The 243793-nt window shown below is 40.1% G+C and overlaps 6 protein-coding genes and 1 non-coding gene across 9 annotated transcripts; 3 read left to right on the top strand and 4 right to left on the bottom strand.

The window, feature by feature from the left end:
• The first annotated feature begins 1047 nt into the window (after positions 1–1047).
• Positions 1048–93503, top strand: CDK17 (cyclin dependent kinase 17). 2 transcript variants are annotated; one of them, XM_039571577.1, is made up of 18 exons: positions 1048–1435; positions 38583–38731; positions 43273–43311; positions 51977–52141; positions 58596–58729; positions 75376–75501; positions 79380–79436; positions 81344–81458; positions 81977–82071; positions 82700–82762; positions 85451–85574; positions 86548–86668; positions 87199–87296; positions 87553–87658; positions 88435–88477; positions 89348–89438; positions 89669–89746; positions 90167–93503. In XM_039571577.1, exons 2-18 carry the CDS (start codon positions 38614–38616, stop codon positions 90202–90204), a joined length of 1611 nt encoding a protein of 536 aa, XP_039427511.1. In that variant the 5' UTR covers positions 1048–1435; positions 38583–38613; the 3' UTR covers positions 90205–93503. The 2 variants fall into 2 exon arrangements, with proteins under 2 accessions (XP_039427511.1, XP_039427512.1); XM_039571578.1 differs by lacking the exon at positions 43273–43311 and having other exon boundaries at positions 1050–1435.
• Positions 93504–95924: 2421 nt separating this feature from the next.
• ELK3 (ETS transcription factor ELK3) lies at positions 95925–133062 on the bottom strand. The gene is made up of 5 exons (XM_039571579.1): positions 132689–133062; positions 115526–115734; positions 106534–107328; positions 101445–101567; positions 95925–98846 (listed from the first exon to the last, which is right to left on the bottom strand). Exons 2-5 carry the CDS (start codon positions 115730–115732, stop codon positions 98748–98750), a joined length of 1224 nt encoding a protein of 407 aa, XP_039427513.1. The 5' UTR covers positions 115733–115734; positions 132689–133062; the 3' UTR covers positions 95925–98747.
• Positions 133063–176085: 43023 nt separating this feature from the next.
• Positions 176086–176157, bottom strand: TRNAD-GUC. The gene has a single exon. It is a non-coding gene; the product is annotated as a tRNA-Asp (tRNA).
• Positions 176158–176349: 192 nt separating this feature from the next.
• On the top strand, positions 176350–191342 carry LTA4H (leukotriene A4 hydrolase). Its single transcript, XM_039570939.1, has 19 exons — positions 176350–176580; positions 177535–177665; positions 179810–179930; positions 180396–180464; positions 181146–181250; positions 183534–183586; positions 184227–184299; positions 184613–184753; positions 184969–184992; positions 185971–186041; positions 186155–186266; positions 187098–187242; positions 187323–187426; positions 187784–187854; positions 188085–188139; positions 188982–189077; positions 189590–189672; positions 190408–190512; positions 190822–191342. The coding sequence occupies exons 1-19, from the start codon at positions 176434–176436 to the stop codon at positions 190940–190942; spliced, it is 1827 nt and encodes a 608-aa protein (XP_039426873.1). The 5' UTR covers positions 176350–176433; the 3' UTR covers positions 190943–191342.
• A 2049-nt stretch (positions 191343–193391) lies between these two features.
• On the top strand, positions 193392–205795 carry HAL (histidine ammonia-lyase). The gene is made up of 20 exons (XM_010410800.4): positions 193392–193781; positions 194203–194263; positions 194432–194459; positions 194757–194831; positions 194930–195002; positions 195087–195153; positions 195342–195379; positions 195464–195589; positions 196966–197105; positions 198498–198545; positions 199154–199301; positions 199378–199473; positions 199589–199647; positions 200419–200499; positions 201119–201184; positions 201285–201450; positions 203576–203710; positions 204286–204394; positions 204488–204557; positions 205000–205795. Exons 1-20 carry the CDS (start codon positions 193535–193537, stop codon positions 205147–205149), a joined length of 1983 nt encoding a protein of 660 aa, XP_010409102.1. The 5' UTR covers positions 193392–193534; the 3' UTR covers positions 205150–205795.
• Positions 205796–208405: 2610 nt separating this feature from the next.
• AMDHD1 (amidohydrolase domain containing 1) lies at positions 208406–217772 on the bottom strand. Of its 2 annotated transcripts, none has more exons than XM_039570941.1 (9): positions 217649–217772; positions 216688–216794; positions 215350–215414; positions 214471–214748; positions 211537–211762; positions 210446–210570; positions 209503–209596; positions 208946–209106; positions 208406–208675 (listed from the first exon to the last, which is right to left on the bottom strand). In XM_039570941.1, exons 1-9 carry the CDS (start codon positions 217720–217722, stop codon positions 208561–208563), a joined length of 1245 nt encoding a protein of 414 aa, XP_039426875.1. In that variant the 5' UTR covers positions 217723–217772; the 3' UTR covers positions 208406–208560. The 2 variants fall into 2 exon arrangements, with proteins under 2 accessions (XP_039426875.1, XP_039426874.1); XM_039570940.1 differs by lacking the exon at positions 217649–217772 and adding an exon at positions 217334–217491.
• A 5629-nt stretch (positions 217773–223401) lies between these two features.
• On the bottom strand, positions 223402–224958 carry SNRPF (small nuclear ribonucleoprotein polypeptide F). Its single transcript, XM_039571051.1, has 4 exons — positions 224832–224958; positions 224533–224658; positions 224087–224151; positions 223402–223506 (listed from the first exon to the last, which is right to left on the bottom strand). The coding sequence occupies exons 1-4, from the start codon at positions 224832–224834 to the stop codon at positions 223440–223442; spliced, it is 261 nt and encodes an 86-aa protein (XP_039426985.1). The 5' UTR covers positions 224835–224958; the 3' UTR covers positions 223402–223439.
• Between the last annotated feature and the right edge of the window lie 18835 nt (positions 224959–243793).

Raw genomic sequence — 243793 nt, 5'->3', positions numbered from 1 at the left:
ATCAGCAGATATCCAAAAGGAAAAAAACCCAAACAATTTTCCAAATTCTGGCCCAAGTGTACCTATGCCCTGATACTTTAAGTTCAAACCCATGTCCCTAAAATCACTCCAGATTTGGCCTTCCTGATAGATCTTATTCTTTGTGTGACGGAAATGTGAAAAAAGATAGTACAGAATAGGTGGCTCTCGAGACTACCTTTCACTTTATAGGTCTTGTTCAGTAACACACAAAGCCTAAGAAATTTAGGGCTGGAAAAGGCTGAGAAGTGAGGAAACACAGACTAGATCACTTTGAGCAGAAAAAGATTCTAAGCACACGAAGGCAGCGCGGTTGGCCCTGTCAGAGCAACCAGGAGGACAAGGGGGGATGGTACGGGGATCGTGAATGCAAGAGACAAAGAAAATACCACACGAATAAATACGGAAAACATGAGTTAGAAATTGATCTAAAGAGACATCCGGCTTCCCTTAACTTCGGCTACTGATGCGTCAGCCGTAGGAAGGGGGAGCAGGGGGATGCCTCAGAGATGAGCTAAATCGCCCTGCAAACCAAAGAGGAAACGCTGCCAAGGAACCGGAAAAAATGAAGCGAGCAAACGCCCCTTTTCCACCATGCCCTAAACGAAACCGCTCGGGGAGACCCCTCGGACGGCCAGCACCACGTAGGGCCTCCGAGCGTCTTCCCGGGAGCCTCTGCCGAGGACACCCACTTCCTCCCGCGGGAGGACGCGGCCGCGCAGAGCCGCTAAGGAGCAGCGAAACGGCAGCAGCGCCCCACTCGGCTCGGCGCGGCCGGGCTCCCCTCCAGCGGGGAGGGCGGCCCAGAAAAGCGCTGCTGCGGCAGCCCCGCTCCCCGCGCCGCCGCCCGGGGCATTCCCCGCGCTCCGCCCTGACCCCCCCGTTCCTCGCGCAGCCGCCGGCTCAGCTGGGGCAGCCGTGGCCGCCAGGTGTCGCCGGCGCACGGGCGTCCCCGCGGCCCCTCCTGCGCCCGGAGCCGGCGGGGCTGGCTCAGTGGAGCGGGGCGGAGGCGTCAGCCCGCAGCGGGGACGCGCAGCCCAGCCCGGCTCGCCTCGGCTCGCCCCATCCTCGCACACCCCGCGGCCCGGCTCGGCTGACGCTCTCGGCACCGCCAGCGGCCGGCCGGGCGGCTCCCGAGCACGGCCTGCGGCCGCTCTCCGGTGGCGGGGAGCCGCGGCGAGGAGAAAGCTGCTGCTGCGGCGGCGGCGGTGGGGGGAGCAGCCATGTTGGAGCGGGGAATAAAGTGACTTTCCTCAGGGAGGGAGCGCGGCCGGCGGTCCGGCGAAGGCTCTCGGGCTGCGAGGGGAGGGGGGGGTTCGGCTCCCGGCGGCCGGATACCGCTCCTAGGCGGAGGAGAAAGGGAAGGAGAAGGGGCAACGGAACCGCCCCCGGACCCGCCGAAGCTCCGGCGCTGCTGGTGAGTTGTGGCTGCTCATTGTCTCCCGGCCCCGGGGTGCGGGTCCGGCTCGCGGTGGGGTGTTGGCTCTCGGCCTGCCGGTGCGTGGGACGTCGCGGGGGGTGAGGTGACAGCGCGGCCGCGGAGGAGGGGGGAAGTGATGGTGGTCGTGGGGGAGAGCCCCGCGAGGGGGCCGGGGGCCTGCCCGGGGAGCCCCGGGCGCGGGGAGCACCGCTCCGCGCCCCCGGGTAGGAGCGGGCCGGGCTGCGGGGGATTTCCGCTGCCCGGTGGCGGCTGGAGCGGCTCCGCGGCGGCTGGGGGGGCAGCTCCCGGAGGCTGAGCCCTCTGCGAGCGGAGCCGAGCGAAGCCGGGCCAGAGGGGTGAGCCGGGGATGCAGCCCCTGAGCGCTGCCGGATTTTTTGGTGATCCTGCGTTCGTCACCGTCCTTTCCCCACCGCCTCCTCCTCTTCAAGCGAGGCAGCGTTCTCCTGACAGCTCTTCTCCTCGCAGCCTCCGCACGTATGACACATTCGCTCCTACTGCAGGTCTCCCCCCACACGCACACCCAAAATATGTAGGTTTAAGTGCTTGGCATTCGAGTTTTTCTGCTCTGAGCTTTTGAGTTCGAAGGTGACAGGATACGTGAACATTGTCTGACCCTGAACTTCTGTGAACTCCTCCCTCCCCTTCCTTGCTCAAATATGTAATGGCTTGAGACCGGTGAGAGCAAAATGGTTCTCTTGAAAGGACGGGGAAAACCAGGTGGAACCATGTATCTTTTATATTTCTTGCAAATTTATTACGCCCCACCAGTGCCAATACCGTGTTCATAGGAGTGGATTAGCTGTTGTGTTAGAAGAATGCTGACCTTGATCCCCTTTGTCTCTCCTGCAACAATTTTGGTAGCTGGCTGTAGTTGTTTTAAACTCATTGCTGTCTTTGGCACTTTGCTAATGGTTGTTAACAGTGTTGTGGGCGTTATGAGCAAAGCGGGCCTGACTTATAATCCAAACTCAGAGATTTAAAAAGCATTCATTTCATCTTTAAATTTTTGTGAATAATTTCTATTCTTTTGTAGTTTAACAGAAGACCAGTAGCAACATTCTTGTAGGTATCACGGTATAGATATGAGAGCAAGCCTGGTTTGATGTTCTTCCATTACTTCTCTCCCACCCCCCACTTCTTTTTTAATTGTATTAATTGAACTGGAAACTGTATCACCAAAGGTTAAATACAGGGAAGGTGCAGGGCAGAAGAAACATTTATGAAAGTAGACTTAGTACCAGATTCAGATTTGTTTTTCTTACTAGAAATGGGAAAAAAAGGAAGTAGGTGATCTGGTATTTTATGTGCTTAAGATGTTAAAGAAATTGCCATATTGCTTTGTTATAAGAATTCTCTGTATTCACACACAGCTCTTGTTATTTACATCTGCACTTCAGTAAGTGATATGAGAGAGGCTTATTTTGAATAATTAATGTAGAAGTAACTGATATGAAAACATAAAATCACATGTTTGAATACATGGTGAAATTTTTCCTTAAAAATTGTTGGTGCTTGAAAGAACAAACTGAATTTACTTTTCCAACATAGATAAGCCATTATATGTTAACTTGGCATTAAAAGGGCCACTTAAATTGGAAAGATGAAAGCGTCTTTTGCTGGCATTATTTAAATACTGCTTTGACGATAATGAGTCTGACTTACAAAAACCTTTAGGAAGGATAACGCAATGAGGTTCATACCTTGTATTTGCATATTGTGCTGTGTAGCCCTGTGTTTACCCAGGATGTAGCTCTATGCAAATAATGAGGTGGGTTCTGCCTGCATCCATACTGAAGAGTTTGCAAATTAAAGCCCTTGTTGTCTGAAGCAAATTATAGTTTGAATGTGGGGAGTCATTTATTTTAAGCTTGGCTAAGAATGTAGTGTATTAATTAATCTTTTTAATATGTAAAATGCCACTAGCGTATAGTGAAATACTTAATTTATAATTGCAAATATAATTTAGATGAGAAACAGGTCACGGCTGTGTATTTCCCCTGAATGGCTCTGGCTTCAGTTTCTGCCTGACACTGCAGTGTGTAAATATGGAATAGCTTATGACAGGGATGTTAAGATGCTAAGTCTGCATGTGTTACTGTTATGATGTGGAGCTCTTACAGTAAAACTGTGCAGAATTTTTTGAATGGCCTAGTAACATACAAAACCTTCTAATTTCTTAAATGACTACATGCTGCTAGGAAAAAAAAATAATGTTTTGCTCATCTTAATAAGCTTCTGTCCAGCAGTATATTTGAGTAATTGCACCTAAAAAGTGCAGTTGGGAAAGGCTTTGTTGACATCTGATTCAGTCAACAGTCTACATTAAAATCTTTCAGTGAGTTTTCTCTTGACCCTCTTTTCATTTAGTAGAAGCTGTTGATATTCCATGTACCAATCAGCTTCTATTTTTTGTCCAAGAAAGCTAATGAGCTGTATTTTAAAAAGTTGTATATAGTAGTTGTGTGTTTATTGAATGCATTATATGGTATAATGTGAAAATGGACAAGATCATGTCTAAAAATCAAGCTCAATAATGATAAAGCTTTTCTAGCGTAAACTCTCTAAATGTTGCTTACAGTTCTTAAGTTATGGGTATCTTAACTTGTTAGCTGGATGCTTTCTAATGGTTACTCTTTATTTCTGCAGCAAGCCTTGTATAGCTATTGAGGCAGCTGGACACCACTGTAATCAGTGGCAGCTCAGAGTTTTATATAATACACTACAAGTTTAGCATGTAAAAAGGCTGTTAAAATGCCGAATGTTTACTCAACAGTTACGGTTCACATCTAAAAAACAAACTAAACCACTCTATTGTTAGCAATCACTGCCTTATTCTGCAGTGCACATAATCATAGCAATGGCTTTTTCCTTCTGAGTGTAAGAAGTGGGATTTTTTTTTTTTTTGGTGCCTTTCCACATACGGATACAGCAACTTGGATGATAGAGGTAAAAGCATTTTATATTTACATCTTTTGATCACTAGACAATAATTTGGTTTTTAAAAGTAAGTCTAGGCCTAGGGGGCTTTTAAACTTTGAATATTCTCTATCTTGTTATTTATTCCTTTGGGATCCTAGTAATGGTTTTCAGGGCTTTCTCCAGAAATACGCTCTAATGCTGTGGAATGGGGTTTTTTTCTGTTTATTTTGTGAAGAGTCGTGATGCGCTTTTGACAACTTTTATCTGAAGAATCAAAGTTAATGCTTGTTTGGACAAATGACTTTTTATAATTCTGTATTGAATACAGATTTATATATACTCATTCTTAACTAACTTGATGGATTGGCAATTCTTCCAGAGTTGTTGGTTTCCTGAACTTGTTTTAGCAGTGATGTCAACTCCAGAGTTTAGTAGAACTGGCTAATTAGAACATTTACAAACAGCAGTGTAAACCACTGGTAGTCACAAGGAATAAACAAGACTGGTAGTTGAGCTGATTTGTCAACTTGGAGCAGAAGAACATTGGGAAAGAAAAAAAAAGAGTTCTTTAGTTCTGTGATCCCTTTATGTGGAAAACAATGACCATAATGGGTGCATAAATCAGGTAATTTGCATTGGATCAGCTTTTGATACATCTGTCCTTGGATAGTAAGGCTTTAGCCACATCCTTGGAAATCATTATACCCTATACCTGTATTATAAAATACAGTAGACAAATTGATACTGGAAATCGTTGTAACAGTGCTTTACTGGGATATTTGGGCTTTTGTGGTGTAGTGCTTGCTTTTAAAGGATTAGAAATTTCATTCACTAGGAAACATCAGTTTATCAGGGGTGCTGTGCATAAGCACGAATGTTGGAGAAAAAAGAAATGTGAATTGTCAATGCAGCACCAGAAGAAGCAGCTGTCGAGTTGTGTTTTAATTTTTCACAGGGTAAGACAGAATTAGGCAAAATGACTTTAAGAAGACAGAAAAGTACCAACTTTATAACATTTTTAACTAAACACTCAAAGGCTTCTCTGAATTTCAGGACAATTTTCTGCTTGCTTATTTCAGTAATACCTTGAAAATGCTGTAAGCTGAAGGACAGTTTTATCTTATGTTTTGATTATGACCTTTTTGGTTTCCTTTTTTATTTATCTTCTCTGGAACAACTAGTTTTGCATATTTTATGATCATCAGGGCTGTGTTATTATACCAAAACAAAGAAATGACGTGTCTTTCAGTTGCACTCCTAGCCACAGTTCTTGCCTATCTTTAATTTTAGGTTGAACTTCTTAGGTATTTTGCGTAAGTGAATGTTACTCTTTGCCCTCTAATCATATTGCATTTAATTATTTTCTATACCTCAAAATTATACTCCTTTCTCTGACTGCTGTTGTTTTCAAAGGTTTGGTAGAGTTGCACGATGGTCTCTGATTTTTAACATCTGTATTTTGTCAGCTTTGCTAAGGATGATTGGATGCTTTCGATTTGTATTAAAGTTGTCAGAATCATGACGTTCTCTTCTTTGCTTGGTGGATTAGAGCATTTTGCAGGCATGTAGCTGTACTGAGACAGTAATATCATAGTCAACTGTCATAACCTGTATAGTCTTTCAGAAGTGTCTTTTCCCAAGTATTTCTGACTTCCTGTTCTTATCTTACTGATCTGGAAGTATCTTTGTTCGGATGTTATTCAGGTATGTGCAAGGGGTCTTTATATAGCAGTCATTAAAGTTAAGATTTTGTGAGGTTTACAGTTAATTGGTGTTCACTGAAATAAATATCTTTGCAAAATATGGATTACTGAGAATTATCAAAGAATATTAGTCATCAGCAATACTGTTATCCTGTAATTGAGAGAAAGCTGTTTGGATTAAAAAGTTACAATGGTCTATAGCTTAGTTTGCAAAAATGTGAAGAAGCCAGTTTACAGAAATGTAAAGAAATAGACATTGAGATCAATTAATAAGGTTTATAAGAGAGGCTAAAGGCTGTCATGAGGAAAGCCCATGCTGTCACCAGCTATTAAAATTGGGTGTATTTTAGGATGAAATTGAATTCTAACAAAGCCATTAGCCAGTTAGAAAAGCTAACGAAAATGTTATCATTTGATGTTCTTAGAATAGGTGGATGTTCATGAAATAGTGTTGTATTCTTAAGTAAACCAGCCGATAGTCATATGTGGTTCTCTGAGGCATTTCCTAAGGGAACCTGAAGGTGTTAAACAGCTGTCACTGAAGTTGTGTGGTAGGAATTGTACAAGGGCACTTTCTGGAGTGGAAATGCTGGTCGTATATCTTGGTATGTCTCAGAACACTGAGAAATTACATAATTTCAGCACAACTAAGGTTTCTTTCAGTGATTTTAGAAGTTAGTTATGTGCATAGTAATGGATATTGGCAGAGCGGGAGATTAAGCAAAGAAAACAACTGTTGCTCAGCATGTATTTATAGAGGACCAATCTTGTGAAATTAACGTCTGGTTCTCTTGATAAGATTAAATACTTCGTGTGGTATGTTGTTGATATTGCAGACAGGCGTCACTGACATTTTTTATTTGGTTCTTACGTGGCATTTTGATTATGGAACTAAAACGGTAGATCAAGTGTCAACACATGAAATGGTTTAAAACCCAGTGGATAATGTGAATCAAGTGGTTAACTATAAATAGTTGCCATTACGTAACTGTGTGTGATGAGGGCTCCTCATCGTCAAAGTACGTTCCTGAAGGAGCCCTGGGAAACCTGCTCACTGTCAGCTGTTGGGCATTGCCACTAATGAAGTGAAAGTCAGTGAAAATTGCTCATTATTTCTGTAGCTCCAGAAAATTGGGAAAACAATAGATACTGAAGAATGAGTCATTAGCGCAGGGTGGATGCTTGGAAAAATGGCAGCTTCCTGTTTGTTTACTAGATGTAGTATTTTATATCAGGCTTTAAAAGATTGAATACAGTGTATTAACTTTTAAAATAAATTAGTTGTATTTGGTAACTATATCAAATATATGCAGCTATTAATATTAGCTTTTAGTTGGGTATTTATTTTGTGAAGGTTTGGCATAGTTTCTCATGTATAATACAGAACAGATACTAAGTGTTGATGTATTCAGTATGTAGGGTTTAGGTAGAGCTTTTATTTTGAAGATATAGTAACCAATAATGTAATTCGTGGTACACAAGAAGAGGAAAACCAGTTATGATATAATAGATTACATTTTATATTTCTATCAGTTTTCTGTATATGTTGAAATTAAGTTGAGTTTCTCAGTGTAGAGTTCATAAATATTCTGTGTAGGCCAAAAAAGATGTCTGTATATACATTTAACTGGGGAAAATGAAAAGTCATTTTTTCAGTCTGTTGTTAGCTCATTGCCAGTGCAGCTTTCTCTGTCCTTTCTCTCTTTGTCGGCATGTGGTTGTCATAAACAGCAGTAGAGTATCTACATGTGCAGGGGGCCTGTTGCCTGCTTAGCTGCTATTCAGTCTTAAAGCTATGTTATAAATATCGTACTAAATGGTTCAAGCATCTCCTTGTAAAGCGTGAAACTATTTCATAATTCACCTTATTTATGTTTGCTCTGAAACCCAAATACAAATTTAAAGACTTCCTATATGACTATGGGAGACTAAGCTTGAGCTGCTGCTGCCTGTGAATAACTCAGTTGCACCACAGAAGTTCAGCCTGGCATAACTCTGGTGCTATCACTCAAAGCCACGGTGATTTTCACCATTGCTGGCTGCCACTCTCATCCCCACACTGCTGCCTTTGTATCAGCAGGTGTCCTGTGCTTCTGTCAGGGAACTGGTGCAGGTTACATTGTGTGTTTGGGTTCAGCTTTACTTTTGTGTTTACAGGTAAATAATAGTCACTTTCTGCAGTATCAATGGAAAAACAGCACTTTGTAATTATTTATTTTTTTAAATATCCAGAGCAGATGGGAGGGGAAACTTCCTGCGTACATAGAGGAAAGGAGGTGCTCAGCTGCTAAATATATCAATCATATATGCTGTATTAAAGTCTTTTAAAAATGAAGTGTAAAACAGCAGCTCAAAAACTTAGTTTGGTACTGGCTAAGAAAGGACAGTGTGGAAAAAATTACTGCTATATCTTATAAAAGATATTCTTAATTTTTAATATGGGTACACGTTTGAGGTGAGAGTTATGAATTGAAAGAGGATTTTTGGTGTGGAAATCAGTGTTGGAGGACAGACATCTAAGAAAACTAAAAATACTTTTTTTTTCCCTAGTAAATAATATTTAAACTCTGAACTAAATAAGCTGAAAATAAGCTACAGTAGGAGTTTGAAAATATTTGGAAGATGCAACAATAAAAAAATGACTTCATAACTATAGTGTTCATATTTTAAAGGGGCCTAGTAGTGGAGTGGTGCAGGTTCCTTGTTTTGTTTCTGAAGAATTGATCACCTCTAGAGAGAAAAGATCATTGGCTTCACTGAAGCCACAGTTTGAATTTAAATCCCTGAAATTCACACTCAGTGTTCTTGAGAATAATGACCTGTACAATACATAGGTAAAGGGATTTCAGAGGCAATTCCAAAAATTTAAGGTTTTTCATAATGTTTCATTACCTTTTTCGATGTGATTCAGTAGGTTATGGCAAAGAAGCAAAATATTTTGAAGCTTATGTTATTTACCGTCAGGATTAAACAAGATAAACAGCTTAACAGTGTTCCCATTTGCACAAGTCACAGTATTTTTAAACCTGCTGCTTGTAATTCTGGGTTGTTTATCAGGGAATACAGTTAAGCTAAATGTTTTTGGAGGCTTGTTTTTGATACATCTCAGTATAATTCTCAAAACCAAAAATGATTGATCAAAAAGCCAAGAAATAGCTTTAAAATGTATTTAGTTAGAAGGTGGCCTTTGGCTATTAAGCACAGTCTTTCTCTTTTCTTTTTTTCATTTTCCCTTCTGAGCTGAGGAGAAACAACAGAACGGCGTATAGTAATTAGTTTGTTCAGTAGGTGTATGCCTTTCTTCTTCTTCTTATGCAATTTTAGTATTTTAGAAGCAATACAAAGTAGATTATGAGTTCTGAAGATATGGATTTGATATGCTTTGGTAGTAAGCTTAATCACTGTATTTTAGAAGGTGTTTGAGTATGGTTTGTGTATAAAACACAATGTGCTGTTAATTAAGTGTTCTGAACCTGCTTCCTTTAAGAGGGGCTTTTTTTTTTTTTCCTTTTTTTTTTCTTGGTGGTCTTACATAATAGGAGTTTTGGCTTCCTGGTATTTGGGAATATTTCTGGTATTAGTTGAAGGATTTAAGTCATTAGTTGTTTGTCACTGTTAAAAGTTAATTTGGGCATGAATGGATAGCTAGTGATCATTTTGACCTGTAGCTGCACCTTAACAAAATACCTATATTCTTCTTAATCGTCTATTTCTAGCAGTGGGTAGATAAAACCTAAATTTTTTTTCAGTAAATAAGTTATTTGCACTAAAGTATGAATTATGCCAGATTGACTGGTGTGCATTGTGCCTTTTTTTTAATGCATATCTCTGTAATCAGTAGAAAGAAATAGATTCAGAGGGTAATCCAAAGATCTTATTACAGAGCTGTCTTTCTTTCCACGTTTACCTTGGAGGGAGCCCATAAGAACCATTGTTTTTGTATTACAGCATTACAGTTTGTGTTGAATTAAGTGCTTATTTCAGAATAATTTCTGTTGCATCAGTAAACTGAAGAGGTTTCCACACCTGTCTACATTACAAAGTTGATGGTGAAGAAGAAAGAGAGAGACTGGCTGGGGGATGGTGCCAAGCATTTTTTTACTGGTAGTGGGAAACTGTAATGTCTCCAGCACTGGCATGAAACTTTCCCTTAAGTGCCTCAGGTGCCTAAAGATGAAGTGTGTCAATTCACACCCCCTTCCACCTCCCCCATTTATGCTTTTAGGTCTTTTAATATGTAAGCAATAAAACATGCAGATTTTTCTTTATTCATCACTCTTGCTTGCAAGTGCTTAGCATGAATTAAAATTCTAGTCATGTGAGTAGTACTGATAGTATATTTTAATATCGAAATAGGTTCTTGAATGAACTGTGTTCATGTTATGTCTTCTGGCAATTTCAGAAGCTAGGATTGGAAGGACAAATAAAAGTGATCTGGTTTTTTGTCATAGGAGAATCTTATTCTTTGAATATATGTGCTCTGTGATAAAATAAGTGAAGATTTGAGCGTATGTTACACCTGCAGTTGATGTTCATTCTTGACTTTTTAATGATATTATGCTGCATTAAGTTAATGGTAAATTTACATCTTCACATGATTGGATTGTCATACATGCTTTTGGTAACTGGAATTGTATCTTAGTTCAGAGTTTGTTGTTTGTTGTTTGTTTTTACTTGAAAGATAGGATGTGGAATCTTCCTTGTACTTACATATTGAGAATTATTTTCGTGGATTGGTTGACATTATTTGCCAAGTTCTATGCTAGTTTGGATTACTTGTTGAACCTTTTTTAAAATAGAACCGCAATAGGTTTTGTGTCGTGACATTGGCCAGTTCTCATGAAAAGTAGGGTATCACTAGCTAAAGAAGTATGTAGGAATGGATTATGTCAATTTTTGGTTATTTAACTTGAGGCTTCTTTAAGATACTGATCTTAAGGGTATAGGTGCTGAGGATGTTTTGAAAATCAGCCTTAGTGGGGTTGTTTGCAGAGACTTGTTAATAGAAATATTTACCAGAATCTATGCCACTAGGTTTTCAGACACTGTCAGGGTATTATTTCTAAGAAAAAAATGAAGGTGAAGCAAAGATAATGTATCTATAAAATACTGCTAAGCCACCTTTATACAAACAGAATGACCTAGCTTTTCCTTTTTCTATGGCTAGATGTTATCTTGCTCTTGTTCTGTTTATACCAATGTAAGTGAATCTAACCTGGATTACTTAATGTACATTAATGCTTTATGTCTCAGTGTAGTTAATTGCACGGGGCCTCTTCCAGTCATATGTCATACAGAACTAACATAATATGTAACCTCACTGCTTCCAGCCAGATCTGAAACACAGACTTGGAAAACAGCCCCGTTAACTGTCATCAAGGGAATGTTTTCTCTTGACTACATTTGATATGCAGGGCTTCCAGTAGCAAGCTGTTTTAAAAACCCCCACAAGGTCTTTGTCACTGAAGGAGGAAAAAAGCCTCAAACGTCTGATAAAGCACAGGAAGCAAAATTGTTGACAGAGAAAATTCCTTTTCTGTATAGTCACTTTTATGAGAAGAGCCACACCCCAAAGGTAATACATTTAACTGTTAGTGGATCCTGGTGTCATAATAGATTTTTCTTTCTCTTGTATTCAAAGGTTTAAGAGGGATAAAGAAAATCATGTATGTTAATATTCTTCCAATGTTTTTTGTGGTATTTTGCTGTGTTGTGCTATGTTCTAGTTTATAAATGTTTGCCTCTCTATGATCATAAAAGGCTTTGGAAGAAAAACATGTTCTGTTTCATGCAGAAGGGGGAGACATATATGATGGTCTTTTCATTTTGTTTAACTCCTGTCAAAGCTCCTTCCGCAGTGTGCACAAGCCTTGCTTTTTCTGCTAGATAGTAATATTCTTCCAGTTGGATTGATTTATCATGGCTCTTTATCAGAAATTCTGGGAAGCTTTCTGATTAAGCAGTCTGAAATACAGAAAAGCTGCACTGTTTCACAGCATAGAGATACATTTTTATTTTTAATAATGTCCCTTTCCCATCTTTGGATGAGTGGCTCTGTTGTATTTTTGAACCAGACCCTAGGGTTAGCAGTGGTTTTGTTGGGTAGCAGAGGGGACAGGTGTCAGAAATGGGGGAAGGAGTGCATAACCAGGACCAAAAGAGAACTTTTCAGGTAGGGCATGGTGTTCTGTGCACTCATCCAGAATCGGGTATTACTGGAGTGTGTTCATGTGAAATACTGGGAATCTGGTGGGGTGTTGTTTCTTGGTTTTTTTAGGTTTTGTTTAACTTTTGGTGTTTGTTTGTGGGTTTTTTTTTTTTGTTTGCTGGTTTGGGGTTTTTTTGATTTTAAGCCAGGAGACGACCTAGGGGTTGTCTTAGGGCTCTGCTATCTGTGCAAATATCAACAGTGTTTTGATCTAAAAAGTCAGACGTTGATGTTTATCTAGTGAAACACAAGTACATGTGCTCTCAGATCCTTGTAATGCAAGTTTTCTTTGAGAGCTCATGTGTACCGTATTATTCATGATACATGCTGATTATCTGTTCTAAGAATAATAAAATGTTTTGAACTCTAGTAGGCCATAGGGATGTATCCAGGTATTCTTTTTTCTTCTCTTTTTTTTTTAGATTACTATCATGAAACACTGTAGATTGAATAACACAATGTTGTAGAGAAGCTAGAGGTGATTACTGAATGATGTTGATTGATGTCAAACCCATGCTCTGCAGCATCAAGAGTTTTATGACAGAAGAGATTGAATTGACGCTAAGAAATGGTTCATGTGTGCTAATGCATTGTCTTACAGTGATATTGGTTGAATCTTATCCAGGGTTCTGGCACAATTTTTGGTTGACCGACCCTTTAGTAGAACACTGCTCATTTCTGCATCTCTACCCACGAATGGAATGCTGGGCTCAAGATCAGGTTATAAAATGCCTTGTACCAGTTCTCTTTTTTCAGTGCCTTGAAGCTTTAAGGATATGAAAGTTGGATATTGGGAATTCCATTAATAAGGTTTAAAATGCCGAAAGGCGAAAAGCAGATTTTCTCCTTAACAGTTTTGCTACCTTTTTTTGTCTGTCTGTATTTTAGGAAGTGCTGTGTTTCATCAGTAGGGGCATGCTATATAGTAATTGGAGATTTTTATATAACTAAACCTTTGCAACTTACCTGTTTTTTTGTCCTTGTCTTTTTCAGAATTTGGCTGCTACTGGAAATGACTAATATTTAAATGTGAAATTTAGATTTTTAATTTTAGAATTTTGAAGAGCCCTCTGAATATTTTTTATCTGCCATGTTGATCACAGATCTGATGGTTTTGGTGTTACTTTAAGTATCCAAAATCCCTGAGAGGCAAAGTGAATTATAGAGTCTTTATCTCAGCCCAGGTTTTCCTTACTCTTTTCTGGGTTTTGCTACATATGTTGTGCAGAAATTTATTTACTTAAATAATTCCATGAGATTAGCTGTAAGAATTTGTACTTTTGTAATAAAGATGGAAACTTGCAGCTTCTGATCAGGGAAAGCTATGTGTGAAAACAGTACAAGATTGCCCTGTAGAATTACTTAGTTCTGTGTCATTTCAAAACACTACTGAGGGACAGTCCATCTATTACATTGAAGGGGGATTTTATGTTGAATTTTGTTTTTAAAATGGTATGCTATCTAACTCATAAATCCAAATAAGAAAAAGGAGGAAATATGACGTAGATTAAACATTAATTAAATCAATAGAAAAAAGAAAGGCAGATGGATAGAAATTGTGACCTTGTAGAAAACCAAAGGTATTCAGCATTATAGTAAGCATTAGTAGGCTTTTGTATGCTTTGCTTACAGAGTCTGAAAGTAACTCTAATAAATGTGACTTATTTTTAGATTTTGGACTATTGAAAATCCTACTTACGATGTATTTGAAAGTGGTCTTACTTGAAAGGTGCAATGAAAGTTTCAGGTATTTCCTTAGTGAAACTTTTGTGTATTTTGAGAGGAGGAGGTTTAAAATTGCAATCTTATGCCTGGGTGAAATTTGTATCTAGCAAATGAGATGTAAAGAAAGGCAACCACATATTCTTCACACATGCAAGTGGATGTTCTGTAAGCAGTTTCTGCAGTTACTTTTGTTGCACACTTCATGATTAGTTAATGCATGTTGGGCATGTTATAAATGCATGTCTGGCATATCGGAATATGATTTATACTGTGTAAATCATAAATACTTCATTCAGTATTTTTACTGCTCATTACACAGAATTGTCTAGCAGCACTTGAGAGAGTAAATGAATTCTCTTAAGACCTAAATGCTGTCATCAGCAATATCTGTGTTTACATTCTCTGCTGCATGGACCACTTTTTGAAATTACCCACTGTGCAGATAAAGAATACCAAAGTCTTTGTCATGCTAAAGTAGGAGTTTAATACAAGCACTAAATAAATTAAAAATACCATTCGTTTCTGAAAGAAATTGATGTCTCAAATTTAGATATCCAATCTCAAAACAGCAGTATTAATCATCTAGTTGAGTTAAAGAGAAAGTTGCTTTTAAACAGCTTTTGGTAGTTACTCAAAGTTAATTGTGTATTTTAAAGGGGGAAGTGAACTTTCTTTGTATGAAATGGTGTACAATGCTGAAATTAACCTGATCTGTAGCATGTGATGTACTGTTAAACAAAATGATGCACCTTAATTTAGAATTGTTTAAGAAAATAGCAATGTCTTCTAGGTGTTTTTATTTTTACAATCAGATCAACATAAATAATCTGAATTAAAACCAAAATTTGAGTCTTATTCACAAGAGGTCGTGCCTCTCTAGAAATACAGGTATGTGGGAGTGACATTTCTGTCCTGGAAGGTATGAGACTGGGTCAGGGCATGGTGGGGACCAGGCTCCTCATAGCCTGGCTGTGCCATGGGGGTTATGTGGCCACTCTGGCTTCCCTTCTGGTTCCTCTGGTGGGTGTAATCTTTAATGATAAAACTAGCTTGCGACTTTAAAGCTCAGAAGAGCATCTTAAATTGTTGCTTTAATGCTTTTTTTTCAACTAGTGATGTCAGGTAAATTCTTGAGTTCTTGTTCCTGTGTGAATTCTCACTAACTTGCTAATTTCATCTTCCTAGCTGGCAGACATACACTCAGTTAAAACTTAATGTTGGTACCAATGTAAAGAGATCTCTAGGAAAGAGACTAGGTTGAGAATAGTGTGAGCTGCAGGAGAATGAACCTTCATTTGCAGGGTATTCATCTATTCGGAGCTATACTTAAGGATAAAAAGAAGTTGTGGTTTAAGCGTAGAAAACCTTTGAAGTAAATATGTATTTGCTATCACCTCCAAATGTCTTTACTGACTAGGTTATGTACCAATGTGGAAGGGGTCGCATTGTGATTAAATGCTTTCTTAGTTAACTCCACCTGTCCATAGAAAAGGTAGCAAATCTGTGTTACTCTGACTTCTGGGTTTAGTTCATAAAGCTGTAATGTGAGGCACAAACAAAAACATTGCTGTGGTACTATAAAAAGTGTTCTTGAACTGAGGACTTGTACCTGGTGTTAGCCCCAGCTATCCTACAGATACAGCACAAAAACTGATTCTAAGCCTGCTCTAGTGATGCCGGTAAATGTCTTTATATACAAAATCTGGATAGGGGTGTGCATGTGTTTGTTTGTTAGTAGAAGACTGTCCTGAAGCTGAACCAACTTGAGTAAATTCTTTTTTTCCCCTGCTGCACTCTGCCTGACGTTGAAAATAGCTTGCTTTAGCCTAGTCCCTACATTGTGTTTTCCATCAATGTGATGGTCATAAGGGTGGAGTAGAAAGATGGCCTTTTCCATCACCTGATGCTCCAGGACAGCCTTCCTGCCCTGCAGACTTCAAAGGACTCCCATGGTAGGGGGATAGCACACAGGGTGGTAAATACACTGTGATTTTCTCTCTGAGTGGGAACGTTATTTAATGGCATTTAGAAGAGTTCATGTTTAGTCATCTCATTTTGTTGCATGAGTTATTTGCTGCGAAGCTCTTTCCTGTATATGCTCATTGACCTAAGCATTAATGTGTCAGACTGCTGTTCATCAGACCTGTGCATTCCAAAAAATGGCACATTTTTGATTTGTCCTCCAAGATGCTCTGCAAAGTGCACGTAGTGTACTGCAAAACAAAGGGAGGTCCTTAGGTCTTTTAGCTGACTTGGTGATTAAATTAGGTAATTCTCATAGAGGATACTTTGACTCTGGTCATAAACGAAGGGATCCCATGAAACCTGTTCTTTACAAGCCTAATTAATAAGAAACATTTATTCTACCCTTACACCTCATGCATAACCTCATCATTTTAATAAATTTTAATAAATGTCAGCTAGTATAATACATAATTAAACTGTTTTGAACCATTTTTCAGTTATCATAATAAATTGTGAAACAAATAATGTCAATCCTTTAAGTCATATCAAAACAAGTGGTTTTGGGCTTACTGTGCTGTCTTAAGGAAATATGTTCAATGAAAATTTTTGCTGGTGGTTTGCAAAGCATGAACTGCACAAGAAATTAAGCTTCAGAAGTTTGTTGAGCTGTAGATAGAGTAATACTGTTTTGATAGTAGCAGACTCTGGTCCCTATTCTTGCTTTTATTTTATTCTGAAGACTGAGTGTTTGAGTACAAGGGGTTCAGCGTGGTATTTACAACTGGACTTGTTTGTTACACCTGAGAATGGAAAGTTTAGCTTTAGATGTCTTGCTAGTAAGTATGACAGGAAGTATCAGTTTCGATTCTTGCCACCTTTTTTTTTTTTTTTTTTTTTTTTATGTTCAATTTGCTCTGTATTCCTGTGAAGAAAATGTAATAACATTTATTTCAAAGAGTTGATACAAGATATTTCAAGTGTTTATAAATCCTCAGATTTGGCTTATAAAATTCACTTAGTCTCTGTATATACTAACTGCATCAGGATGCCACATGTATGTAGCTTAATTTACTAATCTTTGGATTGGGGATTTTTATCTCATAAATCTTCTACCAAATGAAAGCTTACTACTGCATTTTGATATTTTACATCATCTTGCTGGGATACTCATGAGCATCTATAAGGTTAATTTTCTTTATATTGGAATTTCTAATCAACTAAAAGTATTTTCTGCTTGACTTCTGTACTTGTTCATAACTCTGTCATGTTTCAATAGTAAGCAAGAGCTAATCTAGTGTGGAATGGAGCAGGATACCTGGTTTATGTATAGGTTTCCACAGCATGCAGAGAGTATGAGTAGCAAGAATAGACTTTAAAAGAGTTGGTCCCAACCCTTCTTTGCTTTGTAAATCAGATTTGAATGTTTAAAATGCAAATTTAACTATAAATATAAATTCCAAACCAAATCAATGGTAATTGTATTAACCCTGTAGAGGGGAGAATCTTTAATAGAATTATATAGGTTTTTATTTTGAAGTCTTGTTAGAGTGATCAAGAATGTGGACGATGGATGTGGGAAAAAGGGCAGCTCATCTAGATCAGTCAGCCTTACTCCTAGGGCATCCTGACTGTGTCACTGACATTCAGCATGTGAACTCTGCCATTTTTTTTCTCTGATGTCTAATTTGAGACAAGTAGCTAATTTTGATTGGTTTGAATTCAAAGTTTAGAGCTTTTTCTAGCAGGTTATCAGGTAGTTAGTTGTATGTTTAGTTACCTCAGAAGTTAACTATGTGACTATGTTAATTGTTTCTTGTTGAAGGGGGAAGTTGCTTTTTGGGCATTGCTTTTTCAGGTGCGGTATAAATTTATCTGCATGCATGCTGTCCTCTACATGCATCTGAGATCTGCAAGCTGCCTATAGTTATGTTTGCAGGTTCAGTATTTTTTTCTTAGTCTCTCATACTTAGTGAAGTTCTTCAAGCTTGTTACAGGTACAGATTAATTCTTGGGAAGTTAGTTGATCTGTACCTACAGAGTTTATGTTGCATGTGGGAATCATATTGTCTTTGTTATAAGGATCTGATTACAGCTCATGGAAGCATATAATGGGGAATTAGGTGTTGGGAAAAGAGGTCCCTCTATGCTTGCTTTGTTTCGGATTTGCTTTGGTAATGTTTGACTGTCTTTGCTTTTATGCTGTCAAAATGTCATTATTTGGATCTTTCCCAATGTTTTTATTCAAGTGATAGGAAACAGAAGGGAAGGAACTAATTGGTGCATGTCTCAGAAACATGCTCTGAATACACGTGCAGCATTTGTGCTTTCTTATCCAGATTTCCAGCATGTGAGATGTGTGATGGCAGAGGCATTGTCGACAATATAGTTACAGCTCGTGGGGAGTCCAAAATGTATTTTCATCCCTACTGCCACTAAAGCAAAGTGTGTATATTTCTCCTTAGTGAGGTTCTCTTAAATTCTTGCTTTATAATAAGGAGCTTGTCTTGTTAGTTCATGAGTAATGGCTACATCCTACCATCTCTTTTGTCAGCAGAGGGTAGGATTTCCTCCTACACCGAGGAAAAAAGAGAAAATTAGAGTGATAGAAGGTAAAACCAAAATAAATGTGAGAATAGATAGGCCAGATTAATCACTGATTCTGTAAGACAGCAGTTCTTTCTTTAGGTAAGAAAATTACTCTATTCTTGATAGTGCTGTCTTTAGGAGGCTGGGCAACACTGATGTTGCTGGGCAGAGGATACTTCCATGTATTGATGTTACATATTTGATTAAGGCAGAATGGAAAGCTACCTGCAGTTCTGAAGCACCTCATACCTTGGTTGCTTCATTGCAAGAGGCTAAGGCACTTTAAAAACTCAGTAAAATCCTAAACTGTGAAAGCTTACAATTCTATTTGTGCCTAGCATAATTGTGAGGATAGTATAGGTGGCAACAATTTAAATAAAAGCATGAGGGGAAATAGTTTGTGGTGGATTTTTGTGTGTGGTCTTTTTTATTATCTTCTGTGTGAACTGCAGTCACTGCAGCAGTGATACCTGAGCTGGCTGTGGAGTAAATGGTATGCACATTGCTACTGACAGAAGCTTTTTGTTGGAAGTGGTTCCAAAAAATATTTTAAAACTTTCTATGAAGTCTTACCAGTCATCTCCCTCCATGACTTGAGGTTTTTTTATTTCTTGCAGGTTAAAAACCTTTCACTTTTCAATGTTCCATTTAACTTCAGCATTTGGAGACTGAGTCAACGTTTTTTTCAACAATTAAACTGTTTCATGATTCACTGACAGCAAGTGGGCAGTGAATGTTTATTTCCCCGTCACCCCAACAATTTGTTACACGATTTGAAAATACAGTCTAAATACACAGAATAAAAATAGTCCATGTCATGCTGAAGTTGAGATGTTTGCTGAAGCTGTGCAAAGCAAGAGCTTGTTTGAAAACTGTGTATTTTGTTGGATTGTCATCACCTGCTATCATATTTCAAGTTTTCAAATCTAAAATGAAAGTATTCCATTGTCAGTCCTGAAATAAGCAATATCATAATGTTACCTGGGAAGTAATATTTGACAATCCTTCTGATATTCCTTGCTCTCCAGTGTTGTTATGCTAATAGGATTTTTTTCCGGTGGGGGTAGACAGCTTAAAACATCCCTATCGGGGAAGTGTATGAGCTGAAGTGGTTATGAGCTTAAGTGGTCACGATCTCCATTTGAATCACTGGTAAGAGTTATGTTAGAAAACAGGTAGTGTGGCATTGCTGACACGTCATTCTACTGAATGAGAAAATTGCTTGTAACTTCTTGCCTGTAAACCAAGCTTTCCCCTCCATCTCCCATCACATCTGGAAGGCCAGGTAATTGGTTTTTTGTCTTTTTTCTTCTTTATTTATGCGTTAGCTTGGTTATTTTGTTTTTCGCTAGCCAAGTGTCCTCAAGCATAATGACTTAGCTTTAGTTGACTTTCATATTGTCATTCTAGTGGCAAGATTTAGATGTAAGTTTATATGGAAAAGACAAATAATACTTACCAAAAATAGAGAGGGGAGAAAAAGTACTCTTTTTTAAAAATTTTTTTGGTAAATATTTAGATTTAGAAAATTCCTAGTATTTTTAAGGTTAAGGTGAAATATTAACACATTTCTGTTGATTTTCCAGTGTCTATGATAATTATTGATTCTTGGGAGTCAGCACTTGGGCTGAATATTTTGATGGTTGATAAATTGATTCAATATTTCAGATTTTCTAAATTACAATTTGTTAGATTTGCAAGTTACAGATTTTACCAGAAAAATTAAATCAAATGTGATCTTTATTTTTCAAAAGGATTTGATTGTGTATATCCTTCTTATAATCCCTGTTAATTTCTTCAGCTCTTCTTTACAATAACTTACTTGATTCAAGTTTGGGAACTTCAGAAAAATGATATGATTTCTTACGTATTTCCTACGTATCCTAGAAAGGGTAGGATTTCCTACGTAATTCTCTCAGCATCTCTCAATACTAAAAATAGATCTGTGAAATTCTTCCCATTTTTTGGCAGTTTTTCATTTGTGATTGTGCAATTTTGGTTATTTTTATTTCTAATAAAAATTTATAGCTGGTGTTTAAACAAACTAGGCTAGCACGAAAGTGGGAATTTTTAAAATCAAAGCTAAAAGTGGAAAAAAAATGCTAAAAACATTTCTCAAGATTTCAGCATTAGAGTAGTTAATTTCTGATGCTTTCAGTAGAAGCCTCTCACAGATTACCATTTTATTCTTTTTGTTTTCAAGTCTTCATAGTAGCTTTGCTTATTTGACTACAACTATGTCTTTACTTCCAGAAAGGTTACCTTCAGCAATTTAGGAGAACTTAATCCCTCGCCTATCTGGTGCAATCAGAAATAAGCTTTGACACACGGGGAAGAGTAAGCTAAAGAGCAGAAATGCATATTAAAGTACTCTTACATAAGGAGAGTATTTTTAAATGATGCTGGCTTAGTGGTGTGGATTTTGTAAAGGCACTCATACGGTCTTGTAAACACATGCAGTTAAAAAACAACACTGTCTTAAGCATGAGAATTTTTCTGTAGAGATCAGGGAGGGCTGAGAGACTAAATCCATTGTCAATGTTCTTTGTCATTTTACTTGGAAGGTTGAAGGGTTATTCACTGGGTTTTTTTGTTGTAGTTTTTACTTCACAGCGAGATTCAACTTGCACGCAATTTTCAAGAGCTTTCACAATTTCCTTTTTTGATGTTTTTATTAAAAGAAGAAAAAAAGGAGAGAAAATGATGAACACACAAAAAAAATTCACTACCTCTAAGGCATACTTAAGAGTCTGAAAATGCTTTTCTGAGCAGTATCCATCATAATGGAATCTGAATCAGACTAGGAGCAACTGTAAAATCCATTTACTTTCTTCCATTGTTAGAATGGCAAGATGTGAACTTCAGCTGTGTTCTGGGCTGCATCCAAAGCAGCGTGGCCAGCAGGGCGAGGGAGGGGATTCTCTCCCTCTGCTCTGCTCTGGTGAGACCCCACCTGCAGTGCTGCATCAGCTCTGGGGTCAGCAGCACAGGAAGGACATCGACCTGTTGGAGCAAGTCCAGAGGAGGGACACAGAGGTGATCAAAGGGATGGAGCAGCTCTCCTACAGGGGAGGAAAGGCTGAGAGAACTGGGATTGTTCAGCCTGGAAAAGAGAAAGGCTCTGAGACGACCTGAGTGTAGCCTTCCAGTACCTGAGGGAAGACAACAAGAAAGGTGGAGAGAGACTGTTTCCAAGGGCATGTAGTAACAGGACAAGGGGGAGTAGATTAAAACTGAGAGAAGGTTTAGGTGGGATAATGAGATGAATCCATTTACTGAGAGGATGGTGAGGCACTGGAACAGGTTGCCCAGAGCAGCTGTGAATGCCCCATTCCTGGAAGTGTTCGAGGCCAGGCTGGATGGGCTTTGAGCAACCTGGTCTAGTGAAAGGTGTCCCTGCCTGTGGCAGAGAGGTTGGAACTAGATAATTTTAAGGTCTCTTCCAACCCAAACCATTCTAAGATTCATAGAATCATAGAATGGCCCATTCAGTACACCTAAATGTGGCTTTAATATTTGTTGATGCTATTAAAAAAGGTAAAATAATAATAGATTAGATAATGGGGGAAAAGATGGAAAAAACGGATTCTAAAAGATCTTTCATATTTTATGCTTTGTTGTCAGGCTAGTAGCTGAATTTGTAACTAGGTAAGCAGTCCTGAAAATTGTCAGGAAAAATGGGTATGTTTTTGTAGTATTGACTTACTAACCACTTTATACAGTGTTTGATTTTGATCCGTAACTATTCTGAACATGTTTCCTGTTGCAGTTCCTTGAAAGCTTTCATCCTAGCATTGAATCCCAATTTGTCTACTGGATGACTTAAGTGATCCCTACAGAGAACTGAGGATTGCTGCACACATTTACCCAGAGCAAATGCTTCTTTGAAGATTAGTTTATAGATACGTTGTTTACATTATTTTATTTCCAGAAGTATTGTTTTTGATGGCATACTTTTTAACAGTGGGAATGCAAGTACAGTGAAGTTACTTTTTTTTTCATATTAATATTTTTCTTGTTAAATGTATCCATTTGTGGCAAAATGGTGAGACTGTCCACTTCCAGAGATCCAGTAGTTGGTTAATACGGCTTTATAAATTTTATATCTATATGGCTATATATTTTTTCCATCTATTGTTTAGCCATACCTGCTCTTACATATTATGATCGAATGCTGCAAATGTTTTCAGTAACTGTACCTTCAGTAATAATGCATTTTTTTCCAAGTAGTCTTGTTGCTCCTTTGCTGAAATAGTTTTATAAAATGTGAAGCACTGAGAAAACAGAAAAATCATCAGTGATGGCCATACAGCCTTTAGCTGTAGTGTATTACTTTTCATAGTCAAGAAGAATCATTCTTTCTTCCAAGAAATCAATTCCATTATTAATATGTATGCTTCAGCAATGTGCTATTGTGCAACTATTAGTGTATTCATATATATGTCATGTTTTACGGATTCAAACAAAAATTCATTGTGGGTCAGTAGTTTATTGTATCAGAAATTTTAGTTGTAGTTACTTCAAAACCAGATAAAAATATGCATTGTGACAATGTTGAAATTATGTGAAATATCAAATGTTCCTATCAAATTGGCTGAGTCACATATTTATCTCAGCTTTTCTTTTTTTGTTATTTCAAATTTAAGGAACTGTTTTGCAGCATACAAGACAATTAGAAATAATAACACACTTCGGTATTTTTACTTTGAATAGTTTCAACTGCATGAAATTTAAGTTGGCCATCTAAGGTAAAGGACTGGACACAGACGGCAGAGCAATGGCTGGCTAGTGATCTACTTCATAGTTTAAAGGAGTGCTTTAATTTTACAGGCAAGGAAGTCTAGTTTTAAAAACAGACTAGAAGAATTAATTTTTTAGAGCAAGCAGTTTAAGAGCAAAAGGATACATGATATTAAAACAGAATAACTTCCAAGTGCTTTGCCTTTGCTTTAAAATATATCTGATTTACCAAAACCAGTAAATTTATTTGCAGTACACATTGAAAATTTTACCTAGGCAGTGTAAGAGGTTTGCATATTGCTCTGTTTCTTACTCTGTGTAAGAGTTGGCATTTGTTTTTGTGCTGGCATCCTCATAAATCACAGCATTGGTCTTTTGCTGTTTCTGAAAAGGAAAGAAATTGTTGGTTTACCTGCAGGGCATGAGTTACAAGTCTGTTAGGAAACCGTTTTGAATATTACCTTATTTCCGAATAAAACAAAATTCCTTTGATTTGATAAATATTTTTAGACTGTATTCTTTACTTCAGTTTCTCATGGTCTGGCTTCTTGTTTCATCACATTTTTGGGCTTTCCACTGTTTTTAAGGATGTAATAAATGAAGAGAGTACCAAAATGGAACCTGCATAATGTATTTGTGTCTCTGAGGAGTAAGACCAATTTCTGTGGTATCGGTAGTCATCATTCCTTTGACTAAATGTTCAAGTGATTTTTAGAAGATAGTAATTCTGCATTGACTGAAGGCTTCCTGTGCACAGTAAAGGAAACCAGAGATGTGTGAAGCACTGGAGACCTCGTGTGTTATTCCCTTTTGAAGATTAAAACCTGACATAGGCACTTAAGGGTTCACTAATTAGATGTGGCAAATCATTAGCATATTTTTCAATAGGTTGAAGATATATTACCGCTTTTATTCTTTCTTGCATTATTTTTATAAGAAGACTTCACAACTACAAACTAGCCCAAACTTCGTCGTTTTGTCTTTTGTGTCCTTCCTAGGAGTGATTTCTGAAGGAACAACCCCTTGAGGCTAGACACTTCATCGAGATCTGACTAATTTTGCAAAGTTAAATAAAAAGCAAAAACCATGACACTGAGTAAAGAGGAGAATGGTATCTTGACTGAACAATTCTTGTTCCTGTGCAAGACAGAGGCTTAGTTGCAAGATGGTCTTGGTTCTTAAACTTAGAAGTGGTTCTTGAACTTTTTTTTTTTCTTGAAAACACTTGAGAAATGGGAAGGTGAAGGTCTGGAAAACAGAAAAATTCATATTTTACTATAAAATTTCATGAGCTGATGTAAACTTTTGAAAACTTCCATTCTCAAATGAAATTTAAAGCAAGGCTTTTAGTCTGAGGTGTGTTATGTTGGTCTAATGGCTCTCATGGAAGTTGATGAGAGTTTTAATGTCTTCAGTGGGAGAGTAAGTCAACGATAGAAATAAAAAGCAGGAAAAATTTTACTCAATGGTGGAAAAGATTTTTTTAAAACAAAATACAAATTAAGAATGTTAACTCATAAATGGACTTCTTGCAAACCATTGTTTCTTTGATGTGTGGAATAAGGCTACTTAGGGAGCCATAGGGTTTTGTGGTTGCTGTTTTACTCTGGAAAGCTGTGACTACAGCTCTCCCTCTGTGGGCTCCTGTACCTCAGCTTACAGCTGCACCTCCAGCAGTAGTGGATTTCTTCATTATGCTCCTTGCAGGATCACCCATCAGTGCAAACTAGATCCAGATCAAGTGTAAGCAGATAATAACACTTCTGTTGACTGGATCAGAACATGCAACAATGCTGCCTTTCAGCTTTGTGGTGGCTGTGGTAGCACAGTTGATCCTCTGTTCAGTGTAGGTTTGAAACAGAGTTATACTTACAGTGTTTTGAACAAATTTCGTACAGAAAAGCTGGGAAACTCTGGTGCTATGCATCATGTGAATGTGTGGGCTTTTGATCTAGTAATTAGGCAGGCTAATACCCAGTTTACTGTCTTGAAATGTAGACCAAATCTCTGTCGTTTTCCCTCTTTATTGGTGAGGGAACTTGTTGCATACAGCTTACTCTAGTCCTTTCTCTCACTGCTTTTCAATACCTTGTGAATCTTCTCTCTACTTCAGTTTCTCCTCTCTTTTCATTTTGGTTTGCATCTGGCTGTCATTCATTGCCCATTGCAGTTCCTGGCTGGAACTTAATTCTCCAGTGCTCTAGTTGCTTTGTCATGGAAACATCAATATGTGTTTAGCTTTAGAACTTGTTTTGCTGTAACTTTTTAAATTGTAGATTCCAGAGTAACTTCCCTATCAAGAACAGATTTGTATGTACTGCTTCACAGTCTTTTTTAGCAAATGCTTAAATATTGGTATGATACTAACAATGAAAATAACTGATTCTTTTCTTTTTTTTTTTTTTTCCCCTAAGACTGCAGAATGATAGGACATAATTTCTCTTTTGTAGCTTATATGCTTTAGTGGAATTGAAGACTAATCTGCTGAAGAGACAGTTGAGGTAGCTTTTATATAAATTATAATGTGGACAGCAAAGTACAGGTTAAGCTGTTAAAGTGAACATTACAATGAGGTTAGGATTGTGTTTAGATCATTATAAATCTGTGCAGTTCTTTCATATTATCTTGGTTGCTTGCCACTTTCAAAGATTTTTGTTTGCGATTTTGCTCAGTTTCTTTTATGTTTGTTTGGTTTCAGTAACAGTGTACCAAGATAATATATATTTTTACTTGTTATTTCTCTGAAAATTGAATTTTTTTTTTTTTTAGCAAGCCCTGTTTAATTTAGCAAATTTGGTCTTGATTCTTGGAAACAACCTTCACTTTCATTAACTTCAGTATGTTTTATATTTTTTGCACAAAGCAAAAGTGATTATGCTTCTACTGCAATTTGTCTGACACTTCATGCCTGCCACATGTGCTGCCATCATCAAATTTCTTCTACTGTTCTTTTCTTAATAAAGCTAATGAATTCAGAAGGGAAATACTTCATAACCGCATAACAATTTGTGTCTGTTTTATCATTATTTGTGATAGATAGCTATCTCTACTGTTGGAAGCAGGGTCCAAAATGAAGCTAAGTTGTGAAGATCCAATGGTCTCTTGATTCTGTAGGACCGATCATAGAATGGTTTGGGTTGGAAGCAACCTTAAGGATCATCTAGTTCCAACCCATCTGCCATGGGCAGGAGCACCTTGTACTAGACCACATTGCTCAAGGCCCCATCCAACCTGGTCTTGAACATGGCCAGAGGTGGGGTAGGGGTCCACAGCTTCTCTGGAATGTGCTAGGGACATACTGGGTTCATTGATGGACCTTGGAGAAATGTTATTGTAGGTGTCAGCAGTGGTGTGGAATAAAAGATACAAATATCCCAATAAACCTTGAGCAGTGAGATGGTCCCAATTGTTTGAAATTACAATAATAATGATAATAATTTTTTAAAAGAGTCTGTGAGATTAATCCAGTCAACTGATAGCCAACTGTAGTATTTTTTAAGTGAAATTTCTAAATTTAATATTTTTAAAGTAACAAGATCTGGAAATAGAACCTCAGATTTGCCCTCAATTCTAGTAAATTTGGTCAAAGGGTATGGCTTGTTCCAGTGAGTCATTCTGATGCAAGAAATGGTAATGCCTAGAGGATTACTGTTAGAGATGGTACCTGTATAACATGAACCATGAAGAATAAGATATGAGTTCATTGTGCTGTATGAATATACAGTATACCTTTAGGTGCCATATTGGTTGGACTGCAACCCAACAGTTTATTTCATATGATTAAAATCAGAAATGGCAGAAAGGAGAGTGCATGTCAGCAGTTCAACAAAAGGAAGCATGCATAGTTCAGTTGACAGAAATAATTCAGTTTTTCATTTCCCTGTTGCATGGTTGCTATAACCAGGCCTTCCTTAAAACCACTATTTCTTTGTAACTAGCAAGGTTTGCTTACTATTATCAAACACAAGCATAAAATTACCTAACTCTGTATGTGTATCTCGTTTCTCTGTGAAGCAAACCTATAGTTTACTGCTGTATAGGGTAATAGTGCCTCTACTAATAGAAGCCTCTGGCATTCTGGTTTACCATTCAGCTGATGAGAAGTTTCATTCTCAAGTCTTGTTATAAAATGTATTAAAAAGATAGAGTCCAGGGAGATAAAAAATTAAGGCTCACTTCACGGTAACAGTCTGGCAGATTTTTATTCTTCAGTTTTCATCAGAATGTAAGAGTGAAATAATTGCATAACCAGAATCTTAAAGATTTGGAGTTTTTTAGTTAAGAAACCTTCTTTAACAGCAAGTGTAGTTAGTTTTTCATAATAAAAACACTCAACAGCTTGTTTTATTTACTTCAAAGATAGATATGGTTACCACGTATTGTGCTGAAACTGTATTCAAGATGCACAACTTAAATTTCAGTATGCTAATTCTTGATTATTTTGTGCTTTACTAATGAGGCAGATGGCTGGTCCTTTAAAAGTCGTTTTCTTGGGTTCCTTTTTATTAAATAGTAATGTAGAAAAATTTTGAAGAAAGTAAAGCTATAAATCTGAATTACAAGTGAAAACTAGAAGCTTCTTGGACTGTTTAATTTCAGGCTTATGGATCCTAATTATTAAAAGGAAATAAACTGCGGTGGGAAGATTTCTGATTACTCTTCAGCATGCTTTGGTATATTGAAAGGCAGCATAGTTGGGTGGTAACACAAATACAAGCTTCCCTTAGAATGCATGTAATATTATTTTAAAGAATATTTTGGCAAAAGGATACTGTTTTCCAAGGCTGTTGAACTGTGTAATTCAAGATCAGCTCAAGTACTTGACGTAGAAACAGTAGTTTGGTGTAAGGGTTTATAGCATGTTCTAAATTTTTAAAGAAATAGGCCTTCAGTTACATCAGTCAAAACGTGATCTTTTACTCTGAGGTGACAGATGACATCAATTGGACTTTGTATATTAAGGCCTGAATACAGGGGGAAAAAACCAACAAGGGTGTTTGAAAGGAGGCTAAGGAACAAAGAACCAAATAGATAAAAATAAAATAAATTATTAAGGTAACATCTGCTGCTCTTAAACTTGGCTTATTAGTTTTGAATGTTAGTGCCACTTTAGCATGGATTTTCTCTGTGTCTCTCTATCCCAGCACATAAATTCCAGGAAGAGAAAAGCATTATGGGAACAAAGTTACTGAAAGAATGTAGTGGGAGTGGGAAGAAGGAATTAGAGGAGCTTGGCCATCTCTCTCTTCTAAAGGGATAGTGGTCCAAATTGTCCTTGAGCCTGTTGTGATAAGACAATGGGTGGTGGTTTTAAGCTAAAAGAAAGTAGATTCAGACTAGATAAAAGGAAGAAAATTTTTGTGCTAAGAGTGGTGAAACACTGGAGCAGTTTGCCCAGGAGGTGGTAGATGCTTCATCCCTGGAAAAGCGCAGTCAGGTTGGACAGGGCTCTGAGCAGCCTGGTCTACTTGAACATGTCTCTGTTTATTGCAGGGATGTTGGACTGGATGACCTTTGAGGGTCCCCTCCATCCCAAACCATTCTGTGATTCGAGCTCAACTGGACTGTTTTGAGAGTTGTGTCATCTGGTGACATTATAATAACAGGGTTCTTTTTTTCTCCCCTGAGTTTTCCAGCAAAACTGCTTCAGTACTTCTCCAAGTGAAAAACTTACTTTCAGTACAGATCTTTATTAGACCATAATAGTAAATGATGCTGAAGTAAGATTCTGTAGGGAGTTTGAATCTATGTAGAAGCAGCAATTTAAATTTACCTTTTCATAAAACATTTTCTGTTGGTGAGACAGGTCTTAGAGTTTGGAAGCTTTATCCAGATCATTGACAGTAATAGCAATATCAGCCTTTGCAACGTGATTAACACCCAGAATGGAAAGTAGTTTGCTGTGCAAGGGTTTGGCTCACTGTCCTTGCCAAGATGAGACTGTGTAAGCATTAGGCTCTAACAGCAGAGAAGTGATAGTGTTTATAGTTTGGAAGAAATTATTTTGAAGATAAATATAAAATTTCACTTCTTTCTTCTGCCTGAGAAACAAAAGAGAGCAAATGTGTCTGCCCAGCACAAATATGTATTTGGAAACAGTACTCTGTACATCCTATTTGATTCTTTCACTGTTTTTTTACAGAAATTTTTTAGTAAAATATCCATCTGTCCTTACTTTGCCTTTAAAATGTAGCTTGCAGGAGGATCCTGGAGAAATTCTGCTTTTGTTGATGATATCAGTGTTGCTTGCCTGGCACTAGTCACAGTTATTTTACCTTTTTATAATTCTATTAAAAACAGATTTGGAGACTACATGTCCTTCAGGTTATGTTTCCTAATTATTCGTGTCTGGTTTAATGTTATTGATTGACATTAATACTTGTGACTCTCCAAGGTTTCTACTGGTCTGACATTTACTTGCAGATACATAGTTTAGTTTTCTTTTTTAGTGGTTTCTGTTTGTCTCCTCTACTGAGTCCAGCTGAAGTCTTGTCACTGACTCAGTTCTATATAACCTTCTGTTGTTGTTTCTTGATCTTCCTCTGGTCTCTGTTCAAGGTCCAGAAAACTTGCTTGGATACCGCCAGGTAGAGAATTGTTTATACTAAAAGCAGGTTATGTGAAGTTTGAGTAAGTGTCCTTTGATGTGCTAGACTGTTTGCTCTGGAAGGGGAGTGGCCTCTCAAACTGATTAACCGGAGTCACCCAGATTGCATAGGGGTACTTTTGTTGTTCGGTGTAGTTTCAGAATCTGGGAACTTTTATCTGGACAGCCTCAGTTACCTGGAGGAAGAGCAGTATGTAAGATTGTGTGTAAAAGATGCACAGGGAAGAACAATCTGCTCAGGCAAAGAAAAGGAACATCAAGCGATACCAAAAGGTCTTTAGTCTCCATATCTGTTAGTCTCCACTTAGGGTTCTTGTGCTTGAGCAAACTGTGACAGTTTTGACAGCTTGATGTATGGCAGTTGCCTACGTTTTTTTACAACGGTCTTCATATGTTTAAGTAAAGAGGTACCTTTTTCCTTTCCCCTGGCTTCTTGAATCCTGAAAAATACCTGTTGTGAGGCTGCCACCTGTTGAGACTAAATTTGGGAGCAGGATGTTGGTGCAGGAGTAAGGAGACAGAAGAAGAGTCTGCATGTAGTTTTTGTGGTGGGAATCGTAATGGCCTGAACCCACTGCAGTGGATGAAGGCACTTGTGCTTTACTTTATCTCCTATCCATTTGTTATTTTCCCGTGTCACTTTCCCTTAACAGCCCTTGCTGTTGTCCTTTATTTTGTTCACAGATTGCTTTTATTTTGGATCCCAGGTTTTGTTTAGCTGAGCTAAATAGGCTTTAGGCAAAACTGCAGTTTTTCAGGCTATTTTTCTGGTGCACAACAATTCTATCCTAGTGCTCCCTGTGAGGACAGTCTTACCTTGGATTTGATGTGCACTAATGATCAGTCCTCTGCTTCTGTGGAGGTACTGAATTGGCTTAAGCAGCCTCATGCTTTCCTCTCTGCCTCGTACGGCATACTGCCACCACCTTGTTGCCAGCACAGCTTTGCAAAGCTGCTTGGAAAAACATATGTTAAAACTCTTCTTTCTTTCCCAGGTTGTCAACTAAATAATCATTTGCATTAAGAATAGTGTCATACGTGTCTAGTATCCTTGGCAATGGATACTGCAATGATCCATGTGTGTATATTTGGTTGACCATTAAATGGCAGCATGAACACTTCAGACAGATGTAGCAACATTTGTCTGAATGCTATAACAGAACAAGTTGGTGCCATGCTGGGACAATCTTGACTGCTATGTAAAAATTAATACAGCAGGGAAATACTGCAATTGACTTACTGTTCAGAGATTTTTTGTTACTGAGGAATCTCTGAAGTTGTACCAATGACGGGATTGGAGAAGGGAAGAAAAGAGAATAATTTGTGAGCTTTAAAAAAATACTGAATCAGAGAAGTTTATAAGTTTGAGTAAAAGATGTTCATGAATTTGAACAGATTTTTGAACTGCAGTTCAAAGATTATTTATTGCAAGAATGAATTTATTTACTGCTCCTCTGGAATTACCTTTGAAATATCTCAGTGGAGCTATTAAACTTACTCAGCCTGACGATCAGACACTGTTATAGGCTGTTGCCTCTGTCAGTAGTTGCTTTCTTAGTTGTGTCCAAGGTATTCTACCTTTCTGTTATTTCAGGAATAGTAGTTGTACCATTGACAATATTACTATCATCAGAAATCTCTAGAAAAATAACAGAATACAGAAGAGACTGATAAATCTCATGCATTAAATGTCTCAAAAGTGTCAGTTTTATCATACCATTTTTTTCTTAATGTTTTGTTTTGTATCTCTGTGTAATGCCTTCAGTGCATCAGATCTTCTATGTGACCTGTTATTTGTTGGAAAAATATACATACCTGTCATCAGTACTGTAGAGGATGTTCTGTACCATGATGCTTATTGGTCTCTTAATTCACTAAGTGAAAATTCTTTCTGTGTTGCTAATATTGTTCTTTCTTAAGAAAAAAAAAATTCAAAACCAAACCCTATTGTGAAAGAGCTTGTTTTTCCTGGCTTGGTTTGTTTGGTTTTTTTTTGTCTTCTGCATGTACATAGAAGTGTAAGAGAAATGCATCCAAAGTTGTCTGTTTTCAAACCACTCATGGCCCTTTGATATTATTCTTAGGCACAGAGCTGTACATACAGTAATTATGGAAGGGTTTGATTTTACATTGCCTGATAGGCTTTACTGTCAGGACTTTCTGGGTTGCTTGATGGTGCTTTTTTGTGTTCACACTATACAGAATGTGTATAGAGGTTCAACAAGTAATAAACCAAAAATTTGACATTTGGAGGAAAAATTGGGAGCTAGAAATCTAGTTTTTTACAGTAGTCTTCATTTTGTCTGCAGTCTTAACAATTTTTTTTTCCTGGGATGAGTTCTCCCTTGGTGGGTAATTTCCAGGTAGGCCATCATAAGGTTTCCTCAACACCTTCCCCAGAGCAATTAATTTCTGTTCTAAGAGAAAAAGGCCAAACTGTTTGGGTTTTTTTAATCATGTTTAGAAAATTGTACCCTTGTTCTTTGTTCATCCAAACAGCTGTGTCTTTAGTTTTTATCTCAGTTTATATTGCTCTGGTGTCTTTGTCTCTTGGTGCTTGATTCAAGAACATCGAAATAAGTTGAAAGCTTTTCATTGCCTTGGGTCTCAGGCTGTAAATAAAACTTTTTTGTTAGCACAACTAGAAGCAAATGTGGGGGGCTCTGGTGTGGGAGTTCAGATGCTTAGAGGACAGGTGGTTCTGGGCTGAGAGCTACTGGAGTTTGGGAGAAGGTTCTTTGGTATGAGATTGTTTGATTTGGTGCCTGAATTGTGATTAAAAAAAAAAAAGGCAGCCTTGAAAACTGTGCCTTTTATTGACAAAATTGCTCAGGCTCACCAAAGATTGCAGATGCTTTTCAGTCTTAGAACCAACATTGTCTTCTTGAACCTAGAAGGAATTTTCTGCTCAGTGTTTTTCCAAAGACTTGCTTGTTTGCAAGACCGAGGAAGATTGTCCCAGAAGTGATACTGCAACATTGTAAATCTGTTGCTAAAATAATCTTAGTATTAGGGAGCAGCAAGCTTTGTGTGCACAACTTTTTTTTTAGTTGTTTTTTTTTTTTTTAATTTTTTTTCCTGAAGGCTCTACTAAGGCTTTATGATTATTAATCAAAGCTCAAAAAATTACAGACATTGCTTTTGGTTTCCAGTGCTCATTACACCTTTTGAGATCTGAAGTTCTGTGACTGTCTGGTAGTATTTATGCTACATCCATGTAACCTTTTAGTTTTTGCCTTCCCCTTCAATAGAAAAGAGACTTTCAGTTTATGGGTCTGACAGCCAGTGTAGAGCTTTGCCAGTCAGCTCATTTGTTTTCTTGGCTTAAATGTCAGCCAATCTAACCAGACTCGTACTGTGTTTTTTCACTTGGCAGTTGAGAGAACAGAGCCTTTGATAATTAACGTGCAGTTATTAATCAGTATGACATATCTAATCTGGGGAGATCTATCAAATAGTACATCTCTGTTGATTTTGCTGTTTGATATTGCTTGAATCTACATGGGAGTGAATACGTCTACATTTTAAAGAATGTAAATTTGCCGTGATTACCTAAGTAAAGCTTTTTGAGTCCAGAGAAAGAAGATAAGCGTAAGATATGAAAAAAGGACTGCAAAATTTGACCTTTTGGGCAAATTTGGTGGTTTTCAGTGTTTTAAATTCTGTACCAGTTGCATAGTTAAATATGTCTATAGTAATGTTCAGTATATTTTTTTACTTAAAGAATTAATAAAAAAACCCAACCATGAACCCCTTTTACTAATTTCTGTCCTTCATTATTCTTTAAATGCAAAGGGATTGGGTGTGGGGGGGAGTGAAGATAAGAAAAAGTATTCATCGTCTACATTAAATTAGGACAGGGTAATTTCCATATATTTCCTCTCTTTGGAGTGGTTCTTCCAGTTGATGATCTAGATCAGGAGCTGAATATAGATGCTCTCATTCACTTAGGGAGGAGCCTATTTGCCTATATTAACTAGTAAAACTGTCCTCGGATAAGAAGTTAACCTTTGTGAATACCTCTGTACCTCCAATTTTGAGTACTTGTTTGGCTGTGATTCTATAAGTACATAAAAAAGGGCTTCACTGTGAAAGTTTAGTTCCATATTAAATATTGTTCATAAGGAAAAGGCTGTGAGGGTGCTTTTGCCCTTTTGGCACTGGGGAGGTCAGACTAAGCTGTGCTATTTGACTTCACAGTTTTCTTTCATCAGTAACAAAGGCCTTGTTTGTCAGGTGTCATTATATCTGTACAATGTCAATTCTTTGACCCAATGCAGCATAAAGCTAATAACTGTTTACGTAGCTGTGTTCCTGACAAGAGAGTCTAGTTGACCGGTTTCATGTTGTTTCCAAAGACAAAGTGTGGGAAAATGCAGTAGAAAATTTTTTTCACCGGTGTGAGCAAATGTGAGTTGAGACAAGTAGAAAGAACAGATGCAGTGACTAAAATTCTGTGTTTATAAGTCCATTCTTGTAGAGCAGAATTGTGATTGTAAGGAGGTGCATCTGTACTTTATGTGAATTTTATGAGTGCTCAAACTGGTTGGTTGTGATCTTGGGTAAATTATCCATGTATTTCTCATTAGTGTAATTAACAGTTTGCTCTGTATTTGATGTGCGACATGCTGATGTGGTCAATAGTTGCATTTATTTTTTAAATTCAGGTAGATTGAGAACAGTTTAATATAGTGGAAATCTGGTTTTCTTTTTAGAATAAGGGGACAATATCCTTGACAGGTGTTTCCTATTTCTCTTTGTAATTAATACTGTTTGCAGCAGTCCTGAGTTTTTCAGGCCTCTCTTTCTGACACAGGGAGTTCATATGGAGTGCTGTTACCTGTTTTCTTTGATGTCTTGTGCCTGGGCTTTAGTTTGCTAGCCCATCTTTAAGGGCCATGCTGTATCCATGCTGTTGCTCATGCTGTCAGGTAGGATTTCTGATCCTTTCCTCCCACTTCAGCTGTTGTCTTACAGGTGAGTTTTCCAGAACAAGAACTGCTTTCAGATGTTTGGAAAATCCCTACTGCCTTGTAAAGCAGCCTATAAAAATAGTCAGGTTGCATTTTCAGTGTGTATCTAAGTGGAGAAGTAATTTTAAAGTGCTTAATCTCTATGTAGATGGGCCTCAATGCAATATAACTTAAGGAAATGGAAGCGTCATCACTTAGACTGATCCAAAGCTAATTGAAGTTGAAGGACAGGTTCCCTTTGACTTCAAAGGGCTTTGAATCAGCAAAATCTTAGTGAGCTTTCAGTATTTGTGACCCTCCTGAAATAAACTGACTAAAATTTTAGCAGTTAAATAACTTTATTGGTTTTGAAAATTTTAACTGAATTTGTTTAAATTTACAAGGATTAAGCACACATGGTAATTGTGTATGAAAATCTTAATGTATTCCTTTTTTAACTTCTTAGAAACCAAGAGTCTGGGAAATTGAAGGAAGTGGTAGGGCTTTTGGAGAATTTTAGCCATTGGCAGTTTAAGGCCTCTAAATTTTGGTGAATACATGAGTGCAGAATCTAGCTGAGTTACTGCTTTGGAATCAAAATGCTTTCATGTCTGTCTGCTATATAGCCTGGGTGTTGTGAATATATGTGTGTGCTTAAAGAGAAGTGCTGTCCTTCAGGCATCGTGGGAAGGATTGTTGTGATTCAGAGAAAGTGAGCCAGAACACACCTGTTTAAATCTAAGCTTACCTGGATCATTTTAAAAAATGGAGTTTGTTTTCAGAACTGTATTATAAAAATCACTTTTAAAAGATGCTGGGTTCAAGAAAGGGTTTAAGACTAGTGAAGTGAACTGAGTTAATGACAGTGAATATTGGAAAATAGAAAAGGTAAATTTTAGCATTGTTTTCAAGGATTAACTTACATGGGTTTTAAGAACAAAAAGACCAGTTTTTCAGGGTTAGACTGCAGATTGTTTTTAAGAAGCAGCAGTTCCTTTAATACAGTGTTGCTTCCTTTATTTCATATCGGTATAAGGATTGAACAAATATGTCTCTGCCAGCTTTTGTAGGTTGTATCAGATAATGTCATATCAGATTGCTTGTCCTCATTCTGTCTGCAGAAGACTAGAATTTGCATTAGTTGCATTCAAGTGTATGCATCTATCTACTGTGACATCTGAAATACTTGATTTGGGTATGACTTACTCAGAGTAGAGAAATTTAAAGAATAAAATAGTCAAGCCTGTGGGCTCTGTTCTAAAACTAAATATAGAAATAACTGTATTCTTCTCAAAGTTGTTAAGAATTTGGGGAAGCATTGCTTCTACATGTATATTACTAATCAAGTAACTCTGTTTTGGATTTAAACTAGATTTACTGTTAAAGGGAGAGAAGAAGTATGCATCTGCTATTAACTGGTGAAAATGAGTATCAGACAATTTGGACTTTCCTGTGAAAGTGCTGTCATTCTCAAGAACCAGTGTTAGTTTTGGATTGTATAGATCATATTTTCAAAGCTCTGATCACCTATGTCTTGTCTTAAACTTCCAAGATTGAGCAGGTTCTGCAACTTCGGCCATGAGAATAAAGAGGTCAAAAAGAAGACATGTCTAAGTGCTAGATACTAGTCAATTCTTCTTCCTTTTATTTTTTCCTCCTTTACAAATCTGAACTAGCAAGAATACTGGCACTTTAAGGGAGGGAAATTTGGTTTCGTATCGGTGAGCATCTTTTCCTTTAAAAAGCTGATATACATTTCAATAGAAGAAAACATTCCCTCACATGTGGATTCCCACTCCTCATCCTTTTTACTGTTAAATTATTTGAAAGTCAAGCCATGAATTTATTCCGAATGTTAGCAAAAATGGTACTTCATTACTCCATGAAACCCTCCCATAACAGGAGAAATGTTACAATTATAGTTAACAAAATACTTCAGGGTTTTTTTATTAGCTTGAAATTTAGAATGTGTCCTTCCAAATTTTTTACAAAACTGGCCTTTTTAGAGAAACATGGGCCATTTTTTTCAGAAAAGTTTAAATGCAGAAATAAAACAGTTTCAAGTAAGATCTTTAAAGCCTGGTCCTGAACTGAAAAGTAAATGTTCCCTTTGGAATGTCCTCTGAATGCAGTTTCTTAACAATAAGAATATCCTGCTTTTGAGTGAGAGAGAGCAGAATTATTCATACTATGGTGTGGCTTTATTGCACATACAGCAATGCATTAAAGGGGCAGTTTAAAAACTGCTGGCTTAACTGTATCTACAGCAGTATATTTTATTTCCTGTGTATCTGTACCCAGTGCCTGACTAATTCTGCTTTATAATAGCTGTGACTGTTTAAGATGTTAGTTAGCCTGTCTTGTAATCCACCTCTTTCTCCTTGGATGCAGCTGTTGCTTTGCAAGTGATTTTACTGTTCATCTCAGACTTTGGAGCTCATGTCCCAAAGGTCTTCTTTTATCCAACCCTAATGTGTTAGTTGCTGTCCTAAACAACCTGGTCTTGTGAAAGTTTAGCCTCTGTATGCATTCTCCACCAGCAGCCACTTTCAGATTTGTTCTACCAATTTGTTCTCCTTTTTATTATGGAGCAGCTAAACAAAGAGTAAGTTCCACAGTTGAAATGTGTATACTTAAAGGGATGCTGTCAATATAAATGTAATCATATTTACAAATTGTTATTAAATGTGAATCTTTGGCATATTACTTCTTGCATTGCTCTGTTTAAAGGAGAACATTGAGGAAAATTTGATTTTGTGTGTGAATTACAAAGTCTGGAAGGCAAAGAAGCTCATGGGGGAAAAATTATATGAGCATTTCAGACTTAAAAGCATGCTGTGCTTGTGTTGAGCACTGCACATGTTATTCTTGGAGGCTATGAGCAGATGAACAAGTTATTGTGAAATAACATCTAGGGTGAGCTGTTCATATGGAGTAAGGAAAGACAGAATTGTGCCTCTTGTTATGCAAGGGCACACACGTATGGCACACCACAAAGTTCACTTACCAGCTTAGACTTGTGGCAACGTGTTTATTGACCTGGACCTTTGTTAGTATGGTTTGTTTGCTTACAACTTTCCAGGGAGAAAGTGCCTTCTGCTTTGTTCCCAGTTCTGTCCTAGGGCTTGACTCTTAAGAGGAACATCCATTCTGGTCACTGTTACCAGACCCTTGCTGTCTTACTTCCTTAGGTGGGATGGTGTTTAAGAAGTGCTTTTGTGTTTTCAGAAGCACTTTCAGCATTGTCCCCTTCTTCCATTTCTGAAAAGGGTAAAATATAGAGGAGTTTGGTAAGTTTTCATCATAAAAAATTGGGCTGAAAAAGAGAAAAGGTTACAGTCTCCTGTTTCGTGCGATTAGTGACTGTGGAGGAGGCCAGAGAGCACACACAGAGCAAGTTTTCAGATGACCATTCCCTTTATTATTGGATTGTAAAACTGACAATCAAGTTAACTGTTTTCTAAAAAAAGAAAAACCCAAAGGTTCTTTTTTTTCCAAACAGAAATAAAAATTTCAAAAGTGTATGGGCATCAACCTCTGAAAACATTCTTCTTCAGTCCAGTAGACTAACCTTGCTTTAAGGATATTGTTTTAAGTATAACTTGCATATTGCCCAATTTTTCTGTAAGTCTTCCTGCATTTTTATGTCAGTCAATTAAACTTCATTTTCTGATTAACTGATTTTTTCTCACTTTTTGTTGTTTATTTTTGTTTTCAGGCTTCCTTAAGCCAGACTTAATATCGATAGCATGAAAAAATTTAAGAGAAGACTTTCCTTAACCTTGCGAGGAAGCCAGACCATTGATGAATCGCTGTCTGAGCTAGCAGAACAAATGACAATTGAAGAAAACAGCAGCAAAGATAACGGTAAGTATATCTTTCACTTTGTGGAAAGTGTTAAGAATTTTGTCAGGCCCTACTCAAGTGAGCATTGCTGGGGTTCATTTCAGTTTTCACGGTTGCAGGGACTTTCTCACTAACCTTTTTTTAATTTATATTACATTCCACTGCCCTAGTTCTTTCAACAGGTTGATATGTTATTACATATTGGTTTGGTTTGCTTTGGTATTGAACTGTAGAGCTATTGGTCAAAAGCTACCTAAATTTATCTTTTTATATTGTGTCCAGCAAGGCTTATAGATGCTCTTGCAGTAAACAAACTCATTGTATGAATTTAGTAGGTCTCACATCAGCTTCATATGGCTTCAAATTCAGTCTGTTCTCAAAATCATTATTTAGTAATATGATTGACTAATTGCTTAAGCATTATGTATAAAACTGTTTACCTTACACTGGCGATGCGGTGCAGTAGTCTAAATTCTGTCATCTCTTTATGTCGCTCAGTAGTACTTCTCTTCACCAATATGAAGGTGACTAGAAGCATTCAGGATAACCAGCTTGTCTCTGATTCTTACATAAGTCTTTGGCTGATCCCATAAATGTGCTGGCTGCTGTAAAGTCCACGTTAATGATGATGCCGTTTTTGGATGCAATCTGCAGTAACAGTGACTGGAAGAGGTTTTGTTGCTTATTCTGTTTCCTGGGCTGCAGCATTTAAGTCATATTTCATCTTCAATGCTGATTAGTGTTATTTTTTGCTCTGCTCATATCTAAGATTTTTCTCATTTATCAAGTGATCTGAATTTTATTTTTCTCCCACTTAACAACAGTAAAGGATTCTGAATTTTCCCACTGAAAACTGACAGGGCCGGGAAATTTGAGTGGAGGTAGAGGCAATGGAATTTGCCATGCAGATTTTTAAAACCCCATTCAAGATATGTTGCGTACCGAGGTTTTGGAAGCAGAATTTACCTTTGGCAAAACAAAGCTAATAGTGTTTTTCATTTTTACCTTTAGTCCCTGGTATATTCATTGCTGTTGTCCTGTTTTTACTATGGGCCATCCCAGTATTTTGGGACACAAGGTTTATTACAACTTTTTATATGTTGATACAACAGGTCTACTCAGGAGCAACAACTGCAGTATTTTTGCACTGATACCTATTAAGTCCTTTCTGAGACACTGAGTTGTCCCACATGATTTCACTTGTATTCGCCTTTTACTGATGCATATTTTTTCAGACCTGTATATACTTCTGCAAGATTGATTTCATTATGTAAATAAGTGCTAAGAATGTTACTTTCACACTGAGAAATGAGCATGAAAAAATTGTTACCAGCATTGAGGAGGGTAGTGAACTGGGTTGCTGAATTGATTCATTGTAAACTGAATCCAGGAAGAATAAAAAGATTTTACCTTAAACTGGACCATACCTTGGGTGCCAGCTCAAGGGACGGAGAACACAATAACTTGTTTACATAAGCATGAGCTTATGCCATCTTAAACCATCTATAAATCCATTTACAGCTTGTAATATTTATCTGAGAATTATCCCAAGCAGTAATACTTGGATGTCTGCATGCTTGTCGCCAGACTGTGACAAGCTTAACTTCTCCTAGATATTTGAGGTGTTAAAATAAATAAAACATACAATTAAAGAAAATGCTCCTAATTGCAAATTACTTATCTAGCTTTTAGTGCTGTTTTTATTTTGCTTTCCATGGTAATTCATTGGCCAAAAGGAATCTTACGTGCTAAAATTGTGAAAACAATGTATGCTATGCTTATACATGCAAAAGGTTGTTGATGCCTTAGTACAGTCTTCTTGGATACGCTGGAGATGTTGTCGGTCCTCTTGAAAGAAGACAAAGAATATAAACTGTACTTTTGCTGTGCCTAATCTTTAATTCATCATTTTATGCCATTAAAAAAAGTTTTACTGACACTTGCTACCTTTTTCAGATTCTTCCAGAATGCAGTTATAAGTACTTGTCCTGTCTTTGATCTTGCAGAGGTGAACAGCATACTACATTGTGGATTTTTGTTTTCCTTTGTTTTTCCTTTCCAACCCTACTTTTCTTAGAAAGTAGGGTTGGAAAATGCTTGCTGCTCTAGCTAGTCTTGCTTTTCTAAAGGACACACTAGCTTTCCCACAGATGAAGATATTTTGGAAAGAGTATTTTTCAGACAGACCGCAGGGACTGGGCTTTGGGCAACAACAATTGTTGGAAAAAACAGCCAAGAAATTATTTTTCTCTTTTGGTGAAAGACCAGTTTGGTAAAGAACATTGCCCGGAAAAAATCCTTCAGTGGGCATTTAAAGAATTTTGCTTACAAAGGAGTGCTTAAATGAGAAAGGTTTGCCTTGGCATCTTACGAAATCCCAGTGCTAAAAAGCCTCTACTAATTGTAAATATCCAGCTGAGACGCATGAGAGGATGTAGTCTCTTGAAAAATATTATATAAAGTGATAGCTGCATCAAGATCTTGAAAGTACATCCTTTACTGTGATGGTGCTGATCTCAGGAGGCAGGAGTAACCGTCTCCTTAGTTCTGCTTTTAAGAATAAACAGCTCCTTTACCCTGTGGAGCAGAGACACACAAATGTGCCCAGTATAACAGGTTTTGAATCTGTTCCTAAAGAAACTTAAAAAGCACTGTCTAGTAAATGAAAGGCATGCCACTATAGTAATCTACAGAGAATCAAAGTCAGGGGTACAAATAATCTTCAGAAAGTGCTTCTTCATATGTGCTTAATTTTCGAGCATTACATCATGAACTTGAGAAATAAGAGTTGAAGGGCGTTGAAACTGTGCATTTCAGGTCAGAAGGCAAGACTAGGCCCTGAATGCTGAAGGCCTTTACAGCAGAATTTTCTTCCATTGTTACTGTCCAATTCTTTTGATTTCACTTTTTCTTTCTAGCAAATCGCACATCTTGTCTCCTGTCATTCCATGCTGATGGCTGTGTTCACTGAAGGTTATCATTTTATACATGCTAGTTTTTTTCCTTCCTGGGAAACAGCTGTGTTACTGGGTTATAGAGATTGTAGAGACTGTGTCCATAGAAGACCATATCTGTGCTGACCAGGAATCCAGACTCATCTCCATCTGATTTATATCCTGTAAAATATTTATTATAAGTTGCAGTTCAGCACTGCCGTTCCAGATGTAGATCACTTGTGCATAGTACCAGGGCCCTTTCCTTATGGTCACCTTTTGCAATAACCTGTATTGTTCAGCCCCCTGTCAAATGCTTCTTCCCCCGCAATTGCCTGTAATTTTAAGTAACTGCAGCTCCCATCCAGAGGCCCACCTTGTCATTAGCTCCAGCTTTGAGTGGGTTGTTTCAAGATTCAGAGAACAGTACTCCTAAAGTAGAACAAATTGTCCCATTTGTAGTTCACGGACATAAAGATAGATCCATAACTTTTGATTTCTTTGCAGTGCATTGATACCACTGAATCAGCTAACCTTTTGTATGCAGTCTCACTTAATACACAGCCTCCTTCATCGTGTGATGTCAGTACAATCTCAGTATGCATCACTCATCCATGAGCAGCAAAATGGGATTAGCAGGGATCAACCCATACTGTTCAATGCAGCAGCACAGAGCTGTTGCACTGAATATAGAATAACCATTGGGTTTGGGTTTTTGGAACACCATCAAATTATTTAGTGACCAGAAACATATATATAATTAAATCTTTCTTACAAATTATATTCATCATGATTGGCTTCTGGGTGAGGAAGCGCTGCCAAATCAGGTCATAAGCCATAAAAATAGGGGGACCAGTGAAATGCCTAATAATATATCTGAAGCCTTATGAACTGTGGACTGTATGAGGTATACTTCGGGCTAGTCTTTTATCTAAGTACAAAAGCTTTTCATGGTCTCTGATGTTTCAACATATAAAAACAATTAGGTGGATTTGTTGTTTATTTTTAATTCTGCCATATTTTAATTTCTCATATTAACAGTGTGCTGGCTTGCTTTTTAAATTCTAGATTCTACCTTAATATATGAATTTAGATTAACATTAAAAATACTAAATGATAATTTTTCGATTTGGCAACTAAATTTGCTCCTGGAACTTTTGTTTGCCAATGACATACTAATGAAATTTGGCTAGGAGTAACATCCAAATCATGCATATTTAAATCCTAATTAAGTGTAAAATTTATGCAAATACTTCAAATACATTTGATCTCTAATGAAAGCAAAAAATGCAGCTGTATTGTCTAATACTATGAAGTGCATTATCACAACCTCCAAGCATGCTTTTAAAAAGAACTGCAAGATGCGTTCCAAAATACATCCACAGCTCTTGCATTAATTTATAAGTAACTTGGAAAGCATTCTATTTTGTTATGGTTGGGTTTTTTGGGTTTTTTGGTACAGAGAAATACACATGTACATAATAAACCAAAAAAGGTGAAGTTCTGATAGAAATGGCTACATGAATTTGTAAAATAATACTTATCTCCATTTGGTCTCTTTTAGCTCAGTGATGTGATCATAGGATCCAGTCTCATGAACACTTGCATAATTTTTTTGTAATTTTACAGGTGTGAGTAATAATGGAAGGATCAGCTACGGTAAAGTGCGTAAGTGTTTTTTAGGTTTAAGGCATTAATGACTAGTTAATACTCTGATAAGAGGGATGAATGTTTATAAAAATCAACACATTGCAATACTGTCTCAGAACATCCAAATGCCTTTGTAGTTTTAATCATTTCATATCATCTTCAACAGAGCTGAGAAATTTCCATTCCATCTGCTATGTATAATTCCTTGAGTGTGGAAGGAAAACAGTGTGTTGCAACATATTTTCAAGACAGTGTTCTTGAATTGAAAATATGAGCACAGAAATGCTTACTGGTAATAAATCGGTAAAATTTCTCTGTTGATGTTGGAGGAAAGTATCAGTATGAAGGTGTGGGTGGGTGAGGGAAGAAGAAATCCCCAGAATTGCTAGAGCTCATTTTAGAGCTACAGATTACTGTGAGTAATTGGCAGTTGTTACAACGAAACACTGATCCTTGTACTGTCCCTTACACTGTACTGGCAATGTTTTTATTATAGTCTGTACGTACCCTTCTGTGCTGTGGTATACATCCATTTTTGTTATTCCTGTTCAGTATGGTTTCTCCATCCTACATACACTGCACAACATAGTGTTCTTTCTTCCCTTCTGTTTTAATTTGCTTCTTCCCACAAAACCTAGGGTCTCTGTTCATATGTGAAAGTGCTTATAAAGCAAAATGAGCATGAAAATTCAGTGCCTGAAGCATGCTGCAGAGGCCCACAGTCTTGGGGGGCCTTGTGGGGGCCTTGTCCACTCATAAGTGTTTTCCTTAGAAGCAGAATGCAAGTTCAGCAGGAGAACACAATGTTTAGATGCAGAAGTGGACTCTCTAAATACACCAGATTTCTGTTAGTGTAGGCTCACTGATGGATGTGCAGAGATTTGTTCTCAAATGGTATTCAGATGGAGTTGTTAAGTACAGAAAAGTACAATACACATAACTAGCCAACACAATTTATTTCTGAAAGGAGGACTAAAAGGAGCCAGATCCTGTTTCCTGGTTTGGTTGGCAGTGTGGTCTCACAGATGTTTGCACTGGGAGTTGTATGTGTGGATGCAAGGATAGAGGCCAGGGATACTTGCATCTTGGCTGTGGTATTGACTTGCATTAATGAAATTGTAGCTGAAAAATTTTTCTGAAGGATTTGGTGTAGTGTGATGCCTTCTGCAGTTACAGTTTTAAACTGATGGCGTGTTATGCTTATCTGATTTGAGGTACAGAACTACCATGCCTACGTTCCAGTACAGGTTCTGATGGCCAAAAATATTATCTGAGAATTATCTTCTAAGCAGTATGAAATACATAAATCTTAAATGCGGGGCTTTGGTTTTGAATATATTTCACTTGATTGTGATCTTTATGATTTTGGTACCCAGACTGAAGGCAAAACCTCACTCTGTATGAAGTCAACTTTGAAAGGTTTTTTGTAGTGTTTTTTAGATGTCTTGATCTCATTCTTTGCCTGGTGTATTTATAGTTTGGTTTTGTGCATTGTTTTTGTAGTTCAAACAGACAGAAAAAGTTCTGTCCTTTCTGTCTCAAATAAAAAAAAAAAGTTTCTAGGACGTTACAGTGCCATTTTAATAATTGAGGTACTTCATTTCTCCGAAGAAGCTGAAGGCTGAGTTTCTTCAGGGTTATATTAGCATATTTTTTCAAATCTTCTACCAATATTTTTTGCCTTGTGTTGTCCAGGTGAAGAATATTTGCTCTGGAATGACTGCTGTACTCAAATGGATTAATTTGACCAGTGGGAAGAAACCCTTGAAGTTCTGCCAAGTTTTTAAAATCTTAATATTCAATAGTTTGAAGATTTCATCTTATTTTTTAATGAAAAATACTGGTTTAAGTGGTATTGAGTGGTTGCTCTGTTTTTACAGTGACTTAATATTTTCCTGAGTATCACATAACAGAATCTTAGGAAACAACCCCATAAAATAATCTGTAAATACACAGTGTTTTGTAGTGTTCCTCATCCAGCTCCTGGAGAGTACAATATAGCAAGTGTATTGCTGCTTTGGGTTATTTAAATGTATCTTTTATGGCAGCTGTCACCTGCAATCAACTAATTTTACTGAGTGGGTCTGACTGCCTTACAGCAGTGTAATTAAATATTATACAGTGCAGCATGCCAGCTCTGAAATATCAGAAATTCACCTGCTTGCATTCTACATTTTCTGAAGAAATAAAGGGCTCTTGACAACAGCCTCTTCAGCAGTTGTTCGAAATATTTTGTATTCCAAGTCCAAAAAAAGTCAGGTTTTATTATGTAAAAACTGAGTAATCATTAGCAGAGCCTAACATTCAGATCAGGTAAATGAATGTGTAGTTAATGATGCTGAAATATGATTAAGCTGTATGACAGTAGCATTTGAGAAGCCTACATAAATAAACTTAAAAGGTTGTGATGATGCATCACAAGCTTCATGAATGCAAAGCTGTTCAAAGAATGAATATGTAGTTTCACAAACGTAGTTTTTTGACACTTTTCTGTTCTCTGTCAAATTGGAAATGATAAAAAACAGCCTTGGAAGTTTTCTGGAGCAAGGGTGAGGTCAAGGTGGTGGAAAAGAAACTAAATAGAGTCCTGTCCTATAAAAACCAGTAGTGGATTCTCAAGACATTTAGTGAGATTTTGTTACACTTGAGCCAGTCCAAAGTCAAGTTGCAGTTAAAAGTGTAAAGTGAGGTTCTGCCTCCACGCTTTTGCCAGCAGCTGTGCTGTGTATACCCCATGGAGATCTAGTTCAGAAATCTAAATCAAAATTGCACTTCTTTTTTGTTGGGGGGGGGGGTGTGGACCTTGAGCCACATTTTTGGTAGAACCAGTGAATTGTGGCAGGCACAAAGATTCATCCTTACTTAGAATATGGAACATGCCTGGGTTCAATCCCCATTCTGTACCCAAATCAGTAATCATAAATGCTAAGTCTCCAATATTTCTTACTTTGACTAGAAAATCTCCACATGTGTATTTTAATTTTATTTATATGAAGTTAAAATATGTATTTATATGGTTTACATGTCCAGAATGGATAGTGGTTGTGGAATCAAGCATTTTTTTGCAGACATACTCAGCTCTGTTTCATTTAAGGGAAAATGCCACCTTGTATGACTGTGATTTTAGTTCTTTATTAAAGCTAGTTGAATCAAATTTCATTGCAAAATTTAGGTAGTGAAATCTGAAAAACAGCTTGGTCTCTGTCAAATAGTAGAGATTCTCACAGGACATAAAAAAAGGAAGAGTTAGGTGAGCACATGAAAATATATATTCATAAAAAGTGTTTTAAAATGCATTTACATTCCTAATGAAAACACTTTCTTTCTTTAATCCACCAGCTGACTGACGTGTGACAGTATGTCAGTTACTGAGACCATGCAAAGAAATGCCAGGCAATTCTGCAGGCTCTCTGGAGCTCAGCTTAAGTAAATCCAGTTAAGTAAATCCAGCACAGGAAAGAAGGTGATAGTGTGGGTCTTTGTTATCATAGATGGATGAGGAAAAGAAACATTGTGGATTAATTGAAAAATGGCTTAACTCGGAAGTAATTTGAGGTCAAGGTTTGTGGTTAATTTAAATTGCAGTTAAAGGAAGAAGAGGAAGCATCTTTATAAAATTGTTGGGTTTAGTTAATTCCTCGGCCAGGTGTCTTGTTTATACACACTGCTGTTCTAATTGTTATGGCAGTTTTCATAATTATGAAGTAAAAAAAAATTCAGTTCCACTTATGTTCAAACATAAATTTATTCCACTTTACAATTGAATAATTTCAGTGGTTCATTTGAGTTGCTTTCTGGTTTCTTATGTTTGTTAGCATTGGTGTTGGCATTATTTCAAACTTAGCAAAGCAGTGGTACCTTACTGGGTACAGTGTTTTCCTAAAATATATGTGTGTATTCTAAAACATTCCATGATCTAGAAACTTATAATCATTATTAAGCCAGGCTGATTGCATTTTCAACTGTGTTTTCTTTGAATAGTGCTGTTGTATTTATTTTGGGTTATGCCAATAGTAACAGAAGTTTGAATGACAGAATGTGAGAAGTACAAGAAAATGCTCCAGATTATATAAAGGGTTAGCTCAGCACTCACCAAACTTGAAAATCGAGTAATACAACAGTGCACAGTCACCATACATTGCTCAATTTCAAACCCTGCTGAAGGTGCAAGGTTAAGCCAGATGATGTGGACGTGGCATTTAAAAAAAGGGATATGCATTTTTATAGATACAAAACAAATGTGCACATCTAGGTATACTTTATTAAAGGGTGTCTATTGCAAGAATTTTTCAGGGACCTTGAAAAGAAATCCATGTGGTCATCCTGTACATCAGTATAATATTTATAACTATTCTCATTGAGAATGTTGTTTAACCTTTTTCACACTTAAAGACTAGATTTGCATGATAGCTTAGTAGGCTGCCTAAGAAATGTAAGGGTTGAAATGGCATTCCTTGAAAGACGAGTCCAAGATTATATGATGGTGTAGCCAAAATAAGAAGAGACTATAATAAAAACTGATGAAATACAATTTAAAAAGACCACTGAGAAGTCTGTGTTTCAGCTTGTTTTCCATACCAGTTTATCAGTTTGGAGTTACAGATGATAGAGTAGGGTGAGGAAAGAGAGCTAAATGATTAATAAGACCCGTATTGGAATGGTTGTGCCAGCGAAAGCCAGCACAAGTGAACAGCCACTGCAGAAGTCTTGTGCTGTAAGGACAGCTGGAGTTGTGCCTGTCTGTTCTCCAGACTCTGAGGATGACATTTTAGGGCAAGTCTAAGATTAGAGCCAAAAGTACAATATCATTTCCCCAGTGTATTGTATCAGTTTCTAGCTCAGAGACTTCCTGAACTAGGCAAGTCTCTGTGTGGTTAGTAACCCTGAGCAGATTGCTTGTTCAGTCTCCCCTTGAGTCTTGGAGGTTCTGGTAGTTGTAACATCCTGTGGTGAGGAGTTTCCGCAGAAGAATCATTTTGTGTGCAGTATGCAACCTGCCATGGCTGGCTTTTTCACTCTTGTGCTGAAGGAGGTGGTGGATGCAGCGAGTTCCCAGGTGTCCTCTTCAGCCCTCAACTGAGTCCATGGATTGTATCATGCTTCTATTGTTTTAATCTATATGAGAGCGGAAGATGAGAGCTGTGCATGATCTCAAAATGCAGTAGATCCACACACTTGCACAGTGAATTTTCTAGTGGTTTTTTACTCACCTTTTAATTTCCATCATTCATTTTGCCTGTGGCTGAATATTAAACCAATAGCAACACATGGTTACTGAGTTATGTTTACCAAGTACAGTGACACTAATGTAAAGGATGTTTGTGAGTTTTATATGGGGGAAACATTTTTTTAAAGACAAATCAAACCTATAATCACAGAAATAAAATTATAAGAAGCAGTTTTTATAGATGTATATAGTAAAGGCATTTAACTTTTACAGTTTAGATGTATTTTCAAGCCCAGACAGTTGACTTAACTCACATCTTAAAACTGCAGTGTTATACTTTAAATATAGTGATTCAACGTGTTAATAATTCTGGAAAAAATGAAGTGAATTAAAGGAAATTGTAACTTCAAAAGAAGTACTTGTGGGTCTTTGGAGAGAGAGAGAGAGAGTTAAGTAGTTGTTTCAAAAGCACTTTATTTAACTCTTGTATCTCATAAATGCATGAAAACTGTAATAAAGAGTCTTGTAAATTAATTTCCAGCAACAGTTTGCTTGATGATCTTCAATATTTGTTCCAGCTCTTGGCTGTTAACAGTCCCATTTGCAGGGAGGAGGTAATATAATGCAGAATTCATGCAACCATTTCTTTAGAAGTTCCTAGCATACAGCAATGCACACTGAATTGTTTGTAACAATTCTTCAACAATACTTTTCTGAACCATAAGCCCGTACCTTATACCATCATATGCCATACGATCCCTCATTTTGGTAAATTAATGTGTATCAGGATTTTAAACCCCTATTTATAAGCAAGCAGGATTAATACTCGTCTTAGTCAGAAATACAGTGTCATGTGAGTGTTTTTTTAACCTTCGCTTCATTGTCTGCCAGCAGTTATGCCTGTCCTACTACATAACCTAAATTATTGTTGCAAAATTTTATAATGGGCTCCACAATTTAGTACAGTACTTAGGACAGTGAAGGAAGGTAATAGTTGCCTATGATGACAAAAGTTATTTCTGTGTAATTGGATCTTATTATATCAACCATTTTTCTTTCATTTTTATATAAATTTACTTAATAGTGTGATCTGTATTTATCCTTATATTTGAGCTGAACTTTTCATGTGTTAGGATATTTTAGGAATTTTGTTTTAAACTGTAAAATATGTACAAATGTACCAGTGCCATGAGGAAAACAAATTTTTTAAATAATCATCTCTGTGCATCACACTGTCATGTTACTAATGAACATAAAACCCAATCTCTACATAGACATTTGGTGTATTCATAAATGCTGGCCTCTTTTGTGTACTTCACAGTTCATGAAGGTAGATTACTTTTAGCATGAGTAGACAAAAGCCATAACATGCAAGGTACTATTCATTTGTGCACCAGCACACATTAACTCAGTGTGAGGTGTTTAGACTCGAAACTTTATCAAATTCAAATCAAATTAGCAAGAAAGTTGGAAAGCAAAAAGCAGATGTTAACTTACCAAATGTAGTAGTTGTGCTGAAGGTGGACCTGTGTCCTGTCATGTGGAAGTAGTAATAGATTGTATTAAAAATTGCTGGGGAATTTGCTGCCTGCTGCCTTAGGATAAATCTGCTGTTGAAGGCATGCAACAAGGAAGCTGGTACCACTTAAGTAAAAAGGGTGATGCAAACTATTAGAACAGAAATAAGCATTTGGGGTAGAGATGTGCAGAGGTCTGAAGACCCTGGTCATACTTCACAAACATATACACAGATGTATGGTGTATTTTTCCTCATGTTCACCCGCTCTGAAGCTGTGTTTATCAAGGATGCAGGCAGGTTTGTAACAGTGCTGACATGTCCTTTCTGTTTTCTGCCTGCAGCATGTTTTTTTCCCAGGGCTTTTGTTTTTTTCCCTGCAGCAGCTGAGTTAATGTTTCTTGGGTTTTTGTCTCACTGTGTTATTCATGTTTATATGCAAAAATTCCTTGCATAATTATTTCTTAAGGTCACTGACCTGTCCTTGGGTAATTCTGTTTGTGTACTTCTGTCTCTGCTTCAGACTAATCGTAACGATGTATCTAGAAGGTTTTTGTGTTTGTGGGGAGGGAGGGGGTTCCCTTCAGGATCCTGTTTCCCTTAGGTTATTAGGCATTTGTTGCTGTTCCTTCTCTTCACCATTGAAATTCTACTTTCCATAAAATATGTTCTCCTAGCTGTATTATTCTTACTACCTTTTTTGGAGCTGAAAGCAGGATTTTGGGGTCCCTGCATGTGGGAATATAAGTTGGAGTGGTGAAATAGCATCCCAGAGTGCTCCCTGTCCCAGGAGGCATGAGTGAAGCTCTGAGCACACCCTGGGAGCAGTGCCTCTGGTGGGTGCTGCTCCATTCAGTAGCACTCATGCTGCAGTTACTCAGTGCATGGCTGCTGCCTTTTCTGTCTTCTGAATAATACTAAACATTAATCCTTTATGTTAACAAGAATCAAGTAATGGAGGAGTAAAATTACTTGAATCTCAGCTGTGCTTTGGGCATAGCTTCTGTTCTTTTCTGTAGTATAGGCACAGTGCTTGCATGTAGCTGTCAGATGACTCTGATCCCATTTTCTGAAGTGAGAGTATTTCATCTTTATTTCTGTATGAATGACTCCACTGGTGGTTCTGCTAAGTCCACTGCTGAGACAGTCAATGCAAGTGGACATCTGGTTTGCTTCTTTTGGGGGTAAAAAATGTCCTCATGTTTTTAGAGTTAGCCTGCTTCTAGGACCGTGTCGATCCTTGAGGGCTAGTCCATGTGTGAGGAGTCAGGTTGCTGAGGGAACATGAATACTCAATTTCTGTGCACACTTGTAAATAAGATTTAAGAATTTCCAACGTTTCATTCTTTTAGAAAGTTCTTATCAATGATAATAACTTTTTAAAAAAAACTCTGTGAACCATCTGAAACACAATCCAGTAGAAAGTCAAAATAAAGAATTGAACACTTAATTTTTCTGATACCCTGTAAGTTAATAACCTTAATTATGGCATGACAGGTCTGGGAGGTATAGACAGGTACATTTACTTCTAAAGATGTCCAATAGCAAGGCCTTGGTAGTAGTGACCCGTGAGAATTCTGAGAGGGAGAATATTTTCAAAGGCTTACAGTTGATTTTGCTCATCACAGTTGATCTAACAGCTGTCCTGTTTAAAAGTAAAGATGAAACATTGTGCAGTAAGACAGAAGAAAATAATTAGTGTTCTGGTTTTATTGATGTTCTAAGACTGGATATTCAGGGCATTAACTCGTCCAGCAGCAGAGTGACAGGATTTAGTAAAGTTAAATTTGGGTAACGCTTACTGCCATGTTTCGTACTGTTTTGTTAATAGAGAAATGGCCATAGTATGATGGTCTACTGTTAGCATGAAAGATAATCTTACCAGACTGGTGATTTCCTGTTTACTAATTCTTTTTTTTCTTTCTTTTTTTTCTTCTGGCATGTTCCTGACAATCCTGCTTGCTTGTGGCAATGAATATTTTGATCCCTGTGAATTGTAGAGCCTATTGTGAAGAATGGCAGGCCTCCAACGTCTCACAGCATGCACTCATTTCTCCACCAGTACACGGGATCTTTCAAGAAGCCCCCTTTACGGAGACCACACAGCGTCATAGGGGGCAGTCTTGGCTCTTTCATGGCAATGCCCAGAAATGGGAGCAGATTAGGTAATTTCCTACATTGTTTGTTTAAATTGATTTTTCTGTGAAAAAAAATGTTTGTATGGATTTGTAGCAAGAGGTACAGATATTCTAATGCTTTATTAAATCTCTGAATATGCAGTAATTTTTTCTGGAGTTTGAGAAATTTGTTTTTAAGGAACTGAATGTCTCTTAAGATTTTCAGGAAGAAAGCAATTAGAAAAACACACAGAAATCACCCATTAATTTTTGACAAGTTACAAAAGTAACAAAATAGTCTTTCTTAGTACTTTGCAAGGAACTCATGTATCCATCTTAGTTAAGCATTGGCAAGAATGTAATACCAAAAAAAACAAGAGGATAATCATCCTGTATGTGAGATTTTAAAAAAACCTGGTGTATCGCTTCTCATTATTACAGAGAAAAAAAATGTTTCTGTCAGTGACAAATTAAGGCCACTCAACTATAATTATGTTTTTGTTGTGGTCCTGAGCTATATTTGTGCTTCCATGAAGCAAATAAGTTATGAAATATTTTTTTCTTCTTCAAGTAATTTATCATGTTGCTGCCTCCAGTCACCATTAATGTTTTATCCTGCTTTTATGTTATTTTAAATTATGCTTAATTAATTGATACTAGAAAATGAGAGCAAGTCACAGCTTAATTAGAGTTTTATTATTTTTTCAATCTCCTGCCCTCCTTTAGAAGTGTGATAAACTGATCTTCAAGATTAAGCTGTGAATCTTCAAGATAGTAGTCAAACCACTTATATCCTCCTCTGGTGTAATACCACTCATCTTGTTCAAAACCATGCCTTTTACTGTTTGAGTTACCATTCAAACTGCGAAAAGACTTATATCCTTTTGAATTTACTATAGCAGCTGTTGCTATCACACAAGAAAATAGGTTTTAGTATGCACGGTTTGACTACGACATCAATTTCTGATTTCACTCAAGTCCTGTACACAGTATTTGCTTTTTCATTTTTGCCAAGCTTTAGTTAAGTTGCCAAGAATCTAACAGGAAGAGAGAGTTTTAAAAAAAAATTAATCGTGTACTTAGAGAAATCTGTGTTTAGGAATATGTAGTCTGTATGGATTATTTGTCAAGCTAGATATGTGTAAACTAAGTACAGGAGCAGCAAAGATGTTTTTGAGTACAGAGATGCCTGTACTCTCTTAATTGTGCATTGCCTTTAACAACAATTTGTAATTTTTTTGAAGTAGTATGGAATACATGTACAGAATGTATTGTGGAATCACAGAATGGTTTGGGTTGGAAGGGACCTCAAAGATCATCTAGTTCCATCCTCTCTGCCATGGGCAGGGACACCTTCCACTGGGCGTGGTTGCTCTGTATTTGTATGCTAAACCCCTCTTTTCGCTTTGGATACGATAATGTCTTATTTTTTAGTGCCTTATTTGATGGAAATACAAGCTACCTGTACGTGTTATCTAGTGGTAAAAAACAGGAGTACAAGTATGTGCAAGCATAATTCCTCTTTCTGCTCCTTTTTCACATCTTTCTTTCTTTCTTCTGTTCCTGCCATATGAGAATGGTTATTACTCATCAGGAAGCTGAGGTTTTCCCTGTTGGAATAATGACATCAGAAACAAAACGGTCAAATATGCTGCACTGCATGAGACTTTTATTTTCTTTGCTTTCTTCATCCACCCTCTTTTCTTTGCAGTTTTTCCTCTATTTCATAGGTAGAAAAAGGGTATCAGAGAGATGTCCTTGAAATACCACAAAATCATGGCAGGTAAAAGGATGGTTATTTGGTTAAAGAAAACCAGATTAATCTGAGACCTGCCACAAGTGCATCTTTATGCTGCCTGTGTTTGAATGAGATTATCAATATAAAAATCGATTGAGGAGCCCCAAGGTGTTTTGGAGTTTTGTTTGCTTTTTGAGCATTGAACTTGAGTTTCTGGAGTTGTGGTAACATGTACAATCCCAAAATACTTTAGAAGTAATTTCTACTTGGAAATTCTCTGTTAGCTTTGTTTTGTAAAATGCTGTGTAAAGGAAAAATTTTTGAACTGTGCCTTTGTTTAAAAGTTTTTAGCAATTTTTAAATTTAGTGTTCAGTTACCAGGATGATTTTAAATAGCAGAGGTGTTTCTCAGGCCAAACTGTAAAACTACTGAATGAGGGTTTAGCTGACGGATTTTTTTAGTTCACTTGTATCTGTACAGCTTCTACAGTCTTGTACCTCTGGAAGCATTTAACTGCTGCAGTCCCCGACTAAGCCAGAGCTAATAAACCTTTTTTGGACCTGACCTGGCTGAATGAGGAGCAAATCTGATTGTCCTTGTTCCATATTCATATTAATGCTGCCTCTGGGGAGGCTCCTGGAATGTGCAGAGCTAACTGAAGCTGGTCCTCCTGGTGAACTGCAGTTAACGGCCAGGAGAGAGTTAATCCTTGCTTTTTCCAGTTACGTTGATACAGTCATGGAGAAGTTTTGTTTCATTGTCATAAATATTAGTTGAAAGGAATGATGTTTTCATACACCTTTCATAGTTCAGTAATGGTAACAGCAAAGGCAGTTTCTCACTATGGCCTTCCTCAGTTTGCATTATATTATCAGCGAAACTAATCGTACAATGTAGACACTTCATAGAAATTAAGCTTCAGAAAAGTGCACCCTGGAAGAAATCCATTATGCAAGTCACATGATTATTCTTGTAATAATTTGAAGTAAGGTGGAGAGATCATGCAGTCTGACTCAGTACTAATTAGTGACTTTGATTATGGCTCACTTGGAGGAGTTCTCATTTGCTGTGCTGTAGGTTCCCTGTATTAATTTCTTCTGTGATGCGTTCCTCACAGCTGAAATGAGGACAGCCTTTTCCTTTAAGTGTAGTTCTCTAGTTTCCCTGTTATATTGTAGTCATCTACATCTGGCTTTTCATTACATGGCCATTCTGGATATTTAATAAGATATGTAGAGTACATTAAAATAAACATCTGTGTAAGAGAATGGCTTGGTATTGCAGTGAAAGCAATTCAATACGTTATTGAATGTTTAAAACCTCTGAAGACTATGCAAGCAAGCTTTGATGCAGGTAAACTTGTCTACAGAAAGACTTAGAGAAATTAAGGAAATATTTGCATGGCTTTCATCATTGCTTAATCAAACATCATTGTGCACCTGTGTAAAAATGATTAAAATGTCTGGGTTAATGCCTTAGTCTGGGGTTTATGCTATTAAAATAATGAACGTAAGGCTCTACCAATGCCTTTTTAATTGAATCAGATAAAAGGATGCATTTGTATCAGATGATAACACAGTCAAGTTATTTTTTAAAAAGCTTATAATTATATCTGTTTAGAAAATAATTAAAACATCTGCAAACCCTTATAAATCGGAACAGTGGGGTATTTAGCCCATTGGAAATACATCTGCTTAATGATACGTTTTTGGTTGCTACAGCCAGTATTCTGCTTAAACCCTCTTGGTTGTGGATATGTAGCTTATCCAGACTTACCAGAATTTATCATAACACAGGGGTATTCAAATCATCATCCTATGTAAGTCTGAAATACTGCACTTTTAGACTTGAATGGTAGAGACCCTTTTTGTCTTCATATTCCTGATTTATAAAGAACAGAAGCTCCTTGTTAGCTACATTATCTGTCCCAAATATATGGGTTTGTGTTACTAGTTCTTGAAATAGTGCTTAGTTGTGTGTTATTACGTAGCTGATATTCTTAGCAGAAGAATTATCATTGTCAACTAGGGTGCTCTATGTAATTCTGAGCATTGCATTTCCAATTGTCTTTTTTTACTAATTATTTCATAATACAAATGTTTTGTGGAATTAAATGTGTAAAAATATGACAGCATCAATTCCATAATTACTTTATTTAAATAACCAGTCTCTCAGAAAAGAAATAATGTAATTGCACCATGGCTTAAAATGCAGCACTACTTCAATTTTGTCAGTTTTTATTTTGTGAGATTGGTGAGATAAGTGTCCCTTGCCTAGCTTCCATAAAGAAAACAGACTTTGGGTCCCAACTGATGGGCTTGTTCTAACATGAGGATAAATAGATTGGGGAACCCCTGTCAGTAGCTGTTGCACTTCATTTTACTAACAGAATCTCAAGAGCTGTAACTGCTAAATTGGATTACATGACATCTCAGAAAAGAGAGTTTTTATTAAAGAACCAATACGGTGAATGTGCTGTTTACCAGATAGTGCTGGCGTAACAGCTTCGCTGCAAGTAGTGTTTTCAATAATGCTTTTATATTACTAAAAGTAATTTTCCACAGTTTGTTAGAGATTTTAAAAAAGACAGCTGTCAAGTCACTACAGAGAATAAGACATTTCTTAGAAACTTGGCAAAAGAGAATTACATTTTTTCTGTTTAGCTTTAAAACTAAGGCTGATCTTTAGGAACCGCTTTCTGAAAATCTTTCCCTGTGATTCAAACTGCAGTGCCTTTAGAAGCACTGATGAGTGTTTAGCTTGTTTGAAATCAGAAGACTACTTATTACATAAGGAGTGCAGGTTAATTTTTTTTTTTATTTAGTCCAAATCTGAGCGTGACTTGCAGGGAAAATTCTGATTCAGTGTGGATTTTAAATAGAAATCCAATATAAATCCGCATCACTGCTGGAAAATTTGCTTTGTGCATGAGATGCATGCTTAGTTTGTGTATTTAATTACAGTATTTTGAGTTAAAATATGTTGCTAATAGCTTACAAGTTAATCTTTCTTTTTATAGCCATTCTGTTTTCCATAAAAGGAAACTTTTTGTACTAAGGAAGAATTTGTTCCTTTGGAGTCTGCATGATGCTATGTAAGCCAAACTAGACAAATATTTTAGAAGATGTGTAGATAACGAAACATTGCCCTAATGGCTTTTTTTTTTCCTAGAAAATCCAATTTTCTTGCTTGTTGATGGTGGTGAAACTTGCAATTTCTCTGTTGGTTTTGGGGGGCTTTTTAAAGTTGCTGTAATGCTTTGCAAATGTTAAATACTTTCAAATGTATTGGTGGTAAGGCTGAACTGATCTCTGTGTGTTCTGCTAATATTAGCATTTTTTAGGGATAGAGTTCTGGGATTTTTAGTTGTTCCTCAGGTTCTCTTACACCTTGTACAAGATAATGATTACTAACAAGGATCAGAAGACAGCAGGGAAACTGGTGTCTTTTGAAGCACCTACTTTATATGTATAGGTATTCAATTTCTACACTAGTTTTGGAGTTCAGATATTTCAGAGGTGATGATGGAGCATTATTCATAGTGAAGTGCTTGTATGACCATTTTCCCATGTGTCCTTTTGCAAATCATTTGGCTCTTCATGCTATTAATGACACCACCTTTATTTTCTTTTGTTCGCTACAGTGTTTGTCTCCGAAGCCTGAAAAATTCCTTGGTGCTTAAAAGCAACGTACATATGTATGCATATATGCATAAACTTTTATGTGCCTGAATCTTCAGGATTGTTTTAAAATTACCAATTTCACTAGATATGAAGATCCTGCAACATCACATAACTCAAGTTGTCTGTTACGTAAATTCCTTCATAAGGTCACAAGTTTCACTTAATGGCTCTTAAAAGTCAGGTTCACTGTTGCAGTGGGGATCCTGCAACACGCATATATCAAACCAGGAGTCCCGTGGAAAGGAAATATATACGGACAGACAGATTCTTGATAGCTGTTTCAGAGATGTTTATTTCTCCAGCCGCATGGCCGGGGCTCTGCTGAGGAACTGTTCCAGTCACGGGACCAAGGGTCCTTCTGCCCGCGCAGGGAACACAAACCAACCCATGGGAACGAGGCTGAGCAGGGGCAGGGAAGCCCCGTGTCTGTGCCCTCAGGGCCCCTCTGCCAGGGCTACACGGCAGGGGAGGGACCCCAACAGTCCACTTCTGAATGTACTTTTATCTTGTGAGCCTTGATTTAGATGGTCATAATACATCCCATGACTTCACACATGGATGCCTCAGGGTTTTATATCTGAAGCTTCCATATTTGTCATTTCTCAAAATAATACTATACCTCTCAGTAGGATTTTTAAGCTTTCTGAAGATACATTTAGGTTACTAGCATCAGGTAGTCTGATTTGAAAATGTTAATTATTCTCAGTAATGTTGTATATCCAACATTCTCTTCTAAAAGAGAAGTGGTACTGAGAGATTTTAGGAACTGAAGCTGGGAGAGGGAGGTGGCTTTTGGGAATTACAATTGGGGTTGGAATGTCTGTCTTTTGTTTTGGAAAATTGAGTTCTGCTGCAGTTCAAGTAAGTTTGCATAGAACTCCTATAAAGTAAACCTGTTCATTTTGTGGTTATTACTGAGCTATATACAGTATGTATCAAGACTGCCATGGCTGTGATGAGTCTTTCACTCTGCTGTGTAACTCAATGCATAGTAATGATTCAGTTCTTTTCTATCTGTACAAGAAAGCTGTTTGATGCATTGCTGTTTAACCGTTTTCAATTCTTTGGATTATTTTAAAGATATTGTTCACGAAAATTTGAAAATGGGGTCAGATGGGGAAAGTGACCAGGCTTCTGGAACGTCATCTGATGAAGTTCAGTCTCCCACAGGAGTTTGTCTCAGAAACCGGATACATAGACGAATCTCAATGGAGGTAATTCACTTTTCATATAAGGATTGTTTAAATTGACAAGAGAGCTGGGGGTTGCTTTAATTGTTTAGTGTAACTGGTTGTCTTCTCAATTAACTGTAACCAACCGTTCTGCCATATATTTCATGCTGAAAGCATTATTTGAATACTATTTAAATTTGTCTCCATTTTTCACACAGAACTATGGTTATCTTGCACTGTTTATGAACTGTTAATTTTGAAAATCTAAATGTTTTGGAACTTGAATTTTTGGGAGGAATTTCTGAAGTGTAGCATTTGAGTCGCTTTCTCTTGCATTGTGTGCAAGCCACTGTATGTATTCAAGAAGATACATGGTTTAGACATCTTTTACTTAACACTGTTTTCTAGTCTTTGCAAAACTAATGCTACAGCAGCAGTGGTCCTGACTGCTTCAGCCTCTTCCTCTCTTCCTGTTTTTTTTCATGAACGGAACTTTACAGGATGGTAAACAAAAGGAGGAAAAGTACCTTATGAATAACTGTGCACATAATTTCCTTTATTTATGAGTCTCATTATGAATACTAGCCACCCTTGTGCTTGCTTTGTTGTCATTTCCCTTGGTGAACTAAAACAGAACACTTCCCTTTTTCTAGAGTGTATAAAAGTTACAGTTATAATGATGCCTTTGTTACAGAAGCATGTAGAATTTTGTAGATGCTGCTTTATAGTACACATAGGAATATGCATAGTTTTAAGATTTTGAATCTTCATTCAAGGCCTCATATCAAATACTGCATTGGGAAACAGATTTGGATAAGTTACAGTAGGGTGTACATGCCAAAAATTTTTTATTTGTAAGGCATTCTGTTATGCTTGAAATTCCAAGACTCCAAGCGTGTAGTGCAGATATGATTTCAAATATATGTAAATTAGCTGCATTAATTATTTATATAGTTTCTTGCACCTGGGAGGTTTTGTAGTCAAATTTTTAAATTTGTATGTTAATCTCAGGTTTGATCTCCAAACTTTGTTCTCCCAACTTTGCTTGTTCAAGTTTATTTGAGGGAACAAAGGTGGGTCTATTGGTTTATGCAGGATAGTTAAATTAGGGATAAAAGTCATTGTGAAAACTTGCTTATCAGAATGTATGCTGCAGAAACTAAAAATCAAGGAAATTATTTAAAAGGATTATTTACTTTTTGTTCATTGTCTGTTTCCTCTACATTTTGAAATGCGTATTTAGAACAGGAAAGAAATAAAGACATTTATGATACATAATGAAATTAAACAACTGAAATGGAAATCTGTCAAATCTTCCAGAGAGGGCTAAGAACCATTAAAGGATTCTCTTTTGTTTTGGAATTCAAGAACTCCAAAAGAAATTACTAAAGAACTCAGGAATAGTAAAGGTCAGGAAATTACTGTGTAATTTTTCAGAAGGCTTTTTTAAAATGAAAGCATCTTTTCATTTTAATCTTTAATTGTAAAACAATTCTAATATTACTGTTTAAGAGACTTTGGGAAACTTTTAAGTTTTGTTTATGCAGTGCTAATTTTCTCATTTTCCTCCAAATTCCAAATGCTTGCTTCTGACTGTTGAAATTAACATTATTTTTTTCATTGACTGGCTCCGTCAATGAGAGCATGAATAGTTTTTTGGCATCTATTAATGTATATTCGGTGAGAATTGTAATGTTTCCCTCAAATCACCATAGTATTGATTGATACGGTGATACGGTGACTTTTCCTGTAATATTTCATGCTGATGTCTGCAAAGAGTCTCAGCTCTGAATTTTGAGAATGCTTTCAATGAGAGATGTTTTTGGTGGCCTTAAAGTTTGCTTCTTAAAAGTGCTTTGTAGCAGAGTAGGTAGGACTTGTACCTGTTCGTGCATTCCAGAGGGAGGAAAATATAACAATCTTGTAGCTTTGGTTAAAATACCTTCCTAATGATAATCTTTTCAGTCAGCTTTATCATTTCCTAAGTGAAAAGGCTTTAAGTGATTACATTGTCTGCCTGTCTTTTTCTCCTCGTATTTATCCCATGGGTCATTTTCTGTCAGTTTTGACAGATGGATAAAAATCTCCATTTCTAGTTCTCTATTAATTTCTGTAAAAAAAACCTCAGCATTGGGAGATACTGTGATGTATCCCCTGCTAGTTAAAAACCACACTATCCAGAGATGAGTTGAGTTGCAAGCTGTAAGTCCACAAAAACCCAGTTTTAGTCATTTTGCTCTTTGTGGAATGGAATCACTTGCTTCCTTGGCCTTTGAGGGAACCAAAGCAAGGTTTCCTCTCGTAACAAGTTGTGCCTGTATGCCTTGTGTGGTTTGTGCCATGAAGGTGGCTGATTCAGTAGTAGCAATGTGATTATATAAAGAGAAAGAAACAATCTCTGTTGTGAAGTAAGTTTCTATTATTTCAGTTTTATTTTGATGGCTGGTGGGAATCTGTTGTCTATAGAAATTGGGTAGCCTGAGGACATACTCCCTTTATAGCCATTTAGAATGAGTTATAGCTGTATGCTGTACATCACAGGTTGGAGTAAATTAGTACATGTGTGCCAGTATGTTTTTGCTGTAGTCTGCTGAAGTCATTAGTCCCAGTTGGAATCCATTGTAGAATGAATTTGATTAAATATACACAGTTGGATGAACTCAATAAAGCAATATTTCTTGTTCCTCCTCACTAAGATGGATGTGCCTGTCACACTGTGGCTGTGTCCTTCCTTGTGTTTAGTTTGACCAATATTTGCTGTATTTATAACAGTTTTGTACATAATTTCTTGGTTATATATGCTTGGTTCTCTCTGCTGAATTGACAAAAGTCCTAATTCATTTTGAAGGTAACTAACCAGGTAAAGTTGAAACCTTGAAACGGTCTTTTTTACTTACAGGAATTTTGTGTATATAACCAAATTTTTGATGCTCGGCTTGAACTTCCTATAGAATTCTGAAAATTAGCAACCTAGCCAGGTTTTTCTAAATTGCTAAAAACATGCATACTGTACTCAAGTGCAACTTAGCAAAAAAAAAAAGTGTTATTATTCCTGATGTATTTTGTCTATGAGAATACACATTCTGATTTTTAGTGCCCATCCCCACTGCAGTTAAATAATGCATAGCTACAAATAAAATGTTGTCAAAGAGCAGACATATTCTCTGCTGCAGAATATATGGAAGACTCTGTTGGGAAATAAAACTGGATCTTTCTAAAATTTTCATATAGAGAAATACAAAATAGACAGTGGAGAGAGAAATGGAAAATGTGTTTGTTGTAGCAGAGTCTCCATAGCAATAGAAAGCTGAAATTTCATAACCTTAAATTGCTGTGCTTTAGATAGAAAATCATACTGCAATGTAACCTAATTATGAGGCATTTTAAATATGAAGTGGTGGTAGTATAATGAGAAAAAGAATCCTGCTCTGCAGTGAAAAGTCTGCTGGGGTGAAAACTTTCTATTCACAGTAGCAGCCATGGAGATAGCAGCTTTCAGTCTGTCATATCCACCCCCCATTCCCCCATGACTTATAATTTAGGCCAGCGTGACAGGGAGATGATAATACGTTTGCTTCTGAATTCGACAACGCTGCAGTTGTGGTTCTAGATTTTTTTTTTTTAATGATTGTTCCTTGTTATCATGTGCTTAGAAAACAAAGAGAAAATACCAGAATCTCATTGTGTTGCCTAGATAAAGTTTATTTTGCTTGTAATCCACAGGCTACAAATTGTCAGTAAAGCCGTTGCTTTTTCTTTCTCTTTCCTTCTACTCGTTCAGGCAGGAATCATGCTGACAGTAGGTGTGAGCATCTATTGTGTGAAGAGTTTGGCTTCAAACAGCTGTTAGGTTTTAATTAAAATGTCTTGTACTCTCATGCTAATATTAATGGTTATTTAGTAAGTCAGTAAAATTGTTTATCAGACATCGGATGGAATAATTTTTTCAAGTGTCAGAAGCAATACAGCTTAAGAATCTCTACACATATTTCTCTATTTTATAAAGTGCAGGTCATGCAATGGGAAACACTTCTGCAGATCATGGGACTATAGCTTAAAGCATTTTCAGTTTGATTTTGCTGGAAAAGAAGACATGGACAGTAATGCATTAATATAACTTCATGTTACAAGCTGTAAGTGTTCACTGGGGGCCCTGTGCCCATGCACTGGATAGTGAGTGCATCATTAAGAGCTGTGGTGGATAAAAAATAAGGAGAAACAGTCTGTGCAAATTGAAACATCTGTTTCCCTTTCCCAGAAGTCCAAGGTCTGTTAGCTGTCTTAGCATGTGAACTGGCGGAGGGCCATAACCTGCTGTTCACCAGCCTGTTTCCCAGATATTTTATCCTGAGAAACAGTTCTTATCCATCCGACTGTCACATTAGTGACAGAAGTGTGTTCCAGATCAGACTGCTCCTACCACACTGCTATAGGGTATAATTCTCCCCTGGGAGGATTAGCTCCAGGGTTAGTACTTGTAGCTGAACGGAAGGAAATACGAAGGCTGTGAATTGAAGCTGTAGGCAGGTGTGTGTTGTGCTGGTCACCTTCCAAAAGAAAGAATGTAGATGAGAAATAAGTTTTTATGAGCTTCACTCTTTACCAGGGGTGTAACTGCTTAGGGGGTCTTGACACAGCCTGAGTAACACAACATGCTGCTGGTCCACCTGGGCAAGCGTACCTTCTAAGAAAAATGCACAAAATTAATTGATGTTTCAACTGATAAAAGTGTTAAGAATTGGTTCATAGGCTTCAGATTAGAATGTGGTTTGTAGGTCCCCATTCTCACGTGCAAATAGTGCACTCTCAGCTCCGTTCAGTTGTTTAAATGCTTGAAAAGCAGACTGGATGCAGTACTGACCCAGGGTTTTGGTCAGGGGCAGTACAGCATTTTTTTCTGCCATTGGTTTTGGAAGCAGGAAGCTACTTTTTCCAGGATAGCCTGAGAATTCAGCCCTACGTATCTTGCCATCCAGGAGGCTTCCTTGTATACCAAGCAGGCATTACTACCTGGGGCCTTCTCTGAGCAAAGTTTCTTCCTTCCCCCTTCTGTTCTTGGCAGCTGCAGAGCCCTCTCTGTCTTATTTACTGGGTTTTGTCTAATTTACATCTCTCCAACTCCTAAGAAAGCAATAGCTTTTTTTCTGATTGTCTCTTCTACGAATCTAAGCACGTGATCACCTACCAGAAGATTTCAGTACTAGACAGAAAAAAAATTGAAGCTTGACACAGTCAAGACTTCTTTTGCTTTTCAGTGGTCACTGTAATTATCTCCATTCAGTCATGCTTGGCTCATTTTTTTCAACCTTTTCCAAGGTTACACTAGAAAATATGTTATCATTTTTATAAACTCCCACTTTCATGTTTCCATGAAGCTTGGTGATTTCAAAATCCCTCTTCTAAAAACCCAAGTGTATGTTCTAAATTACTAGGATGGTTTTGATTAAACTGATGGACCTCCTTTTGATTGGCAGACTCATTTCTTCCACAGAAGAAAACTGACACTGCAACAAGAAAAAGAATTTCAGCTTAGATAACAGATGACTTTAACATGCCTTTTACTAGACTTTTTAAAGGGTAACTGCCTTTGTTATCAGCAGTTAACACTTTTTTTGCCCTTCTGTTAGGAACCTTTGGCATTTTGGTGCTAAAGTTCTTGCATTCCACTTGCAAACGCTCCTAGGCGCAAACTGCACTAGGCAATATTCTTTCTAAAAGGATGGAATAGATGCTTTTTTGGTTTTGTGTCTTCATGACTTGAATTTCCTTTAAGTTCCATTTAGGAGTAGTCTAGTATCGCATTGGATGTGTTCAGTCACCTATAAAACACACAGAAATTCATCAGATGAGAAGTCAGTAATTGGGTGCAGTTTCATACCCAGTACTCCAGCCACACTTTCGTCAAGGAAGGTCAGATTTCCCATTTTCATATTCAAGAAGTTGGTTTCTTTTTAATTAGCCTGTTTTTTCATGGGACTTCCCTTTTGGTACTTGAAGTGCTGTTGATGAGGTAAATGCTAGTGTTAGTAATGAACGTTACACAGAACTCTTTCAAAGGTCCAAGTTTACATTTTTGCAGTGATATGTTCTGTTTATCCTTTTCCTTCATCTTTGCCTTGTTTTTCTTACAAGCTGGTAAATTTGCACTACCTTTTTTCTTTCAGGGCAGTTTCTCTTACTACTGTGTTACAGAAACTGATGAAAACATAGAGAAATCCACGTTTACAAATCCAGAGGATGTAGTAGTAGATGAGGCAGAGCTTGCTTTGTTAGTTTCTGTTCCTGCCCAGCACCTACCACCGAGTCAAACAGCCACAGACCTTGGATTTTTGTTGAGGCTAATGCTGCAGAGTGATATCTTGATAGGTGATAATTTAGCAGGCAAACAAAATCAGACATGATATTTTTATGGTTATTATTATTATTTTTCATAGTCTTCCTTCTATTCTCTAAGTTCACTTCCTTACAAGCTTTCTGATGCAATAAAATAATAAAACAAAACAAAAAACAAGCACAAACAAACAAAACCCCAAGTAAAACAAAAGCAAAACCAACCAACCAAAAAAAAACCCCAGACGAAGAATTTTCAAGTGTTTCTGATATAATCTATCACAAATTCCCTGGGTATTTACATACTTGCTGAAAGGAAAGTTAATGTCTCACATTTGATTTTCATTTCTCCTTTCTCATATTTTTCAAAACTGGTTTTATGACACATGTATTTGTTTTGGTTTGGTTTCATTGGTTGTGAATAGAAGCTCCTGGAATGCAGTTTGTGAACACTGTGTTTGTGCTGATCAGTTTAAACCTCTCTCTTTAAAACTAATAGGAGATACGAAGTAAATAAAATAACAGCCTGTGGTTTTTTTGAAAAATGAGTGAAAGAGCCGGTTTTATTCAGCCAGTTGGTAGCCTAAGTAGCATATCCATGAAATGAAAATTCTCACTAAAAGTATTTTGAAAAAGAAAGTGCTCAGAATTCATATTTTTGCGTGCTTAAAAAAACCTATTGGCCTGTAATTCTAGTTTTGTGCCTTCAAAAATACTCATGGTTGCAAATACTACTGAAAAAGATGCTTAGTGTATTTCAGAAGTTTTTCGTGCTGCTGAAGTAAATAAAAGAAAGATATCTGCTTGCAGTGCTGGTTTCTATGCTTTTAATTTTTATATTATTTATTTTATATTTTTATTTGAGGGCCATAGCTACTGTAGATATTGGCAATAATTTTCTTCAGCTACTGTCAGTAAAGTCCTTGCTCTGTTGGTTGATGATAGTAGATGTGCTGGGAAAATGAGACACCTAGTCCCAAAACAGAGACTAAACCCTAGAATTCATGGTAATAATATTTCACCGATTACACTTGGCTCATTGTCTTTTCCTGGCATGTCAAAATCAAATCTGACAAACTGTGTTTATGTTGGACAGGAGGCAGAGAACATGCATTGTCTGTGACCAGTGGTATTTCTTGTGAGTCTGAAATAGCCTGTGGACCCAATCTCATGATAAAATCCCTGAAAGTGCTTTGTGTATTCAATTAGCATATTTGGGAAAAAAAAACCTTTTGATTTAATTGATGAATGAATTCTACCATTATTTGGGGTCAATTCTGTCACAAATGTAAAAAGCCACTTGACTCAGTACTTAAAATTGACACTTTCTCTGAAATTGTGTGCATTTTGACAGACTGGCTGAAAACCAGCATGGATTTGTGGTGTGAGATGTAGCAGTGATCCTTCGTAGATGGATCTTAAGATTGTGTTTTCATTATTGCTACTAACAGAAGAAAAGGTTCTTTGATGACCCTGTCCTCAAATTTAGCAGAATAGTAATTGATTAATTGTGAGTTAATGTTTTCAGTAAAATAATAACAATAGCAACATTGAAGTATAAGGGAAAAATGTAATATTTAGGTATAAATCACGCTACTGAAGGCAGAAAAAAATGCACTTTATGCATCATAATGAAATTATAGCTAAACCTGTCAGTTGTGTGGAGGAATGATGATGGCTTTATATACATATAAGGAAGACTGGTATAGATAACTCATCCCAGCTGTTAAAATAGTCTTTTTGGCTACAGTAATTGAAGCCTATCTATAAAGGTGTTAAAATAGTGTGCTGCAGGGATGGTATAGGTTTCTTTTGGTGGATGTGTATGCTGATGTTTTACTTTGAGACCTTGAAGGTCTACAGAACTGTAACCAAACAACACAGTTTTTTACAAATATGTTCTCGTTTTTGGGGCTGGTTTTTTTTTATATATATATATATATTTACTTTTGCCTCTAGCAGTCTTGTTGTATGTCATAATTCTGTAGAGGATCCAGTTGGCTTCAACTGTGCTGTCATTTGACAAAAATGCACTGAAATTTGATAAGGCAACCTTCAGAAAAAAGCTCCACATGGTATCTGATACTAAAATGATACAGTAAGTACATGCTTTAAAATTGTGTATTAGAATGTGTAAGTTCTCACTGGCATAAGCTAATGTCTTAAAAGTAATGTGTTTGCTTTGTGTATCGTGAGGTAGCACATAGTACACATTCTTAGTTAAAATACGCAGGGAAAGAATAGCGTAAAAATTTGATTGGTTTTGGGTTTTTTTTTTACCGTAAGCATGTCATGAAGTTGAACTGCATTGCATAGAGGGTTATAGGATGCAGCATTTTAAATGTCGTTAAGCATGTGAACAAAAGCACAGTGAACAGCCTGTGGTTGCAGCTGAGATGTCTCGCTGCTGCTCACTAAAGCTGGTGAGAATGCTAATTCAGACTGATGCTTACACAAGAGAGCATTTTCATTTGATCCAGAGTGGATTGTTTGGGCCATAAGACTGATGTCTGTAGGCTTACAAGAACAATTCTTTCTTCTTTGTGAGGCTGTAACAAAATTTTATGGATGGAATTTAGCAGAATCAACTCTTAAAAGATAAACTAAAATTTAAGGGAGAGGTGACCAGCAAGTTGTCTGTTGCCATATAGTAAGTACATACCTTAAGTAATGGTTGGTCTCGAAATGTAACTCACCAATAAACAGAATAGCCAAAGCAATAAGGATTGGTATATAATGACGTAGCTTGGCAGTATAGTTTGTGTCATCCGCCGACAGAGACAGCTTCCTACTCCTGGGCTCCTAACCTTGTATCAGTGGATAATTACTTCCTTTTTTTGGAAGGGGTAGTTACCAGACTTTCTTACACCCAGCCCGTTCTCCTCCAAAACCAATGGCAACATCTGGCCACAGGCAATGAAATACTGGCTTTGGAGATACTCAGCTGTTACATTTGCTAAATGAAACATTTAGTAAGAGTGAACTGAGGCTGATGTTATCAGGGTTTTCCCTTCCTGTTTTTTTTGACAAGAGGCATTAATCTTCCTTCTCTTGCTGCAGTTGCAGTTGTGAGTGTGGTAGCAGTCTGAAATAGCCTGTCAGTTCAAAGATTAGCAGCATTTGTAGCCCAGTAGACACAAGAGAGACTTACTGTTGGAGCAAGAAAGAAGCACTCTGCAAAATGGCACATTTGTTACAGGTTAAAAGTAAAAATAGTCTGGTTTTCGTTTTTGCTTTTTGTAGTGTAGTAAAAATTGGACTTGGGAAGACCTCAGCAAATCCTTCCCTGGGGCAATTTTCTGGTTGTGTATTTTTTGTGGTTAATGATGTTTTTTCTGTTTTGTCAAAAATATTAGTGTTTATTGTCTAAATGTGCTATGTAAGTCAAACACACAATGACTTGAGTTGAGAGAAGACAGCCTAAGAAATGTGAATGTTTCAAGTTGCTTCTTTTTAGAGCAGTTATAACATGTAGAGTTCAAACATTGTCTATCCAGAGTTAGAATCATCTTTATCAACTTCAGTGAAATTAACTGAAGTCTGTAGTGCGTCTTAGTCAAAAAAATTTGTGAGTTAAGGATATCCAGAAGTTTTTTTGTTATAATACTTGATTTAAAGTGGAAAACGTTAACAGTGTTGTTTCCACAAATAAAAATAGGTTTATTCTGTAAAACAATGTACTTTTTTTGACAGGGTTTAAGAGGAGTGAAGATTTACCTGTTGGTCAGGAATAAGGCTTTCTGAGAAGTGGCACTAAATAATATTAAATTAGACAAGTCAGGCAATTATAAAGGGGAATAGCTGGTAAGTTTGTATTATGGAGAGTAGGAGATGAGAAAAGGATAGGTAGCTAAGGAAGAAGTTGACAGAGGTGAAAAACAGAAAGTGGTAACAAAATTCTAGTATTAAAGTCTTGTGAATGGTTTTCTATGAGTGGCAAGTCAAGAAGCTGATGTTTGCAGCAGTATTTTAGGCCATCCAGAAGGGGACCAGAGGTAATGAAATAAAAAAAGTTAGGATTTTTGGGGTTTACTTATATGTGTGAAAAACAGGCCAGGTTTGGAGGCAAGGTGGTTGGTTGTTTTTCATTTAGAAGACAGGTTTGTTTACTTAAAATGTCAAATTCCTCAGCTCTCAGGACCTGCAGGATTTAAGTTGGAATTCCTGCCTCCTTTTCTTGTGTCCAAGTGTAAGTAGTTGGTGGTAGACAGAACTTCCACATCAAGGAACACACTTGGCTGTTAGGCAGATGAAAGAAAAGGCTGGACAAAGTGTAGCTCTTCCTAGAGCATTTGCTGTAGCTGGCATTAGAAATAGATGGTAAAGATAAGCACAAGTTAGAGTAGTTTATCTCCATGAAAAACAAAGTGGTATTAGTGTCACAAGTGCTTACATGTTTATCTGCCATGAAGCAGAGTAGGACAAATGTGAAACTCATTTCAGACAAATTATAAAAATAGATTACATTTCTCTGCCAGTAGTACCAGTAGTAAAGCAAAACTGAGAATAAGCCTTGCATATGAAGATAGAAAATGTGTTTTTAAGTTGTAGAAGGGAAATGCCACAAGCATTCCGGTTCCCCTAACAAATCAAATGGTGCCTAAATATGTTCCCAGAGTATAGCTTGGAACTGGATTAAAAACCAGCTCATTAAATAACATACAGTTATCCACAGGCATTTGATAATTTAGAGTACTGCATTTATTGAATACTGATATATTTTGTTGCAAGTTGACCCTGAAGATAACTATAAAGGAATTAACTAGAAAATGCTATGAATTGACGAAAGTTTTTTCATAAATTAGACCTCATTTAGAAAAATAAATCTTAAGTGATATACAAGAAAATAATATAGTTTAAATTCTCTAAAAGATTGTTTGTTTTACCTGAAGTACTTTGTTGCCCCCAAAAGCTAGGGTTTTGCATTCCATTAAACCCTTGCTTCTTAAGAGTTACAGAGGAATGTACCCAGATTCCCTCTGAATAGTTGAGGATCTGTGTACACCACTTACACACCTGTTATGTTTAAAAAAGGATATATAAAATAACACAGGGAGTTGCTCCAATTTACTACCTTTAAATATTTAGATTTATAAAGGGATGCAAAATTAGTGTTTAAAAGGGACACTAAACTTTAGTGTTGACAGTCTCAAAGAGCATAGGGAAAATTCAGTCCTGCCATTAATTCTACATGCTTCCTTATTACTTCTTTAAACAGCATTGTAGCAAGGCATTTTATACCTTGGTTTAAGTTGTTCAGTTTTTTCTTTACTATGGGAAATGCTAACAGGTCATTATATTCAGTTGGTCATTGAAATAAGTGTGAGCAAAGTCCTCTGTCCAGAAAGTCTCTCACTGCTTCCCAGGATTCCACAGAGATTTAAGACAATTAGAAATTCTTAAAAATCTGTTTCCTACTGTTGCTGGCCCCTCCAGCCTGGTGTCACACCAAAATAGCAGCAAGCCATGTGGTTTAGAAGAGCGGGTTTTGCTGCTGGTAAATCAGCAATAGCAGGATTGCAGTGGGATGGCTGCAGGGGCAGCATGGGGAGCAGAGATGGCGACTGCATCTAATGAGCAGTCCCAGGCCTCATATACCAAGGCCAGACTCACCCTGAAGGCTGGTCAGCACCAGCAGGGAAACAACCTGTTTCCCCTGGGCTCAACAGCCAACCCAAACTGGCCAAAGGGCTATTCTGTGCCATCTGGCATGGCATTTGGCAATAAAAGCTGAAGCAGGAGGGAGGAAGGAGGGACATTTGTGGCTATGGCATTTGTCTTCCACTTCTTGAGCCACGTGCGTGCTGAAGCGCAGCTTTCCGGGAAGCACTTGGACACCTGCGTGCTGATAGGAAGCTGTGAATCAGTTCCTTTTCCCATTCTGCTAGGGCACACAGCTTTTGCTTTCCTTATTAAACTGCCATTACCTACACCCACAAGTTTCCTCACCATCCTTCAGTCTTCTCTGCATTTTGTGGGAGCAGAGAGTGAGTGCTCCACTAGGTGAAGGCTTGACTGTTCACCAGGATCAGTCCACAGTGGGGGAGCAAGTGTCCTGCTGCCATCAGATGACCAGGCTGCCCAAGTGTCAGCAGACTGCCCGGCCTTGAACACTTAAGCCTCAAAATTAGTAGGTGTGTGGTAGGTTCTTGCTTTACTTTTAGCATTATCTCAGTTAAATTAACTGGGATTTTCAACTGTGTCAGACTGATGCAATTTTAGTTTCCAGTTTTTCTATTTAGCCACTATGAAACGTTGTGCTTATTCCTCTCATGCACATCTAATGAATCCCCTTTCATGTTACTGTATAGCATTTAATTATAATTGCTTGCTTTTCCCAAGAGGTAGTTGCTTCAATTATTGCAAAAACTGGGAGGAATTAAGTTGGTACAGACAAACAAGGCATAATAATTTCCTTCTTTCAGATATTTGTGTTTGTAGACTAAATTACTTTCTTCAGTTTTGTCTATTTTAAGCAGTTAGGTAAAGGAAAATTGTAATACAAAGAAGACTTCTTATATATAATTCTATGATCTTTCAAATATTGGTGTCATAAAAGGTTTCTGTCTGGTAGGTAACAATATATGGTTTTAAAACGGAAGTCTTGGCTTGGTTGACATTCTAACATAGCCAAATATGCATGAGTTTTGGAAGTATAGTAGTGTAAATCATTAGGAGGAAAAATCTGTAAAATACCTGCTGCAGATTCCATGAAATCATGGTTTTCTCACAGAAAAGAACCTTTCTTCAGCTCAAGAAATTTAAGGTGAATAGATACTGTTTTGATTTTATTTAGAACATGACAAAAATTTAGATTTTCAGCACTTAATAATCCTTTTTTTTTTTTTTCTGAGGGGGGGAAAAAAGAGCAATTGCCGTCATGTATTGTCTATTACATTACAAATGTGGGGAAGGAAGTGTTACTAACATCAGGTATTCCAGTTCTGAAAAAAATGTCTCCTTCTCCCATCAGGTTGTGGTGTGCTGTTCGGGGTTTTTTTAAAGACATTGCAGGGGATGGAGGTGAGGGTTGTTGTTTTATGTAAAAGTAGACTACTGTTTGTGGGGGAGTTACCCAAATTGGAACAGATTTTGGCCTTTGCAGCAGTAAGTACTTACATTCAAACTGTACTACCTACTGTGGAGCAACAAATATAAGTTTACAGATTAAGCTTGGTTTAGAACTGAGAATGTCACGTGAATCTCTGAAGTGAAGTCATGGTGCCTATTGCAAAAACAGCATAGGCAGAGGTTTTGAGAATGAAGGAATGGGAATTCTGTAATAGAATTACATCTGCCTCCCATTATCATGTTTTCTGCACCAAAAATAATGTTATCTCTAGCCTCTGTGATAGCTGGGCTTCAAAGTAATGGATTCTTTGTACCTGTGTAGAATCTTAGACTTGCTTTGTTTCCTTTGCCCTCCATCTGAAAAGGTGTGTGTTTGGCAGATGCAGTGCACACTTAATGGCATAGTTTTCAAATTGCCGTCACAGCCTAAAGGCTGCCTTTGCTTCCATCTTCCTATATACCCATCAACTTTGTATGCTTGGGAATGCTTCTTGGAGGCTGTGGAGGTGGGTTTCACACATGGAGAGCTTTGGGATACAATCAGGTCAGTATTTCATGAGGCCTTTGAATTGAGGTCCATAACTTCAATATCCCTATAAAAATTTTCTGTTAAAATTCCTATAAACAGACTTGTTGAACAAGCACTGTGGGACAGTGAGAACAGAGCAGTGCAACAGGTTTCTGTGCTGTAAGAGTTAATAGGTAAGAGTAGGAGAAAGCTATTTTGTCACAGAATTTATAGGATAATGGTGGTATCTCTTGTGTTCAGGAAGTTATATTGAAAAACTTAGCTCACTGATCTTTTATCCTGGTCTTTTAGTATTTGTCAAATTGTTCTTCAGCCATCAGAAAAAGCAAAAAGCCAGTATATTGGCCCAGTGTTGATCTGGGATTACATTAGGAAGGTGAAGTAGAGATTGATGCTGATCCTTTTCCTGTCATCCCTGTCTTGTTCCAGCAGTTTCGTGGTTTTACTCTGCAGTGAGATGTCAAAGCTACTTTCTTTAAGTCAATGTGGCATGCTCAACTGTTTTGAACAGCTACCAGAATTTTCTGAAGAATGCAGTAAATCATAGGAGAAATAATTTTTTTTTCATAATCTGAAACCCTCTTCAGTAGGAGAGAGGCATTAGCAGAGCCTGGCAGAAAGAAGGAAAATACTGTAGAGGAAAATACCGTTTTACTTCAGGGAATACTTGTAGGTCCTGTTACAATTAGCTCCACCACTCTCCCAAAAACCACACGGGCAGTTTTACAATTGCTAATGTTTTAAAAAATTTAAAATACACAAGTTGAAAATGAGTTAATAAACTAGAAAGTATGCCAAAATGGAGCCATACTTCTTTTAATTTAGCTTCAAAATGTTGGTCAAAGCTGCCATTCTGCGAACAGCACTTTTTTTTGTTTAAAGACAATTAAAAAATTCTATACTAGATGAAAAACAGACACTGATTTTTCCAGTTGTGCAAAGAAGCTCATGTTTGGCAGCAAAGCAGAAGCTAACAGACTTGATGCTCTGTACCTAAGGAGGTGTGAGGAGCAAAAGGAGAACAGGAGGATCAGCTGCCAGAAATTAGAGCTTTGCTGGCCTCTCTCCAAAAATTTCTGCCTGTATCAGGTGGCCATAGTGAATAGCATATGTAAATCATCCTGGAGGGTATATTATCATTTCAATCCTACCTGAGATTCAACTAATTCCCAAATTACATAGGTTTTTTTCAAAGTATATTTCTTTAATTGGTATTTTTTGCTTAGCTTTTGCTCCAGGTATGTATACAGGTCATGCATATACATGGTTCAAATACATTCTCATCACTTAAAGCTTAGCAAGTTGTTCACCAAGATCTCAAGTCCTGAAAAGTCTGATGATCCAGTTCTTTGTCAGCCTAAGCCAATTTGGCTGCTGGCTTCCCGGGCTTGCCCTGCTGTGCCTCTCTTGCCCTGCATTCAGGCTGTGAGCTTGTCTGACCTTACACTGAACCTGTTTGGAGCACAAAGCTGGCAGGAAGCTATGCACTTCTCCTGAGATAGTTTCTTGGTGATTTAGCATGCTGAAATAGTTCAAAGCTGCTGCAAAGACATGAGTAGAAGCACATGGTCAAGCCTGAGGGGAACTGAACTGGGATACAGCTGCCAACATTTGGGTTAGCTCAGGATGCCCAGCTGGAGGTGATAGTTAAGGATAGAAAAGAACCCTTCAAGAAGGGTTTACAGCCCTCAGGTCAGTATTGATTAAATCTGAGGTCTACCAGCAGAAATACAGAGTTGCCTCCTGTGCTGGAGAAAAGTGTGAAAACAGTGATGCTTCCAGAGATGTCCTCTTCAGGGTAGAATCTTTGGGGGTGGATTGTGCACTTGATGTTGAGCATGACTTTCTTTACTTGGATAAACTACCTACACTGAAAAACAATTCCCAGTGTTTCAGAAATTGCTTCCCATTTTTTTGAGTCTGGCTATGTTGTCTTTTTATCTCATGAGATGGTGACTGGCCATTTTAAGACAATATTTAATATTTTGGGTTTTTGGCATGTTTGAGATTAAAGCCAAACTAAAATAAAAACAATAAGAATGTACAGTCACCCCAAAAAAATCTTCTTTCCCCCTCCCATTTGGTAAAAGATGAAGCGATCTTATTTCCCTCTTGCCTTAGAAATAATGTATGTTGTTCTTGGAAAAATTTACTGGGGAAAAATAGAATCTGATGCAGAGAGAATGGCTTTTATGTAATGGCATTTTCATTTTCAAAAGATCCTGTAGTAAAGAGTTATAAAAAACCAAATGTAATAATATTTGTAATAGTTGGCTCTAATAATGAAGTGATTCTGTTTTGTGAGACTGGAAAAAATGGACTAAGTTTGTAGCTTTTTGTAGTCAAGAGAAAGAGAGGGTGATATATTTTGAATTCTGGAAATCTCTTCTTATACTAAAGTAACTGCTATATGAAAATAAATGCATCCACAAGTCTCTGAATTCTCAGATTCTGGTGTTTCAGGTCTCTCTAAAGTGTTCAACTAAACTCGATACATTTATCCACAATGTAGTTGTTTGCATTTTAATATTTCATTCCTCTTGTCAGAGTAATAAGTTTGCACAGGTTTTTTAACCTGTTATATAAGCAAATTGAGGTATTTTAAGAAGAGAATATGTTTTTAAAACAATTTCTCTGAGATTATTTTTCATTGTATAAATATTTAAGCTTTAAATAGTAACACTACAGATGTTAAAGGATGTTTTAGGAAATTCTGAACTCTACTTGTCCCTTCTCTTTTTACCATTATTTGCTGCAGGATTTGAACAAGCGCTTGTCCCTGCCCGCTGACATCAGGATACCTGATGTCTACCTGGAGAAGCTGCAGATTAACAGCCCGCCCTTTGACCAGCCAATGAGTCGGCGTTCTCGTCGAGCATCCCTAGTAAGTGTAATGCACCTGCCTTTCTAGCCAACCTCTCAGGTCTTCAGAATCCATTTAATGCACAGGCCTGTATTCCATAGGTATATTTCAGCTTCATTCGCACTTTGACTTTTTATTCCTGAACATCAGCATGTACCTGTCAAAATCCAATGAAGAACTTCACATTTTCTTTCATTTTTTTCTGCTAACTTGGTCCGATTGTATTTCTCTCTGAAGGTCTTGTCCTATTGAAATCAGTGGCTAAACTCAACTCCCGAAGTACATACTTAAATCCTTCTGCTTTTTAGAGCAGGGATCTGTTTGAGCAAATAGGCCACACAGTTTTAGGTCAAGGCTGGATCCCCTTGTGATTTAGTAGGAAGGCCCTAAAAGCAGCATAATATGAAGGCAAGTCCTCCTCACTGTTCATTTTGTGTTTGATAACAATTCTTCCTCAGAATTGTTGTGGAGACAATAGTGGATGTTTTGTGGGGTTTTTTGTTTTCTTTTTTGAAGCACATTTCCTAAAAGAATGAAGGAATAAATCCACATATACCTTTTTAGATTATTGGGTTACTTTAAAAAATAAGTCTTTTCCTTAGAGATGACAGAATGAGGATTCCTATACTGTAATTAAAGTGCTAGAAAACATGGATATTTGTACATATAAATTATGCACATCCCTGGAATAATAAAAAACAAACATTATTGTCTTTATTTTTTTTTAAATTGCTGTGTTTCAGTCATAGTTTCAGCTATCAGTGTTCTTTAGTGTTGCGATCTTAAAGGGTTGCTAGACTGTTACTGACATCCTCAGTAAATTCATTGGTGAGAAATTTGTCACAGAGTAAAACTGAAAAGGTTTAGGAAGTGTACATTGTTGCTTTCTTGATTTAATTACTTATTTGCTGAAAAATAAATATGAAAGTACATGTAGTGAAATAGGTTTCACTACAACTGAAACTGTAAAATATCTTTATTTTATTCATTATAAATAATATCTATAACAAAGCACTATTTGAGTTTTATCATGTATTTTTACCCTGAAAGAAAAAAATTAGTGTGCTGGATTAATTAAGCTCTGATCTGCATGCCACCTTCTGCAGGAACAGTATTAAAACCAGAAAATATTTGAGTGAAGCTCTGAAAGTAATGATGATGTATCAGGCTTAAAAACCCGTGCTAGAATTTTATAGCTCCTTCACCACTTAGTTGCTACTGTAGCATGGAACTGAGGAACAGACTTCCCCAAACCTCTCTTCAGGTGCTGGCAAGATACCTTTTCAGTAGAACCTTGCCAGTGGAGTTAAGTATTTGGGCGCTGAAGGAATTTTTCCTGTGAATCTGAATCCCCTTGCTCATTTAATGGTGACCCCTGAGAGTAGTTGAAGTTCTCTCCTCTTTACCTCTGAGAAGACTGACAGAAAAACAGTGCCCTCTAATGAATGTGGTGTGTTCCTGGAATCAGCTTCCTGTCACAAGGTTGTTTTGTTTCTCCTTTTTAAATGCTTTCACTTTTATGGGGCTTAAAAGTCCAAAGTGAAACCTACCAGCACTGCTGTGGTATGCAGGCATACATTTGCTATGATTTCAAACTAAGCTTTCAAAAAAAGAAACCCAAGGACTCATTACTCTAAAATTGTTATTGAAAGCCTGCTAGTAGACTTTTACTTACAACAGATGAGTATTGTGCTCTGCTTCAAAGGCATGTCTCTTTTCCAGACTTAATAGGAAACACAGGAAAAAGGCTATAAAAAGTACCAGGTGAGGACTTGTTATACTTTAGGTCTGGTGTTCTTCTTTGAAATACAAGAAAAAAATTAATTTTTACAGTAATTGCATTTTGTGTATACATGTGCAGTATTGTATGCACAGTCATTAGAAGTAAAAGACCGTAAATATGGTGCATCAATGTTTCTGTGTAAAGTCAAGATAGATGCATATTACAGAAAAAGATGAAACAGTTCAAAAATCATTTTGAAGAAAAGATGAAACTGATCTTTGTTTGAGGAATGTAAAACTTAATTTTTCTTAGGAGTGATAAGGAACCGAGACGTAATAAAAAATTTAAACACATTAAAGCAGGTCTTGAAGAATACCTGTCTTCTGTATGTAGGAAATACTGCGTGATTTTTTGTATTAAAAGGATACTAAGTTTATGAGTCTTAATGAAAAACATTGAGGTTTCTTAGAAATGAAGTTTTTACATTCCAGACTGTCTGGTGACAGCAAGACCAATGGCTATCAGTTCTTCTTTAGTTTCTCCAAGAAACTAAGCAGCCTGTCTTTTTCATTCTAATACCATCTAATACTCACTTCAAGATACGTTTGTTTAAGTAGGTCAAAAGGCACAGTGGAAATATAATATTTATTTTGCTAACATTGTACCTGTATCAGTGATATGTTTAAAATCTCACTGGAGTTACAAGGTTAGCAAATACCAACTTCGCTTGTATTTTGAGATAAACAGTTTGTCTTCAACGAGCTCCTAAATATGCATGATGCTAAAGTCTCTTTACCCAGTTCTAAAACATTTCAGTTCTAACACTAGTTTCATAAAGCAGAATTGCTCCTAATGTTATATTAATGTAATTATACATCCTTTTTTCCCTCCCTAGATATATCAAATATGTTTGCAGACAAGATCTTACCCTTAGTTTAGATGTATTTTCATACATGCGTTCTGAAAACTAAGAATTAATCAAACTTTTCTGACCTTCAGATATTGACAATGACGTTATTGTCAAATCTTAATACAGTCAGCAGTATTTATGTTACACTGTGTTACCATGAAAGAGTAAAAAACTTTAATATCCATCAGGTTTTTAGGAGCAAATGAACATGTGGCATGTGGATCTAGGTGCTGAAGACAGCTTAGGTTCAAAGGATTGTTCCTTGGAAAGAAACAGCCAGTGAACAGGCTCTTTTGTCACAATGTGTGTTCAGTTGTCAGTAAAGCATAATCCCATGAAGCCTATAAATTTTGGAGTTTGACAGGGTACAGGCTATATGCATTTTGTAAATTGCTTCAAGATTTTGCATGTTTACATGTTTATTTTCAGCATTCTTTACACTGCAGGAACAATAGAAAGCTTTGGTGTAATTGACAGTGGTCTTAGGAGAAAATAACTGTAAGAGATAACCATGTTAAATATGAGAGTAGCAGTGGATTTGAACAGGAAAAGAGTAATGATCTTAGTGTCTTCAGAAATAAATCTGTTACATAGGCAGGCACATCCTTCTGGCTTGCATTGCGGAGCTAAGTTGGTGACAAAAAAAGAGAAGGTGAATAAGTAGATCCAAGTAAAATACACAAAGATTTGGAGTTAAGAGGTATCAAATGTGAACTGTTGAGACAAAGCTGAAACTTGCAGAGAGTGATGTTTAGGGATTTTCTTGCTAAAGTTTTAGTCCAAAAGATGAGCTGTCAGAATGGGAGAGGAAACTTGGAGCTAAGATCTTGAACATAGCAAACAAATAAGATTACTTTGAAAAAAGAAGCAGCGTATGGTTATGCTGAGCAAGAGAAAGGATGGACTAGTTTGAGATTACTTCTGTGCTTTAAGCTGTAACAACCTCATTAGTAGTAATCAGATCAGAAGAGTGGAGAAGACCTAAGTAGGCGTTAGGTTAAAGTCAGGTTTTGGTCTAAGTGTAACTCAGCTCACAATCCCTGCAGGATACACAGTAGACTGTCCAACAGGCTGAGCACTGGGCTTGGATGCTGGGATGCATTTATATCATAATGTGCTAATTTGTTCTTAAAATACCAGAATCATGCCGTTTTCGTCAAGTATTATCGGGTAATTTTCATAAATGAAGTTCAGCTTGTTCATTAACTGATGTATAAATGAAGTGTTTGGTTTTAGTGATCAATTTGCCATTTCTTTTCATTGCAGTCAGAAATTGGATTTGGAAAAATGGAAACCTATATCAAGTTAGAAAAGCTTGGAGAGGTATGTATAATTTTCTTTTGGAATGATGACAATGTGCTGTTTAAAATTTTGCCTAAGTGTTAACTGAAATTTTCCATATCCTTCAAAATACCCGTTGAATTTATCTTTTCAGTAAATCGAACACATACAACGAGTAACAATGTCACAACCACACAAATGTTTATGCAAATATAATAAGCAAAAGGAAAAAAAAAGCAGGAAAACTGTCATAGAGCTGGGGAGGAGCAAAACTCCATTAGCAAATGTGCTGTGATCTTCTTACATAGGTTGGCTTTTTTTGCATAGACAAAATCATTCTGTTGATGATAAGAATAGTTAAGTCTGGTGTCCTCCTGGCATGACTTAGGTGTTGAAACACTCATGATAGACTACAGACCAGTGCTTTTAAGGAACAGGCAGTAGCTATGCATGTTCTGGTAAAGAAGCTTGCACACCTGGGCTGGGCAGCCAGCCAGGTGCTGCCAAGTGAAGTATGTAACACCGGATTTTGTCTATCCTTCTGTGGGGGGTGGCAATGTGGCTTTCCCCCTCCACTCAGCCTCTGACTTCCAGAGAAACAGTGGAATTCAGGAGGGGCCGAGTGTCATTCCTGTCCAGTTTGATTGAGGTTGACCAATGGGATTGAAAATGGGCAAGGAGCACTGAAATGGGATATAGTGAACATTGCAGGAGGAGGCAGGGCTGGTCAGGACCTCTGCTGTGAATATTGCAGTCAGTCCTTCATTTAAAACAATTCAATTTCCTGTTACCAAATCTAAGCCTGCCTGATGCAACTTCAAGCCTATTCCTGTTTTCCTATCTCTTGTTACCTGGGAGAAGAGGCTGATGCCCACCTGGCTACAGCCTCCTTTCAGGCAGCTGTAGAGAGCGATAAGATCCCCCTGAACTTCATTTTGTTCAGGCTAAACACCCCCAGCTTCCTCAGCTGCTTCTCATAGGACTTTGTGCTCCAGACTCTTCACCAGCTCCTTCCCTGGACACTCCAGCACCTCAATGTCGTTCTTGCAGTGAGGGGCCCAGAACTGGATACAGGATTTGAGGTGTTGACTCACAAGTGCTGAGTACTGGGGGACGGTCACTTCCCTGAAATTGCTGGCCACACTATTGCTGACACAGGCCAGGATGTCATTGCCTTTTGGCCACCTGGCCACATGCTGGCTCATTCAGCTGCTGTCAGCCAGCATAGTGCTGCATGGGGTTGTTGTGACCCAAGAGCAGAATCTGGCACTCGGTCTTGTTGAACCTCATAAAATTGTCCTCAGCCCATGGATCCAGCCTGTCCAGATCCCTCTGCAGAGTCTTACAGTATTGTAATGATCTAGGGCAGTTTCTGTACCTTCGTTGCTGCTTCTTGGCATTTGTAGGGATTAGTTTTTCGTACTTGTCAGGATTTTTTGTCTTAATTTAACATGCTTTTAGAGTTTTGAATCTCTTGCTGTCTAAAAATACATAATGATGACAAGAAGCTATCAAAAAGAGTTACATGTTTTCTTTAAGGTTGTGGAAGAGTGTGTCTGCAGCCTTTGGAAACTTAACTGCAGCATAGTATAGAGATACCCAAGCTAGGTATCCATAGTCAGAGAGAGGCTTTCAGGAGTGTAAATGATCCTAGCAGTGAACTTAGTGAACTTAATGATACCTGATCTGACTTCTTTGGTAGCTCTGTGGTATTTAGGTTTCCATGTAATTTCCAGAACTGCTAAGCATATACATCCCTTGTGAGTTCAGTCCTGTGCTTAAAAAATATTTCTGTGCTTTTACATATGTCAAAAGAATATAATGTAAAAACTGTTCATATCCAAAATGGAACCGATTCGATCCTCAGACAGAAGTTATGTTTTTTTATTTAACTAATGTTTTGATGAAGGAACAACTTGTAAAAGTTCCCTTCTTTTTCCATTTTATAGGGTACTTATGCAACAGTTTATAAGGGGAGAAGTAAATTGACAGAGAATCTGGTAGCTCTGAAAGAAATCCGCCTGGAACATGAAGAGGGAGCACCATGCACAGCCATAAGAGAAGGTGGTAACTTTTTTTCTTAATTCTTAGAATTTCAGATACTTCTAGATTTCTTTTTGACCAAATCACCATCAGTACTTGGAAATATATAGGCTACATAGGACATTAGTGAAATTGCTATTACTATTGATGAGGAAAATTATAGTCCAGACATATTCAGAGTTTTGTTTCAAATTTATTTTCCTTATGGGGGGTGATTGTGATCTCAAATGCAGTGGGTGATTTAATACTGAATTAGACTGCTGTTAGTAAGTAACTTTCAGGTACTCAGAATACATTTTACAAAATTCCTTCTGTCTGAAATGTATAGGAAATACATACAAGCTTGTTACTCAAGTGGGTGTTTGGTGTTTTGATTAAATACCTTTCTTATTAACTTGATCTGTATGAGTATTATGTTCTTAAAAATAGCTTTTTTATTAAAAAAACTCACATAGTTTATATATGTGAATTTAACTAGAAATTGCATTTACTCCTCATGTGTTTTGCACTATTGTTGTTCTTCCTATTCTCTCTTGCAGTGTCATTATTAAAAGATCTGAAACATGCAAATATTGTTACATTGCATGATATTGTGCACACAGACAAGTCTTTGACTCTTGTTTTTGAATACCTGGTAAGTGCTTAAACAATTAGTGAGCTTTACATTTTATTTATTGTTTCTAAGAAACAGAAGCACAACAGAATTCTGTACTTTTTTTAAAAATACTGGGACTATTCGAATTTTCTCCTGCATCTACAGTCCTTCAGCTAAAAATGAGAAAAGTGTATTCAGTTCTTAAATTGCTGTAAATTAGTAAATACTGTTGTGATCATTTCAGAGTTTCATTAATAGCAGATAGTGGTGGTCTGCCTGAGCAAACTGTCTACTTGTCCAAAATCATTAACTGTATAAAATGGTAATCACACTATAGTTCCAATGATATTTTTCTATTGTGACATAGCTGACTTTCAATGTAATTGGAGAATATACCAATTCTGTAAAATACTGTGCCACACATAGATGGAGGAGAAGGCAACAGCAAATAATGTTGCCTGAGACAGTACAGCTTGCTGGAAAATGGGTCTTTCTATCCTCTGGAAAGCCATGGGTATTTGTGTCCAGGCTTTTGGGTTTTTTATCATTTAATACCTTTTGCAGAAATCTCATTTTTCTGATAATCATTTCAGTTCCAACGCTAAGTAATGTTCATGTAATTTGTTGCCCATAATTTTACTGAACCGTGATGATGGTGTTTTAATAGGACAAGGACCTGAAGCAGTACATGGATGACTGTGGTAACATCATGAGTATGCACAATGTAAAGGTGAGTGGTTTTAGTGACAGTGACTGCCTTCCAGCTTTGTCCTAAGAATTTCAGAGAGCTAAATAATCAGGAGCTATATAGTTTAGTTTCTTTAAAACTAAAATAAAGAAATTTAACTTCCTTTTTAGCCTGACTTAGCTACATTTGACATCGGATGGTATCTTTTTGTTTTAAGCATTTAAAACATTGAAAAGAGATTATATAACTTCATATGTTTTCATTCTCTTTGAAGTTACATGTCTAAAATTTTAAAATTCCTTAAAAATAATACATTCTTAACTCTTTTGACTTCTTCTTGTCCTCCCGTTATTTTATACTCATTGACTAAATCTGTAGTTTGGTATATCCTCAAATTTATATATGGACATTGAGGAAAATGTAGCCTCAATCATGAATGTGTTTTTGGGTGCCACTGCCTACCACACAAGTAAGAAATTAAAAATATATATTTAAGAATTAGTGATTTTCATCTTTCTGTTAGTAAGAAAATGGAAATAATTTTCCTTAAGGCCTAATTTGCTTTTTCTTTTAGCTATGGTTGTGGCCAGGTCAAGTGACTCAGTTTCCAATCTGGCCTGCTGAAACTAACTCTGGGTCAAGTGTTATTTCTCTTGTAAGAAGCAGGCTTTTATTTGGAAAACTGGCATAACTCGTTGTACTCTTTAATACTTAGGGCTTTAGAAGAGACCAAACGGAGTACAGTACTGTTGTGAAATGATTTGGTACTCAGGCTAGATATTGGTTACTGTTTGGTGAGCTTTCCCTTTCATTCCGTTGCCAAGTATCTTTAGGGAAAGACATCTGCCCATAACCTACTTCGTTGGTTCCTCTGAGAGTCTGCAAAGGGAAATTCTTTAATCTGTTTCTACTTCAGAGAGACAACCAAAAATCATAATTATGCTTGTGTTTTTAATTATCTGCAAGTTATTAAGCAGTGCTTTAAGCTTAAAAAAAAAATGCTGAAAAGCTGTGAGTGAGAACCTGACTCTTACAGTAAGTGTAGTTAGAGAACAAGCCAGAATCTGCTTGTGGTAATCTGAGCTAAGCAGAGGAACTTTTTTTCCTTGTTTGCCTATGGTTTAAGCTATGCTCAAAGAGAAAATTTAAATGGTCAGTACCTTTGGCACTGGGAAACCAGAACAGCTGCTTAGCTGTGGTAGCTCTAGGTGCTTACCTTTTAATAACTCTGGGGGTTTGAGTCATCATTAACATTTGAGAGACCTCCCTGTCATCACTTCCCTCACATTCCTTGGCTAATTTTAGGTTTTTGTGTTTTGACAAAATGAAGGTATGTGTGATCTCTGCAGGTAATAGTGTTTTAACCAAAATTTTGAGCTAATACATGGCGTCCTGTGCATTTCCAAAAGGATCCCTGCTAACTGTGGTGAAGCTTCACAATTCCTGTAGAGCAATCTGCTTTGGATTCTTGACTAATCCTTGCAGTCCCAGTGTACACTACGGAAGGCCGTTGATTTCTATTGAAGTCCTGCTAATAAAGCTTGGGGACTGATTACCCCTGCAACATGGGCATGAGTAGATGGAACAAGACTTGTTGCTTCTCATTCTGCTCTTCAGAAAAGAAAGCAAAGAGAAAGAAATCAATCCCAGTTCCTGTTTTTCTAGCACAGATGAATCCCATGTCAGCAGACTGAGAACAGATGGATGTAACTACACCTGCTGTGTATTTGTCCAGTTTATGAAAAAGAATTTGGTGGTGTCACTTGGTGCAAAAATAAACCAATATGTTAGAACATGGTCATGTAAAAACATTCTAGTGTTTTTCCTCAGAGGTCCTGTTACATGATGAATTTGTCACATTGTTTTCTGCAATGCTCTGTATTTTTTCATTGTACATTTGATTACCTGTGCTGAGGACTGCTGTGTGGTAAATGCCAGCAATGGCTACCCAAAAGTCCTATGTTCAAGATCAGACCCTTTATACATACAGAAACTGCAGAGTATTTGCAGCAATACATGAAACTTGCTTGGCTGCCCACTGCTAAACCTTTCTTCGCCCCATACTACTTTTATATCTATGTATGTGCCGGATTGATATGCATGACTGAAGTTGTTGCTTGGCTTGCTGTTCCAAAGGATTAAAATAAACCTGTGTGTGTCAAGGTGAGGGGATGAATGTAAATACCAGAGGCAGTTGGGCTGTTTTAATAATCCTCATTTACCCATTTATCCATCTTCCCTAAGCTTGTGAATCTATGTGTATTTTTCCAGTAGCCTGCCAAGACATTCTTTATGTAGTTTAGCACAGTTGGATAGAAACGCTGCTGAGCTGCATTTTCAGAAGAGACTCTGCGGCAGAAGGGAATTTGAGTATATAGTCAGAGACAGTTATCTTTAAAGACATTAGTGTGGGGAAGAGAAGTGGTAAATGCTTACTTTAAAAATAAACAGCCCTGTGTTCCTCTTCAGTTAAACCGAACAAATTGCTCTTAAAGTCTTTGTTGTAAAGTACGGTGTTAAAGCAGTGCATTAGCATAAAAGGATTTTAAATCTTTGAACAATAATGATGATGTCCAGAATTTGCTCATAAGGAGAATAATTCACTTTTTGAGAAGTAATTTTGTCCTGCTTTCAGTACTTAACTCTCCAGTGCCCAAATGGGCTGTTCTAGTCATGTAATCTGTAGATTAACATTGTTTGTCTAATTTATATGAATGTTCTCTTTTGTAGCTATTTTTGTATCAGATTCTTCGTGGTTTGGCATACTGTCATAGGAGAAAGGTGTTACATCGAGATTTGAAGCCGCAAAATCTACTAATTAATGAGAAAGGAGAACTGAAGCTTGCAGACTTTGGTATGGCCTGAAATTACTCTGTAATAACTTTCTTTTTGTCTCAGCAAAGGAAACTAATTTTGCCTTATAAAGGAGAAATGAGTACCTTGGGTCTGTAGTGAATTTGGCTGTTCTCAAATGGAAAATGAAAGTCAGTCTTTTACAGGGTATAATCAGAGTCTCTATAGGTAATACTGTCACTCGACTTGCAATTTGAAAGTAGTCTTAAGCTTCCTGTGAAATTGATACTTAGTCAAATCCCTAAGGTGGAGCTCACATTGCTTCTCCTAACACTCCACAGTCACTCTAAAGCAGGGTAACCATGACAGGAGAGAGGAAGGGCTTGTTCATGTGCTAAATTGTCAGGTGTTATGCTGTCAGTGATACACCAAATTCCTTGGGATTTACAGAAGAGTGGGGCATTCACATTTTCCTGTTTCCTCCTGTAGTCTGGAAGATCCTTTGAAAGTTGTGCTCTGTGCCTCTGATTTTACCCCGTCTGTGTGAATGGAAGTTGCTCAGAAGATTGCATCTAACATGATAGACCTGAATTTTATTAAAGATATTGCTGACAAATTGACAGTGTTAGGATGGAAAACCCCTGCTGATCCAACACTTATTTGGTCTGTTTCCATCATTTAGTTATTTGTTTGCCTTCTGCCTTTTGCAGTGTAGTTTTCCAGAAACAGTGTAGAAGGTTTTTGCAGCAAGGAGTTGTCGTATTGATCTAATGCTATACCAATTTAATGGAATTTACAGGATTAGTCTAGGTTTTGATCTGTTTACCTTTCTTCTGTGCTTAAAAATGCTGACCATGAGATTGCCATAAATACCAAAAGGCAATCACAAGTTGTAGAAATCTATTTATTAGGGCCTTAAATAACATTAAGAGACAATATTTAGCAAGTATAAGGTCTTTAAAATAGTTTGTCAGTTTCATACGAAAAGGATTTCAGCAAGCTGTACATGACTCTTCATTTCCCTTTTTATCAAGGATTGGCTAGAGCAAAGTCTGTTCCTACAAAGACCTATTCCAATGAAGTTGTCACATTATGGTACAGACCACCTGATGTTCTCCTTGGATCTTCAGAGTATTCAACTCAAATTGACATGTGGTTTGTATAGCTTTGTCTAATTTAAATTTTTGTTCTGAGTCAAGTTGAAAAAATGTCAACTTTGCTGTTAAATAGTAACATTCAAATACTCAACCTTTGAATTTTTATAGGCTGCAACTGAGTTGGATTTTTAGGGAAAGGATTGTTAGACTGGGAAGATGCTATTATTCCTCTCTGAAAATGCAGAGTACTTTTTTATTGCTCAGAGTAAGCAAGCATTAGGCCCACAGTATTAGGGGAAAAAAACAGCTGCCTTTTCCTAATGACAGGGTAACATGGTATTTTACCATGAACTTTAATAAAATTGATTAACGCAACATGTGAAGGAAGAGGATGTAATATAGCTATGACACAAGTTTTGTTTAAACTTTGACAGCTCTTCTGTTGCTACACATCTGTCTAAATATTTTAATAGCAGGGCGTGGCTAACAACCAATCATTTGTTTTAATTGAAGAGAAATCCCAGAAGCCTTTATGAGCTGAAATTACAGGGTTATTGCTGCTTTATCTTTTTCTCTGTCTTTATAAAGGGGCGTCGGATGCATATTTTTTGAAATGGCATCAGGAAGGCCTCTTTTTCCTGGTTCAACTGTTGAAGATGAACTGCACTTAATTTTCAGACTTCTTGGTAAATGGATACTTTTAGCAATGTTAATGTTAATGCACCGTGTTTGTATGAGAACTGTAGAACAATATTATATATTGCATTGTAATCAAGGTTATGAAAAATGATTCAGCTGAGTGTACAGCTGAGGGTGCACAATATGGGCTTATTGAATGATTTTTTACCTTTCTCCTTTAAATTACAGGATTAAATGCTTTTTTATGTCAATGTTGTTTGTTTCCATTTTTTAAGTTGAATTTGTTACTGCTTCTAAATGCAGGAACTCCATGTCAAGAAACATGGCCAGGCATTTCTTCCAGTGATGAATTTAGAAACTACAACTTTCCTAAGTATAAACCACAACCTCTCATCAACCATGCACCAAGGTACTTTGTGTTTTATTAATAGAATATATGCATCCCTGTGGCTTTGCATATTCCTAAGTGGGAATGCATTTCCAAGTACAGTCTGCTACTGAATAGTGTAAAACTATTCATCAGTTGTGTAACTGTGGGCAGATGATAATGCAGAGCAGAACCTGGTACTGTGTGATTGCTTTCTCTAATACCATTGTAGGTACCACAGCTCCTTAATGACCTATGGAACAATAAACTCTGATTAATGATATCTCCATAGTAGGAGAATTCACACAGCATTTCCCAAAAAACACTACTTCTCTTCTGGTTATATACTAGGCCTAGGCCATTTGTTAAAATGGCCAGGTTTCCTGCAATCATTTTAAAACCATAATGACGAAGTTGAAGGGTCTGTGCAGTTATTATAAATAAACTTAATAATAAAGGCATTTGTTGTTGACTTTGAAGAAGGTCTAACATTGTGTCCCTCTAGTAAATGAGTATTATTAAGCTTAAAAGAAATAATTTAAAAAATTCAAATAAATGATCCATGTCAAGCTAGTAAAAGACAATCCAAACTAAGGATTTGTGTGTCCCCAGTGTTTTCCAAATGGTCTTGTTCCTCGATATTAGGACTCATGTATTCACATTAACATAAATAAATGTAGTTTGGATGAAAGCATTTCCATGTTTAGATATAATTTTCAGGTTTGATATCATTTAATGAAGTCAGCTCCTCTGCAGTTTTACTTTAATAAATACAATTCCATAACTGTTTTAATTTTTTAAAATATTTTTCTTTTTAGGCTAGACACGGAAGGAATTGAATTGATAGCGAAGTTCCTTCAAGTAAGATGTGCTTTGTGGCTTTACTTTATAAAAGTGCAAGTTTCAAGTTTTAATATATTATATACAAAATGTATTAGAAGCCAGAGTATTTAGATCTATCTTAAAGTGGAATGTGCTGCTGAGTTTGTTGTGGGTGAAAGATGTGGGAAGAAGCCAGTCTAGTGTGAGAATTAAAGAACTGATGCTTGTTTTTTTTTTTCCCCCAGAACCGATTTCTTCTCTTACTACCTTTTGTAAAAATAGAATTATTCTATTAGCCCTGAAAAAACTAAATCTCTTGTGAAATACGGTATTAAACCAAAACTTTTATCTAAAAATGCTAGATTTCTTTAATGATAAGCTGAGTTTAGTACTAAAGAAGGAGTTCCTAAGGTGTAATATTACTCCTTGATGTTGCAACTGTATTCAAAAGCTGAAGTGGTATGTGGGTTTTATCTTTGAATCTGTATTAAAAAGGAGCTGGAAGCAAGATGGAAGGCCAACTCTTGCATCTTTGAGTAGATGCAGCACTGTAACTTGCTTGTATGCAGCTTTTAAATGTCTGCAGCCTTGTCCAAAATTGCACAGATGCCAAGCAGGAGACATCTAATCATTGTGCCATCTATAAATAAAGAGTAGGTGTAGTTTTGACCTGCATCCATTTGCAGAAGTTGTTTTTACTATTTTAGTGATCTTGTTACATGTTGGCAGTACTGATTCTGATACAACGTTAGATTGTCACGTATGAAATGAAAGTAATGAAAAATAATTGTCCTAGTGAATTACGGGAAATATTGAGCAAATAGAACTCTTTCTCCCTTTGATGAAATCACTTGATGCAAAGAGATTTTTAATGGAAGCCAACACACTTGTATGCTTTTATATTAATAGTATGAATCAAAGAAGAGAATTTCAGCAGAAGAGGCCATGAAACATGCATACTTCAGAAGTCTTGGAACAAGAATACACACTCTGCCTGAAAGTAAGAGGAGTAGAAAAGTAGCAGACTGTTGTTAAGATAGTGCATTAAAACTAAGTACATGGTGTAAGGAAAAGCTCTCTAATCTATTAAAGAAGTCTGATATCTAGAGACTTATATATTTGTGAATTGAAAACATTTTTTATCTAAACTATATAATTAAGAATACAATTTTGATCAATAAAACATAGTTTTACATTTGTATATGAATTAATTTCTTTGTTACATTTCAGGTGTTTCAATATTCAGTCTAAAAGAGATTCAATTGCAAAAAGATCCTGGCTTTAGAAATTCCACTTACCCAGAGACCGGTATGGAAAGCTTTATTTTTTCTCATGCTTGCTAAAAGAATGCTGTGCCAGAGGCATTCGGAATTGAAAATGCTTTGTTAAATTGGTTTGTGTGAATATAGTGTCACAAAAATCCAGAATGATTTACTGAGATTCCTGTAGAGACATATAAGCTAAGTGCACAGAAAGATGTGAGTTTTACAAGGGATGGTCAGGGACTGCGAAGGTGAGAACTTTTCGGAGTTCCAAACCAGTACCGTGTGGGGGTGAACGGTGGCAAAGTGAAAAATCAATGCAGTGAGCGTCGTTAAAAGAAAGATGCTGATGTTGGGTGAAGCACAAGGGGAGTTGCCTTGAAGTAGGACAAAGATCTTGGTAATAACTTAATACTCTGTTGTGCAAGTGCTTCGGTTTCTTACCATGGTCCGTGTTGTGTTGCAGGACATGGGAAGAACAGAAGGCAGAGCATGCTTTTCTAAAGGGGGCAGTGCAGAGTCAAGGCCAAGCCTATCCTGTCGGTCAAGGACTCGGATCCGAAGGCAGTGCTTTTTCTTGGTGGACTTGGAATCGCAGTTTGTCTACACTGTCCTCTTAACAGTGGAGTCTTTTTATTTCCAACCTGCAAATTATGTTTTTATATTTGTTGTCACAGTGTGACAATTTTTTGTACAGTTGGTTTTAAGGTCTCCTCTGCCACTAGAGCCAGTAGGTTACAGCTGTTGATGTAACTGTAGCTGCAATTTTTGTGCAGGACTGAGAAACACAGTGCATTATTTATTGCGGAATCATTGCTGCTAAATAACTACTGTCTGTATAGTTAACACAACAGTTCCATGCCTGAAGAAGTTGCAATGGCTTTATAATATGTGAATGCATCTGTTTCTCTTGATAAAATGTTCTACTGCTGCAGGGCTTTTTTGTATTTCTTAAACTGCAGTGTTTCCTGGAATGTAAACATAGCTTTGCTTGGCTATAGGTGAGCCATCTTTAATGCTCTAAGTTCTTGGCACTTAATTCCTTATTTAACATTGGAAGTATGTGTTGAAATAGTTGAAAAATTATAATGCATATTATGTTTTTGAAAAGCACATGGTGTGAAGGTTGATTCAAACAAGTGAAAAGTAACTATGATTTGCTCTCAGATCCTATGTTAGTTATTGATGAATTAGAGCATGGAGGCTGGACATTTTGTCAGGCTTACTCCAGCATAACATATTTGCACATTGTTGTGCATATGGGGCCTGCAGAAACAATAACTTTTTTACCTTGTTTTTAACTTAGAAATACAAATAGTAAAAAGACAATTCGTATATGTTGGACCCTGGCTTACTTCTTATTACAGAGGAACAGGACAACTAATTACACAAACATGGGAATAATGTCACACTTTTCCCACCTTGTTGGTCTCCCATTTGTGCATTATTCACTTGAAATCAACTGGAAAGATGCAAGTTTGTACTTGAGAAGAACTCACTATGCTAACAGAGCTTTTACAATGGGAACTTAGAGAGTTTTTCAGATCTTAGATGTTACCTGTTTTCCAGAGATAGTAAACATATTACTACTATGCTTATGCATCTCAGTGAGTATCATAAGTACACCCTTGGTGATGGTTACAGTATTTTTAAGCATTTGTGTTCACCTTTATGAACCTATTTGTTTAGTGCATCTTAAAGAGACTGTAAATCTTTATTGGTATATTTTGAAATGGTCATGTAAATCTTTGGCTGGTATACCATGAAAATAGTCATAGGTAACTTAATTTTTCCTGACATTCACTGTAAAACGTTCAGGGGTCCTACCATTTCTGTTCAGGAAATCTCGTAGTTTATTGTTATTTAACAGTATTAAGTGAATTTTTGTATATTTCATTTTAACTTTATTTGTGAATAGTGATTGTGGCATGTTTGGGGGTGTTTTATTAATATTTCATTGATACTAGTAAATTTGAATTGGGATTTTTTTTTTTATTTTATTTTCTGGAAGAGAGAAATTCATGTGTAACGGTGACTATTGGACCACTACTGCTTTTCAGCATTTGTAAACCGGTTTTACGTTAAATCTTGTAGACCTAACAAACTGCTGTTATTTCTAACTGACCGACCTGTATTAATATTGTACTTTTGAAAGTATAAATATTATGTGGAATTCTTTGGTTTTGTTTTGAAATTTATAATAACAAAAGCCCTGTGTTGTTAAAAATACAGACTAAGTGAACTTGCGGTTCTTGGGACATTGTTGGCAGCGTTTAGCAAGGTCCGTGTGTTGTGGGAGCCCCCAGGGTCACCTTTGGCTGCTCCTTTAGTTCCTTCAGTGCAGTGGCAGTGAAAGTGACGTGACTCATCCGTGACTGAGGCTGCTCGGGACCTTCTCAGTAGCGTGGTCCAGAGTGTCACTGCTGGTGAGCCAGCCCCGCGTGTCACACGGCCTGGGAGCATGACACGAGCCTCGGACACAGGCGCGGGGCTCCCCTGATCCCAGCATGAGCACTACATGTGTGGCAGAGGCACAGTTGGCACTGATGACAAACCTTGTCCTGAAATAGTTATTATATATTTTTTTATAGTTGCTATGGATCTGATCTAGATTTTATACCAATTAACTTTGTAGGAAATACATTGTAGATGTCACAGTGTTGAAGAAAGAAGTATCAGAAAAACGTCTCCTTTTTTTACAGAAGTAGTGAAGGTAGACTAAATGTTCACTGTGGATAAATGTGGGGTTTAGCATTTCTAGAACAGTAATACTTCATAGGTCATAAAAGAACAGGTAATAATGTGACACTAATTAGTAAAGGACTTAAAGGTTTACCTGGTAAAATGAAGTGCATTAATAAACTTAGAAAGGGATCAGCCGGAGCTAACAAAAGGATGTTCCATTTTAAGTAGGAATTCAGCTTTTTTGTTACAGATGAAAAGATCTTCCATAAAATTAAAGCAGTCTGTTTATAAAGAAATTTTTTCTAAGGACCTACAAGTGAATCTGTGTTCTTTGTTAGGAGGTAGCTTTAAAGAACATATTTAAGAAACTTGGCATCTGTGGTCAAGCCAGTTTGGGGCTTTTAAAAATTGTCTATTACTGAAATTCCTGCATCAGCAGAGACAGTTCTGTGGCAGTTGCCTCTTTGGGGCAGTAGTCAGCAAGTCTGAAGTTGCTGGGCATCTCTGACATCCTTTCTATGGAATTCGGTGCTCTGCCTCCTGTCTGGCAGAGTCAGGTACTACGGCCTTGGTTTCACTGTCCCCAAGAACTGTAGGAGTGTTGGCCTTTTTGAGAGAAGACCTCAAGTGTGGCAAAAACCAAGCAGAGAGTCGGTGAAAGTGGATGGCTTTCAGTGTTTGGTATGACCACCTTTGCTTGACGATGAGCAATCAGTTAATGAGAAACGGCCTGCAAGTCGTGGCTGATTTTAAGTAGTTATTTTTAGATGATACCTGATGTGTCCCACCTAGCCCAGGGTAGGGATGGCAAGGTGTGGGTGTAGGTGTGTGTCAGAGTCAGGTGGGCTGGAAGCCAGGACAGAGGCAAGTGCTGGTGATGTGGTTGCATTCACGTGCAGGTGAAGGTTGAAGGGGAGAGGGTGGGTGGAGGATGGGAATTGACAGGACAGGGTTGGGAGAGGAGAGGGGCAAACCAACAGCTCAGCAATGCTCTAGTGGAACGTGCATCTCAACATGGCTGTGTTATTTTTGTGCTGCTTTACCACAGCATTCAGTAGCCAGAGTGTATCCCTGAATTGGGCAATAAAAGTTAAAATAAACAATTATTAAAGAATCAACATACTTTGTATTTGCAAATCATTTGAAAAACTGCAAGGTAGCGTTCTTGGGGCTGCTTGCTTGTTGTTTGTGCATGAGTTTTTCAATGCAATAAAGGTACATGGTTTCTGTTCAGCAATGTTAAAATGGAATTAGGGTTAAGAATACAATTTCATTATTGAGGACAAAATATATGAAAGCTATGTTGTAAATATCCCCAGGCTAAGTATTATAAACCCAGGAAATACTCGGAATTAAGGTCAGACTTGAAAGAAATCCAAACAAATCAGAGTATGGAAATGCAGAGCTATAGCACATTGTGACACTGAAGAGAATTCAGAACTTGCCTTGTCTGTGACATGATCATTTTGTCTGGTCACTAATGAGCAGAGTTCAAATAATTCATGCACCTTGTTAGCACATTTCAGTACCTTATTTACCTTCAGAAATTTTGGCTTTAAAACAAATGTAACATCTCTATGAAATGCTTTAATTTTGGGAAGGAACTTGAATGCTTACTTTATGCGGTTTGGGGGTTTTATTTTTTCAGAGGTTGGGCTGTTAGAGATTTAATGCTCCCATTTGGCCTTTGTGTTGTTCAGCAACATCCTTGTGTCTCACCGGTATCCATATCATACCAGTCTAGGAGATGGGCAAGGGCAACAAGTGAAATTGTGAAACATAAAGGAGGTGTGTAGCAGTTGGAACATTGTAGGTAAGCTCTGACTGTACAGGTGGGATGATTGTGAAAAGTATAAAAGCCAAGCAGATATATGGACTTTGGAGTTCCTACCATGCACCTTCTTCATCTGTGGAGTTCAGCTGCACAGAAATCATAGTCCTGTTCTCAGCCATAGTGGGAACCTGTTTTCAGAACTGGGATTAGAGTTCAGCTATTCCAGATTGGTTTTTTTAATCTCTTGTATGTTACTTTCACTGGGCAGTACTGTGCCTCTCTCAGTAACAGAGTAAGATTGATGTCAATGGAAAATGTGAACAACTTCTGATTATTTTTGCATGTTTTCTAAAATCCATTGACTCGTTTAAGTTCTGTAACTTTTGAGCAAACTTAAACTGTGAATGCAGACATACACACATGCTACTGTGGTAAATGACTGCTTCATTTATTGTGCTGGCTGCATCCTCCAAGCTCACTCAAGAAGCAGGCCTGCCTGAGTGCATCACTTTCATGGTCCTCCTATTGAAATACAAGTCTTACTTGGCTCAGATGCCCTGCCTTGAAACACATTTTTCCCCAGAGAGCTATGAAATTCCTTCATTTGTTGCAGTGGGATCTTTCTGCTGATGGAATTACCACGGCTGTGGATTGCAAACCAGCAAAAATGCTCTTCCCTGTCTCTTCTCCAGCGTGCTCTTGCAGAGCACCTCCCTGTAGGCTTTGCATGGCAGCGTGTGCGCTGTCACCTGCCCCTCCTCTTTCACACCCTGAGTTTGTTTTTTCAAAGACTGTTTTTTCCTTTTTTCACTGTCTTGTTATGTGATTTGCAGGAGGGGGTAGCTGGCCTGGAGCCATGTTAGGAATAATTAAGTTTACATTTATGCATTTGCACTTCTTGCAGAGTGAATGTGAACTGATGGGAATCTTTCACAAAAGAACTCCAACGTATCCTAGAATCCTCTCTTCTAGGATGCTTTCTTCAAATAACAGCCCCCACCCAAGGCAGGCCATGCTGCTGATTGCTCCAGAGTCCTTGCTTGAGGTTCAGTCTGCTTTTTTCATTTAAATAAATTCATACTGCTTCTCACTCGTGCTGTCAGTCTCTTTGCCCTCAAGAAATAGGTTTGTCTCCATCTGTGTAGGCAGAGCACTCACACATTAATTGGTAAGAGCAGTTACAGTTCGGGGCTAAAACAGATTTTAAAAGTTGTAGTCTTCTGATGACTTTGGAGGGATATGCTTAAATCTGAGGCCTGTGTTTGTTTATCCTACAGGATATACAGACAGTCTGAAGATCAGAAGGGAATAGTTATGCCCTTACATAAAAGACTACCTGTACTTACTGTGCCTTTTCTAAGTTCATTTGGGTGTCATGATGGCTTCTGAAGATGTTTCCTGTAGGCACGAGATCACACAGCCTCTTAATGCAGAGATGTTACATTAAAATTAACCCTATGGTCTTGTTTGAAAGGACCACCTCCCCTTTAAACAGAAATCTTAGTGACAGTTCTTCACTTCTTTGGTAGGTATTTCAAGATGGGTGCGTGCCTGTCTGATAATAACCCACTCTGTACAGTAATGGGAACTTCTGTGTATTGCTGAAGCATGAATAAAGTGCAAATCTTATAATAAATCCCCCAAGTATGATCAAATTGCAGTTACTACCAAGAATACTGAAGTGAGAATAAACTCCCATTTTGTTCCCCAGGATTGCTGGCTTGGAAGCTCTCCATGCCACAGAAACACTGACACTTCCAGAGTATTTATTTAAAAACATTTATTTGATTTTTCTCTACAGTTAAAAAGATACCTGTTAATAAAATGCAGTAGATTACCAATAGAATATTGTCTTCAAAGCACAAGGCACAACAGTCTAGTGTTTCATGTAAGTGTTAGACTTGAGAGGCTGGACTTTATTTGCATAAATACCTCCCAAAAGCAAAATTTTTTGTTTCACATTATTGACTGATTTAGAAGGCAGATTTTGACAGCCTATTTTTTTTCAACTGAAAAGTCAACTAGCAGAAGATGTGCTCTCTTGCTATTTTTATTCTCTCAAAGATGAGAAGACAGCACTCCTTTGCACTTTCTGTGTCTTCCATTGTTTTATTGGATTCTCCCAGATCCTTTCCAGTAATTTTTTGAAATAGGATTTTGTCCCAGAATTGTTGCTTTCTGCTATCTTTAAAAAAAGTCCAAAATCATTTAAGGGCTGGAGGGAAGCTGTGGGTGTGTTGAGCCTTTTGAGAAGAAAAAATTCTGCCTTATTAATAGTAAAACCTTGGAAAAAAAAATCATGGGAATCCGGGTACTTCCAAGAAGCTCTTCTCTGTCACATACTCCCTCCTCTCATGGTCAACTGGTTTTTTGCAGTGTAATATTCAACACTAGTATGTTTTCATCTTTACTTTTTAAACTCATAGTGAGGAACACTGTCTTGATGCCAGGTTCTCCCATTAGCTACAGTGGCACGTACAAGACAAGACCCAATGCTGCTGTTCATGCCTTATAGGTGTAAGTTGATATTCATTTTAAATTTTTAGGTTTTTTTAAAATGAGGCAGGAGTCAGCTCTGTAGTGTGAAATAATTACCTCTCTGTAACTTTGGTATTGAAAACTGTTCCATGTACCTGGGAGGAATGCATGGGAAGAGAAATGTTCGGTCTGCGAGCCCGTGTGATTTATCTCCACTAACGTCGCCAGTCCCATCAGTTACACACTGCCCTTTCTTCCAACCTATTCTGATTTTACTTTGTATAAAATTTGCATTCACTCATAAATTTTGCATAGGTTCATGTTCTGTTTTTGACTCGGGGGTGGCACGTCTTGAGCTCTTGAAATGCTGAGTCGAGCAAATGATGTCCCAGGTGCTTCATTTGTTCTCCTCATGTCTGGCATTTAATTGCTGTGTTTATCAGCTGGTACTTACATGGATACAGCAGGTTTGTATCACTGCAAGTGGAACTGATGAGTCATTTTTGGTTGTGCCACCCAGGAGCCTGAAGAAAATTCCTGCTGTCTTTTGTCAACCACCTCTGCCCCAAAAATGGCTTTTCAACATCAGAGCTGCATTAATAAAATGTTTATTTAGCACCTTTCAGGTTGAAGGATCCAAAAGCACTTTACAAATAACTACACACATCATCACTGAAATGCATCCAAGCAGAAAATCAGCAGACAACTCACTGCATACATTTCAAAAAGAATGGACTGTGGCCAGCTGCTCGGCCAGAAAGCGAAGTAGAGGTTTGAATGACCTGTCACAAACAGGAATCAGATTTGGGGCTGGCTTTTATGGTCTCATCTGAAAAACCAACACAGTAAAGCTGCATTCAAGCCAATTTAGCCACCTCAGGGAACTGAAGATTTGCATCAGCCCTGCCAGGATTAGAGTCTGTGGTGCCAGGGAGTCTGGCCTAATCCTAACCTGACATTTAGATGACTAAGCCATCCCCTCAAGGTAGAGGACATACCCAGTAAGTCCAAGTTGCAAGTATATAGTAACACAGTGCTGTTTTTTCATCCAGAATTCATCTGTTTATACATAAACATCCCACATGTACAGTCTCTGCCTCTTTGCAAGCACCAGGCATCAATTTACAGACCTGTAACTTTTCCAGCTTTGGGGGAAGGGGAAATGTGACCTTCTGAGCTTGAGTAGCTACAATAGTCTTTCCAGGGAAGTAGTACAAGGTACTTGGCACAGCTGAATAAAGCACCTGGAGGTTATCAGGAATGATCCTCATTCCCTGGGTGGACAGAGATTACCTGCACTCTTTCCAGCTGTAATGGTGACAGTTCATGAGAAGTACAGGCCAAATAAATTGTGAGCAATGTCTCCTTTTCCACAGAAGTACTCTCAAATGCTGGAAACATGTCATGAACATACACAGCCCAGTTCCTCCCATTTGCAATTTGACAGAAGAACTTGGGCATAAATGTGGCTTTGTTACTCTGAACTACATCTGGCTGTAACATGGATTACGTTTTTCACTTCAGCAAAGAAAAATTATAAGGCTATTTTTATACAATTTGAAAGCACTTAATACAAAGTTACATTAATACACTGCATCATATGGCCTAGCTGTGGAGAAAATACTGAAATACTACCATAGGGCTGTTCAATACTAGTTTTTTTCTTTCAACTTTTTATCTTAATACTAGAAAATATATAAATCATTTACATGACTTTATGCAAAAGAAGGCACAGCCGGTTATAGTTTACACAAGCACAATGCATAATATGCAGAAAAAGGGATTAAAAAGAAGCTTCACATCCCTATTAGGTACATTGTTGCAATCCATTACGAAAAGTACTTCATCAACAACAGAAGTGTTCAACACTTGAGAGCTATGATATAAAAAAATTATAATTCATTTAATGCATAACAGATTTATATATACTTTTATATATAAACACTGTTGAAAAATGCTAACATAATAAAAGTAGATTATCCATGTAATGAAAAGTGCAAACCAAAGTAATAAAGGGATTCACAATGTCCTTCTCGTGACACAGGAAAAACTAGCCCATAGGAATGAAGTGTTAAATTCACCAATACGTCCTTGGTATGATGAGGCATCATCAGGATTTCTGAGCATTTGGAGGAAGCAGTACTGGTGAAGAGGCTCTGTCCAGACTGGGGAGTGGCACTGGTATGTGACCATTTAGCAGAGTTGGAAACTGTTAAGAGGCCAAAAGGTAAAAATCACTCTTTATCTCAAAACATTCAGCCCAAGAAGCACATGGATTTAGCATTTGCAAATGGCTCCAGATGGTTACAAGAGTTGTGATGTCTGTACAGTAAGACATATATCAAATGCTTGCATCAGCCATTAGGAATGCAAAATAGAGGACAAAACCTGAATAATTTGTAAATGCACGAGGATATAAAAATCTGTTATTGGCCATTTTATATATAAAAGTTCACATAATACATTTATCATCACCCTGGGAAAGTGAACACTACAGAGCAGTCTTTGCCATCCATTGTGCTTCCAAAAATGTTCTTCAGTCTACATTCTATTAATTACAGTACATCCTTTTTGTCTGTCTTTTATGCAGGAAAGAGTTTGGCAAAAGTGAAAGCTGAGATGTAGTTTTAGGGCAGAAAAAGTACAACTGGGGTACAAAGCATGGGGAAAATTACTCTCAAGTAATTACAGTTTCTGCATTCACTCAGAAACTACAAATGAGCTACGCTGGGTCATTCAGCATGCAAAGCACAATGTATTGTCATTTAGATTAACCTGCTGCTTCTGAAGTACTGTGCAAAAAAACTTATTCAATACAGAAGCTGTATATTCCTAGTTCATGACGGTATCATGACAGCACCTTGCCTGCAGTGGTGGGTATTGACTAGTTCTTAACTTCTGACCTGAGAAAAAGTAAAGCAAGTAGGTGGAATAAACTTGCTGCAGCATGAGGCAGGAATTATCCCAGTGGTAGATACTGATCTGGCCTCGAGGCCCAGCTCCATGAGCTGTGCTGGGTTTCTGTTGGCTTGAGGGAGACAAGAGCTGAACAACTTTAAGCATCTGATGTATTTTTACCCTTTATCAGATCAGTCCTTGGACAGACAACTGTGGTAACCACCCCCTCCACGTGCATGTAATAACGTGCTCGTAACAAGTTTACTCTTCCATCAGATGGTAGTTGGTGATTCCTGTCTGCCCCACTCCGTGTAAGCTGCAGGGGGTCTGGCACCGTGCTCCTGGTGTGGCCCGGACTGGCTGATACCTCTGCTTTAACCACACCAAACCTCAGGAAATGCTTCCATCACTTCTGCCAAGATTCATTGAAACACTGAACCTGATTACAAGCTCTTCCCTGGGTATGCATGGAGTGTGGGCTGGCCTGTGCAGGCAGCCTGAGGAGAGCTCTGCCCTGGCGCCTACACTGGCTTGACCCATCAGTTCTCAGTGGGCCTGACTGGGCCTCAGCTGTGGTTTTCATTTCCTATTTACTGTTAAAATAAGGCTTTGTGCTCTACAACTTGTTATCGTGGCCTTGGCTTGAATCAAACATAATTTATAAGGTCCTTTGGGTCTCTCAGAAGGGAAAGCTAGGGCCCCTCCTCACTTTCAGTTCCCCAGGGAATGGCCAGCATGTGTCCATATGAGCTCATCCCAGGCCTTGGTGTAGGCACTTCTCAGATTAAATGTCTGGCTGTTTCTAACCATGTGCGCAAAACTAAGGTCCAGTAGGGATTACTGAGTTTATCTGAAACACAAATAAGGAGCCCTGAGCTCCATGTGCAGCTGGAGGTGGAAAGACTTGACTATCTCAGTGCAGACAGTACCTGACCAACTACTTGAACTAAAGCCCAGCCCTGGATTTGGGCAGTCAGCCTCCCTGAAGGTTCACAGACTAACACAGGGTCCCTGTCTAGCAGCAGCCTTCTCCTCTGTTAGTGCTGGCCATCCACAGCAGTTCATTCCAGGGGTATCCTTGCACTCTTCAGATGGCTGTTGGGCTCCTGTGCTTCTTGCCAATCAGCAGATCAAAATAATTTTTTCTGTGACTTAATGAATCAGCTGTTTTGCAGCAGCTACAGCTGGAGCTGCAAATACCATCCCCACCATCTTCTTCCTGAGCCTCAGGCAAATGCTGCTGCTGAGTGCTGTGGCCATCATGGCTTACTTAATAACTTTTGTATTTACCACATCTCTATAAAACTTTGAGAATTTTACTCTGCCTATACTCAGGAGAGAGTGGACACAGTGCTGCCTTTCTGCGATTACATATGGCGAGGTCATGTGCAGAGGTATGTCCTTGCTTGAGGACACATGGATAATTGGCAGGAGAACTGGAAATAGAGCCTTTAGGTTCAGAGTGCCTTGCTTTCTGAGTGAGAAGTAGCTCATTAGGACAAAAGGATAAACCTATATCCACCTCACTGAGAGAGACCCAAACAGTCTTGGTTTTCCCAGAGTCTGTGTTCCAGCCCTTTCCTGGCTGGTCACTGACTGGTCTGCACTCTTCCTGCAACTCTGAGAGCTCTGTTACCTGTTCTCTCTGGGGTCCAGCATTTATTTCTCTTTCCTTCACACAAATATATGTGTGCTTGCTGCAGCAGACGCTGCCGTGTAGGTTCCGACTGTGCTGCCAAGGACTGGAAGAGGGTACAAGTAAGTAGGCCTCTCGTTAAAAGTGCCCGGTAATGCCCATATTTTCTTGATCTGTTTGAAAAGCTTCAGGATGATGTGAGGAGATGTTCCCCCAATGTCTCTTCCATGTGTGCACATTTAGCAATGAAAGCTGTGCATTGGGAAGACCTACCTGGAACAGAGTGTTTGGTCCCTGCAGCCTGGCAGGACTCAGAGGAGCAACAGGACTGAGGCTGCTCCAGAAGTGAATGCTAGACAGCAGTGGGCTGGGGGTCAGCAATAATCCACTGGGGGTCTGCAAGACAAAAAGCACCCCATCATGCACAGCTCAGAGTTAACAGCTCCATGCAGCACTTTCCACCCCTAAAGCCTTACACATCATCTACTGGCTCTGTTTCCCAGTGAATTCAGACATACAGCATGGTCAGCAGCAGCTGCCCATCCAGCCCTGCATCCTGGCCCCACAGTGGTCAGTACTGGATACTTGCACATTTAATATTCTTTCATATGTAAATTGATTTAATTTCTATTTGCTTAACAAGATGCACAGTTACTGTTTATTTGAACCGCACTCATGCATTGTAACATACAGAATAATACCATGGTGCCTGCCACCATCACCTAGTCTCCTTCAGAATCAGTTTTTGCCTTTTGAAGGGCAGCAATTCCTTGACCTGACTGCAGCTTTTGAAGCATTACTGCAATCATGCGTGGAGCTGAAAGAATCACTGCTGGCCTTGGACGTTTAGTCCCCTGATGGCACCTCTTCATAATGGAAGAGGCTTCAAGAAGCATGCTTCAAGAATGCATGGGCTGAGCAGGGAGAGGCAGGTGTATGGGCTGGGTGCCCAGGGGGACACAGAGAGCACAGCTAGTTGTTTGAAAAGAACCAAAATGGCAAGAACTTAGAATCCAAGGCTTTTCCCAACTCAGAGGTGCCTCCTTCCAGTGCCATGATGCACAAGAATTGCTGGGATTGCCCTCAGCATTCTTAAAGCACAACTGGAGGGGAGGTAAGAGTTGGAACACATGCAAATCTTCATTTCAATGAAGAATTACGTGAATTATTCTGTATTCAGAATAACTTTCATCATGCCAAAAAAGAACATGTGACAGTTTTGAAAAAAGTATATGGCATAATGAGTTAATCTCACCAGTAATCTTGATGCCAATTATCAAAATCAGTCCTATTTAGTAAAGCACTTAATGGAATTTGAGTACACACTTAGCAAGCAAACATGTGCTTTGCTGCGTAGAACAACTGCCTCGGTGCTCTGCTGAACTGGGCCATCCTTTTGTCCAGAGTTTAAAATATGTAAAGAGAAGATAGAAGATAGAGAGTATCTGCATCTCCCTGTAGTAACAGCAGGTCATGTATTCTGGTGCTCCCCACTGGGCCAGAACTACAAATTCCCACGTAGGGCAGTCGCAGCCAGGGTCTCCCTTACCAGCTGCTGACTCCAGGGCCCATGACACCCCGCTGCCTGCCAGCCCCGGCAGAGAGCAGGCTCACACAGGCACTGCCACAGCTCACGTGCATTTTGAGTATCACAGACTTCATTCGCCAAGCAGTGCCTGAGGCATCAGCTGCAGTGTTTGGGGCTCTGTGCAGATACACAGAACACAGACCTGCTGTGACATGCTTGCACTGCAGTTCACAACAAGGTCAAACAGTTTGGCACCAGCAGAAGAGATGGGAAAGACAAGGAGCAGCAAACATTAAAGTTATCCTGGTGATTCTGAAAGGCTGTTTAATACAAAGACCTTGGCTGCTCTTGAATGGTTTTGCTAAGGAATCTCAGAAGAAGTGAGGTTTGTGGAGAAATGTGCAGGGAAAGGACCCTGCCACCTTCCTTGTGCTGAAGAAGGTGGATCAGAAACATGAAACCCCATGGAAGAAACCACAGTTATGTCCCAAGGAGTAATAAACCCATGGTATCACTGGGAAAGCAAAAAATGTTGATGCAGTAAATCAGCAGGTCACAGGAGTACCAGTCAGGGCTGGGATATATCTGCATGACAACAAAAGGAGCAAAGAGTGGATGGAGGCCTGGCAGGGAGAAGACCTCAGTCTTGATCTCAGTAAGTGACAGCTCTTGTCAAAAAAACCCAAAAAAAACCCAAAAAAAAAAAAAAAAAAAAAAAAAAAAAAAAAACCAAAACACTTGACAAGCAGGCACTTGTCAAAAGTCCTTTACAAAACACTCTCTTCCCAGGACCATGTTGCTTTCATGGAGAAAGAAATCAGCAGCACCAGTGAGAGCCCCTTTCATGTGCTGCATTTCAAGCTGATGCTCCATTGGCAGGCGGCTACCGATGGAGATTTTTGAGGCTGACAACACACTGAATTAGGTCAGGATAAATACTCAGATCTACTTACAGAAGAGCCTACTAACCTTAAAACCAAAGATGTAATCAGCAAGAGCCAACAACACTCAACTAAGGACACAGTACTGTGCCAGCTGTACTAAGAACTCCAGTGAGCAGCCTCCATTCTTTATTTTTTCTTTAAGAAGCTGCAGATATCCAGAAATGAAAGTGCAGTTCTTGAGGGGGTCTTTTGAAAATAATGAGGAAAATTTGGAGGTGTTTATTCCTATCTAGATACAGCCAGAGCAAGTCTGAAACTGAGCTGCCCTCCATTCATCTCTGCTAGCATGACTAACAACAGTGCTAAGCAAAAGCTCACGTCCTTTGATGAGCAGAGCACTAACATCTGCAAGTTCTGCCAGAACCAAGAGCCAGCCAAAGCAAGCCTCCAAATCTGTTTAATATTTAGTGTAAAAAGAGCACAGGGCCTCCCAGGCTTGTTCTCAGTATTGCCATCAGCCAAGCATCAAAACCACCAGAGGAAACCTAAGTGTAAACAACACCACAGGACAGGCTATCCCTAAATTACATGCGGAAATTGATGTGTCACTTCATTTTCTGCCTGCATGCAGCTGTACATCTGGTCTTAGATGTGGAACCCATTGGGAAGTTCCTACTTTAAAAATGTCATTATAATCTAAGCACAGGAACAGTTTAAATAGAAATCATTCATTGCACAGGATTATGTTAAGCAATGATGCTCATGGCTCCTGACTTCCGTGACAATGTGTGTAAGCACAATCTTGTCACTTCCAGCTGTTAGATAACAGGAAGTGCTGTCACACATACATTTCTGTTCTGAAATTGATTGTGTGTATCATGTGGCCTTTCACAGCATTCCACCTGACAGTATTCCTCATGACCAGCAGGTACAGTGGAAAGCCATTTGAAATACCCTCTCAGGCAGCAGGACCTTCTCAGAACCTACATCACTCCTGCAGCAGACATTCTGTTCTGCACCTGCCCATGGCAGCAGGTGTTTCACACTGGGATCTGATAAATCAGAGACCATTTGAGATATGATGCATGTTCTTCCTTGGATAATGGGATGAACAGCAGATTTCCAGTCTAAATTATGGTTTTAGTTATTCTGCATTGTGATATTACAGTTATCTGAATACAGCTGTTACGTAATTTTCAGTTTATATTCACTAGGACAAGCGTTTAGGATGCAGGGTGCTTCTTATCCACACTAGAAAAAGGAGGCTAAAGGAGAGGATAAAAGCTATGTTGCTGTATAGCCAAAAGTTTAAATAATTAGACCCAGAAACTATCCTACACAGATGCCATATGCCTCTTCTGTGATAGGACAACCTATCACAGAAAAAGGTTTGTGATGGCTTTAAGTTGGGTAACACTCATCCCAGCCTTAGCTATCCTTCCTGCTAAAGGAGTGCCACAATCCTCAACATAATTCCCTTCTACATCTTTCAGGGCAGTAAGTACACCAGTTTATAGATGAATGGGAAAGTTAAATATTCAAAGAAATAATTACAAAATGAGGAAACAAATCTCTGTTCATCCTGTGGTTTGGAGCAGCAGCAGATTAAAGTGGGTTTGAAACAACTCACACCGTTATTGTGTCTGGTTGGCATCTGATGTGATTTGCTCCCAACAAACAAAATACTGTGGTTATACCACAGTTAGAGGTTATACGTTTGTCAATGCATCTCAGTTTTGGTTTGCCACACTTCTGTTCTTCCTGTCAAACATAACTTCACTTAAAGGCTTTATGATGTCAAAAATGTCAAAAATGACAGGTGTCAGCCCACAACTCCTCTTTCTTGGTGACACACTTTTGTATCTCAGTGGCTTACAGGTGTGCCTGAGCTGCACAAACTCGCTCTGCAGCCAGCTGAAAAGCTCAGAAAAGCAAGTGCTGTGCTGGCTGAGAGCACTTGCCAACATTCATTTCTGCCAGGGCCTTTGTGCCATGCAGGCACACAATGCTGCCTGCATCAAACACCTCCAACAACTTCCAACAGGGAAGAGGTGACAGGATTCTGGATACCATGTGTGTCCTAGACAGTCTGAAGTGAGTGGGAGCTTGTAATACACCTTTGTACGTATTTATTTACTGTCCGGTTTGCTACATTCAATGCTAATATTTGCATCAACTGCTATTTCAAGGCTGGGGATCTTGGGGGATATTCCACATTGGGATGATTTTACTCTTGGACTTTTTTTTGTCTAATTCTGAGGTGGTATTGTGAGACAAAACTCACCAATGAACATACATAGTCATATCTATATGATTTTCCTCTTCTGCTCTGAACTCCTAGGGTTTTTTTCACAGACTTGCTTGAAAATGAGAACTTGCTGTTGACATTACCACAAATATGTTATTAAAAAGAACAAAATAACCTTCTGGTTATTCACTAGGTCTGTGCTGAAGGGAGGCTCTGGCAAGTACTCTGTGGATCTGTACAACTTTGGAAATTTAAACTGACTTCAGAGCCTGTCTTAGGAATCACTTAATTTGCTCTGCATTCAAAAATTAACAAAAAGGTCACACTGTTTGAATGGATGCAACATCTAGTAGAGAAATCCCACATGCTCAAGTTGTGACCTACAAAACCCCTTTGGTTTTCTTTTTTGCTTTTTCCTGCTTGTTTTGTAGATCTGGAGGCTGGTTTGAACTGATAAACAATTCACTAATGGCTGCCCATCTCCTTATCCTTCCAGGCAGTCTGCAAACAGCTACGGCTTTTCCCACACTCAATTAGGAACAAACCCCAGGAGAAACCTACTTTCCACCCCTTGTTCAGAGCACTGCTGTGTTTCCCTCTTTCCCATGTGTTGGGGTTTTGTTCCCATCAGGTGGTGACAGACCCATAGATCTAACACTCTTGGCCACAAGGAGGGAATACCTGGAGACAGGCAGGTCTTACCTGTGCAGTGAAGAAAGCTGGAGTCAGGGATCCTGAAGGAAGCGCAGGGCTGTTGAGGGCGATGGAACCGATGTCAGTGCTGGAGAGAATCATAGGTGGGGCAGAGATTTCCAAGCCTTTGGGTTTTTTAGCCTTTGGGGGAAGAGATGGGGATTTGGCCTTGGAGCCTGAGGAGAGGTTCAGAGGCTCAAGGGAATCTGAGTCGTGGCAACTGGACTCAAGGAAGAAGCTCCTGTGTTCTGTAGGGAGGGGTGAGGTGGGAGACAGAGATGGTGACCTGGAAGAGGATGATGATGGAGATGAAATGCTGGCACTGTTGGGTAGCATTAAGGAAGATATTTTAGCTGATACTGAAGAGTTGAGGAAAGCAGAGGCAGCTGCTGTTTCAGAAGTAGAAGGCAACGACACCATGGGCCTTGTAACTTGTTTGTCTGTTTTGTTTGTCACAAATCTGATAACAGTCCGGACTTCTTCAACTGGTGTGTTTCCTTCTGACTTCTCCTCCAGTTTTTCTGTTTTGATTGTCTTGTAAGGGTCTGGCTGGTTCTGTAGAGAGTTGATAGTGAAAGAGGAGTACAGGCCAGAGTGGATATATTCATTACGGCTTGTGCTTTTCAGTGCTGACAAGCTGTGCTTGTGCTGATCCCTGCTCTCCGAAGGCATCTTACAGTCGCTGTCCTGCAGCAAAAGGCTCTCTCTGCTGATTTCCACAGCATGTGGATCCATTTTTAAAATCTCAGGAAAGGAGACAAACTTGTATACAAATTTTTGTCCGATTACTTTCTTTATGATGTTCTGCAAATACAAAGAAGGTGCTAGAAAGATCAGCATTTCAGAGGCAACCAGTACTGTAAACACAAGGGCAGGAGGCAGTCCTCCCTTGTGAAGCTAAGCAGGTCATTTTGCAGGGCTCCAAATGCTGATCACCCTTGACTTACTCCAGTACCTCTTTCTGCTCAGCCAGGGAGTCCACTCCCAGCTCCTCATGGTTTCCAACAAAATCACCATCATTAGGTGACAAAGACCTACTGGTGGCCTGTTTTACTTCTGCTTCCTCTGAAGCAGCTTGGGAATATTTTCTTTCCAGTAAAAGCAATTCTGCTGCCTTTGTGGATTCAAGCCATGCCACCACTTGCATTCTGCAATAAAGGCAAACTCTTTCATTTATGCCTCCTAAAACTGACACCAACTGCCCTGAGGATGAAGTACTCTCAGAATGTCTGCAAGGGACAAAACCACCTCAGCCTCCTGGCCCCAGTTATTTACCCTCTGTTCCTTACCACATAAGGAAAGGATTGAGCTAAACTGACTGTCTTTCTGTCAATGATCATGAACTTATGTCTGCAAAAATGCAACCCCTTGCATGTGCTGGAAAAGTACTTATGTCCTGTGGTATCCCCTGCACTACCTCCAGGCCTGCATTAGGCTCCGGATGCTCACTGGTGCAGGCAGAAGGTTTTCATCAGTCTAAGCTAACTATGGAAATTAATTACTGAAAAAATCCCAAACTTTTTAAAGGTTTGTAGAGCCATGTATTTTTTTCTTAAAGTGTCCCTTTGTGGAAAGAACTGATTCCTTTTGAGACTTTTTATGAGCATCCTTTTTCTAGTCCTAGCTCTCCTCCTGCAAACCCAGGCTGGCTGCCTGCTCTAACACAAAGCCCGACATCCCCAAGGATATGTGAGCATATCCTTGTGTGCCACAAAGGCACTTTATGGCACAGGCCTGGCCTAGGGACTGGAATATTTACCACCCTAAGCCAAGATTTCCATGCTAATTTCTCTCTCCTTGAAGCCCCTGGTGGAGAGTTTAAATTGCCTCTGAAAAACCCTTTCCAAGAGGCTTCCCTTTAGTCCAGCACATCTGCTGCACCTCCAGCTGCTATTCTGCAGACATCTGCTTTGCTGTACATATGGGAGTGTAAATATTTACAAATTTCCTAAAAATCTAATTGGTTTTTCGTTCTACCACAGCTTCTGACACCAATAGTGGAAACATTTGTTAAACTAAATGAAAATTTTAAAAAAATTAAGGAAAAGGAAAAGAAACATCATCTCTCTCTATGTATGGACAATATGTAGGGCTGGGTGCTTGTAGTGCCTGCACTACACCTTGTTCAGTCACAAAAGCAAGGATCCTTTTGTGAAAGAATCTGCACTTGGGTATCAGAACCTCTTCTGTCTTTCAGCTGAGCTACTGCACTCTGTAATTCATCTGTTTGAATGTCCTGGCATTTCATTCAGGCACCTTCTTGAATACAAAACTAACCCTACAAAGAACCCAGGGATGCAGCTTTGCATCACAGGTCAGGAGCTGTGTCACAAATAGAAGATGTTGTTTCCCCAATTGATAACGGGGATCTGTAGCAAAGAGAAGAATTAAATTCAGCAAGCTCAGACTAAAGGCACAAAAAAGCTGCCCTCTTCCATGCTGAACTGTACACACATCTACCCACCTAGCAGATGCTGCAGTGTCTTTTTTTGCCCTCCAAAGGTTCAGGACAAATAGTTAGCCCACAGAATCTCAATCTGCATGATCTTTAATTCCCATGGCTTTGGGCTTGGCCTAGATTTTTATTCACTGCTAATTAGATGCAACACTGGATGAATGCACGTCTTCTGCACTCTCAGTATTGCATTCTTTTTCCAAAAAGCAAAACCTCCAAACTACTCACAAATGAAAAAAACCATCCCAACCAGATTTTTGTTTTCTTTCTTTAATATATATATACTAATTTAAAATAATGCCTCCCCTCTGCTCCTGGCAGCTTTGAGTTATTGTAACATCAAGCACTAGCAACTGAGATCCTCCTTGGAAAATGTGACTCTCAGCGGAACAAGATTAACTGTATTTAAGGGTTGCACTTTAACACTGACGCAGGCTTGAAATGGGGGAACATTGCTATAAAAAGCAACTGAACAGGCTGGTGAGTTTATACTTCCTTTGTTATTATTAAATATAGTTATATTTTAAGAACATTGCAGTGCTGCTCCTCCGACTCTGCCAGCCTGCAGCAAAGGCCCACTTAGCGATGGCTGGAGATGAAAAGATTCAAGTGCAGATCCCTCAAGCACTTTTCAGGTTTCTCTTAAATGTGTAGCCTGAGGAAATCTCCACCAGCATGCAAGAGAAAATAAGGACATAAATTAATTGCCTTGGAAAGGCACCGACTTTTCTATATTTTTTGACAAATAATTGAAGGTAAAAAGCAGCATATTTTTACCATCACATCAGTGATCTGTCAGAATCATTCTGAGCTATGATAGCTCAAACAGAAGACAGTGACGGGCACCACAACAAGCAGTTTGAAAGGGCAAAGAATGCATCTGCAGGAAGACTAGACCACTTGCTTGGTAGCAGGACAGTAAGTGTATGTGAACATTTAGCCCTATTTTATTGCTGTTGTTTGAATTTCCTAGGTAAATTCCCTCACGAACAGGCTTGCAATGAGTGCTAGTGGCTGCTGGCCAGGGCTGCAGGGAGCCAACAAAGGACTGCTGGGTCCATGCAGCTGCTGCAGAGAAGAAATGAGCAACTAGGACAAGAGCAGGGGCTCCAGTCCAACAGCTTAAAAAAAAAAAAAATCTTATCAATAGACAGCACTCTGGCACTGGGAGAGAGGGCAGGCAGTAGGGAATGCCCCTCTTCTGTTGGCTTCTTGACTCACTTGAACACTTTACACTTTCCCTCCTCTGCCCCCAGTGTACAAAACAGTGACTACAGCAAACGCGACCACCCCACCCTGTTGAGAAGTGCTTAGAAAGCTGCTGATGCGAGCTGGGCAGAGCACTGCCTGCTGCCTGCTCCAGCACATCAGCCATGTTAGGGAGCTCAGGCTTATTCACACCCCAGCACTTCAGGAACTCGCTTTATGAACCCTCCAAAACCAGCCTCACCCGAGAGCTCTGAATCACCAGCTGCAGGGATGGGTCTCCTCTGCCCCTGTCCTTCTCCACAGAGCAGCTGGCTGAGCTGGATGCCAAAGGCTCAGTGGACTGGTTCCCCTGCAGCTTAAACTAGACTATACTACAGCAGGGTCGTGTCAACTATGCATATGCACTACTGAAATCTTATCATGTGTTTGTGTTTTGTTTTCATCAGCTCTGACTCCTACTCCCTGTTTGAGCCATTTAGAGCAAATGTGTAACTATACTACCAGCGTGACTGAAGGACTTTAGTGGCTTGGCCCAAACCTGTTAGCTAGCAAGTTTGCTGGCTGCAGGAGCCACTTGGGAGACTGAGCTGAGAAGAGGGATCCACTTCCTGGTTGAACTTCAAACTAATGAGGGACCTCAGGAGCAGGAAGACCATTTTCCCCTCCTCCCAGGAAGTGACCTATAATTAGGATGCCTGAGATCACAAAATTTATGACAGAGCAGGATGAACTTGTCTGTAGGTACTAAGCATCCCTGGTCAGGAAAGAAGAAAGATCAGAGCTGTAGCTGCTGCTCTTAAGTCCCACTTGGACGTGTTGGAAGTTCCCTGGCTCCAAGAGTCCTGAGGGGTGCAACACGTGTTAAAACACAGGCTACGAATTCCTCACAGAACTGTACCCAGGCTGCTTCCAGCTATTGGGACCCCTACCCAGACAGAGGGCTGCTCACACTCCAGTGTCTGAAGTACATATGCTGGCAGGAGGTACCTGTGGCAGGATAGTTTGCTCTGAAAAATGGGGGTGTGTCCACATCAGCATGTGCAGGCAGGCAGATTCTGCTAACATCACAGATTATGGAGGTATGCTTATTATACTGGGTGTGTAGAAGCCAGATTTTGTAAAATTTTTGATGCAGGCACAGGTGCTACTACATTGTGCACCTCTACTGACCTTTGGAAGACCAAGGTTCTCATTTAGCTGGATTTCAGTCTTTCCTCACTCACCTCCACTCATCTGGAAGACAAAGGTTATTTCTCTGGCTGGCACCTATGACCAGGTTCTCTGCTCTCTCTACTGCAGTTCACTGGACATCCCTTTCCTCTCACATCAAACATGAAATATTTTATGTCTCTTTTTGAGGCAGGTGTTCTTGGTTTTTCTCCTCTACCCATCACCTCTTACTGAGTATCAAATTCTTTACTCCCATCTTTCCATACGGATATCACTATATAACCATTTATGCCAGTTCAGCCAAGCACTTTCTTGACTTCCACAAATCACTTTTGGATGAAGCTCCTCCCAGTTTTCTATAAAGGTACTTTCTAATGCTCCTTAAAGTATTTCCTTGTAACACCTCTTACCTGCACCACTACAAAATGTCTGGTTGGTACTCCAGCACAATCGCACTGCTATTGTTTCATTGTAGGATTCTATTTCCCCTGAGGTATCTTAAGAGAAGACCTTGCCAAAAGCAAAATAATAGTTTTCATTATCACTTTATGCCCTGAAGGTCTGTAAGCACCCAAGCAAAGGACCCTTGCCCAAAACAATTCTTCCATGCTGCCACCTACACTTGGACATTAAAAGCAGGAACCAGTAACCAGGTTACCAGGTTTGACCTGTTATGGGAGGGGAGTGAATGCACTGGAACCTCTGAATCCTGAGAGCACCTGAGAAGCCCTGTCCCCCACACTGCAATAAGCACAAAGCAGCCCATATTATTTTAGTACCACTGCCAAGCCATCTAAACAAGTGGGCAGCCATTAACTGAACCTAAAACTGAAACAGACTGAATAGCACTCACTGAGTAAAGCCTGGGCTCACATACTGTTCAGAGAGGATGCAAAAATACTGAATAGCTGCTCATTACAACAGAATGTGACTGTGTAATTAAAGATGCAGCATAACTCATGCAAACATTAGGGTTATCCAGGGAACTTTGACTCTTGTATTTCCTAACTTCTGAGGACTTGACTTCCACAATTGCTACATCCTATTAATGTCAGGATCTGCATGTAATTTCCTGGATTCACTCTCCTTTCCTCAAAAATAAAAACCCTCATGGGAAAACTCACTAGCTTCTCTCTTGTGGTGTCATCTTGAAATATTCACAGGGACTTTAAGTAGTCTTGAAACCCCTGGTGACTTCCAAAAGATATGTTCCATTACAGCTACCAGAAAAACAAAATAACTGGGCAACTTGAGGAAAAAAAGGAAACTTATTAACCCTACTTTTAAAGGTATTTTACTTCAAGCTGAAGTGCTCTCTGTGGGAATAGTGCCAAAGCATTTCCTTGCCTGAAATCATTACAAGAGATTTCAGACCGGCAGAAGTGTGTGACAGGATGGACACAAGCTGTAGGTAGAGTGCAGGATGCCTTTCCTCAGTGCTATCTGTGCTGCTGCTCTGTTGAGGCAATAGGGGAAATGCATTAAATAAAAATAAGAGTGGGGGGGGAGGGGGAGGAATTTGGGGAACAAATGAAACAGGAAATGGGGTCTTCAGATTATCTACAAACCTTTAGCATCTATAATCATGGTAGCAAATTACAATCAAGACATGCCATACTCTACATTTCCTGGGGTGCTTTTTATGTGAATTTAACATAAATCTAGCCATCAGCCTCAGCAGCACATCATGCTCACTTTCAAAGCCAGGCTAAGGAACTTGTCCTAATTGTGTTATTTTTCTCCAGTACTGGAATTAATTTACTTTTAAGTTCAGATGAATCAGATGATGAATTTTAACAAGTTAGTGTTTCCCCCAAGCAAAAGGCAGAGCTCATAAACCCCCATTTATCCAGCAATCAGGTTTTATTTCTCCATGGTGAATAATTTCAAAGATAGACCATGAAACATTAGTTCAGTGTCAGCTGTATGCAGTAAGAGCAGAGGCCAGTCCAAGAAAGGAAGGTCCAGCCCATGTGCTACCATAATTTCTAAAAAATCACTGACCCCTGTCTCAAACTCATATGCTGCCAGATCACTTAGGTTATAGGTAGAGAAATTCCTGTCATTAATTCCACAATGCAAATGAAGTCTTGTCCAGAGTTCTGCCTCATCTTTCCTGCTGCCACTCCCCCATCTGCAGCTCAGCGTTTGTCCCATTTGTTCAGTGTGCATCCCATTTGCCCCAACACCCGCAGCTGCCAAGACATCCATCACTGCACACAAGTAGGGAGAGGACAAGGATCTTAGAAGGCTCCTTAAGGCTACCTCAGCTCTTTCACCTCCCCAGTCCTTCCCCCTTTGTTCTGCAGGAGGGAAGGAAGAGTGTTAAGGGGAGCCTTTCCTCCCCTTCTTGACTTCTTCCTTTCTGTGCTATGCAGTATAGACTGAACTGAAGGCAGAGAAAGCATTTAGGACTGAACCCACTGCCAGTCTACAAGGATTCAAAATCTGCTATCTTATGCCATTATCTCTCACACTTTAAAACCTGCAGCAGGTTGCTCTGTCCCTTTGCACTCTCCCAATAATCCACGTTTCTCCACTGTCTGGGAACCTACAGGACACAAAACACTATACTCACAGAGTGAGAAGCTCCCACTCTTTTCTTCTAAAGGAGTTACTCTTTCAATTTAAATAGGAATAGCCACAGGTCTGAGTGGGGGTGCAAACCCTGATTGCAATACACGGTGAAGAAAGAACTTGCTCTTCTTTCCATCTAGGAGCTCCAACCTCCATTGGACTGCAGAACGCCTGAAAAAATGGCCAAAATCTTTGTGCCACACTTAGGTAAAACTGTCAGACAGAAGACCATCTCTACAAAGAGCAAGCAGCCACCTCAGCCACAGCCCCGGTGAAGAAATTGTACAGCTACTCTGGCAGATGATACTTGAGACACAACAGATGACAAAGGGGTGTGTGTGTACTGAAGCAGGGGAACCGAAAACAGAACTGGGGTTAAAAAAAAAGGTTAAGGGATAAAAGAGAGTCTGAGGTAAGGAGCCATTATATTCCATTACATCAAAGAGATCAGAGAGATCTCAAAGCACAAGTGCTACAAACATCTTGTTCCTTGTTTTTAAGCAATGTCTGTTCTGTCATTAACTACATATTTGGGCTCTGCCTGGCTGTGCTGCTCATGCACCAGCAGGCACTCTGTCTCCATTGATCCCAGTCAAGTTTATAACCAGAGGGGTTGGAGTCATATAATGAAGCAAGCTTCCCCATGCTGAGCAGAAGCCTTTTAGCACTTAGTGAAGGGGATTCATCACACCAACTGCTCGGAACAGCCACTGCACTGTCCTCGCCAAATCCTTTTGTGCCTTCTCAGTCAGGCCACCTTGGAAACATGTGAAGTGGGAAAATCTGACTTCTAGTGGACAAAACACTTAACAGCTCTAAATCTGAAACTAAAAAATTCTTTCAGGAGAAGGAGTCCTTGTGAGTCATGAAAAGTCTGATCATAAAATTGTTCATTGTTAATTTGCAGTGAATGTGTTTTTTGATCGTGGTGTTAGATTGACGGCATAGAACTCAGCCCCACTGTGCCCTGCAAGAATTACTGCACTACAAATAATACATGACAACAGTACTTTAAGGTCAGTCCAGAAAAAACATCTACTCTCTTCTGCCTTGTGCAGGCAGCAAACATGCCCTAACTGCTGAATACTGTCATTACTCACTGTATAATCCCATCTCACCCCCTTTTCTGAAAATCAAGATGAGAACAGGGTATTAAGCATGGCTATGAAGTTTTCCTTTTTAATATATAAAATATGTAACAGTCTTTGTTATTAATATTTAATCTTAAAGAATATAGGAAATAGTAAAACCTAATAACTTGGAATTTAGATAGTTTATTGAAAAATATCAATTTAAAGAGAGCTAATCCTGAAAAGATTTAATATCGATTAGTAAAAACAATATAATATTCATCCAAAAAAGGGTGCAGAAACAATTTGGAAACTCCTTGAATTTACTGGAGTCTAAAATTGAGAAATGTGAATATGCAAGATTTGTGTTCTACAATATTTGTGTATTTGTGTTCTACGATCTTTTCTTTCTAGTATCTTGACTAGTTAGAGGAACTTTTGAATAGCTTCCACACAGAGGAGAAATATTAACTGGTATCATTTCTATTTTATTAGTCTGCATGAGAATAACAAAATTTACCTTGTCATAATAGTATCTGAGCGCTCGGCTCAGCTTGTCATAATTCATATTAGTTTTGTTTTTTCTGAGTCCCCACAGCTTAGCCACTTCTTCTGCCTTGAGTAGCTTGAATTCGCCATCATTAGACGTCCAGCAAATGAGGTGCTCGTGTTTCTGGTCTAGCAGCAACTGCAAAAGGAACTGCCACAGTGTGATTGCACTCTCCATACCTACAAGGGACAAAGGAGAGCAACAGTGTGAAAAACATTTGGGAGCAGGTGTTCCACCCAACGCTCATTTCAGTAATAAGCTCTGTGCAGGAGTCATCCTACGTAATTGAGAAAAGGAAGCTACCACACCATTTACAACCAAACAAGCACAAGACCTACAGGTCTTCCACTGCTTTTTCAGTATTTTTCCCACTGCTGTTTCCTGAAGGACACACAAAATAGAGGAAGTATTTAGAAAAGCACTGCCCACATAGTTCACATTGTACGAGGTCACCACCAGTTGGCGTCTTCCATTCAGTGTAAGCAATCACTCTTCAAAGGAACACATAAGGGCGGGGAAAGGACTTATATAACTATCCACTGAAATGATATTAAAATCCTGCTGTTTACTGCTGTTTTTCCCAGGAGGATTATACTGGACTTGTTTGGATATGTCACTGTGAAAAAGGGGAGGGACGAGGGAAGACCAGAGCAATTGCCTTCGATTAGAGGACCAGAAGCCACATCCCTTCCCCCTCCCACCACCATACAGCCTTTGCCTATTTTGTTTTTTCCAGGACCTGAAACTACTCTTGCTGTTTCTGCCTGTCAATTCAAATAGTTCAAAAGATATTCTTTATTTTTTAGAAAAGCTGGAAGTTCAGTACATTTAAGCACAGTAAAGTATGTTTGTAATGATGTTTACCCTGAACTCTCTTTTCTTTCATTATCATACGTACTACTGAGAATTAGGAATATTTTTAACAGTGCCTGAGTCTCACATCTGAGGTTGTTTGAATTTTTTTTCTCTGCTAAAGGTTGTTCGAATATCTTTTTCCTCTGCTAACTGCCTGTGCTACTGAGCCCTCCCTAGAACAAACCATTTGTTCAGGCACTGCAATAAAAGGATAAACTAAAGGCTGGCTATATTCTAACTCAGCACAGGTATATACACAGCTTAAAAATTGGGAGCATTATCACTGCTAAAAACTTATCATTTTCATGAAGATGCAGCTAAAGTTGACCTTTTAAACTACAGAATCAGAAAATGAAATTTTCACCACTTTCAAAACATTCCAGCCTTATCATGTTAACACTGGATCAAATTATTTTTTTCTTGGCCTCTTCTTATTCTTAACTTGGGTATGTTATGTCACACAGATTTATTGCTGGTATTGATTAATTGACTATGGTGCTAATGGGGCTAATTATTACCTGACTTACCTCTCTGCATGAAACAATGGATATTTTTGTCTTTATCTAGGCAAGCTCACGATTTTTAGCGCCCTTGTTAATTTTGTTTCCCAATATATTGTTGTTTGTGCCCTAACAGATGACACGGAGAGAAAGCCAGGCTTGCTGCCTGACGCTTCCCTGGATGTGCGTACCACAAGAGGGCACAAGACTTCCAGCTATCCACGGCAGGGAACGAACGGAACAGCAGAAGGCTGCGGGAACAGCTGCCTCTTCAGGTCTGCCCCAGCATGAAGGAAATCACCGTGCATAAGGTTCACGAGTATAAAGAAAAATAAATTGCACGAGCTTCACTAGTGTAAAGCAACTTAATGCTACTAGAGAACACTGTCAACAGTTTTACGGAAAAACAGGGTTTGGAACTATGTTTTGGTCCAAATAATTTCTAAGTACACTGGCCAAACAAGGGTCGGCAGAATTAATGATGGTTCTACTATCTCTTCAAAATCTTAATTTCTCTAATTAACTGAGAGTCCCGTCTGAATGACAAAGACAAAACCACTGATGCCCAGCTGAGTGATACCATAACGACGCAGCGCTTTCAAAGGTGCATTTGAGGTTCCTAGGACTGTTAGGGATCCTGGAAACAGAACTGCCCATATGGATGGTTGAGCACTTTCAAAGGTTTGCATTTACTTCATTGCATTTTGATACAAATCCTTTCCCACACAGCATAAGGCAAGAAAAAAAATTCATAGCTAGAATTAAATATACCTGACAGTTACTCACTTTACAGCCTTTAAAAGTTCCTTTAAACTACATCCTCTGTGCAGGTATTAGCATCTTTAACAGATTATTTATCTATAACTTCATAGATAATAAAGTGTCCCTATTAATCTGGTATAATAAATATACAGATACACATCATATATATATATATATATACACTTTCTAATACTTGTAAGTTTTTCAATTTACTTTGCTAAAAAGGCATATTTATATACAATCATATTCCTCTTAAATAATCCTATTTTCTGTATATCACATATTTTGCAGCCATACCCTGCATAATTTCAACTTGCATCATACAACTCTTCCTAACAAGAAATCACAAACAGAACTTTTGTTGCTCTGGAAAATTTTAAGTAACTTGTAAATACCTTGCTTCAAAATTGTACTAAAATGTGTCCCATGCTACAAAGACCTGTAAGGAGAACTTCAGCTGAGGAAAGTAAAGATGGATGAGAATTGTAGAAGTACCAATACAAACTTCACCACCATTATCATCACCCAAAACAGTGTAATACCTCAGAGACACAATTCTCTCATCCAGATCTTAAACTACAAGATCAGCAATTGTGACTCTTCAGAGAGGTTAGGTGGAACTGAACTAAAAGTGAAGAACATTTTGCTGCCGCCTGCTCCATCCCCATTCACCTCTGCCCATGAACACTCACAGGGTAATCTCCAGCTAACTTTGTACTACACTTTCCATTATGAACCTGTTTTCGGATGCTTATCATCTGTAAAATGTAAACAGTTTTGGATTCCATTTTATCTACTGAGTGTGGTGTTCATGGCGACTCAGCCATAGGCATAATGTAAAATGCATGAACAGCACAAGCCTGGGCAAGAGAATCTGACAGGAATACTCACTCCACAAACGGTCCATGCCAGCGAGTAAGGAGAGGTGACTCCCATCAGGTTATTACATGAAAGGTTACTGCCACCTTTCTGGAAGTGGCTCAGTTATTCCAGCTGACATGCACGGATAATCTCTGGGGGTCACTTCAGGTGATGGATCCAGGGCAGATGGCTGTGCTGGGATTAGATTTAGGCAGCTCCTCACAACCCTGGCTTGCCTGACCATCAACTCTCCCAAGCGTGTGGCTCTGAACAGGCTTTATAAAGGACCTGTGTACCTCAGAATTCAGCGTCAATGTGCTCAGTTGGTACATGCATAAATCTTCTACTGGTATGACCCAAGTCTGCCCCTACAGAAATGAGATTAAAACAGCTCAATGCTGCATTGTGCTTCATCCCTCCATCTGCCACTGAGTTCCTGTATAAAGCTTCCCATATTGCTGGTACAGCAACTGTATGTATGATCCCTACATGAGGCAAATCATGCTAATTACCTTTTCAGCTGATCATTAATTGTATGGTCCTACTGTTCCAATCACCACACTTGAGGTGTTCAGGTCTGAGTTGCACTGAATATTCACAGCTGTAACTACCTATAACAGAACCCTTGTTCTAAGCATATATGGTTAAGTAAAATCTCAGATTCCTTGAATTTGGTAAACTGGTGTTAATCTCATTTCCATTCTGTAAAATGTGATTTGCAGGGGAATAGTTGTAGCAGGATGCTGTGCATGGACTCCTCTCTGAGAAGGTGTTTGTAAAGCAAAGGGGTCCCTTCTGCACACCATGACTCAGTGGGAAGGCTTCTCTAATAAACTTTGTCTGAAGCTCCCATTCTGCCCATGGCAAATTCCCATTCTGCCCACAACAACAGTTAAAAATTTAAGATCCTACAGTGACAAGATTTTTTAACTGATACAAAATATTTAATTTCCAAACAGGCCAATAGAAGTATTAACCTGCCTTTCTCTGTGGGAACCATCTGGGGTTCCACAAGGCAATAACTGTCCCCTTGGGAGGACAGAATGGCCACAGAGTTTACTAGGGCTTAAACTTGTGCCTCATTTGAGTGGTCAAGCAAGAGAATCGCGACAGTTGTACTGGATTTATTACAGGACATGTAATTCAACCAAAAATCTGGTACCTGTATTAGAAGTCATAATAAATTATGACTGTGAGGAGTGGGAGATCTTCAAGAAAACATTATATTTCATTTATGTATTTTCTAATTCTTTTGAATTTCTACTGACTCAAAGGGAATTCAGTGCCTTGCCTTACTTTGACAGAAAGGGTTGTTAGGATGCGGTCACTTCCTACAGTGACCACATTTCATTCAACTCTTTATTAATATTACATAGTAATAAAAACTATGCCTCTTACTTCTGTTCTCAGTACAAGATTTGAATGCAGGGCAATAAATAATACATGGAACCACATACTGAATTACATGGATTAGCAGAAAAAATAGTTTTAAAAAAACCCTTATCAATGAGTGTTTAAAAAACACTCATCAATTGGACAAAATGAGAAACAGAACCTATGTTAGAAACATATATCCTGTGTCATGGAGAGCCTTATCAAAATTCATATGGACAAAAGAGTCGATTTTTTTAATTCATTAACTCTGACATATCTGATTTTCCCATCTTACCATTTTTTAAATAATTATTCAATGCATTTGACAGTCAAAGATGCTTTCTAAGCCATGAAACAAAATTTGCTAGTTTGACCTGACCTAGATAGCCAAGTAATTTTACTTTGTGATCAGTTCCACTACCACTGATGCAAATAATCATGGGCATAGTTAGAAGGAATTTTACTTGGAAATGCTGTGTTAGACAGCAAAATCATATTTTGAAGACTGAGTTTTCTGAAAATCCATTTCTCTGGCAGCTGTGACATGGAACCACACTAACACCATCTGCATTAGCAATTTACATTCCTTGCAATGTGCTTCCCCCCATACAAACCCTTAGCAACTGCATGATCAGTGTGACGTAACATGCTCTCCACACACCAAATTTTAAGTTTAGGTCTGATGACAGAAGGTGGCAAATCAGAGTATCTGTGCTGATAATTCTGCTCCTATTTCAACCAAACTGAGGGACTAACAGAAATGCCTAAACTTGGAGCAGCAGCAGAGTCAACACCGTAAGATCTCCCTGAGGAGGATAATGGAAATGGACAGACATCCATAGGGCAAAGTGTCCCATCTGAGAGATGATGTTCCTGTAAAGGGGCTACCCAAATTTCTCACTTAGGCAAGGGACCTCCATGCCAAACACTCTCTCTCCCTTTAGTATTTGAAGACTGGCTTCAACCAGCATGAAAAAACACTATGAAAACATTATTCAAGTTACACTAGAAATAGTTAAGATGTGATAATATATGTGCTGATGAACTGCATAGGCTTTTTTTTTATTACCAAGAAAATACTTACGAAATTCCACGCGCTAAAATGGCAGTCAGTAAAGTGGCATTAAAATACAAAAATACAGTTATTAATCTGCTGGTCAAAATAAAACAAATAAGCAAGGCATCTTAAATCCAAGCAGGAGAAAACCAGGAGGCTCAGAGACAAATCTAGCTAAGTAAAATCTCAGTATCGGAAAGATTTATGACATGAACTGTGAAATAAGCAGGATAGTCCTTGAAGCATTAAGTTTTGTAGGACTCTTGGATAGGAAAACCCAAATGAAAAAGGCAAAAAGCTGGAAAGCAGCTCTGTAGCAATCGAGGACTTCTGTAGAGCTCCTTAGCTTCCATACAACTATGTTACAGCTGTAACACAGCTCTGCTCTCCAAAGCAGTCCAGGTTTCCGACTTAGATTTTTTTCTCCATGTTAGCTCCCCTAGAGCCTTTCTAAAATAGAGATAAACTGCTGATCCTGGACAATCAACATGAACAAGTTCTGAAGGCTAAAACTAGGAATCCCTCCAGGCACTAGGATCAAAACCAGTCCCTTTTGCTTCAGAGGTCTGCAGAGGAACAACATCTGGGAGCCTGAGCTATAAACCAGGTCATGGGACTTGGGGCAGAGGAGGGACAGCTGAGTGGGGACAAACTGGCTGGGATGCCCAGAGGCTGAAAAAAACCAGCTGGAGATCAATTAAATCAGGAAGACATAAAAGGTGTTAGCCAGCATTAAGCCATATAGGTAGTCACAAAAAGATGGTGATCAGACATGTACATGAAAAGGATTAAGAGGCTGAGTCAGGACAGGGAAATTAATTTCCCTTAGCATATGAAAAAACTGCTGATTCCTTCTGTAGCCAAAGCAGCTGCAAAAGATTCAGCTCCTTTTTGTATGCCCCATCACAGCGGGCACACACCTCCACTTCCATTTCCCTTACAGGCACGTGTGTGCTTTTGCAAGCACACAGCATTTCTCAGTAACAGATGCCTTTTTTACCATTTCAACTACTCTGGAAAACGTGTGTACATTTTTTGTACGTCCATTTTCTGATTTTGTATCCTAATTCTGTCCGGCACATTTCTCTGAGCAGCGTGACGTGGGGCATTGTTAGTTTCTCATTCACGTTAGCATTTGGCTTCCTTTATTTCTGCAGGTTGCAGCCAGGAAACTGGAAAATGGGCCACAGGAAACCTGGCCTCCTACATCTGTCCCAGTTTGTAATAGCAGCTCTGGTTTTATTTTTCTAAGTGTCTCAGGTTCGTTTTAACCCTTGAGATGACTGCTGCAATACCATGTGCAAGAATGTGACTGTTTTGCCATTTTTTTTAACCACCATTTCTCAATACTAGAAATGGAGATTTTTACTTAATTAATTTTAAAGGCTATTAATACTTAGAAAATAAACAGTTATATGAGTTTTTTTAAAAACTCTTGTTGAAAATTACCAAAACAATTCCATATATAAATTTCATGCTATATAAAATATCAAAGAGTATATATAGCGAAAAATATGGAATAAGGCAGTGTCTATATACATCCTAAACATAGTTCTAAAGTGAATGTCCATATGAAATACTGAAGAGCTTATAAATCCTCTAGTACTATTTTTCTATTTCACATTTTAGTTTCCATAAAAAATTGAAGTACACTTGTTTTGCATTTAATTACAGAAGCAAGAGTGTCGATCAACAGAAGGAGCTTTCCTAAAATAATTAAAAAATCAGTCAGCCACAACATTTTTCACTGAAAATTCATCTGTGTAACTATGAGTATATCATGAGAGGTTAATGACAATTGCCAAATCTTCCCAAATGTTTGCTCAGAACTATTTGAAAGAAAAGGCTGAGTCAGTCCTAACACTTTATTTCTCAACAGAGATGCTTCAAGGGTGATAAATAGGATGTGGTTGCTGAGGAGTTAGTGATTCTGCCAGAAAGGAGGAAAAACAAATATCAATTTGTTTACTCAGAAAGTTTTCAAATATTCATCAAAGGAGATCTTACTGCTAATTTAATTGGGCTTGAAAAAATAAGCTCTCAACTACGTGTGTAAATATACCTTGTTTCATTTGATGCAGAACTTTCTCTGTTCAAGGTAATAAATCAAACTAGTGGTGCAATCCATACCCAGGACACTTTAGGGAACCAACTGTGTGTGTGATACAGAATGCTGGTAATTTTTCCACATCCAGAAACCAGGACACTTCCTGTCAGAGCATCCTCCAAGTCCTTCCATTGTGTTGAAACTGCAAAAACTTTCTAAATCAGGACTTCCTCCTATTATATTTTAGAGGCGTCTTTCTGGGAAATGCAGATTCAAGTGAAAAAAAAAAAAAAAAAAAAAAAAAAAAAAGGGAATTCCTGCAGCACCACCCAGTGGAAACATTAGAAAAAGCTACGGGGTGCCCCAGAGCACAAGTTCCGATTTACTGCAAAACTACAGTAATATTGCCACAAAACCAGACTGGTTTAAGGATGTGCCGAAAAAACACAGAGGGTTTTGCTGGCCGACGTACTTAAGAGAGTCGTACAAGGTATGACTACTCTGCTACTCCTGCGTAACAGTCATCTTTTTACTTTAAATTCTAATTGCAAAGATTATTTACAGTAAAAATTTACAAGGTCTCCTTCTCAAGCAAGAATACCCACTGTTATGACACAGCACATAAAAGAAATAAACAGACTCCTGTGATTAAGAGCAACACAAAAGAGACAGCAGCACAATCTCGCAAAATATTAAGGGATAACATCGAGTTCCACTGCAGAGAAGAAAGCACTCACACATACGTCCAGTAATGCTTCAAGTAGATACGTTTGGTAATACAGTGTTTGCAGTTTTTAATTTTTTTACCTAAGTCAAAGAAAAGCAGAGGCAGATGTCCATGGGAAGAAAGTTCTGCAATCTCCAAACTAATACAACAAAGGACTGGTTGCCTGCCAAGCAGAGGTGTGATGACATTGCCTTTAGAACACAAGTGTTTTCACATTTTCTGTAAGGATGCAGTTCAAGAAAGAGTTTTAATCCCACTGGAGTAAAAGCCCTTAGCAGGAGGGAAAATGGCTAGTTGCTTCCCTGTGAAGGCTTAAAAAATAACCTGCTCAATTATTTCTAAAGCTAGCCATAAATAAAACTACATAAATCTGTAATGGCTCCAACCCTTCACCTTGGGACAGACATAAAATGAGTGCAGACTCCTCACACTGCTTTCTGTCTGCTCATGTGGTGCACATCTGTGGCATGCTGGCAACACGCTATGCTGCAATCTGAGGGACTCCTGCTTTCAAAGCCAGTCCTATATGTTTATTTTCCCCATATGACTTTCTCTTATATTTTTGTTGGCATCAGTAGGACGCAGATCATGATTACCTGACCGTCCTATATAAAACTTCTGATGTTCCCAAAGCTGAAGAGGGCAGAGGTTCCAACCTCCAGGAACAGTGGCTATTCTAAAAGTTTACTTGATATATCAAGTGATGATTACTCCCAGATGTAAATGCTTTATCTGTACTCCCTTCTTCAAATGAAGTATTAAAATTTTCAATTTTGCAACAACACACCAAATGCTTTGTAACTTGTGCAGTGGCTCTAATATGTTAAATGGTATACTATTACTATCTGCTGCCTCAAATGCTGCTTTAATACATTTCATATTCAGATGTTTAAACTAATATTCCCCTTGTCGTTGATTTTTCCTAGACTAAAACTCAGATAAAAAAGCAGGTATCTTTCATAGTGTGAACAGAGAGGAACCTGGCCAAAAGGACAGGAAATAGTCCTTGGAGTTCTGTTAAAGAAAACCAAGGTTGCTGGCAATTTTCATGAAACCTGAAGCACAGCAAGATCATCACACCTTAGACTGGTAGTCATACTTGCCTTACTATGCATACAAAATTTTCAGAATTTGCTGGATTAGCAAGATAAGCCATTGAACTGTTAACATTCAGGCTTACCTGCATATTGTCATGTTGCAAGGGGAATCAGTTATAGCATTATACCAAAAATGGTATAACACAATTCAGCAGATGGTAACCTACAAATATGGAATCATTTTACCTGGACAGTTTGTTCCCAAAACATTGGCTCTATTGCAGTAGTTCTTGTAGCACAATACAGAGTATAAGTTCCTTAGCCATAAAAAATAAGCACCTAGGCACAGCACTATTCAAGGTCTGTATTTTTATTATCTCATAGTAAAAACATAAATTAAGAATCACTCTTACATGTAAAAATCTCAAAGATCTGGTATTCTTCTTTGTCAGTGCTAATCAAAGTTCTGATATGTGTGTTTATCATGCACTAAGCTAAACCAAAGCCCAATTAAAAGATTTTTATCTTCTGACATTATTCATTTGCCTACTACGCCAACAAGGACCTACACATTTCACCTAGCATTCTTCATTAAACACTGGAATACCCCACAGAATGCATCATGGAATACATGAGATTTCAGCCAGGAGAAGATCTGATTGTCGCTCTCCTGTACTGTGTCCTGTGTGCTTAAACTAATTCCCACAGCTGCTGCAAACTATGAATGAGAGACAAATGAGACACTATTTCAATGATTACAGCAAACTTTGCTGTACACAAAGTGCTCAGATTGCACATGTTTAGAAGTGACATCAATACACCAACTGGTTTGTGAATGTCTCTGCTGCTCAGGATTACGTAACAGCCACTATTTTGACTTGTGTGCTGAATCCTGTAAAAAATGACACATTTAAATAAAATGCAAAGACTCTCTTTCCTCTCCTCAACTTGGATGAGACTGCACAGTCAGCATTATTGTGCCCTGCTCCCAGGGAATCAAACTGCTCTGTTTTGTAAGGGTTTTTATCACAGAGCTCCAGCACTGAAGGGGCAGCACTGAAGGAGTGCTACAGTCATACTTCCTATACCAGCTCTATTCCACACTCACAGTTTGCTAAACTAACCACACACACCACTTGCTCTGAGTCTGCTCTGAGTCACCAGACTTCACAGAGGTCTATATCCAGAATCTAAACCCACATTCCCATCTCAGCTATGTTAGTGTAGCATGGAAGAAATTCTCTGAAGGTAGTCAACTTTCTCCAGATTTCACTAAATCAGCTGCAAAAGTAATTCGTTCTTATTTTCTAAATGCTTTTTAAAGATTGTTTCTTCACATGAATTACTGTTAATTGCTAGGAAGAGATAATGGTGGTACTTCAGTCTATAAACTTTTTGTTTGTGCCGTATTGTGACTTGATACAGCAAAGGCCATTCAACATTACCGCAATATAAACATTTAAAAACAATAACAGACATTAGCATCCTTCTCAAAAAGCCTAAACTGAAATACATCTGATCAATTTTCATTAAAAAAACAACAACAAAAAAGAAGAAATATACAGAGACATAGTAAAGAGGTGCTGTCACCACATTAAAGGCAAATGGATGTGGAATAGAAATCTGTTTTCCAGATGAACTATCAGCTGTGTTGCAAAATGAGGATGGGAAACTTATAGGAGGACATTTGATTAAAAACATTTAGGTTCTCTAGATGAAGGATATAATCCAAGTCTACTCTTATGTGTACAACTGCAAAAGCATGTTTAACACAAACATCTTTGCTTGTTCACTAATGTTTTCAGAAAAAGACCCATCTTGTAAAATTGTACTAATGGGACTTAATACTTAGGTTAGAGCCTAGAAAGCTTTTACCAATTTTGAATGATTGGTAATAATCATAAAAATTACATATTATTCATTACATAATTAAATAACACTGAAAACTAAAAGACAATGTGTAAGACATAAGTTTTCCCCTCATAGTACTTCAAATGATCTTCAAGTTAGGATCCACAAGATAAGGAAATTGTATACTTTAAAGCTCAAAATCTAAGACAGGATTGTTTGCACAAGAACCAAAATATATTAACATGTAGTAAACTGGTATTTGCAAAGATCATCCAAGTTATATTCTGAATCTTCAAATATTGGGCAGTAAATTGGTAAGCAGAGACACAGACGTGATTGAAATGACTCTCTGAAATGGGTCTGGGGGAAGCCGTGGAAGGGGCAGTATCATTCACACACTCAGTACACCCTGACACCACAAAATTTAGAGTAAAGCTATGGAAGACTAGGAGGACCCTTCACAGAGCAAGCAGGAGCTACTGCAGTGCCTTAGCTACGTTCAACATGCAACTAGTCTCCATGCATTAACAGAAGTGCTGACACACTAGAAAGTAAATACATGCCTAAGTGCTTTAAAAGATCAAAACAAAGTAAGTTTGCGGCTTCCTACAGAGACTCTTCTCCTGAAGATCCTGAGCTGTGCCTAACTGCTCAGATGTAGACAGATCACATGCTATAGTCTTCAAAACCCTTTCTTTACATAGTTGATTGGTATTTATCTTAGAAGTCCATAGGTGTCATGTCCATAACTGTCATCATATAGTTGAACAGTTTTCAACACTTGGCCAATGCACGTGGGGGTCAATGGACCTTTCTCCTGACAGCGAGGCAGAAGCACTGCAGCACTACTACTGTAGGCACAACTGCTCAGAAATAATGATGGATCCACAGATAGGAGAAGGACAAACCCCACTGCTCCAGATAATCACAGCAATGCTACTTGAGCAAGCAGCCCAAAATCAGACATGGTGTTGAGAACTGTAACTCTCCTACAGTAAAAAAAAAAAATATCATTTTCAGCTGAGTTGTACCTGCCTAGCACATGGCAAAATTGGCCTCCTATGTTCTTACACTCCAATATAACTTTAAAATATTACTTAAATACTTAGTTGTCCATTATAATGTGAGATACTGCCCATGAACTGCACCTATCAAACAGATCGACAGCTCCAGGGTACATTTTGGTAGTGCAAAAAACCTACAACAGTATTCATAAAAAATTTAAAATGCAGAATTGACTATACAGGTATTAACTGGCATTGATTTAGCTGGCAAGTAGTGCCTTTATGATATTTTTGTATCAATGTTTATTGGCAGGTGTTTTCTCTAGTTCTTGCTTTTAGAAAAGCAAGTCTCCTTCAAAGAGCTTTTGAATTAAAATCCACTCTTAACAAGAAACCCTTAAGAACCTGAAATCTGATATAATTACTGGCACATAAAATCACAACGCATTAAAGAAAGTTTTAAGGACAAAGATTAATTTCTTTTTGTGAAGTGCACAAATGAGAGGCACTTTGTGCTTCATCTGCTTTGTTTCCATTCATGCAGCCTGGTATTTTGTGGTGCAGTGAGCTGGACTTCCTGTGCCTACACCTTGACATTCTCCTCAAAATCATGACTGAATCCTTAATCATTCATTATTCAACAAAATACTTCAACATGAGAACAGACATATTCGGTCTTTCAAGGGCTCTCAACAGCCTCCAGAATACTCATTGATTCATTTAACAAGCCACAGATGAAGTAAACATGTGTCTAATGATTCAAGGCTATGACATTCCCTACTGTGGAAAACACCAAGGAGAAAGCCACGGTGAATTAATCCAAGGATACACGGCGCAACAGGACTTTCATAGGCCCGTCAGTGACAGCCTGTGGCAGGAGCCATTGGGTGTGGTTACCAAGCACAGACTGCAGCTCAAAACCAACAGTGCTCTTTGAAACTGGCCCAGGATAACTGTCCTATAATCAGTGTCACAGCTCCGAAATGGATTCCAGCAGCAGCGTCCAGGCGCACCATGCACTGGAGCCACCTCCACCAGAAGCAAGCCACAGACTGATAAATCACCTCAATTGCACTAATGAGTGCAGCCTGCTATATCTTTATGGGAAGAACCAGCTAATTTATCAGTTCTTCGCTATCTTAGATTATTTAGCATTGTGACAGAGCACCCCTCAGAGAGATAATGGTAACTACATGAACTTACAAATTTTACAGGACGTCACCAAAACATACTAGTTAAAATCCTTTTTTATAAATACATGTATCACAAGTAACTATGTGTTGGTGCTCCCACCCTTATTCCACGCTCCCTTTAGTGGCCAAATGTCTGTTTATTTTGGTACCTATTTCTTTCTTCTGAAGCAACATGTTGGCATGTGATTGCATTCCCAAGGCTAAGCTTTGTATTTTCCGTACAGCTGATGGACCTCCATGTCCGTATTAGGTATAGCTACCTTCCTACATGTAAACATATGAGCCCCAGAGCAAGCAACAAGCTCCATGCACCTTGGTGAACCTGAAAATTGACTTTCATTCTGTGCTAAGTCTTGCAGAACCAGTTTTTGATCAATATTTGTGTTCACTTGACCAAAAATACCTGCCCCTACAAATAATTCTGTCATAAGAATACCTCCATCCCAAGAAGGGCATTACAACAAGAAGGCAAAGTTTACATAACTGGACTTTCTGCACAACAAAGAGGAAATACTTCAGTCTTTGGAGTGATATCCTTGATTTCTTTCCATGACTTAAGTTTAATGAAATAACATTAAGTAACAGGAGCAAAGAACCACTGTGAATCAGTAAACACTGAAAATGGCTAATGACTAAAACAAAATACACTTTTGTTTCTACATAAAAGTGTCCATGTGTGTGGTGTTATAAACAGTTACGAGGAAGGCTGTAGCTGAGTTTCTCCCCTGAGACTGAGTTGCTTATTTCAGCTGTTGCATCTAGGTGGAGTCGGTGATATCAGAAAGGATGTAAGCCTGTGGGTTTTTTCTTTTTAGGAACAACTTGCACAGCTGATTTGGAAAAATCAAGATGTAAGCAATGATGATAACTCTTGGAAGACAATATATATTCCTAACACATTTTTGGACAGGTGAAGAAAAAATCATATTTACAATAAAAGCACCTTTAATACTTTTTTATTTTTTGAGTGGAAACTAACATGCATTATATGATATTTGGATTTTTTTTTATTCCAGACAGAACCGGTCTATCTTTAACACATCTATGGATTACTTCTCATTCAGTCTTTCAAATTTACAGAACACACAACACAAAATACACTACTACTACATCTCTCTTCCTGAGGACATCAGGATGTTTTACACTTACGTCAAACGAACACAACATACAAATTCATAGAGTGTGGATAGACTACATATATATATACACATATATATGTATATATATATATATACACGTATGAATGTATGTGCTTCATCTACTCTGATCAGTAGACAGCACACTGAAATTCCAGCAATATTTAATGCAGTAAGTGAACAATTTAATGTCTGTATTTCAAAGAGAGACAGTAAGAGCCAGGAAACACTCTTCAGCAGGTTTTGGTGTTGCACACCACACTAACAGCTCCATAACATAATCAACAGGTTTTTGAACACTATGTCCAGAAATGCACTTCTTTCTTTAAAACTTAAGAATTTTACAAAAGAAGTAAACGTCCAAAACTGAAAAAGAATCTCTGGCTTCCTGATGACTGCATTTGACTGAGACAGAGATTAGGCATTGTCTGGTTTGTACACTATTCTAAAAATTCTTCATGACCCGGCTAGAAAATCAAGAGGCATCTGTGTCTGGAGATTGTGTCAGTAATCCACTAATAGAAGTCCTCATCACTTGTTAATGAAGAATTTTTCTGTGTCACTTGGACATAGGAAGTGCAGGAAACACTGCAGATCCTCAGAGGTAAACACGTGGTATACTGCAAGCACTATTTTTTTGCATAATGTTTGCCAGTTTAATGCTATCACATAGTAATTCAAGTAGGTAGCTAAGTGTTATTTCCTATTGCATACCATTTTATTCACATTTATTGACATTTCCTTTAGCTAAAATTCACTTGCAAGCAAGAATCCATTTTCTTTGCTTACTCCAGAATTTTTTTTTTTGCAAAAAGTTGTTAACTTCTAATTTAAAGATTGGTGGGGCATGGCAAAAATCTTTCAGTTCTGAAAATAGATTTCTTTCATGACCACTATGAAAGAAAATCATCATGAAATAATTACACAAACCACTAAATCAAAACTGGTATGTACAAAATCACTTGAAATCTAGATATGAAAAGCATCAATACAGGAAGGCTATGCGCATTAATATATTTTTCAAATATGGCCATCATCTCAGTATCTTGGCACAAAAGTCCTCTAACTTTGCAAATACATGCAATTGTCAGACATGCACAGAACATGTTTATCATAACACAGACTTCTGCTACCCCATTTCTATGCTTCACCCTATGGAAATATTTATGCATAAATTAATCTGAAATAATTGAAAAGTCTGTATGAGCAAAATACGAGATGAATCACGACTTTCTGCTTGAAATGAAATGCAGTGATTGACTTTTGGAGTCCTCATGACCTAAAAGATGCTACATTATATAAATTGTCATAGCACTACACTCCTAAGTAAATAAAGATGTAACTTGTCTCCCTTTCAACTGCAACGTTAGAAAGGCTGACAGGGCTTCACAAAACCCTCCTGTGTTAGGGAACGGAAACTCCTAATGAGATTAGTTGGTGTGTGTGCAGACATTACTTAGCCATGACTAAATGGGCTCTCTTCCTGCAGCCAGTGGAAAATTCAGGGAACTTTTTCCCCCTGCAGCATCAGAGTCCCTCTAACCTTCAGCAAAGCCAGATCCAACAACAACTCTCCACTTTCTCTCCCTTTCTCTTTCTTTTTTTTTTTTTTTCCCTTCCCTTACAAACATTTTTTGTGTTTTTCTTTTTTTCAGTTGGTCGTGGAAACTATCCACGTCGCCAAGGGGTCTGGGGGCAGGGGGTGGCTAAGAAAAGCGGGTGGGGGGAGGTCCGGGGAGAAGGCTGAAGACTACAAAGGAAACTGTAAAAAGGAGCAAATACATAAACCTGAGAGGGAGAAAACCACAGAGTTTCTTTGTGAGCTGCAGTGACTCATTTTCAAGATGTTGTCTGCTGCCAGTTTCAAACCGGAAGCGCATGGCAATTAGTCTTGCTGTTTCCAGACAAGCCAGAAACTCTCCCGACACTTTTTTTTTTTTTTTCTCTTTTCCTTTTTAAAGCCTCTTCTGCAGTTTCTGCAGGAGCTTTCCCGTCCCTCCCCCCCGCGCCTCCCCGGCCCCGCTCGGCCTCGCAGCGCCGGCCGGGGACCCCGCGGCGCCCCCGCCGCCCTGACAGGCACCGGGCGGCCCCCCGCCGCCCCGAGCGCCGTGCCCGGGATGCCGCTGGGAGGGGGCAGCCCCACGGCACTGCCAGCCGGCACCGGCGGGGAGGGGGGGCCACGATACGCTCCGGCACTGCCGTGGGGCTGCGGGGCGGCGCGGGGTCCCCGGGTTCCCCGCGACCCCGCCCCTCCCTTCCCGGCCGTGCCCCTCCTCACGCCCCCGGCTCCTTCTCCCGCGTCCCCCCCGCCCACACCACACACACACGGTCCGTCCCGTCACCTGCACCCGCAAGCTCCCGGGGGACAGCAGGGCCCCCGGGGAAACCCTTCACCGGGGCGGGGGGCCCCTGCGGCGGCGGGAGCCTCCTCCGGCATCCCGTCCCCCCGACCACCGCCCCCTGCCTCGTTACCGCCGCGCTGGCCGGGCCCGACCCCGGGGGCAGGACCCCTGGGCTTCCCCGGCCCGTGCGGGGCTGCGAGCCCCCTCCCCGGCAGGTGCCCGGCAGCCTCACCTCCCTCCCGCGGGCTGCCCCCGCGCTGTCCCCGCTGCCACCCCACCAGGCGAGCGGAGCGCGGCCCCGCAGCAGCCGCCGGCCTCCCCTTCCCTGCCGCAGCCCCCCGAAACTTTGCGGGAGCCGCGGGCGGGCGCAGAAGCACTTGTACCTACCCAGCGGCTGAGGGACTTCTCCGCTCTCTCCGGGTAGTCTAGAGGGAGCTGAGTAAAATTCCCTGGTTCTCCATGCTGACAGTCTTCTGCAGGCGCTCTGTTGCTCTAGTAATGAGATCCTGATTTTGTTTTCCCTTTTTTCTTTTTTTTTTTCCCCTTGGGCCGGTGTGTGTGTGTGTGTGTGAGCGCCTGCCCGTGTGAGGGAGCGAGCAGGAAGCCGGGGCAGTCAGACAGCGGCCCGGCTCACTTCCTCTCCCGCACTATTCCCCGGGCGGTTTGCAGTCTGTGTAAACAGCCTTTTCCTCCCCCGCGCCCCCTCGCTCTGGCCGCCGATGTGCAGGCATGGCGTGTAACACAAGACACACCGCATAGTAAAGCGGCAGCGGGGGACTTCCGCCGGCTCGCAGGGGAGCTCCCGACTCCCCCGACCGCCACCCCTTGCCTGTGCTACAACCCCTGGGAGGAGCTTCCCGCCGGCCGCCCCAGCTGCTTGGGGCCAAAATATCCCCGCGTTTCCCCGTGAAGGCACAGGAGAGATGCTTATGAACCCCTTACGAGCGGTGCTTCGCCATCCCGGAGGATGGTGACGGCCTTTGGCCCCTGGAGAGACGGCCGCCTTTGTCCCACCATGCTGGGACTGAGGTCACTGTGGAGGGGAGCCTTGGGCGCCTCTGGCTGGGCTCATTGGGGGCTGAGGGGCTGGTGGGGTGCAGTAGCTCACTGGACACTCGCTGGCCATCTTCCCGAGCTGAACCTCACATGGATAGCAAAGTACAAGAGCAATGCAACACGGTGCAACAACTTAAATCAAGGGAAATAACATGTTAAAAATCAAGGAGCACTCAAATTGTAGAATCATGAAATGGTTGGATTTGGTTTGGAAGGGACCTTTAAAGGTCATCCTGTCCACCTTTGCAATGAGCAGGGACATCATCGACTTGACCAGGTTGCTCGGAGCTACTGCTCTAACCTGACCTTGAATGTTTTCAGGGATGGAGCACCTCTACCTCCCTGGGCAAACCTGTGCCAGTGCCTTACCTCTGTCATTATAAAAAATGTCTTCCTTATATCCAGTCTGAATCTATCCTCTTTTAGTTTAAAATTATTACCCCTTTTCCTATTGCAAATCATCAAATACAAGCTGGATCTTGCAGCTCTACATCCTATCTCAAGAGTCAGACCAGTGGTAGTTTGTTGATTGAGATTCAGGTTTTGACCTTCAAGCTGTAGACCTCAGATCTAAGCTGTTGGTTTGGATTTATTAAAAGGGACACATTTTCAGTATTTGGAGTTTACATCAATTTTGTCTTTTCTTGTGTCTCATATATCAGCATTTCTAACTTTATTTGGAAATTTTCAGAGTGTGTGACATTATCTTCTGTCTGCCTAGAACATCAGTGACATTCAAGGCATAATACTTCAAAGTCAATACTGCTATTTCTTTTAATAGTAATGAGATTTATCATTCCAGCACTGAAACTGCAGTTCAGAATGTTTCTGATGAGCACTGACATAGAAGCTGTGATTACTTTTTATCACTCTATTGGTTTGTTGCTTGCAATGTCATTGGGAACAAAAGTATGTTTTGATGGAGTTAGAGAGATTGTCTGAATTGGCCACTAAGCATCAGTCAATAGCATCTGAACAGAGGTACAGGATCAAAATCAGTCTTTTGTGGAAGTCCATCAAATTTCTTCCTTCTTGTCTTCTAACAAGCCATAGAGGAGTAACAATAACTTGGTACCAACACCAAATAATGTAACTTCATTATTTTTCTTAAATCATTCCCTTTTAGAAGTCATTCTGAATTTCAGAATACAGATGAGGTCTGATAAATCCTCATTTTGTGTTTCCCAAATAAAGAAGCATTAAAATTTTTTATTTCAGATAGTATATTTCCTAGATTAAATGTACAATCCTTTCTGTAAGCACTAGTTGAAGTCATTAGGATGCAGGAATCAATCTTTGTTTGGGAACTACAACTGAAGACCCAGTTTTGCAAAGCAGGGCAGTCAGAGAAGTTTTTATGGTGTCAAAATGAAACATTGGACTGACAGCTGGGGGTGCCAGTATTCATCTTCTACGTTTACCTTTCATTGGCTTTCTGACCAAGAGGTGAAGTAGAGATATAGGAGAGTTGCCTTACCAGCTATTGGTGTGGAGATCTGAGAGAACAAACTCTCAAAAGCAATACAAGTTCTTTTCTTTTACAAATAACACTACATCTCTAAAAAATGTTTAAAACTTTAAAAAGTTTTTCTCCGATTTCCTATGCTGCACCAGTTTACAGTACTTTTTAATATTTTTTTTTTTTTTAACAGCAGTCCTTTTCTTGTCTAGTCAGGTAGAAACCTAAATAATGCTGCCATGCTGGAGGTCAGATGACCACTGGATGAGGTCTCTTCATAATTACCCTACAAAAGCTGGAGTAAAAAGTGCAGAACTCTTTAACAGAATTAAGAGACCAGGATGTGTTGGAAACACAAGCAATTCAGAGAGCTCTGAAGGAAGTGGAAGAAAATGGGAGTTTTTGGCCAGGGCCACTGATCCTAGCACTATGGATATCATAGGAAAAGTATTTTTGGAAACTACATCTGTGTCTTGATAAAAACACTGTGCTTTACAGAATGATTGCTGAAACTCGCCTCTGCAATATCTGCCTGGCTCGATTAATGTACACTTAGGGTTATCCTTAAAGATTATCTGATGCAAAAATACAAGATAATGAATGAGGAAAACTGTGTGTTTGTATTGTGTAGGAGCTTTTTTCTTCTGTTTTTCAGAAAACCTGTTGGTTGACATAGTTATAAAAATTGCCAGTTATATTTTTAGCAGTCCCTAGTCAGCTTCTGTGTCTCATTTCACATCCATTCATCGGCACATGATATCATTACAACTATTAATTGTAAAGCTTTAGTTCTGTCCTCAAGCTATGAAGATCTGAGGGTTTAGCTTTGGAAATTGTTTTTCCTTGCTCAGAGTTGGTCCAGACAACAGCTGTTCTACTTTTAAACGACTAAGTTTAACTGAGACAGCTCCCCTTCAACCAGAAAGGTAGGTTACTGCTGCTGAAAGTCCTAATCTGATGGGTTCAGGCAATCCTTGAACAAACATATGCGCCCAGGATGTCTCTGTTTACGTAGAGACAGGGCAATTTGTAGAAGAGCCTGTATTTATAAGCCTCTCCTGCTGAAAAAATTGCCCCAAAGCATTCCTAAGAATAGTGACTATAATTCTGCCTCATTTTATTAGATTACATCAATTAAGAAACCAGGCTTTGTCTGTCTTTTCAGATTGTTTCTCCTGCATTTTTAAACTGTTCATAAATCAAATGTGCTGCTGTAATTAAACAATCTAAGAGAAGGAAACAAAAAAGTAAAGGTAGATTTGCTGTCCTCCAGATCTCTGTTTAAAGCTCTTCAGGCTGAGACTCATAAATGGGTTGGTCTAGGTTTTAGTGTAATTTCACTCTGAGACTTGAGTCCCTCTTTAATTAAATTATTAAAATAAATTATATAATTGTAATGTCACTTTACAGTATACAATTTTCCTTAAGTGTACATACATGCTTATAATTGTGTGTAATTATCAAGAACAAAGTTGAAAGCATTGGAAAAAATTGTTGTTTCATTTAATATTTTAATTCCTAATATATTTAATGAATGTATACATTGTTTCATCTTCTCTAATAGTTTTTTATTTCTTTCTGGATTACAGGCTCTGCAGTGAAGAGGCTTCAGATTTGTGTCTGCCCTTATGACAATGAACACAATAGTTCTGTAGGAGAATCACTCTTAACCATCATTCTCTCTTATTTTCTAGCAATTCTAACTTGAATAACCACCTGATGAGTTACAGGAGGATTTCCAGGGAATTTCGGAAACTGGGTAAATAGAAACTAATTACCTCAGCTGAAATAACAGTCTAATTCATGTAAGATTCGTGGTTGCCCTTCACAACATATTATTTGAATGTCTTGCGAATGTTGCATCAATACTGATGAATGTTCTCTAGGAGGTTTGGCTTTTCTCTTTCACACTCTCCTGTAGCTGAACGAGCACAGGCTTTAGAGCCAACAACTTCATTATTGCAAAAAGCCCTGGGGGATCCATACTGCTCACAAAGTGGTCAGGTCCTCAGTTTTATCTCATCTCACAGGCAGCTTCATTGGCAAGAAAAGTTCTGTGTGCAATACTGTAGCTCCAGCATGTAACACTGACTCTGAAGCCATGGAAACCCAAGGGACCAGGTTGCACAGTGTTTCCCACAAGCATTTCTTCCTGGGCTTGTTGCTGAGCTATCTAGAGTAAAATAGTGAACTTAGAAGAGGTGATGGCAGACATCAACAGAACTGTGTTTGTTCTTAAAAAACCTCTTGTTCAAATTGGTTCAGATTAATGGGAAAAACATTGCATGTTACCATCAAAAGCTTCAAAACCTCATGTCACATTTTGTGAAACAAAGGAGTCCTGCAAGTTTTAACCTAAAATATTTCCTGTCAGAGGCAGGAGAAGGGCTAAGTGCTTCTTCACACCATGAAACAAGTATACTGTACAGATGGTAGGACTTTGGCAAGGAAGTGGGAGCCTCTTCTATCTTCCCAGGAACTTCTTTCTCCCTTAGGGAGCATGTTCTAGTCCCTCATGACTGTCTGTGAATGAGATTTGTTGTTGGGTTGCAGTTAGAGATCTGCCTTCAGTCTTAAGAGAATAACGTTTTAGAGACCCCAAAGTTTTCTTCTTCTTCCCTATCCACCCCTGGAAGGCTGTGGTGCTTGATCAGGAAGGAGTGTTTGAGGGAAATGAATGCTTTTACACTCCTCTTCCTCTGGCACATTTTGCTTTCCTGAATGTTTTGCTTTCCCTGTGTGCTGTGGAAGAAAACACATGACCCAACATGTTTCAAGTAAAAGTATCATTGCATGTACAATTTCATTAGGTTTGCCTTCTTAGTGAAAGATTTATAAGGAATTACATCCTGTGTGCACCGTAATTGCCTATGATATTTTTTGTCATTAAAGGAATGTGGTGTCACTGTGTATTGAAGGAGCCTAGAGCACCTAAATGAGCAACCCATGAAAACAGGGAAAGAGGATTCCATGAATCCCAACTAACCATAAAGTCTAATCTAACTGCAAAGATTAACTATTTCAGAGGTCACCAGGCTTCTCTTAAATCTTTCAATCTGTTCTACGGCAATTTCTCTTCCGGGCTAATTAATTAGAGGTCTGAGCTAGAACTTCAGTTGCATTTTATTGGTCTCTTTTTTCCTCCCCCCCCCCCCCCATTTCCCATCTGTCTATTTTATCCTAACCTAATCTCTGAATATAACTGATCCAAGGTAATTCTACTGCCAAATATCACCATAGCATCTGAACATAATTAAACTGCTTTTACTGTTCTCAAATGCTTTTGGCCAAAAGGAGCACAACTCACTGCCACTTCTGTTCAGCCCACACTAATTCTAAGATTTTTAAATGATGAATGAAATTGAACAGATTTTACCTGTTTTACCATGTGACCTTATAGTTTTTATGTTTCCCAGTGTGACACACACTTTGGGACACAGTTCTACTTAAAAATTTTCAGATAGGTGAAAATGACAACTTTTTTTTTTCTCTTCTAATTACTGTGTATTTTATTATAATGTTCCAATTAATGTATTTTTGTATTTTATAGCTACAAAGTTAATTATGCATGTTCTTGGTGATGTGCATTTTCTAATAAAATAACTGATGTTTTCTTAAAGCCCTTCCTGTTCTCATACTCCATAGCCATAATTATAAACCTCATATAAAAGACACTTTGGAAAAGCAAAGTCTTCAAAAAATGCTTTGTTTTGAGAAGTCAAAACTAACCCCTCAACCAGTCATTGGTGCAGACCATAAAGTACACAGATTATGTGTTTCTTACGGGAAATGACTGCTATTAGCATAATTGTAGCTCCATTCTGCTTGTTAGAAAATCCTTTTTTCCAAGTCACGTTACACAAAAAGAGTTTAAAAATTAGTGTGTCTTAATACCTTTACCTTGCGTGTGCATGTGCACTCCCTTTTCTTGAATGGTAATGGAGAAAGATTTTGGAAAATAATTCAAGGCATGTAAGTTAGAACCCTGATATGAATGATCTGGAGGTGCCTGCTTCTCCCTGATGACTATACAGGGATCCTGGGAAGCTTCTCCAGATAACTCAGCCACCCTAACTACATGCTTAGGGTTAGAAGACATAGGTATATCTTTGCTTCATATTCTGCCTTCCGTATGGCTGAAATGTGGAATCACTTTTCATCTGTTTATGAGGAGATTTTATTTGCTATACATTTTACCTACAAGTGCAAAAGGTTTTCAGTGTAGACATACATCTAAGTATTTAAAAGTGACAGCATTTTCATCCTCCTAAAAACTCAAGTAATGTAGGCTTGCAATGCAAACTTGATCTTGTTCCTCAAAAAATTTCCCTGTTTATAAATCTTTCATATATTCGCTTGCTCTATAATTGATCATGACTGCTGTCCTACCTCTACCTTTAATGTACACACTGAAAAGCCGATGCCCATTAGCCCAGCTGATACCCTTTCATCACTTTGCTTGTGGTAGTTGCAGTTCTAAGAGCATTGATGACGGACAGCCAAATCTACAGTTGTATGAATATTGCCTTGGCTGTTGTTGTGTGCGCCTGACTGGGTGCTATCAAAAGATGCCACATTTATATAGAAAGCTCTTTTGATGCAAACCACAGGCCCCTTCATAGCCAGACTTAGCAAAAGGCCGTAAACACAAGCCAAAGTCCATACTTACTGAACAAATTCTTGGGAGCTAACCATGTGCTCTCATGTTTTGCTGAACACAAAATGTATTCAAGCAACTACATGTTGAGGAATGCATTTAATGCAGGTAGCTCAGGGTGCAGCTGCACTTCAAGCTGCGGGTTGAGCTCTGGGTGGCTGGAGCCCCAGGCAAGGGGCTGTGAAGTGCGTAACAAAGGGTCCAGGGACATGTGGCGCCAGCCAGGGGATCAGACACTCAGAGACACAGCAGGAGCCGACAACCCTCAGACTTCCCCGTGCTTAGGCTGTGAGGGGATAAAAGCAAAGCGGCTCCTTTTTTTGGGGTCCCTCCTCGGAGATGCCAGCTCCAGTTGGTGTTTTGTTAATTAGTTATTGCATCAAGATTAAATTATTTTAAGGATCATCTGAGACTCTGCTAAAGGAAACCTGGGGTCAAGCTGGTGTGAATGTAGCTGGGAAGGGGCTCCAGTCTCAGCTCAGGTGGTACGAGTGTGACTGCCAGGGTGGCTCCTGGATGGTCAGACAGGGATGTTTCCTTTACATACAAGCCTACGGGAACAGCTAACACGGATGTGTCCCACCATTGGCACCATCCCACCATGGCTGCTCCAGGTGATAGGTCAGGTCTTTGGCTAAACTCTCTCATACGTATTTCAGCTGCCTGCAACACCAGGTTTAAGCATGTTCTTAACCTTTGCTAAAGCAAGGTCTTCAATCCTTCTGTAAAAGGTGTTGAGGTTATGTTAAGTTTTCTTTTTGGTGGATTCTAACCAGAGGTCTGTTGTGGAAGTGGTCTTCAGGGGGACTTTGGTTAAATACCAAGTTTCTTCAAAGTTCTACATAGATTGTAGTATCAACTTGTTAGTCTGACACTTGCTCATTCTGTTAAAAGGAGGATGCTATCCCAAATAGATTATTGTATACATTACTCTTATAAACTTTCACAATTCATGTTAAAAATTGCTTTGAGATATTATTGCAAGAGAAATTGTAAAAATACGTACACATCGAAATGTGTAGTAAACTATACTGTAATGTAACTGTCCTTAAACATTTAAAAAGAAAAAGGAAACGTTATAAAGTGTTGGTAAATTTTTTGGATGCTGTTTATGTTTGAACTTTTCTCTGTTTTCCTGTAGAAACTTCCGTATCCTCTTCCTGTGTCCCTACAAAGTTTTGTACAATGCAGAACAAGAAATGCTACAGGGATTGTGCTCCACCTTTCTCCTTCCTGCTGGGATATCCTTTCTGTAGAGAAATGTAAAGTATGTAATATTCAAGTAAAAATGTTATATTATTCTTTATCTCAGTAATTTTCTGTAATCTACAACATATCAAGCTGAGTGGCAGAAGTGCACTGCTATTTTTACGTTTTTATGACATATAAGTTTGTCAGCCAAAGGTAGCTAAAATCTATTAGAAAGTTTCTTGTTTTCCAGAGTCTTATCAAGGGTTCATGTCTAAGCCAAACAAGACAAGGGTGGGTTGGGTTTTTCTCTTCATTGTTTCAACTGAATTAACAGGAAGGCGGGAGTGCTTTACCTGTCTGACACTGGAGCAATATTCATTAGCTTCCACTTTTCACTTGTCTGTCTGTCCAGACTCTGTCTGCATCCTTGTGGGAATTGTAGGGGAATTTCCTAACTCCCTGTAATAAATAAGGAAATTAGTAAAGGCTTTTGATCCGAGTTCCAGTTTTAATTCATTCTTAAAGTTAATACTTACAATAAAATAAAGGAACAGGACTTTAGAAGCATAGGCAATGCTAATGGACCATGTTCCTGAGCAATCAGTGTAGGCTTTAACCATTGTACTCTTCCTCTGTATGTTGGAAGCCTGTTTTATAACCCCACACACATATAAATGCAGATGTATATATTTATGTTTCTCATTTGGATCATTTAGCAGTTATTCCCTAGCAAGAGCAATAAGGCATGATGCTGGTTACGATGGAGGAGAATTATTCCATCGTCTGGTAGACAGGGAAGATCAGAAAACAAACATTTTAACTGAAGTTCATGTACGCAGAATAATAAATAATCCATAGGGCTACCAAGCTAAAAACAATGTAAAAAGGCAGAAACTTTAAGAAATATGCAGATGTTTCAGACAATTTGTTGAAACACATAGCAAATAGTAAGTAGTTGGTTTAAAATTTACTTTTAAAATAATACAGAACAGAACTCCTACCTCTGCATGGATAAGATCTGCTGAGTTAAGTTCCCTATAGTTATTAGTCTTTTATTTTCTCTCTACCTTTTCTGATAATGTATATATTTTATTGGGGTGATTATCTTTCTTTTTGTGCTAAATAGAAAAAGCAAACAGAATAAAATGAAGTGTTTTGACTTGCAGGAAATAATTAGCATGAAGAGCAAAATAACAATGTAGCCAGCAAAATTCATGATTTCAAGTTTGTGTCCTCACTGATTACCAAAATGATTAAGAAGTATGCATCAATTTAACATTTATTTTATTTATCATACCTATTTATATTATAATGTTCCTGCCTGGCCTTTACTTCTATAAAAATTATGTCTTTAATAATAAGTAATTTAGCACAAGGATAATATCTGGCAAGGAATGGTCCCTAAAAAACCCCTTGTGTTCAAAATTGATACAATGACACTGTAAATTAGCGAGTGGGTTTTTTTCTAATCAAATCTCAAGAGCACAGTTAGCAGTGGGAAGTATAGTTTTGCATGTGGCAAGTATTTATGACTGTGTTAGAGCATTCTGCTTCAGTGGTTAATGGATTTGATTCCAACTCCTGTTCTGCTCAGGCTCCCTCATGTCTAAATCAACAGATCGCTACTGAAATCATTGGTGTTACTCTGAATTTTCTTTGGGCTAATTACAATTTCAGAGTCCTGTTGATGTTTCAGAAATAAATATTGGCTTCCCAATCCCAGAGACAGAAATAACTTAAACCCATTTTTTGGAAAGGATGAGTCTTTTCTGAACAGACACCTTGCAAGCACAAGTTAGAGAACCAATGTGTGTGTGACTGTAGATTCGCACACTTTGATGAGTTTGAATAGCATCTGTCAGCTCTCCCTGATAGCAGGTAACCCAGACTTCCCATTTCAGCCAAATTGACAGAAATGGTCGCAATGGTCCAACCAACATTAGATTCATAGAAGCATAGAATAGTTTGGGTTGGAAGGGACCTTAAAGATCAGCTAGTTCCAACCCATCTGCCATGGGCAGGGACACCTCCCACTAGACCAGGTTGCTCGAAGCCCCATCCAACCTGGCCTTGAACTTCCAGAGATGCATCCACAGCTTCTCCAGGCAACCTGTTCCAGTGCCTCACCACCCTCACAGTAAAGAATTTTTCCTAACATCTAATCTAAACCTACTCTCACTTTGAAGCTATTCCCCCTATTCCTGTCACTACAGTTCCTGACCTAAGAGTCCCTCTCCAGCTTCCCCATCAGATACAGTGACCAATAAACAGCTGGACTAGAAGGCAGTCTGGGAAAATCTGCCCCTTGGACCCAACTCTGCTGCCAAATGGTAGAGAACTCAAAGTACTTAGAACACGGAGACTCGTTGGTCTGTATCTCATTTCCCCATTAAATACTGGAAGGTTGCTATGAGGTCTCCACTCAGTCTTCTCTTCTCCAGACTGCACAGCCCCAAATTCCTCAGCCTTTCTTGATAGGGAAGCTGTTCAGTCCCCTCATCATCTTTGTTCCTTCCTCTGGACTTTCTCCAGCAATATCCTTCTTATGTTGGGGGCACAGAGCTGGGTGCAGTATTCCAGATGAGTTCCTTGCCACATATTAGCCTTGTGCTAAATTACTTATTATTAAAGACGTAATTTTGATAGGAGTAAAGGCCAGGTAAGAGCATTTTAATATAAATAGGTATGATAACTAAAATAAATGTTAAATTGATATATACTTCTTAAACATTTTGGTGATCAGTTACACTTCTGATCAGCTTTATTAGATGAGACAGATAAGACCTGGGCTCCATGGAAGTAGACAGGGGCTGCTCTAGTGAAAGACTTACTAAAGAACAGTGTCTTGAATGTTTAATAGCTACTTCAGAGCCTGCATTTTCAGGTATGTTTGTTTGTTTAAACCTCATTATAAGCAATTCCAAACAATTATTTCTTCACCCCAGAAAAACTGTTTCGTAATTTGATTCAATTTAAAAAAAAAAAAAAAAGGTGGGTGTTTCTATGAGGAGTTTATTGAGGTAAAGACACAAAGAAAAGATGAGTGCTCTGTGTAATTCTGAAAACAGTGAAGTCAGAATCACGACTTGCATCTCCTGTGGGAGGTATCCAAGTTGGGCATTTACCATGTTGCTGATTGAAGTTCCTTCCTCTTCCCTGTGCTTCCCCAATTAGCATGGTCAGCAAGACCTCCATGCACTCAAGTGCCACATCATTCAATCATGGCTCTGAGTCATATTTAGAGCAGGGCTGCGTCTGCCCCTCCAAGTTCCACAGTCTTCACTTCCACTTGTCTCCCACAGCAAAAACCTTCCTTTGGCGCCTGATACTTTCCCTACTTGAGCAGAACAGCTGCCAAGGGAGTTTATGTTTGTGAAAAAACAAAAATGAGTCACAGGCAGAAGATTAATTTAATAATCTAGAAACAGATGCCCTCGAGGATGTGTGGTATAGAAGAGGAAACAGCAACTTCTATGATGCCTGTCTTTCTTCCAGCAAGAATCACCTCTGTCTTTCCTCACTGCAGCCTTGCCAGCTACTTTTAAGGTACGACTGCTAGCTTAGAGATGTCTAGGCACAAAGCAAATCTGGAATTGTAGTATTTTGGTCCTTATTAATGAGTTTTTCTTCTGACGAGACTGCTTAATTTCCATGGAACTGTATGGAAATAGAGGTGGTATCTTTTTTCCCAGATGCTTGTTGTTTCATCACCTCTCTTCGAAGTTCTGTGTAACAGTTGAGTGGGGTGAAACAGGAAACTGAGATGTTGTGGGTCTCCTGGCAAGGGTTCCAGGAAGTGATGAACAGTTATTGATAATGGTCCTTTGCTTCGGGAAGGGAGAAATACTTAGCTGTTTTAAGATCTTTGCCGAATTGTGAGAGTATTTTATATCTTTCAGGGAATATTATCTTGCAGTGATTTGCATTGTCAGCCTTCTCAGGTCTGGAGAAAAAGGGAGGTCATCTGTCTGGAAAACATCTGTTTGAGAAGGTGGAGCCCCAGATGTTGAAGCTAAGGCTTCTGGCATTATCTGTCTGGGTTTTTTCCCTGTGAAATTGCTTAGAAAGGGGTAGGCAAACTCTGCAGGTAAGATATCAATCACCCTGTCACTCTGTAACAGGTATTTGCTATTTGAGTGACTTCAAGCAAGACTTACACTGAGTCATCTGTCTGGAGATGACAAGGAGTCATCTGTCTGTGACATGAGGATGGGATTCTTCCAGGGTATAGAAGAGAAAAAATAACAAAGATGGAAAGGAGACAAAAGACATTTCATCTAGTATCACCAGCTTCCTCGAATGCAGAATGGAGGGCTGTAAAGTGAACAGCACATGTGAGAAGAGAAAAGAGAAGAGAAGAGAAGAGAAGAGAAGAGAAGAGAAGAGAAGAGAAGAGAAGAGAAGAGAAGAGAAGAGAAGAAGACAAGACAAGGGATTTAAACCGTGTTCAGTTTTATGTAAGAGTTTACGCTACCTATACAAATATCCTCATTTAGGAGTTATACCCTCAAATATTTGTGAGCTTATACACCCAGTGGATATTCTATATGTTCGCTAACATTAATGCTTATATACAGGGTTGCTCTGTACTGATTATGCTACTGTATGAGATTACAGTGCATTACTGGGTCCAACATTAGATGTTGCAGAAAATTATTGGTCTGTGAGATAAGAACTGAAGAAATTTTAGAAGTGTCTGCTTTGGGTGGTCACCAGTGCTTAAGAAGTTTCATAAAGACCTTGCGCTGATGTCCTAATTTTAAAAGTTTGGGCTTGTTTGGGGGTTTTTGTCAATGGCACTAATGAAATTTCTGCAAATAAAATTATATCTTGTCACTTTTTTCCCCCCCGATATTTTGGCAGTTGGCATCTTGCATATTGTAAGCCAAATGAATTTGAAGAATTAGAATCTGTACCTGTGTGCACAACATCTTACATGTCTTGAAATCATGAAGAAGAAAATCAACCAAACCTGTTTTCTATCAGATACACACTTGGGATTTTTGAGTGAGCCTGCATTTTGAACATCAAAATTCACCGAGAATGAGGATTAATTTCCTAGAGGGAATAAGGATTGTAGCTGTTTGTGCTAAGTTTTCAACAGATACAGATGAAGCCTCTAACCCCACAGCTTTTCAGGTGTGGCTTTCACGATGTTCTTCCTCAAAATAGCGAGAAAAAAAAAACCCAGTTTGTGTTATTTATATTAAATTGATTAACTTATGGAACTTACTGGGATGAATTTTATTTTTAGGAGTTTAGTTGTACACCCTTTCTAAACCTTTCAGCCTGGAAACAACCCACACACTGCAAAGGAGTGTATGTGCCGTTACTGTCTGGAAACTTCAAACTAGCCTTGGTCTCTGATTTGTAGAAAACAAACAAACATCCTTTTAAGTAGCATGCTGATCAGCTGCAGAAATTATTTACTACAGCCTGTTTAGGGTCAGAATTTAGGAAATTCCTGATGAAGATAACACATCATCTCTTGAAGTGTCATCTCTCCAACTTTTTTTTCAGCGGATGCAGAGACTACCTTTTCCTAGATAAGATTATTTTATTTGCTCTCTTCAAGTCCTGGCAGCATTTATTTGGCTTCTCCAAATCCTCACTCACTTTGTTCTTTTCACAAAACATTTTTTGGGTTTTTTTTTTTAGGCCTATGATGCTGTATTTTCACCTTATTTTTCACTTTTCCAAGTAAGTTGTTTCCATATTTTGAGGATATGTAACAAAAATCTGGCTTTCTTTACCAAAAAAAAAAAAAAAAAAAAGGATTTACAGGTCTGGATTTTATTTTATATTCACATTTAGATTTTTTCACATCTGTTTCTTTTTTTGCAAGCATTCTGAGGGAACCACTTTGCTTGAATTTTTTTTCATTATAAAAGACCTCAAATTCTGTTCCTATGGCTTTTAAATATTTTCATGTTCAGTTATCTGCAAAACAAAATTAGTCTTCGACTCAATATTGTTTCAAAATAAAAAAGACTATGGTTTTAGGAGGCAGACAGGAAGTTATGCCCTTTTGACCCAAAGAACTAAGAGGAAGGTTGGGAGGAAGATGATAAAGAAAAAGAAAAGGAGAATACAATTTGTATGCCCTGGTCATAGATGTTAAAAGTTTTAAATCATCCCAGTAGGAGGTACTTGGGGAGCAATCCCAGGCAGAATGTGGAAACATGTTGTAGTGCACCAGACTGTATTGACTTTTTCTCCTTGTCCCCGCGATCTTTGGATATAGCTGTTCCCAGACATCTCACAGAAGACTGGGTTTTTGTGATCCTTTCAACGGGTTATGTGCGGAATTAGTGTTTATGAGGAGAAAATGTTCCTGCATAGTTTTGTCAATCTAGGAAGTGCACATTACTGTGGAAGTGGAAGTGTCAGCTATGCAAATACTTGGGATCATGGCTTCTTTTCTGTACCTTTGTTTTTTCTCTTTCTTATTTCATACTATTTTTTTTCCTTTTTTATTTTTTTCTATATTCTTCTCTGGCTTGCAGGTTTTTATCTTTCGTTTTTAATCGGTTTTCCCTAAACTATTTATATTTATGCTTTTTTATATCCCCCAGCCCTCCTCATAACCTGCCAGTGCCTATGGGAAAGGAAAATGGGGTAAAGCTTATCTTTTTCCATTCTGCAGATGAGAATCCAGAGGTTGCACACAGAGAGATCCAGAGAGATAGGGGAAGGAGTGCTCTTGCTAAAGGAGTCTTCTTTACTTCCTCTCTTCTGCAAGAGCTTGTCCTTAGAGAGTCTGGGGGACTCAGGATAGGAAAAGGCTCTGAAATTCTTGCCAGAAATAGAAAACAGGTAACTTGATCCTCCTTTTATCCCACAGAAACCTGAGGAGGAATGGGTGTGCCCAGTGTGACAGCAAGGCAAGAAATTAGAAACAGTCCCGTGAATGAGGAGAATAAAAGAGAAGAATGGACAGAGATGCCAGGACCGCACATTTTACATCTCCCTGGCATGTAGAAGGACAGGGAAAGGCAAAGAATTGCACTGACCCCCTGTTGCATCAGCCAAAATGTACAGCTGGACGGTGAGATAAATTACTCCCACAACCAAGCAGATGAGTCTCACTGTCAGTGTGTCCCGGTGCTCCTCCTGGCCTGGGGCAGCTGAATGCAGAGTCCTCCTGAGACCTCAGATCAGGCAGAAGGGTCTAGCTAGTAAAGCAAAGTGACAAATGTATATGGACATTTCTCATAAACCTAGCAATATTTTCGATGTCTATGTCATGACATTTTATGCCTTGCCATAAATACGTGTCAAACACCTTGTACAAGCAAATCATTAGCTGCTGCAGAGTGAAAAACTTGTCTTTAATTAAAATTTATTCCACACATCCTGGACATTTGAATTTGTGACCCTTACATTTATTAAAACAAACTTTCTTACATTTGTTGGGTTGAAGTGTTATTGGAGCTTATGTTTTCAGGCACTTACACCAGGCAAATCTGAGCTTAATAAATGTCTGAAGACTGATGAAATTGTGATAGAGAAGAATTTGGTCCAGTCTCTTCAGAATCAGGAGATCTATAGGTGGATGTAATAGCCCTACTTCATATTTGCAGGGGTAGATGCACGTGAGTTTCTGTTAAATTCAATTACTTCATTGTTTTTATAATATTTGACAACTTGTCCTCTTTATATCTTATATCTTTCCAGTACATCTAACAATGAATACAATGTAAAGCTGCTGATAAGCTGAATTGCATGTTTCCACTTAAATGTGCATTCCTTGTTGGATTTTTTTGTTATTTTTCTTTAGAAATGTCCCAATATTTTGCCTACCACATTTCCAGTATACCTGTACTTAATGCTCTTTCATTTCCTTTGTCTAGCACAAGATGCTGTTATTCCACAAAGTCCCAGGGAAAGTAGGAAAAAAAAAAAAGAGAAAAATGTTAATTTACAAAGTAAATCTGCTCAGTGTTTTATCCCAGCATCCTGTCCTCCTACTGCTTTTCATACGACCTTTTGTGCTGCACAGAATTCATTACTATTGTAAAAACCATGGTTATGCTTCTCACAAAATTTCGAGAAATCCGTGCCCTGTTTTAAAGTAGATGGAATTCACAAATTACAAACCATGCTCTCTTTGAAATCCTTTTCATTCAGTAGCAACTCTGGAAGTTTGCTAATTAGGCCCACTAAACCAAAACGCCACGGCAATAGCACTGTGCAGAAGGACAGGAGAAGACATCATTATCACTCTATTATTTACCGTTTCACTGCAAGACAGCACAGGAACCCTACTCAGGTCACAACTACATTGTGTCAGGTGCTGTACACAACAAAGAGCAGTTCCTGCTTCAGGAAATGTGAAATTTGTGAATATATTTATAGGCAGGTTTGTGGCACCCTGGTAACTCCTTTCATAGTTACCTGGACAAATAAATGCTAGTGTAGGAATCCAGAAATGTTTGCTGCAGGATACAAACACCTGTGGTTTTCTCGGGGCTCAAGCCCAGTACAGTTTCACCTCCATGGAAGAGTAATAGCACCTTAGTGTAAACAGAGTAGAATAAGACCCAAGACACTTTGTGTTCTTTATATGAAAGGCCTTCCAAAGAGGCATAATTATGTAGGAATCTTTGTAATATGCCTGGGTCAATGCTAGTGTTAGCCAGTACTTATTCTGTGGGGCAGATGTATTGCTGCTGTTTGCAGCCCTGACCCGTCGGTCTGTAATGAATCAATCTTCAGAAGAACTAGACTAACGTGTATCTGTCTCAGCTTTCTTAATTGCAGACCACAAACACTGATAGAACCTAAAATGTTTGTTCAGTGTAGATTGAGCAGAGAAACAAAGGAGCACATTGAATGTGCCCTTTTGGGAGCACCTTCAGCTCCTTTTAAGGAGGCAAAGCCTACATTTGGCACCAGAAATTCAGACTGTGTACAAAAGCAACAAGTACTAATAATTGGCTCCTTAAAAATAATTTAAATTAATACAAAATAATCAGATTTGTGGGTGCTAAAATTTGGGAGTGCATTTAGCATCTCTGGATGTGCTGGCTAGACCATCCACCACGAATACGAGCAGCAGGTGAGACACTGCCATCTCCCTTGTCCCATCCTAGAGGGGACAGGTCCTTTGCTTGCTGAAATGACCCCAGAGCTGCAAACGCTGACATCAAAGACACACCGAGTTATCCTGTCCCCAGTGTCCCTTCCTGCACCCCCAGCTCCCGCAAGGAGAGGCTTTCAGGAAGAGCCATCCCAGCTGACTGGCCAACAGAGGAGAGCCTGCAATCTGAACCAGCAGCCTATGGTCACATTGCTGTCATGAGGTCTCTTTGTGCAGACAGGCAGGAATGTGATCCCACTCCTCCAGAGAACAGGGCGAGAAGAGCCCTGTGGGCTGGGGTGGGACAGGGCTGCTGCTTCCCTCTGCTTGGAAGCTGGGCACTCCATTTTACTGGAGCTACATTAAAAATGGCAGCCAAAGCCAAGTGCTGGGATATTTACAATCCAAAAGCCTCAATGGCATCCAAGAACACTTGGCTTTGGGTGCCAGGAAGGGCCATGCTGGGCTGTGAGTCAGTGTCACCCTCACAAGCCTCAGCAAGCCCATGGCCACTGTTTGAGGGAGACAGTCCCCACCTTGAACCCCAGTACAGGTGGCCTGGTCTCGCCCTTTCACCGTCTGCATGCAGCTGGTGTGCTTCTCTCAGCGCCTCAGCTCTTCTTGGTGCAAATGGCACCTTCCACTGGAAGTAAAAAGTCACTTTCTAGCTCTGATGGAGCCAGTGCAAAGCCCAACGTGACCAAAGGGCTCAGGAGCCAGCAGGAAAGTCCAACTGCCAGTGTTAGTGTGGGCTTTGTCCAAGAGCTCTCCATCCCAAAGAAGGCACATCCATGGTTTCCCCAAGGCAGGGTTGGCTGTGGAATGGGGCATCAAGGCCTTCACCTTTCCTGGGCTGAAATGCTGCTGACAGAGAGGCAGGCAGTGGAAAGTGTGCTGCCTTGCTGGGAATGAGGCATGCTTGGAGCTGAGGTTGCTCATGGTTTTGCCTGGCATCCAGCTTGGGCACATATTTTGGGTATGGAGATGCATCTCTGGCCACCTGCCCTTTTTCCTGTGATTTCCACATGGGGAACATTGAAGGCCTTTCTAAGAGTCCTTGGAGCAGTTGTTTAAGGGCAGTGCCAGAAGCTGTGGGGAAGCGCCTTGACGGGAGCATTCCACACATAGCAGGACACCTGGGACAGGATCCTTGCAACCCTGATGCTCCCATCTGTGCCAGCCACCAGCACTAGCCACTATGGGGGCCCCTCATGCCGCAGCAAAGCTGGAAGCTGAAGGCAGGAATTCCTGACTTGGCTGTCCTGAATCCAAAATCTGAGATTTAGAATGAAAAAAAGAAATAAATAAAAAAGCAGTTAGCTCTTCTCAATTGAATTAATAATTAATGCATTTTCCAGGCTTGTCTCATCTGCCAGAGAACAGGAAGCAATGCCCCTGAAAAACTTCAATTTTCATGTGTTGCCTTGGCCCGTGAGGGTCACAGAAACAGCCTTCCACCTGGGATAATCCAGGGCTGCTCATCCTGTGCAAACACAAGCAGCCAGCTCCCCTGTGTCCCTCTCCAGTGCCTGGGATCAATAGGCATCACTCTGGAGAAGGCTTTAAAGGGTTACCAGGCTGTGAGAGGGAAGGGTGGGGAGCGGAAGGAGCAGGAAGGCGCGGGGGAACCGCAGTTCTCTTACAATCATCAGATCAAGTCACAGGGTGGAGGAGGATTTTCCAGATCCTCTGACCTTAAGGTTGGGGAGTGAAAGGAAGAGGAAGCACATTTGCACAGATCCTCTGTCAGAGCTTCCTCAGGGAGGGGCTTGGGCCTTCTGGCCCTTTGCTACATGCAGGGCCATGCACACACATATGCACAGCTAAATAAACACGGGAATGAAGTTCAAAGTAGACCTACGAGAGAAAATATAATCTATGGGAACCTGTGATTAACCCTTGTGTTCACCAGCCCCTCATATCTTAAGCATTAAGTGTGTAACCAGCCATAAAAGAAGAGTTTTGCTGGGTAGGGGGACTACTTTGCAGTCCTATAGCACTTCCTAAGATCTTACAAACACAGTATGAGCCATTAAACCTGATTATGCCTTTGTGCAGGAACTTTAACAGACTCAGAAAAGCAGGGAAACTGAGGCATAAAGCATAAATTAACAGCTGGGATCACTTGGAAATCCTGTGGTAGAGTTGGACAGGTGGCAGAGACCCCATAGTTCCCCATCACTTACTTTGTGCCTGATTCTATGCCTATTGAAAACACCAGGAGATTTTTTTATTGACTTTAATATCTTTTGGCTTAACCTCTTCTGCCACAAAGATATCCTCATTTGTATTTTACAGGGCACCTGTCCTGCAGAACAGATATCTGAATCCTCAGCATAAGTTTCTGAGACAGTAAGACATACTAGAAATAGACATGAGAGAATCTTTTTTTTTTCTGAAAAAGTAAGCATCAAAAATAGGAATTCAAAGGTTTGTTAATGGTAGAACCAAATCTCTCCTATGTTTTTCTTCTTTTTCTCCTCTTGGTCATGTTTTTTGTCCCCCTCTTCATTTTGTTTTCAAGCTACAGGAAGTTTTAGTATGGACCATTTTAGATTGGACACAGGATTCAGTGGGTGAGACCTTCCCTTCAGCAGATTTCAAAGAATGTTATCACTGTAAAGATGAACTCAGAGCTGTAAAATTGACCAGTAGTTTATGTTTCCTAATCCTGAATAATTCCTCTCCTGAAGAACATTAAAAATAATAACCTAGCATGCAAGAAATTAATCTTCTTACAGTGGCAGATGAACTGTCCAAAGTGTCAAATTCAGTAAGACCTCTTTTCACAAGCATTTTTTTCTGTTACATACATCATAATTGTGTGTGAGTGTCTGCAGCAGTGTGGTCCACTGGTAAGTGAGCCAGCTGAAGGTAGCTGAAACTTTTTCTAGAGTCACTAAGCTAATTTGCCAAGGGTAGCAGCCGTGTTGGCATCTCCATTGGCTCTGTGGCTGGATTTTTATCTCAATGGGAAGGCAGTTCGGTCTCCTTCACTGTTAGTCTGATCACTTCTCAGTGTTTGCTCATTGTTTATCAGTCTTTTTATGGCACATCTAAGCCATTTTTTTCCTATCCACCTGTACTCCTACATCTCTTTCTTTTACTGCTTCTATGATGCCGATACAAGGAAATAATAAAACTCTTCTAGTGACCACATATTTTCTTCTTTTGGCACTAAGTGATGCTTACACAGCATTCTGTTCACCATAACAGGGGAGAAACAGACCCTTTAAAAAGTGCTTTACAAACTCTTCAATCTGTCATTTTTATATCCAAGAACTACTGGTTCTGACAAATGAGCCAACACATCTGAACATCGGTACATTCTGTATTTTTGACGTTTCTTTTCTTCCAATCATCAGCTTTGATTTAGACTATGTATTTCTTCCTCTTTCTTTTGAGTGCTTTACTCCTGTGAAAAAGATAATGCTATTTATTGATTATTACCTTCTGGAAGTCTAAATTTTATTCCTACAAGCTAACAAAGATGGCAATAGACCACTTGTGATTACACATCATCTCTGCCCATTAGAAAAAAATGCACAATTTGCAGAGATAAAGGGACCTAGACAGATGGAGAGCATTGAATACAATTGCCTTTCTGGTTTACAACTAAAAGGGCTCTGCCATCAGGAGGTCTGCAGGTAGTGAAACCCAGGTGCCAGACATCCTGCTCACTGCTGGATTTCTATGAGCCATTGTGTAGATACAGCACTTGAAACACTGGTGACTGGCCTCTTCCAGGTCATCTCCATCCAGCCCCATCCTGCAGAAAGTCTCCAGGGTGTTCAGTACGGGTCGTCTTCAGGAGGCTCCAGGGTGAGGAAAAATGGCAGGAATTGGCTATCTTAGACTGAAATCAATGCATGAGTGGCAACATTCCCTCAATCTTTCTGGAATGTGCAGCACAAAAAGTCAGCCTTATCTCCCAATTCTTGATCATGCCTGTTGTCACTTGATGCCATCTTGGTAAATGTTGTACATATGACCTAAGTATCTACCGAGTGTTGACCTGCTTAGACTCCTGGATGCTTTTGAATAACCCAAATATTCAAGACAGCTAAAACTTCCTGTTCACTCTGTAGCTTCTGAGAAAATTGCAACCCTAAAATAACCTGGACTTCTGGACACAGTGTCAGAACATCTTTAGCCCCAGCAATTCATCCAGTAGTTGAAATTTTTTGGAGGTGTACCTTACTTGTACACTGGTAAAAAAGCTCCCTTCAATCCTTCCTGACAAGGTCACTCCTTTCTGTCTGTGACAGCACCTGTCTTTAAGATTTGCATCCTCTTGGAGTGCTGACGTTACTACCAATAGGAGGAAAGAGCCAGGGCTAGATTAAACCATACCCCTTACTACATCAGAGACAGGAACAACTGCAGGGTTTGCAGGAGGAAACCAAAGGCAAATCTAATTTCTTCAACTTAGCATTTCTTTAGTAGCATTTTAGGCATATAACAGGGAATTTCAAGCAGTGATACCTCACTGCATATTCCAAAGTTTAGTCCTGTGGGTGAGGGGAGGAGGAGGAGGACAGAGAGTCTTTTTTTTCTGGAGGTGGGTATTCTGACTGCCTTATCCTGGGGAGGCTTTCCTGAGCCTGATGTCACAGGCTCTCCCATCAGCAGCCTCTGAATGATGCTGGTGACAGCTTCCTCTCCCATCTCCAGACCCACCTGGAATTGGGCAGAGCTGGATGGGGTTCCCACAGGAGGACTTTGTGATGTGAAGGATCTATTGTGAAAACTGAAAACCTAAGTTTTTAAAAGCAAAGCTAAAAGGAGCTTGGTACTTCCTCCCCAAGGACAGGAAGAAAAGCTTCCAACTTGTCAGTCATGTGTTTTTGCTCTGCCTTGTGTGGACAGAGTAGTCATACTTGTCTTCTTTCAAGGCTCCCAAGAGAGGCCAAAACTAAGTTACAACAGATTTTTGCATTTCAGGAAGGACGTATGGTCTTTCAAGGAAAAGAATAAACAGTGCTGCTGTTCACATCTTGAGCTCCCACTGGAGCAACATGGCAATGTCTTTTCATAAACCAACCTCTCTTTACTTACTAACTGAACCAGTGCTCTCATAGGAAGTCAGACAGCTTGTGCATTGGGCTCTGTGAAGCTTGCATCTTGTCACCTGCAGAAAGTACTCCACTGGATTTGGTCATGGTCCTATGCATGGGTTCCTTTACTTTCTGCCAGTTAATGAGGCTTTTAATGCTCTCCAGGCAGAAATTTGAGGCAAAATCCCATATCGCGTTTTAGAAATTATTTGTTTGCCACTCCAGGGTCAGATGTCTGCACTAGCTGAGCATTTTTAGTTACGAAAAGTCGTGGCCATGGCTTAGAGGGATTGTGTTCTTAAATAATTTGCAAAAAAACTAGTATGGAATTGAAATGTTTTTGAAATGTTTTTGAAATGTTTTCTGTTCTCCACTTGATTCCCATATATCTGTCTCAGAAGGGTAAAGAGCAATCTTCTAATAGTGAGGTCAAAATCTAATAGTATGGTCAAATCTTCTAGTAGTCCAAGCTCTGTAATAGTGGTGTACAATCAATTATAGCTATCAATCTGGAAATCTGAGATAAGCCTTAAAATTCATTTGGGCATAATTTCTGAGAGGAAGAGGTAAGTGTCTGGGGAAATCCCTCTGTGTGAATCCTCATTACTCCTAAATTTTCTGCTCTTCTTATAAAAAAGTATTGTGACCCAGACTTGGCTACAATTTTCATTTTCAAATTTTCATGCCTTGTAGAACACCTGGCTAGCTGCTGACTTCTCAGGAGTGGGTTGAAGCATTTAAAGCTGCTCCTGATGAAGTAGCAGTGCCTGGCACCCATGTCAGAGGGTAGAAGTGGCTGGAGGGGTGCCAGCAGGAGTGCAGAGGAGGGACACAGGCCAGCACCACTGCTCGGGCACGCTGCTGAGTGTGCACTCGCACTGGGGCAGGAGAAGGCAGCAACAGCCCCAAACTGGGAGTGTGCTGGCAGACTGCCTTCCTGCCCAGCTGCAGGAAAGGTGGATGTGATTAAGGAAACTGTCCTGCCCATTAAATGCACTGGTACAGCAATTGCAGAGTGAAGGTCAGCCTGAGCCACAACTGTGGGACACTTGGATGTCATGGATTTATTTACCTCATCACAGGAGTGGAGGCTAGTGTTAAAATTTGCAGTGTACTGGTCTCTGCAAACAGTATGTTTCCTAGTTTGTGATTTCCATTAAAAAGATCTTTCATCCTCTTATTGCTTGGTTGTTTGTTGGTGTGGATTTTTTTACCAGACGAGAACACCTGTACACTGGCATTGGAAAGGAGAGGGAATTATCCTGTAGCAGGAGCCAATAATGAATGAATTGATCAATTTTTCTTTTGGAGAGGAGGGAACAGAGGGTAGGCAGACATGGGTGGGAGGAAGTGCTAAATGTTCAATTAATCAAATGAACTAGCAGGTTCAACTTTGGGGAGTGCTTTATATGATATATTACCATGCAATTAAATGGCAGTATGGTGTCTTTTGGGTTACATCAAATTCAATTTTATTTCCTGTAAGCTGTCGTGATGAAAATGAAGGCAAAAGCTGATTTTGTTGATCTCTTTTGCTCTAACCTACTGGACAGCTCCTCAGTGGACAAATGACTGTTTTCCTTAGGTTAGCTATATATGAATACAATCTAAACTTAAACACTGTGAGGTAATGACTTGCTCATGTAAATGGCTTCACTGCATGCCTTTGGGACATATTTAGGATGTCATCTGATTGAATGCACGATGTATATAGCTTAGTATGTGATGATAAATTTTTGTTGCTCTTTTTGTTCTTCTTTCCTTTCACTATTGCCAAAATCCATGATGATGACTACTTTTTTTCCAAATGCAGAAATGAGTCACTTTTTAAAGTGGTTGAAAACCAAAGATTGGGGTGTGGGGGGTGGAAATTAGTGCTGCAAGTTTAAACATGTTCATTCTGCCACTTTGTATCAGTCTTCAGTCACTAACACGCCCTTCATCTAAGGACTGAATCTTGCAATCACATTCCCCTAAAGCATAAGCAATTAATGTGGTTGTGTGAATGAGGGGGCTTAAACCAACATAGGAATGCATTGCAAAGTAGGGATGTACCTAAAAGTACGTTCTTAAATGCTCACGGCTGTAATGAAAGTCGTGATTGTTGGCCAGGTACCACAGTGCTGAAGTGTTAGTATTTCATATTCCTCTCATTATAAGAAACTCCAGTGGGTTCACTAGCCTTAAATTACACAAAGTGAGTAATTCTTCAGTTCTTGCAGCATCTGCAGTTCCTGTTACCACCACCGTCAGTCTGGAAAGGAGCGTAACCTGGAGGAGGCAAGGAGCGCAGCCGGCCAGGGCCGGGCTGAGAGGGAGAGCTAGGACAGGCACTACCCGAGATACACTGAGACCGTGTTAGCTCCTACTTACTGATGCTAATTTGTAATTTTCATGAGCGCTGTGATCAAATAAATTTACAAAAACATAATCCAGATTGCTGGGGCAGAGGAACACTGAACACAGGGCTGTTCAAACATCCTGTGTATTATTGGCCCAGAGCCATTGCCAGCTGCAACATTTTTCTGTTAGAGAGATGAAATTGCTGCTCCTGAATGCACACAAATATTTAAACAACCAACACAATATAAAGTAATGGATATAAGGATGTAGAAGTAAATCAGCCTTTTGGCAATATATCTTGACAGGAGAGCAACAACCTAGTAAATCCCATCTAGCTTTTGGCAGAGCCTTAGCCCTAACACTGGCCTCTAAAAATACATTTGTTTATAGACTTGATAGCAATCCCAACATCTTGGGTCTTGGTTTTCCTTTCACCAAGTTATTACTAATACAGCACATTTGACGTGACTGTTCCACTTCATCTGAGACCTGCAAAATAAATATTCTCTTTCATTTACATTGAGTAATAACTATAAATAATTTGCATTTACAGCACCTTCTCTTGAAAACCGAAAGCACTTCATAAGTAGGAGGATCAGAGCCCCTTAATACTTCTGAGAGGCAGTGTATTATTTTCCCTGTTCAAAACTACAGAAGCTATTGTAGAGAAAATGTCACATTTGGTGTTATGGCTGAAAGAGAAAGGCAGAGCCTTGAGGAGATGTCAAACCCCTTGAGTGGTTTTGCCACAAAACCACCCCGCAGTAAATGAGAAAACTGCATGCACCATGAAAAGGGTAGTCACTCTGAATGAAGCCAGTAGCAGTACCTCTGAAATACTAAGCCATTTTAGAGTCAAAGGATTTTTATGAAACCTGTTGTTGGGGTTTTAGTTTAGTTTTAGTTTTTTTTCCTGTTAAAGGAATTTTCTCCCATATGCATGTTGCTAGGGGACAAATAGCTGTACTTAAGAAAGACAAAAAGGGGAGTGGGGCGGGCCTGGCTACTCTTTTGTCTACACCTGGGTGTGGGGTCAGTTCGCTCGGAGCGTCCGGAGAGAGAAGCTGCAGAGAAAGGAGCTGCTGCTTCTTTCTTTTTGGCCGTTCTTTCTTCCTGCTGGAAACAACGCCGGGACCCCAAAAGCCGCTTTCCCTGCCCTGCTGGAGACCGGGCTGTGGCTGCCCTGCCCCGCTGCTGCTTCGAGCTTTCGCTACGCTGTAGCCCTGCTCACCCTGCCTGCCTGGGCCTCCGTGGGGTTCTCCCATCTGGATACATCTCGTCTGCCACCCGGGATTTGCGTCCGTCCCTGCCGTTTCAGCCTGCTGTTCCTGAGAGCCCGGGATCAACTGCCCAGGGGTTTGTGAAGCCTTTGTTCCATCCTTCCCGGGATCCCAGAGCACCAGAGCCGCGGGTTTCCCGAGCTCGCTCCGGAGCGCCCCCTGCAGGCGCGGGGGAACCATCGCACCTGCCCTGCTCACCGGGAGCCGCCAGCGCCCCTGCCGGCTGCGAGCGGAACTGCACCCGAGGGGAAATAGCCTGACAGCCGAGAAGGCTGGCACTGGGTTTGTGATGTTGCTGTTACTGCCATAGTTGTTGTTGTTTTGTTTGACTGGTTATATACATATATATATATATAGTAAAGAACTGTTATTCCTATTTCCCACATCTTCGCCTAAAGGCTCTTGATTTCAAAATATAATAACTTGGAGGGAAAAGGGGTTATATCTGCCACTTCAAGGGGGGCCTCTGCCTTCCTTAGCAGACACCTGTCTTTCAAAACCGAGACACCTGTTCATTTGAAGTACTTCCCATGAGGCATTTTGAGTCAGATTCAACCTGCTAAATGGGGGGGGGGGGGGGGGGGGGGGGAATGCTAACTCACATTAAGGGAAAGGTCAAAACTGCGTGGACTAGCAAATGTGGGAAATAACCAGGCTGTCTACAGCTCAACCCAAGGAATGCTGTTAACTGGAGACCTCAGTCCTCCCTCCGTGTGCCTCAGCAGACTCCTGCTTACTTGATGCTCCTCACAGCGGCAGAGATCTTCTCTCACAAAGGCACTTTATGGCACTGAAGTGTTCAGAAGGCTCCCTCTTCTGCACCACACGGGTGGAGGGAGCTGGGCTGATACGAAGCCGGGTTTCTGCCGTCTCAGTGCCTTGTGACGGGAACTACAACAATATGTTGCCTAGTAATGATCTTTCCAGGGACTCAAAAGGCTCTATAAATTTTTAATGCTCCAAATTCGTTTTCTGATAGTCTTAATACAGGTTTATGATTTCAGTCTGTGAAACAAAAGCTAGTGCATGTTCCCAGGTATTAAGGTCCTACATTTTTTTGTTTAATTTTCAGTAGTATCACAATTTTGTGTGAAGCTGCTTTTTTAGCAAGAGATTTGGCAATTTTTATCAATCTCAGCTCACTGTTCTGTGCTGGCCACAACTCAGGGTGATTCAGGTCTCGTACAAATGAGTTTTAGAGTGGGTTTAACTTCTGAGCTCCCTGTGGAGTGACTCCTCCTTACACTGTGGTTAGTGCAGGATAAGGATCAAGCTATTGATATTTGCAACTTTTCTTCCCTAGGAACTGTGCACCAGAGTCTACTGCTGTGATATGGGTAGTGAATGTATCCATTCTGCTCCACTTACAGGCATTCATTCCCTGTAATATAATTTATAAGGTAGTTCAACGAAAAGAGGGTTTTTTTCCTTTTCTTTTTGATCTCTCTTAAAAGCCTATTACTACTTTTAGTTACTGTTGTTTAATTTTTAAGGACAGAAAGCAGACTCGTTGAGCTGCTTAAGTCTCTCGTTAATCACTTCAAGTCAGCATGGTTTGTGTCAGCTGCAAGCCTAATGCAGAAGAGGGCAGCAGAGGCAGGGACCGTGCATCTACCCACGTGTCTCTTTGTGGCATGCTTTTACCCGTGCTTCCCTGGGTTTTTGTCATTTTAGTCTTGCTCCAATTGCATCATGGACACACTGGCACCATAAGACCTGCAGAATTAAGAGTCTTTGCCTCTGCCTATGGCATATCAAGACCCCAGGCCCCCACCAGCATGGATCAAGTGAGCAAAGTTAGATGCAGAGCCAGAGAACAGAGTACAAGGTGGGAAAAAAGGGCTTGTCTTCACCCTGCCTGGCTGCAGCAAGCTGTGAAGCACGTAAGAACACTGGGAGAGCATTGGTGCTCCTGCCTCCTACACAACTCACTTGTGACAGTTTGCTCTCTGTCACTAACAACCGCTGGTCATCATGGATGAAAACTCCTTCTGCTCCCCAAGGAGGAGCTAGTTTGGATATACTCTGCCATGGACCATAAAATAGTCATAGAGATGGTTGATTTTCTCCTATCTGAAGGACGTAGATAGGGGTGCCCTGTCTGCGGCTTTCTCCCTCCTTTACACTTCTTTCTTCACATTTCTTCCTTTCTCCTCTAAGAAAACTTTACTGAGGAAAGTGTATGTGTTAGACAACTGCTCACTTCTATCAGTGCTTCTTGAAGAGCTCATGATTCCTGGTTATTTATCTGGTTTGTGTAAATGAGAAAGTGGCACTGTAGTTTGAACGGAGAGAACAAAATAAGTAATGGTGTGATGTGTTAGGTAGTTTTTCCTCTTGAACACATAATGAGGCTGTTTACTGCTGGATCATTGTTTCTTCCTGCAAGCTCTGTTGTAAAACCTCTTGCTGCCACCATCAGGACATCAAAATATAAAATACTTTTTTTTTCCTTTTTTTACATTACACAGCATCAAATAAGTCAGTAGAACCAATAAAAATGTCACTGAGACATAAATCTTTTGAATGTACACAACAATATGTACTGGATTGTTGTCTCTCCAGGGAGAAGTCCATAAGGAGAAGTGTGTGTCAGGGGATATGTCTATTATTTGTGCAATGGTCATCTGGTAAATAAAAATCTAATTAAAATAACGTGCATTGCACATATTCATGGACATGAATTAAAGGGACATTTAATTATAACATTGTAAAAATATTAAGAATATTTTTGCCTGTACTTCAGTACATGGTGTATGGCTCATTGAACACTGTCTTCTTTCCATGTTGATGCTGACTGCATTCACGAATTATCAGAGAGCTTTTGTGTATAACCTGGAAACCTAAATTCTTAAAACATTCTTTCTGCCACTTCGCAAATTCAGTCTCAATTTTCTATGAGATATTTAACTGTCTAACACCAAATATAGCCAGGAAGTACCACATTGACATGGTATCACTTGGCTAACATCAGGAATTGTTGCTGGAGGCTGGACTGGGCAGAGTGTCAGGAGATGGAAATGGTCTCCTTCTAATGTAATGTATATTAGCAGAGAATTTGGTATTCTCTGTAGAGATTTGTGTAGTAGCTTTGTGTAGTCCAAACAAAGAATCACTAACACAACAATGCATAATAAAGGCGTTGCAGAGTTCATTGCAATGCAACACTCCAGACAGCTTTTGCAGCCAAGGATGTGGAACAGCATCTGCTCTACTGTCCCATCTGCAGTAAATTTTTGTTTATTCCTATTCACTAATAAATTATATCGCGATCCAGGTGAATATGGTTTGGATGTTTTCACTTAAAATTATATCAGCCTTAAATCAAACTGTCTTCCCTGAAGAAGTTAAGCTACCCTTCTTCAATGTCAGTAGCTCTCTACCTACTGTGCAGTTTCTCCAGTCCACTGCTGTGCTCTTCCTGCTGTGACTAAGGACCCCAGGACCCCCATGGGTGTAAAAGCAAATCAAGTACATAAAGAATTTACAGGCACACTAAAGGTAAGTAGATATTTACTGTCAGCAATTATGTGCATACCTGCATCCTCATTGTCCAATGAAATCACTGATGGTGATGCCCTTGTGACTTTACTGCTTTAATGTGTGTAACCCAGCATTAAAAAAATTGTAGGAACAGCCTTTGCTTTCCTGAATGAACAGGGCCCAGTCTTTGATAGCAAGTTGTTTTGGGACTTGATTGTTCTTATACAGCTGTCTCAAAAAGAACTTTCTGTCATTCCCAATAATTCCTTTAAAAGGAGAGGCAAATTAAAGTGGAAAGCAGTGGGATTACCAGGAGAGTGAAGAGCCATTCCTTATGGTCATTTGTGGGAACAGTTTTGAGAACATATAGGCGTTTCTCCACAGCTCAGTAAAGGGAAGCATTTGGCCCTGATGGGCTTATAGAAGAGATCACAGGGAAGTCCATGGAGCAAGAGGCATGGGGAAATGAAAAGAGGTGCAGAGTGAGGAAAAGCAGTCCTCACAATGCAGTCTTGCATCTCACAGCTGACAATCTCTTGTGGGATGGATGGGGATTTCTTCTGGACTACATTTCTTGAAGTGCTGGGGAAATACTCTTGGTCATCAAGGAGGCTGGAAGAGCAGGAGAATACAGGTTACAGGAGAGCTGGCAGGTTTGAGGTCTAGGTCTGAGACTGGCAGAGGTCTTCGAGTCTTAGGAATGGGGCAGGAATATTCCCGGGTGGGGAACTCCTATAGATGAATTTTAACGTTGGAAGAACTTTATACCAAAGGAGCACAAAGCACCACAGCAACTTCCCAGCCTGCTTAGGGCGTCTGATCCAAATGTGGAATCAAGGCAGGATATCAGCTAGCTATGTGTTACTGCAGACCAGTAAGGACCGTCAGGCTGCTGGGAGGGGGGTGTTGCACAGCTGTGGTCATGCTGAAAATTACTTGTGTTCTGCATGAACATTTACAGACTTTCAGGAAAAATACTTTCAATTATCTGAGTTTCCATGGAGGTCTGTGGAGGAAGACATGGTCCTTTGAGACCAGCCTCTAAACCACTTAGCATCCATCCAGTTTTATACAGTGCTAACAGCTCAGATTACATCCAGATGGGGAAACGGTGTGGCTGTGCCACTCCTTCAGCCAGTCCTCCCCAGCGTGGAAACATGCTCTGCTCACGCTGCTGGAACAGGTGACTGGCTTTGCTGTATTGTCACTTGCACCAGCCATGGTCTGTTAAGTAACTAAATGCAGGAGGAGAAGTTTTGTGCGAGGTGGAACTATGAAGGTCCAGTACGGTCTCATGTCTGAATTACCAGGAATCTGAGGAGACATGAACTCTAGCAGATGATTTTCCTCTATTTGAGAAGAAATGGTTCATAATGTTTCTCCTCCATGATGCTAAAGAGGGCAAAATGTCACAGCCTTCCCCTCAGTAGAGGCACTAGTAGGATTTTTCTTCCCTTCCCAGTTATTTATTTTCATTTAATTATACTAAGCATCATTTTTTCAACTCATGGTAGCTGGGTTAAGCATACTTGGTTGTTACTCCCCTGCTTGTGACCAGTCTCAAACCCACTGAGAGTGGTTTCATTTTGTAGGTGTTCACCTCCAAAACAAACAAATAAATCTGTCTGCCTGCACCAGCATAGCATGTGCTAGCCTTCCAGCAAAGAGCTAGAAGAAGTCAAAATTAGAGGAAGGCTGTATTCCTGATATAGCTGAGTAACAAGATCTGTAAGCAGGTATTTGTGACCCTCTAAGGATGCTCTTTGCAGGAAAGGTAGCCAAGTAATCAGAGTACTGGGAGTCTAACTCTCAGCTCTGGAGAACATGGTGGGATCATACTGAGAGTAAGGCTGTGGAAAGCTATTCTCTACACCGAGAGCGATACAGGACAATCTGAAACAAAATTTTAGTGGGAACAACCACTCTTGTTTTGTGCTTTCCAGAACCAGAGGCACAAATGCCTCCTTCTTTTATTAATGTACTGCATATGTGGATGGTTGCCTTTTCTCTCTTTCCACATTTGAGGTATGTTTGTATATTGTATTACAGTTACCTGCAAATGGATTTGATAGGGACAGATTCCAGCCTGGAATATTTAAATGGCCAGACTGGATTGATGTATCTCTTTGTGCAAAGATGAGGTTCTCTTTTTTTTCCATGCAAAAGCACAGAAGGGCAGGGGGGGAAGGCGAAGGGGAATGTGGGAAAGGCATGAAAAATAAGGAAAATGGCACCTGGAAAGGGCAAAGGGAAATGGAAAGCACTCCACACACAAGCCCTCTTTGGCTCATGAATTTAACATGTGTGTAATGTTTCTTATGAGAAGTCATGTGAGCAATTTAAACTAGCCCCTAGGCAAGTCTAATCTGAACAAGCTGCTCTGTGACAAGCTACAAATTGCAGGATTTAATAAAAAGGGTTAGCAGAACAGAGGATAACACAGGAGGGGAAATGCTAGTATAATATCAGAACTAGAAATGAAGTCTCTATTAGCAGATCTTAAAAATACATTACACTGAGGTAGCCAAGGCTGAAAAGGAGATATTGCATCAAAATTCTGCCCAGTTGGGGGTGTACATTGCATAAAGTATCGTGACATTGACTTCCTATCCATGAAGAGTGATACAGTTCTTATATCTCATTTGCACCCCTGCTGTGTCCTTGTCTTATATTGTGCCACTACCATTAGGTGTCACCACTCCACAGCAGCAGATTTCTGAGGAGATAAACCAGAAACTCACATCTAATATGACAGATGCAGTCTTTCTTTCTTAAGGGCTCCTCTACTCCTACAAAAGGATTTTCCTAGCTAATGAATAGAGCTACTGCAGCAGACAGCAAGAGTGGCACTGGATGAGACTGAGCAGATCCTGAAAGTCCCATGCATTGCTGGAACAGTTTGGTTTCAGGCTCTTAATATTGAGGTTCAACTTCTGTGTAGGTTCAGCCTCAACACTGCAGAGCAAGGCTCCCACCTAGCCTTCAGAATGCCTCGCTTGCCTTGCTCGGGACTCACTTGGCTGGAATGAGCGGGGTCTGAGCCGTTGCCACTGCACCTGCACGTGGTGCATCTTGGCTTCACATCATCCATGCTCGTCCAACAGACCGAGAGCCTACCTGTGGGTTCACAGCAGCCAAAGTGGCAATGGGGCTAACGTGGCTAGTTGTGTTTCATGAGGAAAACAGAGCTGGAAATGTGTTCTTTCCTCTCTGCCTCATGTACCGTAATCCTCTACACCTTCCCCACGAGAAGAGATTGTACAACAGGGGATCGAACACTGGTAAAACATTTCTCCTGGGACATACAAGCGTAATCTGCTTGGAAAAACAGATTCCGGAAATATCAAAATTATTTGTTAACTGGTCACAATTACAGGGATGGCCAGCAAACCTCACTCAAGTTTTCATGGAGTTAAACAACTCTTTACGCAGACGTTTTCATAATAAACTGGTAACAGTGGCTGAAATGTCTAGTTCAACTAGTTTAGGTCTGTGCAAGCTTGGCTTCCAAGCAAATCCTCAAGCAAAGACAGTAAGTTGCTGGCTCCTAGAGCTGCTGTCTGACCCCACTCCTTGAAGAGTGGGAAGGCTCCAGACCCCTGAGCACAGTGGCCAGGGCAAGGCATGAATTGCCAGGCTGCCACCAGCAACATCTTTCCAATTAATTCAATACCTTCAAAAAAACAAGAAATTTTTTTTGAAATTTTTCTCCTGTAACTGATATTTCCTTAGCAACATAAACAAGTGACTGAAGGAGAAAACATGAGTCACAATGTGAAATTAATACTATTTGTAATTTTTGCTGACAGGTGAGCGCTCTGTCACGCTGACTGCAGCTGCCAAGCTCATTTTAGCTGGAGACTGTTCAGACCCATTTCTTGGATGTGACAACCTCTTCTGTACTATTGGGAGAGTAACACTAACTGAGCCAAGTGTGTGGGCCCCATGGTAATAATCTTCTCTTCCTACCTTTCAGCTTTCTCCCATCAGGGGAGAAAGATAGAGGGGTTTCTTTCCTTTCCATGTTCTCTTGCTCTTTAATTAAGTTATATCCAAAGAGGTTGCAGGGACCCTGTGATGCTAGGCCCTGCAACCATATGCCTTCCCCACAAAGCTTTGTAGTCGAAATCACAAGCAAGATGAAGGGGAAACTACTCTCATTTAGCAAAACTTTTGAAATGAGCCACATGAAGAGCCTGTGGCAGAGCCCAGAAGAGCATCACGTTCTCTGAAATCCCAGTCAGTGCCTGAGACAAGATCCACACTGAGCAGACCCCTATCCTTCCAGTCAGACACTACACTTCCCAGTGGGATATATGGCTTGCCAGGGACAAAAATCATATATCTAATTAGAAATACAATCGATTAAGAGGGTCCAGAAGCAGGCTGAACCAATGGCTCACCTCACTCAGTACCTTTGTCCTGTTTAAGGAGAACAGCATAAGATGAAGTATGGAGTGATTTTTACCCCTGCTGTAATCTCCCAGGTTATGGAAACCTGCACTTTATAGATTTCAGGAGCTGGAAGCTGCACCCATTCAGAAGTGTTTTAAAGCACTGTTAGATCTGGATTTCACAACTGTTTAACTCTTTTGAATCTGTTTATGGTCCCAGTGTCCACAACATCCTGTGACAATGAGTTTCATAGTTAAAATGGCTGCATTTAACTCAACTGAATGAAAAACTGCTTTCTTTTTCATACCTGCTTGCCAAAAATTCCATTGTGTGCCTCCTAGTTCTCGTTTGATGAGTTCATCTTCCCCAGACCACTTGTGATTTTATAGACATCTATTTTAAAAAAATGTTTAAAAATACATTCCCTGAGCTTTCACTGATGTCTTCACAGAAGTATATAGTTTCATATCGAAGGTTGAAGCTTGCTGTGGCTATTTTCCAGCTACACATTTTAGCAACGAAAGTAGATCTATTCAGCTCAGCCTCTTGCATCATTTTGTGTATTTGTCTGGCAATATTGCTTCCTCCTTTTTAAGGTTTGGCGGGAAGTATTTATTTAAAAGCAAGACTGGATGAATACTTTCTTCATTGGACTGTCTCAGACACTCAAGGATACTCCAGAGATCAACTGGAGGAAAATCGGGGGGGAGGGGGGAATCCTGCTGGATACAGGCAGTGGAAGAAGGGCAAGCACTGCACTTCCCGTGAGCTGGACTGATGGCTGGAATATACCACCTGTCAGTGAACACAGGTCCTCAAAGGGTGACTAAACTTCCAGCACCTCTTTGTGTGCATGGGGATTCACCTCATGGTTTGAGATTTGCTATCAGCTGCAAATAGGAATGGGGTGCAGTTATATGTTAAATACAAGCTCAAGTCAAAACCAGTGTAGCTGCTTACTTCTAATAAATTTTGGGAGAGAGGCTGTGCAGTGTGAAAGGTCATATGCAGGATTTCCTTTCCTTTCCTTTCCTTTCCTTTCCTTTCCTTTCCTTTCCTTTCCTTTCCTTTCCTTTCCTTTCCTTTCCTTTCCTTTCCTTTCCTTTCCTTTCCTTTCCTTTCCTTTCCTTTCTTTCCTTTCCTTTCCTTTCCTTTCCTTTCCTTCCTTTCCTTTCCTTTCCTTTCCTTTCCTTTCCTTTCCTTTCCTTTCCTTTCCTTTCCTTTCCTTTCCTTTCCTTTCCTTTCCTTTCCTTTCCTTTCCGTTACTGCCGTAGTGGAAAGAGAGACTGCCCAGCATGTCTGTGCTCGCTTGTTTGTTCATTTCTTTGAGGTGCTTGGCACACTTTTAGCCTCCTTCTGGCAGCCCATACACTGATGCAAAATTTACCCTGCCAGGAGATGCTGGTAAGCTAATGAGGGCAATCAGACAGGAAACAAAAGGTAAAAAAAAATAAATACCCCACAACTGAAAAGAGAAATCTATTGATTCCTGGTAGAAATGGTGCATTTTATATTCTGTGAGTGGGATGATGTTGAGAAGGCTTTATGCTGTGCTTTGTAAAAAGCAGGAGAGAAGGGATGTTGGGAAGATTTAAGCTGCTATACCTGCACCAGACCACATGTGGTCAGTCTGCACTGCTGCTGAGAACCATCTCAGTGGGGATGGCCAAGGCTCGGTGGGTGCATGGGCTCCTTGGAGAGTGGCTGGTTATCCCATCAGCCTTGCGTGGTACTCCTTACAGCCTAGCCCTGGCTAATAGGGGCAAGATGGTGAAAGGTGTCAGTCTGGAAAGCTGGGGTGCTTTATTCCTCACAAAATCACAAATCCTTCATTGCTGACTGTTTGCTCTCCTGGCTCACAGAGAGCATGGCTGAAGGAAGGTCTTACCACTGGTCCTGGCAAATTCCAATTCCCAGAACTACAAAGGGGATGCAGCCCCCTTGGCCACCCTGGAATGCCTGAAACCAGATCCCAGAGAGCTAAATTGGCTCCATGGGACTTCAAGCAGAAACTTGCAGAGGTCAGGCTCTTGCAAAATAAATGTATTTGAACATGTCTTCTGATGAAGTATTTCAGACTTATTATTTCTCCTTAAAGAGATTATTTGAGCCAAAATTACTTCAGGGTCTGCTAAAGAAAGCTGTCTACGCTATTTCTTCAGTCCAGACTGTGCAGTGTTTGCCCAAGCACCCTGGTGTGTGTTCAGAATGAGAAGATCCCACTCCTCGGAGGAGTCCCAGCAGTTACAAGAAGTATTTCTTGCCATGTCTGAGGGACTGCCTGTATCTTAGTGCAGTTCTTGATCATCCAGAGGTTTTGGCTCTGGCCTCTTGGGCTTTCTTGAACCTTTGTCTCTACTGAAGATGGCCTTGGACAACTCAGCAAAGACTTTCCTTCAGGTCATGTGATGAGTAAAGTGAAAAAGCATCTCAGTCCACCCCAGTTATCTGATCTCAATCAGACTCAGGGAGTAAGGATGCAGCCCCAAAGTTTTCCCTTGCACTGGGGATATCCCTCACCTATTTCAGCAGGGAAACCAAGGGGGGGAGGTGGAAAGGTCTGCAGTTCATGGCCCTGAACAAAACCTGCACAGGACCCCTTTCCTCTTGGTGTGAGGCCTTTCCCAAGAGGGTCCTGTTTCCCAGGTCTGGAGCTCTCTGCACAGAAAGGGCAGGGCTGCAGACGTCATGCTGTAGTAACGCCACATAGCTGAGGTTACTCCAAGAGGAGGAGATCAGTGCCTCCACTGAGAGCACCACACATGTGGAAACCTGGATGGATGGGATGCTCCATAGGTTTTTAGGGGACAGACTTCCACCTGAATAGCATGTTTAATCAGTTCCTGTATTATGTTCCATGTTATGCAATAAATTGTGAGAGAAGTAGGAAGATATTTCACACTTCTGCCGTGTGAAATATCCATGGCAAAAAACCACTATGCAAGAAGTATGGAGATTACTTCCTGTGTTGTGAAAGGCTGGCTGTGCCTGTGGTAAGGGTCTCCAGTTGTTCTCAGATTTGGGGCATCCACATACAGACAAAGGGGGAAGTCTGCTAGTACATCTATTTAGAGAGACTTCACTTTATGGCCAGAACACTGTAGGCTGTGTGGGTATTTCTGCAAAGGAGCTGAGATATCCAGAGCAAAGAAAAGGCAGAGACAACTAACAAAGAGCATTGCAGGGAACAGCTTATCATGCAGAGTAAACACTGGTACTTATTGACCAGTAGCTGAAATGAGGATAAGGAAAGGCTTGCCCATGTTTGAGAAATAGAGGACAACAAACTGTGAACAAGCAATTTCTGTTCACACCCTTACAGCCCTTCACCAAGGAGTGATAGAGAATCACATTATCATTCAGTGATTTTGAAAAAAGGATTTGTCTTTGACTCTTTCAATAATTCTTTTGCTTCCTTTCTGTCTTTTTTTTTCTTCTCTATAACAACGTTTGATTAAACTTCTTTCATTGCTTATTGTGAAAAAGCAGAGTTTTTTAAGTATTGGCATAGAATAACTCCATTTTTTCAGCTTGAACTCTACAAATTGACACCAATGCTACTACCAGAAAAGTCACAGAGTGAAATTCAGGCTTAAAAAGATGAGATTCTTATGCATCCAATACAGAACTTTTAAAATTTGGAGAGACTGACAATACCACATAAGGCTGCATGGTAATATAAACATTGCTCTAATAGGTAGTCTTCAGCTCACCCCCCAAGTCTATGCATGAGAGGGGGCAGAAATGTAATATCAAATTGTTTGCAAAAATTTCCATTTGTTGGTGCTGCATCAGCAGCAGAATGCTGTAGGTGGTGTGACTGCAGAAACCAGGCAGAAGAAATAAGCAATGCCTCTGCAACCTCAAAAGTTACAGGGATACTGTTGCCCTAACTGACAAGAGGAAAGCACATGACTGAGCTTTTCTTGAAAAATTGTGATAGAAGCTTTTGCTGTTTAATAAATATTTCTTCTCTGCTCCCACTCTTGAATAAAGACATCTTTAATTGCAATGTATAAGACTTCCGCTTTTTGATTACATCTTCAAGTAATAAAGTATTTTTTCTGCACAATTATTTTGTTTCTACTTGTGTTTTTGCTCTGGTTTTTATTCCTGCTCTGAATATGGATGTAAGGGACAAATATCCAGATAATTACTTGCACCATTTCCCTGAAGAATCAAAGAAAGGTTCCAAGAAGCCAATCTAAGTGTAAAAAAAAATCAAGCCTAGTTAAGTCCAAGCTACTGATCTACAGAAGTAGGCCTGACAATGAGCTCAAAAGCAGTCAAATTGCTGCATGTTACAGTGACCAGATGGCATGGCCTGGTGCAGAAGCAGGAGGTGGTGGATGCCTTTCTGTGCATCTGTTGGTGAAAGTCAGCAGCAGATCTAGGTGCAATTCCATAGCACTCCTGTAAAACGAGGAGCCTCTGCCCAAGCACTCTCACACCATTCCAGGAGCTGCACACACCACCTGAGACTGTAACTCCTGGGACTGGAGTCCCATCACAGTGAGCAGCTCCATGAGCAATGGGTGACCCTTTCAACTCATCGCTCACACATCCCCCCACTCTCAGGTGCACTTCCTCCTCCTTTGGGCTGGACCCTAGATTTGTCAGCCATCAGAATTTATAAAAATAAACAATTCAATAGAGTGGTACAGCAGCAGATCAGCTTGAGCTGGATGCCTTTGGAGACACTCCCCCAACACCCCCATCACATGCCTTTCTTGGTCCAATGGTGATTTTCGGTCTGGGGTCGTCTAACACCTTATTGGATTCTTTCTCTGTGTCCATGCAGGCAGGCCATTCACTGCTCTTATATTGTCAAGTTGTGGTTTCTGCTGAGAGGTGTAGCCTCCTTATCTTGTGGTTTACACTTGTGGTGCACCTGCTCACTGGCAGAGCATGGAAAGCAAAAAAGTTCTACGCTTAGGATAAACATCACTTAGCAACAACCAAACCATCAGTGTGTTATCAATATTCTTCTCATGCTAAAGACAAAACACAGCACAGTACCAGCTACTAAAAAAGTTACTAATAAAATTATCAACAATTAGTATCTCTCAACACTCCTAACTCTAAAACAATACCCCAAGTTTATCCAGAGGCCAGTTTGTATTGATCTCCAGAGAAAATGTTCTGTTCCAGTACCTCATGGAACAGAAAGGACCCAATCACCCAGAAGCAGAAGTTATTAAAATTGATCGCCAAGAAGATTGTGAAGCTAGTAATAGCCATAGAAATACGTAAAACATAGATGATTTCTTCATATGCCACAATTCTGTCTGTATAACAAATTTTGTATGCACTAGGGTTCTCAGATGGAGAAGGATGTTGTAACCCACTGCTGCTACCTACAAGTAACATGACCAGAAAGAGGAAGTGGTGTCATCCACGGTATTTCAAAACATTTAACAAAGGAAAAATTTGAGACAAAGCAAAATCCTGAATAAGCAAAATGGTGTAATAGACATTTAGCATCAAATCAGTAGAAGAGTTAACTGTGCATCATCTAGATTTTTGGGTTTAGGGCAGGAATTATCCTTACTTGAGCCAGTCATGATGACACCCTGAGGTTGCCAGATCTCCAAGTACAGTTAAATAACATCCTCTGGAGAAGAAAACACACTGCACACCTTGAAGTGGTAAAAAGGAATTGTGCCATAACTGTGTAGAAATATAAATATAGTCAGTTCAAGTAGCAATTTTAAAGTTAATTACTTAATAGTGTATCCCAAAGTTGTAGGTTAGCATTATCAAATGTGTATTGTGATTTTTGGATGCTTTCCTTTTGAAATAATATGAATGAATCTGAACATCAGGTCTCTGTAGTAGCTTAAACATATCCTAAAAGACATAACCTAAAAGCTGGGGCTAATTTTTTATGGTGGTGTAATCTGTGGGTATGTCTAGAAACATGGAAATTATATTTAACAGATTATCTGACAGGTAGAGATGTAACTGTATGAAGTGTTTGCTCGCTTTTACAGAAAAGACAGCACTGAGGAACTGTCTTGCTAAGGAAAAATAAAAGAAATAGAATAGACATTCTAAAGCATTGTAAAAAATAAATAAATGGAGAATAAACTACTACTAAGATATTTCTTTAAGATATTTTCTATCTATATGTCACAGGAAACTGGATCCATTAATGGTCATTCATATACAAAGTGGAACAGTTCCTTGTACATCATTATGCTCAAGTATTAAGTGCTCAAGATGTTAAGAACTACTGGAGAAAAACTGGACATCTAATTTACCCTTCTTATAAGCTCATGTGGACAGATGCCAGGCTAGTCTGGAGGAGCCATAAAACCACAGCATGCACTGGGATCGAATGCCTGATGGTGGCCTGGGTATTTTTAACTGACAGGTAGGTCAGTGTCCTGTCTGCTTTATATTAGTGTTGTTCCAGCGACCCGAGTGGAGCGGCAGGAACATGCAGCACCTGAATGCCCAGGCCTGTGTAAAGACATTGGAAATTCTCAGTGAAGAACCAAAGTGGAGTAAAGGGCTCATATCCTCCTAAATTGTCAGTTAATCATGTTTACATTGGATGTCCTGACCTGCAAGAAAACTTGTGAACAATTTGTCATTGTCTATTCCTGCTACTACCCCTTGATGAGCATTTATAGTGACATTTTGTAATCTGCTCCACCTGATCTCCCTATTCATTGATTCGTTTACTTCCAAGTGATATGGAATTAATATAAGTTATTAAGTTTGAGAAGGGGGTCCTATCTTCTTTTCCTTGTCCTTAGAGTAATCATCGATATAAAACTTCCAAGATACTCACTTCTCCTAAGTTTGTGTTTCATCATTACTAATTACATAAAGTGGTTTTTAACATTTGCAAGCAATATTTTGCTTTTCAAAAATCTCCTTGACAAAGGTTAATTAAAATGTTTGGCAAAATTAGGCATACATAAAATGCACTTAGTTAAATACACATATGAATACAACACTCAGAGGACAGAAGACTTGAAATTACACAGTCCCCAGGGCTTGAACATGCTTAAACCAGATGCTTTAGCAAGATGCTATTAACATGCTTATGCTGACACTCCAGCCCACACCTCCCCTCAGTGCTGCTTTGCTACCAGCCTATGAATTCAGGAAGACTGGAACTGGTAATTTACTCTCCAACCTGCTCTTGTCTTGCTGGTTTGGCCACAAACCAGCCTCAATACTGGCTCTCCATGAGCTTTTGATAAATTGAGGATAATAAAACACACACATGATGGCAAGCCAAGTGGGAGGACTAGAAGCATCAGAAGAGATGAAGGTTAAAGCTGTGTGTGGATAATTAAAAAGACATTTGAAGAAGAAATCTGGGCAAGAATTGTACTATCAATACTAAATGGTTTGCTCCTCCAAATTTCATTAGTGCTCATTCAAATTCCCCTTCTGCAATCAACTGCAGAACTCTTCCAGCCAAGCGATCCCTCACCTTGTGCCTCCTGTGGACTTTGCCCATGAGGAAGCCATCCTGAACTGCACTAGAATTCTCAGGGAGGTCTGAAATGTGTGGGGAGCTGTGTCTGAGTTCACTGGCCTTCCAGCTGTCCTGGCTCCACACTGCCAGCTGGGGAGCAACAGCACCATGGAGGTGTGTGGGAAGGATTTGGTAGCACAGGAGAAGGGAAAGAGGTTGAGCTAACCTGGATGACTCAGGTGAGAACAAAGTACCCTGCAAGTGGAGAGAGGCTGACCTTGTAAAACCCTACTCAATGCCCTGAGCTCCTTGTTCCTCTTCCTTTCACCTTTGCCCATGCACAAATGAGAATGGCTTTCTGGGACTTTAGAAAATGTAGGTTTACAGCAAAACTTTGCCTCTTGGGTAGTAGCTTGTGCACTGTGAAAGCTAAATCTGAAAACAAGAACCACGACTAAGGAGGTAGGAAATTGCTTACAAGACTCTTTTTTTATGACTAAAAACACTGTCAGCAGAGTTCTGTTTTGATTTAATTGCTTTTCTAATCCCTTATTGTTTTATGACAGCTGAAATTGCCTGACTAGATGCCAACACACATGAACTACTAAATGGTTCCTGCATCTTATTTTATGGTCTGACCTCTGTTTTGAAATAAACTGCCTACTAAACAAAATAAGTTCCCTTGATTTTCTGATGACATATATATGTGTATTTTGAGAAAGGGAAGTAAGCGTGGCAGGAAATTCAGAAATCACGAAAGGAAAAATGTTATGGTTACTTTTTATTCTTTTGAAATACAGCAATAGACCTACTGAAACTCCTTTCCTGTCCTGAGCTAGTTTGGCCATGTGGCTCTAGTCTAGCCAGTTTATACAAAGCTCCAGGGTGTCACTGTGGATGGTGCTGGCAGTCCCCTCTTCTTCATGTGCTTCTCACATTGCCATCTCAGATTCACATCCAGATGGGATAGCTGGGGCGGTGGGATGATCTTGAGAGGCCCATGAGCTTTGCCATCAGCTGGTGAGCCCACAGAAAGCACCTCTTGGTCTTGCACAGTACGTCAGGCCTAGCATTCCTCCTGTGCCCTCAGCTCCCCACAGCTCCTGTTGTGCTGCTGTCTTGGCTGTGCACACTTGGGCTGAAGGTGTGCTGCTTCAGGAACAAACTTCTAAGGATGACAGAGGTTAGACTCTGCATTTGCCATTACATGTCCGTGCTTTCCAGCAACGTTGTGTCAAGAGTAATTGCCCTTTGTTGCCAAACTTTGCTGTCAAGTTCCCTCTTAGCTCTTATTACACAGAGAAAATTTCTCTTGTGTATATCCTCACTTGAGTGCTTGCTGCTGTTTGTGTGGCTGATGCAAGGTCGCTTATGGTACAGAACAATTTGCTTTCAGTGTGCAGTTCAGGGCATCAAATTAGTTTTACTGAAACTGTCTGAGTGCATAAAGCCAGGGCCAGAGCAGGGCTCACCAGCCTCCTGCTCTGAACACTAGGCACATGCACCCTCACAGCTGGGTGTCTTGCCCTTTTGCCTTGTGTCCTAATTCCTTACTCCTTTTATGTGCAATTGGCCATGATGCTATTTCCTGACTTGGAAAAAGAGAAATTTGGGCAATCATATTTTACTGCTCAGCATCTGCTGACCTCCCACAGACAGGAGGAGATCTCTTTTAGTATCTTTTTGCTGAACTGTGAAATAAATAAATAAATAAATACATACATACATTTGTGGCAAAAGGATTAAAAAAGAGGGGGTGCCTAAAAAAGCATTTGCAGTGATAGTAAGTAAAGGTAAGCAGAGATGCTGGAATCTCACAGCTGTTCTGCAAGCTACTCTTAGCTAGTGCACATACGGGCTACAGCCAGGATCCAGTGAAGCCTCGGGGCTTTCCAATCACCAAAGTTCTCCCTTCGAGGACAAAAATGTCAGGCTGTGTTACCACAAGCCAGGACATGGCCTCTGGTCTTCCCTCTTCTGCTGTGCCTGTTTGACCTGTCCCCCTTCCCATCGTTTCTAACTCAGGTGAGGCTGGGTTAGGTGTTTTCCATCTTGGTTTAAGAAAAAGGATGAATGTTTTTGAAAGGTTTAACCCCTTTGCACAGCTGTTTGAGCCATTAAAATATGAAAATACTTTCCCTGCAGTTGATCTTGTGAGACCCTGCATCTACCCCAGCCCTGGAGCAGTGAGGCAGCCAGATCCGGATGGGTTTTTTCTCTGTTCTTCCTATTTCAGAGTCGCAACGCTTTTTCTACGGCTGTCTAGGAACAGGTTTGATTTCCCAAAAAATTTATTTTGTCTGGGGGGTAGAGACAGCTAGTAGAGAAACAAAAGGCTTGTACCTCCCCGTCGGGGAATCGAACCCCGGTCTCCCGCGTGACAGGCGGGGATACTTACCACTATACTAACGAGGAACTGTACTGACGAAGTGCCTTCAGCAGTGATTATATTCTATTTGGTCGCTCGCAGACTGGTGAAGGCCAACTCGGACCAACCATGCTTCTTGGTTCGCCCACCCCGCCTCCCTCGCAATGCACCATGGGTTCTGTAGTTTTCTCGCCGTGCTCCCCTCCTCTCCGCGCGGAGGGCGGCACTACACCTCCCAGGGGCCTCCCCTCCGCGCTGGGCGGCGGGCTCTGTGCTGCCAGCGGTGGCCCGGCCGGGCAGGGCGGGCACACGGCGCGTGAGCGATGGCGGACCCGAGCTCGTTCGCGTCTCCCGCGTGCTGTCTCACGCGGCACTTCTACCTGCGCTGCCGCGCGGACTTCGGCGCGCGGGCGCTGCGGGGCACAGTCGCCCTCACCGCGCGCGCGGAGCGCGAGGCGCTGCGCTGCCTGGTAACGGGGGGCGGGGGGGGTGAGGGCGGGGGGCGCGAGGGGACCCCGCGGACCGTGAGGGGCGAGCCCGGAGCCCGCGCTGCCGCCGTCTTCCCTCTCTCCGTGTTTCCCTCGGCCGTCGTCCCGCTCCTTCTTTCCTTCCTTCCCTGCCGCCGCTTGGCTCTCCCCCGGACCCTCCGCCCCTGCCTGCGGCTCGGCTGGAGGCTGACAACGCCTCGCAGCCCCCGGTTCCCGCTTAGCCCCCCGGAGCCGGCGAGGTGCGCAAGGGACTGTGTCTCTTCCCTTTAAAATGGGAAAGAGCATGCTACCGAAAAGATAGGAATAAATCACTCGAAACCTAGATTTAGGGCTTTTTTCACCTGTGTGTTTCGTTATGCCGGCTGCTTTCTCTGTTATCTCTGCAAGTAGGCATATGAACCTCTTAAGCTTCTCATTATATGCGAAGCTTGGGGGGTGGTGGGCTTTTCTCATGCTGACTCCATAAAATTCCATGTGATTGGCGCTTATTTTTTTAGGAAAAGAGCCCAGTCCTGTTAGTAATAAAGAGTAACGCCTTGTTCGTGCTAAAAATGAGTACTGCGCTCTTTAATTCATCTTCCATTGCATGGAGGTCTGGATTCGCAGTGGCGTGTTCCAGGATGGAAGCCTTAGCAGGGGCTTTTATACTCCTCTCCTCATTTCATAGCAGTACTGTGGAGTTGCTACCTTTGTAGTTTGTTTAATAATCTTACTTTTATGGTTAGAAGTTAAGTTTTCTTCCTCTTTCCCTTCCAGCTTTCCCAGATCAGTGCTGCTCTCTTAAAATGCTGATTCCTGGTGGTCAACAGTTAGTCACCTTTTCTGCTTTTACTTAGTAAATACTTTTTCCTTCAGAGAGACTTGTGTTTAAGATTTCATAGTGCTGTATTTATTATTACATTATTTAACTGGTGTGCAATATGTTCTTTATCACAGGTCCTGGATACAAGAGATGTACAGGTATTTAAAGTGACTGTAAATGGACAAGAGGCACAATTTGCTTTTGGAGAAAAGCACAGTTTCAAGGGGACCCCCCTAGAAATCACGTTTCCTAACGAACTAAGAAGGTATGCACTTTTGCCTGTTCCTTTAGGTTGTTTTTAAAATGCACTGTATAAGCTACTTGTCTGCCTGTAGGGTTGTTGAGTAAAGCTTGCAAAGGGACTTATAAATTAGAATTTAGGGTAGTGCATTCATTTGGTATGATCTTGTAGATTACTGTCATATTTGGCTTTCATTAGTCAAAACTTTGCGAGTCTTTGTACCTGTCCCCAGATTTTATATCTTGTACAAAATTACTTATTAAACTGAGTAGCAAAATGATGTGTAATGTATCACAATTTTTCCAGTGCTTATCATCAGTAACATTGTTTCGGCTTTAACCACCTGAATTTTGTCTAGTTCAGAATTGTTACAGTGCAGTGCTCATGGAGCTACAGCCCCTGTTGGATCTTCTTTTATACAGGGGCTGGTTCTGCACTCTGTAGAACTTTGGGGTATTGCTATGATTAGATAGAAGCATGTTTTCAAATCATGAAAGTTTTATTTTGCTGACTATGCTAAGTCGAAGTCCCTGAAAACTGGAACTTGAGTTTCGGCAGCATGATGGAGAGTGGACTAACCATAGTCTACCTCTTAAGCTGAATGTATTAAAAAGCTGTTGAAAATTTACAGTATGCTTTTTGGCAGTTTGCTTTGCATGTTGTAACTCGATAGCTCAGTCCTCTGTGGTGCCAAAGTTGAAAGCTGTGATTGTATAAGGAAGTTCCCTTGTTTGAATACAATTGAATATTAAGTTGCTTCTTACTTCTTATTGTTTGGTTTTTAGAACTCATTACTACCTCTAGAAACTCTTTCAGTTTAGTCTGGTTTCCAAGTTGGTTTTTTTTTTAATGTTGTACTCTGAATTAGTGCGATTAAGAAACACAAATAATGAGGAAGAGAAAGGAATGTCATAAAATAGCTGTCCCTTCTGGAGAAATACTTATGGTCTGTTATGAAACTGAACAAATGAAGTACTTGAGCAAACAGGTCACATCAGAAATATGCACCTGTTTCTTTTGCTGCCTTTTTTTTTTTTAAGTGCTTTTTTTCTTCAGCCTCCTTTTTTTTTTTTTAAGTGCTAAATTTCCTGGTAAGAAAAAAAAAGAGGGAGGTATGAGTTGTGATCATAAGAATTTGTAATCTTGTGTGAGACATAGTCCCCCATGTAACTATCAATAAAACAGCGATAGGAAAGGGTAGGAGTTACAACTGAAAGTCTGATTGTTCAGAAAGCAATGTGCCTTATGGTAATATCAATTATTTTCCCTTTTCTTGTCTAATATGTACTTTGGAATACTGGTTATAAACCAGATGTGTACACCTGGTCAGTTTATCTAGTGTCCAACTCCTGTAATTAGCTGAAGTTTGTTCTGATTTATGGCTGTATTGTTTATTCCAAGAGTTGCATGTATAATCTGGAACTTTCTGAGAACAGAAGCAAGTACTTCCATGTGCTTTTGGTGTCAGTGATAGTTAGGGTATGTTTTTAATAAATAAGAGTATGAATGTGTCAGGTTTGTATGTGTTGTCTTGTTAGCAAACTGACACGTGTTTTGCACATAACTGTTAGTTTTTACTTGACACCAGTTCTGAAACCCTGAATAAAACTTGAACATTATTTATTTTTCTTGTGAACCCCTACTGTTAATAGGAATTTTCTGTAATTACTGATAATTTTCAGGGTGTTTTTTTCTTCTTAAGGGTAATACTTGCAGAACATTAACATCAGATGCAAAATCTAATTTTTTTTATCTAAAGAATACACATTCTATGTTATTCAGTCATGTGTCTTCTTATGTAGGGTTTTGCACCTTTTTGTGTATTGCAGAGGGGTTTTTGTACTTACATGTACAAGGTTAGTTATATACATGTAGCTGGTCCAACTAGTTTAAAGAAAAGGCCTGTGCTCTCCTTGAAGAGAGAAGTGGAAAAGTTTCTGGTTAGTAAAAACAATAATAAAAGTGCCTTGGGACGTAAAAATTGAAATAAACTAGCCATTTTTTAATATCATTATTGAAAGGGAATAATTGCTTGTATGATGCTTACTCTCATTTTTAATGCTTTTGAGACAGTGCTGCAGACCTATTTTCCAGACATCTTTGCAGAGGAATTTCAGTGTGATCAGGATTTGTGTCAAAACAGTCTGACTGTGTTCTTTATTATACAGGGGACAAGAAGCAATTGTTGAAATCTCTTTTGAAAGCTCTCCACAGTCTTCAGCTCTCCAGTGGTTTACTCCGGAACAAACTTCTGGAAAGAAACACCCATTTCTCTTCAGCCAGTGCCAGGTTGAGTTCATTTTTTCCAAACTTGTTGACATACCACTGTAATTTCCCTTGGTTTCTAAACAACTGGGGTGAAAGGCTAGAAAGGGAAAGAACAATAGTCTGTAACTTCTAGTTGCATTGTCAAAGGTCCTAAATGAAAACACTTAATGTCAGGGCGTTGAGATTTTATTATATGTTCGCAGTTAGTAATTCTGGAACTGCTTCACCTGCTCCAGTATTCTTGTCGAAGAACATATGGTCCTTTACAACCAATATATGTGTCTGTTGATCTGTCTTACCTACTATTATTCCTTTTACAGAGATCTGTAAGCTCTAAGTGATAGAAGTACTGGCTTATAGATAATGAATTCTCTGGAGGAGCTGTATAGATTTCCACTGTAGTGTATTAGTTGATTTATTTCTAGTCCTCTGCATTAGAAAGACTGTTTTGTTTCATCTTTTTTCTTTTCCTTTCTTCCTCTCTAGGCTACCCACTGCAGAGCCATTTTCCCATGCCAAGACACACCTGCTGTGAAACTAACCTACTTTGCAGAGGTAGATGAACCTAAGTCATGTGTCTTAACTAAAGACAACTGCTACAATGGGTGAATTTATATTGGGTCTTTTGGTAGCTGCCAGCATGTGGCATAATATGAAAACAGAATATCGACTTTCAGCTTAATGTGAGAGGAAAGAACTGCTGATCTTCTCTGTGGCAGTTCTCTAACTTTACCACTTCCTTTTTGTATATATCAACTCTTTTTTCACTGATATGTGTCTATTTCCGAAAGGAAATAGAACTGCAGTAGTAAGAAAGAAATATGCTTTAAAATCAGGAAAAGCTGACAGTAAGACAGCAAAGAGTGCTGTAAAGTAAAAAATACCTGAAATGGCTCTCATGTATGCCTTAAGTAATATAGTTTGGTACATAGTTAGGGGATTTTGCAGTCCTGGCACAAACAGCTTTAAGGAAGCAAAAAGCAAGGTGTGCGCTGTGACATTACAATTCAGTTGTCTGAAGAAAGTGAGCCTTTTAACTTCTGTCAGAGGTACTCCTCTGATTAATTCAATATTGCCAGTCTTCAAAACAACATTTTCCATATGCCTTATGTTCTACTTGACAGAGATGACTTCACAACAGAACAAATCTGGGCTACTCTTTGTTATCAGCTGCTTGTAGTATGGAGTGTAATGCTGAGTGCCAGCTGTGTTGCTCATAGTTGGGTGCCCTTTCAGATATCCGTCCCAAAGGAGCTGGTGGCTCTGATGAGCGCTAATCGCGATGGAGAGGCGCCCGATCCAGAGGACAGCACTCGCAAGATTTACCGTTTCAGCCAGAACGTAAGTGCTCCAGGCTAGGCAATGGCTGCACAAGGTCTCATTCCTGACCTGTGCAGCTCACAATTGCCTCAGATATGCTTTTGATGTCATTGATAAGTCATGTGACTCATGATAGGTCTTTGCCACTTTAGAAATATGAGGTATTATGGAACTCCAACTTTGAGAAGACAACCAGTAAGCGCTGGTGGTCTTTTTGGCATTCCTGGAAAAGCCAAAGTTGAATTTTGAAAATGTTTCATATACTCAAGATTAGTCCTGTCAAAACCCTTTCTGTCTGCACTGATTCTTGGAAAATAATGCAGATGCAAATAATATGGGAGCAAGTCTTGGAAAACAGACCCTGCAAATTTTAAGCTCACTAAGATCTAAACAGTGAAACTCAGCATTGGGACCAGTTTTTAGCTGGATGTTAGGCAAATTCCTACAACAGGTTTTTTGAAATTTTTTTTTGAATGTGAAAACTTTGGTTTCTATGGAAGGTATCTCCAACTAATTAAAGATTACTGTTCTCTGGAAGTTTTATTAAGTGCTGTAGCTAGTCTAATGATTCCACTGCTCATAAAGCAGCAGTCTTGATTTCCTCTTCTAGCATTTTTGTTCTCACAGTTTTTTGGGTTACAGTTCGGGTGTTTATGGGGTCTCTTGGTGAGCCTAGTTCATTTATCTGAACAAGCAGATAAATTAACCTGAGATCTGGGCTGGTGAGACTTAATGACTGCAAGGAGGGATGGGATGATGTGATTGGAGGAGAGATGGGGAACGTACTCTGAACCGCAGCAGCTGTCGGGTTTGATTTGGCTGCTGTGTGAAACCTGAGAGAGGCAAGAGGGAGAGAGCGGAAAAAACATTCCCGTATCTGTGAGCTCATCAGTAGGCAGTGCTCTGCCCTCTCCATGGAGCCAAAACATTTGCCACTCTCAGTCTAATACAGAAGACTTTTATGCTGTGTGTGTTATCTAGAAATACACTGTTGATAAGCATGGTGGACCTGTACTAGAAATAACATTTAGTGTAATTGAAATTATACTACACTTTCTGATCTAGAAAACCATTAGTTTTTTAGAAAAGACATGTTTTTCTTTAAACAAAAAAATGCATTAAGCACAAAATACATAATTAAAAAAGACAAATGCATGAAAAAGGACATGCACATCATCTGATGTACAAAACCATGACATTGATTTGTTAGAAGTCTGTTTCCTTAGATGAAAAAGGCAAATGCATCAAGCTCTTGGATATGTATGTATGCTGAGCTTGCCTAGAGCTACCTTTTTTCTCCTGCATAGCCAGGCTGGTAAGAAGGGTAGTGGAGAACAACCTCTGTACAACTGAGTTTACAGCCCAACAGTCATTGACATTTGAATTTCAAAATGTCAGAATGGCAAATTGGACATCAAAATGTGGGGTTGTATTGGTAGTCTTTTAATAACTTGTCTATAACATAAGTCAATGGACTTTGTTCTTTTCAAGAATATGTTCTGTGGGTTAATAGGTAAAATTAACACATCCATGATGATATGGGTATTTTAATAAACAATACTTAAATGGTTTGTGCCTAATGGTGGAATAAAATTTTCTGAAATTTTGTCTCCAACTAATTATAGTTTAAAGTCTTTCTTATTTAACATTGTTTATTCAGATAAAGTGGAATTTTTACAGGGATGGCTGTATTATCCCTTTTTCTTTCCAGAGCACTTGGAGAAAGCATTTCTCTATAAAGATTCTTCAGTCAGGAGTTTTTTCATTAAAATAACAAATACTTAGATTTTATTTTAATTCCAAACATGGAAATCAAATATATACATTTTGATTTTTCCTGAATCTTTTGTCTCTAATCTATTTATATCCATAAATATTCTTGTTTACTTCATTAAAGCTCTTCCTGCATCTTTCTGTGTGACAGAACTGCCCTTTATCTGAGCAGTATCTCTTAACTTCTCCTTCCATAAAATTGAATGGAACTGAAATGGATATGGAAAACTTACTTTCTTTTGAAAAGAAACCAAACCAGCAGGAATTTTGTGTGCAGATTTTTTCAAAGAGAGATGATATTTACAGTTTTGTGGGTTTTGCCTGAAATATTTGTGAAACAAGTACATCCTGTAGATAAAGGAGTATCATCTGGGGAGAAAGAACAATGTTTTTGAAAAAACAATGCCTGCCTTTAAGGCAGGAAACTATGGAGGAAAACTTCTTTATTTACATACCTTTGTTCTTCTCTGAGTCAGTAGTCTGATAACTGACATTACAAATAAGATTTATTTTTCTCATGTTCTCCACTAGGTTCCCATACCTTGCTACTTGTTTGCTTTAGTGGTTGGAGCTTTAGAAAGTAGGTGAGTGAATCTGTACAATGTATAAATATTAATAACTATAATAAATCTTCTGAGTTTTTTTAAAATTTGTTTCTTGGTCTTATTTCTGAATTTAAAGGGTCTTAGAGGTTCAGTTAACCTGTTTATTTGTATCAAACTGCATGTATCTTGATCTGGTTTTGAATAGTTTTTTAAATTTTGCTGTAAATTAGAGAAACAGCATAAAGAGTTTGGACCTAAAAAAGCCCTTAGTGGTTACAATTTAGCACAGGGAATAGATCTTCTTTCTTAGGTAGCAGATAAGCCTTGTCATGTACAAAAGGCAGAAAAGTAAGGCTTCAGCGTCATTTCTCATGAGCACAAGGTTGTGTTAATCTAGGCCACAATAATGCCTTTATGTTAGGGCTTGATAGCATTTAAAAATCTCTAAGTGGTTTTCCTATTCTTTTGTGCTGAGCAGTGTGTGCGTGTTGTTTGTTTTGTTTTCTAAGGCTTTGCTTCAGCAATGGAGAGGAAAAGCAGACAAAGATTCTCTAATGAGTTTTCTCTGCAACATGGATTACTCAAGAGCAGAGTTACACATACACTCCCTGTATTAGTTTCCCATAAAATTATTTCTGGTTCATAGTGTTTTATTGGCATTTATTTTTACTTTCAACAGAAAGATTGGCCCAAGGACACTGGTGTGGGCTGAAAAGGAGCTAGTAGATAAATCAGCCTATGAATTTTCTGAGGTGAGTAGTTAACAACAACAAAAAACAATGTTGTAAGATAACTATTTCACATAGTATTGGAAAAGAAACAGACTGCAGGTTGCTGTTTTGTTCATCTTTAGTTCTTTCTCTACCTCACATCCCCCAAAATGCTGCTATTCTATTGCAGTACAAACTTAGTACTGAAAATACATACTGATATAGTCCCATATTTATTTTACATGTGGGACTTGCCAAGGTGAAAGAGAACAAAATACGGGATCAAGAGCTTATTATCTGTTCAGTGTTTGTAGTCAGAAGTCATCTTAGAAACTAATGTGAATTCTTGTTTCAGGCTGAAGCTATGCTGAAAACAGCAGAAGATTTGGCAGGACCTTATGTGTGGGGACAGTATGATTTGTTAGTCTTACCACCTTCTTTTCCTTATGGTGGTATGGAAAATCCTTGTCTTACTTTTGTAACTCCAACACTACTGGTAAGTATAGCAGTGGTAAAAGTCAGTTTTTCCCTAGGGCTTGCTTATCAATCAGGTGTTGGATATTAATGCACAAATTGGTTTAGTGTTCTTCCTAAAAAGACCGTAAATGTTCGTGCCTCCTTTGGAGGAATCATACAAGAAACTGCATAAAGTGGTCTGTTTTGAGGTTGACTTGGACTGACAACTAACTTGTCTTTCCCTTTTCTTTTTAGGCGGGTGATCGATCTCTATCAAATGTAAGTCAAAAATAGGTTCATCTCTTCAAGTAGAACACGACTTGAAGTTGTATCTTAATTCCTTTATAATAAATACCTGAAAACTTGGTCTCTTTTCATTGGGGAAATTAGAAGTTAAGGGAGTAACTCAAGAAGTCCTGCAAAAGTGAGTGTTAGTTTTAAGTGAACTCTATAAAACTGGAGACAGTTATTTTGTATAATGGACAGATGGAAATAACATGGGTGCCTGTAAACATAGGGAGCTGACTGAGGTTAACTGCTCAGTAGCTCTTTTCCTGTCCTGTTAAACCACAACACCTGTGTATAGATACGTTTAAAAATCGCAACTGAATTGGCCTCATCGAGATTGTTACTAGAGAACTACTTCTTCTCTGTGTGTGTCTGTGCACTAGAACTCATATTATATACAGTTTTCTTCAAAGTGGAAATAGTGAGTACAATTTGAGTAAATTAATTTTTTTTTCTGCAAAGTTGTGTACTCCGAATGCAGTTTTATTGCCTGTGTCTTTCTAATAGACTGATGTACTGCTAAATTAAAAAAAATATTGTCTTAAACCAAGAATGCTGATATATTTGACATGGATACTTTTTAACGTATCATGCATCATATCACCTTTTTCACTGCAGAAGTTGCTTGGGTGGGAAAGCAGTACTAGTCCATCACTTGGTATTCTGTATTCTGAAATGTGATTTCATAAACAAATTACCTACACCAAGCTACCAGAGGAATTATTTTTGTTGATCAGTGTGGCTCTGTGGCTTGCAGGCTGGACATGGAAAATTATTTCTGTCAGCTAGGGTAGTGTTGGTCCTCTGCTTAAAAGTTATATGGATAGGTCTACATAACTGTGAATGCTAACTGGCTTTGTGAACATAACATAGTAAATGAGATCTCATTAGCATTTTATTCTTTCAGTTGGGACTTGACTTTTTTTTTCCAAAGGAGTCTAAATGGTAGATCTGTTTTTTGTGTTTTAGGTTATTGCTCATGAAATTTCTCATAGCTGGACAGGAAACTTGGTAACCAACAAAACATGGGAGCATTTTTGGTGGGTATGATGTTCAATGCAATGCAAATCATATTTTAAATTTAATCTGTAAAGAGACCGACTAAATTCATTTTGCCATCCTACCAGTGCTGACTTTCTCAATGTCTTCCCAGGCTGAATGAGGGTCATACTGTATACCTGGAACGCAGGATTGGTGGTCGGTTGTTTGGTGAGCAGTTCAGGCACTTTCAGGCCCTAGGAGGTTGGCGAGAGCTGCAGAATACGGTAAACAGCTTTAAAGTTACAATATGTGCTTCCCACAAATCAAATTTGTCTAGTCAGCTTCCCTAATGCTTTCTTATTAGAGGATGAACAACTTTGATTCCAAGGTGTTTGATTGCTACCCAAAGTAATATCTTAATATACCCAGATTAGATAAAGCTTTTTGAATTGTTTTAAGCTTTTCTGTATGGATGAACATCTTTACAGCTTCTTTTGGTTTTCTGGGTATGGCTAAATTGCAGTATTATCTGTTAGCATACTGGTAAGCAGCTGAAAGCTTATCAAACTTATCTGCAACCATGACCATCAGAATTTCCAGTGCCTCATGCAAGCAACTGATTTCTTACTGTCTAAGAGGGTTGTTTAGTTTTGTGTTTTGGTAGCATAGTCAAACTTCAGTTTTCAGATTTCTAGTCTCTGATATCTTCCTAGTTCCCTGAGCAGCCTGAAGTCTGTTCTCTTCATATCCAGAGCTGAAGTTTTGCTGGCGCTTCTCCCTCTCTCAACAGAGGTTTTAAATTTGAAGGCTTAATGATGTAGTTCAAATAGTTTGTTAATAAAGGGCTAAATATAGCTAGACTAATAGGTGCTCATGGTTATGACAGGCATGATAATTATTTGCTTTGAGACAGTTGGAGCACAGCGTGATTGGTTCTGAATTTTAGTAAACTAAGGTTTGTGCAGATTCAGAACTTCAGGAAAAAGGAGGAGAATGCTTTGAAAAGAAGCTGTCTCAGTTTTGGATGGTTTATACCTTTATAAATAGAATTGGTACAGATCTGCAGGAGTGCTAGTTTTCCTAGATTAGTATGTGTTCTTGTGTTTTTGACACAGATAAATACTCTTGGAGATAAAAATCCTGTAACTAACCTCGTCATTAATCTGGATGAAGTAGATCCTGATGTTGCCTATTCATCTGTGCCATATGAGAAAGGCTTTGCTTTGCTTTTTTACCTTGAACAACTCCTTGGAGGACCAGGTAAGCGTTAGTCAGATTTTATATGTTTTTGTTTTCCACCGGAATTTCAAACACTAAACATTTTCTTTTTTAACTGTTAGATGTCTTCATTGGCTTCTTGAAGGCTTATGTTCAGCAGTTTGCTTATAAGAGCATTGTAACAGAGGACTGGAAGAATTTCTTGTACTCCTACTTCAAGGATAAGGTTGGGTAGTATTTAAAACTGATTGCTTGAAACCTTTCAATTATGTTAAATTATTACTTAGGTCAGAACTTATTAAAAGACCAGTTCTTTATATTTCTTTTTTTTATTTCAAGAACTTAATAAGATGTAATCTGGCATCTTATGAAAATGGGTTTGCATTATGATGACTTTTTTTTTCTTTCCTTAGAGGTGATTGCTTTGTTTTGAAGTAATTTGTGTAGGATTCTCCAGGGTAATTAGAGGAATGTTATCAAAACAAATAAAGAGATTGAAACTAGATTTCATTTTCTCAAAAAAAAAAAAAAAAAATCCTAAAATCGCATTTAAAATTTAATAAGGTTTTATGTTGCTTTGTAGGTAGATGTTCTTGACAAAGTTGACTGGAACTCATGGTTTCATGCTCCAGGAATGCCACCGGTGAAGCCTACGTAAGCTGCATTCTTCTATAGTTCATCTTTTCCTTCTCCAGATTGCATGTGATTTTCCAGTCATGAAGCAGTCTGTAAACAGGGTGAAAGTCTTCTTATAAATGTTTATTTGAAAACACCCTAGTACTATGTAATTGTATATAGGAGTAAGAGTAGTCACTCTTAACATTTTCAGTCTTTTATTCTGTGATTATTTCATTGTATGAACCTTCGTTTTTAATATTTGACAGGTATGATATGACACTATCAAATGCTTGCGTTGCCTTGAGCCAAAGATGGATCCAAGTGAGTGGTTAAAGAAAGCTGAGGTGTCTCTATCTTGAAAAGCTAATTCTCTGTTACACAAAGTGAGCCATTCTTTCCTGAAATCTCTCATTTGCTGAGAGTGTGTGTATTTATAGTCATAGTATGGCTGCCAGGGATTTTGCATTTCGTAGACTAGACCTTCATCATAGCCTGGGGATTAGCTGTGACTTCTGTCTGTGAAGTGCAGTCCATATTTTAACAAGGTACAGAGCCAGCTTCTTGTTACACATGTGTAGTAACCAAGTAGAAAATACTCTTTTGAAACCCTGATATTATGGCTTGATTTAAAAACAAGTGCCCAGGTACCTCTACATTACTTACTTTATTGTATTAGCAGTAGTTCCCCTATGGTATACTGGAGTTAGTATGCATTTCCCATCAAAAACTTGTACATAAATTATATTAATTAATACCACATAATTTTCTCCTCATTTTAAGCATAAAAGTCATACAGCTAATAGAGGATTCAGCATAGCTTCCTTTTGTTGCCTCTTTGGCTTTGCGCTGTACTTGCATGCTATCTTTTAACTTTCTTCTTCTTAATGTTACTTTTTATAAAAAAAGTACTTTATTTTTCACTTAACTAACAGAAAGACAGTGGAGATAAAAAGATCAGTGGAGAGAAAATAAGTGAAGAATGCAAACATCAGACAACACCTTAAGTCCCTCCCTCCCCCTTATTGTAATATCCTGCCCAGATACAAATCAGTATCTTCTTTATGTGAAATGACTCAACAGTAAGTGTGGATGTCAAAACAGAAAATTACATCTGATGGTACTTTGAAATACTGATTAAAAATTAAGTAACTGTTTTCTTTTAGGCAAAAGAAAGTGATTTGGGCTCATTCAGCTCAGCAGACCTGAAGGAAATGTCATCTCATCAGTTAATTGAGTTCCTGGCACTGTTGCTTCTGGAGGTAAATGCACACCTGGGATGACTTGATTCTGGTATCACAAAGCAGACACAGAAGCTCTACTGTGCTTTGAAATTAAGTTACTCTTTTTCTTTTCAGTTTTGCTAAATTAATCTGCTCTCATACATAGTTACTGAAACCTTCAACCTTTGCCTCCCTTACTATGTCTGGCTCTTCAGCTAATAAGCAACATACAGAGTATTTTGTATTGAAAGCTACAAACAATACCATGAGGTGTTTGAATCCATCTGTATTGGATGTTATAGCAAATAAGCTATAAATAAAATTGAACAAAAATACTTTGTTTTGAATGTTTCAGTAGTACTGAATGTAGGAATTATTTATTCCTTCCCCCTTCCCATACACTATGAATAGAAGAAAGGAACAAATGAAATATTTATCATGGTAAGACTTCAATTTCTTTGTAGCATCCATCTTCTTGAATTACTCTGTTTATTTTTGAAGTGTCTGGCTTGAAGTCTTCCTCTGGCTTATTCTGGCAATTTCTTTTTCAGGCACCTCTTCCATTGTCACATGTCCAACGCATGCAGGAAGTATATGATTTCAATGCTATAAACAACTCTGAAATAAGATTCAGGTTTGTTCTAATATGGGCACTTTTCAAATCTTAAATGCTTTCTTAAAACAAGGTGTCCTGCTTCATCTGAGACATCCTGTTTTACAGAACTGGTGCGGGATTTGGGTTTGGGGTTTTTGTTGTGGCTTTGTAAATGCATGTGCAAGCATCATGCTGACCAGAGTGGTATCCTGCTATTTATGAATTGGGCAAATGTAGCCTAGTAGAAGAACTCAGTGGACAGTGGATTAGCTGTTCTTTATTTTCATCTGGCATGCTAGTAAAGGAACCTGATGACCTGATAACAAAGTATTTTGAACATATTGTATACTTTGTATTTCTTGTAACAAGATCAATTTATTTTTGAAACAAAACAAGCACATGCCAGTATGGTGACATTTTATTTGGGTGTGTGTTTGTTTGTTTGTTTTACCTATTGGTCAAACGGGACAAGTGCTGTATAATTCAGTTCTGAGTGATGCAACTGGACACTATTGTAATATAAAAAAATACATAGCTGCAGAAAATAATCCTCCATTCCAGAGGAGCTGCATTCTTTTCCTGTTTTACAAAAAAGTTGATGTTTGTAATGTGCTAGTCAAACACTGAATATTTTAGGTTGAACTTAGCTAGAATCTCATTCCCATGATGACACAGCAGTGGCCAAAGCATTTATGGGAACAGAATCGTTAGATAACCAACCACCACACTACCACAAATGAAATTAAAAGTGCACATTTTTTCGTCTGCTTCCAGATGGCTGCGACTGTGTATCAGGTCCAAGTGGGAAGAAGCTATTCCTCTGGCTCTAAAAATGGCAACAGATCAGGGCAGGATGAAGTTTACTCGACCACTGTTCAGGTAAAAGTAATCTCCAAATTGCAGGAGCTCATGCTGTTGGCATTTCTAGTATAATGGAATGTATAATACTTGAAATGCATTTATGGTACATGTTGAAGTGGTACAGTGCAGTCTCTGTATACTCTGAACAAACTTATCTTCAGAGGTGCTTTCCACTTGCTGACATTTTTTTGCATAGAAGAAAGCTTAGTCCCAGTATGCACCTTAAGGCGAGGCTTTCAAGGGAAAAGTAAAACCTTGGGGAAATCCCTGTTGTATTATTTTTCTGGATTTTTGTAATGGTGCCTCCCCCTACTCCTTCTTTTACAGGGACCTTTACAGTTTTGACAAGAGTCAGGATCTGGCTGTCAAGACATTTTTGGAGCATAGAGCCTCTATGCACCCTGTCACTTCAATGCTTGTGGGCAAAGACTTGAAGCAGGACCAGTGACAAATGTACTGATTTCTTTGAGATTTTCATGTTGCTGAAAGAAGAGACTGGTTGTCCAAGCTGTTGATATGTGTGCCTGATTATGCCATAAAATGCTTTGCTGCTTTGGTACTAATGTAACTTAAAATTAATTTTCCAAATCAAGTTCAGTACTTTCTATTTTGCAATTCCAACTAAAGCAGAAAAATTGCTACATCCCTGGAATTGAGAGAATGTTTTTGTTACAAGCAATTTTTAGAATACACAAAAACTGTTCTGAGATGTGATCATTTGTCAGTGATAGAATTGAAAAACGTGGAAAATTAATTGGTGGATGGTATGGCTCCTTGTGCACAACATTCTTTTCCATAGCAGTGGTTGAAACTTTAAGTATTTAAAAAATAAATCTTTTCATTCCCTACTTGTCTGTGTATTGATCTGTACAAAAAGTTTTGATTTAATAGTTTTATTTATTCTTCGTTGTTGTGGGAGAAATTTTTATTATGAGTCCAAGAGGACAATGAAGACCGAAATGATTTTTCAACCCACTATATATTTTCAAAACTTATTATTGCAGGGGGGGCTAAAGCCCAAGTCTTTCCTTATCCAGTTTGATTTTTTTTTAATATTTCCATTTCTTAACCAGTTGTGGGCACTACCCCTTATGCTAATATAACAACTTAGAGGTAAGTTTAAAAACAATGGGAGAGCTGTTTTTCCTGTATTTGTCAATCAGTTCAAGCCAATGGTTTAGATGATGCTGTGGAGAATGCTGCCATCTCTAGGTTGGGTTTTGCAGTGAGTTTGACAAGAACTGCTTCTCCTGGAGATGATCAGTTGCATAAATTAAATCTGTTGACATAGGGATAACCCTGTCAAGGAGTGACAAAACCAAAAAGTGCTGGTTTAGGGGAAGAGGGTGGCAATATAAGTCGTGGCAAAAGGCTTGGTTTAATACTAGTACTTAGGATGAGAGGGGAGAGCCTTTCAGCTGATTTATTTCTGAGTTTTGATCCGTATAAACTTTCAACTTGTGGTTTAAACCCAGGCAGTAACTAATCCCCACGCAGGTGCTCACTCACTCCCCCTATGGGATGAGGGAGAGAATTGGAAGAGTAAAAGTGAGAAAACTCAGGGGTTGAGATAAAGAGGGACAGTTTAACAGATAAAGCAAAAGCTGCGCACACAAGCAAAGCCAAACAAGGAATTCATTCACTGCTTCCCATGGGCAGGCACGTATTCAATCTTCTCCAGGAGAGCAGGGTTACTCAGGGACACAAATGCCGTCACTCCAAAAGTCCTCCTGCTTCTTCCTTCTTCCCCCAGCTGTGTATGTGAGCATGAGCTCTGGTCAGAGGAAGCGATATCTGATGTTAACAGGCTCTGGCTTGAGCTATCAGCTTGCAATGAAACTTGTTTATAAAGACATTAGGTCACTAGTGTTGGGGTAAATTGCGTTTTGTTGTAAAAGCCCATGTATCGTATATATAGTGCTTTGGTAGTTAGAGTTCATGCTGCCAGATAATCCTGGTTTCTTGGTGTCAGAGTCAGAAAAAAGAAAATTGTGTCAGACATGGCTTTCTCTAGCATGATTCTAGGTAGCTCTGCTGGGACAGTGTCTCCCACCAGTGGGACCCAAGTTAACATTTCCTACAATAATTAAACCCTAGGTAGTCCCTTTGTTTGGGAGCACTAGTGTGGGTAGCATGGACTGTGAGTGGTGCAGCTGTTTTGCCTTTAAAAAACAGAGGTATTTTCAGATGCTGTGTGTACATGGTTATTCCTAACTTTTTATTTTGGCACTGTCTTAACAGGTATCTCCACGTCTTTTCCTCTGCACCTTCTGCCTGCAAAAAAGCATCACATAGCAGCACTGGGCTTGATAGTGTGCAGCTGTGGCCTCGTATTTGTTGATACCTGTTCTAGTAACATCTTCCAGAGCATAAGGGAAAAGGCTATAGAACTTAATTAATCTTTTCCTTACCTACAATAAAAAAATTCCGTTTTTAAACTTGACCATGGGACTGATGAAAGCAGGCTTGCTGCCTCTGCTGCCTGCTTTTATCCTGCTCTGGATAGCGATGTAAAACTATAATACAATCTTCTTTCAGTCCTAAGAGCCATGAGCAGCCCATATTCCCAAGGTGCCTCTCTTGCAGCCCTGTCCCTTGTGGAGGTTTTTGTTAGGCAATAGCTGTTAACTCTTGTTAAACCCTTACATTTTTAGAACAGTTGCATTGCATCTTAGTCCAATTTATCTATTCCTGCTACATAAGCTCAGCTCCTGGATTTTCATGTCTATATTCCCTATGTGATCTTCAGAATAAAATTCCTGTAGCAATACGTGGGGCGTGTGTGCCTTTCTGTGAAAAGGGTGTGTTCCCTGGGTTTGTTTTGATTGGATGAAGTCAGCCAAACACATTGATCTCATGTATTTACAAAGGTGAGGATTTTGAGGGTGGATTTTTGCCTCTATCTGATTGCAACACTGGGCTCCAGACAGGCACAGCTCTTCAGGCCATTGCACAGCTCTTCAGGCCATTGTGTGGTAAATGTGAGGCTGCTGCACATTGCAGCCCTTCTTGGTCAAGGAACAATTTTTGGAGAGAAAACATGCCGAGGTACACGGTGCATGTCCGAGGAGAATGGCTGGCGGTGCCATGCCTAAACTCCACAAACACCATTGAGTGGCTGGGAAAGGAAGCTGTGAGACGGTACATGAAAAACAAGCCTGACAATGGGGGATTTGCCTCGGTGGAAGAAGTAAAGTTTTACATTCGAAGGTGCAAGGGACTTGGCTTGCTGGATCTTGATGATACCGTGGGGGATGCTCTAGAGGACAATGAATTTGTTGAAGTTGGTAAGCAAAACCTTAAGCATTGCAGAGTGACTGTGTTGTCATCTGAGTCAGGAAACTGTGGTTTTATCTAGATTCATCTAAAATTACACTGGAGAGATTGTCTAGAGTTTTTATGGGAAAATGCCCAATAATTTAAGAATATTTAGGAACAGAACTACACAAAAGTTAGAAGGTACAGGATTCTATATACATCTTCTCTATCTGCTGTCATATATAGTGTAAGCTGTTATGCCTTTGCTTTTGGAATACCTTAAATAAATACATACCTCCTTGTTATTTTCCCAGAAGTGAACAAATATGTTCAGGGATGATAACTGGAAATCAGAATTCTTACTGCTGTGAATTGTAATAAATAACAAATTAATTTATCTGAAGAATCCAATTTAATCATGTATGTGCTTATTCTGCATATTTCTTCTAGTTATAGAAGGAGATATAATGTCTCCAGATTTCATACCATCTCAACCAGAAGGAGTTCATTTGTATCCTTTTTGACTGCTTTGTGAAAGTTTACAATTACAGATGTGTAATTTTCCAGATTGCCTGGTTTTTTTAGAGTTCCTTCATTCTTAAAACACATTGCCAGCTGTAACTGAGTGCTCACTACCTGTGAAATCCTGTCTGCCCTTTTTCCTTTACAAAACTTTCAGATACAGCAAATACCGAGAACCTGAACAGGTAGGAATAACCAATGATTTTACAACTTGGTAACAAATCCTGCTACTCACCAGAAAATGCTGAGAGTTCAGCCAGTGCAGCATTCACAAAAGTAGGGGCTATTCGATTGGCTGGGTCTAGAAAACTAAACTATAATGTGCTTATAATGTTTTTGTTACCTGGGTTCCTGTCTTATGAATAAGCATGAAGAAGCTTCCTGTCATTGCTGAGTTTTGACTGTATTTTTTATTATTATTGATTATTAAGCAACATTATATGTATCCATATCCCAAACTAAAATGTGGTTCTTTGGTGTAGTATATTTCTTTAGATGGCAACAGCTTAACAACGGAGGACTTGGTCAATTTAGGAAAGGGACTCTACAAGATAAAGGTAAAAATTCTGAACAAATGCAGCTAAAAATTATGTGTTTATTTTTCTACAACTAAATAATGAGAAATAAGCTAATATTTAAACTACTTATGTTTTAGCTCACACCCGAAGCTGAAGCTAAAGTCAAACAATCACGAGAAGTGATTGAAAGGATCGTAAAGGAACAGACAGGTAAATAATTTTGCTTTTAACTATTAATTATTTAGAAGACTTCTTCAGGTTCCCTCCTTAACCAGCAGTGTACATTTCTTGCAGTTGTTTATGGCATCACCACGGGTTTTGGAAAGTTTGCCAGGACTGTCATCCCAAACAGTAATCTGAGGTATGTTGTGTGTGCAGCCTTCTCTGCCCTCACTTTTCAGGAAAGGAAGAAGAGGGAGCAGTTTGACCCTGTAGTTGTATAGTTTGGGGTTAAATGAGAGAGCTGCTTCAGGACTTTCTTCTCTTTTGTGCAAAATAAAACCTGATGAGACTTTTTTTGAGGTTTAACATATTTTTTTTTTTCTGTAGGGAGCTTCAAGTGAACTTGGTTCGTTCACATTCTGCAGGTAATGAGAGATTGCTTGGTGTTTCCCTTTTCTGCCCTTGTTGGTAGCAGGTGAGTAACCAAGAGGGTTCTGTTACTGTTTCAGGTGTGGGGAAACCTTTGACCCCAGAGAGATCTCGTATGCTGTTGGCACTGAGAATCAATGTCCTAGCCAAAGGATACAGTGGAATATCCCTAGAAACCCTCGAGCAAGTTATTAAAGCATTTAATGGTAAAAAGATGTTTAAAGAAAATCTTCCTTTCCCTTTTGTTTTTCCTTTTAACTGTTTTGTTAAGAGGTGTAGCTCAATGGGTCAAGCTACAGATGCTGGTCTTTCAGCTTGGTAGTTGAGAGATCAGGGCTAGAGTTTGGCTGTACAAGCTCACAACTGGAGACCATTGCTCTGTTGAAGGACATGGGGTATGAGCTTAACTGACTGGAAAGGCTGAGAGAAAGGGATGCAACAGGCAGAAATTTGGGAAATGAGCCTCTGAAAGGTCAGATAATTAGTTCAAGGCTAAGCTTGACTAAGAGCATGGCTCTGGGAAAGCTTTTTTACAAAGGCTCAAGTCTCTGTCCTCTCTCTTCTGTCTCTTCTGTCCTGTTGGGTGGTATCGTGTGTGTCACCATCTCTAGGAATACAGGGATTTAGGGAGGAGGGGGCCATTACCATACAGAACACTGCATGTGTTGGTGTTTGTGAAGCAGACCCACTTAAGCACCACCTGGTTTTGGGAGCAGACCCCCTGAGACCTACAGAGGTGTTTGTACACAAGGGCTACGAGGCAGCCACACAGAAGCCCATGGCCAGTCAGCAGCTTACATGGCCACAACTGCCACAGCAGTTCCAGCTGGGTGGCCTTCCCCCCCTTGCCAGATGCTGTGGCAGAGAACCCAAAGCAGTGGCTGATGTTCATTAGCTGATGACCACTGGATGGCCCCTCTGGTGGGGCCTTGCCAAGCAAAGAGCACCTTCTGTCTAATGTCAGTGTTAGGATCAACTCTCCTTCTCTTCTTTTCCTAAACTGTAGATTGGGAAGATTGTTCTGAGACCACAGACCACGTGTATGAGAGAAGAGCCATGTTCATTTATGTGAGCCCCAAAAACAGTCTTTGTGCTGCACTCTGTAACACCCTCCTCCTCCTCCTCCTGCAGTGTGTGAAGGAGCTGCAATTCAGTGTTTAGCTCTGCAAAATAAGAGGAACAGACAGGTTCCCTCCTTGCTTCTTCTGATGTTTCCCAGGCTCCATTTCTTCATTTCCACGTTTCAGTGCCCAGAGGAGTAGGACGGGGAGAAGAGGGCTCAAAGATGGTTTCTAAGAATAGCCCAGTGTTTAGTGGAGTAAGAAATTAGGAGATAGCTTTGTCCACACCAGGTGGTCACCCTGTGATGGAGAGCTGAGACAAGAAGCATTGTAGCTGCCTTGCTGTAGGTGCAATCACCCTGGGCTGTGTCCCCCAGGCTGCAACGAGAGTAGTCCTGTTGGGGACATTGTTCATGATTGCAGGATGTTACTGTGACCACACTTACGAGCTGGCTTCTCTGTTTTCCAAAGAGTGTATCAAGGGAAGGTTCTAAAATGAGTGATTTTTGTGTTCTTTCTAGCATCCTGCCTTCCTTATATCCCAGAGAAAGGGACAGTTGGAGCCAGCGGAGACTTGGCCCCCCTCTCTCATCTTGCTCTGGGATTAATTGGAGAGGGAAAGATGTGGTCCCCGAAGAGTGGCTGGGCTGATGCTAAATATGTAAGATTCGTGCAGCTGATTGGGTTTGCTCAGATTAATAACATGTAAAAGTCTTTGGATTTTCTATACTAGTTTGAATTAGGACTAGGTTGCCTTTAGCTACTCATCCTCTAATTTGAGGAAGGTGGGTCCATGAAGAATGTAATAACCGACCCACATGTCACTGGAGGAGACATAAATAAGCAGCATGTTATTGAGCCCTAAAGACATATCATGCCATAGTATTGCAATACAAGATAGCACAGTGACATCATTTATGAACTGGAGAAAGGGACAGGATATGATACCAACTCTGAAAGAATTATTACTGTATCTCCAGCTCCATGAACATCAACGCTTTTCTAAAAAACCCGAGATCACCTCTCAAATGCAGAGAGTACCTGGAGATTTACTGGAGGCAAAATCTTCGCAGTAAAATTTCTACTGATTTTATAAGGGCTTTAAGTAAATACATAGGTTTGGATATTTTATTTTTGATAAACTAACTAGGGTTACAAGGAGCCTTTATATCATTCTCCTTCACAAGACAGAAGTGTTAGAATGGAATTAGGTTTTAATCAATTGTTATTCTGTCACTAACACATCAGCAGATTGATCTTGTGTTAAGTATCTCCAAGTCCAGCTCCTCCGAAGTCTTTCACGGTAGTTTGTTCTGCTACACCTATCACTCCTATCCATGAATATTTGAATACCAGACTTGTTCATGAATTGATAGGTGTACATCACTATAGACTGGAGAAGGATTGAGGACTACACAGGGAGAGGAGTAGGGAGGAAGCAGACCAGTGTGTTCTGGACCTTCGAAATCAGAAGTTATAGCTGTACACTTCTGAGATGCATTACCTCTTCTGTTGGAAAGGGTGAGAGGATTAAATGAGAAATAGGTTATGCTGTTTCTCCATTTCCTACAAGACCAATTGCCCTCTAGAATAGACATGTATAGAATAAACTGGATAGGACTCCTCTTGCCACTAGAGATTTTCTATAGAAAGGATTAGGGGATCATTTTAAAAGGAATAATTTATGCCAAGCCAAAATGCTATAAGGCAGGGTGTAGGCAGAATTGCCTTCCCAAGAGGTTTCCAGCCTTCTTTACTGTTGCCCTCTCCCATCATCTAGAACACAGTAGATGTTAATGGGCCGTGACAGTATCTTGCTTAGTGCTCCTGCTACCTTCTTGTACTGGCACTAGGAAATAAGGTGCTAGTTTGGAAGCCCTTTAATTAGCCCAGCAGAAAAAAATATGTTATATGTTTGTGATATAAAGCTCTTTTTCTCCCATCACTTAAGAAATTTGTTAGTATTTCTATTCATGGAAACATTTAAGTTTTAGTGACTTAGTTACTGAAGAGTATTTTTCATTGATTATCTTGGCATTGAACTCCTTCACAGGTCCTGGAAGCCCATGGACTGAAACCAATTACCTTGAAACCTAAAGAGGTAATAAAGTTTAATGATGTCAGCTGATGAAAACGAGCACAGTCAATCACTATTTGCTTTATATGCACAATAAAAGCATTAAATGAATTAATGATTTTAAATCAAGCTTCAGAAGGATATTGATGAAGTGTTGTCAGGAGCGGGATTCACTCCTCCTAGTGTCACCCTGCTTGACCTGAAATGTCAGACCCAAGCCTGGTGTTCAGATTGGCTCTGTGGTCAGTGGAGACAGACAGGCCCCTTCAGAAAGCACTTTATGCCATCCTGAAACAGCTGTCTAAGAGGCACCTTCAAGACAGTACCTATCTGCCCTTTGGCTGTAACAGGAGGTCAGATGACTGACTTGAAGCAGGTATCTGACTTACTTGGAACTACTGGTGCCCCAAGGGTGTCTGCAGTGACTTAGTGGGGTCATGAGCATTGACACTTTACATAGCAAAGAAGCTCAGTCAAGCTGTGCATTTTATGATTTCAGGATGGTCCAAGAAGCTAGGCAAAGGTCTTTAACTTCTTCATGTGGGAAGGAGAATTGTCACAGATATGGGGAATTGTCACAGTGTGTGGAATAGCTGCAATGACTTTGCTTAACACCTGCTCTCCCTTTGAAGGGTCTGGCCCTCATCAATGGGACACAGATGATCACCTCACTGGGCTGTGAGGCAGTTGAAAGAGCAGGGGCCATAGCGAGGCAAGCTGACATCATCGCTGCCCTTACACTCGAAGTCCTGAAGGGTACAACGAGGGCCTTTGACACTGGTGGGTACTGGGCCTTCCCTGTCTGTTTGCTGAACAAAAGCTTTGCCAAGCCTAACCATCTAACTTGTCTTACTAGATATCCATGCAGTGCGCCCACATCGAGGGCAGGCTGAAGTGGCCTTTCGATTCAGGTCTCTTCTAGATTCTGACCATCATCCATCAGAAATAGCAGGTGAACAATCTTAACCTTCACCCTCTCAGATTACCAGGACAAGCTGGGTCCTTCAACAGGACACAATGCTTTTGTGTAAGGAATATTTGAGTTTTGCCCCCCTTTTTTCTTCCAGAGAGCCATAGATTCTGTGACCGAGTTCAGGATGCATACACAATGCGCTGCTGCCCTCAGGTAAAAACTGACTTTTATATCCTTCTATTACAATAGATAAATGATGATGAAGTTTCCACCTCAGAAATACTGTCAGTTATGTGCTGTCTGACTCTGTCTGACTCTTATTTTGCTTCTTCTTCACTTCAAAATTGTAATAATGGAGATATGTAATTTGTTGATTGCGTGCATGCACCCATCAGCAGCATCTAACAAAGCAGTGTTCAGATCTGGAAGAGGCCAGGGGTCAGAAGCAGAGGGAAAGTGCTAGTTTCCATGCTTGCAGATTTTGTAGGGACTTTCTTCTGCAGTGGTGTTAAGAACATGAACTAGGTGTTTCCAAAAGCCAACGGAGTGTAGTAGCTCAAACATGTTGGAAGAAGTCAGTCGTATGTGTTTTAACAGGAGCAAAGCTATTAAACCAGTGGAATTAATGGAAGCCAATTAATTAATAAGAGGTTTTCTGTGGGTCTTTGTAAGGCTACTTCTTCCCTCATAACACTTCTGCCACTGAATGAATATCTTCCATTTAGGTAAACCAACCCAAACAAGTAAAGAATGTCATATTCAGATTACTCTTTTGGCAAAACTGCCACAATAATAGTGAATATCATCTTTCAAGTGTCTAGGATTGTCAGTGATGCTCCTCATGTTAAAACAAATCCAAGACCGTCTTCCATGTGTGAAAGTCGAGTGGGATGATGGGAAAGAGGGTCCCTGCAACTCAGTCAGCATCCTGAAGGCGAACTAAGTGCAGATACTAAGCTCAGGCACAAATGTCTTTTGTTCTAGGTCCATGGAATTGTAAATGATACAATTGCTTTTGTGAAGGACATAATAACGACCGAAATCAACAGTGCCACGGACAACCCTGTATCTTTTCGATTACTTTAATACTTTGTAAAATCCTGCTTGGCCTTTTTTATTCTTTTCTTCAGTATAATTACTCTCACAGGAGGCAAAAAAGTCATAACTGGCTTTGGTCAATAACTGCCATTGTTTGCAACAGTAACCTCTCTTCCTTTCCTATGACTGCACGGGAGGATTTCTGTCAGCACTGCAATGCAAGGCTGCATTTCTGTCACCACTGTAATGATGCTGTACATAGCATCATATCAATTGCTGATAAGCATCATGGCTTCTAATCTGTCCTAAATTGTAACTGTCATGGAGAGGATCTATCAAGGAACTGAAAATCTATGCTAGGATCTGAACAGATGGGTTTCTTTGCCCCCCTCCCCACCCTCCATCAAAGACCTCCCTTTATGTAGCTTATTTGAAAAAAATACATATCAAAATTGTATGTACAAGTTTGAAGAACTGAGATTGTGTCTTCATTTCCTGAAAAGTGGAAGTGTGGATGCAATATAAAGTGCTTGCACATAAAAGCCTATGAGCACAAATACTCCTTCAGTTAAGATATTCCGATTACCGCAGATATCTCTCATGTAAACTGTGTTTCACTTGTGTGTGCCTCAACTGCTCCTTAAAGATGGTGTTTGCTGAAAGAGAAGAGACCATTTCTGGAGGAAATTTTCATGGGGAATATCCTGCAAAGGTAATTCAGCATTTGAAGAAAGGAAAAAACTTTGTTTCTGTTTTGGTTTTTTTGCTTGCTTGTTTCTGTCATCTGGTTTAATGAGATCTTTTTTTTGTAGGCTCTGGACTATTTGGCAATTGGTGTGCATGAACTCGCTGCAATTAGTGAAAGAAGAATTGAGAGGCTGTGCAACCCCTCACTGAGTGAACTGCCTGCATTTTTAGTCACTGAAGGAGGTCTGAACTCAGGCTTCATGATTGCACACTGCACAGCAGCTGCCCTGGGTGAGTGCTTGAGCAATACCACAGGGAGAGCAAGCTAGAAAGACTGATTTCTTTCAAGACAGATGTAATCTAATAGTAGACACAAAGGTATCTGGCTCCTGTTTTCTGTCTCTTCTCCGCTTGTTTTTTGCTGTCTTATAAAGTGTGATGTTGAGTGCAGCTGCTATTATTTCAGCTCAGGCTTCCTTACTCTGCACTGACCCTTGGGCATGTTCAGTGCTCTGAGCGTGCAAACTCTTAAGTGGACTTTGGTGGGAAGGCTTGTCTCAAAGGTGGCCTGATGCCCTCAGTACTGGCTGTCTCCATTTGACAGCCTGGTCTGTACATCAGTATTAGACCCCACAGTCCTCAGCAGACTGGAGTTTGCAGGGCTGGCTATTGGGGGAGCACACTGAAATTAGACATCAGTTCGGTGTTTCCTCTAGTACCCGTGACTAAGGCAACAAGAAACCTGATGGCCGCTGGGATATCACAGTTCATAGGTTCAGGGAAGCATGAGCCAATATAAAGATAAACATGCTATGAGAAGAGAGTAAATTTTAAAAGATACAAACAAACACAGGAACAGAGGATATCAGATAAATGTGTAGATAAACATTCTGCAGAAAAACAAGTGAATTAACTAAATCAATATGCTAAAGGAACCCTGCCTAGAGGCTGGTTTGGCAAGTGGGCCTGGAAGAGAAGCTGAAATGCTCATCCCCCCTCGTTTAAGGGCTGGAAGCTTTACCTTTTGGCTGGGAAGAGTTTAGGATGGCTCCAGGCCTCAGCTGGTTACATGGCATCAGGTTTCACTGCACACTTTTGCAATCTGGTGTGACAGATTCTGGGGTGTTTGTGATTTCTGCTGTGGGAAATGAAAATTATAGCCCTGCCTCTGCTGACAGTAGGAGTCCATGGGTCAAAATCATCTCATCCTGATCAAAATAGACAGGATTTTATCTGAATTGAAGTTTGAGTTCCTTTTATTTTTTTTAACCTATTTTTTAATCATTAGTATTTTTTTAATCACTCTGCCATTTTCTGGGCTGTTTGTGTACCAGATAATGTTTTTCACTCCCAGGGTTAATAGATAAAACTGCAAAAAATTTGCAGGCATTTTGCAGCGCTGCTGGATGTGTCTGTCTGCCCCCGTTCCAGCAGCTCTGTGCCTGCCAGACCGAGCTGTTTGCAGCGGCCACATGCAGCCTCTCCGGGACCTGCTGTCACCTGCCTGAATGTGCCAGCTGGCCTCTGGTCCTAGACTGTGTCACTCCAGCCTGTTTGCAATTGGTGTCACCACCTCTCTGTCGCTCTTGTAGCTTTTCTGAAGCCACTAATTTGGCAAGGGCATTACGCAGCATCCTGCTGGGCTTCAGAAAGAAAAGGCCCAGTGCAGCCAGAGATTCAGACCTCATTTTTTCTCTTTTAAAGAGCAATTCTCAACCTCAAATTGTCATTGAATGGTGCCTAAGGCCTTTGCTGCAGCCAAATTGCCATTGCTTTGGGGTGCAGCATGAGAATTTACTCCAGAGCTTGCACCTGACTCTCAAAGCTGGAGTGGTGTCATGCTCATGGACATGGGCAGCCTTGTAGCAAGACGAGAGTGGGAGAAGATTTGTATCACACTCCTGCATTTTTGTACAGGAAGTTCTGAAAGTGCCTCAGCTGCAATGAGCAGACCAGATGCTGATCTCTAGCTGTGTTCTTGAAAACAGGGGAGGGGCGATATTCGTGACCAAAACCAGAGGGAGCCAATACCCTTTACAGAGAGTTGCCCCAGAGCAACAGGCAGGACCAGGCTAGTGTTTCAGTTATGCTGTCTGCTCTTCTTCTTCAGTTTCCTTCAGGCCTTTTAGCCACAGCAACTCAAGCCTGGAGATGGGGGAGTGAAGAGTGAGCAGTCGTTCCATATTTGATTAATATTTGAGTCTAAAGACTGATGTTGGTTAGTTTTCAGAGGCAATGGCAGATTTTCAAGGTGGTTATTACAAATTACTCAGTCCAGGTAAAATACTGATGCATCCTCAAAAGAGGAGCAATAGTTGGACCCAAGGTGGTAGATAGGCTCTTATCTCCATGCTGTCCATTGCTTCTGCTGTCTCATGCCCATTCTCCCAACATTCATTGTGCCGGATTTTTGCAGTTTCTGAAAACAAAGCCTTGTGCCACCCGTCTTCTGTGGATTCTCTCTCAACCAGTGCTGCTACAGAGGATCATGTATCCATGGGAGGATGGGCTGCAAGAAAAGCTTTGAGAGTTATTGAACACGTGGAACAAGGTAAAATTAAAATCCTGATTTCCAGACAGACCTTGATTCACGAAAATGAGAAGCTAATACCAATAATGATCAGGTGTGAGGTAGGCAGATACAGTGCAAACATCTCCAGACAGAAGACTCTCTTCCAAAGCACTGTCATTTTACCGGTGTTTTCATGTGGGCTCTTGCAAGCTTCATAGAGAGAACTTTCATTTTTAGCTCAGGCCCTTCTTTTCTCAGTGCTAAAGAAGTTTTCTGATTTATGATGGACATTAATTTGAGTATTCAAGTTAACCTGGAAGAGATTCCTAGGGATTTAAGACACTGGTGACCAGGATTTCCTGGTACACTTGAAAGGTCTGTACAACAGAGCACCCAAAATCTGCTTGCTGAAATGCTTGATACTGCCCCCAGCATCATCCATGAAATGGTCCTGCCACTGGGCTGGCTCTCTGGGGCATGTGGATCCACTGGTTTTTCACATTGCCTGAAACCATATCGTATTAGTGAGAACAAAGGCCAGGGATAGCTTTACACAGGAAACCTCGCCTTGAGCTGTACCTGCCAAACATCCCTTTCGCTGTTCTGTTTCCTAGTTCTGGCTATCGAGCTGCTTGCTGCCTGCCAGGGCATTGAATTCCTACGCCCTCTGAGAACAACAACCCCATTGGAGAAGGTCTACGACCTTGTGCGCTCTGTGGTGAGGTAAGATCAGATAAACACCTTCCTCAGAGGTTGCCTGCCTGGAGAGCAGCTGCTGGCGGTGGTGGTTAATGTTTCTCCAATGTCTCGTTACAGGCCCTGGATAAAGGATCGCTTCATGGCCCCAGACATTGAAGCAGCTCACAGGCTGCTCGTGGACCAGAAGGCGAGTGCTGGCTTTTGGCTTGTGCCATAGGATTGTCTAGAACCCTTTTTCTTTGTCCATGCCAGCTGCTGTTTTTGCTGCTCTATCCTCTTCATGGTCAAGTGGTTTTGTAGCAAGTGCAGTGATTCTCTCCCAGCTATTGCACACAGAGCATTAGCCTGGTAACAAGACAAGACAAAGTATTTTTGCCTTGAATCCTTTCACCTTGTCCCCTTGGAGCTGTATCCTTTCCCATCCCTTGTCAACTCCATCCATGTGCTCTTCCCTAAACCTCACTCTATCTGCCTCTCTGGTTCTGCTCATCCCATATAGCATATCTACATAGCTTTGCCACCTCTATCCCAATAACTTTTCTATAAGGTTTCCTGAACTCATGTGTTGATGTCTTAGCTGACCTTTTGTCTTGCCTCTGACTCTGCTGTTTCACATTCTTGTTTCACAGGTGTGGGAAGTGGCTAAACCTTACATTGAGAAGTACAGGAGGGAACACATCCCTGAATCAAGACCCATTTCACCTACAGCTTTCTCCCTAGGATCGCTGAGAATGAGTGCAGATGATAGTCATGACCACAGGCATCAGAATGAACTTTGAGAGTTGCAGTCCTCTGGAAGAGAGCAGATCCTTTCCAGAACCTTACCTGAGCATGGCTGTTCTACTCAAACTCAATGTGGTTTCTCCAGGTGACCCAGAGGACCTGACTGTCTAGCTCAGGAGCAAATAGATAGTGAAGAAAAGTCTCACTGCTTTCCTCACATGTGAAAGACAACTTTGTGATGATAGTGTGGTTTTGACTGAATTTCATGAACTTCTGAACACAAATCATTCAGACTCCTGCTGAAACCAGTATTTGTTTTGTCAACTCTTCGTTTGTATTCTCTTCATCTGTTCCAATGATACCAAACAGCCTAAGTTCAATATTCTTGATACCTTTTTTTTTCCCCCTTTGGGTAATTGCTGTGATCCCCTTCATTTTGCCACAAGCAAAATTATCTTTACACTTAATTCTTCTCTCTTTTGCAGATCTTATGTGAGGTACAGGTTCTTGTATAACAGGAGCATTTTTAGAGCAGGTGCTTCACAAATCAGAAAAGCTGTGAGCATAGGAGTGTGCTATGAAGATCATTGCTCCAAAACAAATATATTATATTCTGGTGATGGACTACACTTAATGCAGCTTTCCAAGAGCTGTGGGCTGCAATTAATAAACTGAGGCTTCATATATGGCTGTAGCCATCTATTCTCCTGTCATGTGTGTGATAATGAAAATGTAAAGCAAATGCTTAATTTGGAAATTAATAGGACAGGTGGCACAGGGGCCAGAAAAGGGGGAAGAGGTGTAGGAGTGGTGAATGTGAACCAGTGCTGAGGCAATAGCGCCAAGACCTACACTCACATGGCTCACCAGGGCTCTGCCTGTGTGCCAAGGGCCCTGTCCCCATAGACGGGATTATGACAGAGTGTGCTCTGTGTTACAGCACTGACCTCTGGCACAGGCTTGATTTTGCAAGGGAAGAGTCAGGACATGGATTTCACATCATGGTGCAGTGATCACATGGCAGTACTGATCTGGCTGTGGGGCATTCAGCACGAGCTTTGGCTAGGCTGCACGGGCAGCCAAAGCACCAGTGTGGGGCTGCCTTTGGGTGTCCGAGACCTGCCATGTTAAATGTGCCCTGAGGAGAGGGCTCATGCCTGCTGGCAACCTAGCAGGGAGACACATATCCTGGCCAGAAGATCTGGGAACTAGGGCACCCACGGCACATGAGCTCCCAGCTAAGCTCCTTCCTTCTGCACCTGATGTGCAACATCTCCATCCTGTCTCTCCCTCATGTGCCAAGAAAGTCTCTATTTCTTCAGTGTGAGGCTCTCTGTAGCAGGCAGGTCTCAATCTCCCCCTGAAGCTGTTTCAATTTGTATAAAATCAGGTATTAAAAAGAAGTGTGAGAACAAACAGACAGGCTTTTATCTTGTGGGATCAACCATTTGCCTTCAGCCATGTGTTAAGGCTGATGAGTCCTTCAGCGGCAAGGCTGGCAGAAGTTCCTATGCCCACGTTGCCTATGTCCTGCTCCCCGTGCTGTGGGAGCCAGCACTGTGCATGTCATCACTGAAGTGAGCCACGCTAAAAACAAAACAACATCCTGCATTCTGGAGGGGTGTGCCTTCCCTGGCAGCTGTGGGGATAACAGTGCCACAAACTGCAGGACCACATAGCTGCCCGTTGGGAACCACTCAAGCCAGCTGTGCCCCTGAAGTAAAATCGCATGCTCTGACTGCAAACTGCCACTAGTTACAGCCCTGGGGCACATTCCCAAATGGCTGCTGGATTCACCCGAGCTGCCCGGGCAAACTCATGGTTTCAGGTTCCCACGAGAACTTGTGCATGAGAGCAGAATCCCCTCACATCAGTAGTTTCAGGCCACAAATGCCTATTCCTGTCCAAAAGGGAATATTTGAGGCTTTCCTTTATGCAGTCTTGGGCCCCAAACACCCTAGGCATTCAGATAAGAGATTCTGGGTCTTGCTTCCCGCTCACCTCTGCTTTTGGCTGCCTGGGACCAAGGGACCCCCAGGACACACTGCAGCATGGTGGCCTCAGGTTTTGCACCGTGCCTGTGCAGAACTGAGAGACACCACTCTGCCTGCACGCTGCATGCAAGAAATGTCTGTGCTCCTTCCCTGACAGCCTTCTCAAATCCCTGTATAAACATTATTTATGAAGGCTGTCTTGGGCAGAATGGACCCTGCAATCACATATTTCTGATGTTCTTTCAAGCTTTATAAAAACAAAGTCCCACACCCACATCTGGTACAACATCTGTTTGCAGGAAAACACGTCAGGTGCCAGGAATGCTATTATATTGTTTTAAAAACTGATTTAGTTGGCTAGCCTGGATCAAATAAAGCATGAGGAAAGATACTACAGGGGATGGCTTGCATATTTTGGGTATTAACAGATATGCCCAAGGCTCAGGAAGATCAGGAGGTCATAATGCTCATACATATTTGTGATGGCTTTCAAATATCTGTTAATCAGAATGAGACCACTGTCCTTCCTCAAAGGTCTGGTTCACTAAAGCACTGTGCTCTGTATCGCAGGTTATGTCACCTGCTTATATCAACACTTATTTTTGATGTGAAGTTCTTCATGCTTGTCAGGTGTAGTTTTATGACTTCACCTTCAGAAAGTAAATCCCTTTTGCTTCTGCAGCCACCATCCATTTGAAAATTTGAAGAAAAGTCCCAGTCCACGTGTATTCAGAGACCCTCCTACCCCAGACCCTCTGCTTAAGTACTGCAAAAGCTTCAACTCTCCAGATCTGTATCATCCTTTTTTCTACATACTGCATTCCTAAATGATGGTGCAAGCTGTGGGGAAAAAAGTAGTAGCTGAAAGAGTGCTTTAAAAAAATTAAGCTCCTAAGTTTCAACATGGCTTTGAGTAGGAGATACCATACTTAACTTACCAGAATCCCATTCAAACTCCCACAAACAATTACGTCCCATGTTATTTCAGATTCAGCCTAAAATAAATAAAATCAGGTCTTTTCTGGAACATCTGTATGACACTGCATGTGATCTCCCAGCACAGCCAAGGGCCATCCCAAATGTGCATGCCTGAGCCCCTGGCCCTCTGTCACATGTTACTTGACATCACACTCCCCAGTCAATCTTACCTGGATCCAAACTTTGTTTACTCATTGCCAGTTTGTTTGGGTTATTTTCAAATATAATAATATTATAGATTAGTTGTATAGGAAAACATTTTTGGAAACTGTCTTATTTAAGATGGATACAATTAGAAATTATTTTATTGTGCTGGAGAGAAGGACAATGGACATGGAGATGCACCAAATGGGTAATGCTTCGTAAGGTTTATTTGAATAAGAGTAAGGTGAGCAGGCAAACAATTTACTGGTAAATACAAATCTGATTTGTCTGTTGCTTTGAAATACTCCATGCTAATTTGATTTTAGTAGTTTACTAAATTACTGCCTTCTCTCAGTAACTGCTCATTGTCTCACACCTCTCATTTTCATAGACAACTTTTCCTTTAATTATAACGTAGTTGATCAATGCTTCATGTCCACCAAACTGGTAAATCAAGTGCTCCCACCTAAAAACACAAGATGTTAAAGAATACAGAAACTTGCATAAGAGTCTATCAGTAGAGAATTTCTTCCACAAAATAAACACATATTCTCTTTAGATAATTTGTAATTAGGCATTGATTACTTGTAATAACAGCCCCAAAAGTCTTAGGCTTTATTTCCCACTGGAGTAATTAAGGAAAATGAAAGTGGGTCTGAAATGCTACCAGTGTCCCTTTATTCAGTGAGGACAACTACTGTTAAAGCACATTGCAAATGCCAATGGAAGAACAAACCTTGATGAATTTATGATAAGAAGATCCCCCTGCTTGCCGACTTCCAAGGAGCCATGGGTGTCTGATTTGCCCAGAGCATAAGCTGCATTAATGGTGGCAGCTGCCAGTGCTTCATTCATTGACATCTTCATGTTTACACAAGCCAGATGCATCACCATAGGCTGTAGGCAAAGAAGGGGACAATGGGACTGACCAGGAACACAAAGCTGTTTATGCTTCAAATCCCTAAGCGCTCTCCTTTTTCCTTGCACAACAGAAGGAGCTCTTCCGCACAACATAAATCTCGTCAACTCCAAAACAAGAACTCTAAAATCAGTAGCTCTGAGAGCATTTTGAATAGGCCTCTCAGTGCACATGAAGGATGGGACCCATTCTGGTTTCAAGAATTTCTGGCAAAAACTCCCAATACACACAAACAAGCACAGGCAGATGTCTGTGTGGGGCATACAGCTCTCCTTGTGCATATGAAACCAGTTTGAAGCGTGCAAGACCTACACACAAGTTGTACTAGTAAGAAATTTCATAATTCTGTGGTTTCAGTATTAGGATTATCTTACCATTGAAAAACAGTATGCATTAGGATTAAAGTCACTGCCAAGAGCAACTATAACACCTTCTTCCAACATTTTTCTTGCTTGAGGTTGCTTCAGTCTAGAGGTAAAAAGAAACTTATCAGTATGATTTGCTTAGTTATCATACAATGATTTACAAGGGCAAAAGTCATCTCTCAGTTTGGCTACATTCATGCATTCAGTTACACTGATCCTTTTGGAGATGAAAGCCCAAAATCTCCTCTTGCATCCCTACCTATCACCCTATGGACAACATAAATGGGGAGTGTGCGCCACAACTTTTGCAGTAACAGCATGTGGCAGCAGCCAGTATCAACCATCAGGCTGCAGGCCACTGAAATTCTGGTGTTTATCCAGACCTCAGACACCTCAGAATTTACAAGATGAAAATCTTCATTTCACTAAAAACCTGATTTTCTAGTTCTTACAGCTTCAAAGATAGGCTCCCAAATATGAGCATTGGCACATGCAATGTAACAGTCACTTCCCAATTATTAAGACTGTGTGTTTAATCTGCATACATTAGAGATACTTTCACTCAGCAATTATAATGCAAAAGATGTTTTCAATAACTTCAATATCTGGAATAGCCATTTTAAAATTGCTCAGCCCCTGGATTAATATGTGTAGGTGTTTGCAGGGTGGGCACTAAGAAATACACTCTCTAGGAAGTTTTAGCCATAGCTGCTCTAAAGCCATTCTAAATCTACTGCGTGACTTTTCAGTAATCTCACAGATTTTTGCGGATTTCCAGCAGAAATAAGACACAAGGAGGCTCATTCAGTTTCTCTCTACTTGTGATTATCTTCACTGACTCAGACTCATCCTTAAGGCATAGACAGATGCTTATTTTAACATCAAAAGACCCTAAAACCACACACATGGACGTGCAGTTACAGAAGTTTCCCCTTCAATCTAGTGGCCTTACCTTAACATGTAGGCTGTTGTTGGTAAAAGGACAGCAGCACACTTAGCTCTTGCCATCGCCACAATACCTTCATCACTAACTTCTTCCAGGTGGCTGATGGCTCGGGCTCCTAGTTCAGCTCCAAGCTAAGTAAATTTTCAAGCAAATTATTCACTATTCTCAATTAATTCAGTAAAAAAAGTTGTTTCCAAATAACTGGAGGAGACAATTCACTATTAATGCAAAATTTACCAGAAGAGAAATAGAAAAGAATGCTTGGAAGAACAATCAGAATACAGAGAAAAATATTTGTTAATTTATTCCAGGAAAAGTTGATCACTTTATCCACCCATGGAGCAGAAGCACACCTTCAGCGGTGTTTTTAACAGCCAAACACACAAACTGTGTGAGAGCCATGGACAAAAACATTACCAACTCCTGTTCATAAAGGATCCATCAGAAAATAGTTCACAAAACTGAATGATGCCTTCAATAGGGAAGCCAAAGAGATTTTTATAATCAACCAAGTTTTTGGTTTGGTGGCATTTTTTTAAAATACAGCAGAGAATAACCATGGGCAGACCCCACAAGGAGGAAGCAATGTTTAAATGATGGTGAAACATGGTCTCAAAGTGACTTCCTTTATCAAGACATTTGGGAACCTAGTCTTGACTAAACCACCCCTCTGAGTGTGCTCAGATATACTGATATCTGAGTAATGAGACTGCTGAGTGTGCTCACTGCAATTTGACTTGTTGCTTCTAACAGGACACTTAACGAAAAAAATATTTTTCAAGTTGCATAGAAACCATGTTTTTGTCATTCTTGGGTTCATGGATATCCACATTCCCGGTCTGTATCCCATGTGGAAGATAAGCAAAGTCAATGTTTGTTTAGTCAGTGCACATTAGTCCCAGAGGTCAAGGCTTTCTCCCATGTCCTTAACTCCAAAGCTGCACATGGACTGCTCTTCCTATCATCTGATAGAAATGATGCCTATGAATGGTCTATTTCATAAAGTCTTTGAAAAAACAACCTCAGTTTTGGAAACTGCAATTCTTTCACAGATTGGGCTCTCACCGGAGCAAAAATGAATGTTAAGAAAGACGTACCTCAGCAGATTTCATCGGATGGAGTTCATCACCATGGAAATTAATCTGTAACCCTATATCTTTTCCAGCTTGAAGTATTCTCCTTGTAGACTCCAGATCAAAGACTCCTTTCTCACAGAACACATCTATATTGTTAACATGTATTTCACCACTTAGTTTGAGTTCTTTCAGTTTAGGAAGGTGGTTATTGATAATGTCATCTGTGGCTTCAGTAGCAGTTTTCCCTCTAATGAAAAAATGTTAGAGCCATATGAGTAACATCCTTGAAGCCTGGCACACATTGAAGCCATACATGCAATTACTAGATTACTTAGGAAATGATGTAAATGTGAATTCCTCAAAAAAACTTCTTAAAAAATTAAACCCAATTGTAATTCATGTGCCCTCCAACATGAGTTACTTTCCATTCAAAGAATATTAGATTGTATTACTGAATATTTTTAATAAGGTTGGCATGTTGGATGCTAACAAAGATATGGGATACTTTAAAACAACTTCTTCTGCTTTCCTATTCATACATTCTGACCTCCTTATACTGTATTCTAAAATACAACTATTTAAAATATGTAAATGAGTATTTAAATATGTTAAATGGTATTTATGCAAAATTTTTATGCAAGTATCAAAACTCAAAGGGGATATGCAGCATAAGTCATTATTTTTAATTTCCCTCTCCTCCTTTTACATCATTCAGAGTGAGGGACAGATAACTGTTTCTAATCAAAGGGACTTCCCAAGGTTTGGTTTGCCAAAGTCAGAATCACTTATGAATCCTCTATTACATAAAGATAACCCAGGAGAGATCACTAAACGCCTTGGAAAGAGCAAAAAGTCCCAAAACATGCAGCTGAGTTAGCATTCTCGAATTTTAATATCTGAAGACAAGGGATGTGCAGCAGCCAAATGCCTGAGAACCGCAGTGCTCATTTCAGGCCTGCAGACACGGGCGCTGTGGAGCGCCGCACGTGCCTGAGCTGGGAGTCGTGCAGTGGCAATAAAGGAAAGAAGCCAAACTCTGCCTGAATTTATAAACAAGGTTATAAAGCAGAGCCCTTCTTCCATTCACTTCTCACCGGAACAGTCATTGGGGTTGCTCAGCCTCTGACCATGCCAAGGCATCTCCCTTTTCTCTTTCTACTCAGCAGCCTTTGGAGGAATTTGGGCTGAAAGAATTAGGGTCAGAGCCAAGACAAACCAGAGGGAAACACTAAGTATTAGTTTCACTTTTTGATGGATATAGTGCCCCAAAATGCAAAACAAAACTGCTGTTGTTTTAATGCAGAAGATTTCTGCTCAGGAAACCACTTTGAAAATTTCCTGCTAAAGTTTAAAAGGGCCCAATAAACACTTGCCAATAAAAAATAATAATAATTTTTAAAAATCAGACATTCCCCAAATCATGCATTGGATTCAAAATGGTGACTGGAGGGACCAAGGAAGAACTGCAGACTTCTTCCTAGTCAAAATGAAAACCCAATCCAGAGTCTAAGTTGGAGGGGTAGCATAAAATTCAAGCAAAATATGCTAGACACAAACATTTGACTGAAAAGAGAAGAGAGGATTTAAAAAGACACAAACTGGAAAATACAGATAACTCAGTATTTCCTTCAGGAAATTTCCTCAAATCCCCAATTACCTTTTCTCCTTACTTAAAATACAATATCCTTACTACTACTACATTTTGTTATGCTTGATGTGCTTCAGTGGGGACAGAAGTGTGCAGAGAATGAGAAGGCACATCTGTCTTTCTAACACAAGAGTTGCTATGTTTGTAAAAACACTGGAATTTATTTAACTGATTTGTAGAAATGCTCAAACCATTTTGGTGGGAAAGACTATTAATCAGGATTTTGATTGAGATCCTGCCAAAGCTTTTTAGGGGAGGGAAAAAGGAAGGACTAAGAAATATATGTATCATTTGGGGTGAAAGGTCAATTTTATTTTACCATAAGTCCTCTAAATTTTAGTAGAACTTCTCGAAAGAAGTAGTTGGTGCTTTCAGCTGATTTTAGTTACTTTTTTCTTAACCATCTTCCAGTTGCTGAAGATGATACAGGATTCATTTTCCATAGTTAAATTGACAAAAGATAATTTACCATCCTGCTCCAAATACACAAGAATTAGATTGCAAAAAATATTTTCTGGGTCATGTTTTCTTGAATTTTTCAGGAGAGGTTGGGGTTTTTTTGGAGTATGCTTTTTTTTTCTTTTAATGAACATCTCTTGAATATTGCCACATAATAAGCCTGCCTCTATCTCACATGCCTTGTCTTGCAGCAGCCTACCACTTAGTATGTCAAAATATCTAGCTAAAACTCCTTGTTAATTCCTTCATACACTGAAATCTGGTAACATGAAGATGTTATTTTCATCATAGCAAAATAAAAATCAAAAGCGAGAAAGGACTTTTATGATACGCCTACTTGAGCCATCAGAATAATTGTGATTAAACACATTTAGTTTAATCTTCTACTCATCTCACAGCTATAAGATATATGCAAGTCTTCATTGAATGGAAGCATAATTAAACTTTGTTTATGGAGGTATATAAGGATTAAATAAGGTATTTTTTGTTGCTTGCTGGCCAAAATAAAATCTCATGGCAGAGACTAAGCTTGAAGGATAGCAGCAAATGCAAGCAGAAGAACTTCTGTACAGGAAACCCTCTAATTTGTGTTATGTTGAGTGTGAGCATTGGCTGGAGGCAGGGGTTCTGCACTAAGCCTGTGTTGGCATATAGGAGTCATTAAATAATGTTCCCCTGCCTTCCTTCAAATTAAAATTTAGGAGAGCCTCCTATAAATACTGGCTGTTTTTTCTCAAGTAGGCTGTATTTTAGGAGTGAGGCAGAAGAAACCTTCCTGAAAGCAGCAGCCAATTTTCAATGCCAAGCAGCAGTACTTAACAAGAGAAAGACAAGTCAAGTCCCGTTACTTGGGCACAGCGTGAGCTCCGCAGTACGTTGAGGAAATGCCAATATCCATGGATTTCTTAGCACGTTCAATCACCCTGAGCATTTTGAGCTCGGTTTCCAAGTTCAAGCCATATCCACTCTTGCACTCCACCAGCGTGGATCCTGCTCTGAGCATGCGCTCAAGGCGGTGCTGGAAAGTGGTGAACAGCTCGTCCTCCGTGGCCTTCCGAGTGTGCTCCACAGTAAAATGTATCCCTCCCCCAGCCTGGTGGATCTCCATATAGGATGCACCTGCCAGCTTGGGTTAAAGAAAAGAAAACAAAAAACACCCCCCCATACAATTAGCTAAGAACCATGCATTTTCCATCCAAGAGATACTGGAAAGTGCCTTGAGGTCTCTTTGCAGTGAGAGAGACAAGGAGAAGAGAAAAAAAAAAACACATTAGTTCTTCCTCCCTCCCCCTTTTCTTCTCTCTCCCCTCCACTTAAGTGAAGAAATTATGTAAGAAGTGGCACAAGGAGAATTACTCTGAAGACTTGTTTTCCCCCGAGTCCAAGGGGAAAACTGATCTCTAGCTAAAAATTCATTTATGTGGAAAAGAAAAAGGGAGAAAAATAATCAATATTTAGATGGTAATAGAAGGCAGCACTCCTATATTGCTTCAATTAATGCAAAAATATATCAAGGCTGGCTGCAAAGGATGCAGGTACACTCCCCACTCAGCCTACCAGTATTCAAAAATCATCCCTCCTCCCTCAGGCAGATTTTCTAACAGAAATTATATATTTTTCTATAAAAGAAAGATGAGAGTCCCTAGGAAGTAGAAATCATTATACATTTAAAAGAAAAAAAAAAAGAGGAGGAAGAAAAATCCATCTGTGCAATTTTATGCTGTTACCTTCATTGCAAACTCATGAACCCTGTCACCAGCCCACACTGGATGTGTATGTGCATCTACCAGGCCTAAAGAAAACAAAGTAAATGTACACTTGGGTTACTTCACTGTGGAAGAGAAAAGATTATGAACATGCAAGCAAATTAAATAGACAGCAGAAGTTCCCCTAAAAAGTCTCTGTTGCTTAGAGAAAAATAAAAATCCAACCAGCCAAATATCTAGGATTTTCTTCAGAGGCTATTTTATTTCAATTTTTTTTTAGGTCTGACACCTTATGCAAAATGTCTCCAGCTAAATGCATCACTTGCTGAGTTTTTCATGTTATTTTGATAATGTTTTCAAACTGTGGAAGAAAGGAGAAATAATAAACTGTGAAAGAGTTCATTAGACTTTAAGACTGTACTCTTTAAAAAAAGGCAAACTGCTTAGGCTGGGCTTAGCACACTAGACTTCCTCTAACAACACTTACAACAGTGTGAGCCTTTCTACACTTTGACACTGCTGAATGGCAAGGGCACTGTAAGAGAAACAGAGGTCTGACAGCTCATGTGCTAACACCATTTGGATAGTTTAGCATGCAATAGACTTGCCCAGCTTTGGGGGTTTTTTATCAGGCAAAGTTGCAGAGTATGTGACTTAAAATCTCTTTTGTCTCCAAACATCTGTGGCCAGGATGGACAGACTGAGCTCTGTGGCTGAATGGCTGATGGGCTGACAGAGTACAGAAAAGAGCAGTGAATCTAAAGAGTCACTCTGTGGGGCCAGCTACATCCCTCTTGTGATCTATGACAGAGGAACAGATCTAAAGACAAAACTGGAGGAGACAGAGCTCCACCAAGAAGCCCAAAAGAATCCTTGAATATCTCCAGTGAGGGAAACTCCACCACCTCTCTGGTGGAGTTCCAGTGTTCAGTCACCTCCACAGTAAAAAAGTTCTTCCTCGTGTTCAGGTGCAACTTCCTGTGCATCAGTTTCTGCCCATTGCCTCTTGTCCTGTTGCTTGGCACCACTGAGAAGAGCCTGGCTCCATCCTCTTGACACCCTCCCATCAGTACTTACAGACAACGATGAGGTCCCCTTTCAGTCGTCTTTTCTTGAGGCTGAACAGACCCAGCTCCCTCAGCCCTTCCTCATAAGTGAAGTGTTGCAGTCCCCTCACCATCTTTGTTGCCCTTTGCTGGACCCACCCCAGGGGCTCCATGTCTCTCTTGTACTGTGGAGCCCAGAATTGGGCACAGCACTCCAAAAGTAGCCTCACTAGGGCTGAGTAGAGGGCAGGATCACCTCCCTCAACCTGCTGGAAATGCTCTTCCTTTGTATCATTATGAAAAATACTCCTACCTGGTAACACGCACTTCCCAGAGCAGTCAATTATCCTTTCAAATGTTGCTTCCGAAAACTGATCGCGAATAACATCTGCCTGGCCCACAGCCTTGATACAACCATCCCTGCAAACCACAGACAACGAACAAAGAACACGTGAGACTATTTAAAAGTCAAGCGCTCAGCAACAGGGCTCCTGGGACAACAGGGGCGGGACCTTCAGCAGGACTGAAGATGCACATGTGGAGGTGGTTTGCTGGTTTTACAGACGCACAGCAAACACTGGGGTAATGCCACGCGTTTCAAGCTGTTTGCCATAACGCTTGTCCTCTGCTTAGATCCCTCTGGACAACACCTTGGTACTCTTCTGTTCTAATTCCTGCTAGGTAACATTGTTTTCCTGCAGTGGATCAGCGAGCATACAGCATTGCTCCATCAGGTATCTATCTGCAGGGCACTCTTCCCCTCACAGAAATCAAACTGCCATCGACTGCCTGGACCTCAATCACGCCCCGTGCCCTGGGAAGCCACAGCCTCTTTGGGGCTGTTCTCCCAGTGGAGTTTGAGGATGCTACCGGGAATCCTGGACGGCGCTTGGGGGATGCGTTCCACCCTCGCACGGAGCTCCCCGCTTTCCCCCGCGCCCCGCCGGCCCCGCACTCACAGCCCCACCACCAGGCTGGCGCCCCGCAGCACGGCCAGGCCGGCAGCGCCTTCCCGCCGCAGGCACGGCTCCCGCCGGCCGCACACCAGCACCAGCTGCTCGGCGTTCTCCAGCAGCAGCCGCTGCCGCTGCCGGCCCGCCATGGCCGCGGGCACCGAGTGCCGGGGCCGCTCGGCTCAAAGTCCCCCGGGGCGGTGCGGCCGAGCGCCCCTCCTGCCCCCGGCCTGCCCCGCCTCGCCCGGCACCAGCCCCAGCCCGACCCCGATCCCGGCTCCGGACCCGGCCTGGGCCCTGCCCGGCTTGGTCTGCCCTAACTTTGCCGTAGCCCGCTCCAGGCGCGGGATGCTGTGCTTGATTCGGTCCAGGATAGCGCGACAACATTCGTGCATCGCGCTGGTTCATGATCAGCTCCGAAACACCGGGTTTTCCAGCTGGGGCTTCCCGGAGCTCTCAGTCCTCACAGCACCACCTGGAGATTTCCCTTTGCCAGGAAAATAGGAGCCTCTGATGTGGGAGCGTTTGTTTGCCCACGTGCCCTGTTCCCTGCGTCCATCACCTCTCCAGCATCCATCAGTTTGCCAGCGCCCACCTCCTTGCCCGCGTCCCAGCAACAACCCCCGAGGTACCATAACACCTCCCACCCACCGCGCCAGATGTTCAGGCAGACATTCATTTGTCCAGGCAGATACTAATTAATGCCATTCCAATAACGAAAGGTTTGTGCGATTCTGCTGCCCCCTACAGGATGAGGGATTGGAGAATCAGGGAGCAAATATTTACTCCCAACACGGATTTTTTTGTTTTCTTCTCGCTTCACATATTCATAGCGTCTATAGGACTCCAGTATTTCCCAGCTGGAAAATGGAGTGTCTTTCTGAACAAGTGGTCCCTCAAACACTTTTCCCGGGGTGGCAATCTTCTTTAGACACTTTCTTTTCTTTTAAAAAGAGAATCGATTTAAAATGCTGGTAACACATCTACGTGCATATACATACTACTGGTCAGCAGAAACAGTTGGCTCTTTGAACGAGCCTTTCTGGTGAAGTCTTGTTTGCAAATGGGGCAAGATTTGCATCTATGGCCCAGTAATTTGTATTTAATATCAAACCTGAGAAGTGAGTAAAACTACAATAGCGTTGGGTGTTATCTTTTGATGCTGCTCCACTGGCTTAATGCTGCACCACCACATAACCTTTGTCCTCCTCCTAAACTCTCACTAGGCATGCAGAAGATCGGCAGGAGAGCTGGTAGAGGGTGCTTTACCACCTCCAGGAGTTCCTGCTGCTGACTTTGGCATTTCCCAGCAGTATCACAATACGTTTGAAAGCAGAAATCAAAGAGGAACCTTGCAACAGCATCATAACAAGGGCAGAAGGACACCCCATTGTGGGGGATGCTAAAGAAGTGGTGGTGGGCTGAGAGCTGTTGCATCAGGAATGAAACACAGCCTGCTGCGGTGGAGGGGGGAAAAAGAAAGATCAATGCACCTGTGAGCTGTGTTGTTACACTTTTAAAGAAAAAAAATCAGTTTTGTGTTCTAGGCTTCTCCAAGAATCAAGGTCAGATCCTGACCCTGAATCACTGATTCTCAGGTGAAGACCCTGATCTTCACCTGAGAATCGGTGAAGATTTTATGCTTAGTAAGATAGGGGCGTATTTCATTCTAAGACTTATATTCTGTTTGCAGAAAACTTACAGATGTGCTTGTGTATTTCTATATGCCCTGGTTCTTTTCTGGTGAAGAATTTTCTCTGCAATAGATCAGCATATGAAAAAAAAAAGTCAATCCACTGCAGTTCTGACATGATGTGCCTGATCTATTTTTAAGAACACTGCCCAGAAAGGTAAGTACAGGAATAGTTTCTAGGTTGCATCCTCAGGAAATTCTAGAGTTTGATTCAAAAAGTACAGATTCTAAATACTCTTCTGTGTTTTTGAAATGCTGGCAGAATTCACTGGTTGTAAACAGAGGACCGTAGGGTGCTAGAGAAACCCTGCCTAACTCAGAGCTTTTAAATCACCTTAATGTTCCAGTGAAAGTTCTCTTTGAAAATAATTTTTAAATGTGGCATTTTCAGTAATAATGAGAGAAATAATCCCAGGAAAAGTAGAGGTTAAAAAGTTGAGTATCAGGTTATTGATTTAAGGGATTTCATCTCTTCTTGCTGGTGCTTTACATGATAATATGATACACTTATTCCTCAAGGACCACTTTTCAAATCCACTGTCAGAGCTACATTAGAATGTCTGTTCTTGTAAACAACTTGTAATTAAATAAAAAGGGCCCAAAGCTGGAGACAAGTCTCAGATCAAATATTGGCTAAATTTTCCTTAAATTTATACATTAGTTTTTTCATCCACTAAATAGGCCTTTCCAATAATACACTTAGCATGATGAAATGTCCTGAAAGCAGACACTATGCATGCCTTAACACAAGTTAATTACTAGTGACATTTGCTGAATGCTGTTTCCCTGTTTACAAAAGCAGCAGAGGTCACTAGACCGTCAGGATCAAACATAGAAATTGCATCACATGGATGAAAGTGACTTGCAAATGTGGAATAGATCCAAACTAAATTGCAAATCTGTTATGTACCTTTGGCTTCCCTCACGTTGGATTCAGCTTAACATCACATTTACAAATACTTTTTGCATAGTTTTGCAAAAGTGAAAGTGAATTCTGCAATTTTTTTTCTGTGTAGAACAACTTGGCACCTCTCAAACCATGGAAACACTGCATTTGCTCAGATGAGCTTTCTGAATATTCTGTTCCCAGATCTGTCTTTGGCAAACTCCGTAACGGCCCAGGGAGGGGGTAACCTTTTGGGGAAACACCACAATTTGCTCCAGGGGACACAATTTTGTTCTCCCTGAGCATAGTGCAACTGTGCCAACCTGTGTGCCTTGGTTTCCTTTCCACAAAACCTGCAGCTAAGGAAAAGGAGAGCTTGTGTGCACCTGTGTTCTGTCAGGAGCGGGATGTGGGCAACTCCAGCCATAGAAACTGGTACAATTCCAGCATCTGGGCTTCTGGCCAAAGCTTGTCATTCTTTGCAGTCTGTGATCTGCACAATACAGAACTGGAGTTTGCAGCATTTTGTCTCTTAGCAATAAGGATTTAGGGTCTTCTTTTTTGCATACTCCTAGGAATGGGAAGGTTTCCAAGTAAAAAATAAACAGCAAGCAACCTATACTCAAATGAGAAACACACAAAAAGAAGCTCAAAACTACATGTGGTATGTGTTATGCCTTACTATTTCTAGGCTCTTTTTGACCACCTAACTTTTTACCATATTTAATACATGGTTTTCAGGGCATAATCTTCCTGGTGGAATGTTCTGCTACTTTGTCTCCAACTTCTTTTATCCTATAAACGATTTGAACAACTTAATCACATGAAAGCACTTTTTAGTTACTTAATGTACCTTATATTTAACATGTAAAATCACAAGCCCTTTTATTTGTGTCTTTAATACACACGTAAGTGAATAGTTGCAGTTCTTCTGCCTTTTGGACTTGCTTCAAAGAGATGAAAAATCTGTATTTATGGGGCTTACTCCATACCAGCTAAGGACCAGCTCCAACTATTTTGATATATTCAGAGGACTTTATCTTCACCTGCACTGCAACTCTTACCACACCGTTTAGGACCAAGATCTAAGTTAAGCACATGTTTAAGTTGTTGTCTAACTTTATCTGCATGGGTTCTTCCACTGAAATGAATGGAACATTTGATGGTAGCAAAGAGAAACACATGCCTGCATTTTTGCAGCATAACTAAACTAAGATTAGTTCTCAAGTTACGCACCAAGGTATTAGTTAGTCAAAGTGATGCCTGGTGCTATGTAAAAGTAAAATGGTCTGAGTTTGAAGTCTAAGGAATGTAACTTTCAAAAAAACATGTATAACAAAAAATCTCGTAAGAATGCAAACCTGTGTGAGGGATCACACTTTTGTTGAGGATGAAAACTCAAGACTATAAAGCAGCTTATCTGTCTGAAAGAGGGAGATAGATTACATGAGAAAAGTATGTTTGTTTTCTTAGTTCTGAGTTCTTGCTTTTCCAAAATGTAAGTCCACTTGTCTTTCCTATTATTCATCTTACTGTACATTTTCAGGGGTTTTTTTTGGTTTTTTGCTTTTTTCTAGATAGTGGTTTCATCTAGATAAGAGTATTCATCAGCTGTGTCTTCTGAAAGGTCATAATAAATATCTCAGTATTTTGATTCATTTCTCAACAGCCCCCTGCAAAACCAGACATGGCATCATGAAGTCATTAACAGGATGTGCTGCATTGCAAACCAGAGATGCTTTTTTTGCCTCTCATTCCTGCCGAAAGTGTTCTAAGAACACATCTACTTGTTCTGAGGTTTCCTAAGCTCATTGCCAATTTTAAAGTACTCATTTATCCTGGTGATGGTACTGATTTTAGTTTAAATAGTTCTTTTCTTTTCCCTTTCCCAATGGGACTGCAGAGTACTTCAGCAGAGCTGCGAAGCCTCAACGCTGCCAAAGAGAAGGGTCTGGTTTAAGCAATGAAAGACCTTTGCAAGTACATCCAAAATGATTTTTCACTCTTTATGGACTTACATATGCAAATATTAAAGGAACACGTGGATAGCTACATGGATGACTTCCAACATGAGAAAGAAACAGGTTGGTGTTTCTCTGCAGGATCTATCCTGACAAGCTGGTGTCCTTCCCCCAGTTCACATAACCAGTGTTCTATCCTAAAGCAGCCCCAAGCAACCACCACTCCAGTTGTCTCCGAAAGGATGTGTGATCCCAGCCAACAGGCCTGGAGATCTGCACTCCACACACACCTACTGCAGCCACAACCAGTGCAGCTTTTATCCAGAACATCTTCTCTTACTTCACAACACGCCAAGGAGGAGCACAGGATCCTTTCCGTTCTTCAGCAGAGACTCACAAAGCACACTCCCATTCTGCAGTCTCTTGTCTCAACTCTATTAATGCCACTGAAGTCTGTGGATCTCTACAGCTGCCAGGAGGCTTTTGTTTGTCTGTGTGGCTACTAAGTCAATACAAATTTGTCCTTCCTTAATGTCTGTACTGCCACACTTCAAGCTTCATGCCTCAAAGCAGCAGAATATTCCTGAGAGATACTGGGGTATAACAGATCTCCACACCCCACCTGCAGTGAAGTCTTCCTGGCTAATTCCATATGGTTTATTGTTGGGGAAGATGAAACAGGAAAGCCTTGGAAATATGATTGCCTGACAAAAGATTTTGGGAATATGAAAACTACAGGCAACATCGAAATGAAAGCCACTTTTGAAATACCAAGTCTTAGTTACTGAACAACTGGAAAACAATGGTATGGCCACTGAAGATAATCCCCTCTTGATGGAACAATACCCTCTGCTTGCAAGCAGGTCCAAGGGTCAGAGCAGACCCTACTAGCTCAGCAGAAGGGGTCCAAAGAGTAGTTTTTAGAAGTTAAGATGTAACACTCTATGGTAATATAAGAACTCTTATAGGCTGTATGTAAATGCTATAGGATTTGTATCTTGTATTAGATTGGTTAGTGACAATTAGAATACTCAGTACAGAAGATGATTTATTGTATTGTAACCAGGACTTCAGACATTCCTTACTACTTCTTCCATTCTATTCTCTTGCTCTTACTTCCACTCTTGCTCTTACACTCTCTCTCTCTCACCCGCTTACTCCCTTGCTCTCTTGGGCCTGCTCAGAGCTGAGTCTACCAGCTCTGAGCAGTGCCCCAATACCCACGCCCTTTACAATAAACCCCATGTGTCCCAAGACCTGCCTATAGAGATCTCTCGTCTCCATCCGTCACCGAACGTCCGGCCGCCCGTAACCTACAGTTTATAAACAGGTTTAAAGATTAAATGTGTTTAAATAGTCGTTTTCATTTTAATATTTTCAGCTTTAAATTGAAACAATTACCTGGTTTTCCTCCAGCATTAGTTTTTGGGACACCAATAAAAGATTAAAGACCTTTTAAAGGGTTAACTTCCCCCATACTAAAACACAATGGGAAAAAAAGTAAACACCTTACTACAAAAATACAAAAAACAACAAAAAGAAAAAAAAGTTTATTTCCAGAAATACAAAACACTATTCTCTCATTTCTCCATCTTCTTCCTCTTCTTCCACACCTCTGATGTACAAAACATTATTGCACCTGTAAATAGAACCAAAAGTTCCCTTAGCTATAAATGTTATAATTTTCCCCACATAAAACATGCTTTAAGCATTTTTATTGAATGTAGCCTGGCAACAGCCAAGTTCTACCAAATAAAATGCCGCTGTTGACTTTGTATACCTTTTCCACATAGTACATTAAATTGTTCAACTTTATATATATATACAGGTTGCCAATGCTGTACAAAAAATTTTTTACTTTTGGGTGAACAGTTACGGTCAAGTGTGACTTCCAAGCATGTGAAACGTTTTCAGTTGCAATGCACTAGTATACACTGCCAAAGGATTCACAGATATACAATAATGTGGAAAAACTAAAGTACTTAGTCACCACAAAAGAGAGAGTAAATACTTCTTTAAATATATTCAAAAATTCATTTTTCCTCCTCTCAGAAGGGACTTCAATATAAAAGACAAACTCATAGCCTTCCTGTAAGAGCTACACTTGGCATCTTAATTAGATAAGAAACACAGCACCCACCCGTATAAGTTTTAATTCTGCAAGTGCTGAGACGATTTAGAAAGAGCCTTCCCCCACCATAAATAAATACCTCAATTACCTTATCAAAACTTCACCCAGGTGTCCAGACAACGCACCGTCTATGTACTCCTCTGTGTTTGCAAGCTTGAAAGGAAAATGAGGAAAAAATCAAACGACATTAATAAAAGCAGCTTCACAAAGCACACACGGTTCTGCCCCCAGCCCAGGGCTCGGCTATAGTGACCGGGAAGGGTCGAGCGGCCCCGCTCCCAGCCGGTACCGCATCCCCACCAAGGAACCGGCCATCATCCCAGCTCACAGCGGCCATGGGCGGGAAAGGTCCTTAAGCACCACCTCACTCCAACCCCCTGTCATGGACATGGACACCTTCCACAGGACCAGGTTGCTCAGAGACCCATCAAACCTGGCCTCGGACACTTCCAGGGATGAGGCATCCGTAATTTCTCCATCCACAGTGCCGGGGGCCGGCACCGCCCCGCCCCAGGCACCCCCCCGGCCCCTCACCTGCATGTTCATGTAGCCGTCCACGGAGACGAGGTAGCCCTTGTACTCCATCCCCCACTTCAGCTTCACCATCACCGGCTTCCCCGTCAGCCCGTTCAGGAACGGCTTGGGATTGAGGGGCAGGCTCTGGCGGGGGAAGCACAGGGTCAGCGCCGCCCGCCTCCCGCTCCGCCTCGCCCGTCCGCCTCAGGCCCGTAACGGCGCGGCTCCCGCCCCTCCCGGCTCCCGGGCCTCTCAGCTCTCGGCTCCCGCCCCTCTCGGCTCCCGCCGCCCTCCAGCGCGCTCCCGCCCGCGCTCACCATGGCGGGAGAAGCGCAGGCCCACGCGGGAACCCCTCGTGCGCGCCGCGGGACAACGGGAGGCAACGGGAAGCAGCTCCGCTCCGGCTTTCAGTTCCGGGGGCGCCGCCCCTCCGCTCTGACCTCTCACGCGCACCGCGCTCCCCATAGGCTGGCGGGTCCCGACGCGCCGAGCCGCAGCCGCAGCTGCCCATTCGCTCACGGGCGCCGCGGGCCTCTCTCATTGGCCGGGCCGCTCGGCCGCTCCCCCGTCCCAGCCAATCGCTGTTGCCGCGAGGCGCGCCGCGCTCGCGCGACGGGGGGCAGTCCGGAGGTGTGAGCGCGTGCCCCCTGCGCGTGCCCGTGCCCTGTGCGCGGCCCCGTGTCCGTGCCTGCGGGGCAGCGCCGCGCGCCCCCTCGGGCTGTGCCCGCCCCGCTGAGCGCGGCCAGCTCCCTGCTGCTCCGCACGGACACGTCCCCACGAGGTGGCAGCCCCTGACCGGTGCAGTGGCCGTGGCACCGGACGGGAGGGCTCTGACGGCCTCTCCTGCTGGTGCCTGCGAGCCCCGCGGGCGGTGAAAGCCTGGCGGTGTCCATCCGTCTGTGAAAATAAATCCGCGGACCAGCACCTTTTCGTGACTCCACACGCAAGGATCGGAAATCTCAGAGTTTATAAGACACATAAGTGCGAATTCCCTGTCAGTGTCATTTGACTCCCAGGCAACGATGTTCCGGAGGTTTTCTTGGGTGTAGAGAGAGTCGTGAAACGTCAGTCCTGCACTGACTATAATATGTGACTCTTAACCTTTGACAGGCAAATATGTTGAACCGATGTCTGTACCGTTTACCAATTTGACGCACCCTCACTAATGTCTTCTACTACTCTAGGTATAAATCCATCAAATGCCACAATGTGTGTTTCTGTGCCTGCATACAGCATATTCCCTTGATCTTCAGTGTATTGGGTGCTGAATGTGGAAAACACACATTCAGGAAACTTAACATGTCAGTGACAGAACTATTACAGACTTCACTTCCAAAATGCACTTCACTTTCTAAAGGTGAGTCTAGTGCCCTAGTGTTGAAAGCAAAACCATTATCACCTCCTCAAATCTGCGCATTTAAAGCTGTCGACACAACAAGCCATCTTCTCCAGACCCAGACTGTCCTTACGCACAGGGGCACCATGAGTGTGTAGGAGTGAAGCAGATGGAATTGTAATTCCTGTTAACTAGCATATATGAAAAGTGCAGTTACAGAATCACAGAATTGTTAGGGTTGGAAGGGACCTCTGAAGATCATCCAGCCAACCCTCCTGGCAAGGCAAGGTCACCTGCAGCAGGTGACACAGGAACGTGTCCAGGTGGGTTTGGAATGTCTCCAGAGAGAGAGACTCCACAACCTCCCTGTTCCAGTGCTCTGCCACCTTCAACATGGAGTTCTTCCTCATGTTGAGGTGAAACTTCTTGTGAAGATATTTAGTGCACGTTTCCATGGCCATCAGAAATAAGTGTGATTGTCTTTTAGGGTGAGCAACAGAAACAATGTCAAAATCATGCTAATTATCCTTCTGTAGCAGGACTCACTATGGGCCAGCTGAAAGAGTAACTAAGTTATAAGATTTTTTTGTAAGGAAGTCTGTGTTTATGTAGGTAAAATATGAGTACAATGGGAAATGGTATATATAGCAAAATGTTTCATGCCATTTGCAGTATAAAATAGCTGATTTCACATGATAACTTGTATAATGTGGCAGAATGCAATGAGCTTAGAGCAAGTGTCTTGAATAAAATCATACTGTGAGAGCAATTTTTGCACTGTTCTGACAAGGATAAACATGTATGTTTGTGAATGGCAATATAACAGGCTTGATATGTTATCTATAAATAGCACTACCTATTTTTACATATGGAACCTATTTTGACCACAATGTCTCCTGCTCATGTTGGGAAAACTTTTTGTGTACCAAGAAACAGGAGCATTTATATTCAGCTTTTAATACACTCTGTTCCTCAGGTGAGTAAGTATTCCAGCCCTGTTGTTAGAAGAAACAAGCATTTCCCAGAGTCATCGATCTCAGTGTAGAAGTCAGAGAGCAAAAGTGCTTGACTTCTGGTTTCGTAGTTGGTCCATGAATTCACATGTCAGTAATCTCATCAGCTGCAGACTGGGTCTGCAGCAATTTTGTGTGGTGGTAGGGTAGGAAGGAGTACTGAAAGCATAGAATGCATGACTACATCTGATGTAGTTAACTGAATAACTCAGTTAATCAGGAAATGAAATAGCTGCTGGTTTTCTTTCCCCCTTAAGAGGAATTTGCTGTTTACCTTGTTGACTGAATCATTCTGACTCAGAGACAGTCTTCTTACACTGATCTTCGGACCTTCAGCACAGGGGTGAAGTTCACCTTTCATCCTCTTTGTATTTCCCATGTAATAGGGGAAGTAATAATTTGCATTCTTTTCTGCCTTTGGGTCAGGGTATTTAGGTTGCTGCTCAACAGGAAGTGAACAGGAAAAAGTTGTTGTAATAGATTAATCCAAACCTTAGCTCCTGGGTGAATGGATAGTATATTCTCTTACAGCTCAGGGGTGGGAATTTAACACAAATGCCTACACTCTGTTCCTAAGGAAACACATTAAGCAGCTGGACATTTAAGGGCGGCAGCATTTCTGGTGAGGGACGGGTTAGATGGTGTTGTCTGTGTAAGTGCAAATGCTCACTGACATCACCAACACACTGTGTTGCCATAAACCAGGCTGAGAAGTCCCCTGTACCATCACAGTGCTGAGAGAAACCTCAGCGGCCCAGAACTCCTTCCTGATTCAGCTGGGTTTGCTGAGATAGAAACTCCCTGCAGTAACCTGTTTCTGCCTGCCATAAACACATTATTATGGAAACTTTCAGAGCTGCCCCATGTTCCAGCTTCTGGGCTGTACATTTAGTGACCATCCCGTGCCTTTTCCTAGTGATATGCCAGTGTCAGTCGGGATTTCCTCCACTGCACTCTTACTCCACATCAGACAAGCTACTTCTGATACCGCACAGTCATGTCCACCAGAGCAGTAAGAGCATCAACTTTGCCATCACACCAGAGACACCATGTCACGGGCACCAGTTGCAGTCAGAGAACTCAAAGCAGCCATGAGAGCACAGCCCAGAATTACAAGTGGGCAGAGATGAGTTAACAAAAAGGAAGCTCCATCAGGAGACAGCAGCTTCAAAGGACAGGTTTGTATCAAAAAGGATCCAGTGTAGCAGCACGGAGTTAGCCCTGCTATGCAGCAGATGAACTTGGCTTCTGCTTCTCTTGGGCTCATAATTGACAAGACATGTAAGAACCTGTTGCTCTCCCCATACGAAACTGTCCCAGGTGAAGATGTGCCACCCTCCTTCATCCCCCTTGCCAGACTCCCAGAGCAAGTCTGGTCCTTGAAAATATTGGGGGATACGATACCTCAGTCTAAGGTTGACTGTTGTTAAGTTCCTTGTGCAAAGCAGTAGCTGATTCCTGACAAGCTCTCTGTTCTATCTTCTTGGGGATGCAGTGGTTATGACTGTCATGGACCTAGGTGGATTTTGAGGCTCTGTGCTCCCCTGGGGAGTTTTGCTGCTGTAGCAATGCTGTTAAAACGTGAACAGGACCTAGGACTCAGGCCAAGTATTGACATGAAGTAAATATATTTTTCCTTCAGGAATAGGCATAATAGAAGATTTGCCATTAGATATCATACTGGAATGGAAAATTTGATCTTGTCCATAATTTGTCTGTAGAAAGTATCTTGTCTAAAAATCTTTTTTAATAAGTAACACAAAATTTTTTGTACATGCAGAAAGTCTGTGTCATTTATCAGCTCTTGGTGACTTGGGAACTGCTGTAGCAGTATTGTGTGGACTGTCAGCAGCCCTCACATGGGGTATAGTCCTGACTTTATGGGACTTTGCCTGAGTAAAACAGTTTTGCTTCAAGCAGTATTTTTTCAGAAATCTCTACCAGTGAAACACCTTTCCTCTCTGCTGATTGTCATTTTAATAACACCATCTCTGATCAAATCTCCATGTGAGGCAATAACCATCCACCACAGACCTTCACCATGGATTGTGACTGGGAATCAGGAAGTAGTGACGTCAGACTTCAGAAGAACAGGGGGCTGTAATTTCTCTCTGAGATCCTCATATACCTAAGCAAAGCCACGGTGTGCTACAGGATCCAAATACTAGGAAGCACAAAACTGGTAAGCCACTTTCAGGCTCGATCCAAGTAACATACTTTTTTCCACATGCTGACAGACTTTCATCACAGTGTAAGACTGTAGCCCAGAATAGATGCTCGGTCTTGCTGAACAGCACTTGGAAGCAGCCGAAGGGAAGGACACAAGGGAACCACAAAAACTAGGAGACTTGCCATTGGCCCTGCATGCCTGGCAGTGGCTAGCAACAGTAATGTGAGGGAACACAAACAAAATACAAAAGTCTGTTTGGGATGGACTTGCCCAGTAAGCAGGAGACCATGCTATGAACGATTCCAAGGGCAGGAGGCAGAGGTGCACCTGGGAAGACAGAAATGAAGGGTTTCTTCTTGGGTAGAGAATTTATGTGCAGTTTAAGGTCAGTACAGTGTCTTTTTTCTGCAGTGATAACAGTATAAAATGAGACTGAGGGTGTAGCTGGGGGGCAGGTATTTGCTAACAAAGGCCCAGATCTTTTGTCCACACCATCAAAGATCTGCCAGAGTGGCTCTTCTGTGAACCTGTCACAAGGCTGGGCTGTGCCAGCAAGAAGGGGCATGGGATGGGTATTGTACAGAAATTATGGGAACATTAAAGCCTCCTTTTATCCATATTGAAAACCTTTATTTTTCTGTGCAAATAGTGTTCATGCAAATTATGCAGCTACACTAAAGAGAGGCCCTTTAAGAATGTGTCTCTGAGAACACAGGCTCCTTTGCCAAGAAATAATGGGACTTCCTTAATTATCAGCTGTTATCTTCTGGGTTTGGCGAACTTTTGTTGCTTTATGTGCGGTTACTTCTTTTATGCTTTGACATTAATGAATTGGAATTGAAATTATGTATTGAGGAAAACAAAATGATCTGTACAAATAGTAAAATGGTGTACTTGTGTGCGTCAAAAGGAAGGAGATCAAGTATTGTACAGAAGGAATTTGGAAACTGCTTTCACACAAGCATCTTAATAGGTACTAATAACTGGCTCCAAATCACAGAAGTGGTTTAAGGGTTGGTGTTTTGAGAAATCTGATCAGAGCTCAGAAAGTCTGGCTGGTGTTGGAGGCTCTCTGTGTTAGGTGGCAAGCTCTGCTATAACAGAGGAGCTCATCTGCTGCCATTTTTAACAGTGAGTCTTGTGGAGGGAAAGAAAGGAGTTATTAGGCAATGGCTACATAGGTCAACAGAGTGTTGCTGGTCAAGAGAGACTAGATATTGTATGGATTCCCTCACCCTTTCAGAGAAAGAGAAGAAGGAAACTAGCTGAATAGGAGAAAGTCAGAGAGATAAATTATGCTGGGTTAAAAGAAGGAGCTAAATCTAGGATTCCTGAATTTCTTAGAAAATTCTGTCTGAGCCCAAGCAATATTCCAGAGAGATGAGGAGAGAAACAGGAGGCCAGGTCCCAAAGAAACCTGAGTCATCAAGGTTGGCTGGCAGCTGCAGGGGCAAATGTGTCCTGAACTCCCTCTATTACACAGTGAGGCTTTAATGTGCTGTCATTCTATTAATTTGGCCAGATACATCTACTCTTCTGATAGCCAAAGGGAAGAGTAATTTGAGGTTGGAGCCTCTGTGAAGTCTACTAGGTTATTTGCACCACTCCCAGAAAAGCCGGTACTCGTCCTGAGGCAGGTGGGCCAGAAAGTCTCATTTCCAGGAAGGATCTGCAGACAGAAAAAATCTCCAGTGCTCTGGAAATATTCCGGAGGTAACAACTGCAATTCATGTTTGACTTGAACCTGAGCCCAAGGCCCACATCTCATCTTGGAGGCAGCAGTCACTGCCCTGCCTCTGAGACCAGTGGCTTCCAGTGGCTTCGGCCTCTCTGCTAAACTGGTGCTCCTTTGTGAGAGCCTCTCTAGGTGAGGGACTGCCAAGGATCCACTGTAAAGGCAGGCGTATGTGTACAACCTTCCCTGTGGAGCAGAGTGGAGGAGAAGCTTTCATGCAGCCAGTTTGTGGTCAGCTACCAGAACCTTGGAGTTTCTCATTGCCTGCCTGAAACAAGCAGGAGTCCAAGCTTGTGTAGGGGGACAGGCTTTTCTCTAACCCTGCAAATCCCACAGGCTTAGCCTGCCTGAGACAGGAAGGACTATAGGAACCAGGAATTAACTGTGGGGATGGTCAGTTAATTAGGACCAAATGGCTGAGGCAGACAGCGCAAAAGACTGCAGTATGCTCCTAACTCAAGATCCCATGGTTCAACACACATCATCTGTTACAAATCCAGGAGAGAGAGCATGGCTATAGGTGTTTACACTGGTCACATGCCAACCATCCCCAAATTACCAGTGCCCTCACTTTCATACTTCTTGGGGCAGTGCCCAGCTCTGTGTGCACAGAAGTGCCTTTTTTGAGAATTCTCTAAGAGCTCAGTACGTTGGAGTTTTGGCTGGTGAAGTTTCCACTGCGTTATGTCATTGACAACTCACAGAGACCAGCTCTACCTGGGTCGTTTCTAGCCAGGACTCCACTGATGTGCTGGTGTTCCCTTGTCACAGCTGCTTCCTGTAAAGCTGTAAGTTGTCATTTGGTTGGGCACTTCTGCTTTTGTTTTGCTGAGTACTCTGTAAGATAATTACACAACTGATCTAACAACTGATCTTTGGAAAGGTTTTTTCCAAAGAGCACAGAGGATGAGAGCTGGCTTCTCTTTGCCCAGTACGTGTTTCTGAGGAGGCAGCTGATGTATGTGCCCTGGGCTTCCCTGCATGGGCCAAGAGCCTGGAGAAATACTATGAGCAATTTCAGTGCTTCTGATGGTGCACTGACAGTTCCTGATGCTCCTTGCATGCCCCAGATGACCTGGCCCTAATGTCACACTGTTCCCTTTGGGTCCTTTTCTGTTCTTCAAATCTTTGACAGCAGCCACTGATGCTGTCTGCACTTGGCATGAGTGGCCTCAGCAGCACAGCATTGTCTTAGAGGCGTTCACATCCACTCGGTGCCTTCCTTCTCCAGAGCAGTGTCTTCTCTGTGGCAATGTGCACTGAAGGTGATGGGAAGGCCCAGGTAGGTAAGTGGTGAGTGTTCTTGTAGTAGGACCCAGAGGTGCTCAATAGGGATCCACTCATCTGCCCAGGAATGCAGTGACAAACACAGTTGCACGGATAGGTACTGACCAGGCGAGCAAAGGGAAGATCGTGCCCTGATTGTATTGTTTACTGCAATGCAGGATAGAGACACTCAGCTAGTTTGGCTAATAAAAACAATGGGAAAAAGCTTGCTTCTGTGCCAACAGACATATTGTGGTGTCTGAGCTGCCTCTCTCCAACCACTGCATGCAAACTGCAATGATTTGGAGGATTAGGATATCTTCAAGGGTTAGACCATGGCCGCATCTCGCAAGCATAGCAAAAGGTGTACACGTAACAAAGACCATTTGCTGCAGCACTCAAGTCTTTGCTCCAAAACTCTTTTCTTTTTCCAGAAGAACCTTTTTTTTTTTTTTTTAAAGTAGGGGGGAAGGAACCTATTTTTTTCCCAAGCACCATTCTTGGAAATGACCTTCTGAAATTTTCTTGAAATATATCAGCTTGGAGCAGATATTTCCTGCTTCCAGGAAAGCTTTTCTAGAGGTCTGCCTCCTCTAAATATTTATACAAACAATTAAAGACTGCCAGAGTTACAAGTGGCAAAGATAGAGGAGCTTAGGATGGAAAACAGTGAAACCTTAATAATAGCATTGCCAACTCCACTTAATAAACAGATGCATTTGATATGGCTTTTGTATAATAAACCCTAGCTTAGACATTACACTTTTGTGCCTTTTGTTTTGCTGCACAGCGAGCAAAAATGTAGCATAGCCATACACAATGTTGAGTATTTTTTGGAAAATGTTGTATTTCTTAAGTGATTCTTAAGGTTGTTTGATCAGCTGTAGGTTGCAATGGACTGATATTGATGTTGCTTTCATATGATGCTTCACGTGAGGCAAGTGACTGCTTGTTTTGACAGACTGTAAAAGATACGTAATTATACTGGGAGGAGGGCTACTTCATTCCTGGGACACTTTATGGATTTACATACTTCTGTGCATTGGGCATAAAACACATCAGCTCATCTGTGGTTTTGTGGGGTTTTACTTTAAATGCTCAGGAAGAAGCTCTTATCATGTTTTATCTCATGGAAGGGAGATATAGAGGATTAAATTATACTGTTAAAGTCTTATTTAAAAACAGGTAAAAAGTTCAGTGCTAAACAGTCTTGTTTAAGCTTAACTCACAATACTACCATGTTGAGACACCAGCTATGACTTTGCATTAAGTATTTGATAAGATAATTCTCAGTAGAGTGAAGTGGATGGCAATTCCCATGCCCCCCTGAACTGGTCTGTCCGAGGCAAAGTGCGATTGTGGCGGTGGGTGACAGTGCTTCTGTCCCAGCATTGGGACTCTAGCTCCCACTGGAAGACCCTGGCAGACACTTTACCCATCCAGAAGATAAGAGTGGCTGGAAACCTGAATGCCATGACACTTTGTCACCATTTAATAATTAGCTGAATTTAGGGCTGTGGAGGGACTTTCCCACAGGCCATGTTGGCAAATATCTTTATTATAAATAAGCTCTACTTTTTGTGGTGTTTGGAGGGCAACATTTACCAGACTTAAGAACCTGTGTTTAACCTGTGTTTAACCTTTAAGGTTATACATAAAGGAACCCCATTCATTTAATACACTGTTCATACAATATGTTTTCTTTATGGGTCTCATGAGAATTTCAGGGAGTTTATTCTGAAAATTTGCATGAAATTGGATTTTTTTCCTCTGAATAGTCAACATCAGCAAGCTAAATATAGATGGAAAATACTGCAGACCTGTGTTTCTGGTGCTGAGCAAACATATGAGTATATAATCGCTTATACAAATGAAAATACAACTTTTTTGATGTTGCCAAGTTGACTCCAGACTTAGATAATGGACTAAAAGGTGCAAGCTCAGCACATTGGTTGGAGCTGTAATGTCTTTAGCAAATGAGGGAAATTGAATACCCTTTGCCTCCATAACCTTTGCCTTTACTTGTTTTGCTTTATTCACGTTTGGAAGTACACATCATCTTCAAGTGTGCTTAAATAGCAGCAGGATGGAAGTAATGACTGTGCTTTCAAGGGCAGAAGGCTCCTGAGTTCCATGGGAACTGGATGCTAAATTATACCAAACAGTCATAGAGCACGCATGACTCAGACCCGAGCTGCACATCTGAAATGTTGCTGAAATGAAAAGCATCACTTAATTTTTTTTGTTGTTGTTTATAGCACAGGCAAACCTATTTTATATAAGTTTTAAAACATGTTTTTCTTTCCATATTTTTTTCTGGTTAATACTCATATGTATATATATATATATGATACCACAGAACATGTGCAGACGGTACCATGCGTATTAATATTTATTTATGTGTTGGACATTATAGGTACATATACTCTATATTATTTACTAACAACCACTTTATTTCAGACATCAGAAAAATGTGGGATTTCACTGTCTGAGAGCACTGATTACATTCACAATGGTGAACAGATTAACCGTTTAGTTGCAGGTATCAAGGTTGTCACTCAAACTGGCAGCACCTCAGAATAGCTAAAGCTTATCAAAAATTGTCTGGATTGGAAATGACAGCCATACATGCATGAATGCATCTGTATGGCTGGAAGATTGTTGAAGTGTGAAGTGAAGAAGTTCACTTCGGTTTATTTTTTATCATAATTACTGTATTTCATGAAGGAACATTGACTTGCCACATGATAAATACAAGGGGAAACAGAAAGAAACTTCATTCTCTTATCATTTTATTTCCCAAAGGTCACCACATTTGAACAAAGCATATTTATTTCATTCCTTACGCATTTATGTAGCCATTTACTGTACTCTGTATAAGTGAAGCAGAATAATTTTTTGCGAGACTAATTAAAAGTTGCATGGTAGAAAATGTTTTTGTGATCACAGCACCGTAACGAAATTGAGCTGTCTTTACTGACATGTGCTCCATTTACTGGGTTTTTTAAAACATATTTCCCACACTTCCAGCAGATCATTATTTTTTAAAAGCAAAAACATAGCAAAGCTTTTCCTCCTAAGTAAATTAATATCCTTAATGAACATATTTAGAAAAATAAAGTGACAATTTATCTCATCTTTTTTCTATATATTGTGTGGCTTTATTCTGCTTCTGGCTCTACAGCATCTTACAAAACTTCCATGTCAAATCAAGAACAACTAAATGACCTCTGAGTCAACAGGATTGATGTGTAAAGTTTATTTGTCTCCAGCCTGGTGGTGTTACGGACTCCTTCAGTCCCAGCATGAAGTACCAACTGGGCAATTTTACCATGTTCTACATTTTGGATTGCATGTGGAATAAGCCTTTAGTAAATGGAAAAGGCCAGTAATTTAGTTATATGATTTCATCATATACTGTTAACAGAGTTGAGGATTGCACCGAGAAAGTCTGGAGGTTTTACCATGACAAGTGGACAAACCCAAGCTTTTATTAAAAAAAAAAAAAAAAAAAAAAAAAAAATATATATATATATATATATATATATATATATATATATATATATTTTAAATCCACCAAGTTAGCTCAAACCACTGTTAATTCTTCCCAAACACTTCCATAGGTGGGGTTGGGACTTAGTTCTGTGGCTGATGTTTTTGAGGAGAAAATGGTCTACTGAAGAAAGGGGAAGATCCAATTTTAACTGGCACATCGCTCCAAAGAGCCTCTTTGGCTTCCTCAGAGAATGTGGGATGTTTTCTTCTTCAGGTGTTATGTGCCAGATTAAATTGGAAGCATTAATACTCTCTGTGTACACTCAAAGACAACTGCTGTGTCTGAACGAGGCAGTGGATAAAGAGTTGATAATAGAAGTTCACGTCATACCCAAAAAGACTAAAATATGTGACACCTTTGATGCACTTTATCATTATAGGCGTGGGCTCAGGCATCACTCTTACCCCTACTACTGGTCCAGCAAGTGGCCTTCAGCAAGATGTGAAATTCCTGTTTGCAAAGCAGGGACGTTTTGTATTATTCTGACCCTTGATGTTATGATGGCACCCAGAAGACTTGTGCATGATGGAGTCTCTGTACTGCAGGGCAACTGACAGTCATGAAAAGGGTGCCTTGCAGAGACATTCAACCATGGGTGGGGGAAAGGAAGCATTCTTTAAAAGCTGGAGAATGAAGGTAAGAAACATAACCCTTACTGCTCTACCTGCCATTAAGTAAGTGAAAAAGTCATTGCTAGGTTGTATTAGTTTTTGGTGCAAATCTGTGACTGCCTAAAGCAGAAACCCATACATACATTATTTTCCCTTCCCGGTGGCTGACCACATGAGCCGAGATGAAATGCCTCCCTTTCCAACTGTGTGCAAATGGCTCTGAGATATGGATAGATATGGGATTGTCAACTCCAATTAGTTGAAGAAATGACCTACTGTACTTCTCTTCTATAGGTATTACAAAAGCCGTTCCGCCCATGAATTAGACATCGGTGAGAAGCTGAATTTAAGCCCACTATTGTATGGGAATGTCCACTCCGCTTTGCCACACTAAAGACATTCAGGCAGGCAGAACACCCTCCGCTGACTCATTAGGGCATACATTAGAGGCAAACTCGCTGCGCTCGCCATGAACCCACAGCGCTCTCTTGAATGGTAGCCCTTGGTGGACGCTTGCAGGGCAGGCCGGTTCCCACAGCACCCCGCTGATCCCCTGTGAACAGATTCGCAGCTCCCCGCTGGCTGCAGAAATGGATTGCTTGCCCCATCCTCACCCGCCACTGACAGCCCTCATAATAATAACCTGCCTGGGAGGCGAGGCACAGGGACGGGTTTCTGACAACTCATTAGCCTGAGATACGGTCAGTTCCATCCAGGGACCGTCACCACCGCTGCAGAGGGAGCAGGACAATGCTGGGCAACACCGGACGTAAGGCCATCCTTTCCCAGAAACCTTACTTTCATCGTCAGAAAGGAGTGCCCGCAGGAGGTGACACCTTGGAGATCCCAGAGGAGGGAAAAAACAGAAAAATTGGAATGCCAGAAGTGCTGAGGAGAAAAATGAGGCCAGCAGGGGGTCGTATGATACTACAGTGAAACCACAGCTGCTCAGAGGGATGGGAGGCAGCTCTGGGCTCAGGCATGCACACATTGGCTGATTTCAAGGCAGCAGTTCAGCTCTGAGGTCCTGGGTCTGATTTCTGAAGTGCTGTCTCTCTTCCTCCTTTGGCTTCACCATGACATCTTGATCAAGGTATCAGCCTAGGAAAAGAAATCAAGAGCTGGGAAGACTATTAAATATTGCTTTTCACTGTTCTCTGCAGTTTGTCTTTTAAAATCCAGGTGCACTGAATTGTCCTGTGACTTTTGTTCCTGTCAGGAACTACACGTGAGATCCTGTCCACTCCCCATGTCACTGGAGTGGTAGACAGGGAACTTCTGAGTCTGGCAGAAATGCTCTGGATATAACTCATCTGTGTGTGAAAATCAGCAGCTAGAAGTTCCTCAGCCTGGTTCGGCTGGAGGGGTGTGGAGGGCTGTCCATGATGAGCTGTTTTTTTCTGGCAGTCACCGAATGCTATTACCTTACCTCCAGCTTGGAGAGTGATGCTTACAAAGAAGAGACCTTCACTCAAAGCACCCAGCAAGATCAATGTTAAGTAGGTTGGTCACTACAGGTGACAGATGCCCTTGCTTATAATGAGACAGGAGTGAGACTTGGGGAATCTTATTTCACCTTTGCTGCATATATCTTTTGTGATATCTGAGAGCATTTTCTATGCAAACTGAAGCCCTGAACTGTATGTCCTCTAGCTGATGTTTTCAGGTTTAATAATTTGACTCAAAAAGAGCAAAAGCATTTATTTATAAGGTCTTTGTCTGGCTGCATACTGGTAGACAATAAAAATTTAATGCGGTTTTTTGCAAATTTTAATGCAGTAACATGAAATGCCTTCATTAAGAGAAGCAATTTTCAGCACTACTGCAGGGAAATGCCATCTATCAAGACTGGAAACAGTCACTCTAAAGCAAATGCCAACAAGACCTAATTTGACAGCAAAGAAAGAAAAAACAATTCAGGCCACAAGTAAGTACATAAATAAGAAGAATCATCACAGTGTGTTGTTCCCATAGCTCAGCTGCTTTAGAAATAAGAAAGAAGACTTTCTGAAGCACAGCTCTCTACGTACTTAAGTGTTGTGGTCAGGAAAGGCTCAGTGCTATTGCTAAAGTATTGAGGAGTCTGTAAAATCACAAAGAAGCAAGTTCTGTTTCAGAAGGGAGGAAGTGGCCATGGTCTAAAACTGTGTTATTTTATTGTTTCTGTCTTCTAAGCAGCTTGTCTTGAGTGCAGCACTTGAACTATGGAGACACGGAAAATTTCCAGGCACACTGGCGATGTTCCAGACCCACTAATAGCCCCCCTTAGTCATAAGAAGCAGCAACACATAGTAAATCATACTGAGGACCAACAAAGGGTTTCTAACAGCTTTGTTAATGAACTGGAGGTAGGAGCATGTCATTGACATTATCTGAAAATGTTAAATCTGGATCTGTTGCAGGCAGAAAAATTGCTCAAAGACAAATGTGGAGGTTAAAATTATCTGGGCAGAATTCATACCAAATCATTCGATTTCAGGAACCACGACTGTTGAAAAGAAAGTCAAATATATTGCTCTAGGTTTCAGATGCAGTCTAAACCATGCAGTCTGTCCAGAACCTCTTGTGAAAATAGAGGCCCAGCAGATGTATGTGATGGTGACATCATCTGCTGGCAAGGGACAACTGGTACTGTCCCGGTGGCCTAAAACAGAGCTATTGATGGGAAAAGGTGCAAAGAGAGAGAAAGAAACTAAATTAATCCACATTAAAAGGCTGTCCAACATGGTCTAAAGCTGCAGTAAGATACTGCTAAATAAACAAGGCACATGTTTGTTCCCAAGCTGTCTTGAGAAATATGTGAAAAAACGCCTAGATGCAGAATTTCATGGGAGACTTAAACAGCAGAGGAATGAAATGGGTATGGGTGTAGATGTGTGCTTTGTCACAGCCAAGGAAAATCAGAGTGTGCTGTGGGGATAAACCACAGAAGAGTCTTGTCCTTCCCACAAGGAAAGTTGTGTTGCCAGAGGGAGAAACTCTGACTTCATGAAGAAGGAATTGTGATTGGTGGTGTAGGCAGGAGTGCAGCTGGGGTTTTGTATACAGTAAAACAGTCCTGGGAGGGAGGCAGCCACATACGGCTCCTCCCCTGGGAGATTCACCAGTGACACCAATGCCCAGTTTTCTGGACCAGGTTCATATTCCTGAATTGCTTTAAGCATGCAGTACAAAGCAGAGAATAAGATTTATTATCTATTTTTTAGGAACTCTGCCCTACCAAACTAGTATTGAAGAAGCTTTCCTCAACTACAAAAAAATTCACTTATGCAGAAAAAAAATTTGCATGATTGTGAAAATGCACATTCTTTTATTCTTTTATTTTCTTCCAAGTTTATTTTCAGCACTGAATTTGAATTGGACTCTACAAGACTAAGGAAAAAGGAAGACAAATCTCAACTGGGCCAAAAGAGACATAGTCCAAAGGAGCAAAGATTTCAGTGTTGCATCTCAGAGCCACTAACAGAGCTGTGTTGGTCATAGCCCCCAGTGACACACATCTTAAAATCTCAAATAAAGTATCTGCACCAATATTCTCCTAAGTGTGGTCTAGACCACAGGTTTGCGAGTGAGGTGAAGTCCAATGTTTGAAGACAAAAATGACTAGTGAAATGCAGGAGTCTGGAAGGAAGTGAGTGAGGAGGAATTCAGAGAGGAGTGGAGGAACCTTCGAAGGAGACTGATGCTTAAGGGCCACCACCTCTGCAAACAGAACAAACAGCTGCTCGTCTAATATTCCTTGGGGCAAAGGAAGGAGCTGATGTTACTTTTCCTAGTGTGTGAAGAGCTCCAGTTTCTGGGTGTGTGTTCATTTGGAAATATTTAAGACTAGGAAAAAGGGTTTCAGAAGATGAGTCTTTTCACTCTATGATATGGAGACTATATATAAAGTATTTCATAATGTTTGGAATACCTTCACAGCAAGCCATTTTGATATGTTCCACTGAAACTACTTTTCAATGGGAAAACAAATACATAAAGAAGAATAGAGGATGTTTTTCAAACTCTCCAAAAGATGTTTTTGGCTTTTGTACACTTCCTTCCAAGCCCACTAAACACACTTTCCAAAAGTCAAAGCACTTCTTTCACTACAGCAGGCTAAATGAGTCCACAAAAGCGGCTGGTCCTGAGTTCTCAGTGCCATTTCTGACCCCTCTTGTAATATTTTAGATACCTCAGATATTTCTTCATCAAGCTCTCTGAAGGCAAGAACTGTTAAATCACATCTGTAAACTGAAGCATGGAGAATTCTTTACATGTGTAAAATTCCTTCTCATTATATAGAAACAGTTTACAGACTGCTTTAAGTACAAGGCAAATAATTCAGCAGAACAATAGGAGTAGTATATACAAGCCTCTTAGCTTTGATGATCTTGTTAGGCTACAAATGTGTGAATGGCTTGCCTGGTTTACTTGAAAGTGACTAAATTAAATGCTGTCTTTTGTTCATTAGCTGGAAGATTTTTTTCTAAGCACTCTACTCCAATTCTAAAACATCTGCAGATAAATGAGAAAAAGAAAAGAAGGCAAAATAGCACATAAAGGGGATTTAATTCCCTCTTAAACAGAAATGCAAATTAAGGAATTCTAGCTAGCCTGGAAGATTCCTGCTCAGAGATGCTGGGTATTGGATGGGAAAAACATGAACATACATTTCTTAGAGCATTCATGTTACCCAGAGCTCCAAAACTGGAGGTCATCCATGATCATTTTCACAAGACATGATAAATTGTTGTTTAATAATTATATTGGGAAATGTCAAGGGAGAGATCAGACCAGAATCTGGATTTCAGTGTTCTAGGCTGAATTTACACATATGAAGATGTTCTTCTGGAAAATTACTCTCTAAAGCTCGAATTCCCCTCAGGAAGCTAAACTTCAGATATATGAAACATACTGAGTTGCATACATCCATCAGCACATGGGTTTCAGTGCCATCTGACATATTTTCAAACATATCAAGCTTCATGTATTCTTTGTGCACTCCTGCTGAGACTGCAAATCCCCAGACAAATGCCTGCACCACAACACTGAGTGAAAGGCCTTCATATTTTATTTCCTTCAGTGCTCACTGTGTTGGCTCTGTACCCTGGTTGGAGGCAGTGGTTGCCTGGGCTGTGATTGCCGAAGTTCAGAAATACAAGATCTGGGTCCAGGGAACAACCTAAGTGCTGTGCTGCAACCATGAGGCTAACCTTACAAGGTTCTTTCCCTGGACAGTTTCTTTGTTTTCCACCTGGAAGCTTTGCTCAGCTGGCTTTTGCCAGCTCCCCATAAGGGCCATGGATTTCCTGATCTCCCTCTCAGCAGGAAGGGTGGATCATGATGCACCTTCACAGTCTGCTCCATAGCACTGCCTGCTCCAGTCAGTGCAGATGTGCAGCGCCGTCCCATGGGATGTATTTCCTGAATGGGATGGCCAGGCCCGTGCTCAGCAGGGGCTGTGGGCAGACTCCCCTCCCTGCTGCTGCTGAGTGCCACTGCTTTCCCAGGCACATCGTCCCACCTGCGAGTGATGACACCCGTCACAGGACCCCAGGCATACCATGTTCTTGCTTGCTCAGAGACAGATGTTGAAAGGTGTGTTTTCAGAGTTGCTAGCCATTTTTGTCTGAAGCATCTGCTCTACTGTGTGCTTTCTTGCTGTCTCTTATTCCCTCAAACAAGGAAGAAGCCAAGGTTTTGGGAGCCAAGTCTAATCCTGTTTACATGATGCTTTTAACTCCTGTATTACTAGTTCAAAGCATGTGTCCAAATTTAGAAGCAAGACTAATACAACCTCAGGCTTAGCACTCATCAGATCTCACTAATTAAGCGTGTTCAGGCCTGGTCAGTACCAGATGGAAAGTTGTCAAAAAATGATATGCCTTACCTGGGAGTGGTGTCAGAGGCTGCAGGTGATGCACTTGTCTCAGTAATCAGCTACTGTCCCAGCCACACTTTGCTTGGCAGTCCGGAACATCTGGAGCAGAGTTTGCTTTCATTACATGGATAGCACTTCACACCCATTTTTCCATGCGTAGAGGGAAAACCAGCCTGATTTTGAAGACCAGCACAGGACTACTTGGCATTTAAATTCTGAAGTTCATGTTCAGAGAACAAAAAAGTACTTTGATGTTGCAGAACGCATGTGCTGGCCATCGGCTTGGCACTATCTGCTAGTGCCATCCCTTGTATATGTAATGAAAATGAGGATGGTTTGGTCTGGAGTCCTGCAGGTGCTCATTTATCATCAGTAAAATACCAAAATATTTTTTTGCAGGAGATAGGACATTCATTGAGTATCAAGCTCCAAAGAGGAGAACAATTCTCTTCTTTCCTTCATTCTTTGTCCTGCTTATCCATCTGATTCCTATTTTCATCTGGTCATGCTGTTGTTACACACTTCTCATGTTTGAGTGAAACTTGCCCTCAGTTTAAATGTCTAGCATGAGACCCACGAATGACCTTTGTAAGACTTCCCTATGAACCAGATTTATCATTGTATACCTGGGAGCTGAGTTTAGCCCTAAAGAAGGCTTTGCAAAAGCCTAGGAATGGTCATTATGACACAAGTGGTTGTAATAAACCACTTTACATAGAAGACACAATTTTGCCAGTGGCAAATGCTCTGCAACTGGAGAAGGGTTAGTAGATATACCTGCAAGACTTTGCAGCAGACTTTCTGCTACAAACTCTATAACTCCGTAGCTATACTGCAAAAACAAAGCTTAGCCCATAAGGTGACAGAAGTGCCCACAATGTTCATCATGTTTGCCATAAAACTGATGTGTGATCCAAAGCAAGCTGGGGTCAACACTTTGAAGCAATGGTGTCTTTCTGATTTCACCTGAATTGTCAAGAAGAGAGAGAAGGTAAAGGGGCAATTTACAGATTTAAACCTAAGGCAGGTTCCTGCCTACAACCTGGTACTATGTTTTAACTCTTTGTTAAGAAACATTCTCACATTCATTTTGCACATCATGCATTTTGAAAGTGTAAACCAGCTTGGCTGGTTTCAATAGCCAGTAAACAGCAAAAAATGCAAAGTGAAAATCAAGGGGTTTTGCAAACAGTGTCTAATTCTGTTTATATAATGCTGTCAGATTTAGAAATATCTCTGCTTCCCTTGCAGCCCATCTCTGTGGGATGCCACCAGCACCGTGGGATTCCCCCAGCTCCATGGAATGCCCCTGGCACCCTTTTGACCCACAGGAGGTGCACACATGGAAAGGTCCCTGCGCCCCAGTCCTTGCCCAATCCCCTCACCCCTCAGGTGGACTCCCCTGGCCTCTCAGCCAGCCACACATGCTGTCTCCTTTTGTAGACCCGTCAGTCAGGATAACGTCCTTGACCAGGCAAATCACAGTCACTTTTCAGCTGGAAACAATGCTCGAGCCACAACACGGCATTGTGCTCAAAGCGGATTACACAAGCAGGGCTGTCTGCCTGGCATGATATTATTATATCAATAGGACTTTTCTTTCTCCCGGAAAACGTAAGCTCTGTTATCTTTTAACAAAGAAACCCAATGCCAACCTGCTGCCAGTCGGCACTTTTAGCACAACACTGCTGCTTTTCTTGGAAAGCACTAACAGCTATGGCTTTTTGTG

The sequence above is a fragment of the Corvus cornix genome, chromosome 1A, assembly GCF_000738735.6.
Source record: "Corvus cornix cornix isolate S_Up_H32 chromosome 1A, ASM73873v5, whole genome shotgun sequence".
Classification (NCBI taxonomy): Eukaryota; Metazoa; Chordata; class Aves; order Passeriformes; family Corvidae; genus Corvus; species Corvus cornix.
This window is presented reverse-complemented; position numbering and strand designations above follow the sequence as displayed.

Bases quoted from the DNA above. Each gene is read 5' to 3' on its own strand.
- CDK17 (XM_039571577.1), top strand. From the start codon at position 38,614: ATGAAAAAATTTAAGAGAAGACTTTCCTTAACCTTGCGAGGAAGCCAG. The intron at 58,730-75,375 runs GTAATTCACTTT...TATTTGCTGCAG, and splicing joins ATAGACGAATCTCAATGGAG to GATTTGAACAAGCGCTTGTC. The intron at 89,747-90,166 runs GTATGGAAAGCT...GTTGTGTTGCAG, and splicing joins TTCCACTTACCCAGAGACCG to GACATGGGAAGAACAGAAGG.
- ELK3 (XM_039571579.1), bottom strand. From the start codon at position 115,732: ATGGAGAGTGCAATCACACTGTGGCAGTTCCTTTTGCAGTTGCTGCTA. The intron at 107,329-115,525 runs GTAAATTTTGTT...TTGTATTTGCAG, and splicing joins TCAGATACTATTATGACAAG to AACATCATAAAGAAAGTAAT. The intron at 98,847-101,444 runs GTAGGTCTTCCC...GCCTCTTAACAG, and splicing joins GACCAAACACTCTGTTCCAG to TTTCCAACTCTGCTAAATGG.
- LTA4H (XM_039570939.1), top strand. From the start codon at position 176,434: ATGGCGGACCCGAGCTCGTTCGCGTCTCCCGCGTGCTGTCTCACGCGG. The intron at 176,581-177,534 runs GTAACGGGGGGC...TCTTTATCACAG, and splicing joins GCGAGGCGCTGCGCTGCCTG to GTCCTGGATACAAGAGATGT. The intron at 186,267-187,097 runs GTAAACAGCTTT...TTTTTGACACAG, and splicing joins GGCGAGAGCTGCAGAATACG to ATAAATACTCTTGGAGATAA.
- HAL (XM_010410800.4), top strand. From the start codon at position 193,535: ATGCCGAGGTACACGGTGCATGTCCGAGGAGAATGGCTGGCGGTGCCA. The intron at 194,460-194,756 runs GTAGGAATAACC...TCTTTGGTGTAG, and splicing joins AATACCGAGAACCTGAACAG to TATATTTCTTTAGATGGCAA. The intron at 199,474-199,588 runs GTGAACAATCTT...TTTTTCTTCCAG, and splicing joins TCATCCATCAGAAATAGCAG to AGAGCCATAGATTCTGTGAC.
- AMDHD1 (XM_039570940.1), bottom strand. From the start codon at position 217,476: ATGGCGGGCCGGCAGCGGCAGCGGCTGCTGCTGGAGAACGCCGAGCAG. The intron at 216,795-217,333 runs GTGAGTGCGGGG...TGTGGTTTGCAG, and splicing joins GCCAGCCTGGTGGTGGGGCT to GGATGGTTGTATCAAGGCTG. The intron at 208,676-208,945 runs GTTTGTTCTTCC...TTGTGTTTTTAG, and splicing joins CTTATCATAAATTCATCAAG to GTGGGAGCACTTGATTTACC.
- SNRPF (XM_039571051.1), bottom strand. The intron at 224,152-224,532 runs GTGAGGGGCCGG...TTTCCTTTCAAG, and splicing joins ACGGCTACATGAACATGCAG to CTTGCAAACACAGAGGAGTA. The intron at 223,507-224,086 runs GTAATTGAGGTA...TTCTATTTACAG, and splicing joins CTGGGTGAAGTTTTGATAAG to GTGCAATAATGTTTTGTACA.